The 233,670-nt window shown below is 33.4% G+C and overlaps 4 protein-coding genes across 6 annotated transcripts; 1 reads left to right on the plus strand and 3 right to left on the minus strand.

Annotated features, from left to right (window-relative positions):
• Positions 1-1,440: 1,440 nt before the first annotated feature.
• On the minus strand, positions 1,441-28,259 carry LOC145277112 (metalloreductase STEAP4-like). The gene is made up of 2 exons (XM_080128770.1): positions 27,722-28,259; positions 1,441-5,797 (listed from the first exon to the last, which is right to left on the minus strand). Exons 1-2 carry the CDS (start codon positions 27,890-27,892, stop codon positions 4,382-4,384), a joined length of 1,587 nt encoding a protein of 528 aa, XP_079984896.1. The 5' UTR covers positions 27,893-28,259; the 3' UTR covers positions 1,441-4,381.
• Positions 28,260-72,531: 44,272 nt separating this feature from the next.
• On the minus strand, positions 72,532-75,078 carry LOC145277154 (transcription factor IIIB 90 kDa subunit-like). Its single transcript, XM_080128773.1, has one exon. It carries the CDS (start codon positions 74,994-74,996, stop codon positions 73,005-73,007), a length of 1,992 nt encoding a protein of 663 aa, XP_079984899.1. The 5' UTR covers positions 74,997-75,078; the 3' UTR covers positions 72,532-73,004.
• A 422-nt stretch (positions 75,079-75,500) lies between these two features.
• LOC145277128 (uncharacterized) lies at positions 75,501-167,489 on the plus strand. 2 transcript variants are annotated; one of them, XM_080128771.1, is made up of 25 exons: positions 75,501-75,656; positions 81,382-81,412; positions 86,704-86,820; positions 92,679-92,796; positions 96,384-96,449; positions 101,053-101,118; positions 104,176-104,357; positions 107,744-107,820; positions 109,129-109,202; positions 114,135-114,292; positions 117,531-117,735; positions 127,907-127,968; positions 128,104-128,163; positions 132,303-132,414; positions 134,609-134,656; positions 137,042-137,149; positions 142,123-142,167; positions 146,018-146,929; positions 151,588-151,710; positions 153,880-153,997; positions 158,077-158,230; positions 159,280-159,342; positions 162,784-162,856; positions 164,070-164,123; positions 167,209-167,489. In XM_080128771.1, exons 1-25 carry the CDS (start codon positions 75,563-75,565, stop codon positions 167,371-167,373), a joined length of 3,285 nt encoding a protein of 1,094 aa, XP_079984897.1. In that variant the 5' UTR covers positions 75,501-75,562; the 3' UTR covers positions 167,374-167,489. The 2 variants fall into 2 exon arrangements, with proteins under 2 accessions (XP_079984897.1, XP_079984898.1); XM_080128772.1 differs by having other exon boundaries at positions 75,542-75,656; positions 96,384-96,482.
• LOC145277170 (mannose-1-phosphate guanylyltransferase catalytic subunit beta-like) lies at positions 157,176-224,064 on the minus strand. 2 transcript variants are annotated; one of them, XR_013868119.1, is made up of 11 exons: positions 223,942-224,064; positions 203,391-203,534; positions 199,778-199,858; positions 197,335-197,383; positions 191,942-192,084; positions 189,450-189,608; positions 188,970-189,048; positions 182,243-182,370; positions 180,553-180,735; positions 178,380-178,604; positions 157,176-157,317 (listed from the first exon to the last, which is right to left on the minus strand). XR_013868119.1 is itself a non-coding variant. In XM_080128774.1 (10 exons), the coding sequence occupies exons 2-10, from the start codon at positions 203,517-203,519 to the stop codon at positions 178,473-178,475; spliced, it is 1,083 nt and encodes a 360-aa protein (XP_079984900.1). In that variant the 5' UTR covers positions 203,520-203,534; positions 223,942-224,064; the 3' UTR covers positions 178,251-178,472. The 2 variants fall into 2 exon arrangements, 1 of the variants encoding a protein (XP_079984900.1); XM_080128774.1 differs by lacking the exon at positions 157,176-157,317 and having other exon boundaries at positions 178,251-178,604.
• Positions 224,065-233,670: the final 9,606 nt, after the last annotated feature.

The following is a 233,670-nucleotide window of genomic DNA, read 5'->3' on the forward strand; positions in this document are numbered from 1 at the left end:
CTGACCCAATGGGTCACGGGTTGTCTAGTTTATGAATAAAATTTAAAAGATGCGGAATAAAAGTCAATAAAGAAGAATGTGAGAGGAAATTGGGAAAGAAACTATGCTATGGCATTTCGAAACTAAATGCTTCTCATCTGAAGAGTAGAGAAACCGAAATTATACACTATAAGGGTATGTAAAAATAAAACTAGCTGCATAACATTTAGATTAGAAATGAAAACAAATTTTAAATAAAAAAATATAGGGTTATTAAAAGGGTTGAGGATAAAAATCGAGGAGTATTCGTAGGAGAATTAATTCATTCATATATATATATATATATATATATATATATATATATAGAGAGAGAGAGAGAGAGAGAGAGAGAGAGAGAGCACTTTAAGTTGTAATAAATCAACTTAGCTAAGACACACATATCATCATTTAATGATTAGATCACTCTCTGACTGACGCTAAAAGCATTTAATGAGAATAAATGTTTAATTTCAACTTGTATCTCTTGCAGTTCGCGGTAGCCTAGTGGTTCAGGTCCTTGCTAATGAAGCCAGACATGACTTCTGTTGCCGGGGTTCGAGTCTCTCGACTGGTGTTAATCGTGACACACTGGACTAATGATTCCCAAAAGGATGAAACACTAGTGTCTATAGGTATTTAATAAGTATTATAGTAAATAATATATATATATATATATATATATATATATATATATATATATATATATATATATATATATATATAGAGATATATAGATATATATATATCAGATCTCATAATTACTCATTAAAGATTTCCTACATCTCAAAACAGACTATGGCATAGTTTCCCTGTTCAATACACAGACAATCAATGCTAGAAGGCAAGCAGCCACCCTATCGAAACTCCTCACATCATCCTACAGCAAATCACAATTCAACAACCACCAGGACAATCTCCCGTACAATAAACCCCGCTATTAGACCTACAAACATATAGTTATAGATCTCACCATTACTCTACCTAACTCGCATGCTGAGCCCCAGGTCTTATGTGCTACAATGACAATGCCATCTCCTACATATACTTAACATACTGCAGTGAGGCTGGTTACATTTGTAAGACAGGCACTTTATTCCTTGTGAGGTTCAATGACAACAATAAAGCAATTAGGGAAAACAGCTGCTCATTAGTGGCACAACATTACAACTTACCAGACCACACAATAGACAACATAATATGCCTTTTATTACAGGTAGGCTTCCATTCCACACAGCAGCACAGACACAATGAAATTAAATGGATCTACAAATGAAGCACTCATATTGGTGAGCTTAATCTGAGATATCAAAGTTTTGAGCCCCACAGATTATTTTCACCCTACCATCAATTTAATGTCCCTTTAAAATATAGAGATATACACATCACAAATTCAAATGTAGAGATATACACATCACAAATTCAAATCAATTTAAAGATTGCACTGCATCAACACATGCATACACACTTTGTACATCCAAAATTAAAGATATAGACAATTATGCACCAAAAAAAAAAAAGAAACATAGAAAGTTCAATTTTAGATATAGATCCTCATAAAATACTGCTAATTACATAATTATCCCAATCAATACAAGATTTATAGACGAAATAGACAGCAAACACCTACACAAAAATATAAATGTCATCGCTCACAGACAACCAAAGATCATATTTAAGTGGAGAACGTTCATTTTTCCCTCCTTTCTTATTTCTTTTTCTTCCTCGTATATTTTAAATAAAACAGACAACAAACACCCTCGATAAGCAGCTCCTGGTGGCCTGATAAAAAATATTAATATTACATTTAGTTTGTCGTTTTCAAGAATTCTGCTGAAGGCTTGAAGAAGAGAATGGTTCCTGAAAATTTCCTACAGATTTTCATAACACACAAAAAAATTAAAGCAAATATAGAAATTGGGATTTACTTTGCTTCTAAAACCCGCCCAATAAACTCAGCACGAAATTGTATACCACATGTTTGTTTGTTTATTCATTTTCAGTCTTTATTTTTTTTTTTTCACCCACCTGTGTGTTTCTGTTGACTGATCACACACACACACACACACACACACACACACACACACACACACACACACACACACACACACACATCTGTCTGCCTTTTTTTATAAGTTGTAATGATGGCCTCTTCAATAAAAATAAATACCTTATACATTTCAAACTTTATATACATTTTACTGGAAGGTCAAAACAATTTTATGTGAATAAAACATGATTTTTTAATGAATTTGTGAGAATTTGTTCTCTAAATTTAATATGGTTTTTATAATTTAATATATATAAAAGACTATGTCTGTCTAAACTATCTCCATATTTTCAAACTATCTCTTCTGAAACTAAAAGTCGCAGAGAAGCGCTAGGGGCCTTAACTGATTGGATTTTTTATTCTTTTATGGGTCTTTAGCCAGTTAAAATAGTTTTTAATGGGTCAAAAATGGGTCAAAATTGAAAAAAAAATATTATACATTTTATACACTCATCTTAGTTTATTTTTAATTTTTAATTTTTAATCCGTTCATATGCGTGTCATGTTCGTACAGTTGCAATATCACCAGCTTTGAATGCTACAATTTTGCTTTTCATGTCCAAGGAACCTATATCTAAAATTTAAAGTGTGTAGACCCAAAATTGTCGGAGGAGTTTGGTAGAGTTCTCAAAGGTCAAATCGTTGAACTTTGACCCCTTAATCGCAAAATTTCTGACCGAAAATCAATCATATCGATTTTCCCAAATCTCAGTACCCTGTATATCAAATTTCGAGTCTGTAGGCTAAAAATTGATAGAGTTATTGCGTAGGGAAATGTACACAGACACAGACACAGACACGCACACACACAGATACGTTCACTTTTATAGATGTGTGATATATATATATATATATATATATATATAGATATATTAGGTTAAGAACATGTAAAGAATATATATATAAAAAAATAAAAATTGAACATAGGATTGTTTATTTTACATGTTTATCGTAAGAGTTTTAAGCACTTATAACAGGACATTTCAAAGTAATAAACTTCTCATCACAGGAAAAACATTGTATAAATAAATAAAAAAAAAAAAGCTCTATAGTAAAAGGAGGTCTCAAATTATTTTTTTGAAAAATGTTTGAAAAAATTATCTTCACATTCCATTTATAAAAATATTTCACTTGTAAAATAAAGACATTTTGGTATATTCACCATGATAAAAATAATAATATATATGATTTTCAGCAGTTTCAAATTGATATAGGTTGATACCATGTGCTGGAAACTTCTTTGTCTGATGGACAAAATAAAATAAAAACGCCTTTATATGGAGGAAAACGGAAACCCTTTCAATAAGTACATAAAATAAACAACTCTATGTTCAATTTTAAATAATATATATATATATATATATATATATATATATATATATATATATATATCCTAACTTTATTTATGCTCTATTTGCAATATTGAGCATCCCCTATTGTGTTAGGATTTTCTTCAATATCCAGAATACTATACCTTCTGATATCCTTGAAACAATAATTATAAATAAAGTTATTTTTTAATAATTATGTGTGTGTGTGTGTATATATATATATATATATATATATATATATATATATATATACAGAACTGTTTCGCAACTCATCAGTGTGGCTAGACAGGCAACTACCTCAAGCCAGGATTGAAACCCGACTGCCTGTACGACAGTCAATGGTCCTAACCATTACGCTAATCGGTGGTTGCTGTGTGAGTCGTGAATTAACGATGTTTTGACATCATCCGAAATTTACAGTATTATACAACCTGTATTCTTACTGCACTTCAGTATTTCATTTATATATATATATATATATATATATATATATATATATATATATATATATATATATATATATGGTATTTTTTCTTTATATAGAGTGAAATGAAGTAAAAGTAACTAAATTCGTAAAGAGTATATGATAGGTAAAAGTTATTTTTTTTAATTTTTCTTTCAATTACAGTGGACAAAATAAAATATTTTATAATTAGTTGGAGATTATCTCCCTTGAATAAGAACTCTCTACTATATGAATAGCTATCTATGTTTCTTTATAAAACTATTTCAAATTGTATAATGCTGTATAAGCTACATCTGATTCTCATGTTTTTATTACATGAGTTATAAATAAAACGTTAAGCTGGTCTAGATTTTATCATCTCGTTTTATGTTAAAAATATATACTTCTTTAATAATGTAGTAATTCTTCTCTATGAGATTCTGTCAATACAAAATTTGAAATTCTATCTTTAAAATTCCTCACAAAAGGGAACCACAAAAATGCTTCAGATCTTCATTCAGATATCGTGTCCGTTTCCATTCAAATCTGCATGTATCCATTGCTCACAACTCGATAGCTCTTCCTCCTTTCCCAGCCGGACCGAATTTTTGTCACATATTTGTCAATGCATGGGATTAGCAGAATAAGCTTTAGAAAAAACACAAGGGCAGGCAAGAATAAACAATAAAAGTTGTTTGAAATGATAAATAGTTTTGGAAACTTGATCCACATTGGCACGGACATTATAAGCACATGGCCCACTACTAAAAGCAGAGTCAAATGACCAAGTCTAGACTGAAAGAAACGCCATTCCTGCCAGTTCAAAATTTCACCAACCGATGGCAGGGATGAGAGACCAATAAGGCTCATAAGCATTAAGGCAAGAACTCCAACAGTAATTGTTGTTTCTCCAATCCAGTTCATCTCAGAAGATACCTGGAAAGAAAATCCAGTGGTGTTGTCAGGCAAATAGATTTTGGTAGTCTGGTACCATTCTGGCATGCTGGCTGGTGAGAGATAAATAGCACTAATAAGTACATGCCAGCAACTGAAGAATAAAGCATACAATCCGAGCATCTTGCGAGATTTCATCCAGCGATCCATCCAGTTTGGAAAGCGTTTGTATTTGGTTCCATAGCAGATTTGAAGAATAGCCGCAAAGCAACCAGGAAGATAAGATAGAGCAAGCAGAGTTATGGCTGTCAGACAAATGGGTTTGTTAAGGCCCCCCAGTGGAAGGCCGCTGTAGGGAGCCTTGAACTGTGGGTGGGTGCCAAAGAACATGCCAAATTCCACGGCACAAGCAGCAAACCAAATGAAGAACACTCCAATTGTAAACGCAGTTGGACTTCCCCATCCTGTCATGAGAGTCAATTGGTAGGTTTCCAGTTTCCGTGCATTCCGTAGGCCACCTACAGTAACTGGACTGAAACCTATATCTCGGGAAAGATCTGAAATCACTACATGGCCCAATGAACTATTCGAAGCAATCAAGACACGTCGACTGCCGCCAAATATATCACTTTCAATAGCATATGCTGACAACGTATTAAATGCTTTCACAACATGGCAATGTGGGAACATGTTGGCAAGATTTTCTGCATTTGATTCTGCTTTGCTCGATGTATCCCGGTTTGAGACATCCACTAAGATTTTGCCTTTCAAAAAGTCTTCGTAATTTTTGAGAATTGAAGAATAATGTGCATAGTTTACAGCCAGAATAAAGATTTTGATTTGGGGGTTCGTGAGGCACTCATCATAGCTAACAATCTTGGCATCATCAAAGATCTCGTCGATAGTTTTCAGGTTTCGTTCATGGGGAAAGCGACTGCCTAGCAGAACATCATAACCTGAAAGAATAAGGCGCTTTGTTATGGCCCGTGCAAAATCGCCAGTTCCGAGAACACCAATCATTGTTTGACCAAAGTTGAATCTGTTGTTGGAGGTATTATCCACCTGCAAAATAAAAACCAAAATTAAAACTTTATTAAGAACACAGAAATAAAATAACAAGGAAACATCATAAGTAAATTTGTAAAATAAGCCTATAGAAAAAAATATACGGGGTGGAACGATAAAATTGTTGCTTTAGAAAAGACAAAATGATTCCATTTCCGTTTGATGAAAACTGTTTTTTTTTTGTTGCAGACCATCTACTAGTTGGCAAGTTGTGTACAAATCACAAGAGCGATAGGAGCCTGCTATCATGTCTGACCCTGGTGTGGCAGCAGGACTCAGCGCCAGTTCACAAGTTCAAAGAGACCCAGGCTTGGCTTAAGAAGGAGTGCTACGACTTTGTGCCATTTTCTCACTAGCCCCTCTTCTTCCCCAACCTGAACCCAATGGACTACTTCGTTTGGTCATATGTCGAGAACATCACCAACATGACCTCCGACAACACCAAAGCCAGTCTGATTGCTGCCATCTGCCGAGTATTTGGTGAGCTTCCCTTTCGTCTTATAGATGAACAGGCAGACAGACACAGATGTTGAGCTTTATTACATTATCCTATAGATGTACAGACAGACAGATAGATGCACAAATAGACTCAGCATCCTTCAGATTATCTTTGTGTGTCGGAGGGTTCAGTTACTCAAACGGACATGAGGAGGCAGAAGTGGGAATCTTTACTGACACAAACGTATGAACACTAATTAGGGTTCCCCATTACTACAAGTGATCCTCTGTTGGTCGGAGTGACTGATGTAACCTGTAAAGCCCCCTTCCCATGGTGGGTTATCATGGCAAGTTTGGTAGCTCTATGTCAAACAGTGTGAGCGTGCATAGGGTTTCCGTACCCTTGGGGTCTCACTTTATTCTACCCATTTCAGATCTTTGATACCTCTTCTATTATTGTATGTGATCAGTTTGGTATAATAGTAAAAAATATAGGAGCCTATTTTTGTGCAGACAGACACACACACACGGACGTTGAGCTTTATTATATAGATTAGTCATTACTTACCAAGAGCAAAAGCCACTATAGAATAAGGGTTTTTAAAACTTTTGCTATTTCAAATAAATTTGTTCATTACATTATTAATTGAACCAAACTGTCATAAAACTATAACTAATTTTGTTAAGATAATGTTTTAATCTCTATTTCTAAAATGATTGGATGTAAAAAAGATTCTGAAAGATTTGGTCTTTTAATACATGAGGATTTGCTACGTACTTTAAAGTCAGAAATTATTTGCTTTTCGACTATGCAAATGCTTAGAGATTTCTTACTGATTTCGAAGGGTCACAAAGTAATTCATTCTTTTTCTTTCAACTATTAACAAAAAATAAAAATGGCTGACTTTTTTATTTACAACGAAACAAAAATACATTTTGATAGATTTAATATTTTATTTTAAGCTATTGTATTTTTGATTTCATTAACTATTCGATTAATCTATCTAATATATCTATAAAAGTGAAAATGTGTGTGTGGGGGAGGACACTTCTCAATCTATATACTCAATGAATATTCGATCTACAGACTTGAAATTTGGTATATAGAGTATTCAGACATGTGGAAAACTTCCAAATCCTTTTTCATCCGGAAAAAGGGCTGCTAAGGGGTCAAAATTGAAAATTGGTACGTGGAAGTCATCAGATTTTTATATGTTTGTCAACTATTTCATGACTGAACACGCTCGGTCATGAAACGTGACAGCTTCCTTATGTTAAGAATAAGTAGGTTTGAAAACACTTTGTAAAAGATCGTGTTAATGGTTATCGTACTTGTTTCACTATCCTTCGGTTTTGATTTTGATCTCAGCTTGAGGATTGTTTTTACTTACAAGAAGTGAACTATATATTATTTTAATTGGAATTCATTATTGAGATGAGTATTATTTATATTAATTTATTTATTGCGGACTATTATTCTCATCTTTATTTGTTGTTGTTTCACGTTTCAGCCAACTATTTCTCTGGTCTTCGCCAGATGGTAACCGCGACGGATAGGAATTTTGAATCTCCTAACTGCATTCTCAGCAATCACTGCCATCCGTAGTTGTTGTCGTCTCACCACGTTTTTTGGCCAAGCGGTGAGATGACAACAACTACAGATGGCATTGATTGCTGAGAATGCAGTTAGGAGATTCGAAGTTCCTATCCGTTGCGGTTACCACCTGACGAAGGCCAGAGGAATAGTTGGCCGAAACGTGAAACAACAACTAATAAAGATGAGAATAATAGTCCACAATAAATAAATTAATATAAGAAGTGAACTGTTTAGAAAAAACATAATACTTGCACGCACATGTATTAGTTTCTGTATTAATTAAAAAAATAATATTTATGCATATTTCATGACCGGGCAACGCCAGAGCAGCTGCTAGTATAAATATAAAAATGAGAGTGTGTGTGTGTGTGTTTGAGGACACTTCTCAACCTATATACTCAATGAATTTTTGATCTACAGACTTGAAATTTTGTATATCGGATTTTCAGACATGTGGAAAACTTTTTAATCAGTTTTCATCCGGAAAAAAGGGCTGCTAAGGAGTCAAAATTGGAAAATTAGTTTGGGGGTGGGGGTCATCGGATTTTTATCTGTCTGTCAACTGTTTCGCGAATGCACATGCGTGAATCGTTCATGTGACAGCTTCCTTATATTAAGAATAAGTAGGTTTGAAAATACTTTTTAAAGAACGTGTCAAGTTGGCCTAATGGTTATCGTACTTGACTCACTGTCTTTAGGTTTTGGTTTTGATCTCAGCTTGAGTATTATTTTTTTACTTACAAGAAGTGAACTGTTTAGAAAAAAACATTATACTTGCCTGCACATATCTCAGTTTCTTTTTATTTATTTTTACTTTTTTTTTTAAGGAATTTAACGTTACGTTTAATATCTATGGTATTTCTGTTTATAACAAATAAGAAATCGGCATTAATTAAAATATAATCTTTATGCATATTTTATGACCGGACAATGCCAGGCGACCTACTAGTAATAAATAAAAAAAACAATAATTTAATGTGTAATAAAAATAATGCTGATGCAAAAAAATTGTTTTTAAATACCCCCCCCCCCGGACACAGATTCATGTGAAGTTGCGTCATAATTTTATTGATTAGTACATGCTAAAGACATTTTATGCATCATAAATGATTTCCCTTCTTTTTTTTTTTTTTACCATTATAGCAAAACAATCCAGAAAAGAGACTCTGTGTTGGATGTATTGGAAGCAATAAACTTCTTTGAAATTGGAAACTACCTCCTTGACCTTTTGTCTAAGAGCCAAGTGTAGCATCTGTTCTTATACTGGACTTCTATCTTTTCTGTCCTCGGCCAGTGAATCCTTCTAGACTGATACAATTTTTATCTTTGTCCCAATCTGTTTTATTTTTAGTGGGGGACTAAATTATGTTCCTAACTTTTCTCTGACGGGGGAGGTAAATAAATAGAAACTGGCTGTTAACTACTTCCATCAAGTTATGTCGTCTTCATTTACAGAAGCTGTTTGTGCCACCATTATTAATCATTTCATTGCAATGGGGCCACTTACTAATTTGCATAAGTAATGATAGTGCTTCATTTTTCTTAGACAATCAGAATTCCTTGTGAAGGTTACAACTATGATCGATTTTTGTCCGTGTAAAACAATTACCCCACCATTGTGATACCATGTGCCCCCCTCCCTCCCGACAACATCGCCGACCCTAAACTTGTTTCTGTGGTCTTCTTTTCTGTCATCTTCTCCCCTAGATCTGGATATTTGTCGATGTAAATCACTAAAAAAAAAAAAAAAAAAAAAAAAAATGCAACTAAATTGAATTGAACCGTGTCGTGTGGTCTTCTCTTCTTTCATCTTCTCCTCTGGTTCTGGCCGTGGTGTCATGTCTCACCCATTAGCGGTTGCTAACGTGGGGGGGGGGAGGCTCACAAGTATAAAAAAATAAAATAAAACAAGAGAAACAAAAGAAAACACAGATTCTGACACTTACTCTTATCCCCCCCCCCCCATCAAGGGTAAAATAATATTACTAATGCAATACAGAGTAGTAATATTTTCTTTGTAAAGCACAGCATTTTCGAAAGTCTGTTGGCTATGTGATGAGAGTTGTGAAAATAACGATTCTACAAGAGCAGTTTTGGTTCCGGACCACTCCAAGAAACCAATTATGAAAATGTACATGATTTTGATATTGATGAACTAAAAGAAAATTGGTGAGATGCAATCGGTTGATGGTTAAGCTGTGATGAACAACAGGGCCTCAAATGAACACTCTCCTTCATTAGAAGCAAAATTGTTGTTGTTGTTGTTGTTGTTGTTGTTGTTGTCGATGATGATGATGATGATGATGATGATGATGATGATGATGTGTTTTACTTTCTGCCTTTCTGCATGCATGGAAAATAAAAATAAAATCTAAGGTGTCCCATAAAGTTTGATCCATTTGATAATAATGATGACGATGATGATGTTTTTCTTTCTTTCTTTATGCATAGAAAAATCTGAGGTGTCCCATAAAGTTTGATGACAATGCCAATGATGATGATGATGATGGTGGTGGTGGTGGTGGCGGCGGCGGCGGCGGCGGCGGCTTTCTTTCTTTATGCAGAGAAAACAAATCCGGGGTGTCCCATAAAGTCTGGTCCATTCGATCATGAGTTTTTCATATCCCGATGGACTGACTTATATTTATTTTATGCCAGACTGACACTAGCCTTAATAAATAACCTACATTTACCCGTTGCTATTACTAATCATGAAACATCACTAAAAAAAAGTTAACTAAATCGAATTGAATCACTATGCAAGTAACCGTAAACAAAGAAAATAGAAACTAATTGTAATAATAAGGGATATCATTTATAATTAAAAAAAACTTGCCTATTTATTTTTTTTTTTTTTAGTAAAATTTTTTATTAATTTATTTTTTCTTTTATCAAGCAGATAACTTGAACCATAATGAAGTTCTCAGGATCTTTTGAAAGCTAGTATTCTCATCTTTATTAGTATTCCGTCTTCTAAATTAGATGCTCTACTAAGGCTTAAAAGTCTGGTTTTCTCTACTAACAACTGAAATATGACTCACTAGTTGTATTTATCCGCTTTTTGTCTGGATGGAGACATATTGCTAAGTGGAAAAAACTAATTCAAACTATAATCACGTTTACATTTTTTTTTAATACCATTTTTAAACTTCACAAGATTTCCAGCTACGGTATAGCTGGAAATGTTTTCTCAATTATTAAATCATTTCTCTCTGATAGGTTCATAAGAGTAGTGGTTGATGGGCAGCAATCAGATGCCCACAGTATTAATGCTGGAGTCCCCCAGGGGTCCATCCTGGGCCCAACTCTCTTCCTGATCTACATCAATGATCTCCCAAAACACATACTTTTATTGACATCTATGCTGATGACACGACCATCTATAGCAACACATCAAAGGCCGTAAATGACAAAGGTCTCTCTGATTCTCTCTCCTCTGATCTTGAGCGCGTGATACGGTGGGGAAAGAGGTGGCTGGTTACTTTTAATGCATCTAAAACCAAGCTCCTATCTTTACATCATCAATCATCAATTGAAATGGATGGCTCTCGTCTTGGGGAGGCTTCATGTTTTGTCAAGCTCCTGGGTTTGACCTTTACGCCTGATCTGAAATGGAACACGTATATCAAATCTGTTGCCCGGGCCGCAGGGAAAATGGTGGGATCCTTCTATCGTTCCAGAAGATATCTCACTACTGATGCAATTTTCTATCTGTATAAAAGTCAAGTACGTCCAAAGATGGAGCACTGCTGCCACATCTGGGCTGGAGCTTCTAAAAACAACCTATCCTGTCTTGACAAAGTACAAAATAGACTTCGTGGCTTAGTGGGGGATGCCCTTTTCTCTTTCCTGTAACCTCTCTCCCATAGAAGAGACGTTGCGAGCCTGTCTTTGTTTTATCATTATTTCCATGGCAAATGCTCGTCCAAGCTCCAATTTCTGGTCCCCCCCCCTCACCAATCTTTCACGATAAACACCCGTCTAGCTAAAACCACTGTCTGTAATTTCCCCCACTCTTTATCTGTGCCTAAATCAAAACGTAGATTCCATGAACAAAGCTTCTTTCTGAGAAGCGCACGCCTGTGGAATTCTCTTCCGTTTGCCTGTTTCCACCCTGACTACAACTTGAATGTCTTCAAGTCCAACATAAACAAATTTCTGATTAATCGCCCCCTTAAGTAAGACACTATCAAATCTCTAATACCAACTATTACTACGACATTATCCCATTGATTATTGGGATCAAGTAAAGATTAGATACCCCGTAGCAGACGACAAAGATAGGCAAACATTTCAAGGGGCACCGGTTGTTCGACCTTGACATTGCCGTTGGTTGTTTGTAAACAGGTCAAATAGCAGACATGTTCGAATGTTCACGAGCAAGATTTTTTTTAAATATATTTACAAAACTTTTAAAGATTTAAAAGAAAAAATATGTATTTACAAAACATTTTCTTTAATATTAAATATTTACAAAACTTTTAAGGATTAAAAAAAAAAATTTTTTCTATTGACAAAACTTTTTGTGTAAGTAACAAAACGAACGTAAATGTAACAAAATATATTCAAATAAATGGGTGTCTTTCTGAGTGCGTTTTTTAAATATATTTACAGAACTTTAATAAAACTAATAATAATTATAATTATAATAAAAATAATATTATAATAAAAATAAAAAAATAAAAAGAATGAATTATATTAATTGCAAAACATTAGAAACTGAAAATTTCGGACGCTAAACTTAACTTGCACTTTAATTTGTCTTTATGGAGAAGTAAGCAAATAGCAATTTTTCTTTTTTTTTTTAAATAAAAATAAAAATTATAAAAAGATTTGTATCTTGTGATACTACACTTCATCTTTATAAAAATAGAAGTTATAAAAGATATGTGAATAAAATATATTTTTGAAAATCTCGATTGTTTATACTTGTGATTTTATTATGCATAAAAATTGCCTCGGTCTAGAAGGATTTCTTCTTCACTGACCACCTACATACATCACATTTTAAATAAATATTGAATTGTATTAAAAACGCATAAAGAAAGTTAAACACACACACACACACTCACACTGTATATAAAAAATAATTTTGATCGCAAAAATCCGAACAAGTCAGTTATTTTATATTTGTTTCTGCCATTAAAAAGTTTGGTTATAATAATTGTATTTATATATTTTTTTTAATTATGTATTTTTTTAATTGACATCATCTGAAATTCTCAGTTTTAACGTCTGTTTATTTATTTGGTATTATATTACGACCTGTCCCAGCGTAGTATAAACACCCCAACCACCCCATGTTAAGAAGGACTTATTATTATTTATTTACCTTCTTTTATTATTATTATTATTATTATTATTATTATTATTATTATTATTATTAGTTTTAATAAAAGTTCTGGAAATATATTTACAAAAACGCACTCAGAAAGACACCCATTTATTTAAATATATTTTGTTTAAATATGTTCGTTTTATTACTTACATTAAAAAGTTTTGCGTAAATAGAAAAAAGTTTTGTTTTTTTTAATCCTTAAAAGTTTTGTAAATATTTGATATTAAAGAAACTGTTTTGTAAATATATATTTTTTCTTTTAAATCTTTAAAAGTTTTGTAAATATATTTTTAAAAAATCTTGCTCATAAACATTCGAACATGTCTGCTATTTGACCTGTTTACAAACAACCAACGGCAATGTCAAGGTCGAACAACCAGTGTCCCTTGAAATGTTCGCCTGTCTTTGTCGTCTGCTACGGAGTATCTAATCTTTACTTGATCCGATTATTGTACACACAATAACCCTTATCCCCGAGTGGCTTCCGGACCTTGATAAGTGGTGATCACCCATGTAAAAAAAAAAAAAAAAAAAAATTCATTTCAGTTTCTCCTTGTTTATTTTATTTTTTTTTTATGGAAATCGCTTCAAACAAGGCATGAAGCCACTTGACGTAAGGAGCTAAAAAATTTATTTAAATAATAAAAACTACTTCAAGTTCAAAACCTGGTAAATTAGTTAGAGTGAATCCAACTCAGAAAACAGCAATTCTTTCCCTTTTGTCAGAAACATCACTCATGGAATGAAGGACTAAAGGATAAAATAAGGGAAACAAGAATTATGATGATGCCGAAAGTAAATCTAAGGTCTGCTTTTTATTCTCCTTATATTTTTAGTTTCAATAAAAGTTTGATTCAAAGTTACATATAGGCGAGAAACACAGATATAAGAACTTGTCTGATAGTTTTATTGATACAGAGATATGAAGTGTCTTCAATAAGTTTCCAGTATGGGTACTTTTAATGAGCTTAGGAAATAAAGTCACAGAGAGCAAGGTCTGAACTATAGGGAGAATGAGAAACTGTCTTGATGTCCATGACAACGACTTTCTTTCTGATCTTCTTTGAGCACTCTTGGGACAAAAATTGTGCAAATCTTCCATATCTTCAGTTCCTTGCAAATAATTGTGTGTACAGTTCCCACACTTACATCAAACTGTGCACTTATTGTCTCTATAGACACACAACGATCCTTATTCATGAAATTCTTTATTTGAATAATCAAGTCTGGTGTTCTGACTTCCTTACTTCTCCAACACCTATCATCATCCCTCACAGACTCCTTGCTTTCCTTGAATCTCTTATGCCACTCAAAAACTGATGTTCAATTCATGCAAGATGGTCCAAAAGCAGTCTGAAGCATTCCATATTTTTCTGTGGCATCTTTTCCAAGTTTGAAACAGAATTTTATTGCATATCGTTCTTCTAGGGTGTCCTCACGTCCAAATTGCATTTTTGAAATTCACCAGCTGTGACAATCAGGCTTTAGTAGGGTGTATTCCAATTTCTGTTGTAGCTGTTCATTTGAACCTGAAATCATAAAAATTGGTCAACCATCTCATAAGATGTATAGCAATAACATACTGAATTTTCAAGGGTCTATGACATATTTTAGATGTCTGTACAAAAAAGTCTGGAAACTTATTGAAGACACATCATACATATGCAAAATAGTTTTATGATTACTGGGATACTCAAAAGTTGAAAGATTCCGGAATCAGTTTCATGTAACTCATGCCAAATTATGGGTTGATATTTTTTCTGTAATCATAAACAAGTATCAACAGGAAATAGCAGGATGTATAAATGGGAGTGGAGGAGGGGTCAGAAATGATTTTAAAATTGTCTCAATGTGTGTGATTATTCCTCTGATGCAATCCACTTTAAAGTTAAGTAGAAAAAAAAAAGTAAAATTAACAAATACACATAATATCGTTTCCTGTTATATATATATATATATATATATATATATATATATATATATATATATATATATATATATATGAACAAATGATTAATAAAACATGTTAAAAGACATCTTGAAAAAGAGTTAAAAACATGTTTAATTTAAAAAAAGGAAGCACAAGATAAGTGGATAGTCCTTAATCCGCGGAGTTTCGAAGAAATACTCTCCTTCTCATCAGAGGGCAGGAATTAGCAAAATGCGGGATCGGATTTTGCATATAAAAGTATTTAATGAAACTACAAGTAAGTCACAGATCTTACTTGGTTAAAAAAACAAGGGTGAGGTAAGGGGAATCGGAGGTAAAAGAAAAATGATAAAAAGATTTCACATGAATGGATAGTCGGGTGAAGGGTAAAAAATCCAAGAATGGTAAAATCCAAAACGGTTGAATTAAAAATTTCCAATCCAATGGGTAAATTCCAAATGGTCCAAAATGATCCAAAAGGCAGAGTTCCTTAGAAAAAATCGCAAATGGAATGAATTCCAAATCATTAAAAGAAAAAGCACTGGAGAGAATATTTAAAACACGTCTGTCAAGGCTGGAGGAATCAAGTAATATATATATATATATATATATATATATATATATATATATATATATATGAATATCAGCTAGCCTTGTTGCGAGATTGCGATTTCCTGTCGCTTGATCACTTTAAATCGTCTGAATTAAAGTTAAGGTTTATTAATGTTAAAATTTCTCTTCATTATGTAACGGTTGATGGTGGCCTACAGGTTTAGTTTCTTACTAACGGAGTCAAAAGTGGCTTTGTGGCAACGTATAAATCCTTCAGCGAGCAGCAATTGTCACTTCCTACACTGATAATTGCAAAAGTGTCTGAAGGTATGAAAAATAATGCTGACACACCAGTTGACGCTAAGTAACGTTAAGAATGGCTAGTATATAATGGGTGACCACTTGGAAATTCTAAACGCTGTATGTGCTCTCTGCTCCTCTCAGCATTGCTACCAGTCATCTTGAACTTGCATTGCCACTGGAATTTAAAAAAGTATATATATACACATGTATATATATATATATATATATATATACACACAAACTCACACACATATATATGTACACACATACAATAATATACATATATACATATATATACATGTATATATATAGATATGTACATATATACACATATACATACCTATACCTATGTATACATATACACACATGTATATATGTATACATATACACACATGTATATATATATATACATATATACACATATACATACATGTATATATACATATATATATATATATACATACATGTATATGTATACACACATACATTTATATATATATACACACATATACACACATGTATATATACGTACATATACACATATACATACACATACATGTATATATATGTACATATATATATGTATATATATACACACACACACACACACACACACACATATGCATACATTTACAAGTTAGAAAAGCATTTCATCCAAGGCATGAAAATTGTTGAACAAAATGTTTTTACTATAGGCTTTAAAAATAAAGGTACACGATTCAATTTGAAATTTAGTTATCTTCAAAGTGCACTTTTATAAATTTTACAAAGTAAAGTATAAAAATTTAATTTAAATTGAATCAAAAAATTACCTTGGATTTATTTTATGTAATGTACATTCTGTTGCATTTTAAAATAAAAAAAAATCATTGAAAATTTTATATCTATATCATTAATTGCTAGATGAAAGATAATGTTTTTAAAGCGCACCAAGGACTAATATATATACCTATATATACTCATACACATACATTTATATATGCACGTATACATACATACATACATATATATATATATATATATATATATATATATATATATATATATGAGGGCAGCAAATTAATTTTTGATTATTGCCATTATTTGATATAGCATATATAAAAATATATATACAGAAACATGAAGACAGATCAGTGATGGGCCGCACGAAGATGGCTTTTAAGCCCTGCCAAACTCTGGCATTCTTTGGCACACATGGTGCAGACATGAGCACCACTAGCAGCACGTTCTTGATGGTCACTTTATTGAACATTAATATATCGTTTCAAACCGCCTGCTGTCTTGCACGTCCGCCCACAGTTGACACAGGTTAGATCTGGTAACACAAGATTGTTTTGTGACCCATTGTGCTGATGAGTAGTCTGGTGGCTTATCAGCCCAGCTCTGCTCAGACATAATCTCCTATACACCTCACACTCCAGACCAATTTGGCGCCCCAGCCCATCAACTGCTTCTTGCATTTTCCCTTTCCAAATATTCCACTTCAATCATTCATACTGGGTTCGATCAGCCTCAAACTTGCTCACACCTCCCCGCAAGGCCCTTCTGCACTCTCCACGATCCAAAGCAAGACTCTCCCAGGTTTTCTCATCCATCTCACATTTTTTTAAGGTGGGTCTCAAACAATCCTTGAATCTCATTTTAGGCTTTTGAGCCAGACGTCTTCCCTTGGCAAGCTCGCCATAAAGGAATTGTTTGGGAAGTCGACTGTCTGACATCCTTACCACATGACCACTCCATCTTAGTCTAGGTTTGATAATAAGAGCTCCAATGCTTAGACATTGGGTCCATTCAAGAACCTCATCATCACTGACATACATTTGCCAGCACACACCTGATTCGCTGTAGGCACATCTGGTGAAACCGCTTGAGACGTCTCAAATGTTTCCTGTATGTTGTCCAAGTCTCACAGGCATAGAGACGAGCAGAGAGAATGCATGAGGCATAAACCGTGATCTTTGTTGGTAGCGAGATCCCATGACAGCTCCACAAACGCTTGTCCAACTTTCCAAAAGCATCACTTGCCTTGCTGATCCATAACGATACCTCGTAATCCAGGGCACCGGACATACTTAATGTGCTACCCAAGTATACAACCACTATCTTTGACCCATAGATATAAACTGATGGCTCATAGTATGACATGCCTGGTGCAGGCTGATACATCAATATACATATATGTGTATATATATATGCATATATGTTTATATCAGGAAAACCCTAATATAAAACCTGCAGCAACTGCTGCTTCCAATGATGTTGACTTGTTCTTCTTTTTGGTTCAATGTGGTAGTTGTTTAGAGAGTGGGATTGTCTCGGTGCAAAGTTTTTCTTCACTATAAAAGCCTCAAGCACAGGCATTGCTTGATATAAATTAGATACACATTTTACCATCAGGGTATATCTCAATAACAAAAAGGCTGGCTGTAGCCTAAAATGGCAAAGCATTCAATGAAGTTAGCAAATATAGTTATGAACGTAAATGGCAATAAGGGAACTGGAACTTCCAGGGTCAAGTCGTCATCATGCTACTGCGAGGAAATATATGTCAATGATCATCGGCTGTTGGAATATGTGGATGCTGCTTGACTTGCCGTCGGCCATAACATGTCCAGAGCGTAGATCTGCTCTTGTATCTAAGGAACTTTGCCGTTATGACATGGACATAGTTGCGCTATCTGAGACTAGGCTGGCTGATGAGGGCCTACACCATTTTCTGGAGTCGTAGAGCGAATGGATGATAGAGGGAATCAGGTGTGGCTTTTGCTACAAAGGCATCAATTCTTTGCGGAGTGAGTGACCGGATCATGACTATGAGGCTACTTCTGGTAAGTGGTTGTTATACAACTCTTTTGAGTATCTATGCACCCACTATGGATGCAACAGAAGATGAAAAGGTTGCTTTCTACCTTGCATTGTGCAGTATAGTTAGACGCATTCCCTCTGCTTACAAGATCTTCATTCTTAGAGATTTTAATACTTGGTGGGAAGAGATTTTGAAACCTGGGATGTGCTGGGTAAACACGAAGTGGGCAAGTGTAATAGCAATGGTCTGATGTTGTTACATTTTTGTTCAGAGATGGGTTTTAAAATCGGTAACACTGTGTTTCAGCAGAAGGACAAATACAAGATGACCTGGATGCATCCGGGTTCCAAACAATGGCACTTGATAGACTATGTGTTAGTCAGAAATTGTGAGATGAGGGATATCTGCAGTGTTCGTGTCATGCGTGGTGCAGAGTGTTGTGAAGCCCAAGATGAGTGGACTTGGTGTGGCTATCCCAAAGTGACTTAATGTTGACCCTCTAAGGGACAATATTGTGAGGGAGAAACTAGTTAAGGAGATGGAAGAGACTGACAGTGAAAACACTTGGCCTGCTTTTAAAGAGTCTGTCTATGAGGTATGTGAGAGAGTATTAGGTTATTGTGAGCATAAACATCAGGATTGGTTCAATGAGAATGATACTGAAATTCAGGCTCTGCTTGATTCAAAGGCCAGGGCATTGCATCCTTATCTCGGGGGTGGTTTGATGGATGGTGAGCAATATCGATTGTGGGACAATTTTAAGGCAATCAAACGTGAGGTGCAGAAGAGGTTGTGAAACATGCAGGATGAATGGTGGAGGCAGAAGGCTGAGGAAATACAGCTTGCCTTGGATTCTAACAACACCAACGTCTTATGCAGCCTACTGCGTGTGGTTTATGGACCATCCAGATCACCTATCATTCCTTTGTGCTCAAGGGATGGTAGGGATTTTCTTCGAGACCCTACCAATATTCTTCATAGATGGAGGGAGCATTTTGATGACCTTCTGTAGAGGCCTTCTTACGTTGATCAGGAGTTTGTTAGGTCGATTCCTAGTAATCCGGTCAAGGATATCATGGCAGAGGTTCCCTCTCTCCAGGAGGTTGAAGCAGCTGTCCATAAGTTGAACAAGGGAAAGTCAACTGATCTGAATCGATTGCATGCAAAGATCTTTAATTGTTCTGAGCCTGAGATGATGCAACGCTTGTTGGACTTGTTGCAGACTGCTTGGGATGCCTTGATGGTGATGCTATACAAGGGAAAGGGTGCCAGAGATGAATGTGGAAACTATCTGGACATCTCTTTGCTGTCAGTAGTCAGTAAGGTACTCTGTAGGATCATGCTAGACAGAATGCTGGAGCACATTGCTGATGATGTTTTGCTTGAGTCACAGTGTGGTTTCAGAAGATGTCGAGAGACGGTGGATATGATTTTTACAGCCAGGCAACTACAGGAGAAATGTATAGAACAGCTAAAAGGTCTGTATCAGGTGTTCATCAATTTAATCAGTAAATAGGGATGCTTTGTGGGAGATTCTGACAAAGCTTGGCTGTCCTGACAAGTTTGTAAACATCTTAAAGCTCTTCCATCATGATATACAGGCTGTGATCAACGTTGGGGGAAACTGGCTGATCCTATTTCAGTAGAAAATGGTGTTAAGCAGGGAGACATTCCAGCACCCACACTCTTTGCTTTGTATTTCACCATGGTCTTCCGGATGGGATTTGGGGGTTGCTCTGATGGTGTCTATATTCGCTACCGAACTACTGGAGGGTTGTTCAACATTAGGCGCTTCAATGCAAGTACAAAAGTACTCATCAACACGATTTGTGACTTGCTCTATGCAGATGACTGTGATCTGGTGGCTTATACGGGGGCTGATATGCAGCATCTTGTGGACGCCTTTGAAGTTGCCTGCAGCGCATTGGGGCTGACTATAAATATATACATAAATGTGTTTATATACATATATTTATACACATATACGTACATTGATTGAGATTGTCGGACTGACTTCCTCATCTTGGTTGTTATTGTCACAACGTTTCGGCCGTTTTGCCCTCCGGCCTTCGTCAGGTGAACGGTTTGTTAGGAGTCTCGAACCCAACCCTTTATTATTATTACGGGGGTACGTGTTCGGACTCCAGCTAGGCTTTGAGACATAGTTGCTGATTCTCTGTTTTTCAATGTTACTTTTTCACTGCCTTCGTTCAGGATTGAACTCAGCACCTTTGGGTAACTGTAAACTTTGATACAACGTCTAGGACCACGCGGCCATATGTCACTCATATGGCCGAGTGGTCCTAGACGTTGTATCAAAGTTTACAGTTACCCAAAGGTGCTGAGTTCAATCCTGAACGAAGGCAGTGAAAAAGTAACATTGAAAAACAGAGAATCAGCAACTATGTCCCAAAGCCTAGCTGGAGTCCGAACACGTACCCCCGTAATAATAATAAAGGGTTGGGTTCGAGACTCCTAACAAACCGTTCACCTGACGAAGGCCGGAGGGCAAAACGGCCGAAACGTTGTGACAATAACAACCAAGATGAGGAAGTCAGTCCGACAATCTCAATCAATGAAAACAACTCATCTCAAAAAAAAAAAAAAGTACAGACAATTACTATATACGTACATGTATATACATACACATACATGTATATATATGCATATATATGCATACACATACATATATATATACATATATATATGCATTTACATACACATACATATATATATGCATATACATACACATATATATGCATATACATACACATATATATGCATATACATACACATATATATATGCATATACATACACATACATATATATATACATACACATACATATATATATACATACACATACATATATATATACATACACATACATGTATATATATGTGTACATACATATACATATACACATATATGTATATATACATATACATACACATATACATACACATACATGTATATATATGTGTGTATATATACACATACACATATACATATACATACACATACATGTATATATATGTGTGTGTATATACATACACATATACATACATTTATATATGTATATATACATATAAACATACACATATACATGTGTATATATAAATATATATACATATATATGCACATATACATACATGCACATATACCTGTATATATATGCACATATGTATATATACATGTATGTATATATACGTATGCATATATATATACCCATATGCATACATGTATATATATATATACATATGTATACACATATACATGCTTGTATATAAATACATATATATATATACATATATATATACACATGTATACATATATATACACTTATATATACACATATACATACACATGTACACATATATATACACATATACATACATGTATATTTATACACACACACATATATATACACACACATAAACATATATATACACACATATACATATATGTATATATATATATATTTTTTTAAAGTAATAGTAACAAAACGGATGTTCTAGTGACATATGGCCGAGTGCTCCTAGACGTTGTATCAAAGTTTACAGTTATCCAAATGTGCTGAGTTCAATCCTGAACGAAGGCAGTGAAAAGTAACATTCAAAACAGAGAATCAGCAACTATGTCCCAGAGCCTAGCTGGAGTCCGAACACGGTACCCCCGTAATAATAATAAAGGGTTGGGTTCAAAACTCCTAACAAACAGTTCCCCAGTTCGATACAAAACTCCTGATGAAGGCCGGAGGGCAAAACGGCCGAAACGTTGTGACTATAACAGCCAAGATGAGGAAGTCAGTCCGACAATCTCAATCAATGGAAACACCTCATCTCAAAAATACAGACAATTACTACATATACATATATGTATATATATACATATATTTATACATGTATACATACATATATATATAACCACACACACACGCACACATATATATATATGAAAATCGCTACTGGATAATGCAGGAAGCCACTTGATGTAAAGATCTAAAAAAAAATACCCCTTGAGGGTCAAAAACTAGTCAACAATAAGTGTTAGATATAATTCTTCTTTTGTCTGAAACATCTCTCATGGAATGTGATGACTAAAAGATAAAATATAAAAAGCGAGAGCTACGAGGATATTATTTAAGTCCTAAACAAATTCCTTATCTGAAAATAAAAGTATAATTCAACTGAAAATATGCCTCCCCCCCCCCCGTTAATCAAAATGATGTGGTCTCAAACAATTTAATAACAAAAAAAGTAAATGTTTGCACCCTTCAACAGGTTCCAACAATGCATGGTGTTTTATTTATTTTTTTATTTGTTTGTTTGTAGATAACTCTCACGCTGTTGCTTTCTTGGTTAACAAAAATAACCACAGTAAGAGTTGCATGCATATTAAATTACATATATGCTTGTGCCGTTGAAAATGACGACATACTTTCTCCATTGCTTCCCAATTCGTCTACATCTTTTATAATTAAAGTTACTTAGAAAATAAAAACAAAACAATACTAATACTTCAAGTTACCTGCTGCTGATGTTTGGCATGATACTGTTTTGTTACTGAAAATCATGCATGCATATTTAAATAGAGAATTTATTTACTGCAAGACATATCTTTTATAAACGTCGTCAAAACAAAAGCAAACTCCTGTTTTGTCTACAAATTTTGGCTCTCATCTTACAAGTAAATTCACTTGAAGAAAACAGATGTCATTTTGTTTTCCCTACAAAAAATACTAATACTGCAGTCAGTTGCTACTGATGTTGTTGTTGTCGATCATCATTCATTCATTGCGGATGATTATTGTTGGAATCGGTTTTCACAATATCTTTCTATTAAGAATACTTTCTAGGGAAAGAATTACTGATTTCTGGGTTATAATCTATCCATCAAACACTTGTCATTAGCTAGTTTTTTTTTTAAAGTAATAGTAACAAAAACGTATTTTCTCGAAAAAATCTGGTTGCCCCACTAGGGGTGCCTTTTGGGTTAAAATAGCTAAAATTGACACTTTTGTGCTTATAAAAAAATTGATGCCTTGGATTTTTATAAAACTTTCTGAAAAGTTGTAACTAACTGATTTCTATAGAATTTTGCTTATCTATACTTCACAATAACTCTTGGGTGTGTCCCAGGGGCTCTTTTGGGGCTAATAAAAACATTCCATTTTTGGGACTATTTTACCATATTTATCCAAAATTTTCTGTGTATGTCTATTTAGCAGTTTTGCATGGTGCTGAATTCAAATTTAAATATGTTAAGGCTTTGGGGACTTTTGGGCTAAATAGGTTGGGGCGGAAGGGGAGGGGGGCAAATGATGACTTCAGTCATTTCTTTTTTTGAATGGTGCAGAACTCAAATTTACATATGTTAAGGCCTAAAACTGCACCGTTTGTTCATTTTCACCAGGATTTGACATCCCCTGGGAACATTTGGGGCTAAATGAGAGGGGGGCGGGAAATACTGAACTTATTTTTATTATGCCTCGTTTACTGTGCACTCACGGGAGACCATGCATACTTTACTTGTCATTGTTTAGAATTTTACGCTAATTTTTTAAAATAAAAAAGATCAGATCTACCTCTTTAAGGGGTCGAATTTTGCTTCAATTTTTTTTTTATGTACTTTCTAGTTATATCAAATCAATTTTTTTATTTTGTATCTTAATAAATTTATATATTCATTTATGAAGCTTATCGGATAGTATTTATCTTAACTTTTAGTTTGTTTATATATATATATATATATATATACACACACACACACACACACACACACACATATATATATACATATACATATATATATATATATATATATATATATATATATATATGCACCCACATCTAACCCAAAAAAAAACCCACTAATGAAAATGAAAATATTATGTATATGAGCCTGGGAATGAGTTTATGCTCATATCTATGTAGAACCAGGTCTACATCGAACGAAAGTATTGCGCCTATGTACCCACAAATGAACTTAGATTTAAATCTATGTAGACGAATATGTCTATAAAAAATAAAAAAAACTGTCTGTATAACTGGGTGTGTATGTGTGTGTATGCACGCACGTGTACATCCACGTGTGCGTCCGTGTGTACATGGGGTACCGATGTATGTGTGCACGTACCTATGTATGCGTGTGTGGATGTGAGGGTATATGTGCCCACTGCCTGCTGTCCATATACATGTGTGAGAGCGTGCAGCTGTGTATATATGTCGATGTATGTGTTTACGAGTATTGATATCTGTATGTACACATGCGCTTGCATATATGTGTTGGGGTGCGGGTATGCCTGAATCAATATGCGCATATGGGCCCGTGTATACGCCCCCTTGGGGGTGGGGGCGGTGATGTGTGTATGTATCTGTGTACGAGCGCATCCACGCTTGCCCACAGGTACCCAATTTTAGCACCTTAAGGGAAATTTGACGTAAGCGGAAGATACGCGGGTGTCTATGCATGCAGGCGCACATATGTGCATATATTTGCACGCCAGGGCGGGGATATATGCGTACATGTGAACGTTTCTTTAAGTATATATGTGTGTACGTGCGCATATGTGTGCTTGAGCCCGCGGGCGCTAGCTAACCTTCTCCAAACAATTACCAACAAAATAAAAACTAAATACATAAACCGAATCATACCCCTACCCTCCGCCTCCGAACATAAGCGAACACCCAACAGGTCAAGACATACTTATCAAGAAATCATCTCACCAAAGAGATGCCAAAAACAAAAACATTAACATTAAGACTCGAATTTTAAAGTAACCCCCCTCCTTCTACACCCATATATTCCCCTTCCCCCTCCATGTATCCCTATGCCCTCAGCCATACCAGAAATGAACTTCCCAGACCCTCCCCCACAAGTTCCTTAAACTCCAAAACTAAAACATTACCGACATACCAAGCACCCCCTTCCGCCTGTCCCCCTTGTTCCCCTCCTCTTTCTTCCGCCCTTCTCACACCCCTCCCTGACCTCATTCACTCTTTCACTCTTTCATCCCATAATAACGAACATTTCTGTAAAAATCTGAGGAAGCTAAAGACGGCCAAAAAAAACGGCCGGGTAGCTGAAACAATAATGTAACTTAACAGAAAGATACGGTAATAAAAAATAAAACGTATATATATATATATATATAGTAATTTATAAAATATATATATGGCAATTAAGCTACACTGAATATTCCGCGTTTCATCCACTCTAGGACTCTTCAGGCTTATGCGCGAATTCTGTGGTTGTTTATCGTTTTTATATGCTCCAAAACTATATTTTGTATAGTTGTATAAACAACCACAAAATTCGCGCATAAGCCTGAAGAGTCCTAGAGTGGATGAAACGCGGAATATTCAGTGTAGCTTAATCGCCATATATATTTTATAAATTGCTAACTAGCTCTACCTACGTATTGGGCACTTTTGAAATAAATAGTTTACGCATAAATCTATACTTTCGTATATTAATTTTATGTGAGTAAATTAAGTAGTTATATATATATTTTTACCTAAATGTATATATGTATACATATATATGCATAGATATGTATGTTTATATATATATATATATATATATATATATATATATATATATATATATATATATATATATATATAAGTGACCTTGTCAGTGTGTGTGCAAAAAGTCTCTACTAAACTTCTCTCTGAATATTTGGTCTACAGAATTGAAATTTTATATATAGGGTATTTGGATCTGTAGCACACTTTCGATTTGGTTTTAAGCCAGCCAATTTCTGTTATAATGGATCAACATTGAAAATAAAACAGTTGACCTTAGCAAGAGTATTCGACTTAACCTTTTTACATATCTATATCCATAGGTTAAACAACGTTATTTTTTAACTATTTATATGCACATGTGGGCGTGGCTCAGAAACTAACTAATGAGGCTGAAGAGTTGTATGTTTCAGTTTTGATTCGAGCTGATGGCACCCAAGTCATATTTTTTTTTTACTTTTGATATCAGTATTATATATTAGGTACAATATAATAATCAATAGAGAATTGGCTATATACATAATCCGCACAAATTAAAATATCATATTTAAGTGTATCTTACAACCTACCAATGCCAGATGGCCTGCTAATATATATATATATATATATATATATATATATATATATATATATATATATATATATATATATATATATATATATATATTTGTTCATACTAGTTGCGTTAACTTTAGACTAACACAACGGATTTAAGGATCATGTAGATTTCTGCATTAAGTATCATTATTTCCCAAGTGGTAAAACTTGCGAAGAATGCGCTGTTTTACGGTTCTTATAAAAATGGAACGGAAATTTAAATTTCGTTCCGTTTAAAATTCTGTACATTTTTACATTACGTCCAATTCGTCGTTCACATTCGACGTCAACTTTATAAGTTTTCGGGTACGCTGACAAGATTGGGGTGTCTATTCCGAAAGCCGTTTTTAACATGGCGATGTTTTGGGTGTCTATTCCGAAAGCCGTTCTTAACATGGGGAGGTTGGGGTGTCTATTCCGAAAGCCGTTCTTAAAATGGAGAGGCTGGGATGTTTATTCGTTGTAAGAATACTCGAAAACCTATAAAAGTCGACATTTCCAATGTGAGTGAGTTTATGTAAAAAATAATAATAATAAATTGAATTTTTCGTTAAAAAATTAAATTATTTCGTTTTTGTTAACAAATTTTATTTTTATAAAAAAAAAAAACCTTTTTTAATATCTAAAAAGTACGATTTTGACTGTTATTCTTTCGATTACATTCGTTTGGGGGGGGGGGCATAATAAAAAAAATAGGCGGGGGGATTAAAACGGAACGAAATTTAAATTTCCGTTCCATTTTTACAACAATCGTAAAACAGAGCATTCTTCGCAAGTTTTACCAATAAATTAAAAAAAAAAATCAAAATCAAATCTGGTTTGCTTTTTTACCTCATAATTTTGGTAACTCAATTCATTTCTCCTTGACTGCATAAAAAATCCATCGTTGTTATTGTTGTTCTTTCGGGGATGTTTTGACTCTCGTTGTTTTGTTGCGTTTATCAACAAAGAAGATGACTCTTCATCTTCTTCGGCACTTGGGATAAAAGAAGGTTCATACATTGTTTGAAACGTGATTCTTTAAAACAAACAAACAAGGAAAACAACTTTCCTAAAAAAAAAAAAAAAAAAAGTAAAACTTTCTTGTACTTTATGGGGTGAGAGTGAGAGACATCAGACGCTCACAGACGATAACAATGTTATTAAGAAAAACATCAGCAGGAGTGGCTAACCCTGCTTAAGTGCATACGAGACTACGGAAGCACATAACGGGCTAAATTTAGTCACTAAACGCTCCGACTAAATTTAGGTTAACAGTCGATAGATAATGATGCACAATGGTGACATGTGGTTTCTCTGTTTGCATATGAGGGTTTGTCACTTTTAAAAAATTAGCATTTAAAGCTTAGATATTTTTGCATGAAAAAACAATCAAGGGAAGACAGGAAGGAAGATAACTCTGCTCAAAATATGCTATAAGGGAAATAACTCATTTATTTATTTAATAATTTATTTATAATGTTAGAGGAATATCTCACTTGTAGATATTTAAACATATACATAAATAGTTATTTCACTTTGCGTCTTAGATTTGTTCATATAAGCCCTATAAAATATCGGTGCTTGTTAAGATAGGGGCGACAGATCAATTTTTTTATGTCATTTTAAGCAAACACGGTAATGTCCAAGATCAGTGCTCGGAAAGATCAAGCTACTGGAAATGGATACAGTGGATTATGGAACGGAACGGAGTCAAGACACGAAAAAACGAAACCATATATTATGTAATAGACAAGCGTATGGTTGCAAGAAAAATACAACCAACTGAATAAAATTAAATATTTATTTTTTTATTCTCACCAAATCAGAGATTTATAGCGGTAGAGGCGTCGTCGTCAGTAGCAATGAGTGGTTGATGTCAGCGAGTTACTTGCAATAAGTTAATGATGGTGTTGGCAACGACGGTGAGGTATATGCAGTAAGTTGGTGTCGGCGACAACGGCAAGGTATTTACAGTAAATTGGTGTCGGTGACGATGATGCCGAGATGATCCCCAAGGACGGTAAGACTGGCTCGTGGTCGAAGGAGGGGTTCTTTTTGTAATTGGTCTTTGTCTCGAATCGGATCAAAAAAATGTTTAATTTTTTTTGTGTCTCTGATTGGTCAGAAAGTCGCGTTTTCTGATCAAGTGGTATGTCACCTACTACGTCCGCATGGAGAATGCAGTTTTGGTTTTATTCTTCCCAGAGCATGCATCGGCGTAATCGAAATTGTGTACGTGACTGAAATTTTAATGTGCGGCGAAATGTGTGCAAAATTGCACATCTTTTCTAACAGAGTGGATAATACAGTAATTAAATGAGATCTGTTATATAACATTTATTTTTTAAAAATTACTTTAGTTTTATCATTTCTTGCATTATCACAAAGAAAAATTGACTTTCAAACAAAACAAAAAAACACTTCATGTATTATCAAATAATAAAACAAATATTTTATTTTAAAAAATTAATTTAGTTTTAACACGTTTTACGATGAAACAAACAAACAAAAACAATTATTTAATGATATAAATTATATATTATAAAACTATTTAATTATATGAATTATATATTTTAAAGTTTTATATATTATAAAATTTGGAGATAACCGTTTTATGATAAATTATTTATGAAAAAATTAGGTGTTAAAACTTGTGAAAGTAATTCTAAGAATAAAAAAATATATTAAAGAAACTTTATAATATATATATAATTTGTTGAAATTTTTAATAGAGAAATAATTTTTATTTATTTTTTTATTTATACCCATTCAACATCACAGCATTTGGGTCAAGGAACGCATTCTATCATCATCGGCAACATAGGTATAGTCCACTTTCTAGCAGTCAGCTCCACTCCTACCCTCTGGAGGGGGGAGGAGGACGATGGGCTTTTTGCCCGTTTTCGTCAGTTCGAATCTAGCCGGCCAAGAAAAAGGACGCTATTCGGCTCCGTCAGAAAGGATTCTTGATGTTAAATTCTACGTTTTTTTTCTCTCCTCCTTTGGAGAAAGACGTTTGTTTAGAACTCCATTGGGTGGTACTAAACTGTTAACGTTATTTTATTCTCAGTCATTATAAGACAACAAGATCTTATGACTGGAAGATTAATACCGGTTATTAAAAGACAAACGAGTCTTACAACAGTAAATTATTATTCTCAAAGGATTAACGAAGGAAACTACCGTGTGGAGGAGTTCTTTTCTAAGAAGAACAAAATTTAATTTCGCCGACGAGACGAGCAGAATATCGCCCCTAGAAAGGAAATCTTCCATAATTCAAGAATTTACCCCGTATTTGTACACATAAAGCCTACCAAAGAGGCTTCATGGTCTTCTCTCCCCTTTGAATTAAAAGGCACATGAGCCTTCACAAAGGAAATTACTTCTTTCTCCCATTTTAGATCAAAGAAACTTTTTGTTTGTCCTTTCGAAAAAGGAAAAAAACAAAGAATTTTGTCAAAGAAAGACTCAACATTTTGTTAAAAGGACTGGATTCTAAACAAGGACTGTTTTCCGTTTTTTATATGTTCTTTTCTTTCAGCCTTTCTTGCAAGTAAGGATGACGTCTTTTTTTGTATTTCTTTTATGTATTTTTAAATGTTTCCTAAGGGTTTTTTTTTAACCCCAGCCTTTGGAAATAAAGGCAATCGATAACTTTTTGTTTTAATAAACTTGGATCATTTTAAACTTATTCGGGTCTGTATTTCTTTTGCTCATTTCCACTAGTTATTCTTTTTCGAGAAATTTGCCATAAATGCTTTTTTCCCCTTTTTTTCTTTCCTTTTTGTTACCATGAAAAACGGATTATTGTGACGAACCTAAAATTTCGTTAAATTCATATTAATCACATTAACACACCAGTTTCTGCTGGATCACCGAAGTTAAGCAATGTGAGAAATTACATGACTTAAATTGAGTCACTTCATTGGTTGATTCATTTAACACATTGTTTTAATTACAGCCTTTCTCATTGGTTGATTTCAATTTTTAATCCGCAAGCGTGGACATGTTTAAACTGAAAACTTTAATCCAAGTAAATCTTTCATGCATGATGAACTCATTTTTAATATTCTCATTAATTCAAAACTTTGGTGCCCAATATTGTCATGGTACCTTTGAAACAATTTAACCTACTGAATTAGGTGTCCTTTTCTTGGCGTAATGTCATCTTTCTAATCAACTTGATTTTGGTTTTACCGCTTTGACAGAATTACTCGCCTTTTTCTATTGGAACTTTGTTTAAAGCCACTGACTAATGATAATCTTCTCAGAAGATTTTTTTTCCCTACCACTTCTTACAAAGTCTTAACTACCAAGCTCAGCTGAGCAGCAACATAATTTTGCAATCAAGAAGATGAAATGACCTGCCTTAATCAACCAGTTAAGTGCACTTTTCAATGTTGTGTTTATTTTTTGCTCTGCCAGAATTCTAAACTACGTAGGAATAAAATTCTTACAGGAACTTTGAATCTGGTCAATACTAAATGGGTGACCATTTGGGACTTCTAGGTGCTGTATGTTCTCTCCGCTTATCTTGGCATTGTTTTTAGTCGTCCTGGACTTCTCTTTGCCACTGAACTCAAGCAGTGCCGAGGAGAGGTGCGGTTGGAGATTGCGCAATCTTTGCCACACAATTACACGCGCTGTCATCCTTACAGGGGGGATCCTCTGGCTTTTGAGACTAAATGGAGGCACAGATAATTTATATAATTAAATAATTATTTTTTTGCTTCATCTCGTAAAACAAGTGTTAAAACTAAATTAATTTCTTTGAATAAAATATTTGTTTTATTATTTGATAATACAAGAAGTGTTTGTTTTTTTGTTTAAAAATCATTTTTTTTTATTTCATGATAATATAAAAAGTGTTAAAACTAAAATAATCTTTTAAAATAAACATACGGTTTCATTTTTCATGCCTTGACCCTGTGACTCCTGTTCCATAATCAACCGTATCCACTTCGATTAGCTTGAGTTTTTACAAGCACTGATCCTGGACATATTATGTAGTTAATTGTCATGTCAAAAATATTAATATATAAAATAATTACGAAAATTCATTGAGGAGAAAGTTATTTATAGTTATAGATAATTTTTTACGGAAAATAGAGGAAAATTGGATTTTTCATAGATGTTAAAAAGTAGACGATAAAGAGGTCATACACAGGGGACATAACTCTGAATTCATATTTTAGATTACATGTTAATGACATGCAATATTTGTAGCTGTATTTCTACATTGTAATCTATTAATCTATATATTAATATAATAGTGTGTGTGTTTTTTTCTGTGTCACGCTTACATCCCAGTCGTTAATTGTTATTGGCGTCCATCTCTTGTAATAAATAATTTTACCAAGAATTCTTCATAAATTTTGGTTTCGGTTTCGATTATAGCTGATGGCACTCAAGTCATATATATATTTATATATTTCTTCATAAGCTTTTGTTTCGCTTTCAGTTAAAACTGATGCACCCAAATCATATGGATATATATTTTTTGTAAATTGGAACTTTATAAGATATAAAAATCGATAGAACATTAACTGTATAATAATATATACAAAATCTGCAAGAATTAAAATATCATATTTAAGCGTACTTTACGACCCGGGCGCCCCTGCTAGCATAGATAAATACTTTTGCAGTTGTAACAAAAGAGCTACAATAATATCAGAGCGTCTCTATTTATGTGGAACATCTACAGAATGCCAACATCAATATATTACATATGAATGAGTTCACTGTGGAATTTCCACAGGTCCCGCTAGATGATATTATTAAGAGATGTAGAAATACAGTCTTAATTAGTAAAAATGAACTCTGTTCCGTCTGCCTGCTTCCCACCTGACTACAACTTGGATGTCTTCAAGTCCAACGTTAACAAATTCTTAATGAACCGCCCTCTTAAGTAAACACTTCATTAAATTCACACTAAGGTACTGTACTTGCAATAACCCTTATCCCTGAGTGGCTTCCGGGCCTTGATAAGTGGTGACCACCGTGTAAAAAAAAAGAAAAAAAAGAACAAGGATCAAAAAGGACCAAACAACGACAATGCTAATCATTAATAATTCACCTCATGCCCAACCACCCGAAATCGGTGATTAAACATATCCTAAAATTTATTAGTAAATGACTTAGTGACAACTCATCTAACAAAGAAATCTTCGATGCCCATAAAAACTTTTATAATAAAGCCCTTAAAGATAGTGGATATAAAAACACTCAAATAGAGTATACCGAGACATTATCAAATAAAAATAACTCTAACAACAGGAAAAGGAAAATCATTTGGTTTACCCTCCCCTATAACCTCATGGTTAAAACAAACACAAGAAAAAAATTTCTTAATCTTATCAAAGTACATTTTTCACCAGAGAGCATCCTCCATAAGATGTTTAACAAAAATACTCTCAAACTAAGTTATAGTTGTAGCGATAATCTTGAAAAAATTATCAAGAAACACAATAGTAAAATATTAAATCTCAACCCAGAGCCAAATATATCTGAATTCAATAATACTAGATCTTGTAACTGTTTAAAGAAGCCTGAATGCCGAATTGAACGCAATTGCTTAGTCAAATCTCTGGTATACAAAGTAACCATCACTACTGAAGAAACTCCCTATATAAGTAAATACTATATTGGTATGGCTGGTAACACCTTCAAAGAGAGGTTCAGCCGGTCATAAATGTTCATTTAACAACCCAAAATGCAAGAACAGATCATCATGCCACATACTAGGTGAATTTAAAAGAGCATAACCTAACAAGCACATGCAAATCTCTTAATTTGTCGTGCTACCTTTGCTTGAGTGAAAAACTGTTTATTTCTAGATTCAAGAAAAGAGATAAGCTCCTTAATAAAAAAAAATGAAACTTATTAACTGTGGACACTATAAATCCCACCTTCTTAGCTACTTTGATTTCCTTTCGTAATTCTGAACTATCTTTATCTTAATTGTTTTTTTCATTCTTACACTCTTAGGAGCTATATAGCATGTGAAATTTTGTCTTGATTACTTGTCATTGCCTCTCTTCTTATTACCTTCTAATTTACTACCTCTTATCCGTTTGTCTTCCTTAGCTTACCATTTGTCAGTTTTTTCTTTAATTTCATATAAGTATATAACTCCCTTCTTACATTTATTACTCTTTATTGTAATTTTAATTCAATCTTGCTAGTAATCTTATTTTTAATTTTTTCAGGCTTTTTAAATTTTTTAAATTTTATATATTTTTCAAAAGTTTTAAATGTCTCTTGACGTCCATATCACTTCCATAAATATTACTGCATTTTAATTTTTATCTCCTATTATGTCATTCTAATCATTAATAATTATTTTTACACTTACTTTTATCCGTATATTGTAATTTATTCTCTACTTCGTATTCTACATATTTTATTACTTCCCAAATTTTATTTATATTTTTATATTTATTGTGTATTTATATTTATTTTTTATTAAGCTATTACTATGGCTATCAAACGCCATAATTGTGTTGACACACCGGTGCTCATCAGATCACCGAAGTTAAGCAACGTCGAGCCTGGTTAGTACCAGATGGGTGATCATTTGGGAATTCTAGACATTGTATGCGCTCTCCGCTTATCTCATCATGTGTTTCCAGTCGTCTTGTACACACTTCACTGGCCACTGGTATTAAACAATGTCGATTAAGGACAGGTGTGGTTAGAGATTGTGCACCTCCTGTCACAAAAATTTCACACACAGGCACCTCTTCGTGGGTATCCATAATCTGTCAGGGGCCCTGAGTGGCTATGGCTATACTATTTACTAATTTATTCTCCTATAATTTCTTACTCTATCTTTTCCATTATATTATTAATATTATGTTTTTCTTTATGTTTTCCTTATTTTCTTTATTGTCTTCTTTCTTTCTTTCTTTCTTTCTTAATTTATTTACACTTACACTTCATCTTTTTATTATTATTTTTATTTTTATCATTATTATTATTATTATTATTATTAGGATAGAAGGCCATACTGGCAGAGGCGGTTTGAAGAAAGTATTAGACGGTGGTTGAAAGACATTGGTAGAATCGAAGAAATAAGAAAAGGAGTTAAACTAGGACAGAAAGCCAAGAACGAGCTTGAAAGGTGGTATAGATTGCTGGAAAAGGGAACGATGACCGTTCTAACAATGTTGAAAGAGAAGGTCCATGCTGGTGGTATGAAAATTAGGAACTTTGTTGGAAAAAGTGTTGCATTCCGGCAGAACAACCTTTTCCGGAACAATCAGTCTCAGCTGTATAAAGAATTAAATAGTAATAAACAGGCGGGAAATAACAACACTCCAAATTCAGATGATGCCAGGAAGTTCTGGAGTGGGATTTGGTCTGTCGAAGGGCGATATAATCAGCAGGCTAGCTGGTTGGGAGATGTCAGAGAAAGGCTATCAGGAATGCAGCAAATGAAGAATGCTGAGATAACTATTAATGATGTGAAGGCTGGCATATGAAGGATGACAAACTAGAAGGCACCTGATCCAGATGTAGTGATGGGTTTCTGGTTCAAACAGTTCTAATGCCTTTATTCACCTATAGCTGCTGCCCTGCAAAGGGTTGTAGAATCAGATGTCCCTGGTTGGCTTGTTAAGGGAAGGACGACACTAATTTGGAAATATCCGCAAAGGGAACAGATGCCAGCAATTATAGACCAATTATATGTCTACCACTAATGTGGAAACTGTTAAGTGGAATCTTTGCTGAAAAAATTTATGGACATCTTGTGAGTAATAGTGTTTTCTCTGATGAACAGAAACGGTGTCAAAAAGGCTCGAGGGGTACCAAGGAGCAACTACTGATTGATAAGGCAGTAATGCAGGATGCAAAGAGGAAGAAGAGAAATCTGAGTGCAGCATGGATCGATTACAGAAAGGTTTATGACATGGTTCCTCATTTATGGATCCGTGAAACACTATTGATGATGAAGGTTGCTATGAATGTGGTAGGGCTTTTGGAGACAAGTATGGCTCAATGGAAAACGATGCTGACAGCAAACAGAGAAGTGCTGGGGCAGGTTGGCATTAAACGTGGAATATTCCAAGGAGATTCGTTATCTCCACTTATTTTTGTAATGATAATGATGCCACTGAGCATATTCTTGAAGAGAGAGAAACTGGGGTATAACTTTGGATCTGGTGGAAGACGCCTCAACCATCTACTGTTTATGGATGATTTGAAGACTGGTAGAGCTCACAGGGACATACTCGGAAGGCATCGGGATGGAGTTTGGGATTAGTAAGTGTGCGGTGCTGGTGATGATAAGGGGAGTAAAGGTTCATTCGGATGGAATAGTGCTACCAAATGGAGAAATTACGAAAGAAATAGAAGATACAGGGTATAAGTATTTGGTAGTGTTGGAGGGTGTAGGCATCATGAAGAGAGAAATGAAGGAGAAAGTCAGGAAGGAGTATCTTAGAAGAGTGAAACTAATTGCAAAGGCAAAATTGTATGGAGGAAACCTAATGAAAGCGGTGAATGCATGGGTAATCAGTGTTTTGAGATACAGTGCGGGAATTTTAGAATGGTCTGACAAGGAGTTGCATTACCATGGATATCAAAACAAGAAAGGTTTTAGCATTGTTTGGTATATTCCACATTTGAAGTAGCGTAGTGAGGCTGTATCAAAAGAGGAAAGATGGTGGAAGAGGATTGAAAAGTGTAAAAGATTATGTTAGAACTAAGGAGCTGTCATTGAAGGAGTATGTGGTTAGAAGTGAGGAGTGGATGCTTAAGGTTGTGGCCAATGAAGTGGAGGTATGTGAGATCAAAAAACGAAACAAACGCATCATAAGATAAACAAACAGGAATTATCCCTGCTGTTCAAAGAAACATGTATGAGAGAAAAATGCTGCCCAAATGTACTAGACAGTGAGAGAACCCTGTCGAGATTCTTTCTGCACAGTGGATAAAAAATCCTTTATGACGTCATTTTGTGATGTCATCCACTTTGCACATCACAAACCAAATAACAATCTGGTGAGATCTAAAGAGTTATGCCCAGAGGTTGAGACAGTCTATCTAGAAGACGACTCATGAGCCTTTCAGACACTGGTCTTATGAAGTTGAGTGTGAGATCCCATTTCGATTTATGAAAAGAATTATCAGGAGCAGCAAATACATTATTGAATTAGAAGGGACAGCCCCAACCATGACAAATAATAGCAGCAGCAGCTGATAAAAACAACAATATTCACAAATCTTTACAAAATACCAAAAATACTCAACTCTGATTGGTTAATTACCAGCAGCTTGATTGTCTGTCAAAATCCAACTTTGACCAATCAGAAGAGACTTGCCATGGGAGCCGGGCACCTGCTAAATTTATATTTAAACAGAGAGGAGCCAAGCTGATGAAAGGAGATTGGATCGATAGAGCCCAGCGCATGCCGCATGAACCCTTGTCAATTGAGAACCCAACTCCAAGACCAAGGAGACCAACCAATTTTAACCCTGGTCAGTTTGGCCACAGGTCTTGACTAACACCAAGAGATGAGAAGTACTACAACTTCACCGGTCTACCACCGGCCAATTCTGACTCCCACACCGCACCACACTACTGGCTAAATCTCCAGACTAAAGATCAACAAATCCATCAAAGGCACTACTACTAGATGCTGCTACTATGTACACTAGGAGACTTGACAGAAGTTGCAGACAAAGTCGATATCACTGACTGGCAGACGATAGGATCAACAAAGCCATGAAACATAGCTGAATAAACACCTCATCTAAATGTGAGAAGAACAACGTTTTCATAACAAGTAGACGACAAATCTGCTGAGTTGCTTCCCTTAACGTTTCCAATTGAAAAACAAACCTTTATTCTTTGATATTGTTATCAAAAGAACACCACAAGGAATAACAAATATTGACATATTTTATCAACAAAGAAAGACGCGAATCACTGATAAAGACTATGCTGAAATAAATAACCTTAGCAGCAGGGGCAAACTGTTGTTGAACTGAAGAACACTTTATTTTATTTTGCTTTTTTAAGTACATTTTTAAAATAAACTAATTTTTATATTGTTTGTTTGGTTCTTTCCCGCCACCATACGCTTATTCATAATATAACACTGGTCATCTAGATAAGACGTCATAAAGGATCCCTCCTCCCATCTGTGACTGATTTGATGGATAATGTCATAATTTTCTGGCATCATTGATTGTGCACGGTTGTCTCTTAACTCATTGTTTTATAGAATGAAATTTTCTTTTAAAGAGAAAAAAAACAAAAACCAAATAGAAAATCTTAATCGCATGAATAAAATGCAATCACAGGAAATTCTAGTAAGGACTAAACCTGGAATAAATGAGTTGGATTTTTAGACTCAATTGAACTGGATTCCCCAAACCCATCTACCCTTTTGAATACGAATTTGATAAGATCCAAGGTTAAGGCTTCCAGGGTAGAAAACCATACATTAGGATTTTTACTGATTTGACAATATCCAGGTCAAGAGGGATCAAGTATTCCAAAACTAAGTTAAGTGGTTTTGATAACATTTTTATTTTTTTAATTTTTAAGAGGAGTTGTAATTTCAATCAAGGAAATAGGATCACACTGAAAGTGTGATAAGCAGTGTGTGTGTGTGTGTGGGGGGGGGGGTTATGTAGACTAAATTAGTAAAGGATTAGTGAGAACATTAAGACAATAGACACATGTGTGAACGAAAAAAAAGCTTTATTAACACTGAGAAAGAGTGCTACTACGATATACCACGTGATTGTGTGGTGAGAGGTTGCAGGCAATGGTAATGGTGGGAGTAATCCCAGTCAAGGGGAAATAACTCATTACTTGATGTATATAACAGGGGGGGGGGTAATACTAATTTATAAATCAAAAAGAATTGTCTATATAAATAGAAAGGAAAGAGTTGATGAGAATAACAAGAGTTTAATTCTTGATGAAAATAGACCTGCCCAAATGTGGGGAAGATGTTGCTCAGCTCCTGCTGCTGGCAGTAGTAGGACCCCTCCTCCCCTGTCCTCTACATTATAGTTCTCTGAATTACTTTAAAAAAAATAATCATAGACAAAAGATAGTGATGGGATGATTCAAATATTTTTGCCGCTTCCAATACAATTACTGATTCCCGATTCTTTTTAAATCTCTAAATATTTAGCAGTAGAGTTGTTGTTCTGGTTTTTGATTTTAGGATATCTACTAATAAAAAATTTTTTAGGATATCTACTAATAAAAAAGATTTTAGGATATCTACTAATAAAAAAAATTTTAGGATATCTACTAATAAAAGAAATTTTAGGATATCTACTAATAAAAATTTTTTAGGATATCTACTAATAAAAAATTTTTAGGATATCTACTAATAAAAAATTTTTAGGATATCTACTAATAAAAAATTTTTAGGATATCTACTAATAAAAAAATTTTAGGATATCTACTAATAAAAATTTTTTTAGGATATCTACTAATAAAAATTTTTTTAGGATATCTACTAATAAAAAATTTTTTAGGATATCTACTAATAAAAATTTTTTTAGGATATCTACTAATAAAAAAATTTTTTAGGATATCTACTAATAAAAAAATTTTAGGATATCTACTAATAAAAAATTTTTTAGGATATCTACTAATAAAAAATTTTTTAGGATATCTACTAATAAAAAATTTTTTTAGGATATCTACCAATAACAAAAATTTTAGGATATCTACTAATAAAAAATTTTTTAGGATATCTACTAATAAAAAATTTTAGGATATCTACTAATAAAAATTTTTTAGGATATCTACTAATAAAAAAATTTTTTAGGATATCTACTAATAAAAAAAATTTTTTTAGGATATCTACTAATAAAAAATTTTTAGGATATCTACTAATAAAAAAATTTTTAGGATATCTACTAATAAAAAAATTTTTTAGGATATCTACTAATAAAAAAATTTTAGGATATCTACTAATAAAAAATTTTTTAGGATATCTACTAATAAAAAATTTTTAGGATATCTACTAATAAAAAAATTTTAGGATATCTACTAATAAAAAATTTTTTAGGATATCTACCAATAACAAAAATTTTAGGATATCTACTAATAAAAAATTTTTTAGGATATCTACTAATATAAAAATTTTTAGGATATCTACTAATATAAAAATTTTTAGGATATCTACTAATATAAAAATTTTTAGGATATCTACTAATATAAAAATTTTTAGGATATCTACTAATAAAAATTTTTTAGGATATCTACTAATAAAAATTTTTTAGGATATCTACTAATATAAAAATTTTTAGGATATCTACTAATAAAAAAATTTTAGGATATCTACTAATAAAAAATTTTTTAGGATATCTACTAATAAAAAATTTTTTAGGATATCTACTAATAAAAAAATTTTAGGATATCTACTAATAAAAAGAATTTTAGGATATCTACTAATAAAAAAAATTTTAGGATATCTACTAATAAAAAATTTTTTAGGATATCTACTAAAAAAAAAATTTTTAGGATATCTACTAATAAAAAATTTTTAGGATATCTACTAATAAAAAATTTTTTAGGATATCTACTAATAAAAAATTTTTAGGATATCTACAAAAAAAAATTTTTAGGATATCTACTAATAAAAAAATTTTAGAATATCTACTAATAAAAAAAATTTTAGGATATCTACTAATAAAAAATTTTTTAGGATATCTACTAATAAAAAAATTTTTAGGATATCTACTAATAAAAAAATTTTTAGGATATCTACTAATAAAAAAAATTTTTAGGATATCTACTAATAAAAAAATTTTTAGGATATCTACTAATAAAAATTTTTTTAGGATATCTACTAATAAAAAATTTTTTTAGGATATCTACTAATAAAAAAAATTTTAGGATATCTACTAATAAAAAAAATTTTTAGGATATCTACTAATAAAAAATTTTTTAGGATATCTACTAATAAAAAAATTTTAGGATATCTACTAATAAAAAATTTTTTCAGGATATCTACTAATAAAAAATTTTTAGGATATCTACTAATAAAAAAAATTTTAGGATATCTACTAAAAAAAAAATTTGTTAGGATATCTACTAATAAAAATTTTTTTTAGGATATCTACTAATAAAAAATTTTTTAGGATATCTACTAATAAAAAAATTTTTAGGATATCTACTAATAAAAAAAATTTAAGATATCTACTAATAAAAAATTTTTTTAGGATATCTACTAATAAAAAATTTTTTAGGATATCTACTAATAAAAAAAATTTTAGGATATCTACTAATAAAAATTTTTTTAGGATATCTACTAATAAAAAAAATTTTAGGATATCTACTAATAAAAAATTTTTTAGGATATCTACTAATAAAAAAATTTTAGGATATCTACTAATAAAAAATTTTTAGGATATCTACTAATAAAAAATTTTTAGGATATCTACTAATAAAAAAAATTTTAGGATATCTACTAAAAAAAAAATTTTTAGGATATCTACTAATAAAAAATTTTTTAGGATATCTACTAATAAAAAAATTTTAGGATATCTACTAATAAAAAATTTTTTCAGGATATCTACTAATAAAAAATTTTTTTAGGATATCTACTAATAAAAAATTTTTTTAGGATATCTACTAATAAAAAAATTTTTAGGATATCTACTAATAAAAAATTTTTTTAGGATATCTACTAATAAAAAATTTTTTTAGGATATCTACTAATAAAAAAATTTTTAGGATATCTACTAATAAAAAATTTTTTTAGGATATCTACTAATAAAAAAATCTTTAGGATATCTACTAATAAAAAATTTTTTTAGGATATCTACTAATAAAAAAATTTTTAGGATATCTACTAATAAAAAAATTTGTTAGGATATCTACTAATAAAAATTTTTTTTAGGATATCTACTAATAAAAAAATTTTTAGGATATCTACTAAAAAAAAAATTTTTAGGATATCTACTAATAAAAAATTTTTTTAGGATATCTACTAATAAAAAAATTTTTAGGATATCTACTAAAAAAAAAAATTTTTAGGATATCTACTAATAAAAAAAATTTAAGATATCTACTAATAAAAAATTTTTTTAGGATATCTACTAATAAAAAATTTTTTAGGATATCTACTAATAAAAAAAATTTTAGGATATCTACTAATAAAAAATTTTTTAGGATATCTACTAATAAAAAAAATTTTAGGATATCTACTAATTAAAAAAATTTTAGGATATCTACTAATAAAAAATATTTTAGGATATCTACTAATAAAAAAAAACATGTAATATGAGCATATATTTTCATAAACATAAAAAAATGCATTTGATGTTCTATAGATTTTAGTTTTAGTGGTAGTTTAAAATCAATAAATCAATAAAGAGATATCACTCATAGTTGCAATGGTAAATTAAATGGTGAAAACAAATAAAAAATATAAAACAATAACAAAATAAAAATTTAAACAAAAAAACAGATGTAAAATATAAAATATAATTGAAAGCATCGTTTTTTATGCTGGAAAATAGGTAAAAATTTTTACGATTCCAATTTCAATACCCCCAAAAGTTCTGCCCCCCCCCCCCCCCCGATTCCTGATTCAGATTCTGATTAATTATCTCAACACTACCAAAAATCACAAGAAAATTTTGCTCTCAGACTTCTACTAATATTATGTTATGGAGGTGACCTTTAGCTAAAGTTGAAACTTAAATTTTGTGACTAGACAAACTTTGTTAAAATGTAACTAACCAAATTGGTAGTGATTGTAACCGGGTTTGCAGGTCAAAGGTGAGACGTGTGAAATATCAAACAAGAGTTTTTATAAATTGAAATATGCATGGGCTGGAAATGTCTATAATTTAGTGTCACTTTTACAAGGCAGCACTGGATAAAATAACAAGATGTAGTACTGAACATCTAGAGGATTTTTAGTTAAAAATAAAGACATTTTATACACTCGGTCACGTGTCTGAGAGCTGGCTTCTGATTGGGTAAGCCAAGAAGAAAGTGGATTCAAAATCCCCAGCTGCGAGAATTCGCCCCTGCTTGTGTTTGTTGCAAATCCGTCTGCTACAATTGATTCTGTTCAAATTCCACTGTTGAAAATTTTTGTTGATGTCTTTTTTGGGATTGATTGTTGCTTGGTACCCCTAATATAATAATTGGTAGCTTTTTAATATGAAGCAGAAAATGAATAACAAACCTCTTTTAAGAACAAAATAACGGAGACATTTAAGCAGCAGAAAGTTGGGCAGTGTTTGGCCAGAGTGTGACCGAATCACTCAGTGTATGTGTGTCTGTGAAATAGCATTAACCCTATTTGGGTTTAACCAGCTTCCTCCAAAGGAGAAAGTTTCATGGGAGTATGAAATTCACAAGCAGTCCCCAGTTGCATGTATATCCCCGTTAAGGAAGATGACGATGTTAGGTTTTTGCAACTCTTGCAGGGAAGTGTCGATGTCCTCCTACATATAGCGCCTGGAATTCCCAAATTGGTCATCCATTTTAGTTATGACCAGGCTCAACCTTGCTTAAGTTCGGTGATCTGACAGGAACCAGTGTGAACGTGATTATGCCCTATATAATAACTCTATCAGTGATGGGCATTGAACTACAAGAGAAAATAGGCCTTTATTTGTGAATGCATCCAATTTTTCTTGGAACACTCACCTTTTACCACAAGATTACTGCATTCTTTTATCTAAGTGTCGTTCCTCTCAACCTGGCGAATCCAACATAGCTGACTGATAAAAGTTTATCAAGCTTTGATATCTTCAGTCTCGCCAACAGGATAGCAGAGCTCATAATATGTTTGGTCTGATCATAGTTGGTTGCATGTCTTTTGGTCAAGATCAAAGTGTAGTATCTGTTCTTCAGATGCTGCACTTCCATTTCTTGTTCTCTTTCGGTGGAGGAGAAATCCTTCACAACTGAGACAATTTTTTATTTTTGTACCTTTTCTCCACGTTAAAAAACGACCCTGGTGTCTAACTCTGTCCCGTGGGGAGGCATAGTAAATAGGTACTCATTATTCTGTCATTAAGCTGAAACATGCAAGTAACTGATTTTAGGTGATAATGTTGGATCGAGGTCTGAAGAATATGGTGGATGATATAGCCTTCTCATATAAAATATATTAGGATATGATTTTTGTGTGTGTGCAGAGTGAGGTCTAGCATTAATATAATGAACCATTTCTCCCACTGGGGCGATTTTGCCATTGCTGTCTAGACGGACAAAGTTGGCTGTGAGTTGAGTAAAGTCAAAAGGAGGCGACTAGAATTCAACTCTGTCGCAGATCCAATATAGGATTTTTGTAATGCTGTCAAAGCTTCTTAGAATAAGAGATGGTACTTCCATCTGTTCATGCAATTTCTCTCTCTCTCTCTCTCTCTCTCTCTCTCTCTCTCTCTCTCTCTCTCCAATGTAGTCGTAAAATGTAAGTATAATAAAAACTATTTTTTCAGTTTGTATTTTTTTTTTTATTTATTTTTTTTTTTTATTACATTTTCACCCCAAACAAGGCAAATTGCCACTTTGGTGTAGGGGGCTACTATCAGGGGCAACAACTACTGGGGTACTATGTAGGGATTTGGGCAGCAAGGTGTCGGTTCATGTTACACTTGAACTTCTGCACGTCAGTACTGTTGGGGAAGCAGGGACCTGGAATGGAATTCCAGAGTCTAGCGGTTCTGGGGAAGAAACTATTGGAGTAAAAAGATCTTTTACATCTAGGGATCTCTACAGTGTGGGGGTGGGATTTAGCAGCCTGTCGGGTTTGTCGAGGGTGCTCACGTCGTGGGGGCACGTCGTGGGGGATTGCAGTTCGTCAGAGCATTCACCACTAAAATACTTGTAGAAAAGGCAGAGGGATGCAACATTTCGTTGATGGGACAGAGGCTGAAGCTTAGATGCCAGTTCAGGGCCTATCAGGTTTGCGACTCTCTTTTGAACCTTGTTAAGGAGCGAGAGACTAGTAGCAGATGCACCAGCCCAGATGTGGCAGCAATACTCCATACATGGGCGAATGGTGGCCTTATAGAGGTACAGGATACTTTCGGGTGTTAGTAGTTTTCTAGCACGGTAGAGAGAGCCTACCTTTCTTGCAGCGGCCCTGGCAATGCCTTCAATGTAATTGTTCCAACTCATGTTTCCTGTGAACGTTAGGCCAAGGAGTTTGAAAGATGTACTCTCAGATAAAGAGTCGTTGGCCATTGCTATAGGTGGTAGAGAGGGTTTCTTGTAATTATTGAATGAAACTAGTTTAGTCTTGGCAGCATTGAACGCGACCAACCACTTTTGTCCCCATTCCACTACAGATTGGAGGTCTTCCTCTAGTGTTTCTGCCATTTCTTTAGAAATGTGTTCATTCGTCTTCCTGTCGTGCCTGCCATAGAGTGTAGTGTCATCAGCATATATACCCATCTCAGAGGCAATGTTGTCGGGGAGGTCATTTATGAATATCAGGAACAATAGAGGTCCAAGGATAGAACCCTGGGGCACCCCCGCATTTATATCATATTGTTTAGATGTACGACCGTCGAGGACAACCTGGATTTTTCTCTTATCTAAGAAGGATTTAATTATGTTAAGTATTCTACCAGTGATACCGTATGATCTGATTTTACTGAGGAGACCCTCATGCCATACCCTGTCAAAAGCCTTAGATATATCTAGAGCTACCGCTCTGCCCTCCCCCGCTTTGTCCAGTGAATGGTATATACGTTCAGAGATCACAGTTAGGATGTCTGCTGTGGAACGGGCTTGTCTAAATCCATATTGTATTATTTGGATTATTCAAACTAATCTTATTATCTTGAGAGTTATTTACAGAATGTTTCGGCTGATGTAATCTCCAAACTTCTTCAGATATATCTTGTGTCAAACTCGGGAATCAGCATGGAATTTCGACTAGATCTTTTTATTTAATCCATAGGAGGTAGCATGCTCTTGTTCCCTCAGCCCTCTGGGTAAAAATCTTAAGCAATTCGCAATTGTATTCTTTGTGTCGCCCGCACTGAGATTTGAACTTTCAACCTCCAGAAGAGTGTCACTTACAATTGAATTTCATCTAGTACTTTATCCGTTGTTATGCTACCTCCACGGATTAAATACAGGGTTCCGTTTGACATTCTGTGCAAATTCTCAAACCTGACCGAAATATTCCCAAGTTTGACAAGATGCATCTGAAGAAGGCCGGAGGTTACATCAGCTGAAACGTTGTGTGAATAAAAATCAAGGTAAAAACGGTAGTTCGGATAATCCAAATGATACAAACTGGAAAAATAGTTTTTATTATATCTTAGGGATACATTTTCCAACTACATTTGAGGGAGGGAGAGAGAAAGAGAAATTGCATGACTAGTTGGAAGTACCTTCTCTCACTCAGAAGCTCTGACAGAAATACAAAGTCCTATATTGGACCTGCGACAGAGTCAAATTCTAATCATCTTCATTTAACTTGACTCAACTCCCAGCCGTCTTTGTCTATATCTACACGGCAATGGCAGAATCGTCCCAATGAGGCCAAATGGTTGTACCCAGGTCAACGTTATAATGCTTCATTATATTAATGCTAAATCTCACTCTGAGAGAGAGATTGCTTAAACCATTGACAATACCATCTTTCGTCCTGTCAGTACGATATAGTGTTACTTTTTTTTTTTTTTTTTTTTACACGGTGGTCACCACTTATCAAGGCCCGGAAGCCACTCAGGGATAAGGGTTATTGCAAGTACAGTACATTAGTGTGGAGATTTAATGAAGTGTTTACTTAAGAGGGCGGTTCATTAAGAATTTGTTAACGTTGGACTTGAAGACATCCAAGTTGTAGTCAGGTGGGAAGCAGGCAGACGGAACAGAGTTCCACAGACGTGCAGTTCTAAGAAAGAAGCTTTGTTCACGGAATCCACATCTTGATTTAGGCACAGATAAAGAGTGGGGGAAATTTTTCACAGTGGATTCAGCCAGACGGGTGTTTTTCGTGAAAGATTCGTCCAGTGCTGACTTCCTATATATATATATATATATATATATATATATATTAATAAAATGGAAAGGTTTTTTCTTGCAACTTCTAACAATAGGAAACTATACACACCTTCTGTACTCACTATTCCAAACTATATATATATATATATATATATATATATATATATATATATATATATATACTAGAAAAGTACAAATCTTAATTATCCAAACAAAAGTTTTCATCATTTTTATATCCCCTTACAAAGATTAAAATCAAGATGTAATAGTACTAAACCTTATGTCTGGAATCCTTATTCCAATTTAGATTAAAATCCATTACATGATTTTCATACTAGAAAATTTTGAGGTTTAAGGGTCTCAAGAAGAAATCGAAATTCAGGGAATCTTGCTTAATTGATGTTTAAAGACTATGGTTCAAATTTAATGCAAATCTGATATATTTTTGATTTCCTTTTAGGAGGTATCTGAATTTTCACAAAGAATTTCCACCTCATCTTTGATTCTATTGCATAGCCCACATTACGACAATGAAACCTAGTAACTGTGTTCAAAAATTCATAATCAATGAATAATTAGTGTAGGAATGAATTCTATACATACAAATATATACATACAAATATATACATAACTTTATATAGATATATAAATAAACAGCAGTGTGTAACATTGGAATTGTTAATTGTAGACAAATCTCATTCACAAAATAATGGAAAAAATAAGTGTATTAAACACAAAAGCTTCAAAATCTGAAAGCTGTAAGTTAAATCGCTTAATTTTCTCTCCAACCACAAATTTAATCTTCCTCTGAGGTCATGAGAACTAAGTCTATCTTAAGACTCACATTACATATCCACTATCATTTTTATATTTCTTTCCATGCAACACATATCCTCAATCCTCACTGGTCAGTTTTCACTTCCATTATCACACTACGTACATATGTCTAATGGACTATTCCTTTGGTTTAAATTGGTAACATTCTGCTGATTAACAATGGCAAAAATCTAATTTTTGCAATAATCAGGTGTGGCTACTTCATACCAGAGTAAAACCAACAGATTCTCGAACATTCTGTGTCTGATGTGGCCTTGTTATCTTTCTGTTTGTGGTATGATTCTGTGCAGCTCTAGGGGATCTACCTTCCCAGGCTTTAGCTTTCTATTTGAAAAGTGATTAGTTTATTGTTAATTGCTTGAGACACTCCCATCATTAGGGGGAGGGCAACCGGAGTTTTCCCGGAAAATTTGTTCGGTTACTTTTTTTTACTCATATCATGTTTAATGCTTGTGCAAAATTTCAAAAAATTCCAAGGCTTAGTTATTGAGAGAAGTGCGGACAGACGAACAGGGAAATAAAAAGAGATTAAAAAAAAAAAAAGGACAACAGATTTTATGTGCAATTTGTACAAGTTTATTTTGATTTTCTTTATATTGACAGGCAAATGATAGGAATATCTTCCAGAGTTATTCCTCTTGAAAAAAAGAAAGAAAAAGAAAAAAAAACACATACAAAAAAAGAAAAACACACATACTAAAAAAAAACAAAACTTTGAAACATTTTTTTCAATCAAAAATCCCAGTAACTTAGAGGCACAGCCTTTTGTTTTAAATCAATGGATTAAAAAAAAAGTTAACTTGAAATGAAAACAGATTCAAAACACAAGTCACATGGGATTTTAAGTAATGTGAGAAAAAAATAAGACCAAATAAAATGAAACATGTATACATTTGTACAAACATAAGATATAAATGAAACGTTAATTTTCATGTGTTTTAATATAGTAAAATTATTTTTTATCTCTACAGATGTGTATGTGCACATATTTAAACAAACAAATGTTTGTATTTTGTTTCTCAACTTTTCCAAACATCTAAAAATGTTTTTGATTCTTGTGAGAAAGAATAAAATAATCATCAAACGTCATAACTTATCATTAGTTATCCAAGCTTTCAAAAGCAGAGAAGAGATGATATTCAAAATAAATATCTAAAAAAATCTTTATATATATATATATATATATATATATATATATATATATATATATATATAGGATTGGGAGATAGATTGACTTACTGACAAAATAATGTTCCAACAAAGGACAAATTTTTTTTTTATAGTTTTAAAAAGAATTTCAAGATATATATATATATATATATATATACACACACACACACTAACTGTACTTACCCAGCATATTCCAAAATTTATTAATGTCATTTTAGTTTAAATTTTAAAAAAATAATAAAAATAATAATGCGAAAATCACAAAGACATGCAAAAAAATCAAATCAAATAAAATAAACTCAAAATGTAAAGGATGAATTATCTCCCTTACATTGAGCTATTTTTAGGATTACTTATTTGAAATTGTCTTCATTGTAAAAGTCATTGCCAGAGAAATTATTTTCGGAAAGAAACTGAAGCAAATTACATTGTTTTTGTGTAAAGAACATGCTGCAAGAACAAAAAGAAAGAAATTAAAAGCCAGAATCAAATGTTCACTCGTAAGATTTACTGCTATTTACATGTAACATGGAAAATCTGATAAAATAATATATATATATATATATATACACACACACACACACACATATGCACTTTTTTATTTAATATGATATACTGTATTTACTTCAACAGTATGTAATAGGTGAATAGAGCTTAACAATACTAGTATGAAAATAAATCTATAGCAAGTAAGCTATACGTTTCTACATCACGGGATTAACCTAATGATTTCCTATAAAACAAACACATATGTGTAGCTTACTCGCCATAAATATATTTTCATGCAATATATATATATATATATATTAGGAAAATTTATATGAAAATAAAAAAGAAATAACTTAGATCTTCAAATCATACAAATCTAACAACTATTCTATATATCCTCTTTAATCCTCCCCCTCCTCCTGATGATGGCCTATGTAAATTGAAAGCTTGGATAATAATAATAATAATAATAATAAACAATTGTTTGAATTACAGATTTTTTTTTTCATTTTTATCTGAAGATCCCCACAAAAAACCATAAGAAGAGTTGTTTATAACTTTCAAAGTTTGTTTAAATAAGTACTTACTGCCCACATACACAATATACATAAATAAATTTGGTCTGCTTACGTATTTACAATCGGATATTGCAATCTTGTAGGACGACCTTCTTGTGATGAAAAAAAAAAAATGGCACATACCATATGTATATATGTCGTATAATACATGTAAGCATAATATATATATATATATGTACAAGTATAACTATGCTTATGATTTACCATTCTGTAATTTCTGAATGGATATGGAATTATTGTTATGCAAGTAAACATGGGGGAGGGGGCGTTTCAACACGATATTTTCATAAAATAAGAGAAGATCATTTTTATGAGTGTTTCTTCATTATTACAGCAAAATTTGAAAAATCAAAATATTGAATTTCAAGTAAAACCTACTTGCCATTTCACAGTAATGAACATGTCCAAAAATTATCAAAAAACAAAAAAAAAACGGTCAGGTAGAAAGTCAATTATTAATCAAAACAGTTTTTGAAGACAAGTAATGAAAATTGAGTTTTGCTAAATTGGCCCAAGATTTTCAAAGTTTTCAGAAAATGCTTACCTTCCCTGTAAGTATTCAAACTCTCCGGTTTATTATTTTATCAAGAGATAATTTTCGCTAATTGTCTTTGAAAACTATTTTCATTAATAATTGATTTTCTACCTCATCGTTTTTCATAATTTTTGGATATGTCCATTACTGCGACATGACAAATAAGTAGATACTATTGGTTTCATTTGAAATTCAATATTTTGATTTTCGAATTTCACTCTATTAACAAAGAAGCACCTTTTTATGCGATCAAACTTATTAGGGAAGGGGAGAGCCTTTCAACATGTTATTTTCATAAGATAAGAGATGATATCATACAAAAGCTGATGAGATCATTTAAGGCGTAATAATAACCATAGTTTGAAAAGAAAAAAAAGCAAATAAACAAAAAGGAAAATATGGTGAGGTTTAATGAAAACAGAACTCAAACAAATATCCGTAAATGGAGACTTTCAAACTAATATATAAATAGCATTGGGCTAATGCATCTACCATTAGTCTCATGCTTAGATAGTGTCAAAGAAAAAAAGAAAAGGGTCTCATATCTAATAGGTCCTGCATTATCAGCTAAGTTCCAACCTCTGTCCTATCGTCGCAATATTACATCCCTGTGCCTGTTTTACAAGTACTTTAATGGAATATGCTCTGATGAACGCCTAGCACTTGTTACCCCTCGACATACATACGCTCGACTAATCTGGCAAGCAGTAAAATCCCACTCCTTTACTGTTGAGGTCCCAAGATGCCGGAAAGCCTTCTACTCTAATAGTTTCTTCTTCACTTTGGAATTCTCTCCCCGTTTTCCTAACCATATTAACCTGCAGAAGTTTAAATGTAATGTAAATGGATATTTTGCTGTTCAACTCCCCACGGTCCCTTGTTAGACATGATCTTAAGTAGTAGCCCCTTACTTCCAAGTAGCAATGTGCCTTGTTTGGGATGAGAAAAAAAAAAAAAAAAAAAGAGTAAAAAGATACAATATTCGTTTTCACTCATCACCTCAAGTCTTTTCGATATATATACACATATATAGTTAGTTTCAGAGATTAAAATTTTTCAATAATAAATTATGCTTAAAAGCAATTTATGGCTGACGAATTCAAACTAATAACACACTTGTCTTTTAGGAGTAAAGTGTAGTATCTGTTTTGACACTACACTTCATCTTTTCTGTCTTTGATCCGTGAAGAAGAAATCCTTCTAGATTGAGACAATATTAATTTTTATCTCAATCCAGAGTGTGCCTTTTTTTGGAGGAAGTTGGATTTTTCTTATATTTAAAAATTGACCTTGTGTCTAACTCTATCCTCATACGGGGAGGGACATATAAATAGGAACATGTTAAAGTGATCTGGTTTGGAGATTAAAATATCCTGGGGATTTTTTTTGTTTGTTTTTGTTTTTTATCGGTCCTATATTTCTATATAACAAAAGTCTACTTTTGGATTTTGTCTTTTATTTCTTCCCCCAAGAAAAAAAAAATTTCAGTTTCTTTGAAGTATTTATAAGGGTCGTTAGGGAGCATAATACGGGAACAACCTCCTAATTGGAAATTCAAATATTTTAGATTTGCCTTGAATTTGATCCATAGTAATTTGCCACCAATTAAGCAAGATTCCTTGAATTCCAATTTCTTCTTAAGACACTTTACACTTCAAATTTTAGACATTTTTAGAATCAAAAATCATGAAATAGATTTTAATTAAAATTAGAATTAAAAAAAAAAAGTGGTACAAAACTATTCAGTACAAGGAATTTAATTTACCTATGCTTGGCTCTAGTAAAATATATATATAGAGAGAATATAAACAAAATAAAAAATGACAGTATAAAAATACCTACTAATGTATATACATTTATTCATTTATACAATAAGGATGATACATCAATTAAGGATGTAGAATAAGTAAAACTCTTTATACCATGGTATTTCAAAGCCTAATGCTAAACGTCACATCCCTAATATGTTACCTAGCATCTTCTATCTCCTCTTCTGATGAGAAGCATTAAGCTTCGAAATGCCACAGTATAAAGAGTTTTACTTATCCTACACCCTTAATCGATGTAGCATTCTTATTGAATAAACGAATAATTCTACATACTTATACATATATATTTTTGTCATTTTCTTATTTTATTGATACTCTATATAAGCTCCAATACAATTGTTGAGCTTTGCATTATCCCGATAAGTCTCCTCTTAAAAAATCGATCTTATTCTTTTAACTACTCTATATATATATATATATATATATATATATATATATGTCAGTGGGGGAGTGGTATTTATTTTCCACTTTTTTTTCATGAATTTAACAGTTGTCCTGATTTTAAATCTTTGAAACAGCTCTATAGTAAACAGCTGATGATCCCAGTTTTCCATTTAATAATTAAAGTTAGGGTTTCTTTTTTACCACTCTTATATGGTTTGATTTTATTTTGTATTTGTGAATTTTCTAGTGGTAAGTTGACTTATGCAAGTGTTAAGTCTGCGATATGTTGAACATAGTATCCCAAGCCCTAATTTTTTAATTAACTGAAGTTCAAATGGTTTTATTTCCCTGCAATTTAAATAGAATATTGGTTAGTTACATTTTTAAAGAATTACTTTATCCAAACTCAACAGTTTAACAAGAAAAATTCATTTTTTTAAATCAATTTACAGTTCATAATTTGAGTATTTACTTTTTCATTTAAATTAATAGCAATACAGCACATAATTTTAATTTTTTAACGGTGATTGAAGAAAGCCCTCATTTTTTTAATCAATTTAATTTACAATTGATAATTTGAGCCTTTACTTTTTTCATTTAAATTAATTGCAATACAGCAACTAGTCCATAATTTATTTCAGTTTTTTTAACAGTGATTTAAGAAAGCCCTCATTTTTTTTTTAATCAACTAAAGTTTAAATAGTTTAATTTCTCAACACTTTAAGTAGAACATTGGTCAATTACATTTATAAGAACTACTTTATACAGGCTCAAAAATCAAGGAAGTGTCATTTTTAACCAGTTGAACTGATAATTTGAGCTTTTCCCTTTTTACGTTTAAAAAAAAAAAAAAAACTGTCAATCATGGAAACACACCAACATCATCGTAAGCGTTTAAAATATAAAATATTTTTAAAATAAAAAGGCGTTTTTTTTTCATGACGAGCTGTTGTTTTGTTTTACAGCATATCAACCCTTTTTGCATTATTTAATGTTGAATCCAGTAATTTTGTAAAAATTTTTTTTGTTTCAAGTTCTTTATATCTTCAAATATTTATTCATGGAGTTTGGTTTATTTGTTTTGTTTTTACTGCATAACAACCCTTTTCAAGTTCAATTATTTTGGTAAAAGTTTTTATGCTTCAAATAGTTTATATCTTCAAATATTTGTGTTTAATATGGTTGTTTTGTACAGAAAAATTGTTGTTTTTTTTGTTTTTGGCTTTGCAGGACATGATTGAGTTTTGCAATGGGAAAGGATAAAAACAATAACACCAATTACGGTTCTGAATTTTTTTAGATGAATTATGATTGCTTAGATCAATTGGACAATTGTTCTCATCTCATTATTTGCACAACGTTTTGGTCGGTGTGACCTCTGACCTTCATCAGTTGTAACAGTCATATTTGGCAAGGACATCTGCAGAAGGTTGAAGATTACATCAACCAAAATGCTATGCAGTTAAGAACAACTGTCTGATTAATCCAAATAATACAATAACACGGCGCTTCTATATTATACAAACGAAAAAATATTGAATTTCAAGTGAAGCAAATGGTACCTATGTAATTGTCAGGTTTCAAATAGTAACATATCCAAAAATTATGAAAAACGATCAAGTAGAAAAATAATTATTAATGAAAAAAGAAATGTGTGAAAGGAAGTAAAATCACTATAATACGCTTACTAAAAAAAAAAAGGGGGGGGAGATAGGTTGACAGGGGAGATAATTACATTCTGTTGCTTACATCACGTGACGAACGTAATTCAAAATGTCAGATAAAATTTATTTCTCCATATAAACTTTATCACAAACAGTTTTTCATTAATAATTATTTTTCTACTTTAATGTTTTCTGTAATTTTTGGATAGGTTACCATTTGACCATTTTCAACATGACAATTATGTAGGTACTATTTGTTTCACTTGAAATTTAATATTTTTTTCGTTTGTATAATATAGAAGCACCCAATAACACGAATGTTTAGTGCATTTAAGTTATGAAGCTGATATCTTCAGACAGCCTGATGTGGTAGTATGAGTTATTGAAAAACATTTTTTTTTATGGTAGACTGATGATTACAAAGAATCAGTGATTATGTTTTAAGAATTACTTTCATCTTGCACTTATTTTCGAACCACGCAAGCTGCAAAGAGGACAAGTTCCGAACATTAACAACAATCTTAATCAGAGAACTTTCCTGCCTTTCTTTGTGCACCCAAAACCAAATAGAACTTTCATCAAGAGAGTTTCTTTAGAAAAAAAAAAAAAATTCCTATTTGTGGAACACAACACTGTGGAACTGCTTCCCAGCTGATAACAACATGGTCATCTTCAAGTCAAATGTCAACTCGTCAAGCCAGCTTCTTAAATGATGAAATTCTGGCTATTCCACCTATCTTATCCAATCTTTTCATAGCATTGTTCATCATTCAACTGATAATCTCATTAATCCTTATTCTATATGGATTTTGGCCTTGGTAAGTGATGACCTGTTAGTGTAAAAAAAAAAAAAAAAAAAAAAAAAAAAAAGAGGAGGAGGAGGAGGAGGATAATGATGTTGATGTATTTGAGCAGTCCTTAATTTCTGGTGGCATAAAAATTTAGATCACATGATTCTTCGATGCAATTTTACAATAGCATGTCTGAAAAACTGCATTTCAGAAAAAAACATTATTACATACTTACGTGTCATGCAAGAATTAGTATAAATTCCAAAAGTTACGAAAAATGGTCCAGTAGAAAAATAATTATAAGCACAGCAGATTTTTTCGAAGTTGCGATTTTTCAATGTAAATTAACCCTCCAGGAACTTGAAATCAAGAGGAGACAACTGTATTCTATGGTTTTGCCCACACTGAAATAACCCTACTTACTAAAAAGGGACGTAAACTCATTAAATTTGAAAGATGTGATTGAGCTAACTAGTGACCAAAAAAACTTGTTGATTTTCTCCAATCAAAGCATCTATTGGCTGCATTACGGAGAGATACAGAGGATGGGTTTATGTGGACGTGCTGCAATTGTAAGAAAACTGTGTCCATAAGACATGGAAGTTTTTTTCCAGCTCACAACTGCCATTGAAACATATGATCATGTTCATATACTTCTGAGCATACGACAGAGCAGATTATGAGAATGTACAGCACGTGTCATATGATGCCTAGTCAGACAATTACTGATTGGTGCATATTTATGTCAGATGTGTGTGGAATATTTTGTACGCCATCCTCAAGTACTCGGTGGCGATGAATGTACGATGGAGATCGATGAGACGCTTTTCTGTCGCCGAAAATACAATACAGGCTGCATCAACTTTGGGTTTTTAAATGGCTACGAAAAGGGTGCAAGATCAGGGTTCCAAGTGACAGTGCCCTCCAGAAATGCAGAAACTTTGATCCCCATCATTAAGAATTATGTGCAGTGTCAGGCTGTTGGAAGTCCTATGACAGGCTGTCTTCTGGAGGTTTTCACTATTTGCATGCAAATCACAGACCCTACCACAAGTGCTACAACAAACCATGTTGAAGAAAATGTGGTATGAGGCCAAGAAGACAGAATGCAGAACACATACCAACATAATAGAGTCTTATCTCACTGAATTTATGTGGTGACAAAAATTCATAGATATATGCTTGGAAGCACTTTTTATATTTATTTTAGAGCTGCATCCTTTTTCATTAGTATAAATTCGCCTACTTTTTTTTTGTCTGTAACTTAACAACATATGTAAATACATCCTGTTATTTATAATTTAATTCGAAATAATCAAAGACACATTCTCTTCCTTTAATTTAAATTAAAAAAAGAATCACATACTTTTTTCTTTTTAAATCGAAGGCATGTTTTGGATCTTTTAATTTAATTCTTAACAATCAAAGACGTTTTAGAAAAAAATCCAAAATACATTCTGGTCCTTTTAATGCCAAAAACCTAAATACTTTTTACATTCTGTTGCATCTAATTTAATTAAGAAAAAAAAAAAGGAAAGATACATTCTTTTCCTTTTAATTTTATATAAAAAAAAAAAATCATTGTTATTTAAAATTAATTTACATTCTATTTAACTTCTATTGTAATAGATTAATTCTAAAACATGTTATTTAAATAAATTTATTATTTTCTTATGTCTGTTTTCTTTTTCTGCGAAGAAGAAAGTTGTTGCTTTTTTTCTGTGAAAAAAAAAAAAAAAAAAAAAGAAAAATTTTTCACGTACGACCATAAGTTTTTGCACAGAATAATGACTTACCCGCCCTTGTCTAAAGTTGCTTTGTGCAGAATCCAATACACTATTTTTAGAGTGGCCATCTTGCTTTTTCTGGAAAAACTACACTGTTTTTTTTTTTTTACAAAAATTAGCTCTAGCACATATTTTACTGGACCATTTTTCATAATTTTTGCGATTTATACTAATTTCAACATGACATGTAAGCATGTAATAATGTTTTTCCCTGAAATGCCTTTGTTCAAAATACATGATTGGGTCGGACGACAAAATTGCACCAATTTTTTTTGTAACCTCACCTGAAATTACCAGGCACTATTTTATCGATAAATTTTAAAAAGAACAGAAAAATAAGAATAAAAATAAAATCCAAATTATACTGGATAAAAAAATAAAATAAATAAAAGGATTTTATATACAAAATAAAATTAAGGAAAGTCATATTTAATTAATGTTTTAAATTGCTCTTTTTCTTTTTTCATATAATAAATTCATTTTTGAAAAATTGAATTTATTATGTTCCTTTTAAAATGTGGCTGTTTGTCCTATACAATTTAGATTTATTTTCTGGGCACTTCTGCATTACTGCGAAAAAAAATCACTTTTTTGATTTTCAGTTGGGACATGAGGAAAGTGCATAGCAGGGACAGACAAATGCAATTTCAGGACCGAGTTGAAAATAAATGCATGTATTTTTTATTAATGCATGTTTTTTTTGTTGAGAAAGTTTTTTTTAATAAATATAAGACACTTATAATAGCATGAAATAGAAGTTTTTATTTTATCCCAGAATTTTATTCCAGAAACTTTGTTTCATTAAAAATGAAAAAAAAAATGTCTATTTTGTTTAAAAAAAAAATACTCAGTTTTGTATTATTATGTTTCTTATATTCATTTTAATTCAGGAAATGTCTTAAAAAATTGTATGTTGATGTTTTATTAAAAATAAAAATACATCTATTTTGTTGAAAAAAAAAAAATGAAAAAAAGCTCTATTTTTTTTTTATAAGTATTTAAAATTTATTTAAAAAAAAAAAAAAAAACTTTCTCAACAAAAAAATAACACATTAATAAAAAAAAAACATGCATTTATCTTATATTCGGTCCTGAAATTGCATGTCTGCTTCTGCTATGCACTATCCTCATGTTCCAACTGAAAACCAAAAACATGATTCTGTCCTAGTAGTGCATAAGTGCCGTTTTCTGTTCTTTTAAAAATCTATTGATAAAACAGCACTTGGTAATTTCAAAGATGTTATGTCATTTGAGATTACACTTTATACAAACCTAAATTTTCTGAAGCCAGAAATTCGGGGTTGTTCCAATACATCAGTGGCCAAATGTACTAAGAATAAAGCTTTGTATCATTAATGCAGGGACAATTGTGTGCATCACAATCCTACTATGTGTGCCACAAAACATTGTTCACATAGCTTCATGCAAACACAAGGCCACAAATACTCAAAATTATAATTTTTATCATTTGAATCCGATAAACATGCGTTGTTCACTGAAAAATAATGTTTTTTTACACTTAAAAATGATACCACACCGTATCGATTTTAAAAGCAGAAAAAATCCAAATACATCTGTACAGTAAGTGTGGCAAAAGCATCATAGAAAATGTCATAAATTAAAATGAAATTAAGGGCACTTCTGCATTACATCAACAGCACTATTTTTACGTGTTATACTAAACTGTCGCCAGGTGGCATTTCTCGGTGTGTAAAGTTTCAACCTGATTCAAAAGAGACAATAAGTCGACCAAGTTCATATTTTTCATTCCATTCAAATTGTTTATTAATTTAAAAATTAAAACTATGATATATCATTCATATATATATATATATATAACTTTGTTGACCCTTCAACAGGTGCCACAAAAAAAAAATTAAAACTATATTTTGTTACAGAGACGATTTTACTTTAATTCAAAAAATGTTTTTGAAAAAAAAAAAAAAAAAAAAAATCAAATGTTGCTTTAATTCGAAAAATATTTCATTTAAATTATTAAATTGTTCGAAAAAATCCAATGTTACTTTAATTCAAAAATTGTTTTATTAAAATTATCTTTTCTCACGCAGACTTTTCAATAATTGTTTTTACAATTATATTTTGATTCAGTTTTATACGATAAATGTTTTGGTTTTCAAATATTTTTGTGTTTAGAAAAAAAAAAAAACCTTGTTTGTTATTTACCTGCCATGTTATTTGACCAAAAAGAAATTCGAGTTATCGCCTCACCCCAACAATGGCACCATCCATGTAAAGCAGAAATGCCAAATTAAGTGTAATATATATATAAAAAGGAATGAATAATTGGAAAATAAAAATAAATAAATAAATAAAAATAATTTGTACATTTTTGTTATGAGAGAATTTACCACTTACCAAGGTCTAAGAGGCACTCAAGGATAAGGATTAATGAGTGTAAAGTGGGCAGTGAGAAAATAGCGTAGTGATTGGTAGTGGTGGAAATTTGATAGAATTTGATTATTTTTGAACAAGAATTTGTTTACATTGGACTTGAAGAGAAATGTTTTTAAGGAAAAATATTCTGATATAATTTTATTAAACAATTTCAATTAGTTGTGTATAGGCCTCATGAAAACACAAATTGACCCACAATCCTGATCATTGATCCCAAGTTTAACATGATTGGATTAAGAGAGAGAGAGAGAGAGAGAGAGAGAGAGAGAGAGAGAGAGAGAGTGTGTGTGTGTGTGTGTGTGTGTGTGTGTGTGTGTGTGTGTGTGATGAACGTAGTATTTGTACAAGAATAGTATTTGACTAGATGTTAAACATTTTTTTTTCAAATCATTTTTCAAATGATCAAGAGCTTAAAATAAAACCATCAATGCTAATCACTGATCCGACATTAGATAAAAAAGAAAAAAAGCTTTCCTAGTTTATTACAACTTTTCAACTTCTTATTTATCTGAATCAAGCTTCTCAATTGTAAATAACTTAAAAAAAGAAGCAAGAAAGACTACATTCAACTGAAAAAAATGAGAATTTGCTTAAAGCATATTCAACCAAACATTGAAAAAAAAAAAAAAAAAAAAAAAACACCAGAAGCTTCACACAAATCAAATTACATAATTGACTAAATAGAAGAGTTATCAAAAGATAATATTTGTGTTTGCAAATCAAAAAAAAAAAAAATCTGATTTCATCTATCTCAAAACGCTTAAATGTATGCCCCTTCTGAATTGTTCTTAAAAATAAATAAGTTCATAAAAATGTTTAAAAATAAAAGTAAAAATGATGAAAAGTTTCAATAGATCAGAAATGAGGGAAAGTAAATTTAAAACCTGAATGGGATTCAACTTTTAACAATTACAGTTAACAATAGCTGCAAGAATTTAAACCTACACACTCAAACGCACGTTTAAGATTGATATAAAGGTGAAATTCAACAAAATGTATGGGAAAAATAAACAGAAAAGTGGACAATCCACAAAATATCACATCAAAATCAGAAAAAAAAAACATTGGAAATAGCTTCTCATTGCACTTCGATAAAGTTTCTGTTATGAGATAAATTAGCAAATTTGTTTTTGATGTGATTTTGTCTCATGATCTGTGCTTTGTTCACTTTGCTTATATATATATATATATATATATATATATATATATATACATACATACATACACACACGCACATACATATATGGTTCTTTCTCCAGAATTCCTACTAAATTAAAAAACAAAAATAAAGAAAACTCTGTATGATGTACATACCCTGGACGAAACAAAAATAATCATATTCCAAAAATTATATAAATTAATCAAGTAGTTTTATTTTCATAAAGAAAATCATTTTTAAGTTATTGATATGAATTCGTAGGTATTAACAACATAAATCTTGCAAGTTGAATTGTTGAGTTATCTCGATTTGTTTTTCTTTTTTTTAGAATGTTTTTAAAATGGTGGACAAGATGGCTGCTCCTTGGTTACTTGTAAAATTTGATTTTCTCATTTAAAAATAAAGCTACTACTAATTTATGTGATTTTAAGAATATGATATTCCCGTTTCATCATGAGTATGTACATCATACAGATTTTTCTTTATTTTTGGTTTTGAATATAGGGTGAATTCTGGACAAGAACCACATATATATATATATATATATATATGGAAATTCTGAATTAAATTATGTATAATTACAGCAAAATTTATTGTTTGACAAAGGAGAACAAATAATTATTAGAGTTTTTTCTTAATCGCAATTCATTCTGGAATATACCAATATTCATTGGATTTTACAACTGTTCCTGTATTATCATTCTTTCAGCCATGGTGTATCATTTTTACATCATCATTTCAAATTTAATTTTCAATTTATGTGCTTATTAGCACAATTATTTATTATTATTAATAATTATTTATTAATAATAATAATGATAATTATCTATATCTATTTTGCTATTAACATTTTCTCGAATGAGATGAGCCATTCACTGAAAATTCATGGGTTAAGGAAAAATCTCTAATAATTATTTGTAGTCCTTTGTTAAACAATAAATCTTGTTGTATTAGGTTGGTGCAAAAATAATGTTTTTGTTTATGTATATATATGATAAAAAAAACGATATTATTTTTGCACCAACCTAATAATTCTACATAATTTAACTCAGAATTTCCATTTTTATTATTGCTCTATCTTGCATATTGAGCTTTCTTTACCTGCTTGGGATCATCTTATAAATATTGATACTACCATTAATTTGAACTTTTATGTTTACAGTATTATACGGTATTTCAGTATTTCATTTTTTTATATATATATATATATATATATATATATATATATATATATATGTGTGACAATATTAGGGTAGGACCCTGGTCTGAAAGAGTTAACAGACAGTAATTACTTGGCTGGGTGACTAGGTTCAGAACAGAATTTGGATTGTGGTAGTCATTGCCAATCCTGGGTAAATAAGATAAGAAATTGAGATGAATGGCCGAGGAAATGGAATTTGACGAGACAGATGCTGAGTTAGCAAAGTTATAGATAATGACTGTTTTGAAAAAGGCTTTTTCGTTCTTCCTGGGACATATGTTCCCGTGTTGATATAATTAATGGCCGGAAGGGAGCCATTGCGATAATGTTGTTTGGAAAGATATTTTCGAAAAAGATTCGTTGGTCAGAAGCTGCAATAAGCAGACGCGTGTTGACAGGTAATGGCCATATGTCGGCCACTGAATAATGTTGTTTGGGGAACTGTATTTCCCTGTAGAAATCAGATAAGGAAATATTAATTAGTATTAATATAGACCCCGCCTGTTCGCCCACACGATCCGAGGATTTAGGGTGGAAGTAGAGAATCGCCAGGGTGACGTCACTGGGAATAGTGAGAGGATTAATTCCAAGGTGGTTGGAGAACCAGGACCAGCCCCTAGCATACGCCACCGGTGATAGTAAGAGGATCGACTCCACGGTAGTTGGAGGTGAGGGGACCGCCCCTAGGGTTATGACGTAAATAACCATTAAGAGGGAATTCCCCTCCGTACCGAGAGTTTTGGTTACCTAAGCAGATCTATACGATAAGAGCCCTGAGTAATGTAATTTGGCAAGAAAATGATATCTGAAAGGAATTGCCAGGCAGGGTTTTCTTATTTAAACAAACTGTTTTTCGGATCTGCGCGCACTTTCAAACTGGTCAGCCAGCCTCCCGGTCGGTTAGATTGAGAAAACGAATTTACCATCCTAATCGTTGCCGATCATTCCCGAAGATAAGCTGCCCTGAGATCGGAACCACAGCCAAGTCGCCATATTACCAGTTAGACACTCACTCCCTTCGTTTGACTGTGCAGTTATTTGAACATTGGAAACAGGATAAAGATTTTTATTATCTACATATAGAAAACAGTGTTCTGTTTTATTTTACAAGTGTGCCAGCGTCTCCGGTCGTCCGTGTGTTTAACCTTTTCCTTGCAGGGGTGAGACGTCGCTGCCTTATCACTTAAAGAAACACAACGTGGGGTGGGGCAGTGTATGGTCACTTCACTGGAGGAACTCGAGCTGTCTGGCGCCTGCGTTGTGGACGGCGAAGGCAGACCGGTGGACGATTGTCGACGAGTCAACGCCAAAGACGATCAACGCTGACCACTCGACCAGAGGAGAACAACAACAACTTCCACGCGGAGACGGGGTGGTACATATTGGTGCCGTTGTAACCCAGGATTCGACCCTTGGGGGAATCTGACGCAAGACAGTCAGAGAATTTTACCCTTGGGGTAATCAACACTTGAGACATTCAACAGTTGAGACATTCAGCCCATGAAAAGATCCAGATCGTGAGTAGCACAATCCACAAGTTTCCCCCTTTGATTCTTTTTTTTATTTTCGTTTCATCTGGGACAGAGCTCGCCGTGTCTTGTCACTTGTTTGTTTTTTAACTATTGAGAAAATCGTGTTGTTTCTTTTTGATTATTGTTGTTAGGAAAATTTTGTTGTTGTTTTTATTATTATTGCAAATTGAAGGTCTTATTGCTTGTTGTTTTGGATATTGTTGCTAAGGGAATCTTATAGGAACAATGAGTAGGGAAGGGTCGATAGAGACAGATGTGCCTGGGGTGGAGGAAATAACCAGGGAGTTTAAGACGATACTAACGAATGTGAGAATGTCCTCGTTTGGGGGGGGACCCGTTGAAGTTAAACGATTGGCTAAAGGCCATTAGAAAAAAAAAGTTAGTATATAATCTGTCGGAAAGAGAGTTGGTTCTGCTGGCCTTTGAGACAGCAGAGAGGTTAGTGTCCGATTTCATAGACAAGGAGCTGAGTGAGGATCCAGGGATAACCTGGACAGCTTCAAGACAAACTGAAGATAGAGTATGCGGGGGAGCCGTCCGCAATTCAGGCCATGAGGAGCCTGGGGCAGGTTAGGCAAAGAGAGGGAGAATCGTTTGCCGAACTGGCCGAAAGAATAAAGAGATTGACATTGTTGGCTTTCCCTGAAGACGAAATCCGGGCGAAGCCTGTGCTTCAAACCCGGATAGCTGACTGTTTCATAGATGCCCTCTTAGATGAGGACATCAGGAGAGAGGTCTTAAAAGATAGACCTGACGATGTGGCCAGATGTGTGCAGATGGCCAGACAGAGTGTGAGTGTGATAGAGAGGGCACGTGATGGGGGTTCGGGGGTAAGGAAAACCCCAAAAGATAGGCAGAGAGTTTACAAACCTCCAGTAAGGAAGGGGGTAGGATATAGGCGGCAGGAAAATTGGGAGGAAGAGGCTGACCCAAGGCACCAGAATTGGTCAAGATGGCGTGGGTTCCATGATCCACCCCAGAGACGCTCCGGACTGATATGTTGGCAGTGTCGGGGAGAGGGTCATCGCTCCATGGAATGTCCATCGAGGAACAATGGAGGAGGAATATTAGTAAATAGACCCCCTGAGAGAAGGAGAGAGCCTTCCTCAATTAAGCCCCTCTCTAAACAGAGAAACCAGGGAAACGGGAAGGGGCTGCCCCCCCCCCCGAACTAAAAGGGAGGGTAGCCCAGTGTAATATAGTCAGAAAGTGTTGGTCTTGTGGTCAGACTGACCACGTAGCCAGAGTTTGCAGAGAAAAGAGATGTTGACAATGTCGAGGCGTGGGTCACCTGAAAAAGACTTGCCGTGCAAAAGAAAATTGGGAGAAATTCTTATTGCCAGCTCCTATGTCACGTGTATGGAAATATAGGAAAAGGAAGAATAGAGCAACGGTCTATTCGACACTGACAGAGCTGAGCGAATTAAGTTGTGAAGCCTATGTTCAAGGTCTTAGGGTAAAGGCCTTGATCGATACGGGCGCTTCAGTCTCGCTAGTGAATAGTGAGGTGATAAAGAGGTTGAGAGTTAAACGAACTCTGTTACAACCTGATCTGGATGTTAGCCAGGCCGATGGCAGCCAGATGAGGCTAGATGGGAGGATAGTATGTCCCATAAAGGTAGGGGGTGTGAAAGTTGATCACACCCTATATGTGGCTCCAGATGTGTGTGAAGAACTAATCCTAGGAGAGGATTGGTTGAAAGCCCTAAGGGCTCGGCTGGAGTTTGAACCAGCGAAGCTAATCTTGGATAAGATAGAAGTTCCTTTGGGAGGACAGAAAAAGGGTACTCTGGTGGTAGTAGCGAACAGAGATACAAAGATACCCCTGAGGGTGGTGGTATCCTGTGAAGGTCAGATAAGGGGTATGGGGTTGGATGGTGAGACCCATCAAATAATACCCGTAGATAAATACAGTGATAATGAAGAAGGAATAATGCTGTGTGAATCGGTGGTGCAGGGGGAGGAGATAATCCCTGTGCTGTTAGCTAATACGTCCGGTAAAACCGTAAAGATACTGAAGGGTGAGGAGATGGGGTACGCCTTACCACTACGTAACGTTAGTCAATTACGGTGGGACAGGAAGGGAAGAAAAGAATTGACAGAACTTAGGGAAGAGGAGATACTAGTACCTGAGAGATATCGAAATAGAGTGAGAGATCTGTTAAAAAGAAATCGGGATGTGGTGGCTAATGATGATAGAGAATTGGGACAGAGTCAGACTGTCTCAATGAAAATCGATACTGGTAATAATCAGCCCATAAGGTTAAAGCCTTATAGGACTCCCATTCATAAGAGAGAAGTGGTGGAAGAAGCCGTAAAGGATATGTTAGAGGCAGGTATAATTGAGAGGTCCAAATCGCCTTGGAGTTTCCCGATAGTGGTAGTGGAAAAGAAGGACGGAGGACATAGGTTCTGCGTAGATTTTAGGAAATTAAACGCTATCACTAAACCTGTGGCCGTTCCCCTGCCTTTAATTGACGATATATTGGCATTGTTGGGCAAGTCAGTCTGTTTCTCAACATTGGATTTGAGATCCGGTTACTGGCAAGTGGCCTTAGACGAAGTAGATAGAGAGAAGGCAGCCTTTACCTGTCACTTAGGGCTGTTCAATTTTAGGGTGATGCCCTTTGGCTTATCTAATGCTCCAGGGATATTCACCCAATTTATGTCTATTGTTTTAGAAGGATTAGAGGGCTTTGCTATGGCCTATCTGGATGATGTGTTGGTGTTCTCCAAAACACCTGACGAGCACATTAAGCATTTAGAGAAGGTGATGGAGAGGTTGAGAGAACACCACCTGAAGGTAAAATTGCCAAAGTGTCAATTTATGAAAGACGAGACTAAATATTTGGGATTTATAATCGATAATGAGGGGATAAAACCTGATTTGGATAAAGTAGAAATAATCAGGGCAATGCCTGCGCCCAAGAGTGTTAGAGAAGTGAGGGGATTTATAGATGCCATTGGGTACTATAGAAGGTTTATCCCTGCCTTCTCGCGATTGGCCGGACCACTGATAGCTCTCACCAAGAAATACGCTAGATTCAGGTGGACGGTGGATTGTCAGCGAGCCTTTGTCTCAGGGAACAGTTAACAGCGATTCCACTTTTGACTTACCCAGATTTGAGCAGACCTATGGTCTTATACACTGATGCCAGTGATAGATGCATAGGTGCGGTATTAACACAACCTTGTCCAGACAGGGACGGGCCGGTGCCAAATATACCGGAGGAGGTCCCTGTGTATTTCTTGTCACATCGGCTCTCGGAGACACAGAAGAGATGGCCGGTGATAGAAAAAGAAGCGTATGCAATTATGTACGCAGTACATAAATTAGACTACTACCTTAGTGGAGCCGTGTTCACGATCAAAACTGATCATAAACCCTTGAAATATCTGCTGGAGGCAGAATGGACGAACAAGAAGATTCAGCAATGGGTGCTGAAGTTGAGTGGCTATAATTGTAAAATTGAGTACTTAGCGGGTAAGGATAATACTTGTGCTGACTTATTATCCCGAATACCTAAACAGTTAGAAGCAGAATCGATACATTTAGAGCCTGGAGTAGATGATAGGGCTTACCAGGTGAATGTCTTAAATGCGCATACCTTGAAGGGTAGACCTGAGTTAGAGGAAGATGAAACGGGTAGTTTAGTGATCGTCAGTGACCCACACTGGAAGAAAGTAATCAAGAATAGTCAGAGGGAGTAAGAGATACTAGCCTTGAGGAAAGAAGCGGAGGCTGGAAAAGCAAGGAAGTTGATAGTGCATGACAATGTGTTGTATTACCTATCTGGGGCTGAGGAAGAGCCCAGACTGAGAATGGTTGTCCCGAGAGCGCTTAGAAGGGAAATCCTCGTACAGTGTCATGAGAGGATGGGACACATGGGAATTGATAAGACCCATGACTTAATCGGCGGAAAGTACTACTGGCCAAAATTGTATGTAGAAGTCACAGAGTATATAAATGGCTGTCAGGTATGTCAAGTCCAGGGTAGGAGGCAGCGATTGGCCCCCTTGAGGGAGACTGACATACCGAATTTTCCGTTTTAAAAAGTCAGTATGGACATATCAGGTCCATATGGAGAGACCCCCAGGGGAAATCAATATATAGTGAGTTTTGTAGATTGGCTAACTAATTGGCCAGAAGCATATGCCCTCCCTGATAAAAAGGCACAGACCGTGTCAAATGTGATTTTAACTGAAATCTTCCCTCGCTGTGGGTCACCTGTGCAATTAGTCACGGACAATGGACCCGAGAATGTAAATAGAATAATGCGTGAGGCATTGGAGAGTTTGAGGGTGGAGCATGTGACGACATCTCCATATCACCCGCAGAGCAACGCTACGGTGGAGAGATTCCATAAAACCTTAGCCGATGTATTGTCCAAATTGGTGAAGGACAATGAGGAGAATTGGGATTTATATTTAACTCAGGCACTAGCTGCAGTGAGATTTTGTGAGAATGAAACTTCAAAATTCTCGCCGTACTATATGATATTTGGGCGAGATGTAGTGCTGCCAGTGGACAATTTGCTAAAGCCACAACGAAAGTACATGGGTGAGGATCACCATAAATCAATAATCGAGAAGCAGCATAGAATATTCGCGCAAGCGAGGCGAAGAATCGCCCGTGCTCAGAAAAGGCGTAATGCCAGAATTAATAAAGGAAGAGAGGAAGTAAAGCTGGGAATTGGAGACCCAGTGTATTATAAGGTTAATCTGCGACAGGGCAAATTGAGTGCTAGATGGGAGCCTTATTATAGAATCGTAGATCAGACCGGACCGGTCACGTTTGTGATATGGGACCAAGTTTCAGGGAAGGTGAAACGAGCCCATGCAAATGAGTTAAAGTTGGCTAGAATAGATACTTGGGAAGGACCAGAGTTAAAGCCAACACGACAAAAAAGGAGAAGGGTCACTTTAGCAGATTCTGAGGAGGAAGAATCAGGCGAGGAAAGTGATTATAACCTGATAGAAGACCCACGAGTCTTCGAAGTAATGGAACAAGGAGATAAAGTGATAAAGCCTGGAGATCGAGAAGTCGATGAACAGCCGCCGATGTCAAATACTGGAAATAGAACCAGTGGAAGTGATTGGGAGTCAGAGGATGAGATACCTCTTGCCCAACTGCGTGAGAGGTGGCAGAAAGAAAAAGGGATCCCTGAAACAGGGGAGATACCCATTAAATATTGGTTGAGGGGAGCCAAGAATGCTGAGCCCCAAGATTAGATTGAGTGAGTGAGGTATTGCAAAGTAGACGCGTCTTGGATCGGTTGGGGTTGGCGATGCTCGGATAGGCTGGTGGGTGGAGAAGGGCCCTTCCATTCATTTTGCTTCGGGTGTAGTGGATCTCATCTGGTTCTTGACTATGTCTCAAAATAAATTACCTGTGTTATAGAGAATTTTAGCCGGCTAGGGAAAGATAAATACTTAATAAAAAGGTGTACACAAATGAAGAATGAATTGTTCTTGCATCTCGTTGCAGGAATGGACCGAAGAATTTTGCTGATGATTGTGATTGCGATTTGCTCGGCAAATGCGTGGAGGAATGAACGAAATACTATCTTTAAGAAAGTTAGTGAAGTCATAATTACCAGGTCGAAGTGGCTAATTACCTTAGTGGTGGATCTTAAACCTTACAGAATGCTGTTGGACGGGTTAAAAGATGAGATCGTTGCGTTGGGTAAGGCCAGAGCATGAGTAGCCAGTAACTATATACAGGAGGAAGGGTACATGAAGCTATTATCTTCCTTAGAGCAAGAAGCTAGGGTTATGGAATATCAATGGAAGGAGATGAATTTGTATCTAAAAGGCATTGGGCTGTTACAAGCTAGACCAAAGAGGGCAGTAATTCCTATAGTGGGAAAAGCGTTAAGTGTGTTGTTCGGCACAGTATCCGAGGATGATGTGAAAATTATCAGGCGAAAGTTGCTTGATGTGGAAAGGAATCAGACAACTTTAGCTCAGGTGGCTAGAGAGAGCGTATCGATATTAAATGTCACGAGAATGGAATTAGCCAAAAACCGAGTAAATATAAATTGGCTAACGAGAAATCTACGAGAGTTACAAGTAGAAGTATCTAATATTACTGAGTCAATGAAATCTGAATTGCAAGAGGTAAGCAGTTTTATGCAGCAGTATTTCCAATTGTTGTCAATTACAGCTAGGGTGCGACAAACTAGTCAATCATTGATAACCCTATTAGAGCATGTTAGAGCCCAGTTAGATTCACTATCCTTGGGACATCTATCACCTACATACATAGCTTTGAATTTGGCAAGAACTAAGTTCATGATGTTACCTGAGAGAGAAGCAAGCCAATGCAGGGCTGATGCATTGAAGACTTGTACTTCTACCAGCCCCATATATGTGGCTGGTAATTATGAATTATGTGTGTTAGAACTGTTTAAAGGAGATAAGGAGGGTATTAGGAGGAATTGTCAAGTGGAAATCTTGGCTGATGTGGTATTACCACAAGCAATTAGTGTATCGGATGGAGTCTGGGCAGTAGCAACCCAGGGAGAAATAGAATTATCGATGGTTTGTGAGGGTAAGACTACGAGAACAATAAGGGCAATGCCCCCATTAACAATGGTAGAGTTGCCATTAGGTTGTTCCGCATTTGGAACGTCAATGTCCCTCCCACCTTATTACCAAGCTGAGGAGAAGTTTGAAAGGAAAAAGTCCTTTGGGAAATTAATGGAAACTAATCTCAGTGATTGGGCAGGATTGTGGGAACCGATAGTAAAAAGATTCCCTGATGTAACATTGAGTAAGATTCCCGAAATACTGAAGCCTATAGAGAAGATGGGATTTGAACAATTAAGAGATAAATTGGATACTGTAGGAAAAACCAGTATAGGCTGGATTGGTGGTACCAATATCTTGTTGAGTTGGTCGACCGTGATTGGGACCTTGATTATTATAATCCTGGTAATATTAGTGGTACGAGCACTAATGAAGCGTAGAGAATTAATGGTAAAACGCAGGACAATGGCGAGTGCTCTCCTGGGTGGAACAGGGGAGCCAATTGGTGTTCTATTTGAAAAGAAAGCAGAAGAAGTGGAAATTAAATCTTCGGGTGGAATTGTGACACCCCCCCCCCCCCCCCCCGATTCGAAAAAGACAATTGAAAAAGAGAAAACAACTAAAGGAGACAGAAAATGAGTGGCGAACAGTTGCAATAATTGGTAAGAGATGTTGAGAGCCTCTGATCTTGCATGCGAAAACCTTGAAAAAAAAAAGAGAAAAGACTTAAAAGAGCCAGACAATGCGTGATGGATAACCATTGGTAATCGGAGCAATCGGAGTAATTAGTAAGAGGTGTTGAGAGCCTCTGATCTTGCATGTGGAGACATTGTTTTGGAAAAATATACAGGACAATTACTCATTGAGAAATTTTTTAGCATGAATTGGATATTGACTAATATTGTAATTTGATTGCTGTGTCAATTATGGCCAATTGACAAAAATGAAGGGGAGTGATGTGACAATATTAGGGTAGGACCCTGGTCTGGAAGAGTTAACAAACAGTAATTACTTGGCTGGGTGACTAGGTTCAGAACAGAATTTGGATGGCGGTAGTCATTGCCAATCCTGGGTAAATAAGATAAGAAATTGAGATGAATGGCCGAGGAAATGGAATTTGACGAGACAGATGCTGAGTTAGCAAAGTTATAGATAATGACTGTTTTGAAAAAGGCTTTTTCGTTCTTCCTGGGACATATGTTCCCGTGTTGATATAATTAATGGCCGGAAGGGAGCCATTGCGATAATGTTGTTTGGAAAGATATTTTCGAAAAAGATTCATTGGTCAGAAGCTGCAATAAGCAGACGCGTGTTGACAGGTAATGGCCATATGTCGGCCACTGAATAATGTTGTTTGAGGAACTGTATTTCCCTGTAGAAATCAGATAAGGAAATATTAATTAGTATTAATATAGACCCCGCCTGTTCGCCCACACAATCTGAGGATCTAGGGTGGAAGTAGAGAATCGCAAGGGTGACGTCACTGGGAATAGTGAGAGGATTAATTCCAAGGTGGTTGGAGAACCAGGACCAGCCCCTAGCATACGCCACCGGTGATAGTAAGAGGATCGACTTCACGGTAGTTGGAGGTGAGGGGACCGCCCCTAGGGTTATGACGTAAATAACCATTAAGAGGGAATTCCCCTCCGTACCGAGAGTTTTGGTTACCTAAGCAGATCTATACGATAAGAGCCCTGAGTAATGTAATTTGGCAAGAAAATGATATCTGAAAGGAATTGCCAGGCAGGGTTTTCTTATTTAAACAAACTGTTTTTCGGATCTGCGTGCACTTTCAAACTGGTCAGCCAGCCTCCCGGTCGGTTAGATTGAGAAAACGAATTTACCATCCTAATCGTTGCCGATCATTCCCGAAGATAAGCTGCCCTGAGATCGGAACCCAGCGAAGTCGCCATATTACCAGTTAGACACTCACTCCCTTCGTTTGACTGTGCAGTTATTTGAACATTGGAAACAGGATAAAGATTTTTATTATCTACATATAGAAAACAGTGTTCTGTTTTATTTTACAAGTGTGCCAGCGTCTCCGGTCGTCCGTGTGTTTAACCTTTTCCTTGCAGGGGTGAGACGTCGCTGCCTTATCACTTAAAGAAACACAACGTGGGGTGGGGCAGTGTATGGTCACTTCACTGGAGGAACTCGAGCTGTCTGGCGCCTGCGTTGTGGACGGCGAAGGCAAACCGGTGGACGATTGTCGACGAGTCAACGCCAAAGACGATCAACGCTGACCACTCGACCAGAGGAGAACAACAACAACAACTTCCACGCGGAGACGGGGTGGTACATATATATATATATATATATATATATATATACACACACACATACACTTCAGAATAAAGTTATCCAACAAATCAACTGGTATGGAAACCTGTGATTATAGGTCTTACAAAATATTATTGGCAGTAATATTCTATAAGGACGATCGCATCTAAATAAAAATTGCTCAATATATAAGATAAAGCAAATAAATCAAATTTTAGTAATTCAATAAATTTTTTAATTTATGACGTGAAACGGTTAACCATTATAATTATTTGTTAATATTTTTTTCCTCTGAAGAAATGGTGGACATCAAAATCCTATAGGAGTTATAATATATCAATGTATTCTTTGTCTTACATAGAGTAATAAAAATCTTTTGATTTGAAATTAAACCATTTCATGTCATAAATTTTTTAAATTATTGAATTACTATATATATATATATGTGTGTGTGTGTGTGTGAATTAGTTTACATTTTGATCAATGACTAATATTTCAGATGAAAGCCTTCAAATAATGATATTTGGAATGATAACATGATTTCAATTTTATACAGATTTTTCAGAAAAAAAGAGAAAAAAAAAAAATGTGGTAAATTTTGATTAAATAATGCACTACAGATTGACATGATGTGAACTTATCGTCATTATTATGCATTCAATAAGAAACTGTACTTAAAGATTTGATTTGGCATATCAATCTTTTCGGATGTTAACGCCAAAATCCGATATCTATTGTAAACACTTCATTAAAGGCAAAATGTTATTCATCCATAGCTAGCGAGGGAAATGGGGGTTTATACCTTTCCCCAATGGCATTATTACTGCGTAATTAAACATAACAGAACTGACTGTATTTGAAATCGATTTACCAATTCCATGGTCTGCATCAGTATCTATTAGACTAGCTACGCAACGCACTCACCCCACTTCTGCATCATAAAGGAAGAGGTAAGATGTCGACATATAAATTAATTTAGTCGTATGCATCATAAGGGTCATCATATTCACCATAGAGCGGTTGTTGGCCATGTCCCATAAGCTGGGCAGCGCTAAGATGCTCAACTTCTTCCTCATCCTCTTCCAGTTCTCCATCATCAATATACTGAACCGGACCACTTTCATATTGGACAGGGCCCGACTCTATGACAACCTCTGAATTAGACACCGACTGAAGCCTCGGTTTCTTTTCACAGGGTTCTTCTTCAGTTACAAGCTTAGGTTGGCTCACGATGCCCGGCCGTTTTAGCCGTAACATACCCAAGCTCTCTGTTTTCGACGCCTGGACTGAAGGCGTGCTAGGTGTTGAAGATTGTTTATCCTGTGGCTGGCATAAGTCTTTGAGAACTTCATAATTGATTTTACTCGAAATTTTTTTCTCTTGTAGCATAGTCCGAATTGCTTCACCAGCCGTGCTAGCTTGTACGTGAGACTTACGCTTGTGGGTTTTCTTTTTCTTTTTTTCCGGCTTCGAAGCCGCTTCTTCTTTCTCTTTCGCTTCGCGTTCTTCTTTTTCTTTTTGTTCTTGAAGATAGTCTGCGTTTGCAGCCATCCAAATCTTCGTTTTGATGCGCACTTCATTCTCATTAAGAATGAACCTCTCCAACTCGTTGTCATCAATACCTGTTAAATCCAACTCACCATCACCTTCCGATGTCTCGTCTACATTTTCAGTAAGACATTCCGTAATACAATCTCGGATTCCAAGACTTGCAGAAGTCGGTGCTGGTCCTTTTAAATTAAGCTCTGGTAAAACTAAGTTACATAACTCATTCTCGACATTTTGTGAGGTATTGTTGCTGTTATCCTGATTAACTGCGATGGGAATAACATCTTTTTTTTTTGAGGTAATGTCATCCGACGGCTCCGAGCTGAGATCATGAATACTAGGAGCTTCTGATGTATCACTCTCGTTAGCGCATACTGGCATTTTTGCATATGCAGCATATATACCTCTGGGTTTCCTTGCTTCGAGTGCTTTTTCAATCTCACGTTGTATGCTAGTGACTTCATGTGTCAGTTCATTCAATTTGGGGCTATCATCAAGTTTAGGTCCCAGTTTGCCCTTACGTTTCTTATTGCCAGCACTAAATGAAGGGGGGTCCATTTCTTGTTCAAGATCGATCTTGGAAAATTCATCGATTGTAAGCTGGCTGGAAGGTGTCTCCTCAAACTCTGTCAGTCGCTTCCGGATTGTCGATTCGCATACCTTCACAACCCGGAGCAGATTTTTAACAGTTCGGTTAAAACTGTGCACCCTACAAGCCACTAATAGAGCTGCACCACAAAGTCCGGATGGGCGACGCCCCATGTGCATCCAATCTCTTTTCATACGCTGAACAAGTCTCATCGCCGTCATCGAAACGTCGTGCTCTTTTTCTCCCAGCTGTAACTTATGAGCGAAACGAGCGATATATAAACACGGGTCGATCGCCGGAGCGAGAATGCAGAGTTCGCGTGCAAGTTGGCTATAAACTTTACCTAAAACATAAACGTTCGTCTGGAGGATGTCGCTGAAGTCTAAAAGCATGTGTGGGGTGGCTTCCGTCCGACAAACTAAATATAAACAGGCAGCGGTAACGTGCGAAGATTTTCTACCACGTGTGAGACGTTTCACAACGGCCATCTTGTAGAAGTTGACTGCTGTGTCCATACAATGTTGATTGAGATGGAGTTGTGCGCCGAGTTGTTGAATTTTTCGTCGTCCGTTCTCGAATGTAATAGCCCTGGATTCCTTACCGACTCCAATGTGAAAATTTCCACCCATAGAATGCCCACGGGTTTCATCAGCCGACACAAACTGGCCGATAATTGACGAACCACCGCCCGCATGTTCGGCAAACTGTATTTCCGAGACGATAATTTGGTCATCTAATACCGATCCACAATTGGTACAAACAGCATCTCCTCGAGCCGGATCATAATCTATATCGCTGCAGCCGCAATGAGAGCAAACAGCGTTAGACATCTTTGTTATTGAATCACTTTCATCGAACGCGATCAGTTCAGGATTCTACGCGTAGCCATTACTATTGTAAACAGGAAGTAACCAAACCGAGGCTGACTTTCAATTATACGGAAGCAGCGAAGGGCCACAATATTTGCGTTAAACGGTTTATCAATAATATTATAAAAGGTTTTATTATAATTCCAAAACAAACCACGCAATAATCATTAATAATAATAAAAGAAATTAAAATAATTTTTATTGTTAATATGAACATAAAATAAATGACAATTTTAGCTTAACTTATTAATTAATCAAGATGTTAATTAATTAATTAATTAATTAACCCAGTTTCGTCATTAAAATTAATGTTTTTTTATTAAAATTTCAAAAATTAAAATAAAATCCAGAAATACAAACATTAAAAATCTAAAGAAAAAGTACTTACAAAAGTTATTTAAAAAAAAAAAAAAAAAAAAAAAAAAAATCCGCATTATTTTTCTATTTTTCTTTATTTCTTTTTACATAAGGGACATTTTATCAGTTTCACCGAACTTAAGATCTTTATCGACGCACATCACATCACCATGCCTATAGAAACCCAAAACTCCGAAATCTTGAAATACATACGCGATAATCTTGATTCAAATACATTCTCTGGACCATACGGATTAAGAAAAGGTTTGATTGTTATGTTATTGTTATTAGATTTTAGCTGATTACATTTTCGCCTCCTGACAAAATAAGTTGCGTGATATGGAAATTAGAAGTAAATAATAAAATAACAAAGACTTGGGTATTTTTTTTACGACTTGCCCCAGCCAGCGTAGTATAAACACCCTCCAAACCACCCCATGTTAAGAACGGCTTTCGGAATAACCCCCCAACACCCCATGTTAAGAATGGCTTTCGAGGTTAGGGGGTGTTTATTCCGAAAACCGTTCTTAACATGGGGAGTTGAAGTGTTTATAATACGCTGGGGCACGTCGTAAAAATTTACCTTTTTTTTTTGTTTGTTTGTTTACTTGCCGCCCCATGAGGGCAGAGTTAGACATGAGGTCGATTTTTAATATAGGTGAGGAAATCAGCTCCCCCAAAAGGGGCACTCTAGTGAATAACAAAAAATAAAAACTGTATCAGTCATGAAGGATTTCTCCATTAACCGAGACCAGAAAAGCCTAGTGGAGTAGTGGTAGTGCTGCCAGCATCTGAACAGATACTACTCTAGGTGCTTATGCACCTATTGTACCACACTATTTTTGGCCGACGTACACGAGTGCTACCTACTAGCGAAATACGCATCGGCTCCGATGTTGAACGTTGTTCGATTGAGGGAGAATTCATTATTTTTACAAGGAAAGAATTTTTGCGTGTGACTGACTGACTGACCTAGTTTGTTTTATTTATTTTGGCTTGAAATTTGCGCATGATTTTTGTTATGATTTTATCTGTTATTTTTTTGTTTGTTTTGTTTTTGGATGGATATTTTCTTGCCGGAGTTTAGTTTACGTAATTATTAACAGGAAAATTGGTGAAAGTCAAAATGGAATCCGCGCTGACACCAAATTTTTGTTTTGTTTAAATAAAAACGGGTATCGTAAAACTTTAATTAAACTTGAAAATACTATTTCAAAATAGTGCGGGTACTTTCACCTAACAATTTAATAAGAACAGGTAACGGTAACATAAGTGCATAAACACTAAATTTTTGTTTTGCTTTCATTTTTTTTTTTTTTTTTTTTTGTTAAATCCGGCCAAAAAAAAAAGTTACTTGAAAGTTTTATTTTTAAATAAAAAAATAACGCAGATATCGTAAAACTTTAATTAAGCTTGAAAATAATATTTAAAAATAGCGCGATTTCATTTTGACTTTCACCAATTTTCCTGTTAATAATTTCATAAACTCCGGCATAAAAATACCATTAAAAAAAAACAACAAAAAAAAAAAACAGATAAAATCATAACAAAAATCATGCGGGTACTAGTGCACTTATTGATCCGTGCTGAACTAATAACGTTATTATATAAAAAGCTATTCTTAACATGGGGAGGGAAAGGTGTTTTGTACCTATACTTTAACCGGTGCTAATGCAGAGAGTGATCCATTTTTTAAATCGTATTTCCACGTTTAATTAAAGTTTTATGATTTTTTTTTTTCAATTGTAAGGTTAAAGTACAGAATAGGTACAAAACACCCTTCCCTCCCCATGTTAAGAATGGCTTTTTAAATAATAACGTTATTATTTCAGCACGGATCACTCTCTGCATGGAGTACCAATTATAATTATTAAACAGGTCGGCTCAACAAGAACTTATTTGTTTGCATTAGACTTGAAAATAACCATGTTATAGTCAGCTGAGAAGCAATCCCGCGGTATTGTGTTCCACAGACGTACAGTTCTAGGAAAGAAACTTTGCTACTTAGGATCATAATTTAAAAATTAATATTTATAATTAGTTTATTTTTTATGTGATTTAGATGTATTAATGTGTTATTTTGATATTTATTTCAATGTTCGTTTCTTATGAATTTGATACGACAGGGGTGCTAGTAGTACCCAGGTTATTTTCTGTCACTTTTGGAACGCAAATGAACCTTAATACTTGACCCTGGTTTATAAATTTTTCATTTAATGAATTACTTTATTTTCATCAGTTTTAAGAGCCTCAAACTCAATTTCTGACTATGAGTAGGTGCATTAAACACGTGTTCAGCCAGACATGTTTGTAGCTATTCATTAAAATGTGTTGATTGTTTCCTATCAAGACAGTTTTTAAATTTGAATGTAATTTTGAAGCATTTAAACTGGCGAATAGAAAGGAAAAGCATTTTTTATCATTTTCTGTTTACTTTTGCCTTCCCCTCTGAACTGACCCTGCTACCTCAACTGTTCTATATTTACTCACCCAAGAACTCGCATCCATTTTTTTTCAACATGGCTATACCATCCAAGTTTCTTGTTCTGAACTTCTGCACACATCTCCCTATATTATCCAAATTTAATCTTCCTATCAAGTCATCAGATCTAAGCCTGTTTTTAAAATTCACATAACACATCCATCATGTCATTCTCATAGCATTTCTCTTCATGCAACGAATGTCCTCAACCCTCACAGACCAGGTTTCTCTTGCATACATCACACTGTATACACATGTCTGATAGACGCTTCCCTTGGTTGGTAATGGTAATGCTCTGCTGGTTAGTAATAGCAACACTTTTGCTTGGGAGTAAAGTGTAGCATCTGTTCTGATACTATATTTCATATTTTTTGTCCTCAGTCAGTGAAGGAAAACTCATAGACTGAGTTAATTTTAATTCAATCCAGAGTACCCTTTTGTGGGGAGATAAATTTTCTCCAACTCTACCCTCGTGAGGAGGCAACGGGATACATTTAACAGATTTTTGAAAGCTATGATGATTTTCATTCTGAACATGTGAAACGGATCTTTACTTTATTATTTTAGGGGTTAAATCTTATTTTAGTCACCTAAATTATTTAGCGTGAAATTTGTTTTGGCAGGGTTTTGACATTACTCCCAAAGCTGAAAATATTTATCTCCACTGAAATGAAGCTGATTTGTCTGGTGACCATAACCTGTTAAATTTCTGGTGCTGTTAAATTTCTGGTGCTGTTAAATTTTTGGTGCTGTTAAATTTTTGGTGCTGTTAAATTTTTGGTGCTGTTAAATTTCTGGTGCTGTTAAATTTCTGGTGCTGTTAAATTTCTGGTGCTGTTAAATTTTTGGTGCTGTTAAATTTCTGGTGCTGTTAAATTTTTGGTGCTGTTAAATTTTTGGTGCTGTTAAATTTTTGGTGCTGTTAAATTTCTGGTGCTGTTAAATTTCTGGTGCTGTTAAATTTCTGGTGCTGTTACATTTCTGGTGCTGTTAAATTTTTGGTGCTGTTAAATTTTTGGTGCTGTTAAATTTCTGGTGCTGTTAAATTTCTGGTGCTGTTAAATTTTTGGTGCTGTTAAATTTCTGGTGCTGTTAAATTTTTGGTGCTGTTAAATTTCTGGTGCTGTTAAATTTTTGGTGCTGTTAAATTTTTGGTGCTGTTAAATTTTTGGTGCTGTTAAATTTCTGGTGCTGTTAAATTTCTGGTGCTGTTAAATTTTTGGTGCTGTTAAATTTTTGGTGCTGTTAAATTTCTGGTGCTGTTAAATTTCTGGTGCTGTTAAATTTCTGGTGCTGTTAAATTTTTGGTGCTATTAAAATTTTGGTGCTGTTAAATTTTTGGTGCTGTTAAATTTTTGGTGCTGTTAAATTTCTGGTGCTGTTAAATTTTTGGTGCTGTTAAATTTCTGGTGCTGTTAAATTTCTGGTGCTGTTAAATTTCTGGTGCTGTTAAATTTTTGGTGCTGTTAAATTTCTGGTGCTGTTAAATTTCTGGTGCTGTTAAATTTTTGGTGCTGTTAAATTTTTGGTGCTGTTAAAATTTTGATGCTGTTAAAATTTTGTGTGCTGTTAAATTTTTGGTGCTGTTAAATTTTTGGTGCTGTTAAATTTCTGGTGCTGTTAAATTTCTGGTGCTGTTAAATTTCTGGTGCTGTTAAATTTTTGGTGCTGTTAAATTTCTGGTGCTGTTAAATTTCTGGTGCTGTTAAATTTCTGGTGCTGTTAAATTTTTGGTGCTGTTAAATTTTTGGTGCTGTTAAATTTTTGGTGCTGTTAAAATTTTGATGCTGTTAAAATTTTGTGTGCTGTTAAATTTTTGGTGCTGTTAAATTTCTGGTGCTGTTAAATTTCTGGTGCTGTTAAATTGCTGAAGTTGGATCTAGATTTAAAGTCCTTTATTCTTTTTCTTATACGTTAATCATAACACAGTAACTGGGTGCCTTGTGGCCCCAGGCTAAACTTGTAGGAGATCTCGAAATAGTAGGGGCCCACCGATGTGTGAACACTACCAACCCCTACCCATTGTCTTGTGGGTGCCCTTGGTTGGGCAAAAACTAGGGGAACCAACCCAAAAATCAAACACCACTGCCTGGTGGGCTTTATCACGGCAAAATCCTACTGCTGCCTTGCAGTTTTCCTTAAAAGGCTATAGAATCTCATCCAGAGAGAAAAGGCGTAGTAGCGGACACGATAGGGCGACTGTTTACCTCACTGAGATTACTTTCGGCCAGAAGCTGCAGCCTCCTCTGCTGCCAGTCGTCACGGGTTCGCTCCACTGGACATGAGTATTGGAGGTTAAGAGGGTGTCTATCTGATGCGCAACAGATACTGCACCTAAACTGCGCAAGCAAGTTTGGAGCCAAGGTGGAAAGTCCTGTAGTGATGGAGTGAGACTACGCCAACACCGAGGGATAAAGCACTGAGGCCCCAACTAGTCATCGTCAGACTGATGGACTGTATGATAATGATGACATAACCTACAGCATGGTCTACAATAAGGAATTTTGTCTTTAATTGGTTTGATCACAAGTTTGGTCCATGTGAAGACCAGTTTTACAGAGATGTTGGTGCACAATATCTGCTCATCTCATTATCGGGTTTCCTTTCGATCATTTCCGGGTGACTTCTGATGCAAAAGCAAATTTTGCAACAGTCTTGTTTTTGACCCTGAGTGCAAGTTCAAACCATTACCGTAGACTAATAAGAGATGCACAAATGTATTAAATTAAAAAAGAAAAGGAGGGAATGAATTTGTACAAAAATTCCAATAATCTACTTTATATATAAAAAGCACTTTGTGTGTGGGTCATTTTTTTTTTAAATTAAATTTCACACAAATGTACTGTATGTATCTGGGAGTGTTCTTGGATATAGATGCCCCCAATAAGTATTGATAATCAAAAAAATCTGATTAAAGATGCAACAGTTTGATTTTGACCAAAGTTTACAGCCTAACATCACAAGTGCGTTTCAGAAGTTTTATCACTGCACAATCGGAAATATTATATCAACGACATATTATATCAACGGCATATTAAATCAACAGTAGGTTCTTTTATAAGTCAGATGCATATTCGAAATGAATGTTTCTGTTTAGAGCACAATTTAACTTGACTTTTGCATTTTAAACTTTGATTCACAGCATAATACAAACATAATTTTATAAAACCAACAGTAGCTTCTCTGCAAATGCAATGTAAAAAACAATATATTATGGACTAAATCACTGTGGGGAGGCATGTGAAGCTTCCTCCCAGTGCACCACAGTGGGTTCCCGTCTAGAGCAGGCAATCAATCGATTTGATTGAAAAATGGGCGATTTCACAGAGTTTAATTGGAAGTGTAAAACATTTGTTGATCCTCATTCAATCCCGGACAATGTCAGGTCTCCCTGCTAGTGGGACCATAAAGTAATGTAAGTTGTCCAATAAATTGAATGTAATTTTACAATAAAACTTTTGCGTGTGAAATTTGAAAGATGTAAGCTTATATTTTTTTTATTTACAGTGCTTTACTTGGATTATATTGCATCAGGAAGGTTAGTTAATAAGTTTTTTCTTTTTCTCATAATTATTTTATATTTTTTATTTTTTATAATCATCTTATAGTTTTTCTCATAATTATTTCATACTTTTTTTTTCTCATAATTATTTCATACTTTTTTTCTTTTTCTCATAATTATTTCATACTTTTTTTTTTCTTTTTCTCATAATTATTTCATACTTTTTTTTCTTTTTCTCATAATTATTTCATACTTTTTTTTCTTTTTCTCATAATTATTTAATAATTTTTTTTCTTTTTCTCATAATTATTTAATAATTTTTTTTTTCTTTTTCTCATAATTATTTCATACTTTTTTTTTCTTTTTCTCATAATTATTTCATACTTTTTTTTTCTTTTTCTCATAATTATTTCATACTTTTTTTTCTTATTCTCATAATTATTTAATACTTTTTTTTCTCATAATTATTTAATAATTTTTATTTCTTTTTCTCATAATTATTTTATACTTTTTTTCTTTTTCTCATAATTATTTCATACTTTTTTTTTCTTTTTCTCATAATTATTTCATACTTTTTTTTTCTTTTTCTCATAATTACTTCATAGTTTTTTTTTTCTTTTTCTCATAATTATTTCATACTTTTTTTTCTTTTTCTCATAATTATTTCATACTTTTTTTTCTTTTTCTCATAATTATTTCATACTTTTTTTTCTTTTTCTCATAATTATTTTATACTTTTTTTTTCTTTTTCTCATAATTATTTCATACTTTTTTTTCTTTTTCTCATAATTATTTCATAGTTTTTTTTTCTTTTTCTCATAATTATTTCATACTTTTTTTCTTTTTCTCATAATTATTTTATACTTTTTTTTTCTTTTTCTCATAATTATTTCATACTTTTTTTTTCTTTTTCTCATAATTATTTTATACTTTTTTTTTCTTTTTCTCATAATTTTTTCATAGTTTTTTTTTCTTTTTTTCATAATTATTTCATAGTTTTTTTTTCTTTTTCTCATAATTATTTCATACTTTTTTTTCTTTTTCTCATAATTATTTCATACTTTTTTTTCTTTTTCTCATAATTATTTTACACTTTTTTTTTCTTTTTCTCATAATTATTTCATAGTTTTTTTCTTTTTCTCATAACTATTTCATAGTTTTTTTTTCTTTTTCTCATAATTATTTCATACTTTTTTTCTTTTTCTCATAATTATTTCATACTTTTTTTTCTTTTTCTCATAATTATTTCATACTTTTTTTTTCTTTTTCTCATAATTATTTTATATTTTTTTTTCTTTTTCTCATAATTATTTTATACTTTTTTTTCTTTTTCTCATAATTATTTCATAGTTTTTTTTTCTTTTTCTCATAATTATTTCATACTTTTTTTTCTTTTTCTCATAATTATTTCATACTTTTTTTTTTCTCATAATTATTTTATACTTTTTTTTCTTTTTCTCATAATTATTTCATACTTTTTTTTCTTTTTCTCATAATTATTTCATAGTTTTTTTTTCTTTTTCTCATAATTATTTCATACTTTTTTCTTTTTCTCATAATTATTTCATACTTTTTTCTTTTTCTCATAATTATTTCATACTTTTTTCTTTTTCTCATAATTATTTCATACTTTTTTCTTTTTCTCATAATTATTTCAGTTTTTTTCTTTTTCTCATAATTATTTCGTACTTTTTTATCTTTTTCTCATAATTATTTCGTACTTTTTTTTCTTTTTCTCATAATTATTTCATAGTTTTTTTTTCTTTTTCTCATAATTATTTCATAGTTTTTTTTTCTTTTTCTCATAATTATTTCATAGTTTTTTTTTTCTTTTTCTCATAATTATTTCATAGTTTTTTCTTTTTCTCATAATTATTTCATACTTTTTTTCTTTTTCTCATAATTATTTCATACTTTTTTTCTTTTTCTCATAATTATTTCATACTTTTTTTTCTTTTTCTCATAATTATTTCATACTTTTTTTTCTTTTTCTCATAATTATTTCATAGTTTTTTTTTCTTTTTCTCATAATTATTTCATAGTTTTTTTCTTTTTCTCATAATTATTTCGTACTTTTTTATCTTTTTCTCATAATTATTTCGTACTTTTTTTTCTTTTTCTCATAATTATTTCATAGTTTTTTTTTCTTTTTCTCATAATTATTTCATAGTTTTTTTTTCTTTTTCTCATAATTATTTCATAGTTTTTTTTTCTTTTTCTCATAATTATTTCATAGTTTTTTCTTTTTCTCATAATTATTTCATACTTTTTTTTCTTTTTCTCATAATTATTTCATACTTTTTTTCTTTTTCTCATAATTATTTCATACTTTTTTTTCTTTTTCTCATAATTATTTCATAGTTTTTTTTTCTTTTTCTCATAATTATTTCATACTTTTTCCTTTTCTCTTAACTAGCATTTTAGCCCGGCGTTGCCCAGGTGTTTGGATGTGTATGTTGAGCAAAAAAAAAAAAAAAAAAGTGGTAGTAGGAAGGCAGGCTTGAACCCGTACCGCAAAGGAGGAAAAGTATGCGGTAAAACCTAACGTTTATGCTGTTACGACCACCGCCAAACTGGAAGCGACATTTTTTAAAATTAAGGCTAGACAATCTAAAGGAAAGGATAACTTTAAAAAATATCGGCGAAAAAAGTGCCCTCCCCCCGTAGAAAAGTGTCTAGTTTAAGGGGAAGATATTAATGTTTTTAGCCAATTTTTCGATATTTGTCGTATGAAAGGTCGAACTTTAAAACGATACTGATCTTGGTAAAATCCGTCGCCTCTATTAAAAGTTTAAGGCAGACATGCATACATACATACATACATACATACATACATATATTGGTAACTAAAAATTTTCGACCCAAACTGATGAAAAAGCTTGCCCTATTTCTGAATACCCTTTATGTAAAATTTCAAATATTTAGACCAGAAATTGTCTGAGTAATTTGGAAGAGACCGCAGAGGTCAATTTTTTTTTTTTTAGCTTTGACCCCTTAACATTTATTGTTTTGGGCTCAAATCAAGTTATTAACTTAGATCCATGTCCAAAGAACCTATATCTAAAATTTCAAGTGCATAGACCCAAAATTGTTGGAGGAGTTTGGTAGAGTTCTCAAAGGTCAAATCGTTGAACTTTGACCCCTTATTCGCCAAATTTCTGGCCAAAAACCGATCACATCGATTTTCCCAAATCTCAGTACCCTGTATATCAAATTTCCAGTCTGTAGATTAAAAATTGACAGAGTTATTGCATAGGGAAATGTACACGCTCAGACACACACTTTTCTATATATATATATATATATATATATATATATATATACAGATTATTTTATACTTTTTCTTTTTCTCGTAATTATTTTATATTTTTTTCTTTTTCTTTTGATTATTTTATACTTTTCTTTTTATCATAATTGTTTTCGACTTTGCTGTTTACCCCATGAATGTCACAAAACTTTCTTATATGCTGACTAGTAGAGAATATAAAGTAAATTTCTTTATGAAATCAGAATTATTTGGTTAATTGAGTATAACAACTTGAAGGAGTAGGGGTAGTGTAGCAATGCTTTTAGATGGTTAATAATTGTGGCTAAAGTGATATGGGACAGTTCACATGAGATAGGTCATTTATTATTTATAGTTTATAAATTTGTTAGGGTCTTGAAAATGTAACTTTCTCTCTATAAATAAAAATTAAATTATAAGCTACAAGCATCGAAATTTTTCACAAACGGTTAACAAAAACATACTTTTGTATTTTGTTGTTTTTTTTTTGTTTGTTGTCTTTTTTTTTAGTGTGTGTGTGTGGGGGGGGGGGGTAATCAATTATAGGACGTGTAGTTTTTAACAGGTGCTTCTGCAGTTTAATTATCCATTTTTCCGTAAGTAACACACCGACATTAAGCGAGCAGAAAAACCGTTTAATGTTTAACAAAAATTCTGTTTACATTTGGGGGTGGGGGGCACAACACCCTTTCTCCTTCCAAATGTAAACAGAATTTTTTGTGTTGTCAATTCAAAACCGTAGATGTGTCTAAGTTTGCTTCGAGAATCCCTAAGGGTGTGTGTGTATTGAAATTATTTTATTTGTGCACATTAGTCCCATGGAATAAGGCTATCAGTAGGTAAGTGTGTTTATGAGCAGTTAATAGACGTTATTGTCTTTTTAGCGATTGCTAGGGTGTCCTGTTAACGTAGGTAAACGATGTATGAAAATCCGATGGTCATTATGTAAGCTGCTACCTGTGAATGTCTGTTGCGTTAAATGAGTTTAGCAATATGCGAAGGTCGGTTTCTGAGTGGAAAAAAAATCTGTAAATAGTGTTATTGTTTTAGCGGTGGTGTCTATTGCGGATGGCACCGCTATGTTTTTTTTTTTTTTTTTTTTCAACGATTAGAAGTTTTCGTTTACATATCAAATCGGTTCATTCTGGAATATGAGAATGGTTGGTTTCAGCCAATCGCAAATGCTGGAATATTGTCGGGGAGAAGTTATTAATTTTGATTTGTAAGTCAGAAAGAGTATGCTATGTATATATGTATGCAATCATCTAGTTACGAATAGTGTAATAGCACTGTAATAGAAAAATGCAGAATAGGACTAAATTTAGAGAGAGTAAAGTACAGTCTTCTTCCTTTTATATTGCTGTCATGGTTGTTCTCCACAGATGTAATGTAGCATTTTAATAGCACTAGTAAATGTGTATGTAATGGCGTTAAAAGGTTACATAAGATGGTGGGTAATACTATAGATATAATAAATTTGTATGTGGTATCTTTTATTGCAAACCTACAGTAATTTGGTACAGGGGGGAATTTCTGCAATCAAAATATTATATACAGGAAAATACAAATTGAGTGGTTGTCTATTTTTTTGTCACCCCACCCCTTACGAAAAGAAAAAAAGAATAGCTATTGATACTAAAAATTAAAAAACAATCTACATTCTGAACTAAAATATGTGATAGCTGAATACTGTGCCAAACTTAAATTGAAGACTAGACAACAATTGTCAAAAATGTCTATCACCTAAGTTGTGAGTCAAACGTAATCTATGTGATTAGACAATAAAGGGTTTTACAATGTAACGTGTATAGGTTAGTTTTGACTGGATGAATTAGATCGGAAGTTACGGCCTTTAAAACAAAAATGGAGTCTGCCAATAGTTTAAGTTCCTTTTCTATCTCTCCTTTCTCTTTCTAATTTTCTTTTTACTTCATCTTTCTGTCTTTCTCTTTCTCCTTATTTCCCTTTCTTCCTCTTTTTTTTTTTTAATTTATTTTAAGTTTTTAAATATTTTTCTGGAATATTTTATAAATATTTTCAGGGCTTTATCCTTCATAGAAGATTATGTACGGGAGCAAGTCTTGCCAGACTATGGCAACACCCACACAACGACAAGCGTGACATCATTACAAACAACACTATATAGGCATGAAGCTAGGTAAGTAAATAAAAACAATTTTGCTTTGAAGTCTTTTATTCGTATTAATCGTGCTGATCATATGCATTAATTTCTTTTTTAAATAATATCAAATATTTTAACAATATTTCTGAGATAAGCTTTTTTTTTGTTTTCTTTTTTTTACATGTTTCAGACTATTATATTCAACTTAGTTATTATTGTTCACAAGATTTTGGCTGTTGTACTCTCTGGCCTGCCACATGTTATCATCTTCAAGGAATTTTAAACTGAACCTTTTATTTAATCCAGAAAACAAAAAAAATATGGCAACATTTTGTAAACTAATAAGAGAACCACTAATTGAGGAAGAAAGAGCAGATATTGCCAGATGAAATAGAAATAATAAAGCTAATAATTTGTTGTGTTAAGAGCAAATGTCTGTATATCCAGTTACAAGTTGAAAAATGCACAACAAAACCCCACAAAGTTGGATTTTTTTTTAACTTCAGATGTACAATATCTAAAATAAAAAAGATTCATTATTTGGGGGTCAAATGTCCTTTTAGATAATTTAATGTCATCAAAGCATACATGCATTTTTTAGGTTTTCACGTAAAGGGAAGTAACTCTGATTTTTTTTTTCAGTTATTTCCCTTATGTTCACTCAAATTTGTGTGTCTGTCTGTCTGTCTGTCTGTCTGTCTGTCTCCCCCCCCCCCCCCCCAGTCGAATCTTATACTTTCTGACTCTACAACCTTTTTATCTACTGGGCTAAGAGATATTTTGGAGTAAATTCTACCTGTGTGAAGAAAACTTAAGAATTAACTTATCTAATCTATATATCTATGAAAGTGAAAGTGTGTGTGTGTCTGTCTGTGTACATTTCCCTACACAATATCTCTGTCAATTTTCAGTCTACAGACTCGAAATTTGATATACAGGCTACTGAGACTTGGGAAAATCTTTAATCGGTTTTTGGCCAGAAATTTGGCTGTTAAGGGATCAAAGTTCAACGATTTGACCTTTGAAAACTCTACCAAACTCCTCCTAATTTTGGGTCTAACCACTTGAAATTTTAGATATAGGTTCCTTGGATATGGATCTAACTTAATAACTTGATTTGAGCCCCAAACAATAAATGTTAAGGTTATAATAGGGGTTAAAGTTAAAAAAAATCGATCTTTTTTTTTTTTTTTTTTGGCTCAACATACACACCTCCAAACACCTGGCCAACTCCGGGCTTAAATGCTAATAGAAGACATTTATAAAATAATATCTATGAATAAATATGCACACTCACATTAACACTGGTTCTCATTAGATCACAAAAGTTAAGTGACATTAAGCTTGGCTAGTACCAGATGAGTGACAATTTGGGAATACTAGGTATTGTTTATCATCTTCCCATGATCAGGATATACATGTGGCTGAGGAGTTCTTGTGCATTTGATATTCCTTATAAACTTACTTCTTTAGATGAAGCTGGCATAGTCCGATTAGGGCTAAAAATACCACACTATGTATTAATGGTTTGTTATAAGTAAATCTAATTATCTCATATGCAACTATGCTTGTTTTTTGTTGTTGTTTTTTTTTTTTTTTTTTAGGGGAAGAGGGCAAATCTTCCGTTTAAATATGTATTTGCATCATGTTTCTGAATTTTTGAGATAAGGATTATTATTTGGATCATTTGGACTACTGTTCTCATCTTTAGTGATTTTTTTTTTTTTTTAACAAGAATCACCATTTATTAAGGCCCAGAGGCCACTCGAGGATAAGGGTTAATGAGTGTACAGCAGTCAATGAGACAATATAGTAATCGTTAGTAGTGAAAATTTGGTAAATTGGATTACTTAAGGGGAACAGCTCGTGAAGAACTTGTTTACGTTGGACTTGAAGACAACCATATTATAGTCAGCTGGAAAGCAGGAAAACGGAAGAGAGTTCCATAGGCATGCAGTTCTAAGAAAAAAAAGCTTTGTTTGTAGAATCTACATTTAGGTTTAGGCACGGATAAAGTGTGGGGGAAATTATTGATAGTGTTTTTCATGAAAGTTTGGCGAATGGGGTGGACCATAGATTGGAGCTCAGACAAGCACTTGCCATGAAAATAACGATAAAGCAGAGACAGACTGGCAACGTTTCTTCTGTGGGAAAGAGGTTGCAGGGAAGAGAAAATTAGTATTATTATTATTAGTATTATTGTTATTTGCACAATATTTCGATCAATTTAACCTCTGACCTTCCTGAGGTGTATCTTTATCCACTGCACCACAGACCAGTGGCATAGTGGATAAAGTACTTGATAAACTTCACTTGTAAGTTACATTCTTCTGGAGGTTGAAAGGTTCAGTCCTCAGTCTGGGCATCATTCAAAATACAAAGTGCAAATTAAATAATTTGCACTTTGTATTTTGAATTATTCATTATTATTTTGTTTTGAAGTATTCTACTCAGTCATGGCTGATAGAACAGGAGCATGATACCCCTGTGTATTAAATAAAGGTTTCTGTTTGAAATTCCGTTCAAATCCAAGAGTTCAACAAAAAGATTCATGAGTTTGATAAAAAAATTCAACAAGATTTTCTTGAAGAAAGTAAGAGGTTACATTGACTGAAACATGAAAATAACACTTAAGATAAGAACATTAGTCCCAATAATACAAATGTATTTTGCAATGTAATTTTTCACAATGTTTTTTTAAGCCCCAATTTTTGTCTTTAATCCTGTCATTTCTATAATAATGTCAGCTCCAATTCCCACATGATTGACTGAAGTGTAATTTCACTAATTAATAATTCTTTCAGATGTATTCATTATTCTATACAAAATTTATTTTGTTTATTTATTACTAGGGCTGTGACAGCAGAATATTCTTTTCATTGTTTTTACTCTTGACTTAATATCTTATGTTTTTATTAGCAATGCACATGAAAAAATTTAAATGGCTTAAAATATTCCAATATTGGTATATATAGAAAGAGCTTGATAAGCTAAGAAAGAGTCTTTTTAAATTTTTAAAATCCAATTAAAATCAAGGAAGTTATGACTATTTTTATGCCCTGCGTGTTTGGATATTTTCCCCTCTTTAAGACCATATGCGTTTTGTCACATTTTTTGCACTACTTTTTCAGTAAAAATGCTATATCTTTGTTAAAACACAATACTAAGCAATGAAATTTGCCATATAAGTGTATTTTTGTGCAAGGAATCTGGATATGCTACTGAAAATCTCCAGAAATGAATGGTTTCCAAATAATCTGCAGTAAATGCACATATGCTGCGATTGCTTAAAAATGCCATGTATTCATTAAAAGAAAAGAAGTTAAAGAACTCAAAGTTTAGTTGTAATGCATTTTATGTGCCAAAAACTGAAATCGAAATCTAGGATTGGTTAAAAATGAATATATTGCAATATTTCTTTGGTATTATTGTAGATTAATACCTTCTGCTACCCCTCCCCATCTGACCACCTCTCCAAAATATGTGATTCTACCTTTATAGACAATTGCATGTGAACAACTTGAAAAACTTTAATAAAAGATAAACAAAAATTATTTTAAAATTTAATGTAAAATGATTTCCCATTTTGAATCATTCAAGCGTTTTAGGGCAGTTACCCCCCCCCTTTTCCTATGATAGATAAATCCTGGGTGTTTTTTTTTTTTTTTTGTTTGTTTTCTAAAAGGCGATTATGCGTGGTTTTAAGAGGGTCTTTGTGCAATTATGAGAAGGTGGGGAGGTTGCCACTCTGACTTTGGGTTAATGATAGGGCTAAGGAAAATTATGTGTGAACATCCTGAAGACTTGATAGAAACAAAACGAAAACAATTTTAGAATTTAGAGTGGGGGTTGGTTTCATATAAATGTAAAATAATTCACCATTTCAAGACTATCCTAGCGTTTTAGGACAGTTGACCAATTTATTTTTTTATGGGAGATTAATCATGTGCACTTTCTTTAAACGTTTTTTATGCTTTTTTTTACACTTATATGAGCTCACAGGAAGTTTGTTTAGTAGGGAGCTCTGCCACTTGTACTTAGCGTTATTGTTAAGGCTAAAGGTTTTAGGAGGAGGCTTGCCACTCGTACCTAGGATTAGACATAGAATTAAGCAAGTTTTTTTTTTTTTTTTTAAGAGGGTGTTTGATACCCATTGTGGAACTTTACAAGAATTATGACAGGCAAAAATAAATGTTATTTAAAAAATGACGTTCCTCTAACAGAAAACATGATGCTTGGAAAAATATCAAGTATTTAAATTCTATTTAAATATAAAAAAAGAAACAAGTTTTTGCTAAAGCTGACAAATTGTTAAAAATTTTGAATTAATGTTATTTTGATTTTTAATTACATTTCATGTCTTTTCGTACCATTTTTATTTTTTAACTGAGCACCTCCTACAAATATTTAAATATTGATTATTTTTTTTATTTTATTTATTTTTTTAATAATCGGGTAGATTAGTTTCCATTCGATAATAATTCACTGAAAACATTTTTTAAGGGACGAAAATTAGAAGTGTGTGTTACCGTTCGTACACGTGAACCAAAACAATGATAGTTCACTTGTTAAAATATTTTAAAATTTACTACTACCCAATTTTTAAAAATATTTATATGGTTGATAACAAAATAGCTCTAACTAAACATGTAAGATTTTTTTTTATAACCAGATTTTTAATTAAAAAAAATCGATTTGAAATAAAAATAACAAAAACAAAATGTCTGTTTTTTGGTCAAGATCAAAGTGTAGTATCTGTTCTTCAGATGCTGCACTTCAATTTCTTGTTCTCTTTCGGTGGAGGATCAGTCATTCACAACTGAGACAATTTTTTATTTTTGTACCTTTTCTCCACGTTAAAAAACGACCCTGGTGTCTAACTCTGTCCCGTGGGGAGGCATAGTAAATAGGTACACCATGTTATCGCTGCTGCTGCTACTATCTACTATATACTACAGAAGTCTTGATTCAAATTCATAACGATTTTTTCGGATATTATGTTTTTAAATTGCGACGTACTACTAGAGAAAACACTGCTCAATCATCTTTTTAACAAATAAACATAGTAAAAAGATTGTTTTATTTAATAGTGAGTGTCGGAAGAAAATTTTTTTCAAAATTTTCAATACTCATCATTTTGAAATTTTTTTTTTTTTTTTTTTTTTGACACAACAAAAAAACGAGTGGTCAAATGAATTTCGGATACTTGAAATTATTAAAAATGACATGTCTTTTGGCTAATTTCCAAATTTCATTTAAAAATTCTTCACAGAAACACGGTACGAATGTTTAGAAATGGGGGGGGGTCGTTACAAAATCTTACTGAAAATGCTGTTTTATGATGTTCACTTTTTTATCACTTTATTTGCTTAAAACTCTAAAAATATATAATGTATGTTATTATTTACTCATTCATTTAAAAATATATTCATTTCTGAACAAAACGGTGGTATTTGGAAGACTTAAAGTGCTTTGGTTTTTAAAATATGACTATTTTAGCAGAAACCCCTTGGAATCTGTGATTATCCAAAGCGTTTTAACGGCCATGTGTATTGCTATTTTTATATAGACTGATGTGGTTCTCGGTTGATTAAGTGTGTGTAACTGCGTCAAATATATACTTGAGAGTCAAAAGAATGAAAAGAATATGCTGTTCTCACGGGCCTATTTATTACTAACAACTGAACCAAGTAAATCATTTTTATGAACCTTTAGTTATTGTCTTTTAGTCCCCTAACCATTACATGGGAAGCCCAGTGATTTTTTTTTTCTTTTTTGTCAACCACTCACATTCCTAACTTCATTTTTTGTTGGTTTTGTTGTTGTTTACTTTCTACTTGCTGTGATCTACATTACCAAAAGATCTTCTTTAAGCCATAAATATTTATTTTCAGGGACATCATTCGCAATGCCACCAATGCTAGTGAACATGATGCAGTTATCTTTGCTGGAAGTGGAACAACAGCAGCGATTCACAAACTTATTTTCAGCCTTCATCTTAAGGAGCCCCCTGTATGTATAAGTAATGCGTGTATATATATGTGTGTGTGTGTGTGTGTGTGTATATATATATATATATATATATATATATATATATATATTGATTCCCTATCTTTGGATTTGAAACAAACACCAGCAATATTATTCTGATCTTCTGTAACATATATACAGTGTGGAACGATAAAATTGCCGCCATAGAAAAGATGAGATGATTCAATTTCCGTTTGATGAAAGCCGGTTTTCTTTTTTTGTTGCAGACCATCTACTAGTTGGCCAGTTGTGTACAAATTCCGAGAGCAATAGGAGCCTTCTATCATGTCTGAAGGTGAAACAATGTTCAACAAGCGAGATGGGAGATGCGCCACTCCTGCTCTCTACCCCCATCCAACAGGACCATTACCAGCATCCTCAAAATGCAAATCCAAATGGTTCAACACTTGAGGGCACAGCTCAATGAAATTTCCAGCCACGGTTATGGTCTTTGGTGTGGTTTCAAGTGAAGGCCACATCATGCCACCTCACATGTTCAAAGTCAGCTTGAAAGTCAATACCAAAGTGTACCTGAATGCGCTGAAGAGTGTGGTGATCCCTGGTGCAATCAGGTGGCCGCTGGCAGATTCTGGATGTGACAGCAGGACTCGGTGCTGGCCCATGTTCAAAGAGACCCAGGCTTGGCTTCAGAAAGAGTGGTACAACTTTGTACCCTTCCCTTACTAGTTTCTCTCCTCCTCCAACCTGAACCCACTGGACTACTCCCTTTGGTCATACATCAAGAACATCACCAACATGACCTCCCACAGCACTAAAATCAGCCTGATTGCCACCATCGGCCGAGTATTTGCCAAGCTCTTGCTGATGATTGTGGAAAAAGCATGCTCCTTAGTTCTGGACCTGTATCAAGATGGTGATTAAGGCTGAAGGCGGCTACATTGAATAGGTGTCAGCTCTACTATATAATCAAGTTACCTGAATTGATTTTTTTTCAGTAAAAGTTTTCAAACAAGGCTGTAGTGTTGTTTTATTTAGCGTCACACATTTATCGTTCCATTGTGTATTATATAAGAATAATATAGATATTTTATATTTGATTCTATTTTAATAAAGGGATGCTCAATATTGTGAATATAGTGATGAGACAACAACTATGGAAGACAGTAATTACTGGGGATTCAGTTACGAGATTCAGCATTCCTATCCTGTTGCTGTTTATCAACTGAAGAAGACCAGAAGATGAATTGGCCATGAAATGTTGTCAAACAACAACTATGAAGATTAGGATAACAGTCTGCAAATAAATAAATAAAGAACCCTTTATATAATCCATGGAGGTAGCATGCACTCCTTCAGTCAGCCATGACTGGGTAGAAGTCCTAAGCAATTTGCAATTGTAATTTGAGTGTTGCCTGCACTGTGGATTTAATCTTCAACCTCCAGAAGAGTGTAACTTTAAAACTGAATTTTATTAAGTACTCTATCCACTGTGCCACAGACCCAAATTGCTTAGAACTTTTATCCAGTCATTGCTGGTCTCCATTTTATAGTCCCCTACCATTGCTTGCATTCACATAATTATTCAGTAGGATCCTATTGAACCACTGACTTTATTGCCAACTATTGTTGATTTCGATGTGCTCTGTTCAAACTATACTGCACTGTTTTACAAAGACACTATTTTATGACTGAGAAGTGGATTTTTTTTATCTAAACTTTTGGATGTACAAATTGGCCATGAGAAGAATTACATCTTAGTATACTTATTAGCAATAATAGAAACTATATGATGTTCTGGTTACTGTCTGTAAAATTGTAAAAATGTTATTGTTAATAAGTTAAATTTTATAGAATAAGGTTAGATAAAAAAAAATATTATTTTGTATTAAATTAAATAAGAAAAATAGAAAAATGATTAAATTGATAGATGCACAAAAGTCAGATTTTATTTATTTTAAAATAATTCTGCATGTAGGTTTCTGTTTGTTTGTTCAAATAAAATAGCTATAAGCTACAACTTATTAGGAATTTTGATTTGAGAATGAGATTTGTAAAATATTACAGAACAAAGCAAAATGAAAGAGTTGATTTTTTTTCTTTTCTTTTTTTTTTGCTTTTTTATTTTTGCCACTTTCATTGGAATTTTGAAATGTGACCATAAAGAATTTATTGACATCAGTGTAGAGAACTCTGTTGATAACTGTGCTCCAATTAGTTTGCTAAAATGGTGCAACAGAAAAGATGGGTCTGCACTTAAACAGGTCAACCATCAGAAAAGTTACTGGCTCCGTAGATATTTTTGAATTTCTGAGTCAGTCTCCACTTTTTGGTCATTGTTTCGAATCTGTGAGAAAAAGAAAAAAAAAATTCGTTGACAAAGGGGAGGCAACTCTAATAAAGATCAACAGGGGAATTATCTCCCCTCCATCACTGAAATTTTAATTGTACCTATTTACTATGCTTCCCCACGGGACAGAGTTAGACACCAGGGTCGTTTTTTAACGTGGAGAAAAGGTACAAAAATAAAAATTGTCTCAGTCGTGAAGGATCTCTCCTCCACCGAAAGAGAACAAGAAATAGAAGTGCAGCATCCGGAGAACAGATACCACACTTTGATCTTGTCCCGAAGAATTGTATACAATATTTGTTTTTTCTACAATTAGAGGCTCCCAAATATTACTAGTTCCAGGTTTAGTCTGCTTAGTAATTCTTCATGCTTAATGAAGGTCGAAGGACAGTCCGATCGAAACGTTGCACTAATAACACTCAAGATGAGAACAATAGTCCGATCAATATAAGTCCCTCAACTCAAAAATTTAGAACTTTAATGTCAACAATCAGCTCGACACATATGACCCATTTAGAGACCTTGTTAAAAGTGATCTGTGTAGAAGTCTTAGAAATGTTCATGCAATTTTCCATGTCTGATCGGTTAATATTAAATTTAGTGGAATTATAAAAAAATATTACTTGGTACTATTTCAAAGCAGCCTATTATGATGAATTCATTAAAATTTATGTTTAAAACTAATTAAGTTATAGTAAGTTTGATTGTAAATATGAAATACTAAAACATCTTGTTACATTCAAATTCTAATATGTTTGAAATAAATTGTGCAGGAGGTGAAAGTAAATAACTCTGTTCATACTATGCCACAAGACGAATAATTTTGAAAGTAATAAAAATGTAAATAAAAACGATTTTTTTTTTTTTTTTGTGAAAAATGTTAGGATTGAGGGTTATCTCCCTTATAACCTATTATGAAGTTATTTCCCTTTACAATATGGTTGATGTGTTTGTCAGTCATATTAAAATTCTAACTTTACACCCCCACCCCCCACCCCCAAAAAAAAGCATTTCTTGTATACGATTCAACTTTCTATAACTGACTGTTTTGGAAGAAGAAGAAAAAAATAATTAATATTTTTTTATGCAATAAGTTGTTTTGAAATGATGCCAAGCAGAATTGTTTTAAGATTCCCTGAAAATTAATATTACTGTTTGATCAAGACATTATTATTTTTCTAAAGAGAAATTGATCCAAAATATACATGTACACTTCTGTTACTAACAATTATCTTTATTTTTATTTATTTTTTTTTTTAAGATTATTTTTGCTGGACCATTTGAACACCATTCAAATTTGTTACCATGGAGAGAAATTGGTGCAGAGGTAACTTATTAAATTTGTTGACAATATCTAAATGTAGGTGACACTTTATAACTTTTAAGAAATTATCATTACTGTTGACAATAGAAAAACAGTTTTTATGCATATTATATCGTATTGTTTTAGTCATAAGTTGGTGTAAAACAACCATAGAAATATACTTTGAAAGCTACTTATGGATGTGTTTGCCAAGAAATTAATCTTAAATTAGCCTATATTTCGTATTCTTATGTTATTTACTATGCTAAAGTCTATCCGTGTATACAAAAACGATGCTTGTGTAGATTGGTGATCTTTTAAACCAACGCATTTTAGGTGAAAATATTATTACATACTGATATATCATATCGAAATTAGTATAAATTCCAAAAGTTACAAAAATTGATCCCGTAGAAGATGTTCTAGATGTATTTTTTAATAAAAAAATCATCCACAACTGTGTTCCGAGTTTTTTATTTTTAAAATGGTGGACTCTTAATTTAAGTGAATTTAAATGAAGGATTATCTCACTTGTTTTTTTTTTTATATAGGGGTCACCAATTATCAAGGCCTTGAGGCCACTCGAGGATAAGGGTTACTGAGTGTACAGTAGTTAAACTGTTTTTCATACTTAATGGGTTCCTCAATGTTAAAACTTAGAATAAAACTCGATAATTCGATAAATTCTATTTTTACTTACAATTATTTTTCTATAAGCACCCAAACAGCTATCAGATTACATAATCACCAATACTTAATTCAAATATATATAAACTACTATATACCAATGACTTGGTCATGATAGCAGAAACAATGAATGAGCTGGAAGAATGACTGAACGTATAGAAGAAAGGCATTGAAGTAAAAAAAATTTGAGGAAAGGCAAAGGTGATGGTCAGTGGCCTAGAACTCCAGTCTTTGAAGGATTCTTGTGTGTAGAAAAAGGGTTAGGAGTAATGCAATACAGTGTAACCACTGCATTATATTGGTACACAAAATATGCAATAGAGTGCATGGTAGGCTCGTACCATATCTAGACTTCAGATGTAAGAGATGATTAGGACTAGCATACCAGATTGAAGGCTACCCTTACACAGAAGTTGAAATAGGCAGGAACATATGTTGTGTGTGTTGGGTTCTCACTGTGGTCTCACTTCCTGACTCCAGATAAATGACGGGAGCAATGATTAGGTCAGTTGAGAACCGCTGGATTAGGTGGATATGCAAAGTAAAGATCCAGATGAGCTCAGACATTCTACTTGTTTGCCATTGTGAACTTGAATTTCTAGTAAAAGCAAACTGTCTTCGCTGAAAGAAGCAAAAGGTATATCAGCACTTGCAGAGATCTAAAACTAGACGGTAAACGAAAATCAAGTAGCCTAAGATGACCTAGAAAAAAACCATCAGACAAGACTGTAGACAGTGCCAAATGGACACAGTCAATCCCCACAATCGTGATCACTGGAGAATTAGCATAAGAATAGCTTGGCAGCATTAAACTGATTGTTGAAGGGAACATAGGGAATAAACCTGGATAGTAGTGTTGAATTGGGAATCGGAAAAATCAAAACATTTGGAGGCATCAAAATTGGTATCAAAATCGGAAAAAAATTGTGCTTGTTTCCAATATCAAAACCATTCTTTTACTTGTCATTTTTACGTTATTTTGTTTAAAGCAAAATCTTCCATTGCTGGTAGTAATGATAAAATAATAAATATTTATTAATTTTAAACTACAAGTAAAACTAAAATCGATAGATCATTCCCCACAAATGTATTTTTACGTTTGGGATAATATCTGCACATTTAACATGTTTTTACGGTAATCGTGAAAAATAGCAACTCTATAGTTAAATATTTAGAGATTTATAAATAATCGAAATTGGTAGGAAAACTATTAGAATCATTCCTTCACTACTGGATGGTGAGTGAATGAATGCTATTGTTCTTTTGTCCAGCTTTATTTATATTCAAACTGTTTGTATCAGTCAATGTGTGACAGAATAATTTTTTTTCTTATTGGTCAAGCATAACTTAGCAGAATATGAAAGATGTACTTAATTGCCATATTCAAAGACACATTATTATTTCCCAATTAAACAATATTATTTGTTTATTACTGGTATATGATTTTCGGTACTTGTACAGTTTAATCAAGACATTAAAAAATGAAAATATCGAAAAACGGTTATATTGTTTGTATCCGTTTTGGACTGAAGATCTACGAAAAAAGATTTCACTTAATTTGATCGAATAGTTTTTTTGTTTTTTTTTCACAGCAGAAAAACATGTTTTCATGACAGCACAATGAAAGTAGACATTTTTTAACACACCACAGGGAGATAACTATGTTTAAAGTGCCAACACTCCCTCCCCATCTTTAATACTAGATTTTTTTCCTAAAAATCGAAACATGACTACCTTTTGCTCGGTATCATAACAAATTGTTTTTTCACTGTGAAACAAATTTGCTAGATCAAATTAAGTGAAATTTTTTCAGAGAACTTCATTCCATATGGATACGTACAATATAACCTTTTTTTCAATATTTTCATTTTTTAATGTCTTGATTAAACTGTACAAGTATCCGATTTTCTTCTCAATAATTACTAATAAGTAGAACTATGACAACAAAATATTCTTATTGTTTTGACTCTCGAGTTTATATCCGACACAGTTAATCAACCGAGAACCACATCACTCTATATAAAAGCATATAAGATATCAACGGATACACACTCGAGAGTCAAAACAATGAAAAGAATATATTGTTGTCCTAGCCCTATTAATAAGCTATCTTTAAAAACAAAAATAAAACAAGGACAGATAACTCTGGACATATTAATGCGATTCTGCTTATATTTGTCTTTTATTGTGATAAATCTGTGTACTAAATATTGGTGCTTGTTTAGAACTTTTGCCCCATAAAAAGCAAAAATAAAGATTTGTATGATCCATAATAGAAAGGAAAGTATCATCCTCCAAAAATTATGTAAATTGAGCAAATAGTTTTATTTTTATAAAGGAAAATATTTTTAAGCAAATTTGAGTTTTCTGATACTCCCTTGCTTCCCCATATTAAGAATGGCTTTCTAAAATCTTGATTTAGAGTTATCTCACTTGTTTTTTCAAACTGTTTTCAAGGTGGTGTTATGAGCTTGTTGTCATAAAATTTTATTGCATTATTAAAAACAATACTGTTTGATCAATTTATATGGTTTTTGATGTATAATATTTTTTTTATGTTATGGGTACATACATCATACAGACTTTTCTTTTTTTTGTTTTTTTGTTTTTCATGAGGTGGGATTCATAGACAAGCAATTAAATATTAATAAAGTTCACTAAGTCTTACTTGAAAAAAAAAAAAAAAATTTATATTTTGACAGAAAGCCGCAAATGCGACAAAAATTGAATCTTGTAGATCTAAATTTCATACTTTAACAACTGTCAAAAAAATATTCGCTAAATTTTCACTGTAAAAAAAAAAATAATGGTGTAAAATTTCCGAGGGAAATTTTCTGGAAGTTGATCTATTTAACTCCGTACTGAAAAAATATAAATCATCTTATGAATAAGCATATGCAGAATTCTTTCTTCCGACCTTAAAAAAAAAAAAAGACTTGGATCTGATACAAAAGGTATATAGAAATCATTAAAGAAATTTAATGGTTCTTCTCCAGTTCCACTCCAATATTAAAAAATTATAATTGCATAAAAACTTTATGTACCTACCTGTGAGGTTGAAAAAAAGGTTATACACTAAAATTTATGCCGATTCATCCAGTATTTTTATTTATTTATTTATTTATTTTAAATAAAACACAATAAAATTATCTTCGTGCAAATTTTGGAAAACATTCTTTATCCAAGAAGAGGAAGGGGAGGGGAGGGGGCTTTTGTTAACTTTTTCTTTGCTTGAATTAAAGTGTGAATTATGCCCCTTGAGTATAATAAGACTGAAAGTGGCTGATGAGAAATTTCATTAAAGTTTTTATATTTTTTTAAAACAAAAATACTGAATGAATTTACTTCATTTTTTAACCTAACACATAAGTACATAAACATTTTATGTCATTTGTCGTATTTAGGGAATGAGGTAATCGATATGCGCTAAATATCGGTTATTACCGTGATGGGACAGCTGGATGGTTTTGATTAAAAAGAGATAGAAAAATAAACATGCATTTCATGTAGTAAAATTTCTAGAGCTAACAATCCTTCGATGTCCCTGGGGCCATAACTCCTGCAACACCCATGGTTATCTCCCTTTTATTCCAGAACACCATATTACTTATTTTTTTATGAACACTATTATATATTAGAGTGAAACTAGAGAAGCATCAATCTAATTTAAATTTTGCAAAGCTCTCAAGATATTAAAATTTAATTTTAAAAAAAGAATGAGATTACCTCCCTTTGCTACAATTAAAACTAAATTACACTAAATGGGACAAGATTTCAGCTTTTTAACTAAAACCACTGAATTAGCTTATATAATCTGTTTAAAGTGTTTGAATATGATTGTTAAAATCAAATCAAAGTAAATTGCTATATAAAAATAACTTTGTTTTCCTATTTTTTTTTTCTCATGGTAACAATTTCTTTACTTTCTTTTTATTCACAGATAATTTCTATTCAAGAAACTATTAATGGTTTGGTTGATATTTCCCACTTAGAAAGTCAACTTCAGGTAAGAATTCTTTCTTAAATGTATTTATTTTGAACTTTTTAACTCACCAAAATTGAAACGCACAATACACAAATGTTAATTAAATACAGGAAGAACATCACTGGGAATGAACTGTATACCTGAAGACAGTCAAAGGGAAGATTTTTTTTTTTTTTTAATTACATTTTCACCCCAAACAAGGCAAATTGCCACTTTGGTGTAGGGGGCTACTATCAGGGGCAACAACTACTGGGGTACTATGTAGGGATTTGGGCAGCTCTACAGTGTGGGGGTGGGATTTAGCAGCCTGTCGGGTTTGTCGAGGGTGCTCACGTCATGGGGGCACAAGTGATTGCAGTTCGTCAGAGCATTCACCACTAAAATACTTGTAGAAAAGGCAGAGGGATGCAACATTTCGTCGATGGGACAGAGGCTGAAGCTTAGATGCCAGTTCAGGGCCTATCAGGTTTGCGACTCTCTTTTGAACCCTGTCAAGGAGCGAGAGACTAGTAGCAGATGCACCAGCCCAGATGTGACAGCAATACTCCATACATTGGCAAATGGTGGCCTTATAGAGGTACAGGATACTTTCGGGTGTTAGTAGTTTTCTAGCACAGTAGAGAGAGCCCACCTTTCTTGCAGCGGCCCTGGCAATGCCTTCAATGTAATTGTTCCAACTCATGTTTCCTGTGAACGTTAGGCCAAGGAGTTTGAAAGATGTACTCTCAGATAGAGAGTCGTTGGCCATTGCTATAGGTGGTAGAGAGGGTTTCTTGTAATTATTGAATGAAACTAGTTTAGTCTTGGCAGCATTGAACGCGACCAACCACTTTTGTCCCCATTCCACCACAGATTGAGGTCTTCCTCTAGTGTTTCTGCCATTTCTTTAGAAATGTGTTCATTCGTCTTCCTGTCGTGCCTGCCATAGAGTGTAGTGTCATCAGATTGGATGAAATATAGTTAAGAAAAAAAACGTTCAAGAAAAATAGATATGTCCTGAATTGTTTAGATTCAAGTTGTTGCATTCTAATCAAGGGGAAATTTCTTCTAGAAGAAGGGAATCCATAGTGTAACGAGGCCGTTACGCTTTAACCGTGTTCATTACAGTTCAAACCTCTCTCCGACCCCCCCACCCCTCACCAACCAGCACCATTGAAAAGGAACAAACAAACAAAAATAAATAAATCCGACCTGACTTTTCTTTCTGTTTTAGCAAAACGCAATAATCACGTTGACACACTGGATCACCAAAGTTAAGCAATGTTGTACCTGGTCAGTACTAAATGGGTGACCATTTGGGACTTCCAGGTGCTGTATGTGCTCTTCGCTTGTATCGGCATTGTTTCTAGTCATCCTGGACTTCTCCTTGCCACTGGACTCGAGTAGTGCCGGTTCAGGAAGGATTGCACAACCCTTGCCTCACAATTACACGTGCAGCTTCCCCTACAAGGGTTATCCTTTGTCTTTCGAAACTGAACGGAGGCATCGTAGCAAAAGGCATTTATTACCATTACTTTCCGAGCAACGCCTGCTTCTTGTTTTTTCTAACTGTCCATTTTGTCTGCCATGAAAGTAACAAAACTCTACCGTCTCGACATCAGCTTAAGCTTCTTACCATGTCCATCTTACCGGGAATGCGTTTTTCTTTCTTTTTGCTCGATTACATGCCAGCCGTAGTCAGCCATTTCTCGTTTTCGACTTTACACATCCATCTTTTTTTAGGCGCACTTTGCTTTTTCTCTGAACATGTGGCATTCTTTTTTTTTGCTTTTTCTTCTTGCGCAAGCGTCCTAATTTGCATATGTGCTTTTTTTCGGCTTCTGCTGCTAATATCTTTGCACGCCAGCTATCTTACAGCTCCTGCTGATATTTTCCCACATGCTCATACACGCTCTGTTATAATAGTGTCAGATTTATACCAACTGTGATTCCAACATCGAAGGTTGATCGCCTGTGAACTTGAGAGCTCATCCAAATCTCTTTCGATGGTTGTTGTCCATCAATATGCTTGTGCCACTCCTGCAGAGAGGTAGGGAAGATTAAGTTGCAAATTAATTCACTCGCAATTGTCACCTTTTAAAAACATACCGGAAGACGCATGCACACGTTTGATTATAGTTCTTGATAAACCCATTTTCTTTATTAAGGGGATGTGGTTTGCTTAAAGAATTTTATGTGATATATGTAGATAAGGAAGCAGTAGATCACAATGTAAGAAATGGAAATTTGCCAGCGTTGAAAATGGAGGACCAAAAGTGATTTTCTTTATATTTATTTATTTCTATTTTTTTTCTCCATAATAAATCTTAGTTGATTAGTTAAAACTTCAGTACCTATGTAAAATACAAACTGTGCTATTTTTTAGATAGGGTTTTCAAGTTACATCAACTTGCATTCAATTTTTACATTATCTTTCGTTTATTAAAGTGTTAAGTGAAAGCACAGAATAGTTACAAAATGTCCTCTTCTCCCCATTTTATCTACTTATATATAATAGGTACTTTGTGTGTGTTCGTTTCTTATGGACTCCAAAATAGCTGGGCTGATTTATTTTAAATTTCACACAAATGTACTTGATGTGTCTGAGAGCGTCCTTAGATCGGTTTTGTATTGGAATGCCTCCGATAAAATCAATAATCAAAAAAATCTGATTAAAGAAGGATATCCGATTTTGACCAAAGTTAAAACCTTATCAGCCTAGCATCACAAGTGCATTCAAAAAGTTTTATCACCGCACAAGCAGAAATGTCCAGCATATAAAATCAATGGTAGGTTCTTTGATAAGACAGGGGTGCATTCAAAATGAATATTTCTGTTTAAAGTACAATTGAACCATGATACTTGACTTTTGCATTTTCAAGTTTAATTTAAGCCATTATAATGTAAAGTGGTAGCGTAGTAATTGTAAATTTCTACACTACCTCCTTACATTCATTAATCCTTATCCTTGAGTGGCCTTTGGGCCTTGATAAGTGATGACTTCCTTAAAAAAAAAAAGAAGCCATTTCCATTAAAAAAAAACTTGTTAAATATAATTTTGTTAAATTTAGTTGTATTTTTTTTTTGTTATCTTTTCAGTTGTGGGAAGGCAAAAATAAACAGCTGATTGGTTGTTTCAGTGCTGCCTCAAACGTAACGGGAGTTCTTACAGATGTTGATGCAGTTACGATTTGCCTGCATAAATACGGTGCATTGGCATTCTGGGATTATGCCACGGCTGCACCTTACGTCAACATTGACATGAATCCCGTCATTGACAGGTAAGCTTTTAGCAGCTGAAAGGAACAGGTTTGGTATGACACAGTATATGACGTCACTTTCTATTTTAAAAAAAGTCCAAAACAGTTGATACCTTGTAATTGTTTGGATTATTTGGACTACCATTCTCGTCTTGAGTATTATTTTCGTAATTTTTTTATGCTAATGTAACCTTTGACCTTCTTTAGGTGTATCTTGTTGAACTCAGAATCTGTGCAGAATTTTGAATGAAACCCTTTACTTAATCCATGGGGAGAGCACACTCTCATTTCATCAGCCATGACTAGGTAAAGATCTTAAGTAATTTGCAATTGTATTTTTAATATTACCCACACTGAGGATTGAACCTTCAACTTTCAGAAGAGTATCACTTAGAACTGAATTTTTTAAAGTGTTTTATCTGTTATGTCACAGATGCGTGTGGACAATTCTTGTTGAATTTTGTTTTTTAGATGCACAAGCTTATTAGAGACTAACATGAGTCAGGGTGGAGATTTGCCGGTCATAGAATATGCTTAATATACGTCAGGAGTGTGATTTAAATTTGAATAAAATAAAATATGCATCAGGTGCGCTTGAAAGCCAAATTACAACGCAATATTATGAAAATAAACAAATATTTTACTTGTTTGAAATTTATAATTTAAATATATTTTAACTCCATCTTCAGTATTTTGTACAATTTTTTTTGTTTTTTGTTTTTTCCTTCTTCTTTCTTGCCATGTTGTAAAGTTGGAGAAAGAAATGACTTCGAAATATATTTAAATTATAAATTCCAAACAAGTAAAATATTTGCTTATTTTCATAATATTGCATTGTAATTTGGCTTTCAAGTGCACCCGATGCATATTTTATTTCATTCAAATTAAATCAACGCTTCTATGACGGAATTCACACCCATGACATTAATCTTGTGTAGCCAATGCACCATTCTGGCATTTCAAAATACAACCGCTGATAGACAACACGCAGATCTTTACTAACTGACTTTTCTTTCTCTAACTTTACAACATGGCAAGAAAGAAGAAGAAAAAAAAGAAAGAAAAAAAAAGATATACAAAATACTGAGGATGGAGTTTGAATCCAAAATCTATTTAAATTATTCATTTCAAACGAGTAAAATTTGTTTATTTTCATAATATTGTGTTGAAATTTGGCTTTCAACCGCATCTGATACATATTTTATTTTATGCTTAATATATTTTGATTTGTGCAGATTTTGTATTTATTATTACAAAACCAATTTTCTATTGAATATTTAAACATATATTGTACTGATTTCAAAAGTTTAAACAACAAATGACTTGCGTACCATCAACTTGAATCGAACCCAAAGCATTTAGTACTCCAGACGCGTTCGCTACCATTTGAGCTAACCTGACAGATAAAAAGTTATAAAATTAAACCACTTTTAGCTATGATTAGTTTACACATATGCAAACTAATAGAAATGTCGGCAAGTTGAAATGAACGTTTTGCATTTCAACTTGCTGACTTCTTTATGCATTATCCATTCAGCCACAGAAAGATTTTACTCATTATAAACCATCCTTAGTGTATGATTAATATTTCTTGTTAACTTCTGTTATGGGGTTAAATGGTAATAAACGAAAGGAACACAGAATTTTTAGTAACGAACATGTATTCACATAAATTACAGACAAAGACCGGTTGGGAATACCATTCCTCAACGGTAGGCGTTTGCACACAACCGGCTTCGTCGCGTACCAATCTCAGACTGCTGTGCACCGGTTCTCGATACCGGAAGTAACGTCATGAGATAGTCCATTAATCCGCTGGAAGGGCGTCTCCAACAATTTCAGTGTTATGTGACCAGTAGTTTAAGAGTTTATCGGTTAAATAGTTACACACCGACATACATACATTTATTGTTTTATTTATATAGATTATTACATGTGTAATATATATATACATTCTTGGCAGATATATATTATATATAGGTAATTGGCAGATTCTTTGATTAAGTTGTTCAAATGGTATCCATTAAACTCCTGTTTGCACCGGTCCTGGATATGACCTTAAACTATATCCAGTGGTGAGGCCCCATCTTGCGGGCTTTGGGAAGTGTGGAGCCACCCTTTAATTGCCATTGCTCTCAGGTCCACTCTAACCCTGAGTGGTAGTACCTGGTAGGGTCCCAGCTATGGGTTAAATAGAAACCGACTTGAAAACGACAAATATATTCTATTAAAAAATTTTTCTTCAAAATCTTTGGATTCGGCATTAAATAACCTGAAAAGGGTTGATATGCCGTAAAACAAAAACAACCAACCAACCAACTTGTCCGCACCATTCTATTGTACAACAATCAAACTACAAAAGCTTGAGGTGGTCGATCACTACGGTTTACGTCACATTCTTCATGTTCACTAACAACAATTCATTTCAAATGTCAATGTGCATTCTTGTTGCGACATAGCCCCTCCACAACAAGCTCTCCTCTGGAAATGCAAAGTATATGATAAAGATGACAAAATATAGGACCTCAAGGATGATTTAAAAACGACATTCTTTTTAAGCAAGTTGTACTTATCACAACCAGAATGGTTTATTTCTTTCAAATCTTAAGAAATGCTTAGACATTTCCTGGAAGAACAATTAGTAGCAAGATACAGATAGCATCCATAAAAGAATCCTTGAAATCATGATGAAATCAAGTGTTAGTTTTGATCTCTTCAAAATAACTGAAGAATTATTTATCCATTTATTTATTGCGGACTTTTATCCTCATCTTCTAGTTGTTCTTTCACAATGTTTCGACCAACTATTCCTCTGGCCTTCGTCAGGTGGTTAACCGTGGTGCAGTGGATAGACGTTGAATCTCTATGGTTCCAGGTGAGCATTGTCTGAAGATAGTGGTTTCAATCCTACCCAAAGCCGGCCAGAGGCTTAGTTGGTCAAATCGTGGTGAGACGATGACAACTATGGAAGGCAGTCATTGCTGTGGATGCTGTTAGGAGATTCAGCATTCCTATCCCATCATGGTTAACCATTTGACGAAGGCCAAAGGGATAGTTGGCTGAAACGTTGTGAAACAATAACCATTAAGATGAAGATAACAGTCCACAAATCAATAAATGGATAGATAATGCAAATTACTCATCTCAATAAGAATTCCAATTAATTAAATAATAAATTGAAGTATTTCTTGAGACAATTCATTGTTGCATTACATACCCTGTCTTCTAGACGATGATAGCTGCCAAAAATAATTCAGTTTTAATGAAAATCATTAAATTGTTAATCAAATTCATTGGAAATTAAAAATATTAATTCAAATTTTCATTTTTTTTTTTTTTTTTTTTTTATTACCTCAAATTAGTATCAATGAGGTGTCCTTTACCCTGATGTAATTTTCTATTTGCAGTCTTGATCAATGTTATGTCTATAAAGATGCTGTGTATTTCTCTCCACACAAATTTATTGGAGGCATTTCCACACCAGGTGAGAGGGTCAATCTTTTCATTTTTTTCTTTTCAATATACTCTGAACAAAATTTCAACAATATCACTCAATTCATCTTCTGTCTAATATCAATAAGTTTCTCTCCTAAGATGTACTATATTTTGTATTAAGCAATTCTCTGTCAAAATATTCTAATTTAATATTGAATTTTATTATAAGCTGAAGAACAGATCCCCTTCCTCCACACACACTAAAAATTACTATCCAAACAAAAAGATGTTTTTAGCCTCATTTAAATTTTTTGTTTCATATCATAATTGATGGTGGTAGACTGCTTAATATATAAAAGGAATCAGTTGATGATGACCTTTTCCTAGTGGGCAGCACAGTTGAAATGGCAAGAGACAGAAGTTCAAAGTCATTCATAAAACTTCTGATATCAGCATGAGGCACAAAAACAAAAAACTGAAATTATAAACTTATAATATATAACGTAAGGATTTATTAAGCAAAAATGTTGAAACTTTCATTAACTCTAATGATTATTTTCTATTAGTGATGGGACAGTTCCGGTATCTTTTACCTATTCTGTACCAAATTCCTGATTCTGATTCTTTATGAATCTCTAAATATTTAACTATAGAGTTGTTATTTTTCCTGATTACTGTAATGTAGCATGTTAAATGTACATGCGTTTTCTCAAAAAATAAAAACACGTGTGTGGGGGGGGGGTATAAATTTTAGTTTTACTGGTAGTTTAAAATCAATAGACATTTATTTTTACTACCAGTGGTGGATGATTTTGTTTTAAACAAAATCAAATAAAAAAGATATTTAACTTTAAAGGAATCATTTTTGGTATTGGAAAATAGGTACAAATTTTTCTGATACTGATTTCCATACGACAAAAACTTCCGATTTTTCCAATTCCTAATTTCGATTCTGATTAATCGTCCCTATACTACTTTCTACATAGAGGAAGTATTAACAAGTAAACTTTTTATTCCATTAAAAGCAGGCAAAAGTTATAGTCTATTGACTTAGGATGATTGCTTTATGCCAAATTGATGGTTGAATATGGTAAAATCTGTGCTCATTTTTGCATTGAATGCCAACCTCTAACCATGCATTGAATGAATACCATATTACTCAGTTCACTGCACCTTATAACAAAGGTCCATAAAAAATTTCAGCCAGATCAGGCCAGTAGTTGCCAAGAAAAAGTGGAATGGACAGACACAGACAATGAGAAATATAATATGAATTCATAAAACTTATATATAATCTTTTTTCTTTTTTTTTGCTTTATAAAATTGAGTATTTCATTTTATTTTGTTAAATTTTCAGGTGTTCTAATTGCCAAGAAATCTTTGTTTAGAAACCCAACGCCTGAAGGGTGTGGTGGAGGGACCATTTTCTTTGTAAGTATTTCTGGTTAAAAACTATCCTTATATTCATTTAGCACCACTCAAATCTTTTATTTTCTTTCAATTTTTTTTTGGAATGGAAAAATGAAAGAAAAAGATACACTTGATAAATCTAGAAATATTATCATACTATAAAATATAAGAAAATGATTAGGAAGTATATAAGCAAAGAATTGAGTAATAAATTCATTTTCTCTTCTTTTTTTTTTTTTTTTTTTTTTTTTTTTTTTTTTTTTTTTTTTTTTAGTTATTTTGTTCTAGCTGGGGACAGGGCATCCTCCTAGATGGTAGACATTACCCACTACCTCATAAATTCCAACTGAGAAATATTTTTTAAATTCTAATCATTCCTTTAAGCATAATTATTTGTATTTCTCTTGCACTTGGTTCATCAGGTATATTTGTCAGGTAGTTTTTGAAATTCTTTTTCATAAGTCCAGTTGTCCTATAATTACTGCAATAATGAATACAGATTACCTTATGTTATTAAATATGATCATTAGAATAATCCTTTCAGAGAGAAAATTCTGGAATTAGATAAGGAAAAAAATATGTATATGATTTTAAAAGAATGAAATGACAGCTCAATCCAAAATAATGATCAAACCAGACACACACATGAACAACAATTCGCCTCCTCCCTTGAGGCTCACATTTACGAATATCCATGAATTTAAAACTAAGATATAGATGTAGAATCATTTCTCCTAGCAAATTCCCCGGATATGTTAGCACTAAGTGAAACTAACTTGCACTCCTCCATTCTCTCTAACCACTTCAACATGTCTTGTTATCTTTCACTTTGTCCTGACAGACATATGCACAGACTTGGAGTCTATATTCGTAACACCCCCCCCCCCCCATGACTAGGGAATCTAAAATAGAATCAGACGGCCAGGCCTTCATATGCTTAGACGAACTTTACAACATAGCGTTCGCTACTTATATTTTCTTTACCGCTTTCTCTTGATCCAAGACTATATTCTAATCAATTACGTCTCTGACAGCATAGCTGTAGCACTCTTCCTAGACACTAGCGCCCAAGTACATGTATTTGGTGACTTTAATGTCCACCATAGTAATTGGCTTGGTTTCTCTAACTACACAGATACAGCTGGTAACATCACACATAATTTTTCTATATCCCATTCTTTGACACAGACAGTAACATTCCTGACTCATCACCCAGATCATCAAGACCAGCAGGCCTCACTTCTGGACCTATTTCTAACCACAGTTCCTGAGGATTGCCCTCTTAAGAATACTAATTAGGCTGTGATAATGATAGATATCATTCTAAACTCTTGACCCAGAATCGAAGAGCCATTGCTCAAAACGACAAGGTACTACAATAAGTCTGACTGGAATGCCATCAGGGATCACATCAGAGATGCTCCATGGGGAAATATCTTTTCTCTTCCTGCAGTACAGTGCGCAAATGGTTCAAAGCGGCAATTGAAGCACATGTTCCTACATGGAAGTTCTATAGTAAACGCCACTCTTCCCGATGGTTTACTTTTATTTGCACAGCTGCCATTGCTTAAAGGCAGCATGCATACCGCAGATTTATCCGACATAAGTCCAGTACAATGTGTTAAAAAGTTTATAGAAGTTAGAAGTAATTGTAAGAAAAAAATAGGTACAACTAAGAGAGAATATACAGAAACCACCAGAAAATGCATAAAAGTGCAGAAATTAACTTGTGATTTCTGGAAAATCTATAACAATGTAGTAAATAATGGGCAATCAGTAATTCCCCACTATCCAACAATCTTGAAATTGTTTGTACAGCAACCAAGAAGGCTAACCTGCTTGCCCGTCAGTTTGCCTCCAAAAACCACTCCCTCCCAGATTTTCCTCTGCGGACAGAAGCCACACTAGATGATCTGAAAATGACCCCATCTCAAGTACATGATATCATAAAAAACCTAGACACCTCAAAAGTATGTGAACCTGATCTCATCCTAGATCTACTATCAAGAAAATGCTCCGCTGAGGTTGTTCCAGTTCTCTCCAAACTTTTTAATAAATGCCTTAACGAATTTTAATCTCCTGACTGTTAGAAAACTGCTTCTGTGGTACGAGTTTACAAGAATTCTGGTGAAATAACTGACCCATTAAATTATCACCTCATTAACCTCCTTCTTTTCATCAAAATATTTGAGTCCATAAATAATCAAGTTCTAGTCCACCACCTCACTGCCGCTAATCCAACCAACAGTATGGATTTAGGCAAACTCGTTATACTTCAGATATCCTAACTATAATCTGACAGGATAGGGCATGGATATATATAAGGCCTTTGACCTGGTATGTTATGATGGTCTTCTCATGAAAATCAGATCATATGGTATTACTTGATGAATATTTAACATAATTAAATCCTTTTTAAGTAAGAGAAGAATTCAGGTTGTCCTTGATGGTTGTATGTCAAAACGATATGAATGTGAGTGTACCTTTATTATTCCTGATATTCATGAATTGCCTCCTTGATAAAATTGTCTCTGAGATGAGTATATTTGCTGACAACACCACACTCTATCACAGACACAAAAGGAAAATGAATGAACACATATCCAAGGCAATGGCAGAAACCGTAGAGGAAGACATCCAGTCTAGTGGAATGAGGACAAAAAATAGATGGCAATATTCAATGCTGCCAAGATTAAGCTTCTTTCCTTTAATAATTACAAGAAATCTTCTCAACTATTAACAATCATGGCTGATGATACATTACCTAAAAGTACTTTGTTCAAACTCTTCAGCTTAACATTCACAGCAAACATAAGTTGGAACAAGGGCATTGCCAAGGCTGCTGCAAAAAAGATGGGCTCTCGGTATTGTGCTAGAAAGTTACTTATGCCTGAGAGTATCCTATACCTCTACAATTCTACCATTCGGCCATGTATGGATTATTGTTGCCACATTTAGGCTGGTGCATCTGCTACTAGTCTCTCACTCTTAGACAAGGTTCAAAAGAAAGTTGCCACTGTCAGCTAGGTTTCATCGACAAAATGTTGTATCCCTCTGCCTGTTTTACAAGTATTTTAATGGTAGGTGCTCCGACGAACTACAAGCCGTTGTACCAACTCAACGTAAATACCTCCGACAAACCCAACAAGCAGCAAAATATTACCCCTATACAGTAGAGACCAGATGCCAAAAAGTCTTCTACTCTAATAGTTTCTTCCTTAGGAATTGGACTTTGGAATTCTCTTCCAGGTTCCTGCTTCCCTGACTGTACTGACATGCAGCAAGTGTAATGTAAACAAATATCTTGCTGCTCTATTCCTGATATATGTCCCAGATAGTAGTACCGTGCATTGTTTGTGGTGAAAATGCAATAAAAAAAAAAATGTCCAATGCATTTTTAATGAATTTTAAGAGTTACTATTATAATAAAATGTGGTACTACTCCAGAATTCCTCTTATATTAAAAGAAAAATAAAGAAAAAAACTATGATTTACATACTTGTGATGAAAAGAAATTATCATATTCCAAAAATTATGTAAATTGATCAAGTAGTTTTATTTTTATAAAGAAAATTATTTTTAAGCAATTAATAGGCATTACAAGGTAAATCTCATGTTTGAATTATTGAGTTATCTCCCTTTATTTATTTATTTTTTTTTTTAGATTTGTTTTTTCTCAAAATGACAGGCAAGGCAGCTGCTCTTTTTTTGTTACTCATGAAATTTGATTTCTTATTTAAAACTGAAAGTACTTGATTAATTTACGTGATTTTAAAATACGATATTTTCATTTCATTACAGTTACGTACGTGATAGAGATTTTTTCTTTTTTTCTTTGTTTTTGATTTTTTTTATGAGGGAATTTTGGACAAGCACTATGCATGTTTTTTTTTGGGGGGGGGGGGTTTCATAAATATAAAATATTTATGCATATTATCAACTGATTATTATATTTATTTCTTTAAAATTACGCAATTGGGAAAAAATCAAAATATTATTTGGTGTTTCTTCGTTATTAGAATGAAAATCGAAATATTAAATTTCAAGTAAAACCAATGGTATCTACTTATTGTCATATCATAGTAATGAACATATCCAAAAATTATGGAAAACGATAAGGGAGAAAATTAATTATTAATGAAAATAGTTTTCAAAGACAATAAGTGAAAACTGAGTTTTGCTAAAAGAAGAAACCGGAAAGTTTGAATACTAACAAGGGAGGTAAATATTTTCTGAAAACTTTGAAAATATTAGGTCAATTTAGGAAAATACAATTTTCGCTAATTCTCTACGTAAACTACTCATGTCTAAAATTGCAAAAAAATTTATAAAAATATTAACAGAAAATCCATTAAATGTTTCATTGGCAGAAAATTGAGTTTTGCTAAATGAGCCTAAGATTTTCAAAGTTTTCAGAAAATATTTATCTCCCTTGTTATTATTCGAACCGTCCAGTTTTTTTTTTTGTTTTTTTTTTCACTAATGTCTTTGAAAACTATTTTCATTACTAATTAAGTAGATACCATTTGTTTTACTTGAAGTTCAATATTTTGATTTTCAAATTCGCTCTAATAATGAAGAATCATCAATTTTATAAATAAGCTAATTGAGGGGAGGAGAGGGTATTTTAGTAATCATCCAACTACTCGGTGCATGGAGCATCAGCCACTCATGTCTGCAATTGTTAAAAGTAAAAATAGGTCTCGAATTGTTAAAAAAATATCTGGTCTTGAATTAAAAAAAATATCTGGGCTTGAATTGTTAAAAAAAAATATCTTGTCTCAAATTGTTAAAAAAAAAAAAAAAAAAAAAAAATCTGGTTTCAGATTGTTAAAAATATCATTTCTCCAGTTGTTAAAATAATTACAAGGTTTAACAGACTATCCGCTAAAATATTTCATGTTATAAGCATCAGTTAAACCATTTATAAAAATTTTATAATAATTAACAAAGGTTCGTCGAGAAGAACATCGCTACCTACAAGAACCTGAAATGAGAGAAGAGGGTGGCACCCCGGATATCATTGGCTCCATCCGTGCTGGACTTGTGATGCAGCTGAAGCAGGCGATTGGCACCGATCTTATTTCGGACAAAGATACAGAAATGTGCAAGTAAGTTTGCATCAAAAGATGTTTTGGTTCTTGTTTAGAATTCCTCATCTATTAAGCAACAAATTTTTAAAAATCTTTATGATGTACGTATTCTTGATGGAACGAAAATATCTTTACCAAAAAGTACATAAATGGATCAAGTAGTTTTATTTTTATAAAGAAAAAACATTTTTAAGTGATTAATGGGAATTCATAGGCATTACAGGATAAATCTAATAAGTATGAATTGTTGTTATCTCCTTTGTTTCTTGACATATTTTTCAAAATGGTGGATGAAACAATTGCTCCTCGGATAATCATAAAATTTTATTTTCTTATTTAAAAATAAAACTACTTGATCAATTAACATGATTTTTAGAATACGATATTTTAGTTTTGTTACAGGTACATACATCATACAGATTTTTCTTTATTTTTGTTTTTTTTTAATATAGGGAGAATTCTGGACTAGAACTGATATTTTTTTCATTTTTCTTTTCTTACATTATAGATCATGGGTATGAGGCTTTAATTTGAGGGATTTGGTGAATATGGAGCCCCCCCCCCTCCTCCACTCCTTAATTACCATTATTCCCAGGTACATCCTGACCCATAATAGTAGCACCTGTTAGGGTTCCATCTATGGTTTGGACACCCTTCAGCAAGTTGTTCACCTCTACCCCACCACCTCAAAATCACTTTTACTTGGTCATTTTTAACTTTGTTTCTTCTTTTTCTACCTACCCTATTTCCAAACCTTTCCAAACAACTTTGGGAGAGTATGAAATAACCACATCGTTATCGCTACTCCAAGGTTCAGCAACTTAAAATTGTAAGATTGGAACCCATCTAAAAATTTATTATTTTACAGACTATCTGTTATTTCTAAAAAAATTTTAAATGAGGATTGATAACTTGGATTATTTGGACTACTGTTCTCATCTTGAGTGTTATTCTCACAACGTTTTGGCCGATGTAATCTCAGACCTACTTATGGCATAACTGATAAAATAGTAGATAAAATTCGGTTTTAAGTGAAACTCTTCCGGAGATTCAAGGTTCAATCCTCAGTGCAGGCAACAAATTGTTTACGACTTCTACCCAGTCATAACTGATGGAATGAGAGCATGTTATCCTCATGAGTTAAATACAAGATTCCCTTCAAAATTCCATAAGTTCAACAAAGATTCTTTGAGTTCGACAAGATGCATCTGAAGAATGTCGGAGGTTAGGTTGACTGAAATGTGTGAATAACACTTAAGATAAGGATAGTAGTCCGAATAATCCAAATAATACAAACTATTTTTTTTTACACATTTTTTTACACAAAACGAGGTTATCTAAAAAACATTTTAATACTGCACATAATAAAATGTTAATAAAAACATGTATGATTTTTGACATAAAATAACATAACGGGCATATCATGAAATCTAACAATTAGCCAACCATTATAACGTGATGTCGTATTTATAGACTCTATTTGTAATGAGAAGAGTTTGTCTTGTGGTATATCTTTTTCATTAAAAGCTGCAGCAAAGCTCCCTCTACCTTGCTGAAAAATTACTCACACCTAAGAATATCCTGTATCTCTACAAAGCCACCACTCACCCATGCATGGAGTATTGTTGCCACATCTGGACTAGTGCATCAACCACTAGTCTCTCACTATGAGATAGGGTTTTAAAAATAAAGTCTCAAATCTAATAGGTCCCACACTATCGGCCAAGCTCTAAACTCTTTCCTATCACCGTAATGTTGCATCTCTGTGTTTGTTTTTAATGAAATGTGCTCTAACAAACTCCTAGCACTTGTGCCTCCTCGACATGCATACTTCCAACCAACCCAGTAAACAGCAAAATCTCCCTCCTTCACTGTTGAGGTCCTTAGATGCCGTAAGCTTTCTATTCTAAGTTTCTTCCCTCGGACTGCTAGAATTAGGAATTCCTTCTGTTTTCTACTACCCTGACTGTACTAATCTGCAGAAGTTTAAACATAATGTAAACAGACATCTCGCTGCTTAACTCCCCACAGTATGTGGTATATGTTGCCAGGAGTTTTACTTTTTTTTTGTTTCATTTTACTTCAGTTGAAGCTTTTAAAAATCAATAGACCCTTGATTTCTATATGAGATTCATAGATATTCAAATATTAAAGTTCTCATTTACCGCTCAAACATTGAGTTAATAAAAAAGTTAAGAACATTGGTTTACCTCTCCTCAATTGATCAGTTATGTCAACATTTCTTGGTTTTTACTGAATTCCAGAACATGAATTTATTTAGTGTGGTGGAGTATCAAACTTAGTGCTGTTACTTGAAGCAATATCACTTGGAGAAGGTCCACCATTCTTCGTATAAACCAATCTGCGCCATACCAAATGATTTTATTTGGGCTGTGAATACTATGTTATTTTGAATGTTTGGGCAGGGTTTAACAGTATCCTGTACCTCTACAAGGTCACCATTCGCCCATGTATGGAGTATTGTTGTCACATTTGGGCTGGTGCATCTGCTACTAGTCTCTCACTCCTGAACAGGATTCAGAAGAGTCGCCAACATGATAGGTTCTGAACTGTCATTTAAACTTCAACCTCTGTCCCATCAACAAAATGTTGCATCCCTCTGCCTAATGTTCCAACAAACTACAAGTCCGTGTATCCCCTCGACGTAAATACCACCAACAAACCCGACAAGCAGCAAAGCCTCACTCCTATACCATAGAAATCCCTAGATGTAAGAAAGCCGTCTACTCTAATAGTTTCTTCCCTAAAACTGCTAGACTTTAGAATTCAAAAAAAATTGATGCCTTGGATTTTTATAAAACTTTATGAAAAGTTGTAACTAACTGATTTCTATATAATTTTGTTTGTCTATACTTCGTGATAACTCTTGGGTGTGTCCCAGGGGCTCTTTTAGGGCTAATAAAAACACTCCATTTTGGGGACTATTTTACCATATTTGTCCAAAATTTTCTGTGTATGTTTGTGTTGAACTCAAATTTAAATATGTTAAGGCCTTGGGAACTCTTGGGGCTAAATGGGGAGGGACGACGGCATCTCTCTTTTTTTGCATGATGCAGAACTCAAATTTACATATGTTAAGGCTTAAAACTGCACCGTTTGTTGTCCTCTAGGGACTTTTGGGGCTAAGGGGGGGGGACAAATGCTGAACAGTCATTTTTTTTTTTTATGGTTTGTTCACTGTGCACTCACGGGGGACGATGCATGCTTCACTTGTTTTTTTTCTTTCTCGTTACAGGAAAGCCCTTGACTGCTGGAAGAAAACAAAAAATTTGGTGCTTCTCGGCAATCAATCAGTTCCATCTTTACCAATCTTCTCCTTCCTCATCTACCATCCTATTAGCGGGCGTTTCCTTCATCACAATTTTGTGACGGCCATCTTAAATGATGTCTTTGGAATACAATCAAGAGGGGGATGTGCCTGTGCAGGTCCGTATGCAGAAGTGAGTATTTAATAGCCACACGTTTAGAGTCAAATTTTATCGCTCTCTTCTTGTAATAACTTTTGCAAAAGTTATTGACATTAATTTAAATGTTGAGCTTTAAAAACTGCTTAATCGAGAGTTGAATTTATCAAATCTTATTTTCGCATTTCAAACATTTCTTTTACGTGACAACAAAAAGGTTCAATAAAATGCACTATATTCGTATTATTTGGATTCTTATTATTTTATACAATGTCTATAACTCTTGCTTCTGTCACTCTTTATCTCTCTGTTTATTAATGGTTCAAGGAAATAAAACTAACTACAAGAAAGGAATAGCTCATTATTTACATCAATATTTTTATTACTTGTTTTGATTGGGCTGTTGTTCTCATCTTGAGTGTTATTTGTGCTTATTTTTCCAAGATGGCTACCAGCATGCCTGACGAAGGTCGGAGGCTACATCGAATGTTGCACAAATAACACTCAAGATAATCAGCCTTCATCTCAAAAATTCAGAATTGTGCTACAAAGTTACTTACGCCTGAAATTATCTTGTACCTCTGTATAGAGTATTGTTGTCACATTTGGGCTGGTACATCTGCTACTAGTCTCTCTTTCCTGGACAGGGTTCAAAAGAGAGTCGCCAACCTAATAGGTCCTGAACTGTCATCCAAGCTTACGTTTCTGTCCCATCGATGAAATGTTGCATCCCTCTACCTGTTTTACAAGTATTTTAATGGCAGATGCTCTGATGAACTACAAGCCCTTATACTCCCTCGACGTCAATACTCACGACAAGTAACAAAATCCCACCCCTACACAGTAGAGATCCCTAGATGTAAGAAAACCTTCTACTTTAATAGTTTCTTCCCTAGAACTGCTAGACTTTTGGAATTCCCTTTTGGGTTCCTGCTTCCCCAATTATACTGACATGCAGAAGTTCAAGTGTAATGTAAACAGACATCTTGCTGCTCAACTCCCTACGTAGTATCCCTGCAACTTATGTCCCTGATAGTAGCCCCCTACATCAAAGTGGCACCTTGTTTTGCGTGAAAATGTAATAAAAAAAATTTTCATTTTAAATAGACATTTCACTATGAGTATTTTTTTAATTATTTGAGCTACTGTTTCCATCTTGAGTGTTGTTTTCACAACGTTGTGATCAATGTAACCTCAGACCTTCTTCAAGTGTATCTTGTCAAACTCTGGAATTTTTCTGTTGGATTCAGGAATCGGCATGGTATTTCAAACAGATGCCTTTATTTCATTCACAGTGGTAGCATGTTCTCGTTCTATCAGCCATGACAGAGTAGAAGTCTTAAGTAATTTGCAGTTGTATTGTTAGAATTGCTCACACTGAGGATTGAACCTTCCACCTTCAGAAGAGTTTCACTAAACTGAATTTATCTCAAACTTTACCCGTTATGCCATAGATATGATCCGAAAATGCACTCTGTTATATACATGGGAATAACATAACAGCCAAGATTATAGTGTAGTATCTGTTCTGATACTGTACTTCGCCTTTTCTGACCTGGATCAGTGGAGGAGAAGTCTTTCTAAACTGAGGCGATTTTTATTTTTGTTCATATCCAGAGTACCCCTTTTGGGGGAGCTGGATTTCCCCACATTAAAAACTGATCTAAGAGTCTAACTCTGCCCTTGTGGAGAAGCAAGTAAATAGGAACAATTCAAAGCAAACAATGAATAAGTATTTGAATAATTTTAAGCATAAAAACCGTTTTCAAAAACAATTACCAAAAATTGAGTTTTGCTAAAAAAAAAAAATAAATAAATAAATAAACAGAAGAGGTAATTATTTTCTGAAAACTTTGAAAATCTTAGACAAAATTAGCAAAACTACATATTTGCTAATTGTCTTCGAAAACTGTTTTCGTTGATAATTAATTTTCTCCCTTATCGTTTTTCATAATTTTTGGATATGTTTATTACTAAGACATGACAATTAAGTAGATACCATTCGTTTTACTTGAAATTAAATATTTTGAATTTTGCTTTAATAACGAAGGAGCACCAAATACTTTTACCAAAATGACTAGATTCAGCATTAAATTACCTTAAAAGAGTTGATATGCAAACCAACCAACACAGTAAGGGTCAATATTTCCTTTCATCAATTCATCAGGAGATTTTTTATACTAGTGAATCATCTTTTATCAAGGGTCAAGGGCCACTCGAGGATAAGGATTAATGAGTGTCTGGCAGACTGAGACAACACTGTGATGATCAGTAAAGTTGAAACTTGGGTAGAGTTTGATTTCTCAAGAGGACTGCCAACAAGAACCTATCCATATTAGACCCGAAACGACTATATACCAGCCAGCTGGGAAGCAGCCCTGTGGTATTATGCTCCACAAGCAGACAGCTCTAGTGTAATATTTCAATAACAAATGAGAAGGATGTTCAATGATGTTAAACGGACAAACGTTAATCAATGGGACACGATGGGAAGCACATAATAGTGTGGGGACACATAGTAGCACATGACCTTTTCACACACGTGTGTGCTGCTTGTGCATGCAACAAACGTATAACCGCTACAATTGTGGGCGATTGCTCTTATTCTAAGAACATAATTCAATCAAAGTTTTTTCTACATACGTGTTTACTGTCTTCCTTTAAGCATCACTCTCCATGTGTGTGTGTGTCCACACCGATCTGTTTTTCCACGAAAACGCAAAGTTTTCTCTAATGATGTCGATGCTGGTATGGACCAATATCTTGGTATTTCACATTCAGATCCTGTCAAATCCACCAAAAGGGAGAGAGGCCTCTTCAGTCTTGGATGACAACCTTCCTAGAGCTGGTGACTCAAACAAATTCACCGGTTTGCAAACCTAAATTGCTTAAGGAGTAGATAGGCTCTGTCTATCGCCCGGCTTCCATACTCCTTCTTTGCCTATTAGTCAAGCGCAGAGACACTATCTCAGTGATTCGACAGAAACACCCAGTGGTAGATCTTGTTTCCTGGCTAGGGCAACGAACGCCGTTTTTCCCCATTCCCAGCACGCCCCACCCCTAAAACTGAACATTTGGGAGTGCTTCAGTATGAGATATGCCTGAGCAATTAGATTGGGTTGACCTTCTTCTAATGGGTTGAGGGTACCGGATCGACAGTTCCTTACTCATAACACAGAGAATACTTATTGGTCTGTATTGAGAGGGAGATGACTTATCACCTGAATTCTTAAATACAGGGCAAACTGATGAGGTCTTCCAGGGGGTCGGAAAGCACTTCTCCTTAAGGCAGCGCTTAAATAGTTTCGTAAGTATGGGAGCAAGTTCTGGTTGAAGCTTTTTTAACACTATAATTGGGATGCCATCAGGGCCAGTTGCTTTACTGGAATCTAGGTTTTTTATTAGCTTGGCGACCTCATGCACGGATATTTGTATGTTACCTAGCTTGTTCTGTGTTATAGGAGGAAATATGGGGAGTTGATGGCCTTCGTCGCATAGGGTAGAATTAGCTGCAAAGTTCTTTGCAAATAGTTTGGCCTTGTCTGACGCTGACGAGATAACCTCTGGTCCATTGATAATGGTTGGGATAGAACGCACACTTCTGTTCAGGATCCTTTTTTTTTTCTTTTTTTTTTTTTTTTTTTTTTACACAGTGATCACCACTTATCAAGGCCCGGAAGCCACTCATCAAGGCCCGGAAGCCACTCAGGGATAAGGGTTATTGCAAGTACATCACGTTAGTGAGGAGATTTTATGAAGTGTTTAATTAGGGGGGCGGTTCATTAGGAATTTGTTAACATTAGACTTGAAGACATCCAAGTTGTAGTCCGGAGGGAAGCAGGCAGACGGAACAGAGTTCCACAGGCGTGCAGTTCTAAGAAAGAAGCTTTGCTCATGAAATCCGCGTTTTGATTTAGGCACAGATATAGAGTGGGGGAAATTTTTCACAGTGGATTCAGCTAGACGGGTGATTTTCGTGAAAGTTTGGCGAGGGGGGACCAGGGATTGGAGTTCAGACGAGCACCTGCCATGAAAATAACGATAAAACAAGGATAGGCTCGCAACGTCTCTTCTGTGGGAGAGGGGTTGCAGGGTAGAGAAAAGGGCATCCCCCACTAAACCACGAAGTCTATTTTGTATTCTGTCAAGGCATGATAGGCTGTTTTTGGCAGCTCCTGCCCAGATATGACAACAGTATTCCATCCTTGGCCGTACTTGGCTTTTATATAGATAGAGAATTGCATCAGTAGTGAGATATCTTCTGGAGCGGTAGAAGGATCCCACCATCTTTCCAGCGACCTTGGCAACAGACTTGATGTACGTGTTCCATTTCAGATCAGGAGTAAAGGTCAAACCCAGAAGCTTGTCAAAACACGGGGCCTCACCCAGACGAGAGCCATCCATCACAATTGATGCCAGCTGGGGATCAGAGCGTTGATGATGTAAGGATAGGAGTTTGGTTTTAGATCCTATTTGTTATTTGCCAAAACTGGTGGGAACCAAGCCGCTGATCAGCTACCTTGGATTTAACAGACTGGGCATATAGCTCTCTTGCATTTTTTATTACTCTTTTACAGTGGTTGCTGGCAGTCCTGAAAGCAGCTTTAGTCTCAGTGCATCTATTACGTTGGTAGTTATGGAAAAAGTGATTTCTGTGCGCGATAGCAGCAGCACATTCTGGGGAGAACCATGGCTGGCTGTTAGGTTTTTGTTGGAATTTTTTAGATGGTATGAATTGGTCTATGCCTACAATTAACCATTCGGTCAGATCTGATACTATAGAGGACACTTCCTTTTTAAACATGGGGTGCAGAGGTAAATCAGATATGAATGTACGGAAGCTATCCCAGTCAGCCATAGAGTATCGGTATACAGTACAGTGGAGGGGTACGTCTGATGGCTTCTTACATTTTGTTTTTATCTTAACTGATACGACGGAGTGGTCGGAGGATCCTAAAGGAGAATGAACGGTACATGAACATAGCTCAGGGGAAGTTGAAAGAAAAAGGTCTAAGAGGCTTGCATATTGATTGGGTGTATCGGGCACACGGGTGGGTTCGCGAACAATCTGAGTGAGGTCATAAGCAATGGCAAAATCATGACAAAACCTCCCCTCATCATCTGTCTTATTTGAATGGGTCAGCCATTCCACGTTATGGACGTTGAAGTCACCACAGATGTGGATGTTAGCCGAGGGATGTGAAGACAATATGTGGTCTATTTTCTCAGATATGCTCTTAAAGATAGTAACTCCGCTGTTGTGGGGCCTATAGAGGGCAAATATAAATGCAGTGGTGTTAGCAAGTGCAACCCTGAAGCACATATAGGGTAAATTAGGATCTTCTCTAGAGATATCCCTGCCACATGTAACAAATACCCCGGATATCTTAGCACTAAGTGAAACTAACCTACACTCGTCCATCCCCTCTAATCACTTTAACATGCCTAGATATCTCCCACTCTGTCGTAAGGACTCTGACAGACACATGCACGGACTTGGAGTTTACATTCGTAATACCCTTCCCCTGACTAGAGAAACAAACCTAGAAACAGATGATCAAACCGTTATGTGCTTTAGACTAAACATGCAACACAATATTAGCTACTATTATTTTCTCTACCGCTCTCCCTCGACTCAGGACTGCACCATAATAAACAAAGTCTCTGACAGCATAGACACGGCACTGTCCCTCGACACTAGCGCAGAAATACATGTATTTGGTGACTTTAATGTCCACCACAAAAACTGGCTTGGATTCTCTACTTACACAGATGCAGCGGGCAGCACAACTCATAGCTTCACTATATCTCACTCCCTATCACAAATTGTTACGTTTCCAACCCGTTTCCCTGACCAGGAAGAACAACACGCATCACTTCTAAATCTGTTTTTGACCACAGTTCCCGATGACTGCATAACAAAGGCCCACAGCCCACTCAGGAACGCTGATCATGCAGTGATAATGGTTGAAATCGCCCTAAACTCTAGAGCCAAAACTGAAGAGCCAGTGCTCAAAACAACGAGATATTATAAAAAGGCTGACTGGGAAGCCATCAGGGAACTAATCAGAGATGCCCCATGGAGAAATATTTTTTCTCTCCCTGCTGAACAGTGTGCAAACGAAACCACTGACTGGTTCAAAACTGCAATCGAAGCGCATGTTCCCATGTGGAAATTTTATAGTAAGCCCCACTCTCCCCAATGGTTTACGTCGACTTGCGCAACTGCCATTGCTCAAAAGCAGCATGCATACCGTAGGTTTAACCGACATAAGTCCAGTTCAAACAGACTGAAGTATATAGAAGCTAGAAATAACGTTAAGAAAGAAATAGCGACAGCTAAGAGAGAATTTACGGAAACCACTAAAAAGCGCATCGAAGCACAAAAACTAGGAACTCGAGACTTCTGGAAAATCTACAACAGTGTAGTAAATAATGGGCAATCAACAATTCCCCCACTAACCAACAATCACGAGGTTGTCTCCTCAGCAACCGACAAGGCTAACATGCTTGCCAGTCGGTTTGCCTCAAACTCCACACTGGACCCTTCCAACCACCCCCTACCTGACTTTCCTATGCGGACAGACGCCACGCTAGACGATCTGAAAACCACCCCTGCTCAGGTGCATGCTATCATAAAAAACCTTGACACTTCAAAAGCATGTGGACCCGATCTTATCCCAGCTGTGCTATTAAAAAAGTGCTCAGCCGAAGTAGCTCCAGTTCTCTCCAAACTGTACAGCAAATGCCTTAATGAAGCTTGCTTTCCGGGCTGTTGGAAAACTGCTTCTGTTGTACCAGTATTCAAGAATTCTGGCGAAAGGACTGACCCATCAAATTATCGCCCCATTAGCCTCCTCCCACATTTTGCCAAAATATTTGAGACCTTAATTAACCATGCTCTAGTCCATCACCTTACAGATGCTAAACTTCTGACTGACAAACAATATGGATTTAGACAAGCCCGTTCTACAGCAGACATCCTAACTGTGATCTCTGAACGTATATACCATTCACTGGACAAAGCGAGGGAGGGCAGAGCGGTAGCTCTAGATATATCTAAGGCTTTTGACAGGGTATGGCATGAGGGTCTCCTCAGGAAAATTAGATCATACGGTATCACTGGTAGAATACTTAACATAGTTAAATCCTTCTTAGATAAGAGAAAAATCCAGGTTGTCCTCGACGGTCGTACATCTAAACAATATGATATAAATGCGGGGATGCCCCAGGGTTCTATCCTTGGACCTCTATTGTTCCTGATATTCATAAATGACTTCCCCGTCAAAATTGCCTCTGAGATGGGTATATATGCTGATGACACTACACTCTATGGCAGGCACGACAGGAAGACGAATGAACACATTTCTAAAGAAATGGCAGAAACACTAGAGGAAGACCTCAATCTGTGGTGGAATGGGGACAAAAGTGGTTGGTCGCGTTCAATGCTGCCAAGACTAAACTAGTTTCATTCAATAATTACAAGAAACCCTCTCTACCACCTATAGCAATGGCCAACGACTCTTTATCTGAGAGTCCATCTTTCAAACTCCTTGGCCTAACGTTCACAGGAAACATGAGTTGGAACAATTACATTGAAGGCATTGCCAGGGCCGCTGCAAGAAAGGTGGGCTCTCTCTACCGTGCTAGAAAACTACTAACACCCGAAAGTATCCTGTACCTCTATAAGGCCACCATTCGCCCATGTATGGAGTATTGCTGTCACATCTGGGCTGGTGCATCTGCTACTAGTCTCTCGCTCCTTGAAAAGGTTCAAAAGAGAGTCGCAAACCTGATAGGCCCTGAAAATGTTGCATCCCTCTGCCTTTTCTACAAGTATTTTAGTGGTGAATGCTCTGACGAACTGCAATCACTTGTGCCCCCACGACGTGAGCACCCTCGACAAACCCGACAGGCTGCTAAATCCCACCCCCACACTGTAGAGATCTCTAGATGTAAAAGATCTTTTTACTCCAATAGTTTCTTCCCCAGAACCGCTAGACTCTGGAATTCCATTCCAGGTCCCTGCTTCCCCAACAGTACTGACGTGCAGAAGTTTAAGTGTAACGTGAACCGACATCTTGCTGCCCAAATCCCTACATAGTACCCCAGTAGTTGTTGCCCCTGATAGTAGCCCCCTACACCAAAGTGGCAATTTGCCTTGTTTGGGGTGAAAATGTAATAAAAAAAAATTTTTTTTAAACTTTCAGTATGAATTTTTCTTTGGGTTGGATTTGCGTTCCCGTTGTGGCAGTGTAGAAGAATTGAGGGAATTCAGAAAGTCTCTAAATTCCATCTGGTCACCTGGGTGGATAACTTTTAGTCTTAATGCCTGCACACTACTACAAAGTAGTGATCCTATCAGACACACCTTAGGGAATGTGTAAATAAGATTGTCAAAAGAAACAACCTCCTAAAGAAAGTAACTGGAATGCGATGGGAAGCTTCCCAAAGAGTCCTCAAAATAACAGCAATCGCACTCTGCTGCAGAATACTGGACCCCAGCATAATCTCAGAGCCAACACACAAAAAATCCAAGAAACCATGCGTATTACTTCAGGATGTCTGAAGTCAACCCCAACACTATGGCTACTAGTAGCAAACTCAATCGCACCAGTCCACATAAGGAGGGATGAAGCAACTTAAAAATGGATTCAAAACATCAAGAAGGACACTCGGGACTTGCCAATGCAACAAATTTTTAAAGATGCCCCAAATACTTCCAAACTCAAATCCTGAAAGCCCTTCTACAAGTCAAAAATCAAAAATTTCGACCCAGTGGAGACATGGAAGGAGGAATAGAGAAATAATACTCCCAAAGGAAGGAACATCATTGAAGACCCAACTTTGTGCCTCCGAGGTTTTGCTACAAATAGTAGGAAGCAGTGGGTAGCCACAAACTGGAGCAGAACAAGACACTGCATGACTGTAGTAAACAAACACAGGTGGAGACAAACGGACTCCCCAATCTGCCCAAAGTGCAAGGAAGGCCTTCAGGACACAAACCACCTGATCCGACAATGTCTAGTCACACTACCGGAAAGAGGCTATGCGACAGCCCATCTATCTGAAGACAATTTCTCAGACTGACTAAAAAGTAGTGGTATAGAGGTCTAACTCATACAATATTACTACTACTACTATGAATGTTGCTAACCTTCATGCGGTGACTACCTTATTTAAAAAAAAAAAAAAAAGAATCAAGGGAGCCAATGTCAACAACTATGAAAAAGCTAATTCAAATTAAAAGAAAAATCTATTCAATAAATGTAAAAATGTTTGATCCTATGTATAAAAATCAAAAATAAAGAAAACTCTGTATGATGTACATACCCATGATGGAACGGAAGTGTCATATTCCAAAAATCACATAAATTGATAAAGTAGTTTTATTTTTATGAAGAAAATCATTTTTAAATGATTGACGGAAAGTTATAGGCATTACAACATAAATCTAGTAGTAAGTGATATTTTTTTTAATGCTGGATGAAACAGTCATTCTTCAAATACTCAGGACATGTTATTTTCTCATTTAAAAATAAAATTACTTGATCAAATTATGATTTTTGGAATATGATATTTTCATTTTGTTACAAGCATGTACATCATACAGATTTTTCTTTATTTTTGTTTTTTAATATAGGGGAAATTCTAGATAAGAACTAAATAATTAAATATGCAAAATAACTCTTATTATTATATTAATACAATAGCGTGCATGTTATTTTATGTGTTAGGATTATATCTTTTTCTTCCGAGTGACTGCCGTTTAATTGTTATGACTTTTACCAAGAATTCTTCATAAGTTTCAATTCAAGCTGATGCACCCAAGTCATGTGAATATATTTTTTTATTTTTGAAATCACAACTTTATAATATATAAGAATTGATAAAACATTGACTATATACATATATCTGAAATCTGTATAAATTAAAATATCATATTTAAGTGTATTTTACGACCAGGCTATGCTGGGCATCCCTGCTAGCTTAAAAACTTTTGCAGAGCGTTTCCATTTATGCTGAACATCAACAGAATGCCAACATTAATATATTACATGTGAAAGAGTCCACTGTGGAATTTCCACAGGTCTTGCTAATTATTATAGTAACTCAAGGAATATTTGCGTAAATAAATTCCAAAAGAGTTACTAGGGATAAAATAAATCTGATTTTTTTTTAATTTAAAAATTTTTTTTTTTTATAGGAACTTTTAGGAATATCAGAAGTAATGGCTGAGAAATATGAGAATGTCCTCATCGAAGACAGGTAAAATATTTCTTGATTTTTTTTTATATTATTCAAGGGACCATTTTGTCTTTAATTTTTTTTTTTATAATTTTTTTAACATCAGGCAAAACAATTAAGCTTGAAGTACATTTCATTATTGTATTTCTATTTCAGCCGACTTGACAGAGTTCATTTAAGACGGTACAGAGAATACTCAGAAAGGGAAATTTTAAGGTATGTCTTTAATGATATGGACTCATGTGATATTATCGACATCCCCCCTTCCCAAAAAAGTGTTAGGAAATTTTAAAAAAAAGGGGGAGGGGAGATAAGTTGATAAACAGAACAAAGGTTATAGAGAGTGTGATTAATAGAAAGACAATTGCAGAGGAAGTTGTTTACCAAGGCACACAAAGGCAACTGAAATAGGATTGTTAGTCAATATGTGTCAGTACCTGGGACAAAAGAATTTGAGTTTTGCAAAAAAAGAAACTAGAGAGTTTTCATTGTAGCAAAACGGAGGTAAATATTTTCTGAAAACTGAAAATCTTTGGCCAATTTAGCAAAACTTAATTTTCGCTAATTGCCTTCAAAAACTGTTTTCATTAATAATTAATTCACTACCTTGTTGTTTTTTTTTCGTAATTTTTTAATATTTTTATTACCGCGACAAGAAAATTCAGTAGATACTATTGGTTTCACTTGAAATTCAATATTTCAATTTTCGAATTTCGCTACAATAATGAAAAAGAACCCAAATAATAGATGTTTATTATTTTTTGGAGATCACACTTCTATTTCAATTGAATGACAGAATTGCAGCATAAGATTTTTGCATGACCAGACCAAAACACATAATACTTACTAACACAAGTTTTCAGTTTAGAGTCACCAAGGACTAAACTTTTACAATGGAAAAATTGGTTTGATTCATATTTTTTCACATCTATTTTGGTCATTTAATGGATATTGTTATTGCAAATCAAATTATATGTTCGCCATTTTGATTAAATAATTACATTTTTAGCTTTTTTGTGAGTATTCAATTTTTTTATGCTGAGTCATTAACCCTTTATGATCTGAATTATGTAGATGATTTAAAAAATATTTGTTAATTTTAGTTAGTTTAAAGAATAATGGGGTTTGTATTACTGTACACATAGATTCGAAAAAGTTGTCAAAAAACAAATATATAACAAATAAATGTTATCAAAGGCAAGATAAGTTACTTTTCTACCAAACTGGATATAATTTTCGTGTTTTTATTCAATTTAACATGTTTATTCAGCTCGAAAACCATACAGTGTTTAGCGATGTATTGGAAAATTCAAAATGGCGGCCGATTCTCTCTTTAACACGGTAAGTTTGGAAAAAGGTGTAATAAATAATAAACTAGACAAAATACTGTTAGAAATTCGCTCAATATATGTTACCGTGACATAACTTGACATATATTCGGTGGTTTTTAATAGTATTTTGTCTAGTTTATTATTTATAACACCTTTTCCTGAACTTACCGTGTTAACGAGAGAATCGACCGCCATTTTGAATTTCCCAATACATCGGTAAACACTGCATGTTTTTGGAGCTGAATAAACATGTTAAATTGAATAAAAACAAGAAAATTATATCCAGTTTGGTAGAAAAGTAACTTATCTTGCTTTTGATAACATTTATTTGTTATATATTTGTTTTTTGACAACTTTTTCGAATCTATGTGTACAGTAATACAAACCCGAATAATGATACTATGATTTTTTTTTAAACTGGAAAAATTATGTTCAATAGTTAAGTTACCGCTGAGAATTTTTGCATTTCATCAATTTAGCTTGATTATTATCTATAGTGCTTAAAAAGTGTGTTTATGACAACAAACAAGATCCTCCACTCTCTGAGAGAGATGGCGGCATATTGAATGTAAACAATGAACAGTTGCAATCTGGAGGTATCTGGCATCTACCCAAATACTGAACTAATATGTACAAGACATGTCTGAACTGATTCCCACTTTATTTATACCGTTATATTCATTTATTTACGACTTAACAAATTAGTTCAAGCAGGTCATAAAGGGTTAATTAATTAATGGAATTAATAAAATAATTGAATTTTTTTATCTAGTATTTATAATAAAAAATAAATATATAGTAAAATAAAAAAGAAAGTTTGCTTGAAGTATTGCTGATAAATAAGTAGGTAGGTATTTATGAAGGCTAATAGCAATGCCGAAAAGCTGGAATGTTGAAAGTATAAACAAAAATGAAACAATGACAGAATTTGGGTTATGAATCTTCAAAAAATCTATTTTTCAAAAGATCTTTCACATATCAAATCAGTAAATATGAGACTTACTGCTAAATATTGGAATAATATATAAAAAATGTGATTTTTGTCCAGAATTCCCCCTATATTAAAAGATAAAAACAAAGAAAAATCTGTATGATGAACCCATGACAAAACTAAAATATACTCTGAAGATCACCTAAATTGATCAACTAATTTTATTTTTAAATAAAAAGAATAAAAAATTCTTGTGATTATCCAAAAGCGTGGCTGTCTCATTCACAATTTTGAAAAAAAATTCAAGAAACAAAGAGAATTAATTCAACAATAATTCAAACATCCAAGGTTTATGTTGTAATGCCTATGAATTACATACAATCATAAAAACATGTTTTTCCGCTGTAAAAAAAAAAAAAAAAATACTTGATCAAATTAAGTGAAATATTTTTTTTGGAGATTTTTAGTTCAAAACGGATACATACAATATAACCTTTTTTCGATAGTTTCATTTTTTAATGTCTTGATTAAACTGTACAAGTACCAAAATAACAATGAATTTCCCATTACGTGCTTAAAAATAATTTTCTTTTTAGAAATACAACAACTTGATAAATTTACCAGAGTTTTGGAATATATTTTCGTTTCGTTACAGGTACAGATTTTTCTGTATTTTTTTTTCATAAGATGGGAAATTCTAGACAAGATCAAAATGGATTTGTTCATACTTTCTTTCACTATTCCAGTTTTTCTGCATTGCTATTATCCTTCATAAATACCTACATAGTAAAATAAAAGTCAGCTGATCAGTTCTATTCCTTACAGTGAAACAATAGAAATTGTGCTTATTCAAAGAACTGGCTCTAGAATGATTAAAAATTTACAAAGAAAAATTGAGTATAGTTTTGAAATCAGCCATTTTTTTCTTTAAATCAAGCAAACAATCAAACTCAATAAAAATAATGTTAAAAAATTTTACTGCAGTGTTTAATAAATTTTCTTGTCAGTTTCAATTATATGACTGCTCAAATAATTATGAACCATGTCATGCCATGCCAGCAGTATTCACCCTAGGCAGGTTAAACCAACTTCCTCCAAAGGAGAAAGTGTCAAGGGAATATTAAGTTCACAAGCAGTCTCTAGTTGTGTGCATATTCCGGTCAAGGGAGATTAGGACATTAGGTTTTTGTTCTTGCAGAAAGATGTTGACCTTATCCTACATACAGCATCTGGTATTCCCAAACAATTCCCCATCTAGTACTAACCAGGCTCAACATTGCTTAACTTCAGTAATCTAATGAGAACCGGTGTGTCAACATGATTATTCTATACAGCTATAATTATGAACAGATAACCGTGATTATTTTATTTGGCCTGGTGTTACCAAATCAGGCTGTCTGAAAATATTTGCTTCCTGATCTGAAATGCACCAAACATTGATGCTATTGGTTTTTTCCTTACTCTTTGCAAAACACAATCATGCCCAAAACAAAAAATGTAATTTTTCTATACAAAACAACCAAACGAAACACCAAAAAAATATTTTCCTATAAAAAATAATGGTACTTGTACAGTTTAATCAAGACATTAAAAAATGAAAATATCGAAAAAAAAGTTTAAATTGTACGTATCCGTTATGGAACGAAGTTCTCCGAAAAAAAATTTCACTTAATTTCATCAACTAGTTTTTTTTTTTTTTTACACCGAGCAAAAAGTTCGATTTTTAGGAAGAAAAGCTAGTATTAAAGATGGGGAGGGAGTGTCGGCGCTTTAACTGGAGTTATCTCCTGTGACGTTTCTAAACTCCAAACAAAAATTAAGAACAAATCCAAGATGTCTACCTTCAACACACTTTCATAAAAACGTGTTTTTCCGCTGTAAAAAAAAAAAAATACTTGATCAAATTAAGTGAAATATTTTTTTCGGAGATTTTTAGTTCAAAACAGATACATACAATATAACCTTTTTTCGATAGTTTCATTTTTTAATGTCTTGATTAAACTGTACAGGTACCAAAATAACAAACTCTGTTTTCCATAACACGGCTTAAGTAGCTAAACTTTGGTTATTTGTTTCTTTTTTTTTTTTTCTAGACCAGGTTTCACACGACTCAATCTACCATTTTTTATTAATGAAGAATGTTTGAATTTTATTCTTGAAGCAGTTCAACTTGTTGCGGAATATGGATGGCTGTTGCTTCCCCAGGTAATCAACTTTGAAATTTATTACTAATGAAGATTTTGTATCTGTTTCTTTTAAGGTAAACTATACTTCTAAGATTGGGAACTTAGTACATTTGTGGATTTTAGTCAAATACAGTCCATTTATGTTTTCTTTATGCCTTTTATCAGAACTGGTGCCAACTCAGAATAGTCCAGTATGTTTTTTATATTCGGTATTTGTAAAACCGATTATTGATGCTGGTATTACTTCGTAAGCTAAATAGTTCATGACTGTTTTCAATAAAACTTAATAAAAAAAAGATTGTGAAGAGTGTTGAAAAAAAATGCAAAAAGTGTATTTAATAAATCTTATAAAAAAAAAAGATTGCAAAGTGTTTAAAAACGTAATAAAAAAGATTACAAGAAGTGTTTTCAATAAAATCTTATAACAAAGATTGCAGAAAATATTTTTGTGGTAGTATAACTTCATGACACTGAGTTGGCTGATGGCCTTGTGATTACCACATGTTTCGACTGGTCGTTCTTTCTGTTTCCTTCCATGCCCACATTGTTTTAAGATCTGCGGAAATAAGAGATGGGTGCGGTCCAGTTGATAAAGGTTGGATTTGGTGTTGGAGAAAAAAAAGTTGCCAAGCAATCAAAAGAAATTATGAAAAGTACTTGTTATTATTAGTAACAAATATTTATTTACACAATTTTCATCAATAATTTTTAGCAAACACTACGAAGTGGAGGTGAATGTGGTTAACTGGTGGAACAAAGTTTTCTTAAAAAATCTTAACTGCAATTAGGCAGCGTCAATGATGGAGAATGCAGTGGCAATGGATTTGGTTCTTTAAGCAGCAAAAAAAAAAATGAACCAACTCGATTTTTCGCTTTGGGTATCCTCTATTTATGGGCCTGAATCCTGAATAATCAGTTCCTGATTGGTCAACCAATGGAAATTGCTGATCAATGGCTATTGTCATAACAATCACCCTGGTTTGCCTCTGATTGGTTTACATAATCGGCCAATCAGTTGCAGTCATCGAGATACAGTCCTGTGGTTGGTTGATCAATGATTTATAGCCGTCAATACCTTGTGCCAAACTTGTATTCAATTCCAGAATATGCCAACCCAAAATGTTTGCCAACTTAAAAAATTATATTTTATTGTTTATAATTTTGAAAATGACATAATTTTTGGCACCTACAGATTGTTTTGTTTTAGTGAAAGTTAGATAGCTTGCTTGGGTCACAATCTCTTTGTATTTAATGCCTGTGTTTACTACACTTGGTTCTTAAAAAATGTTGGATACTCAAAATAATTGTTATAATGTTTAAAATAAACATCATAATTTAATTATCATTTAATTAACTTTGCCAGTCAACTTTTTGACACTTAAATGAAAATGTCATGTTTTCAAGAAAACTGAATAAATAATAAATTGCAAAAAGCGTTTTCAATAAAGCTTAACCCTCTAGGACCTGAACATATTAATACTTGAACAAAAATTCTGAAATTTTAAATTATAGATTTTATTGGATCAAGAATCATGAATCCGAAACAAAAAAAAAAGTGAATTCATTTAAAAACTTAAAGTTATGAAATGTGGCATCTGTCACCTTGGGCTCTAATCTTCCTGGTTAGAATTGTGCCATATATGGCACGGGCGGCCCTAGAGGGTTAAAATTGTGCCAGTCATGCAGAGGTGAGTGACAGAAATAAGAAAAATAACATTGGAACGATAGTGGTTGTAGCCAGATGAGTGATTTTTGTGAAATTTTGGTAGTGAGAAGGCTATAGATTGAAGCTCAAACGAGTACCTGCTATGAAAATAACGATAGAGCAGAGACCGATTTACATTTCTTCTGTGGGAAATAGTTTCAGGGAGGAGAAAAAAGCATCACCTACTAGGTTTCAAAGCTGGTTTTGAACTCTTTCAAAGCAGGAGAGGGTGTTGATTCATTAGTCAATTGATTAGATGTGAGGTAATATTGTTGGGATTTAATATAAACTATTCAATTTTGATTACATGTGTCTTAATTTCTGTCTATTAATTCATTATATTACGAAATAAAAAATAAATTTTTATTAAAAAATATATTTTTATTTTGTAACGCATTCAAATATTTTTCATTCTAATAAATTTTATAATACATTTTAATACATATAATAGTTTTTTCTCTCTTTAATACATAATAAATGTTTTTTCTTTTTTTGTCTATTTTTTAAGTATATGTTTAATAAAGAAACTGGAGAATGGAGGCACAGAGATCTTCAGGTAAGTTTTGCTCTAGATTGTGGATTTTCTATTTTAGTTTTCCTAGTATCAAATATTTGGTCCTTGTCCAGAATTCTCCCTATATTAAAAAATAAAATTAAAGAAAAATCTGTATGATGTACATATCCATAACAAAACAAAAATATCAAATTCCAAAAATCATATAAATTGATCAAGTAGTTTTTTTTTTATATTTTTATATAGAAAATCATTTTTAAACAATTTTAAGTGAGTAAGGGTAAATCGTAGCCATTACACAATTGAAAACAAGCAAAAATCTCAGAAGTTCGAATTGAGTTATCTCCGTTTGTTTATCCAAAATGGCGGAGCAAGACAGTGTCCTTGCTTCCTTATAAAATTTGATTTTCATAGTTAAAAAAAAATTATTTGATCAATTTACATAATTTTTGGAATATGACATTTTCGTTCTGTCATGGATACAATTCATCATAAAGATTTTTTTTCTTAATTTTTGTTTTCTGATATAGGTAGAATTCTGGACAAGATCCAAAATTTTTTTTTTTATGCTTAACTTTCAAATATCATTATCATTGCTAAACATATAGAACCATGGGACAATGTCTCATTCTAACATCGAAAACAACTTTATTGTGAATGAAAAGTGGTAGCAAAGGAAGACATCCATGGATATGGACAATAGCAAAAAGTTAGAAAGTCCACATAGTGTTAAATAAATAACTTTTAAAACAACCTTATTGTGCCACCTTTGCTAACGTGTAAATTAAAAGGAGAAATGAAAGAGAAGCGTATTAGTAAAGGAGTACGTACAAGAGTATGTACGAAGACAAAAGGTTAGAAAGTTCACATATTGTTAAATCAATGTCCTGTCAATATGGAAGAAAGAAGAGTTCATATATGAAGAGCAAAATGAATGTCATGTTTATAAGGAAAGCAAAATTTTTATATGATAATGTTTGTTAAAGGTGTTAAAGTCAAACTCTGTATCCCTAGTTATGTGTGTGTGTTATTTTAAGTTAGTGTGCAGCTATAGTAGCCATATTCGATCCTTGGAGCTTCTTGTCAAACCCCAAGACTAGGCAGCCTGGGAAAGGGATCTGTTACATCAAAAGAGAAGTTGGAGGTTGACTCGAGCAACTTTGTTAACAATGTTGTGTCCTGACGAAGGACAGGAAGTAAATAGTGGGCTATCCCTTTTATAATCTCCTTCTTTTAATAGTATTGATAGTAAAGGAATACATCCATGATTATGGACAATAGCAAAAAATTAGTCCACGTAGTGTTAAATAAACAACATTTAAAACAACTTTATTGGGTCATCTTTGCTAATTAGAGAGAAGAATCGATATATGATGAATGTCCTATTTATAAAAAAAAGAAAAAAAAGTTCATATATGAGGGATGTGTGTCCATACACAGGTGTGCAAGTCCAGCTGTGTCAATGTGTGTATGTAAGCACTTGTGTGCGTGAGTCAGTTATAACCATGTTAGTATGATCAGGGCAGCAAGAAAAAGGGAGGCAATTCCAAAGTCTAGCAGTTCGAGGGAAGAAACTAAATAAATGAAATAAAAGAAAAATGAAAGAAAACTGTGTTAGTAAATGAATATATCCATACTCATGGATGTAAGCAAAAGATTAGAAAGTCCGGCATTGTTAAATTAATGTCCCGTCAATTAGGAAAAGAGACGAGTTTGTACATGAAGGATAGGCTGAATGCTCTGTAATGAAAAGAAGAGTTCATCTACAGATACAGGTGTTGAAGTCAGACTATGTGTAAATAGTTATGTGTGTTACATTATTAAGCTCACGTGTGTGCGATGAGAAGGTTGAAGTCTAATATGGAAGGTTTGTGGTCGATTTGGTTAATATGGATGAGTAGTGTTTCTTGTGACTAAGAAAGTGAAAATAAACAGTGTATTATTCCTTTTCTACTCTCTTGTCAGTTGCTTAACTCAGCTGCAAGATAGCCTCTGATTGGGCAAGCCAGAAAGGAAGTTGAATGCACCAGTCAGTGTTGAGCTTTATCATAGATTGAAAATCATTAATTGCTTTCTGTTGTTGTTGTTGTTGTTGTTGTTGTTGTTGTTGTTGTTGTTGTTGTTGTTGTTGTTGTTGTTGTTGTTGTTGTTGTTGTTGTTGTTGTTGTTGTTGTTGTTGTTGTTGTTGTTGTTGTTGTTGTTGTTGTTGTTGTTGTTGTTGTTGTTGTTGTTGTTGTTGTTGTTGTTGTTGTTGTTGTTGTTGTTGTTGTTGTTGTTGTTGTTGTTGTTGTTGTTGTTGTTGTTGTTGTAGTAGTAGTAGTAGTAGTACCACCACCACCACTGCTACAAATGAACAGATTGAACGAAAACATCTCAAGAATGTCTGTTTTATTCTTAATCAGTTCTATTTTTGCTTTATTTTCACAGGTGTATAAAGATCGGAAATGGCTTGGTAATATATCTTACTCTTCAGGATCAATGCAATATAAAACATCTCATGCTTCTGCTAAAGAAACTTTACCCCCAAATTACCAGGTAAAACTAATGATAAACCAAATTGGGCATTTTCATACTCTAAATAATTTATCTCATTTAAAACTGAAAAAAGGTTCATCCTGTTTTTTGTTACTCCTTATAAATTTCATTTCCTGTATTATAGTTCTCTTTGGGCACTTATGGAGTTTGAGACGATTATGTAAGGGAGATAACTCGCATCAACTAAGCAAAAATAAGCATTTCTTTTTTTTTTTTTTTCTTTTTTTTGCGAGAAATAATTTGAGATGCTAAAATAATCAATCAAACAATGGAACAATTTCAAGTAAAAAAAAAGAAAAGAAAAAAAGACTTCCACAGGAGCATAGTTCTGGAAATTGCCAAGGCAGTTTACGAAAGGGAAATTCACTAAATAAAATATTCCTTTCAAAACTGAAAAATAAATTTGCAATCATAAATATGAATCTTATTATTATTAACAAAAACCAATGAATACCTGAACTATGATCTTCACAAGTGAAAAAGTTGTGCATCTGTTGAATAAGTTACTCGAAAGATACACAACTTCATTGTTGGTTATTCAGAATCACCAACAATGAATAAGTTGTTTTTCTAATTAACCAATGATAAATGTATACCTACTTAAAAGAAAATATTCTTTTTTTTAATAAAATTTTAACTTTTTCTCTATACTTAATAATTTGTAATAAGAATTTGTTGATATCGCGAAAAAAAATATTCAATTGCAAGAACATATAAAAACGAAAATCAGTAGTTAAACTACCACTGAGAATTTTTGCGTTTCATAAACTTACCTTGATTTTTATCCATAGTGCTTGAAAAAAGTGTGTTTATGGTAACAAATGAAATCCTCCACTCTCCGAGACAGATGGCGGCATACTGAATGTAAACAATGACCAGTTGCAACATCTACCCAGATACTGAACTAATACATACAAGGCGTGTTTGAATCAATTCTCACTTTATTTATGCCATTATATTCATTTATTTATGACTGAACGAATTAATTCAACCAAGGTCATAAAGGGTTCATCTATAAAAATTTCTATTGTTTTTCGTTTTCGTTAAGTTTATGAAATGCAAAAATTCCAAAAATGCAGGTAAGTTTATGAAATGAAAAAATGAAAAAAGTTTGATTATTGAACTTTATAATGAAAGATCATTATAGTGAAATAGTATCATTGCCCTTTAAACTAACTAAAATTAACAATAAGTATTTTTAATCCTCTACATCATAATTTAAGTCATAAAGGGTTAAATAACACAAATAAAAAGAAGAAAAAGTTTTTTGGGAGTTTTTTTTTCGCAATGTCAACACAAATTCAATCATAAATACATAATTTATTTTACAATTTTTAGTTGATTTGATAATAAATCAATAAATCGTCAACTGCATCGGCAGTTATTATTATTGAAAAAGTAGATTCTTCTATCCCTTTGCATATGATTGTTTTTTTTTTTTTTTTTTTTTTTTTGGAAACTACTTCACCATTTTTCATTTTTGGTCCCCCAAGAAAGGAAAGATAGGACCTAGTAATTCACTCCCATTCATCTGTTCATCCATTTGTTTGTTTGCACTTTTCTCGATAACCATGCATTGGATGTTTTTTTAAATTTTGCACAAACATTAGTCATGATGAAGGTAAGGTAAATTTTTGCCAGAACGGATTTTCCAGGATAACTTTGGTTGCCCTTCTAAGGGAGGGGTAAAATTGCCCCAAAATTGTTTGTCCGTTCATACTTTTCTCAATAACCACACTTTGGATTTTTTAAAAATGTTGCACAAACATTAGTCATGGTGAAAGTAAATTTTTGCCAGAATCGATTTTCCATGATAACTCTAGGGGCCATTATAAGGATAAAATTGCTCCAAAATCATTCATTTCTTTGCACTTTTCTCAATAATCACGCCTTGAATTTATTTTGAAATTTTGCACAAAAATTAGTCATGGTGAAAGTAAATTTTTCACTCATGGAGGGGGATACCATATGCTCGTCTTGTTAGTTCCAGGACTATTTTCTTGTAGAGACAAGGTCTTTTGATTTTTTTATTTGAAATTGCTCAATTGTTCAATCAATTATTTTAGCGTCTCAAATTATCTCTTGCAAAAAAAATGCTCATTTTTGCTTAGTTGGTGCTAGTTATCTCCCTTTCATATTTGTTTCAAACTCCGCAAGTGCCTCTCTTTGTCTGTCTATCTGTTTGTTCAACTTTTTCTCAGAAGCTACAGGGCCGATCTGGCTGAAATTTTCTGTGTCCAGTTTTTATGATAAGGTGCAGCAAACTAAGTATTATAGTATCTGTTCGATGCACAGTTAGGAATTAATGGAGATTAGTATTTAATGCAAAAATGTGCACAAATTTAACAATATTCAACCACCAATTTAGCATATATTACTCAAGTTAATGAACTATAAATTTTGTCTGTTTTTAACGAGCTAAATAGTTTAGTTTCTTCATGTTTCTGTATGAGTTTCTGGCTTGTATGAAGTTTTGGTTCCCCGCTCGACAACACCAACCCTAACCTTGTTTCCATGGTCTTCTTCTCCTTCATCTTCTCTTGTTGTTCTAGCTATGTTGTCATCTCTCACATATTGACAGCTGTTGAGTGGGTGTGCATGGGTTCACAAGTATAAAAAAGATAAAACAAAAAATAAAACAAACTACAAAACTCCAAACTTGGACACATTCTGCAAACGTCAGTTGCACTGTGTGTATGTATGTATGTGTGTGTGTGTGTGTGTCACTATTGACTCTCTAAATACTAAGATCTATGTCATTTACTGTCAGCTCATCTTGTTCTGCTTCAAACCACTATCTCCGTTTAACTGTGTCCAACTTGTTAATTGTAACTGTCACTGTTGCTAACCCAAGATTGTCTATAAACCATTCCTGTTGTAAACTGTCAACAACTTTTTGCCACTCTTAAGTGACAGTGAACTAACTCTAACCATAATGACCTTTTTTTTTCTTCCCGCTATTGCCACAACTTGACCAACAATTCCATTCCAGCTTTCTTTTGTGCTCCTTTGTGAACAATTTTGTATACTTTTCCTCCTATTCATCAACGATATGCCAGACACCATTGGTGGTAATGTGCTGCTGTTTGTTGACGATGTCAAATTAGTGGCCTGCTGCAAGCAGATTTGTTTTCTTTGGTCGAGTCTTCAGCATGCCTGGAAATAGTCAACTGCATGGGATCTCAACCTCAACATCGGCAAATATTGCTACATTTCAGTTGGCAATCCATTGAGGTCACCACTTTCAGCTCTGCAGAAAACTCTCTGATGTTGAGACTAGAGACTTTGAGATGCTGGTTGATTCAGCCTTCAAGCTTTTGAGTCACTGCATTCAGGCTGCCAGCTAGGCAAGGAGTACCCTTTTTCTCATTAAGCCTTTCTTCACCAACCTCATACCACAGATCTTCTATGTACAAATCGCTCGTCTGACCTATGTTGGAGTATGGCATCCAGGCATCATCTGCATACCTGGTTCGTGGCATTCAGTAAGTGTAGAAGCTGATGATCGGGTCAGTGTGAGGTTTTCATGACCTTCCTTATGAGACCCATCTATGGCAGCTGAATGTTTTCTCGCTGGAGTGCCGAAGACTGTGGGGCGACCTAATTTGGGCCTATAACCTCCTTCATGGCCATTACAACCTCCCTCATGATCTTCTCTTCACTCCGGCACCCAAACATGGACTAAAAAGACACAATCTGAATTTGTTTAATTGGAGATTTTGGCTAAATTGATGCAAAGCCGCATTTTCCATCTGCATATCGGCTCCCTGGAATAGATTGCCACGAGGTTGTCATTGCAGCAACAACGGATCAGTTCAAGATGAAGTTGGACAGGTGCTGGTCAACTGTATTTCCAACCATCTAAATTCGCAGATCCCCTCCTTCCCTCCCTCTTTGTTCACTTTTTTTTTCTCTCTCTCTCTTCCCATCCCCTTCTTAATGGCAATGAAACATATGTTTTAACCTATGCTGAATAAATTGAACTGAATTGTTTTACTGATAAACCCATTTCACTCTTTTTTGTTTTTCATACTTTTTCCATTTTTTTCCTACTTCTCAACATTTAAGAGGGGCGGGGGGCACTGAGAATATCACAAACTTGAGCTTCGCTTAATGATTATAATAAATTAAAATGGCAGAACTTGGAATGAGTTGCTCAACTTTTAAAAAATGTCTGCTTTATTTGAAAAAGAAATTCAAAGTTTATTTTCTGTTCGTACATCATTGTCAATGAAGACCACGAACATCACTGGCGATGCTGTGACTTGCATGTGAAATTTCTTATCGCAAGAATTGCACAGTCTCCAACCACACCTCTCCTGAGTTTGCACTGTTTTATTCCAGTGGCAAGTAAAATTTCAGGATGACTGGAAACAATGCTGAGATAAGTGAAGAGTACATATACCACCTGCTATTTCCAAGTGGTCACCCAAGAGTGTTTTCATTAATAATTGATTTTCTACCTTATCGTTTTTCATAATTTTTGGATATGTTCATTGCTGCGACATGACAATTAAGTAAATACTATTGATTTTACTTGAATTTCAGTATTTTGATTTTCAAATTTTGCTCTAATAATGAAGAAACAATGTCAAATGAAAAAATATTTTCACAATTTATTCATTTAGATAAATTGTTTTTATTTTTCTCATTTAATTAGTTTTTTTTTTTAATTAAAGAAATGTCTAAAATTTGTGTTCAAAAAGGAAAAAAAAAATTTGAAAGGATTAAAATACATATTTTTTAATAAATTATTTCCAAATTTTTCGGGTAATTTTTGAAAAAATTTTCAAATACAATCTGATTCGTACTTTCTATGGTTTTACATGTTATGAATAACTTGGTTCTAATGCTGTATTTTTTTTTTTTTTTCAAATATTTATATATCTTTAAACATAAAATGCATATAAAAATATTATCCAAGATTTTAATATATTGGTGACATTTTCTTTTTTTTATCTTTCGTTTTCTAGAGTTGTCTTGAAAAGGCCAAGGAATTATTTAAAAAAGCTGAAAAGGTTTGTTACATTACATTAGACGAAAAACCAATTTATATTCATATATATTTTTTATATTTTGTATTTATTATCAAACGACTTCATTATAAGTAAATGAATCACTTTTAATTTGAAAGAATGGACATGACATGGATTAAGTAGTTGTAATAGCAAACAAGGTAAAGAGAAAGAACATAAAAGCATGAATTTGTGTAGACAATTTTAATATTTATATAAAATCTAGTGGGGGATATCCCGGCATTGCCGGGTGTGTGTAGGTGGTGTAGTAAGGAACCCCCCCCCCCGCTACTACCACTTTTTTTTGGGGGGGGGGGTCCTTACTACACCACCTACACACAGGTAGTGGTAGTAGCGGGGGGGGGGGGGGTCAAAACAACAGTAGGCAGCCCAAGTGGAAAGAGGTGTTGTTTAAAAAAAAAAGTGGTAGTAGGCAGGCAGGCTCGAACCTGTAAGGTGAAGGAGAAAAAAAAAAGGTTAAAAAAAGCGTGATGTCATAACAGAAGTCCCGAGTATTGAAATTAAGCGTTGTCAATCGAACCGAAACAATGACTTTGGGAAAAGATTGAGGCAAAAAGCGACCCCTTCTTGTAAAAAAAGCTGCCCAGTTGAGGGTGAAGGAATTAATGTTTTTGGCTAAGTTTTTGATATTTGTTGTCCGAAAGATTGAGCTTGAAAACATTAACGATCTGGTCAGGATCTGTCGTGTGTGTAGAAAGTTTTTAGCAGACATACAAACACATACGCACACACACATTTTGCCTTTTATATATTAGACTAGTCTGAGTGCCTGGCATTGCCCGGGTGTTTAAAGGTGTAAAAAAAAAAAAGTGGTAATTAAGCAGGCAGACTCAAACCTTCAACAGAAAGGCGGAAAAGAAAGTGAAAAAAATTTGACGTCTTACCACTACTCCATGACGCGACTGAATGTGTAAAGCATTCAAATTAAACGTAGTTAATCAAAAAGATGTCTTGCAGAAATGGTGTTGCTTTTAAACCTCCCACGAAGGTCGTTTTAAATGTGGAGGAAACCAGCTCCCCCCCCCCAAAAAAAAAGAAGGGGGCACTCTGGCAGTATCCAAATAAATAGTAATTGTCTCAGTATGAAGGGTTTCCCCTACATTGACTAAAGACCAATTACAAAACAGAAATTACCCTGGCGAAGGCCGGGAGTTTGTTTTTGAATAGTTTTGCTTTATTTATACGAAAAAGACATACAAACAGCCGACACGATGGGATGGTGAGAATTTTTAAAACTCGTTAAAAAAAAATGAAAGAGACCGTGTCCGTTTGTGAATCTGAGAAATTATATTCTAGGAAGTATAAGAAAACTTCTCCTGGAATCTAACCGATGTGAGAACTCCAACGCAAAAAGCCTTTTGTGGACATACACAAGTGCGTGTGCTCATTTTGCTTTTTCTATATTAGACTAGCAGGGGTGCCTGGCATTGCCTGGGTGTTTTGTAGGTTTAAAAGAAAACAAAAAAAAATTTTGGTAGGGAGGTAGGCTTGAACCCGAAGCCTTGAAGTGAATAGCCTGACAACTTACCACGATGCTACAAGGGCAGGGAAGTGATAACAGCTAAAATTAAACATTTAAAAAAGCAGGTGGTTAAACAAACATCAATGAGTGGTTTTCATCACGCCATAGAGAAACTGAAATCACAGAGGAGTGCAAATTTTGTAACATAAAAGTCGCTGAAATAAAATATATTTACGACCTCCTTTCATAAATCAGAGATATTATAATCTAGGGAGTATATAAAAAGTTCTAAGAAACAGTGATTCCCCCCCACAAGCTTTTCCCTCAAAAAAGCCTTTGCCAGACATACAAAAAGAATGCACACACACATTTTTGCTTTTATATTATAGACTAGCGAGGGGTACCCGGCGTTGCCCGGGTGTTTGGAGCTGTGTGTGTGGAAACTCCGAGGTGGGGGTGTGTTGTTGAAAAAAAAAAAAGTAAGTATGAGGATCAAACCCGAACCCTTGAGGCAAAGTTGTAAATTAAAGTGTGAAAAAAAAACGTGCGACGTTAACCATTGCCCCACCGCGACATGCTAACGGAAACACGTTTGAATTTATTTAATTACTTGGATTTAGCCGGTGCCCGTTTTAATGAGTTAATGAAGTCAAGTTTGACTGCGGGATTTCATTTACTGCTGAACACTTTTTTTTTCCCCCTAGATGTTATAGGAAAAAGACTAACCCACATGCGGCGAGTGACAAATGTTGAATATTTATCTTCCCGAAATCGAGCAAATTAAATAGACAGGCAAGCTTTGTTGTTAACTGTGAGATATTAAGATTTATATGTGATATAAAAAGTTTTAAAAAGTTGTGAAGCGAGTGACCGCTTCTCTGAAAAAAGCCTTTTGTAGACACACAGAAAAAGCGAACACACATACATACATTTTCGCTTTTCTATTTATAGATTATTTATAAAACTCTACCTTGTATTGAGCACTTTTTAAAAAAATATTTGTTTTAAGTCCATTTTATCAATATATTTGAACATCTTTAATTATTTATATGCATATATAATTATTTTAATACCTACAAAGACTAGTGTTTCATGCTTTTACAACCATTAGTGGACGAACTGACAATTTCTGCTGGTTGAAGGATTCGAACCTAGCTATGATTCCATTTGCAAGGAACGTTAACCCTAGGCCAGCAGGAATTTAAGGGAAGTTAACATTTATAAAGCAAAATACAGGCAAAATACTATTAAGACAGTTTATAGTGATCAAGCATTTTTTTGGTTTATTTTTGTATAAAATATATATACAATTATGATATTTAATATATTTTAGTAATTTTATAAAGTTTTATAACTTCATATGTGTTCATAGCATTAAAAATGTGTTCATAGCATTAAAAATAATTTCTTTAGTTTTAGAATATGTTAGTTTAGAAAAAAATGAACATTTTATTTTAAATCTCAATAGAAATTAATTTGGATTTTGATCCCATTTCAACGAGTGATTTTTATAGAGATAAATGGATTTTGAAAGTTCAACATCATTTGAGTTAAATTTTCAAGAGATTAGTGGTATCATTTTTGCTTCTATTTTTATCCTTTGTATTTCATGTGCGAGTTCTTAAATTAGTATATTTAATTCATTTTAAATTATAAGTCAATTTTTTTCAAACTGTATTGAAGGGATTCTTTTATAAAAATAAGTAAATCTATAAGTATAAAAGCAAAAATGTTTGTGCGTGCGTTTTCGTGTACGTCCAAGAAAGGCTTTTTTCCGAGAACTGATCGGTCGCCTCACAACTTCTTAATACTTTTTATAGTGCACCTAACTGATAATATCTTTGAGTAAACAACCGGGTCGCCTGTCTATTTAATTTGCCCGACTTTCAAAAGATAAATATTCAACAATTTTCGATTGACGCATGTGCATTAAAAGAAGCGAACAGACTCACGGTAAATAAAACACTGTCCCGCACTCAAATTTGATGTCATTAGCTCGTCAAAAACGGGCACCTGCCAAGTCGCACATTTTTTTTTTCACACTTCATTATCTTCAAGGCTTCGTTTTTTTTCTTTTAAAACAACCAACGATTTTTGTTTTCATTTACCCAAAAACACACACACCTACAAACACCCGGGCAACGCCAGGTACCCCCCCCCCCGCTAATATATAATAAAAATAAAAAATTGTTATATTTTAAACAGTTTGGCTTGATACATTATTATATATTTTTAATTTGATTGTTGTTTTATCCCAAAACCCTAAAACTGCAGTTATTTATAATCATATCTCAAAACTTTTACTCAATATTCTTATGTATTCCATCTACATAAGTTTGTATTTTTATAATTATTTATTTCCAATTACAGTTGAAATACCCTCTTCCTGATCAGCAGTTGTTGTTTTCCGATGGTACACAACATTTAAGATGGTTTCTACTTCCATCAGAGGCACAAAATTGTTTAACTGGCAACTCACCTCCTCATCTACCTCCAGAATCTCTACCATTTGTACCAAAGTCTTTTATAAATAGAGAATCGTCTTCAGTTCTCCAAAGTCTATCACAAGAAATAAGCCATGTAACAAAACAAGATAACACTCACGATAATAAAAGTAATAATAATAACAGCAGTTCTACCAAAGTTTTAGATCCAACCGAAAAAACAATGGGATTCTCAGAATCCATCCAAAATTTTCTAGAAAAAGGTTTCCAGACTAGTTTACTCGATAAACCGCCCTTAAAAGTTATAAACCATTCATGCAGCATAAAATCTATAGAAGAATCTCGCAACGTGGAAAATGTTCCCCCAAAAAGCAACAATTACGCGTTTGACAATTATCTTCTGAGATCAAATTCTCAAGCCAGGAGAAACCAGATTGTTTGGGATAAAAGATTGCTGGAGGAGTACAGCAGAAAAGTGGACTCTGCTTCTCCTGTTCATAGTCAGGACAGTCAACAACTTCAATTAGATGCAAATAATGACCCTATCCCTGCATCTCAGCCAATCATAGATGCTGATTCAGACAACCACAAAATCAATCCCAACCCATTAGAAGATGTCAGCAGTTCTAAATCACAAAGTAACCTGCTTGTTAAAGTTGCAAATATTTCAACAAATGATGTTGATTCTGGGGATAAAGAAATTGATTTGATGACAGCCAATCCAACTCCTTCTGTGTGTCCTTTCAAGCCCAAACCAAAGAAATCTGAGCTGAAAAAGTCCAAGAGAGGCAGTTTCTGGTTTTCACCCCCAAAGGAAATATTCAAACCTGTAGTAAAGGTAAGTTTGATCAAATTTCCTTTAATTAACTTGAATAAATTTTCTTGAATTATTTGCATTTTTGAGGCCTTTTTTTATTTATTTTTTTTTTTAACTCTGCCAGATTGAAAAAAATCAAGAAGTTTAATCTAAGAAAGTTAAAACATATAAAAATGATTGTATAATTGATTCATTGCAATTCAAGTGATAATTAAATGCCCATTAAATTCTCTGGCCGTTATCAGAAATGTAGAATGTAAAAATACATAACGCATTATGATGTTAAAACATTGTATGTAGGTTAAAAGATGTGTTTGAAGGCTTAACAATGCAGAAAGTGAGACAATTATCGAATACCGGATAGGTAAATTAATAATTTATAGTATTGGCATATTCAATAATTTTCAATTAAAATATTTATTTACCGGTGTGAATAGCTGTTGTACGGCACAATCACGTTGACACACCGATTCTCGCCAGATCACCAAAGTTAAGCAATGTTGAGCCTGACCAGTACCAGATGGGTGACCATTTTGGAAGGCTAGGTGCTGTATGTACCTTCTGGGAAGGTTGGGTCTGGGGCCAGCACCCTCACCCTGTGAAAAGAACTCCTCGCTACAAAAGCATCTACAAAAGTTGTAGATGGCCTATGCCCCTCCAGGGGCTCGAGGGCTATGGGATGGATGAGATGGTGAATAGCTGTATCCAGTTGTTGTTGATGGGATAAAGTTTCCGAATTTTCAGAGATATACTCACTTGTCAAAGGAAAAGAAAGAAAATACATCTAACTCTTAGGACTGCTGGTTTGATTTTAAATTGATCATTGCACTTATCAGCGGAAGTAACCTATTATTTTAATATTTTGGGATGCTGAGCTATGAATTTAAAAAATCCTGTTGGAATCAAGGGAAATAATTATTTAATTTTTATATTTCTGAGACACTGAGTTATGAATATTTTAAAAATCCTATTGGAATCAAGGAAAATAACTATTATTTAAAGAAATCCTGTTGGCATCTTAGGGAGGTAAATTCTGTTGGTATCTAAGGGAGTTGGTAAAGATCGGGGTTATCGATCTGTAGAGGATATAAAACGTGTTCTATACTCCGACCTCAAATTAATACAACCAATCTACCAAGGTATATTTAAAGGAAGACATTTAAAAGGAAGAATGTGAAAGCAGAGTTACATATCTGCCCATAATACTCCCCACCAGATAGCCGGAGGCTAAGAAGAAAAAAGGTTGCGAGAGGAAAAGATATCAACAAAGAGTTTGAAGCCTGTACAACTGTGTGGAAAGGTCACAGGACAACCGTTGTGAATTTTAAATGCGAGTGATTTTGCTGCTGAGTCGAGAAAGCGTGTGCAAGTGGGTTGCACAGTAGGTCGAAATTAGTTGCATATGGTCGCAAGTGAGCCTGCAAGGAGAATATTCCATTCCGAGGAAACGCATTATCATGATTAGATGCGCAAGGTCGCAAGTGTGTGTGGGAAAAATGATTCTGTTCTGTTGAAAGTGCCAAAGTTCAAATGATTGGTGTAACCAATGGGAGAGTTGGATCGTTGAACGTCAAAGAATAAGTTTTGTAGCTTAATTCAGGTTGGCTGGAGTAACTTCTATAGTTAAGGTCGTTGTGAATTCCAGTTTACAGTGTTTGGTAAATGTCTGTGAATTTGTTTGTTGCATTTGTTGCTGGAAAAGGTTGATATGCCGTAAGATGTTGCTGGAAAAGGTTGATATGCCGTAAGATGTTGCTGAGCTTGACTTACTTTTCAACATCGATATGAAGTCAAAAACTCAGATGACATGTTATGTACGAGATACCATGTCACGTATGTTGACACGCATGGTATTTTAATATTTCTTTTTTTTTTTTTTAAATGTTTATTTCTGATTTATTTGGCGTTTAAGTTGGATTGCTCAAATAAGTACAAAGTTTTAAAGAAAATTATTTTTTGTGATAACTTTTGACATGATTTTGCAATTTTCTTAAAATGTGATTATTTAGTTTCAAAATCGACCTACTCTAAAATATATATATATATATATATATATATATATATGGAAAAGTATGTATACGTTTTATTTAGACCAATCTTTTAATTTATGAAGCTCAATGTAACTACAGAGCATATACAAATAAATGACAAAAGTCTATATTCCAAATTTAAAGCTGTTGACCATCTTACCGTTTATTTATGTTGAAATGTTCAATTCTTGACAGCATGTTTTGTAGCGCAGAATCATTTGTGTAATTATTATGTCGATTTTTGAATTTATTCCGCCTTTAACTCATCAGAAGAAAAGGAACTCATCAATTTTAAAAGAAAGTAAAGGAATACGGGCAATGAAATATATATATATATATATATATATATATATTTATTATTTCAACATTTTTTTTTTTTGTTTTTGTTTTTTAAATGTTGAACCACTTCCACCTGAGATGTCTCCGAAATCTCTTCCATATCAGATGGCAAGACAAAGTCCCTGATACAGAGGTCCTGAAAAGTGCTAATCTTCCCAGCATAACTACTACCATTCGAAAGACCCAACTGAGATGGGAAGATCACGTCTCCCGCATGCCAGATGAAAGAATCCCAAAACAACTCCTGTATGGCGAGCTGTGCCAAGGCAAACGTTCAGTCGGAGCACCAAGAAAATGCTTTAAAGACAACCTCAGAGTCTCCCTCAAAGACTTCAACATCAGTACTGAGTCCTGGGAATCGCTTGCATCAGACAGACCTCACTGGCGTCACCTCATCAACAAAGGAGCTGAAACAGCTGAAGAGAAAAGAACCCTCAAAGCAGTACAGAAGCGTGCAACCCGCAAAGCCAGAGCAACAAGCTCTGTCCCCACAACACCTGCTCACCACTGTCCAACTTGTGGGAGAGCCTTCCATGCCCGGATCGGCCTTACAAGTCATCTCCGGAAGCACAAAAACAATACTTCTACTCACTGATGTCATGGTCATCTTCAACTCCGAAGGACAAACACGATTTTTATATATATATATATATATATATATATTAGTGTTGGGAGTATTAATCAGAATCTGAAATCAGAAAAATTGGAACATTTGGGGTTAGCATTATCAGAATCAGAAAAATTTGTGACTATTTTATGATGCCAAAAACATTGCTGATAGTAATGATAAGATGATTTATTGATTTTAAACTACCAGAAAAACTAAAATTTATATATGCATGCATAAATGTATTTTTTACATTTGTAAAAATATATGCACATTAGTTTTTATAATCCGAAGATTAAAAAACTAAAAAATCAACTTTATAGTTAAATATTTAGAAGGTTTAAAAGAATCAGAATTGAAAATTTAGAGTAACATCAATGATTTTAATCATCCTAACACTAATATATATATATATATAAAACTCAAATGACCTTGTAACGGGTGTTGTAACCCAGTATCCGGTTTACGACTCCCGGTTGCGCATGCGTACATAAACAAATAATCAATGCGACAATAAAACATTATGTATATTTTCAGGGTCCCAATTTTTTTTTTTTTTTTTTTTTTGCATTTAATTAATCCAAATAAACAATTGTTAAAACTTTCTGCTTTTTTTTTTTTACATTGTTCATTTCCATATTATGTTTAAGTTATTTTAACGCAATTTTCTTACAAATAAATCTACTTTAACCCATTGACAACCATAAGAGCATTTTACAATGGCGATTTACCCACCGCCTTCGTTTTTTTAAAATTTATTCTCCATGTTTTAATACATCTTTCTTAAAAAACATTCATACATTTTCTTCTACACTACCAACATAAATAATTAACCCCGAAAATACGGTTTTTTTAATTTGCGTTACAAATAAATAATCAACGCGACAATAAAACATTGTTTTACTGTGTATGTTTTCAGCGTCCCAATTATTTTTTTTGTTTCTTTTCGCATTAAAATTAAAAGATATATCAAAATTTGAATTTAACTTTAAGTATTATGGTATCTGTTCAGTGCACATTTACCTATAAGTATGGCAAACCACTTATAATTCAATGGCTGTAAGTTTTTTGGGTTTTTTTTTTTCAAAAATAAACAATTATAAACAGAATGACTCATAGAAATCTATCTATATTCGTTTTTCATTTTAATATACTTTCATTTTAAATATAGAAATGTTTCTGTTATGTCACAAAAACTATTTTCTTTACGTCACAAGTGTCACACTCATACATGAATTCCATAGTTAATATAACATACTGACCCAACGGGTCACGGGTAGTCTATTATATATATATATATATATATGTATATATGAATGGAAATGTATAAAAAAGAACACGAAAAGTATAAAAGCTTATAACTTTTCTTTATTCGTTTTCTATTGGTGACATGCAGGAATACAAAATAATATGAAAAAAAATTAAACTTTTTTTACAAGTACATATTTTCGACCGATCCTTCAGTCTTCATCGGTGTAGTGAAAGTGAAGGATCGGTCGAAAATTATAATTTTTTTTCATAATATTATTATATATATATATATATATATATAATTCCTTGTTTCTGTTTTCATAATCATTATAAACTTTCACAAACTGTTATAAACTTTATGCAAATTTGATTTGATTCATCTATGTAGTTTCTTTTAATGCACTAATTGATTGATTATTATCATAATGATTTTATTTTGTTTTTTGTTACAGGCAATTACTGACTTTAAAATGATCAAAGATGGCGACCGTGTGCTTCTGTGTTTGTCAGGTGGGAAGGATTCTCTATCAATGCTGCATGTCATCCATCAATATCAGTTTTATGCTCAGAGTAAGGTAACGATAACATTTCACTAGTCCTCTACATAGCAACAGCATTTTTTTTTTTTGTTTTTTTTTTGCAAATATCTCAAATTTCCTTCAATTTGATTTTTTTTCTCAAAATACTAATATCAAATACATCTGTCCACTTAGGCTATAAATCATAGGAACTTGAAATTCTTTAATTATCCTTTTGCTTGTAAGGGGGTCGCCATGGAAACCTGACTCCTCCCTCCCACCTTTTAATCTTTTAGTAAAGCCCGGTCATAAAGCACACTTAAATATGATATTTTAATTCTTGTAGATTTCATATATATTATTATAGGGTTAATGTTCTATCGATTTTTATCTATAAATATAAAAGTGAAAATGTATGTGTGTTCGCTTTTTCTGTATGTCCACAAAAGGCTTTTTACAGAGAAGCGGTCGGTCGGTTCACAACTTTTTAAAACTTTTTATATCACATATAAATCGTAATATCTCAGAGTTAACAACGAAGCTTGCCTGTCTATTTAATTTGCTCGACTTCGGGAAGGTAAATATTCAACATTTGTCGCTCGCCGCATGTGGGTTAGTCTTTTTCCTATAACATCTTGGGAAAATAAAAATAAAAAAGCGTTCCTGCAGTAAATGAAATACTATCCCGCAGTCAAACTTGAACTCATTAAGTCATTAAAACGTGCACCTGCCAAATCCAAGTAATTAAATAAATTCAAACATGTTTCCGTTAGCATCTCATGGTGGCCCAATGGTTAAAACCGTCGTACTCTTTTTTTTTTTTTTCACACTTTAATTTACAACTTTGCCTCAAGGGTTCGGGTTCGATCCTCATACTTACCTACCAAAACATTTTTTTTATTATTTTACCCCCCCCCCCGGAGTTTTCACACACACCTCCAAACACTCGGGCAACGCCAGGTACCCCTCACTAGTCTATATATATAAAAGCGAAAATGTGTGTATGTATGTATGTTCGCTTTTTGTGTATGTCCAAGAAAGGCTTTTTTCAGAGAAGCGGTTGGTCGCCTCGCAACTTCTTAAAACTTTTTATATCACATGTAAATCGTGATATCTACGAGTTAACAACGGAGCTCGCCTGTCTATTTAATTTGCTCGACTTCGGGAAGATAAATATTCAATAGTTTTCGCTCGCCGCATGTGGATTAAGCTTTTTCCTATAATAAAAGCAACACTAATTCTGGCGGTATTTTTCTGGTCGCGAGCGGCGACATGTACAAAAGCAATCAGCTTTGATCAATGTGGAAATATTATTTCCTTATATCAGAAGACAATTGCTATTCAATTTGGACAAGGGAAGTCGTTTCCCCCTACCCCCAACATCTTGGGGGAAAAAAAACAACTTTCCCGCAGTAAATGAAATGCTATCCCGCAGTCAAAGTTGACCTCATTAAGTCATTAAAACGAGCACCTGCCAATTTAAGTAATTAAATAAATTCAAACGTGTTTCCGTTACTATGTCGCAGTGGTGCAATGGTTAACATCGCACGCTTTTTTTTTTTTTTCACACTTTAATTTCCAATTTTGCCTGAAGGGTTCGGGTTCGATCCTCATACTTACCTACCAAAACATTTTTTTATTCTACCCCCCCCCCCCCGGAGTTTTGATTTACCCAAAACCACACACACCTCCAAACACCCGGGCAACGCCGGGTACCCCTCGCTAGTATATTATAAAGTTACGATTTCAAAAATTAAAAAATATATCCATATAACTTGGGTGCATCAGCTTGAATCGAAACCAAAACTTATATATATATATATATATATATATATAACTTGAGTTCTTTCAGCTATAATCGAAACCAAAGCTAATGAAGAATTCTTGGTAAAATTATTTATTAAAAGAAATGGAAGTCCATAACAATTAAACGATAGTCACTCGGATGCAAGCATGACACACAAAATAAATAACACGCACGCTATCCTATTGATATATAGATGAAAAGTTTACCATAAATATCATGTTTCAACATTAAATAACCAGAAAAGGTTTATATCATGAAATAGATGAAACTTGTATTGTTTTGGCCTGTAAGAAAAAAAACAAAAAAACTTAATTCTTGTACTGCCAATTTGCTCTATTTAGAAGTTTGAGGGAAAAACAATTAAAATAAATGAATTGTTTTATCATCTTTTGTCTAAATGTATTTTTATTCTTTTATAGGGCGTCCAATTTGAAATTGGAGCAGTCACAGTGGATCCACAAACTCCGGCTTATGATCCGAGCCCTCTGAAGAAATATTTAGCTACTCTTAAAGTACCGTATTTCTTTGAATCGCAAGGTTAGTTGTCTTTTTTGATTTGATTTGAAGGCCACTCGAGGATAAGGGTTAATGAATGTAAGGTGGTAGTGTAGTGATCGTTAATGGTGTAAATTGGATAGAATTTGAATATTTATGGGGATGGCTCAACAAGAAATTGTTTACAGTGGATTTGGAGGCTACCATATTGTATTCAAGTGGGAAGTAGACCAGTGGAACAATGTTCCAAGGTGAGTAGTTCTTGGAAAGAAACTTTGTTCATGGAATCTGTATTTACATTTAGGCTCAGATTGAGAGTGGGGGAAATCATATATAGTGGTTGTAGCTAGTTGAGTGTTTTTGTGAAAGTTTGGCAAATGGGTATGTTTATATTGAAATGTTTTGATTCTGTGCAGTTTGTTTTTTACTCCTTCACCTGCAAAATCAATCGTGCACATCTGCAGAAGAACAACACTAAAGAGATATTTGCAAAAAATAAAAAAACTCAATCTTTGTCCAAAATTCTTATATTAAAAAAACAAAAATTAAAAAAAAGTCTGTAATGTATATCTCTGTGAGGAAGCCCAAAATATCATATTCCAAAAATTATGTCAATTGATCAAGTAGTTTTATTTTTATAAAGAGAATTATTTTTAAACATTTATAGGGAATTCGTAGAGATTACAAAATAAATCTCACAAATTTGATTTATTGAATTTGTATTTTTTATTTTTTTCAAAATGGCTGACAAGGCAGCCATTTTTCTGTTATTCATAAAATTTGCTTTTCATATTAATAAATAAAATTACGTGATATTTTTGTTTTGTTATGGGGTACGAACATCGTACAGATTTTTCTTTATTTTTGTTCTTTAATGTAGGGAGAGTTCTGGACAAAAAACAAAAAATCTTCAGGTCATGTCCACTTTAAAATATCTCTCAATTAGTGCCTAGAGTGAATTCTACCTAGAACTTGTGAGTTCCTTCCCTGATAAGAGAACTTAAAATGAAATTAAATAAATAATCTGATTATACCAAATTTCTGCCACAAACAATTACTACGCTACACACATTAAGCCTTATACTCAAGTGGCCTCCGGGTCTTTATATGTGGTAACCCCTTTGTAAAATAAAACAAAAAAAAAAACATACATGATATTAAAAAGACGAAGAATACAGAATGAGGGTTTTCTACTCCAGTGAATTAAATGACTGATTCTGTTTGCAATTCCTGAAATTTTCTTGATTATGACAAAAGATATCTGAATGCTGAATAGAAAACAATAAGTACTTGTTCAGAACTACTCCTTCATGAAAACAATACATAAAAAGAAAATCTGTATGATGTATGCACCCTTTCCAGCCTAAATAGAGTTCAAAACTTGATTCAAGACCTAATGCCCCTTTTCTCTTCTCTGCAACCTCTTTCCCACAGAAGAGACATTACGACCCTGTCTCTGCTCTATCATTATTTTCGTGGCAAGTGTCCAACTGAACTCCAATCTATGATACCCCCTTTGCCAAACTATCACAAAAAAAAAACACTCTACTAGCTACAACCACTATATACGATTTCCCCCAAAATCTATCTATACCTAAATCTAATCACAGATTCCATGAACAAAGCTTCTTTCTAAGAACTGCTCACCTTGGAACGTTAACCCTTATCCTCGAGTAGCCTTCAGGCTTTGATAAAGGGTGATTCCTAATTAAAAATAAACAAAAAAAAAAAACATGACAGAAAGAAAATATTGTACACCCAAAATCATGTAAATTGATCCAGTAGTTTTATTTATTTTTTTTTAAAGAAAACCATTTTTAAATGATTCAGTTTTTCCAATACCACCCTTCCCCATGTTAAGAATGGCTTTCTAAAATCTCACAAAAGTTTAAATTATTTGGAGTTATCTCTCTTGTTGTTTCAGACTGTTTTCAAGATAGTGTTGCGAGATTGACTCTTGTCATTTAGCGATAAAATTTTATTTTCTTATTTAACAATAAAACTACTTGATCAATTTACCTGATTTTTAGTGTACGATACATTCGTTCCCTCGCAATTATGTACATCATACAAATTTTTTTTTTATTTATGTTTTTTTTATCAGGGAGAGGTGATTTTGGACAAGCACTAAATAACTAAGATGAGAACAATAGCCTGAAACCTTTAAAAAAATACATGATTATCTTAGAAAAGATTAGAAATTAAATCTAATGATTGAACTGTACTAAGAATAATAAACATTTTTTTATCTGGTAGATATTATATTTACTGACAAACACAGTTTTTTATATCATTTCTCAACATGAAAGTAATTTTCAATACAAATTGAATCACAAATTTTTCACTGAAAAATAGGTATCACAAACTGATTTTCTTTTTCAACTTACAAAAATCTTTTTAGGTATGTCTTTTTTTTTTTACAGGAGTCACACCTTATCAAGGCCCAAAGGCCACTCAAGGATAAGGATTAAGGAACATAAGTTGGTAGTGTAGTAATCCTTAATGGTGTAAGTTGGGTAGAATTTTGATTATTTAAAGGGACAGTTCAACAAGAACTTGTTTACATTAGACTTGAAGGCTACCATACTGTAGTCGGCCGGGAAGCATGTCAATGGAACAGTGTTCCACGGGTGGGCAGTTCTAGGAAAAAAGCTTTGTTCATGGAATCTGCGTTTAGATTTAGGCAGAGATAGAGAGTGGGGGAAATTGTTGATAGCGGTTGTAGGTAGCCGTGTGTTTTTTGTGAAAGTTTGGCAAGGGGGAACCGTAGATTGGAACTCAGAAAAGCACTTGCTTGCCATGAAAATAACAATAGAGCAGAGACAGTTTCACAACATCTTTTCTGTGCAAAAGAGGTTGCAGGGAAGAGAAAAGGGCATCACCTACTAGGTTTCGAACCTTGTTTTGAACTCTATCATAGCAAGATAGGGATTGTCAGTGTTGCATGATAAAAAAATTATCTTAAATTTATTTTGCTGTCTCAATTAGTATCTAAGCTATGGTCATTCACATTTAGTTGGTCATTGTGGTTTTTATGATATTGAAGAAAAAAAAAAGATCCATTTAAACAGTGTATAACTGGGAATAAAAGCTTCAAATAAATGAAAAATCTTTATAAATACGAGGGTTATTAAAAAAAAAACTTTTTTTTTTTTTTTTTTTTTTAAATCGGAAATTTGAAGACTACAAAGACGGGAATGGTATTATTGAAAGAGCAACCTTTTGTGTTCCAGAATTTATTTTTCTACATTGTCACCATCATTCTCAAGGCACTTTTGCCAGGAATTCTATGGCACATCTCTGCTTCTGATACACGTCCATGACGGGGCGGTTGCTTTCTTAGAGTTTCAGATCATCAATATCTGCAACAAAGAGATGAAATTTTCAGGTCATGAATGCATAAGTTCAGTCATCATAACAATGCAACTTGAAATCTCCTCTGATCCATTTTGGCGGAATAAAAAATAGGAGGCATTACTTTTGGAATGCCCCTTGTATATGCTAATATTTTCTTTGTCTATGATATACTATGTGGACAATTTTAAGCAGACATGTGCATAGACAAATCGCTTTTATTTATGCATTAGAAAAGTTACTGGAGTGGTATTATTAAAACTAGCGACCTTTTGTGTTCCAGAAGTTATTTTTCTACATAGTCACCACCATTCTCAATGCATTTTTATCAGGAATTCAATAACGCATCTCTGTTTCTGACCTACATCCGTGACAAAGGTTGCTTTCTTAGAGTCTCACACCATCAATATCTGCTACAGAGAGATGCAATTTTAAAGTCATGAATGCATAAGTTCAGTCATCATAACAATGAAATTTGCAATCTCCCCTCTAGTTCATTTGGATGGAATAAAAAATAGGAGGCATTACTTTTGGAACTCCCCCTCATATAAAATAAAAAGATAGTATAGTATATTTACTCAGTCTTAAAATCACATGCCGTCACAAACATTGAGATTCATTTTGATTTATGACACTGTGAAAAACTGATATACAAGAAACAAATATTGATTTTATCGAAAGAAAACTATCGATAACAAAAATCAACAAAGACCAGCTTTATCATATGGAAGAAAAATAGAAAATAATACACGATTTTTATTTTTCAGGTATTTTAGAAACTGCTTCCAACCTTCCCTATAAATGTGAATCAATCTGCAGTTTTTGCAGTCGCATGAAGCGGGGTCGTATCTATGCATGTGCACGCCGTGAAAAATACAATGTCATTGCCCTTGGGCAACATTTGGATGATTTGGCTGAAAGGTAAACAAGTTTTTCATTTTTTTTTTTTTTATTAATTTGATTCGTGTTTAAGTATCCATCTTTTATGCTTGGTAACAGTTTATATTGTGCAATTTCACTTAGCGATTAAGTTTACACATGTTATGACGTGTTAAAAGTGATTGAAAATACAGACGTTTTGGAAGAATTGCCTCCAAATCGTTCATTTGTTTGCACTTTTATCAATAACCATGCCTAGGATATTTTGAAATTTTGTGCAAATATTAGTCATGGTGAAAGTAAATTTTTTACTTGTTGGGGTGGGGTGGGGCTCAGCTTGTTATTTGTACAATGATTACAATTTCTGTTGAACGTGGATGTATGATAGCTAGTGTTGACTATCGACCAGAAATATTCAATTATACAAACTTTTTCTTTTTTATGGAAATCGCTCCAGATAAGGCGTGAAGCCATTTAATGCAAGGAACTATCAAGAATGAAAAATTATTATCACAAAAAGAGAAGATGTCTATAGGCCTTAGTTTTGAAAAAGCCGAATCTATAACACAGTCAGTAGGAAAAGCGGGCCACAAGTTTAGCACCGTATATCAAATGGCTTCATGACTTGTCTGGAGCGATTCCCCCCCCCAAAAAAAATATAGTTTAGTTTTGATTAGTCCTTAATATCATCAATATACATCATAATTACATTGACACACCAGTTCACATTAGATCACCAAAGTTAAGCAATGTTGAACTTGGTCAGTACAAAAATGGGTGACCATTTTGGAATTCTAGGTGCTGTATGTGCTCTCTGCTTGCTTCTGCGTTGTTTCCAATTGTCCTGGACTTCTCCTTGCCACTGGACTCAAGCAGTGCCGATTCAGAAGATTTTGCGGCCCTTGCCTCGGAATTATACGATTGGGAATTGTGCGGCCCTTGCCTCACAATTATACGCACAACTGCCCCTATCCATTGTCTTTCGAGACTGAACGGAAGCGCTTAAAATATTACCGATGAGAAATCATCTTGTAAGCCTTAATATTTTTCCTTTATAGAAATTGAAATGTTCTTTGCTGTTTATCTTTCAGTTTCTTGATGTCATTTTTTCACAACGGAAGTCTACGGACAATGAAAGCTCATTACAAAGTGAAGTAAGTTCTAGTTTTTACTTTGGCCAATGATCCCATTCACACTTATATGTTGATGTACTTAATTCATCGTCAGGTAAATCTGATGTCATACCACCGGGGTAAAATAAATCGCTTGTTTTGATTGGCCGATAAAATAATGAGAGAAGTTCAAATGGAAAATCGGAGATGAGAAGAAGAATCAAGAATAATATCAATTTAAATTTTAATATTTCAATTTTATTACTAAAATGATTTAATTTTTCAATATTCATTGCCAATGAATTAAATAAGTTGTTACTCGATGCTATATTCTTTCCATTAGATAAAGTGTAATATGAATATTTCCAAAAGTTGAAGAGCTACGAAGACAAGAGTAGTACCATTAAAACGAGTGACCTTTTGTGCTCCAGAATTTATTTTTCTACATAGTCACCACCATTCTCAATGCAATTTTGCCAGAAATTCAATGACACATCTCTGCTTCTAGTCTCACACTATCAATATCTGCAACAGAGAGATGAAACTTTCAGGTCATGAATGCATAAGTTCAGTCATCATGACAATGCAATTTGCAATCTCCTCTGATTCATTCGAGCAAAAAAAAAATAGGAGGCATTACTTTTGGAATGTCCCTTGTATATGCTGACGTTTTCCTTGTCTAAAATATACTATCTGGGCAATTTTAGCCAGACACGCGTAACTTTGTTACATTTATTTCCGTTTCTTCGTTGTTTGTTTCAGTTGAATCTACTTGTCTAGTCTTCGACGATATCTTCCCTTAAAACTGGCTGGATTTGCTATTTCTTTAATGTGGTAATTCTTTGTCACAGTATATCTTCTTTCTACTTTTCTAGCTTTCTTACTTGTTGCATTAGTCCCCCTTTTTCTTTCCTCTTATGTCCCTTTTCCTATCCTCAATGTTTAATTATTTCTTCTTCTTCTTCGTCATATCCGTTTGTTTCATATTTTTTATTTCAGATTTTTCACTGTTTCACCAAGAGATAAATAAATCGTTGTCTTTCTTAAAAATGGAATGCTTCTCTTTTACTTGGTTGTAGATTCCAAGTTAACTGGCTAAGACGACATGATTCCATTTCCATTTGATGAAAACTGTTTTTCTTGTTCCAGACCATCTATTAGTTGGTCAGTTGTGCACAAACCTTAAGAGCGATAGGAGCCTTTTATCATGTCTGAAAGTGACACAGTGTTCAATGAGCGAGATCAGAGATGCGCCGTTGTACAACTCATGCTCTCTACTAATCCAAGTTATAACAACAGAACCATTACTAGCACACTCAAAATTCAAAACCGGATGGTTGAGCACTTGAGGGATGTACCCAGAGTTATGAAAACAAAGTTTCCAGCTACGGTTATGATCTTTGGTGTGGTTTCAAGTGAGAGCCACATCATACCACCTCACATCTTTGAAGTTGGCTTGAAAGTCAATACCAAAGTATACCTGGATGTGCAGAACAATGTGATGATCTCTTGGTCCAATCAGATGGTTGCTGGCAGACCCTGGATGTGGCAATAGGAGTTGGCGCCAGCCAGCAAGTTCAAAGAGATTAAGGCTTGGCTTCAGAAGGAGTGCTATGACTTTGTACCCTTCTCTCATTGTCCCTCCCTCCTCCCCCGACCTGAACCCGCTGGACTACTTTGTTTGGTCATACGTCGAGAACATCACCAACATTACCTCCCACAGCATAAAAGCCAGTCTGATTGCCGCCATCCACCAAGTATTTGCCAAGCTCCCGCCGGCGCTTGTGGAAAAAGCATGCTCTCAGTTCCAAACCTTTATTGAGGCGGTGATTGAGGCTGAAGTCGGCTACATAGAATAAGTGTCTGCTTTACTTCGTAATCAAATTACCTGAATTGATTTTTTTCAAGAAAAGTTTTTAAATAACGCTGCAGTGTTTTTTTTTTGTTTTGTTTTTTTTGTTTTTTAGGGCAACAAGTTTATTGTTCTACTCTATTTTTGGTGCACACCAGACCCCACAATATTATTGTACCACCTTTGATCAAAATTAAATATACTTATCCAATTACCTATATATCCTTATGAGTATCTATCTCCAAAAAGCCTAGGAGTCAAAATTGTGGTATGAAATTGCTGACCAAAAATATGCTACGTCACATATCATTTTATGTATAGTTTTTTGTGGAAAAGTATACCAGCTCAGTAAAAAAATTTTTTTTTTTATTACATTTTCACCCCAAACAAGGCACATTGCCACTTTCATGTAGGGGGCTACTATCAGGGACCTAAGTTTTAGGGGTACTATGTAAGGAGTTTAGCAGCAAGATGTCTGTTCACATTACACTTGAACTTCTGCATGTCAGTACAGTTGGGGAAGCAGGAAACCGGAAGGGAATTCTAAAGTCCTGCAGTTCTGGGGAAGAAGCTATTAGAGTAAAAGGCTTTCTTACATCTAGGGATCTCAACTGTATAGGGATGGGACTTCGCTGCTTGTCAGGGGTATTTTCGTCGAGGTGGTACAAAGGCTTGTAGTTCGTCAGAGCATCCACCATTAAAAAAACATAAGGCTGATAGACTGCAATAGATTTATTATGTATTGTTGCTCATACTTAGGGTTAGTGGTTTGGTTAAAGAAGAGTATGTATTTTTATGACTTTGAAGTTAAAATTTTTTTTTTCTTGTTTAAAATGGATTTTCAACTCAGATTTTAACCCACAACACAGAAGCATTTGCATCAATATTGTTACGTAGTTCTGAGTAGAAAATTGTTCCACACTGACATTCACGTCAAGATGTAAGCGTTAAAACTCATAAAAAGATCATGCACTTCCTTAACTCTCATCTTAAATCCAGGATAAAATATCAATAAAAATTGTTTGCCTATCCTTTTTTGTGGTGTACGATTAATTTCATGAATTTGTATGCTTTTTTTTTTTTCGTTAAGCACTGCAAAAAAAATATATATCATCTGAGTTAGCATTTGGAGCAGGCACATCAGTTTGGTACCATTGACCTAGCATCTTGGGGACCAGCAATTACTTGATTTTACCAGAATACCAAACTATTTTCTTGTGAAATACAGTGTTAAGTGTTGAGACATTATGTTGAACAAAGATGGTGGCAGTAAATCAAATCGGCGAAGAATCAATGCAGTCACGATTTCAAGTGTTAAGTAATTCCTAGTAACAAAAATGGCGGTGAAGAATCAATGCAGTTTCGAGACAGAGGCTGACGGTGAACTGATTGAATCCAAAATTCGACATACTTTTGAAGCTTCTGATTGGTTGATTATTAGAACTGTGGTTATAAAAACGATCGTCGAAATCATTATAATCAAAAATATTTTAACATACAGAATGCTGCATATTTTCAAAATAAAACCAGGCTTAAAATATTTCTCATTTACACATCTGTGACCATTTTAGCACTCCTATGTTTATAATAATATTGAATAACGTTTTTTATTTACTTTTTTTTTTTTTCAGAGAAGGTGACTTGAATGTTATTCGACCGTTGGTCCATGTAAGGGAAAAAGATCTACGGACATTTGCGAGCAAGGTATTTTCATTTTTGCCTTTAACTACACTTATCAATACGGAGAAGTAAAGAAAGCATTTCTATCTTTATTTTTCAATTAGCAGAGGGATGCTCAGCCTTGACTGGTTGTAAAATATGCTTAAATATATATGAAATATCATGCAGATTTTATATTTATTATTACAGAGAGCCAATTCTCTGTTGAATATTATATTGCACCTAATATATAGTACTGATTTCAAAAGTTAAAAAAATATGACAGCTAAAACCAAAATATTTAGTGCTCCAGCCACGTTTCCTACTCTTTGAGCTATCAACAGATAGATAAAAAAGATTTAAAATTAAACCACTTCAAGCTATGAATGAATTTGCGCATGCGCAAAAGTAATAGAAATATATCGGCAAGTTGAAATGAGCATTTTGCATTTCAACTTGTAAACATATTTCTGTATGAGTTATTCGTCGAGCCAAACAAAGATTTTTGGTTTATGATTATTATTTGCTGTTAATTTTGGTGTTATGTGACCAGTAGTTTAAGAATTTATCGTTTAAATATTTTCACACAGATACACACACATACATACATCTACTTATATATATATATATAGTAATTTATAAAATATATATGGCGATTAAGCTACACTGAATATTTGGCGTTTCATCCACTCTAGGCTGTGAGTAAATGAAGTATATATATATATATATATATATATAATTGATGATATTCAACATAATTTTTTAAAAGTCATTTTTCTCTTATGAGAAATCAATAAAAAAAAAAGACAACTTCTTGAAATTCAAATTAAATCAACGTTTCTATATGAACTCATATCCTTGATGTTATTCTTGCTTTGCCTACGCACAGTTCAAACATTTCAAAATACAAACGCTGGATACAACGCGCGGCTTTTTACAAACAGACTTTTCTTTCTCCAACTTTATAACATGGCAAAGAAGAAGAAAAGAAAAAAAAAAAAAACTGAAGATGGAGTATACCTCCGAAATATATTTGTTATAAATTTCAAACAAGTTAAATATTTATTTCTTTTTCTCATATTACGTTGTGATTTGGCTTTCAAGCGCATTTGATGCATATTTTATTTTATTCAAATTAAATCAAAGTTTATATATGAACTCACATCCTTGACGTAAAACTTCTTGAAAGATAAAAAGAATCATTTTTTGCTGTTGTTTAAAATCATTAATCTTCAATCTTTCATGTTTTTGGTTTCAGTGTCGTCTTCCTGTTATCAATGAAAATTGTCCTGCTTGTTTTGAAGCCCCGAAGGTAAAAAAAAAAAATATATATATATTTTTAATAATTTTTGTAATTGGTTGCTTCTTTAGGATTTAAGTAAATAGTGATGTTATTCAAAGTGTTAACCATTCTGATAATTTTAGTGCTGCTTTTTCATCTCTCTCCCACATTTTTTTTAAATGGTGGAGTATGAAAGGGAACCAATAGCTCTTTCTTTAAAAAATAAAAAGGAGAGAGACACTACAATAGGAATCATTTGTACGTGTTTAAAAATACATACAATTTTTAATAGTATTTTTTAGTAAGTTTATTCAGCTCATCACACACACACACTTGATGGCTTCCAAACACACTTCATGGTTTGAAAATGAAAAAAGGTGTCAGTAAGTTACCTCCCCTTCTTTTGTATGTTTTAATTGCAGCAGTGAAACAAAGGGAGAGGTTTTGCCGCTCATTTAGTTAAAAGAAAAAAAGAGCTTTTATCTGAAAAACAGTGCTTTCCAATTCCTTTCACTCAGAAAAAAAATTGACAAATTGAATTCCAATCCAGGAATGAACCCTGTGCTGGCTATGGGTAAAATACAATAAAAATAGATATGCATTAGAGATTTAGGTTCTTTATTATAATAGTGAAAATCAAAATATTGAATTTTAAGTAAAACCAATGTTATCTACTTAATTGTCATGTCGCAATAATGAACATATCCAAAAATTATGAAAAACGATCAGGTAGAAAATTGGTTATTAATGAAAACAGTTTTTGAAGACAATTAGTGAAAATTAAGTTTTGCTAAATTGGCCAAAGATTTTCAGTTTTCAGAAAATATTTACCTCCCTTTTGTTACAATTAGAACTCTCCGGGGTTTTTTTTTTTTTTTTCCTTTTTCAAAACTGAATTTGAATATAAGGCTCAAATTAGGAAATGCACAATGAAAAGTAAACTAATGAAAAGAATTGATGATGTCAATTACAAAAATAGTTAAGGATCTTGAAAATAGATCTTAGCTTTGTATTATTTATAAATTTAAGAGTGTAAAAAAACAAAAAAAAACATTTTATACAATTTAAAAAGAAAACAAGAAATGAAACAAAAATGAAAGCAACTTATGCAATGCTGGATTGGTATGAATACTTGTACATAATTTGAAAATGGGCGATTCCCCACCTCTTGGGTTTACCTTGCAAGAAAAAACATCTAAAAAAGACACAATGTAGTCAAATTTTAATCTGGTCGATTTCTTCAAATTTGTCTAGGAAACAACGAAAATACTGCACAGATCTCTGAACTTTGTTAAGTATGAGACCTGCAGTATTTGCACCCTGCTGTTGAGAAAATAATGGTACTCATTTTCTGGTATATTTTCGAACAGATATTTTTGTAATAACCTAAGATTATTCAGACAAACATCAATTCTAAAAGGGGAAAAAAATGAACAAAGATTTCACCGTTCTAGTTTCACAGCATTACAACCGTTTTTAGTCTATATAATGTTAAAACACAATATCTATTTGAAACAATTCATTGTACACAAATTGCTATTCTAAACATGACTGTACACTAAATTTGGAGTTCATACTTCTATCACTGATATCTTGACTATTATATTTTGTGTGAGTTCCCTCCTCATAAGTTCTGAAACAGCTGAGCCTATCTTTTGCAAATTTCACACAAAGCTAATTTATATGTCTGGCAGTGTTCTTAGATATCTTTTGTACAAAAATTCATCCAATAAGTATCGGCATGACAATTAAGTACATAATATTATTTTTGCTTAAAAAGATTTATTTAAAAAACCGACGTTTCTGAATATTTTTTAGATGAGGATTGGTTATTCAGATTATTTGGATTCATTGGACTACTGTTCTCATCTTGAATGTGATTTTCACAACATTTCGATCAATGTAATCTCCAACTTTCTTCAGGTGTATCTTGCCGAACTCGGGAATGTTTCTGTCAAACTCGCAAGGACCCATGGCGCAGTGGTTAGAGTACTTGGAAAAATCAGCTGTAAAAGTGATATTCTCCTGAAGGTTAAAGGTTCAATTCTCAGTGTGGGTGACCAAAAATACAATTGTAAATTACTTAGGACTTTTATCCAGTCATGGCTGACAGAACAAGAGCATGCTACCCTCATGAAGTAAATAAAGGGTTCCGTTCGAAATTCCATCTATTTTGTTGCTTTATTTAACTAATACCACTAGTCAACATTTGATACCAATCAGTTCTTGTTAATAAGCTATTAGGGTTTTTTTTTTTGGTTTTTTTTGCACGAGTAAATTACCTCCTTGTGTCACATAACACTATAAATTGGCAGGACCCGTGGAAATTCCACAAATTAAGAAATATATTTAATCAACAAATGTTTTGATGAAGCTGATATTTTTCTGGATAGTGTAAAAGAAATTAGGATTTTAGACAGAAAAACCAATAACATGCAACAAATGAGTTTATTAACATTTTTATGAAAATAATGTCCATTGTATTTTAAATATATAACTGAACAAATAAGATAAATTAATAATTATTAATAAATACTCAGAAAGTTATATTGTGCTACATAGTTCAATACAAATAATAAAATCACATTGTAAGAGAATATCTTTAATTTACTCCTTCAGTCCAGCACCTTTTGGCAGACTGTACTTTTCTTTTATTTATTTATTTATTTTTTTTTTTTTTTTGCCGTTTTTGTTTTTTTAACGTAACGTTTTGCTAACTTTTTTTTTTTTAAAGAATGACTGCCTGTCAAAATTATGAGTTCCTTTCTCACACTGTTACAACAATTATCATTGATATTCGATAATGAGACTATATTAAAAGGAGGTCACTCTCATATTCTTGTCCAGAGTTGCCAGATTGACGTTTTTAAAACTAAATTTTGCAAATATTGCCTTTTGTGACGCAGTTTGGCTTTTAAAAATTGTATTTGACCTTTTTCAAAGCATAATGTACGGACTAACTAAGGAAGGAACAAGCAGAATGGATGTTAAATTTTAAATTTCTCTGATGAATGTTGGTGAAAAGATCATCTTTCAAAGTTTTATTATAGTGTCTCTTAACTATTTCTTAAAAATCTGTTGTGATGAAATATTTTTAATTTCTTTTTACTCACAGGAACGTCATCGAATGAAGCAGTTGTTGGCAACCCAAGAACTTCTCTTTCCACAGATCTACAACAGCATGTCATCTGCAATGATCCCTATCATGGGTTTCAACAAAGCCGAAATGAATGTTCATGAATTATTAATCAACTTGGGGACACATCACGATGACGAATAAATATTTCCTTTCAATTTTTTTTTTTTTTTTTTTTTCAAGTTTTAATCATGAACAAAATTATATTTGTACAGAAGAAATTAAATTTTTAAATAAATAAAAATATTGAAAAAAAAAAATTTTTCTTTTGCTTATATTTATAAAATAAATAGACAATTAACAGGAGTTATCCAAATGCATTTTGATTCTTGTCTAAAATTTCCTCTATATTAAAAAAAATAAATTAAAAAAATCTAACGTACATACCCGAGACAAAATTTATTCTTATAAAAAAAAAAAAATTTTTTAAATCAATAAAAAGCATTAAGTGATTAATTAACTAAATTCATAGGCATTACTATGTAAATATGAATTTTTGTTGAGTTATCTCCCCTCTGTTTTTTTTTGTTTTTTTTTTTCTTCACAATAGCAGGCACTCAATTTTATTTTATTATTTTTTTCTTAAATAAAACTAAAGTTACTTGATCAATTTACATGATTTTAAGAATGATATATTTTATCATGGGTACATACATCAGAGATTTTTATTTATTTTTGTTTTTTTAACATAGGGGTATTTCTGGGCAAGAACCTTAGACAACCAGGAGTCATCCAAATGCTTTTCTTTTTTATTATCTCCAAAGGAAAGATCATCCTTCCAGTAGCATTTGCTTATAATTTTCTCATTTGATGGAAAAAGTGACAAATCGACAACAGAAGAACTGATCATGATTAATGGTTCCAAATTTTTTTTTTTTTTTTTTTTTTTTTTTGCTAATTTCACAGGAACTAATGCCTGGTTATGGATATTTGGTGTGACATTATCTAAGCAAACTGATGTCCAATGGATTGAAAACAATGACAGCAAATTATGAATTAGTATTTTATTTAAAGAAATATTTGTAATACAATTTTATTTATTTTTTTATAAATGTAACATGAACCCCAAAAATATATTTCTCAGGTCTTTCCCCATGTAAACATCTTATATAGATATATATATATAATTGTTTCAGAAAAGAAAAAAAGACTTAGAAAAAAAAATGTAATTCTTCACATAAGAACAATATATATTTTATGTTTTCTTTCTTTTAAAAAATGTTTCAAAACCATAATGTTTTGTTTAAAATAAAAAAAAATTGTTTTAAATAAAATTTTAATCAATCACACACACAAAAAAAAAAAATGAATAAAATTTATGGGCGGTGGGTAAAAAAAAAAAAAATCAAAAGAATAAATCAGAAAAGAGAAAAATGAGACGGAGTGTTAAAGAATTTCTTTTATTATTAATAGTAATAATGTATATGATAACCAAACTTCATTTATTGCAACACAGCTCTTCACTTAAAAATATGTCCAAAGAGAATTTAATTTGTCCTTCTGTGGCACAGGAAATAAAAGATGGTGCTTTTTTTTTTTTTTTTTTTTTTTTTTTTTTTTACACATTGCTTATTTAGAAAAACTAATATATAGAAAGTGCAGAAAAATATGATGTACATGCCCATCACAAAACAAAGATGTCGTATTCCAAAAATTACGAATTGATAAAATAGTTTTTTGTTTTTTTTTTGTTTAAGAAAAATATTTAAGAAATGACTTGCCGGTTGAGAGCAAGTAACCAGTCGCCATATGTTTAGAGTGCATTTAAATTCAAGAGCAGACAACTCGATTCAACTAATAAGATTTATTTATTTCTCCATAAGTGATTATTAATGGTTTTAAAAATACTTAATCGCTAAAAATCATAAAATTTTCTCATATATATATATATATATATATATATAAATAAACTACTTGATCAATTTACAGGATTTTTTTTTTAATATGACATGTTCATTCCATAACAAGTATGTACACAAAGATTTTTTTTATTTTATTTAAATAAGTGAAATTCTAAATATCTACCTAAAATATTTATGTAAGTTTACAATTTATTGTATATCTAAAACTTATTTTTGGAGAAGTCTTAGTAACAGGGCTACAAAGATGTTTCGTAAATCTTACATTTTTACAGACCTGCCTAGTTTAAAATACTTTACGATAAAAGCTGGTTTTCAGATTAAAGATAAAAATATTTTGTTTATTTGCTCCATAAAAGAAAAGAGAAGAATACCTATGAAATCAAATATTTAAAACTACTTGCAATTAATGGATTATACTTATTTCTTCAGATCAGAAAATTCCATGGATGTAGGTCGAAGTAAGTTTTAATATTTTAAATTTCATTAGTAAATATCTCCAATGATGCAAAGTATTTTCAAGTATATTTTTTTATATTTGACAAAAATTGATTTATTTTGAAAAAAAACAAAAAACAAAGGTACTTGTACAGTTAAATAAAGACATTAAAAATGAAAATATCAAAAAGGTTATATTGTACATATCCGTTTTGAACTGAAGATCTCTAAAACAAATTTCACTTGATTTGATCAAGTATTTTTTTTTTTTTTTTTTTATTTTTTTTTACAACGGAAAAACGTTTTTATGACAGCATGTTGAAGGTAGACATCTTTGAATTATTTTATTTTGGAACACGCCACGGGGAGATAACTCAATTTAAAGCGCTGACACTCCCTCCCCATCTTTAATACTAGCTTTTCTTCCTAAAAATCGAACGAATTTGCTCGATATAAACAATTTTTTTTTTTTTTTTTACAGTGAAAAAACAAACTTGATGAAATTATTTTGGGGAGAACTTCCTTCGATAACGGATACATACAATATAAGCTTTTTGTTGATATTTTCATTTTTTAATGTCTTGATTAAACTGTACAAGTACCAAAAAAAAATATTTAAACATTTCTCCAAAAGTTATTTAAAGCATATTCATTCTTTTTTTTCCTTTTGTCTATACAAAGTTTTGATTTAGAAAATTTTGATAAAAGCAAATCTGGTCCAAAATAGTAGCCTCTTATGACTTTGTGGCATTGTGCCTTGTTTGGAGTGAATAAACAGTAAAAAAATTGAAAAAAAAATTTTTTTAAATGTAAGAATTTTGTCTCTCGATAAATTTTGATATGTTGAACCTGAACAACTGGTTTTATTTTTTAATGTTTTATTAAAATAAATCAAACAATAAAATTAAGTGATTAGATTTGGTTATAATCTTTTATATATTCTTTAATAACATCCTCGTCAAGAGTCAGATTACCACATTTATTGACACCTCTAAGCTTAAAGACTTCATAAGTGGATTCCTTGCACTCTAAAATTCCATGAAATTTTTTCTTAAATTTAATACTAAAGCATTAAAAATGTTATATATTTTAATCATTTAACATTTTCATGTAAAAAGGATTTAAAAGTTATACCCATACAAGGTTATTTGTCACCATAGGGAACCCATAAATATGCATGCCCATACCTCACCCCAATAAAGTTTAATGATCTAACGTAGGAATTGAAGGCAACAAAAATAGTACTTGAACAAAAAGAGCACTTCAAGGGAGATAACTGATAAAATAAATTTAGCACAAGCACAAAAAAGTCTTTAAAAAATTATCAAACAAAATTAAACTGGAAAAATAAGAAATTTATTATTGTAATAACAGTACAATGAAGAGAATTTATGATAATCTTTATTTTAAGATAATCTGTATAAAAATGTAAACATTTCTTGTTAACACATTAACCGGAGTTACTAAACATGTGAACTGTTTGTGTAAAAATATAAATTATTCAATTGTTTTAAACTATTGGTCTTGTCTGAGTTGTATTATATATCTAAGGTTTCATCCGTTATGGTTTCTGACCTTGAACTATCTTTTATTGTGATTGGTAACATTCTAAGAATTTCAAACTAAGCCTTTCAATAAATCCACTAAAAAAAGGTTGTTACAACAAGCAAAACTTTATGAATAAGATAGAGCAAAAAATGTAAATAATAATCTCATCTCAGAAATATCATCAAATAACAGAAATAATTTGGTCCTTGTCGAGAATTCCCCTATATTAACAAGAAAAAAAAATAAAGAAACATATATATGATGAAAAAATGAAAATATCAATTCCAAAAATCATAAATTGAGCAAGTAGTTTTATTTTTATAAAAAAAAACATTTTTAAGCGATTAATGGGAATTAGTAGGCATTACAACATAAATCGCATAAATATGAATTATTGAGTTATCCCCCATTTGTATCTAGAGAATTGTTCCCAAAATAGCGGTTGAGACAGCAACTCTATGGATATTCATAAAATTTGAATCTTTTTTTTTTTTAAATAAAGCTACCTGATGAATTTATGTAATTTTTGGAACAATATTTTCATTTTGTCATACAGATTTTTCTTTTTGTTTTTTTTTTAAAATAGAAATTCTAGACAAGAACCAAATCATTTGTCAAAAAAAAAAAAAAAAAATTCAAATATTGAGATGAAATGAAAAACAAAATTAGAAGAAATTAAATGAATATTCAACTAATCTTATTAGATTTGTTGATTTGAGAACGTAACTCTGTAACACAAGTACAAGTACGTTTAGATTTTATTGAAATAATACATTTATGTAAGTATAAATAAAGATTTTTTTGTTTTGTTTTAAGTTTAGAAAGATGGCCATTTTGGAATAATCATGTAAAAGAAAAAAAAATTTATCTGAGTTTATTATCACTCCAAAACATGACATTCAGGCCATGATTGGCTTTAACAACAGAATGGAGATGGGAAATTATTTAAAAAAAAAAAAAAAAATCACAGCACCTTTTGTAAAACAAAACACAAAATAAATGCTGCTTATATTTGTGTGATAATCAAATATAAATTTATTAGATTGTGCGTGTGATAGCGATCATTGGGTTATGAGTCAACTTATGTTTTGTGATTACAATGTGAAACTAGTTTGTTGAGTTTAAAAGAATAGTTTTTGGGGGTTTTTTTTACAGAATTTCCTTCTATATTAAAAAAAAAAAAAAAAAAAAATCTGTATGATGTGTATACCTGTGACGAAATGAAAATACATAAGTTGATCAAGTCATTTAATTTTTATAAGGAAAACTATTTTTAAGCGATTAATGAGAATATATAAGCATTGCAACATAAAGCTTGCAAGTTTGAATTATTGTTGGGGTTATCTCCCTTTGTTTTCAAAATGGTAGACAAAACTGTCTCTCCTTGGTTACTTATTAAACTTGATTTTTCTTTATAAAACTACTACTTGATCAATTTACGTGATTTTTGGAACATTGTTACACAAAGGGCTCGGTCCAAGACGGGTTGACATGCTAATATATATATATATATATATATGTATAGGTGTATATACATATATGTATTTATATGGATAAAAATGTGGCACGCGTCTGCGGATGGAATGTGGGGAACATGACAGCTAAATCAGAATTGTTTCAATATTTCTCACGAATGTAAACAAAATTTGTTATTGTTTGAGAAACAATGTAGCAATTAAACGAATCTGGTTATGTTGATGTTTTTAAAAAGTTGACAGGAAAAAGTGACACAAAAAAGATTGAGAGATGGAGATTTGATTTGGTTCACAAGTGGACGCAACAATATACTTCTCTCTGTCGCTCTCCCAATCTACCATAACGGAGAAACAACAAGGAATAAAAACGGACTGTTGCTTATACCAAATGTGTTGTTGCGTATTTGAATTCTAGAAAAAGCTTCATAATATAACATGATATTTTTATTTTGTCACGGATATGTAGATGATACCTATTTTTCTTTATTAATATAAAGGGGGAATACTGGACAAGAACCGAAGAATATGTTGTCAGAGATTGTGATGAGAAGTTATTACGGTGGAAGTGAAATTAGCCATTTTGAAATACTTATTTATGAGTTTTGACTTTAGTTATAATGCGATCTTCAGCGTGCCATGAAGAACATATTTCTGTCATATACCGAATGCAGATCACCTGTATGGATAAAATTAAAATCGGAGATCATTTTAAGGAACATGATTAATCAGTTTTATGGCTTTGATTGTCAAAGGGATTTCAATTTTAAACCAATAGATCATTTTCACATCAGGAAGTTGTCTCAGTAAAAAGAGAAAAAAATTTCCTTATTAAATGTGGATGTTTTCTAAAATATTCACTCAATTAAAAACAAATGATTTATAACCAGTTGTGATGATGCAGTCTTGTAGAAAAAAAAAAAAAAAAAGATTTCAATAATTTTCAATTATAAAGTATCTATTTACCAAAATGTGAGGATGGTACTGTGATGTTAGGTTCTCTAAAGTTTCAAGGTAACCTCATCTTAAAAAAGAAAAATAAATTTTTTTTTTAATATTTAATTTATATTTTGTTATAGTGAAACTGTTTAATCACATGAATATTAAAACAACTCCTGCAAATTTACATCCAAAGTTCTCATTAACAAGACAAGAACTTTCAATGAATATCCTTTAATATGAAATAAAGCAAATGTTTAAAATGAAAATATTTTATTATTTGTTAAACCTTCTTAGAATTATTATAAAAAAGTAGTGGGGTGAGGGTGGGGGGGATTGTAATCTGAAATAATTCACTTGTTTTCTCATGTTATACAAAAAAAAAAAAAAAAAAGATTTAAAAGTTTTTTTGTTTTTTTTACAGTTTAAAAAGCACCAAATTTTGTTAAGTGTCTATGAGTGGGATTTAAAACAAAGATTTAAAAACATGATATAATAAAATAAAATAAAATTTAAAAAAAATTCTTTGGGCATTATACACAGCCATATTTCAGAAATGGCTAACATAACAGATCTAAGAATTTTGTATTTCTCGCTAATCGAAATATAAAATAAAATGAACTAAAAAGGCAACTTTAATATATATATATATAGAAACACCTTTCAGACATGTTTTTTTTTTCTTTATTGAATCGCTAAATTTAAGCAATGTTAAGTGAGGTCAATACTTAAAAAGGTGACTGTTTAGGACAATTAGATGGCAGTAACAATGGTGTTTTCCTATGCGCAGTAAGAGGTGACTGAAGAAGGAGCACAGAAAGGAAACTGACACCCTGATTAGCAAATTTTGTTCAAACTAAGTGTTATTCAAAAACAGAAAGTCAGTCCAAATTGAAAACATTTATCAAAGAAAATGGGAATAAAAAAAATTATTTTCATGACTTCAAATTAACTATTTTGCTTGACAGTGGTCACCATTTTTTTCTGATGCAATATGTTATATATTTAAAGTATATACAGAATGCGACACCTGTGGACAGATATCGATTATTTGATAATAAATAAGGCCAACAATGTTTTGCTTTCAAAAAAAAAAAAAAAAAAAAAAAAAAAAAAAAATGGAGCCCATAAAGGAATTACCATCATGGTTAAATTCAGTTCCAGAATAGTATAGTGTCATGATTGCAAGAGGCCTTACACCTTCAAGGAAAAAAAAATGTTGCATCATTATATCCTGATTGTTGGTCCACCGACTTAGTGAAAATTTTGTTCACTTCTGAGCATTACTCAAAACTGACATTGCGTCTCTCATTGATTTCACAAAAGATGCCTTGGAATCGCTATGAGATAGAAATCATTTGGTTCTTGTCCAAAATAAAAAATAAAAATTTGTATGATGTACGTATCTGTGGCAAAACGAAAATACATTACAAAAATCATATAAATTAATCAAGAAATTATTTTTAAATAAGAAAATCAAATTTTATGAATATTTGAGGAGTAATTGTCTAATCTGACACTTAAAAAAACAAAAAAAAAAAACATGGCCAGAACGAAAGGGACATAACTCCACAATTATTCAGACTTGTGTAATTTGTTGTAATGCCTACAAATTCCCCATTAATCATTTAAAAATTATTTTCTTTATAAAAATAAAACCCATTGATCAATTTACATGATTTTTGGAATATATTTTCATTTTGTCATGGGTATATACATCATATTGATTTTTTTTATTTTTGTTTTTAATATAGGGGAAATTCTGGACTAGAACCAGTCATTCTATGCATTTATCACTCAATTCGTGGAGAAAAATATTTTTTAAAACTGAAGTGAATCAATAATGAACAGCAATGCCTCATGGGATACGATGGACTAAATACTCTAACAACAGGCATTAAAATTAACTTTTGTATAATATGATAACCAAGTTCTGCCCTGTTAAAGAAATCGTCACTTAAACTTTTTTATTGGCCATTAAAACAACTGCCACCTAAAATATGCACATGCCTCATATTTGTCTAATCCGATACTGGTTAAACCAAAGATGTTGATTCTAACCCGACATATGCAAACTCAAAAATTTTAAGGATTTCAAACCAATTAAAAAATTGAATAAAAATAAAATCAATAAAAAGAGAAACCCACAAATAAGGCATTTGAGATTTTCAATAAAACAAAGAAAATAAGGAATGTATATATTATGGACATCCTGACATTTATACAATAGACAAACGATGCAAGTGTCATACAATTTTCTCATTAATTCTCCAAATATTTGAAGTTTGTTCTTTGGATTTAAAAAGAAATGTTACTTAAGTAGTCGACATCCATATGCAAATATAGAAATTACAAGGATTTCTGTTGAATAACAGAACTGGAATTTTACCAAATTCCAAGATTAAAAAAATATGGAATATTCAAATCTGTAATTTTGTATATAATAAATTTGTTTGTTCATTATACAAACCAATATGGTAGCAATGTAAATATGTGTGCCTCTCCAACCACGCTAGGTCCCTTTGGGACACTCAGCCAAGGGACTCTGTAATGGGACTTAGATGTATCGGTTTGGTCAAGCAAAAATCTGCAAGTCTGCTATTCAACCATAGTCAAGTGGATACCACTTATCCAAAATAATAAAATTATTATTGTTTATAAATTGGACTTGTTTTGCTTGGGATGCAAATTCTTCCTGGAAATGCTAACCAGATGGATTGATGAGCAACTTTAACCCAGCACAACAAGGGAGACAATCACGGTCAGGTGAGTGCACATGATGCATCTTCACAACAGAAATTTTCACATCAATAATATTTTACAAGGAAGCTAATGCCATCATTAGAAATTTGAATCAATCCTCAATATTATTTGGGAATACAAAAGATCAATTATCAGACATCATAGTAAGGACCTGCCCTAAAACTGAAAGCACACTTCAAAGAAATCCAAAACAAGTTTTTGAATAAATGTTAGGATAATATGGCCACTTACAAAATTAATAGAGCACTAGATTGTTACCATTTGCCAACATTGTTCTAAATTTCTAGATTTCTGACACAGTTTTCTATGTCAGATGTTGTGCTCCACAACCATTCATAATTCCATTGTAAAAGACCGTAAATTCAAGGACAAATCATTGTCTCAAGATCAGCATTCAACCATTTTTCTTTTTATCTATCTTCCCCTACTTTTTTCAAAGACTCCAAAGAGTATGTCTAGTAATTAGTTTAAAAAAATATATATATAAATTAAATATTACTGTTAGAAGCGTGGATGGTCAGTGAAGAAAGAAAAACAATGATTAATGTTGTGTGGAGATACGTGTTAACTTTAATTGCGTTTTCTTCACATATTTTCCATGCTTATATAAAATTATTTTGACTGTATCCATCCGTTTTTTTTTTTTGTTTTTTTTTTTGAAAGGAGGGGGTACTGATTATTAGACATTCTTCTCTTCTGCATGTCCATAAGAGAAATTTCTCATGACTTTAAAATCCATTTTTTTTTAATATTAGTGTCATTAAACGTTTACAATTAATTACAACTAATTTGTTAGCAGAGAAAGATATTGCCTATACAAATCAACATTAAGCCCTTCAGTAACCGCTTAAAATGAAAAAACGTTATTCATTTTCCTCAAGGTCATCTGACAATCAACCTGTTTTCCTGTTAGAACATGTTTGAAATGCGTCCAATAAGCAGGACAGTGCAACTCCCATACATGTATGATTTCTAATGTACCATTTGCAAACATTTTAAAATGTGTCCAATACATTGGACCAGGGAATTGAAGAGGGTTAAGTTGAAATACAATGATAACAGGGTGCAATTTAAAAATATTTATAAAAATTGCACAAAGAAAAAAACAACAAAAAAAAACCCTGTTTTATAATTATTCTTTGTTTCTGCATTATTTGTATCGAATACAACTTGTTATCCTTGTAAAATATGAATCGTTATTATTTATGCGAGATACAAATTATTATCTCTGAAATACAAATTATTATTATCTATGTGAAATACAAATTATCATCTATGTGAGATACAAATTATTATTATCTGTGTAAAATATGAATGCGAGATATGAATTATTATTATCTATTTGAAATACGAATTATCTATGCAAGAAACGAATTATTAGCTGTGTAAAATATGAATTATTATCTATGTGAGATATGAACTATTATTATCTATGTGAGATATGAACTATTATTATCTATGTGAGATATGAACTATTATTATCTATGTGAGATATGAACTATTATTATCTATGTGAGATATGAACTATTATTATCTATGTGAAATATGAACTATTATTATCTATGTGAGATATGAATTATCAACTATGCAAGATACAAATTATTATTATCTGTGTGAAATATGAATTATTACTTGTATAGGAAACAGACTATATTAAATAAGTAGGTTTGGTGGCACATAATTGTCGAGATACATGCCACATATCTGCATTAAATAAAGTATATTAAGTAGTTCATATATTTTTTTTTCAAAATGCTTACATTTTTTTATCTTTTTAACAATATGCTAAACAAACATTGGTTTCTATATTTGAAATTGATGAAGAAAAAATGATTTCGATATAGACACATTAACAGATACAAACAGAGCAAAAATTGTTGCTAATAAAAAAAAAAATAATAATATGAATAACAAATAATTTGAACCATTAGCAACATAACAAAAAGTCTGTTTCGCAATATTCGCATACACAGCAGTAAAAAATAAATAAAACAAATCAAAATTGTCATAGCAGCAGCAGCAATAAATATATTAATACTCATCTTATTATATTAAAAATATGATAACAAAAAATAGAAAAAAGAAGTCATATTTTTTTTTGTAATAATTTACAAAAACAAAATAAAGTAACCTTAATTAATCTAAGATGGAATTCTTATTGAAGCAGTGATGTTTCTCTCTTCATGTATTGCTCTGCATGCAACCGTACAGTTTTGGACCATTTTTACATGATAATCTGCGGTTCCGGCACAGATAGGGAAATAGCTTTATGGGGCAGGATACGACCTCCATTTATATATAACTCATCCTTTACAATGACATCTTCACCAAGTACAGACACATTCTCCATGCGAACCTAGAAAAAAAAAAAAAAATCATTTTTATTTGATTTGTTTTGTTTGTTTTACAGTATAGTTATTATTTAAAAAGTACAGTAACCCGGATATAAGAGAGAGAGAGAGGTTACTTTTTTTTTTTATTACCTGAATGTAGTTTTTGTTCTTGGAATTTGGGAAACAACCGTTTCTTTCTTTTATTGTTGTACTTCGCGAGGAAAATATTTTACAGTTTTCCAATGTTCGCTGAATTATTCATTTTTTCCGCTTGAGTCAAACTTCTCTTTAGCGTAAAATCCGTTTTTACGACTATTTCGTTCGTCAAAACTTGTATTCCTTAGAAAGGTCAACCGTTGCGTTGTACTCTTTTCTTTTTTTTTTAGTGAGTTCTTTCCATTTCTTCGTCAAACTGTTATATTTGACGTTCATCCTCGTCGTCACTGTTAAGTTTGCAGGTTGAAACAAGTAACGTAGAAAGCAATACAAATGACGACTCGACAAACAAAGGTAGATCAAATAAGAAGTGTATTAGGAAAAGGTATATTTACAGGATATTTACATAATGGTGTCAAATAAGAGAGTCTTTGCTGGAGAAACATATCTTCTCTCGGCGGCCTTCGGTGGCTTCTGGTGAACACACACTCAGACCAACTGAGTCTTCCTATTTATGTGTAATTACTATCCACATATGCAAATGAATGTGTGCCACCACAACAGAAATCAAAACAACTGCCTCACAACAAAAGTGCATGCCGTGATGTTTGACCTCATTAAATTCACGCACCTGTCACATAACTTTGTAATCATTTAAATTCTTAATCATTTAAATTCACCCATTCTCAGTTCTCTGCCCACGTAGCATGGCAGTAAGTTATCAGCCTATTGACCTCAAGGGAACGGGTTTGGGCCTATCTACCTTCCACAACTTTTAGTTTTACACCTCCAAACACCCAGGCAACACCGTGTACCCCCTGCTAGTCTATATATATAACAAACAAAACGGCCGCGCATTTTGTATGTCCAGCAAAAGGTTTTTTCACGAGGGTTCTCATGGGGGGTGGGGGTGGGGGTACTATATTTTAAAACTTTTTATATACTCCCTAGATTGTAATATCTACGATTTGCAAACGGTCATCGTCTCTACATTTATTTTGAGCAAGTTTTTTTAGAAAAAAACCTGGTTTCCAGTGTTTGTTTGTCATTTTCGTATAAATAAAGCAAAACTGATTCGAATCAAATCAGCTCCCTGGCCTTCTTGGCTGGCACATTTTGAAGGCAATCAGCTTTGATCAATGTGGGGAATACCCTTCATATCAGACAATTGCTATTCATTTGAGAGCTCCCCTTTTTCAGGGCGGCTTGGTTTCCCCATTCACTTAACAAGTCAACTTTTTGATTAACATCGCTAAATTTGAACGCCTTTCCCTTCGTGTGGCCTTGTAACGTAGCAGTAAGATGGCACGTTTTCTTTCACTTTCTTTTCCACCTTCACGTCACGGGTTCAAGCCTGCCTTCCTACTAACATATATTTTTTTTTCTTTCTTTTACACCTCCAAACACCTGGGCAATGCCGGGTACCCCCGCTAGTTTCTAATAAAACTAATATTTTATGCATTCCTCCCGAATAAAAATTTTTCTATAAAAAAAAAAAAAAAAAGATAAACATACAACCGAACTACAATTAAAGAAAGAAAGAGAACAACTCTACAGTCACAACTGCTACAAAGAAAAATAGAGAAAAACACAGCTGTTTATATGCGCAGTCATACTTTTTACAGTTTAAAGAAGAATCAGATCCTACAATTTTAATGGGCACCAAAAAAAAAATGGATTTGATATACCAATAATATAGCATTAGAAGCTTGAAATTACAAAGATTTTTAGGGTTAAAAAAGGTCTTTTAGGCTCAAAATAATTTGAATGAATCAAAATTTATTCACTATTAAACTGAAAATATTCTCTACTTACCCATTGACCAACAATACATTTCCATCCAATGATACACGATTCTAACCAGGAATGAGACTTTATGTGAGAATCTCTCAAGATGGTACACCGTTTGATGCAGACACCATCATCAATAATAACCCCAGGACCAATAGTAACATTCGGTCCTATCCGGCAATTGTTTCCAATACAGGCAGTCGAATCCTGTCATAAGAAGGAATACTTTTGTATACAAACAGGAAATAATGAATGACAGCAAAACTTAACAATTGGTTTTAGATGTGTCCTTGTGTCTTAATGAAAGGCTTCGTCAGTCAGTCAGTCTATCATACTTAAGTTTGAAATAGTCTTTTTTTTTTTGATAAATGTACCGATTGATCAGATACAGCTTAGTGAAATGGCATTTTGAAAATAGTTTTTTCTTTATATATTGACATCAATCTTCATAAGAGGACATAAAAGTAGTGCAATTTAAGTATTTTACTATTTAAAAGATTAATTTTTACTTGTCCCAAGACAGGTACTTTTCAGGTATATATCCATAATCACATACTTTTTACTTAATGATGGCAACCTTCTGTCTAATGAGACAATGGCATTTTGCATATGCATCTAGTCTGGTGCACTGCAGCGTCTGCTATGGCAATAATGTTAAAGCAGAAGTTGCCTCTCCAGATGGTAAGGAGACTTAAGTTTGTCCAGTTACCAGGATCACCCTGTCGGCATTGCAGACAAAGTCTGATGGAAAAGCAAGCCAATATGGCCGGAGCCAGCCCAGATATAAGAGTTGCCAGAAAGGTGTTGCAGTGCTTCACTGGCACTTTTGGATAAATCGTCATTGGTCTGAGGGAGATTTCATTTTACTAAGAGATTCGTTCATTTTTTTCATACGAGAATTACTCAAGACTTAGAATAATGTTTTATTCTATTATATATTTCTTCAACTCTCCCATTTGAGAACCAGATGCTTTCAGTGCACTTTATTACGTTACCTGACGAGGACTTTTGGTCCTTACCAACCAATTGTCTGAAACATTAACACGTTCAGTGTAGCGACTATGTAATATATATTTTACATTTACAGAAATCCAAAATATTAAATAATGATTTCTTTTTTTTTATTTTATTTACATTTCACTTGGAAATTACTTATATTTCTTTTGTGGGATTAATATTTAGTTTTATCAATGATAATACCCATACTAAGTATTTGGTTATGCGAATATAAAAAAAATTCTTGTTTGTTTGTGTGATATTTTCCTGTATACTAGATTAATGATTAGTAAAAAAAAAAAAAAAAAATATATATATATATATGTATAAGGAATGAAAAATATACCAGCGGTGGTTGACGATATGTTTAAAGAAAAAATAGAAAAAACCGAATGAAATTATTAAAAAATCAACGTTTCGTCCTTGTTTCAGAGGACATCTTCAGGATAATTGAAATAAAAATGTGAGAAAAGAAAAAGTCATAGATCGTGCGAAAAAAGACAGTTTTTAAATCACGCACACATATTCGTCCTTTCCCGACATGGGTTGGATTTAAAAACTGTCTTTTTTCGCACGATCTATGACTTTTTCTTTTCTCACATTTTTATTTTAATTATCCTGAAGATGTCCTCTGAAACAAGGACGAAACGTTGATTTTTTAATAATTTCATTCGGTTTTTTCTATTTTTTCTTCAAACATATATATATATATACGTACAATGAGCACATTCCCAACAATTCCTTCTCTGTTAGAAAGCTTCTCAGGCGCTTTGTGTTTCAGAGAGCTTAAGTAGAGGCACATACCAGTGAGAAAATCTTTGGGTTGACCAACATCCATCCAAAATCCTAAAATAAAAAAAAATATATAAAAATTTAGTTTTAACTGCACATGAAAATGACTGCAAAAACGACTGCGCATATCTGCATGCTCATAATCTAGATTTTTTTTTTTCTAAAAAAAAAAAAAATAAATAAAAAAAAATGTCAAAACAAAACAGTCCTTTAGTTTAAAAGATAAAAAATTGTATAGTTTGTAGTAGGTGCAGAATCATCTGTTTAAATTGTATGTATAATATAAAAAAATCTCTATCAGACGTAATGTTGCTAGTCGCAGTATTTTCTTATAAATACTATTATAGCATGCGTTCTTCAGAATTGTCTGATTTATTACCTGCTTCCTTTGTTCCAGCTCGTTAGTCTATTGGTCTTCATCAATTCACTGTTTTGATACCTCATTGTAATGCAGCTTCCAATTCCAGTAGCTTCTTTCCAAGAACTGCAGGCTTCGTGGGATGATCATGCTAAAATATATTTAACACTGTTCATAGCATACGGATGCACATGCTGTTTAACTTCTTTCCAATCTTTTGGTGAGCTAAATGCCACCAAAGGATTGGAAAGAAAGCTAGGAGACATATACACTCGTATGCTACTAACAAATGTTAAATATATCTTAGCCAAATCATTCTACGAAGCAGCAACTTTATGGCAACATACCTGCCATATCTACTACCATCAGGGAGCAATGTCTACGATTTGCCAGTCACTGCCAGTGGAGCAAGCAAGAGCTGGTGGGAAGCGTATTGCTGTCAACTCCACGGCATGGGGGCACGAGCAAAGGATGACCTAGATCCACATTGTGATACATTCATTAAAATGTATAATAAATTGTTTTATTGATTTTTAGCTGAGAGGAGATATATTTTCAGTATATTTTATTTACTGTATCATTTTTTAGAGCCAAAAAGATCCATTCTCGTCTGCCCGTTCACATTTTGTAAACAAAACAGAAAAAAAAAGGGAGGAGGAGGCCTGCGAGCAGGAGGAGAAGGGAGAGACAGAGATACTGTAAATGAAGGGTGGAAGAGGAAAGAGAAAAGAAAGCTCATAGACGAGAAAGAGAGGAGAGAGAAAAGATAGAGAGAACTAAACCGTATATAGAGAGAGATAAACTGTATAGAGAAAGAAAGATAGACCGTATAGAGAGTTGCGACAAGACGTAAGTCAGCGAAGGTCGGGGTGGCGAAGCCAGCGAAAGGCGACGGCGGCGTGGTAGCAGCGTCGCGGAGTTAAATATCAACGACACCAGCCGATGTTGGTGGCGACGATAAAGATCTGTTTTGATCAGAGGTCAAAGTTAGAATATTGACTGAACAAAAGAATGAACCCAGCAAAGGAAGGATCAATGGAGCAGTGAAATTTTTACTATAAATCAAGGGCTTCGATGAGCTTCGGAAACAAATACTTGGAGCAATTAACACGCACGCGCGTAATGAAACAAATAATCCTAAGGACAAAAATATGAAAATTAACCTGCGCACGCATAATCAAATATAAACAATTTACATGAAAGAAATATATATAAAAAAAAGAGACAAAGAAAGGGTCACATTTCAAAGGACATTAAGTAAGTTTTTCAATTAAAACTTTCATTTCTTCAACATCTCTCTCTTACCCTAGAACCTGTATCTAATTGAGCAGACGATTTCTTGTTTTATGTGAACATTGACTGTTGATATATTTTTCTCTCGGTAGAATTTGAACCATTAAATCATTTCATTTAGTTAGGCATATTTAATTTTCTTGAATTGAATTGAATTTTATTTATTTTTTTATATAAATAAGATTTGTTAATTTTTCTACGATACTTGTCCTCGTTATTTCTCATGTGATTTCCTTGTCAAGTACATTTCATTTTATTGTTGTCTTCGGGACGGTTGTCCCATTCCCATAACAACGCATTATCAAGGAACCTGGGAAACTTTATTTTTTTTCTATATTTCGTTACGTCACCCATCTCTACCATCCCCAGTAGGACTGGGATACGTCGTAACAACATACATACAGCAAATTGCACATGATACCAACTGTGATCCTGAAGATCTGAGACAGCTGATGGAAGACAGGAAAATCTGAAGATAGAGAGAGTCACATTGGTCTGGGCAAGAAAAGAAGTCCGACCAGATATAGAGGGCAGGCTTGTAGAACTCTTCTTGTTGACAGTTTTCCTCCTTACCTATAGGGTTGATATTTTTAAGACTAAGGCCAATAAGCATCTCCTGTTTTAGTGATAATCATCATTCATTTTTGTTAGCTCCTTAGATCAAGTGGCTTCACAACTTGTCTGGAAATATTTAAAAAAAAAAAAAAAAAGAGAAAAAAAAGCCCCCTCCTCCCTAGTTATAGGTTTACCTTTTTTTTTTAGGCACATTTAAGTATCTTTATAAGATGGCCAGTTGGTCCGTTTAAAATAGCATTTTCATTGCTCAACATGCAGATTGGATGGATGCATCTTAAGTTATCTATATATATAAAAGCGAAAATGTATGTATGTATGTGTGTTCGCTTTTTCTGTATGTCAACAAAAGGCTTTTTTCAGAGAAGCGGTCGCTCGCTTCACAACTTTTTATATCACATATAAATCGTAATATCTCACAGTTAACAACGAAGCTCGCCTGTCTATTTAAATTGCTCGATTTCGGGAAGATAAATATTCAATATTTGTCGCTCGCCGCATGTGGGTTAGTCTTTTTCCTATAACATCTTGGGGGGGGATGCGTTCAGCATTAAATGAATACTATCCTGCAGTCAAACTTGACCTCATTAACTCATTAAAACCGGCACCTGCTAAATCCAAGTGATTAAATAAATTCAAACGTGTTTCCGTTAGCATCTCGCAGTGGGGCAATGGTTAACGTCGTACTTTTTTTTTTTTCACACTTTAATTTACAACTTTGCCTCAACGGTTCGGGTTCGATCCTCATACTTGCTTTTTTTTTTTAAACCCCCCCCCCACACACACACACCTCCAAACACCCGGGCAACGCCAGGTACCCCTCGCTAGTCTAATATATAAAATGAAGTCAGTCTATTTCTTGAATCGATAGCCTTAAATATGACAATATTTGATTTTGCCTATCCAATTTATCATTTTTTTTTTTATTTATTCAGCCATGTCCTTTACATGAATCTAATGTATTTTGCTCAAGTTTTTTTTTTCTGTAAAGATTTATTCCCATTAAGAAAACTTAAAATGGAGAAATTTTTACATTATTGAGCTTACAGCATTAATAAGAAAAATTGGTACAACTACACTATAATAGCGAAATTTGAAATTTTTAATATTGAATTTCAAAGCAAAGCAATGGTTTCTACTTAATTGACATGTTATAGTAATGAATATATCCAAAAATTAAGAAAAACAGTAAGGTAAAAAAAAAAAAATTATTAAAATAAACATTTTTTAACAAAAATTAGCAAAAATAAATTGTTTAACTAAAAAATACTGGAGAGTTTAAAGGAGAGGTAAATAGCATATAACCATTGCCAATTTTTTTAATAAATTGTGTCTTAACAATCATAAATGTGAGCTAATTATCATGTTTTAAGCATAATTGAGTTACTTCCCTTGTTATGTCATGTGTTCTCAAAACAATATGGTGAGGGTTTTTTTTTATGATAAGGATCATAAACTTGTGTTCTTTTTTTTTAAATAATGCAGTAATATTTAAGTAATTCTGACATGCCAATTAAGTAAATATCATGGCTTTTAGTTGAAATTGACACAAAAAGTCAGTAGATACCATTGTTTTTTCATTAACTCGATTTTTTTAATTTTCTGAATTTCGCTATTGTACAGGGTGGAACAATAAAATTATAGCCCTAGAAAAGACGACAGGATTCCATTTCCATTTGATGAAAATCGGTTTTCTTTTTTTGTTGTAGACCATCTACTAGTTGGCCAGTTGTGTACAAATCCTAAGAGCGATAGGAATTTTCTATTATGTCTGAAAAGAACACAATGTTCAACAAGTGAGATCGGAGATGCACCACTGTACAACTCATGCTTTCTACCGATCCAAGTTATGACAACAGGACCATTGCCAGCACCTTCAAAATGCATCGCTGGATTGCCACGAATAACAGGGATGTGCGCAGGTTAATGAAAAGTTTCCAGCCACGGTTATAGTCTTTGGTGTGGTTTCAAATGAGGGTCACATCATGGCACCTCACATCTTCAAAGTCTGCTTGAAAGTCAACACCAAAGTGTACCTGAATGTGCTGAAGAGTGTGGTGATCCCCTGGTGCAATCAGTTGGCTGCTGACAGATCCTGGGTGTGGCAGTAGGACTTGGCACCAGCTCACAACTTCAAAGAGACCCAGGCTTGGCTTCAGAAGGAATGCTACAACTCTCTCCCCCTCCTCCTCCGACCTGAACCCACTGGATTACTTTGTTTGGTCATACATCACGAACACCACCAACATAACCTTCTACAACACCAAAGTCAGCTGAGCTCTCACTAACGCTTGTGGAAAAAGCATGCTCCTAGTTCTGAACCCGTATCAAGGTGGTGATTGAGGCTGAAGGCGGTTACATTAAATAGATGTCAGCTTTACTACATAATCAAGTTACCTGAATTTGTTTTTTTCAATAAAAGTTTTAAAATAAAGCTGCACTGTTGTTTTCTTTAGGGCGACAATTTTATCGTTCCAACCTGTAGTTTAGTTGCACTGAAAAATTTTCCTAAGATTAAATAGTAAACTATTTATTTCTTCAAATTACTTTTAACTTATGATAAATCAATTTTATTTTGGACAACTAATTAAAATGTTGACAATCCAGATTATTGGACAACAGGGAATCATCACTTACAAAGAACAGTTTAAGATTAAAATGAAAAAAATGTGAGTTACACATCTGAAACTTGATATATTTATTGTCTAATATCATAAATCCAATTGCTAAAGATAAGAACACTATTTTTTTTTTTTTTTTACTAGAGCAGGTCTCAACATTTTTTGAGAGTTCTTGCAGATTTATGTGTGCACCCTGCCGCAGAAGTGTGGATTGAAATACCATCTCTTTCTACATTTGTCAATGCTCTCTCTTTTTACGTCTGTCTCCGCAGAGTCTCTCAGACTGTTGCACTTTAGAATTTCCTTCCCAGGCGCCTGTTTCCCTGACTGTACTGACATGCAAAAATTCAAGTGTAATGTAAACATACATATCACCACCCAACTCCATAAATAGTATCCATGCAAATCTGATCCCAAATAGTAGCCCCCTTATGACTAAGTGGCCCTGTGCCTTGTTTGGGATGAAATGGCGTCAATTTTCATTTGTTCAGGGATCAGACATTTTTGCTTCATAATTCGCAAGTTCACTGGTCCAGCAGGTCAATTGTTTCCAAACTCTACTTTGTACCACCTTATTCAATCATTTACTTCCAAGTCCCAAATCGACAGTCTGGACCATTTCTTGTAATGACCTATTCCTTGTAGATTGCAGTGTGATGATAGTCCTGTGCAGTTCTAGGAGGTTTACCATCCCAGGTTTTGCCTTTCCTCTTTGAGATGGGGGTTAGTTTATTGTTAATCGCCTGTGGCGCCTCTACCAGAGAATGCTGACAGTGCTACCTAGGTATCTTTTGCAGGGTAAGAGTGGCCGCCCTTGGGGGCGCTAACTTTTTAATCCCACTCTTCAACCCTTGTGTCACATTTCTCACTGTGCGAGAGAAATAAATAACTTCAATTTATATGCGTACTTTGGAAATAAGGAGTTATCATTACTCTCAGGTCCACTCTGACCTAAAATTTTACCACTAGTCAGTCTCATGTCTTGCTATTGAATAGTAAACACCTACTAAAAATCTCTAATCATTTCTGCTGGTTTCCATTCGCATTTTTTCTCTTGCTCTTACAATTGTTGCATACCACCTTTTAAACTGGATGGCTTTCCTTGCATGCAAATAAGAGAGATGCACACGAAAGGTGCTTTAGAATTGTCATGAATAACAGCTCAACAAGCAAGAAACCATGGCCACTTTGGCTCAGGTATGTGTGAATGTTGTCACAACAATGAATAAATATTTGAAGAATTTAAGAACTTGAAGCCTATAATTTTTTTTTTTTTTTTTTACTTTAAGCCATGGTCATAAAACCATTAGCAATAGACACAGGAAACTAAGCTAATTAGGGAATGCATAAAACTTAGGAACATCATGATAGTTAAATAATACAGAAATCTGAAAATGTGACAGTGATACATGTTCATTCACACAATTCTGAGCCAGCACATTCAGGATTGCAAAACACAATTCGAAAGGAGATCGTCAATATATCTCTGAAAATACCTGTGTGATTATGCAGTGGATCTAATGTGAAAGCAGATCATCACAGGTTTGGTTTGTTCAGCCGCAGCAAAGGACAGCATTTAAGCATTACATTGGGGCAAGAATCATGAAATAATCTGTAGGTAACAGAAGCAACTGTTACATTCCGACAAGTAGACAGCAAATCTAATCCAAGCAGATCATATTCTTGAACAGTGTTGCAGCAGGGAATATATAGTATATATCTGATGGCACGATGCTGTAGATGCTCAAGAGAATCATTGGAATAACTTGAAAACAATTGATATTTTGTAGCAGTAAATTTTTGCTTACCATCTAATTCCATTGCATAAAGCTCACCCGCTTTGGCCATGAAGGGAAAAACCTCCTTTTCTATTGATGTAGGTTTTAGCTGAGGGAGAAAAAATAAAGTACAATCAAGAATAGGAAGACTAGAAAGAATTACTTGAAGTCATATAATTAAATAAAACTGCAAAAATTATTACTTGAAATAATAATTAAATAGAACTGCAAAAAGTTATCACTTGTGGAGTATTAGATTCCTAAAAAAGCATTGTTAAAATTTATCGTTAGTTTTTGATAATTTCCATTGTTCTTGAAACAATACATATACAAAAGTAAAACACAAAAGTTGTAATGATGAAAATAAAGATTTTAACATGATAACAGGATACATGTTAATCACAATTTTATTTTGCTATATATTTAACATAAAGTCATCTATTTTTATTTTCTAAAAGAATAAAATCTTTATGCATTTGATACAAAAATCAATAAAATCATTTGACTCACCTTAATTCGGTTTAATATAGATGTGTTAAACACGTACATGCCAGCATTGATCTTATTTGACACAAATTCTTGCGGTTTTTCAACAAAATCATCAATCTTTCCTGTAGTTCCATCATAAACTACAACACCATATTTAGAAGGTTCATCAACTTTGGTAACCTAAGAGAGAGAAAAAAATGTTAAAATAATTTTCATTTCTGGTATAAATCTCTCTCTCTCTCTCATATGAGTTTCATTAAATACTTTTGCAAACAAAATCCGATCCCACATTTTGCTAAATCCTACCCTCTGATGAGAAGCAAAGTATTTCTTCAAAACTCCGCGGATTAAGGACTATCCATTATTTGGTGCTTCCTTTTTAAAATTAAATATGTTTTTAACACTTTTTCAAAGTGTTTTTTAACATGTTTTACTAACTACTTGTTCTTATATATGTGTGCGTGTGTGTGTGTGTGTGAGGGAATTAAAGAAATATTGACAGATTCTTTAAATAAATATCAAGATCTAAAAAGCTCAACATGTAAGGTGGAGCTTAAACATTAAATGCCTAGGTATAAAAAGCATTTATAACCCCCTCCTTCCATCGACTTCTTTTTCTTACTGAACTGATAAATAAATGCATATACACCAGTATATATTTTGTATTGTCCATAATTTTCTTATATATATATATATATATATATAAATATATATATATGTTTTAAGAAAAATAGAAAAACCGAATGAAATTATTAAAATAATCAACGTTTCGTCCTTATTTCAGAGGACATCTTCAGAATATTGAAGTAAAAATGCAAGAAAAGAAAAAGTCATAGATCATACGAAAAAGAACAATTTTTGAATCCTACCCATATATATATATAATTTTGAGGTTGTTATTGTTCAGAGGTAGGGTAACCAGTGAAGTATAACGAGGTTAAGAGTGCTTAATACCGAACCGAAGTAGAGCAAGGTATATTTTTATTTGTTTTTACATAAGCAGGTTTCCGTCAACTAGTTTTTAGAAACAAATGAAAATATACACACACACACACACACACATTATATATATATATATATATATATATATATATATATATATATACATACACGCACACTAACAGGTATTGATTGAATGTTGATCAACAAATGTTTCACACTCCCATATTTTTATTAAGATCTAAATGAGTAAAATCGACAGTTTTTCAATCAAATCGATTGATTGCAGTGCACTGGAAGAAAGCTTCACTGTAATGAATTAGTCCACAATACATTGTAGTCTACATTGCACTATAGAGAATCTACTGTTGATTTTATAAAATTATTTTTTTATACATAATGGCTTGAATTAGAGCTTAAAACACAAAAGTCAAGCATCATGCATCAATTGTGCTCTAAGCAGAAACATTCATTTCGAATGCACCCCTGTCGTATCAAAGAACCTACTGTTGATTTTATATGTTGAGCCATTCGGATTGTGTGGTAAGAGAACTTCTGAAATGCACTTGTGATGTTAGGCTGTGTAAGGTGTTAACTTTGGTTAAAATCGCCTGTTTCTTCTTTCATCGGATTTTTTTGATTATCGATACTTATTGAAGACATTCTGATACAATACCCATCAAAGAACACTGCCAGGTACATATAGTACTTTTGTGTGAAATTTCAGTCGTTTTCAAGTCCATAAGGAACGAACTCATACAGACATACATTAGGTTTCACTTGAACATAGACGAACAAAGAAAATTATGAATGCAATAAAAAGTTATCAATTTATTTTGTTAATACAGACTTTGGGTGATTCTTTCACACAACAAAGAGCTAATATTGCATTTTATATATGAATATTATAGGTTGGTTGGTTGGTCTTGTTTTACAGCATATCAACCCTTTTCGGGTTATTTAATGCCGAATCCAAAGATTTTGAAGAAAATTTTTTTTTAATAGAATATATTTGTTGTTTTCACGTTGGTTTCTATTTAACCTATAGTTGGGACCCTAACAGGTACTACCACTCCGGGTCAGAGTGGACCTGGGAGCAATGGTAATTAAAGGGTGGCTACACACTGCCCAAAGCCCACAAGCTGGGGCCTCACCACTGGATATAGTTTAAGGTCATATCCAGGACCCCCATTGAGGGACTTTTACCCTCTGCAGGGGGGCAGTCGGCGTATTCTAACGCCCCACCGACAGGGCCGAATATTATAGGATAAGCTGTCAGGATTAAATCAGATAATAAAAATGTTAGCGATACATTTCTTTACAACTTTTTATTCAATCTAGTCTGGGTAGAGTGAGCTGGTTGTTTCCAATGACGGTCACATCAAGAATTACTCCATTTCAGGACTGTTCACTTAGGAAGATCAAATTTATTCATTTTTCAAATAAGATAAAATGAAGCAGAAAGTAAACAATAAAAAGTTCTTGATAAAACAATAATATGATGAGACAGACAGAGAGGGGGGGAGAGAAAGAAAGAGAGTAACGGAGGAGGAGGGGGGAAGCAATAAACTTACTGCAATCGTTCCTTCTCGTTCATGTTGTTGATGAAATTTGATCATTTCTTTAAAAGGAAAATCACAGATAATGTCGCTGTTGAGAACAAAAAATGGTTCGTCATCTTCCATTAAATGATCCCGAGCCAAAGCAAGTGGTCCAGCTAAAAATAAAGTAACACCCAAAATAAAGCACACACACACACATATATATATATATATGGCGTAATAAAAGATAAAAATAAGGTAATTGCAACTTCTCTACCAATTTTCAGCTTTTGTAATCATGCCCAAATGCATTTTATTTTCTTTTGATGGATTAATAATTGCTATTTCTTCTAAAGAGTTCAGGGCAAAATAGATTCATCGATTGATATAATAATTAAGTGAATGATTTTGCGCTGCGAAACAGTTGCTGTCAAGAAGTGTGAATGATGTCAACGTGATTAGAGGAATAAATTGAAAGATGGTCAACATCATGAAATTTGGAATATAGACTTTTGTCGTTTATTTATATATATATATATATATATATATATATATATATATATATATATAGAGAGAGAGAGAGAGAGAGAGAGAGAGAGAGATACTATCAAGAATTGTAAATGTCAACTGAATTAATGGAATAAGTAATAAGATGGTCAACATCATGAATTTTGGAATATAGTCTTTTGTCATTTATTCACTATATTGCTTTGTAATTATATTGAGTTTCTTAAATAAGGATTGGTATATATTATAAGAAAATATATTTCGTATATGTAAATATGTATAATAGTTTATAATTTATTGATGTCATTTTCATAAGTACGTATACAAAAATTAGAATTAATAAATTTATCATTATTAAATAGAACATTTTGGTAGCATATTCATGAATTAATATAGAATGTTAGTACGAATAGTTGGGTTTAGTGATTTTATTTGATAAAATTCAAAATGGCATAATGGAAACATTAAAGGTATTTTCAGCTTCTCTTCCAATTTTCGGATTTTAATTATGTTAAATCACACTCTATTTCCTTTTGACAGATTGATTGTTACTATTTCTTCTGATGAGTTAAGGGCATAATAGATTCACTGATTGATATAATAATTAAGTGATTGATTTTGCACTACGAAACAGATACTGTCAAGAATTGTAAAAGTAAACTGAATTAAAGGAATAAATTATAAGATGGTCAACATCATGAAAATTGGAATATAGTTTTTTTTCATTTATTCACTTTTTTTTTAAATTTTATTATTATGTTGCTTTGTAATTACATTGAGTTTCTTAAATAAGGATTGGTATATATTATAAGAAAATATACTTCTACAGAAACATATATACATATATATATATATATATATATATATATACACACACACACACACACACACACAGGCGACAAAAAGAAAGTCCGCACTTGTAATTTTTTCAAAAACTGCAAATTTAAGCTAAATTTAATGCAACTGTTTAAACAAACTATACCTAATTTGATTGGCCTTTTATTTTTCTATAATTTCACCTGTTCATATTTGATTTTTAATTGAAATATATTTTCTTATAATTTTACTTTAAGACAACATCATGACTTTTGGAACATAGTTTTTTGCCATTTATTCACTATATATACATACATATATTTTATGGGAGAATTATGTCCGAATTTTTAAGAATAGCTTGTACTACTTTATAATTAATAGATTTTATCCCCCCCCCCAGTCTTAGTAATAAGAATGCTCAAACAAGGTGGTGACAAAAATCAAATATTTTCAGAGTTAAATAAAGCCTGAGTTCTTGAAAACTTGATAAAAAAATTTTTATCTAATCCTTCGTTTAAAAATTATTTTTTCAGTAAATCATTTAATCTGCAATCTCTAAACAAACCTGCTTTCTCAAACTAACAATAGTCTTACATTTTCAGGGATCATCAGTTGTTTACCATGAAATACACTTTTGGGGATTTAAAAACAAAATAGTATACTAAATCATGGCGCCCCAGCAGTGTTGACCAAGCACCATCTCCCCTAAATAAAAAAAAACAAAAAATATTCCAGATAATGGATCCAGTTTTTTTTTTTGCTCCCAAGCGAACCTATTCATGTGATAATTTTTTTTTTCTTATCTTACCTGTGTCATTCGTCTTTGTCTCCAAAAGAAAGAGTATATTTTATTTTTTACACATCTACTGCATTTATATAATTTTTTGGATGAATCCATTATATATACTTATCACCCCCCCTTTCTTATTAGTATTCTACTTATATATATTTATATTCTTATTTGCTAATAATCTCTTTATATTTATTAGTTTATTTAAAAATATATAAAAAGTTAAAAATATTAAATACATACGAGATATTTTTTACATAATTAATGTAGTTTTTGAATTTCTCTAGTAATCTACTTTGATTAGTTTTATATGATTTAAAAGCATCAAGATAACGAACCTGTTATAGTGATAAAAGGGGACATAATTCTAAATAAAGTTATCACCCTTAATAGATCTTTAGAAAAACTGGAGAGTTGGAGAGAGAGAAGCAACATGGCGGTCATTGCTTGGATATTCAATATTGTCAGTAATTAATTTAATGTTCTGCCACAAATAAATTGTGTTTAAAAATACAATGAGCTTGTCTGTTTGTTATTAGAATATCCATCCATTCTCTAAACACAACAGAACAGAACCCAGGCTTTATTTAACTCTGTAAATATTTGATTTTTGTCACCACCTTGTTTGAGAAGACTGGGGGGAGGGGATAAAATCCATTACTTTTAAGTAATAAGCTATTACAAGCTATTCTTAAAAATTCGGACATAATTCTCTCATAAAATATATATATGTATATGTAGTGAATAAATGGCAAAAAACTATGTTCCAAAAGTCATGATGTTGTCTTAAAGTAAAATTATAAGAAAATATATTTCAATTAAGGTGAAATTATAGAAAAAGAAAAGGCCAATCTAATGAGGTATGGTTTGTTTAAACAGTTGCATTAAATTTAGCTTAAATTTGCAGTTTTTGAAAAAATTACTAGTGCAGACTTTCTTTTTGCCACCTATGTGTGTGCATGTGTACATATATATCTCAAGCCAGGATCGAAACCCGACCGCCCGTATGACAGTCAAGGCTTTGAACAATTACGCTAATCAAAAACTGCTGTGCGGGTCGTAAATTAACGATGTTTTTACATTGTCCGAATACCTAAGCTCGATTTGTTTACACAAAGAGCATCGCTTAATACACTAATGGTATATCGTGTATCACTTCCCAATTGGAAAAATATTCTTTTTCAATTATATTTCACCCTTTATTTATACCAATCCTTTTATTTATGAAACTCAATGTATGTTAAATTTAACTATAGAGCATATACAAATGGATGACAAAACGCTTATATTCTGTGCTACAAAACAGATACTGCCAACAAGAGTTGAACATTTTGACATGTGTGTGTCTATGTCTGCTTTACACACTGGCATGTGTTGGACAACTTTTAGAAATTAACTTCCAAACTAACCTATCTCTGACTAGGTCCTTATTTATCCTTTTTTCTCTTAAGTCCATTTGTATCACTTCCTCTCAGATCTTCCTTGGCCTTTTCATGTGACCTGAACCTGCTACCTCAACTGTTCTACATTTACTAACCTCAGAAACCTCCTTCATTCTTTCAATATGGCCATATCATAGAAATCTCCTACGCAGATTTAATCTTTCTGAGATCAGATCAAATAACAATAATAAACAATAAATGTGAGAGACCTTAACAGTTTACTGCAGTTTCATGGATAATCCACTGTAACTGCAGTAAAATGTGAAAATAAATCACATTTATTATTGTTATAAAATTCTGAATAGCTGAAAAGATATTGAGTTCTTTTGTGTAACGTTTGTTGCTTTGATCGAGATCAGTTCAGATTTTTACAAGTTGATTGTTAGGTTATCTCTGAATAAAATTATGTGATTACTTTTCGTATGTTTGTGTATGTGTGTTTCTCACCTGTATATGACTTACACATTTTTTTTTCTTCATTATTTAATATCAGCAGAAAAACGAGATTGGATGAGGATCACTACTGTGTACTTTTTCACTGTACTCCTAACACCATATTTTATTTCTACTACCCTTCTCCTCCTCCTCCTCCCATTTTACTGTCTTATATAGTCAAATGAAATGTTGGAAAATTCTGAATTAGTGTCATACATAGTGTTTAAATTTCATTAAAATCAGATATATATTTTTGAAGTCTTAACCCTTCATGACCTGAATTATGATGTAGATGATTAAAAAAATATTTATCGTTAATTTTAGTTAGTTTAAAGCCTAATTATACTATGATTGCCTTCAAATCGGAAAAATTATGAAGTTCAATAGTTAAACTACCACTGAATATTTTTGTATTTCACAAGCTTACCTTGATTATTATTCGTAGTGCTTGAAAAACGTGTGTTTATGACAAACGAAATTCTCCACTCTCTGAAACAGATGGCGGCATATTGAATGTAAGCAATGAACAGTTGCAATCTGGAGGTATCTGGCATCTACCCAGATACTGAACTAATACATACAGAGTGTGTTTGAATGAATTCCCACTTTATTTATGCCGTTATATTCATTTATTTACGACTGGACAAATTAGTTCAATCAGGTCATAAAGGGTTAAGGGAGTTCTGGTCATATGGGTCACTTAGAGGTAGGAGCACATAAATATTCAGCATAACCTTTGGAATTCCCATTCCGGGTTCCTGCTTCCCCAACTGTACTGACATGCAGAAGTTCAAGTGTAACGTGAACCGACGTCTTGCTGCCCAACTCCCTCCATAGTACCCCTTACCCTTGTAGCTTATGTCCATGATAGTAGCCCCCTACATCAAAGTGGTAATATGCCTTGTTTGGGGTGAAAATGTGATAAAAAAAAATAAATAAATAAAAACTAAATAACCTAGAGATTCAAGATCGTTTCTCGTCTTTTGCCAGAAAATTTTATACATATAATTTTAATAAAAATAAGATATATTTGAAGTTTTAGAGAAGTTATGCTCTCCTAGATTCGTTGGAGATTTCGGAACACTTCCATCATCTTCCTTGGTAAATTTTTACATAAGAATACACTTTTAGATTTTATGTAGATTCTCTAACTTTTCTTTCTATAGAGAAAACACATACAGACATTGAGTTTTATATACACACTATATATATGTTTTATCTAAGCATTAATATGTTGCTACATATCATTGAGGGAGACTTGTCATTCAGACTCTGGAGAACACCCTAAGTTGTTCTTAAAGAGAAGCTTTTTCATCATCATATAACTGTCTATTTATCCATCTTATTAACCATTATTCTTGAGTGTTTTTTTTTGTTTTTTTGCTTGATAAGTGGCGATTCATTACTAAAGAAAAAAATTAATTTTAAATACATACCTGTGCCTAAAGGCAATTTTTCATGAGATATAGTTATTCGTATTCCCATCTATAAAAAAAAAAGAAAAAGAAAAAAACTTATAAAAAGATGTTATTTGTTATTTAAAATTGTGTGATCACTTCTCGTATGTTTGGAATAATTTTGGGTTGTCTAAAAAAAAATATTTGTCAGTTTTAGAGAATTTTTTTTTTTCCATAGTTTAGTTTAGGACACAAGAAAAACTGAACCAAAGCGATCAGGAATTTTGTAATTTCAAAAGTTTTAAAAATATATACCGATTGATTGTTATTTATTGTCTTATCTGTCACTTGTGTAAAAAAAAAAAAAAAAAAAAAAAAAAAAACAGTAAAGAAAAGGTCAGTCTTTTTATCATTAATTTTACCTTCCCAATCAATGTGTTTAGTAATAATGAGTTTTATTCCACACTTTATTTATAGTTTGTGGGGATACAGACATCACACATTTGTACTTTGATGTGAACATGATGAAAAGACACGATTCGGTAGTTGAGATGAAGACAAACGGAAATGGAAAGATGATCTGAATTCCTGAATTCATAGGGATGAGAGTACTAAATGCCAAAAATGCTAAGATTGAGATAAATTTTTCAACCTGGGGCAGGAGCAGACAACACGTGTGTGTGTGTGTGTGTGTGTGTGTGTGTGTGTGTGTGTGTGTGTGTGTGGAAAGAGGACATCATAAAAAAATAGTCAAAATTAACTTGGATGCATGGAGATGGAAGGAGGGTGGATAAAGACACAAGATGCCATTCTTTAATGAACATCTAAATCCTTTCCCCATCATGGATCGTTTGAAGTTTTAGTCTTCACAGCATAATTAACATTTTCAGTTTCCAGAGAGAACTGTCACAAGAGGGAAAAAGGAAGGTAAAGAAAGCGTGAGAGAGGAAGATGAAGAGAGAAAAGGAAGACAGGAAAAGAGAAAGAAAGCTAAAATGCGAGAGAGAAAGAGAAACCGAGGTACTCTTGCAGAATTTGACCCGGATTCTCAGGATTTTTCATCAATTATTGTTTGGGCTCAACCGGCAGTCATTGGATTAAGCCGAGCAAAGTAACAGACCCAGACGAATTTTAAAACAAACAAACCAGAAAAACATAGAAAAACAATTAAAAAATAACAAAAACCTACTGTAAATTTACTGAATATATATTTTTTTCAAGAAAAGTTATATTTTATATTGTTTATTTACTTTTATTATTATTTTTTTTTTTTTTTGCAATTTTTTTAAAAGTTTTTTTTTTGATGAAGGTTTTGTTTGTTTTTTTTTTAATTGTAAATTGTTAGGTGAAAGTACAGTTTTTTTCCAAGAAAACATACGTTTACTTTTAAAAAAGAAAATTGGCACTAAACATTTATTTGTAAACACATCAAAAAAATCTGATGAAAGAAGGAACAGGGGATTTTGACTAAAGTTAACGCCTTATAAAGCCTAATATCACAAATACATTTGAGAATTATTTTACTGCACAAGCAGAAAAGTCCAGTATATAAATCAACAGAAGGCTTTTTGATATGACAAGGGGCATGTTCGAAATGAATGATTCTGTTTAGAGCACAATCGAAGCATGATATTTGACTTTTGTATTTTAAACTTTAATTCAAACTTATATATAAAAATAATTTTATGAAATTAACAGTAGGTTCTCTACAGTGAAATGTAAACTACAATACATTGTGGACTAAGTCACTGTGGGGAGGCATGTGAAGCTTCACCACTAGTTCCTAACTAGAGCAGACAATACATTTGATTGAAAAAAAAAAAAAAAACACATGTCGATTTCACTGATTCCGATGACAAAATATGGGAGGGTGAAACATTTGTTGATCCTCATTCAATCCTGGGCAACATTGAGTCTCCCTGTGAGGTCATTATAACATATATGGCTATATTCTAGGTATGTAAACTTTTTATTTTCAGCAGGGCAGGATATATTGTTTAACTCTGACATAGAATAAAGAATTATGACGTTTCTGAATTTTTGAGATGAGGATTGGTTATTCGTATTATTTGGATTCATCGGACTACTGTTCTCATCTTGAGTGTGAGTTGCACAACATTTTGGTCTATGTAACCTCCAACCTAATTTGACAAGATACACCTAAAGAAGGTTAAATCAACCGAAACGTTGTGAAAAATCACACTCAAGATGAGAACCGTAGTTAGATGAATCCAAATAATACAAACTAAAGAATTAGTTATGTTGATTTTGAATTCTAGGAAATCTATTATAGTTCTTTATTTATTAATAAAGTTAGGAAAGGTATGAAGCAGCTTGTGTTCAATTAAATCGTATACAATGAATCATTTATGTCTAAAGGTTGATTTGCTGTAAAAATACTGGAAGAGTAATACAAAAAAGACAAAAAAAAAGAATAACAATCAAAAGTGGAAGAAAAGATCAATATAAAAATTATACTTACGGATTTTTCTAAATGTTTTAATTCATTTTCCATTTGTTCTGCTCGATAACTCACAGCAAGGATGATATGTCGTACTCCAGCCTGAAAATAAAAATGAATAATAAAGTATGTTTGCTGACAAGATTATCTCCCTTTGAAATTATAAGATTATCTCCCTTTGAAATAACTTATCTCTACTATTATATAGAATGTAATCTGGCCTTTTGGTCAAGATCAAGGTGTGGTATCTGTTCTTCAGATGCTGCACTTCTGTTTCTTGCTCTCTTTCAGTGGAGGAGAGGTCCTTCACGACTGAGACAATTTTTATTTTTGTACCTTTTCTCCACGTTAAAAAACGACCCTAGTGTCTAACTCTGTCCCGTGGGGAGGCATAGTAAATAGGTACTATTATATAGAAGGAACTTTGTGTGCCTGTGAGTTCGTTATCTATGGACTCGAAAATGGCTGGACCGATTTTTATGAAATTTCACACAAAGATATCATACTTTATGCATCTGGCAATGTTCTTAGATAGGTTTTGTATCGGAATGTCTTTCATAAGTATTGATAATCAAAATAATCTGATGAGAGAAGGAACAGATGATTTTGACCAACCTAACATCACAAGTGCATTTGAGAAGTTTTATTAACACACAAGACAAAAGGCCCGACACAAAATCAACAGCAGATTCTTTCATATGATAAATGTGCATTCAAAATAAGTTTCAACATCGGCTCTTCCTGCTAATAATTTGTTAAAAATATCTGTCCAACGTTGATAACACAAAAATCTATTAAATTTTCTTCTTTTTTTTTTTTTTTTTTTAAATGTACAAGTAGATGTAGAGTGCTTTACTTTTAACTCTAAAAGTTTTTGAAATCATTAGAGGTTTTAGGCTAAAAGTTATGAACTAGTGTCGATGTAACTTGAAAACTACTTGATGAAAATCTATAAACTTATATATAGATGCTTCAGACATATTAGTTTTGGAAAACAAACATCCTAAATAGGTTTTAAAAGGGTTAAAAATTTGTGAGTCCAAATATTCTAGGAAAATCCATTTTCAATTCCAAAGAAAAAAAAACATATTGTTGCAATATTTTTGATAGTTAATGGGGGTATATATTTAAATGCTGCCCACATCAGCATTATGTGGCACAAGGCCGGAAAGTGGGAACCCCGCAGGCTCCCCTAAAGAAGGGGCACTCCTGCAATTTTAAAAATTGCCTGAGTAACCCCGTCGGCATTCCCCGGTCGGGGCGCCTACGGCAGCAAGCAATAAACTTGTCCCACCGGAAAGCCCGGTGGCAAGGCCTGGGAGGGTGGACCTCCTAGGTAAGTTGGTAGATTCTATTTATAAAACACTACTGCTAGCAACTGATGAATCAAATTAATTCACATTCTGCTATTAACCAATCAGAAACCAGAACGGCTCTATAAAAATTAAACCTTTTATGCATCCCAGCACATAATTTCTTTGTGTCAACACAAGAAGGATCTTTCACTCTTTGGCTGCAAAATTCCAAAGTCCGGAACATGTATAGAACAGCTGCCCACTGAAAATTCTTCATTTCTAGGACTTGTATAAAATAACTACCCATCAGAAACTCTTCTGAAACTAAACATGGCTTACAATTCAAGATATAGTGTAAAAATAACTCTTCTATCTATGCATAAAGAGGGGGGGGGCTTAAATTTGAAAGATTACAATAAAGACTTACTTCTAGCTGATCTGTGGTATCAGCTCTTTTTCTTCTTTTATTTTCTCTCTTTATTAAGTCATGTTCATTGGCAATAGACGGAGGCTACTAAGCTAATTAGAGAATGCATACAACTTAGGAACATCACAATAGTTAGCTAATACAGAACTCTGAAAATATAACAGTGATACATGTTTATTTATACAATTCTGAGGCAGCAGGTTCAGGACTGCAGAACACTATGTGAAAGGAGGTTGTTGGTACATCTGAGCAAGCACCAGTGTGATTATGCAGAGGGTTTAATTTATTGCAGGTTTGGTCTGTTCAGTCACAGCACAGGGCAGTATTTAAGATATCAATTTCTTAGTTAAGTCTACTTGGTTTTTCAATTGTCCTATATATTTTTTGGGTTTTGGTTTTTCGATTGTCATATATATTTTTCCCTTTATTAAGCCATGGTCAAAAAACTGTTGGCAATAGACAGAGGCTACTAAGCTAATTAGGGAATGCATACAACTTAGGAATATCACAATAGTTAGCCAATACAGAACTCAAAAAATGTGACAGTGATAGGTGTTCATTCACACAATTCTGAAACTGGTGATAAATTCTTTGTGGGGTTGTTGTCTGGTTGGATCATTGTTAATTACAATTAACATTAATTAAATAAATTAATGTGTCTTGTTCATTTATGTCGGGTACAGTGAAAAGGAAAGAGAGAACAAGCTAATTCGTGCAATATCTTTTAAACAGATCTTCTCTGCTTAACTTCCAATCAGGAACAATAAAAAAAAATAGTTCCTATAAGGTTAAAAACAGTTTAATAAAGTTATATGCTGGGATGGACATATTGGGTCACATAAGCAAATGGGGAAGTAACTCAATTGAAACAATTTGTAGCAGACAGAATTTACTCAAAAAACAAAATTAAACATAACATATATATACATAAGTTGCGAACATTTTTTTAACAGTTTTCAAAACTTGTCGAAATTACTTTTCTGAAATTGGACCAAGATTTCTAAGAAATTGAAAACGTAATTATCTCCCCTGTTAACTTTCTAATTCAAATGAGTAGATTTTGAAACCAAATAATCTAGATTTCTAGATTTAAATGTCTTTTTTCATGAATAATTACTTTTCTACCCTATCGTTTTTCATAATTTTTGGATATGTTACTTTTAGAGACCTGACAATTACGTAGGTGCTATTTTTTTTTTTTTTACTTGCAATTCAATATTTTTTTTCATTATTATAATACAGAAGCACCCAATTAACTAATACAAACGATTATAAATTAATGTGCCTTAGAGAGAACAGGCTGATTAATGCTACTACATCTTTTAAACAAGTCTTCTCTGCTTCACTTCCAATCAGAAACATGGCTAACATTCTCTCCCACTACTCATACTATTGTCACATGTCACGTTGAGCTTTTTTTCTTTTTCTTCGTTTACATAGGAGTCACCACTTATCAAGACCCAGAAGCCACTCAAGGATAAAGGTTAAAGAGTGTACAGTAGTCAATGGGACAATATCATAGTAATCATTAGAAGTGCTATTTGATAAATTGGTTGACTTAAGAGGTACGGCTCATCAAGAACTTGTTTACATTGGACTTGAAGACGGCCATATTGTAGTCAGCTGGAAAGCAGGCAAATGGAAGAGAGTTCCACAGGTGTGCAGTTCTAAGAAAGAGGCTTTGTTTATAGAATCTACGTTTAGGTTTAGGCACAGATAAGAGTGGGGGGGGGAAATTATTGATAGTTATTTTCTATCTCAGACCACCCATACGTATAATATTGCAAATGACTACATCTTAGGAAATCAATCTAGAAGTTCTATTTTTTTTTTTTACTATTGCTTTTTTTTTCTCTTTTTTTTTTTTTAAAAGACAAAAGAAAGTAAAATGTAAACATCTAAATTCACTTACCTCCACAAGTGCTTCAATCTGATGCAGTAACATTGGTTTGTTGCCAAACTCCACCAAAGGTTTAGGGTGACTCAACGTGAGCGGTCGTAATCTGGTTCCATAACCTCCGACCAATATCAAAGCCTTCATGTTTATAGTGAGAAGCTAAAACATGAAGTTTAATAGGTTAAAATAGTTTGCTTGAAGCATTGTTGGCACTTTATTTTTTGTTGAAAAAGTTTTTGTTACACATTTATCGAATTAAAATAAATATAAGAAACTTATAAACACAAAATAGAGTTTTCTGCCCCTGATGTATGCTTGTCTGCCCCTGCTATGCACTCTCCAAATATCCCAACTGAAAACCAAAAAAGTTGTACCTTTGCACTAGTGTGGCATTGTTTAATCTATACATATATAAAAGGCAAAATGTGTGTGTGTATCTTTGTCTCGCAAAAACTTTCGACAGAGGCGATGGATCCTCACAAGATTTGTATGATTTTAAAGCTTGACCCTTCGGACGACAAATATTAAAAAATTGTCCAAAAACTTTAATTCCTTCACCCTAAACTGTGCAGTTTTCTACAAGGAGGGGCTGATGTTTTTGCATCGCCATTTTTGCAAGTCCTCGTATCAATTGGATTGACTTTGCTTAATTTGAACGCTATGGAGCATCAGTAAAACAGATTTTCTTTCACTTTTTTTTTCCCGCCTTCGTGCCATGAGTTTGAGCCTGTCTGCCTACTACCACTTTTTTTTTTTTCAAAAAAACCTCTTCTCGAACCTAGCTGCCTACTGTTGCTTGGATTCCCTCCTCCTGCTACTACCATTTTTTTTTTTTTTTTTTTACTCCCTCTCTCCACCCGGTCTGCCTACTGTTGTTTTGATTTCCCCCACTTTTTTTTTAACACCTCTCTCCACCCGGACTTCCTATTGTTATTTTAACAACCCACCTACATACACCTCCCCCCCCCGCCAGTGTGTATATAAAAAGAAATTTAACTTTATAGAAGGCAGAACAATCTAAAGGTGTGACGGATAAAATTTAAGATTAAGATTAAAAGTGTATCGATAAGAAAATCAGGATTTCTTTTTACTCATATTCGCCCTACCCAAAGCAAATTGACACATAATTAGGAACCATGCTTACGAGGACACACTAAAAAAGGAGTTAGCAGCGAGATATCTGTTTGGATTAGACTAGTGTGGGGTGGGAGTACTTTGCTTGGACCTAAAACATGCTTAAATATGATATTTTAATTTGTCCAGATTTTGTAAGTCGTAAGTTCAAAAGTAAGCAAAAATAAATATTTGGGTGCTATAAGTTAGAATCAAAACCGAAACTGTTGCATTCAAAGCTGGCGACATTACCACTGTACCAACGCCACGTGTATGAACTGATTAAAAATTAAAAATAAATTAAGATCTACAAAATGTATCACGATTTTTTCAATTTTGATCCATTTTTGACCTCTTAAAAACTATTTTAACTGGCTAAAGACCCATAAAAGAATGGTCTTTAAAAAATTTAATCATTTGAGACCCTAGCACCGCTCTGCAACTTTTAGTTTCGGAGGAGATGGAGTTTGAAAATATGGAGACAGACAGATAGACATATAGCTGTTTATATACTAGATTTAAACTTCTGCATATTAGTACAGTCAGGGAAACATGAAACAGGGAGAGAATTCCAAAGTTTTGCACTTCGAAGGAAGAAACTATTAGAATAAAAGGCTCTCCAACATCAAAGGACCTCCATAGCGAAGGCGTAGAATTTTGTTGATTGTCTGGTCAGTTGGATATCTATGTTGAGGACGGACCTGTGCTAAGAGTTTGTTGGCGCATACTGACTCCCCGTTTCCTGCTTTCCTGACTGTACAAACACATAAATGAAATGCGAACAGACATCTTGTTTCTATTTACAATGCCTCCCCACGGGACAGAGTTAGACACCAGGGTCGTTTTTTAACATGGAGAAAAGGAACAAAATAAAAATTGTCTCAGTCGTGAAGGATTTCTCCTCCACTGATAGAGAACAAGAAATTGAAGTGCAGTATCTGAAGAACAGATACTACACTTCGATCTTGTCCTGAAGGCCAACAGTCCCGTATAAACACAATCCCAAATAGTAGCCCTTTACATCCAAGTAGCAATATACTTTGCTTGAGGTTAAAAAAAAAGGGCAATACAGTAAGGAAGGATGACAAATATATATATATATATATATATATATATATATATATATATTATATATAAAAGTAACTTTATCTGTCTAAGGAACAGTCTCTACCAAACATCTCTTTAAATTTTGGACTACATACTTGAAACTTGATATAGGCGATTTGAACCTGTGGAACAAATGCGATTTGGTTTTCATCTGATAAAAATAGCTACTAAGGTGGCAAATTTGAAAAAATTTGGAACATGGCAGGTGTAAGTTGGCTTAAAGTGCTTTTCTATGCATGCACAAATATACATTTATTTTAATTTTTTTAGTTTTTGTATATGTATGGATTTGGGTTAGACAGTAAAGAATAAGCCTGGAGAGCTATATGTTTTGATTTTGATTCTAACTGATGACACCCAAGATATTTTTTTTTTAATTTTTGAAATCATTATATATTGGATACAATATTGAGCATATTTTACGACTGGACTATGCTGTGGAGGAGGAGTACTGCTATATATTGGATACAATATAATAATCAATAGAGAATTTGCTTTATAATAAATACAAAATCTGTATAAATTTAAATAATAAAATTTAAGTATATTTTATGACCAGGCAATGATGGCGACCTGCTAGATGTATATAAAAATGGCCATTTTTATTTGGCCAGAGAGGTAGAAAGTATGAAATGGTTATCTTCAGTTGTTCATACTATGGAAACATTGGGTGCCTGGTCAGTTTACTTCTCCAATGTTGGTCATCGAAGTGTGAACGTTGTGCTGAGGCTTGAGAACAAATTAACAAGTCTGGTCACTTTTCCAATGATGCTGGTCAGATATGGATATCATACTGTTAGATAACAGCTCAGTTGAAGAAAAGAGAAATTGTCGCATAAAGGACAGAGGTTTTTTTCTCAGAAGGAAACTATAGACATCAGGTCCCAGGCATCGTTCAGGATTAGTCCAGTGCGTGTCTGGGCTACTTAAGTCAACAGATGGATTGGTGGAAATAGTTGACAACCAGACAAAGTTCTTAAAACATCAGCAGGAGTTAGTTAAAAGTTGGATGATGTAACCCAAGTATCAGCAAGAGCAGGTGACCAAGTAAATAGATGAACAAAGTAGTCTATTCAACAGCTTGAGATCTGGACAAGTTTATATTTAAAAAAAAATTTTTTTTTTTTTCATGGAGATAACCACTTATCAAGGCCTGGAAGCCACTTGGGGACAAGAGTTATTGCGTGTACAGTAATCAATGAGATAGTATCGTAGTAATCATAAGTATTGGAGATTTGATAAAGTGTCTTACTTAAGAGGGCGGTTTGTCAGGAATTTGTTTATGTTGGACTTAAAGACATCCACGTTGTAGTCAGGTGGGAAACAGGCAAACGGAAGAGAGTTCCACAATCGTGCACTTCTAAGAAAGAAGCTCTGCTCATAGAATCTACGTTTGGATTTAGGCACAGACGAAGAGTGGGGAAACTTAATGACCGTGGTTTCAGCCAGACAGGTGTTTTTTGTGAAAGATTGGTGGCGAGGGGGGGGGCAGAGATTGGAGCTCAGACGAGCACTTGCCATGAAAATAACGATAAAACAAAGACAGGCTCGCAATGTCTCTTCTGTGGGAGAAAGGCTGCAGGGAAGAGAAAAGGGCATCCCCCACTAAGCCACAAAGTCTATTTTGTACTCTGTCGAGGCAGGATAGGCTGTTTTTAGCAGCTCCTGCCGAGATGTGACAGCAGTAACAAGTATCCTGTTACCAGACAACACCACAAATCAGGCCAGTTATATAAAATGGTCGAGGGCAGGGTATTAAATATGAACTGATATCTGAAGAATGATCAGCGGTATTCCTGAAGGTAATAAACATGAACAGATCCTACACGTTATGTTTCTGAATTTTTGAAATAAGAATTGGGATTATTCAAACTACTGTTCTCATCTTGAGTGTTATTCTCATGTTTCAGCTGATGTACTCTCCAACCTTCTTCAGGTGAATCTTATCAAACTAAACTCGAAAATCTTATTGAAATTGGGAATTTCTATGTGGAATTTTGAATAATAGAACTCTTTATTTAATCCATGGATGTAGCATGCTATCAGATAGAAGTTTTAAATACCAAGCAGCTGGCCTATGAGATTGTTTTTACGAACATCTTACTATAGCAAGATGTGGCATAAGACCATTTTAATGTGAGGAGAGCCTGCTCCCTGTGGAGGCGGGGGCACTGTGACAGGTACAAAAATAACCAAAAACGGACTCGCCAACATTCTTTGGAAGAGGTGCCTCCAGTAATTAACCAACCTCTCTCAAAGGAGAAACGGATGTCTTAAAAGATGCACCTCTTAAAACTGAGCCAACCCATACTTCATTCAAACAAGAAAGGTTTCCTACATATAAGCCAGCCCTCACGTTGCCAGAATGATGCCAAAGTTAACCCTGGCTAATATAAACAGAAACAGATACTACACTGTGATTGTCACAATAAAGTAACAAGCATCTGGCACGTTTTGTTTTTCACAGCAGCAAAATATGGCACAAAGCTGAAAATAGGAAAAACCAGGCATTCCGAGAAGGTACTCTGATCAGGTGCAAGAATTGCTGTGAATAGACCTATTGGTAGGAGAGAAGTCTCAGATGATTGCTAATAACACCCCCATCCTGAAGGAGAAGGTAATGCCTGGAAGGTGAATCTCCTAGATCAGAGACAAACCATACCTAATACACTAAGGCTGACTGGGATAGCTTCCGTACATTTATATCTGATCTACCTCTGCGTTCCATGTTTAAAAAGGATGTGTCCTCTATAGTATTAGACCTGACGGAATGGTTAATTGTAGTTATCGACCGTTTCATACCCTCGAAAAAGTTTCAGCAAAAACCTAACAGCCAGCCATGGTTCTCTCCAGAATGTGCTGCTGCCATTGCGCACAGAAATCACTTTTTCCACTGTTTCCAACGTAATAGATGTACGAAAACTAAAGCCGCTTTCAGGACTGCCAGCAACCATTGTAAGAAAGTAATAAAGAATGCAAGAGAGTTGTATGCTCAATCTGTTAAGTCCAAAGTAGCTGAGCAGCGGCTTGGTTCCCACCAGTTTTGGCAAATAGCAAACAGAATCATGAACAGAAGCGTGTGCTCCATCCCAACTATTATCAATGGACCTGAGGTAATCTCGTCAGCATCAGACAAAGCCAAACTCTTTGTCAAGAACTTCGCAGCTAATTCTACCCTTTGCGATCAAGGCTGCCAACCCCCAATATTTCCTCCTGTATCAGAAAACACGCTATGTGATATACGTATATCTGTACGTGTTGTTGCCAAGCTAATCAAAAACCTTGATTCCAGTAAAGCAACTGGCCCTGACGGTATTCCAATTATAGTACTCAAAAAACTTCAACCTGAACTAGCGCCCATACTTACAAAACTGTTTAAACGTTGTCTTAAGGAGAATAGTTTCCCATCTCCCTGGAAAATTTCATCAGTATGCCCTGTATTTAAGAATTCAGGTGATCGCTCATCCCCCTCTCAGTACAGGCCAATAAGTCTCCTGTGCGTCATGAGTAAGTTGCTGGAATCTGTGTTAAATACAGAAGTAATCAACCATCTCAACAAAAATAACCTTCTTAGTGACACTCAATATGGTTTCCGTTCTGCTAGATCTACAGCAGATGTGCTTACAGTTATATCTCATAGGATTAGCAAATCTCTCGACGGAGGCAACCTTTCTAGGGCAATTGCTCGACATATCTAAGGCCTTTGATAGGGTATGGCATAAAGGTTTACTTCATAAGATCTCTAGCTATGGTATTGCTGGAAATGTCTTCTCAATTATTAAATCATTTCTTTCTGATAGGTTCATAAGAGTAGTAGTTGAGGGGCAAAAATCTGAAGCTCACAGTATTAATGCCGGTGTCCCTCAGGGGTCCATCCTGGGCCCAACTCTTTTCCTGATCTACATTAATGATCTTCCAAATCACATCCTTACATCATTTGTAGACATCTATGCTGACGACACTACCATTTATGGTAGCACATCTAAGACAGTAAACGACCAAGTTCTCTCCAATTCTCTCTCCTCTGATCTTGAGCACGTAGTACAATGGGGTAAAGAATGGCTGGTTACTTTTAATGCATCTAAAACCAAGCTTCTCTCTTTACATCATCAACATTCTAATCCACATCTGACATCAATTGAAATGAATGGCTCTCGTCTTCAGGAGGCCTCAAGTTTTGACAAACTTCTTGGCTTGACCATTACTCCTGATCTTAAATGGAACACGTACATCAAATCTGTTGCCAAGGCCGCTGGAAAAATGGTGGGATCTTTCTATCGATCCAGTAGATATCTCACTGCTGATGCTATTCTCTATCTATATAAGAGCCAGGTACGTCCAAGGATGGAATACTGTTGCCACATCTGGGCAGGAGCTGCTAGAAAGGACTTGGCCTGCCTTGATAGAGTTCAAAATAGACTTCGTAGCCTCGTAGGAGATGTCCTTTTCTCTTCCTTGCAACCTTTATCTCACAGAAGAGATGTTGCGAGTTTGTCTCTGATGTATCGTTATTTTCATGGACAATGTTCGAATGAGCTTCAATCTATGGTCCCCCCTCGCCAAGCTTTCACAAGAAACACTCGTCTAGCTGTAAACACTATCAATAATTCCCCCCACTCTTTATCTGTGCCTAAACCTAAACGTAGATTCCATGAACAAAGCTTTTTTCTTAGAACTGCACGACTGTGGAACTGTCTTCCGTTTTCCTGCTTTCCGGCTGACTACAATATGGTTGTCTTCAAGTCTAACGTAAATAAGTTCTTGATGAGCCGTTCCATATAAGTTATCAACTTTACCAAATTTTCATTACTAATGATTACTATAATGTCCAATTTCTACTGTACACTCTTTAACCCTTATCCTTGAGTGGTCTCTTGGCCTTGATAATGTGGTGATGCCTATGTAAAAAAAAAAAAAAAAAAAAAAATACCATATTCAGAAAAAGGAAAGGTCTGATCAGCAGCAAGGTAGACCCTCATTATGAGAATGATGCCAAAGATATATCTTCAGTTAGAATGAAAACAGTCAGTGAACCAGTCATTGTGAATGCTGGCAAACCAGTGAGGCAAGGCGATTTTTTTTTTTGGCTCAGTTGTTGCCAAGTCAAAAGAAGCCTTTTAATTAGTGGACTAACCAGGAAGGCCACCAGATTGGGTATCAAGGAGTGGCAAGGCATAAATGACTCACACATGCATGCACACACGCAAAAAAAAAAAAAAGAAAAAAAAAAAAAAAAAAATTACAAGAAGAAACATGTTTTTTTGTTGTTTTTTTTTTTTTTTACAAGGGAGTCACGACTTATCAAGATCCGAAAGCCACACGAGGATAAGGGTTAATGAGTGTACAGTGGTCATCAGGAAAAGAAAAACTACAAATATTATTTTTATGACAACTTCATGTCACACGGTTTAAAAATCCCAGCTAATAATACCCGTTAGAAATCAAAGCACTTTGAATTTGTAAACAGTAAACACCCACAAAAGTTATTAGCCATCTTGTGAACAGCAACAACAATAATCCAGAACTTTTTTTTTATTTTTTTTTTTTATGTCCATGGTGTCTCATATGTGTGAACATGCCTGCAAAGTCAAAAAAAAAAAAACAGCACAGATCTCATTAAACATTTTTCACATTCCTGTAGTATGGAACAAATTGTTTGTATTACTTGCCGAGATATTGCATCCCTTAAAACACTGATGCTTCTAAAATTTGCCAAAACTGCACTTTATGCCTTCCTTTCATAGATGCACACACATTTTTAATGAGTTTTAGTACACCTGAGCACTGTACGCAACGTTTACATTATTATGATTCAGCCTTTATCATCTGGTTGAACTAATTCGTTCTGTCATAAATAAATGAATATAACAGCACAGAGTGGGAATTGATTCAAACACGCCAGAGTTTTGCCAGAAAATCTGTTATGCCAGAAAATCTGTTATGCCAGAAAATCTGTTCTGGCAAAAATTTACTTTCACTGTGACTTATGTTTGTGCAAAATTAAAAAAAAAAATCCAAGGTGTGTTCATTGAAAAAAGTGCAAACAAACAGACAGATGGGAGTGAATTACTAGGTCCAATCCCTCCTTCGTCAAGGGACCAAGAAAGGAACAAACCAAGTCACACATCTATCAACATTTCGTCATTATTGTAAGACTTCTTAAGTATGTGTATAAATTTCAGTATACATGTACATAACTTTTAGAGATTATTCAGAACTTTGTGCATGGTGAATATGTTAACAATATTGGGCTGTTCTGAAAATAGGCCACACTTTAACCTCATAACAAAATGGAAGAATAGTCAAGAACAAGATTGTGGAAATGCTAAAACATTTAGAGAAGCTATTCAAAAATCGTGAAGAAAGCAATTCTTTGTTTACTACAGGAATAATTTCATTTTCAGCATGTCCGCCACATTTGACAAGTGACGATTTGTGTGGTGCATATACACATATTTTTTAATGGAAATTCTTCCAGTCATGGCATGAAGCCACAATGTAAGGAGCAAAAAAAAAAAAAAAAAAAAAGAAAAGAAAGGGGCTAAAAACTAGCCAATAATAAGTATTAGATTAGGGATCTCCAAACTATGGCCCATAAGCCAAATTCGGCCCGCCAAAGTCTTTAATCCAGCTCTTATGGAAACTGTGAAAATATTCACGAAAATTTTTTTAAATAGAAACGTGTGAAAATAGTGGGGTAGCTTTTTTTGTTGTTGTTCAGAAAATGATTAAAAGAATGAAGTTTTGGAGAACCAGTTTCACTAAAAAGCAAAGCTAATCAGCAAAACAGTATAAAAACATGTTTAGATCATTTTGTTTTTTGTTTTTTTAAATAATTCTGGTCCGCATAACTCTAAAAAGCCAGCAACATGCAATTTTGAAAACTTTGGAGACTCCTGAAATAGATGAATAGATTCTAATCCAGAAAACAGCAATTCTTTCCCATTTGTTAGAGACATTCCTCATGAAATGTGAGGACAAAATAAGGGAAGTGAGAGTTACGATTGTATAAACCGTATTCCAGATAGCAATTAAATGTACCACTTTTGCGAGAATTTAATTAAGTCGAACCTTAGTTTTCCAATAAAATATTAATGCTCTGAAATACTCAGTCTGTAGTTTTGATAAAGTTATTAAAATTAATGTTGATTATATGATGATTAATTTGTTATAAATTTCTTTTCAATGTCTTTTCTGATTTTCAAATGTTTTTTATGACCGTTTTAATTTATATAGTTTTAAGTTGTTTTGGGGTTATATTTGTAATGCATACAAAAGGCCCTTTTGAAAACCTACATAAATTTGAAGTAACAAATCAAAAAAAAATTTTTTTTAATTTAAAAATCACTGGTAAATTCCAGTAAAACTTAATAAGAAATGAATAATTTAAAGTAATGTCAAAATTAAAATTTATTGATTTTTATCTGTTCATATTTACTTGCCTCCTCACGAGGGCAAAATTAGGCATAAGGGCGAGTTTTAATGTGGGAAAAATCCAGCTCTTCAAACAACAAAACAAAAATTTCCCCTGCCTTAGTCTTGCAGGATATCTTCTTCACTAACCAAGGACAGAAAGTACACAATATATGCTACATGCAAGAAAATGTCTAAGGGTGGACACACAACATATATTCACAAAAAAAAGGAGTAAAGAAAACAGAAAAAAATTTATTGAACAGATAAACAGTGAAAACAAATATTTACAAGAAAAAAAGGTGCAAGGGAGATAAATCCGGTTTTAGAATAATCTAGCTTTTACGCAACGTAAATAATAACTGAGTTTGAGAAATAATATATTATTTTGGTCAGAATATAAGATCAGAAATTCAATATTTACCAAGAGTCCAGTTCTTTGTTAGGGTGTTTGTAATTGTTTTGTTCTAATATTCTTTATGACTGGATTTTATCCCAGGAAAATTGCCCAAAGTCATAAATAGTTGAAAGGTTACCCCAAAATAGTATTCCTTCTCAGAGCTGATTTAATAACGAAAGATGGAGTTTTGTATCAGAACAGATACTACAGTTTACTCCTAACCAAAATGCCAAGAAAGGCATATAGGTTGTTATGTTGGAACGATTAATTGGAATTGAAAAGTCAAAACATTTTTGGAGTATCAAAATCAGGAAAATTCATGCCTATTTTCCAATGCCAAAACAGATTCTTTTTATTGTTTTTATTTGTTTCTTTTTGATTAAAATTTAATTTTCTATGGTTCATTATTAATGATGAAATGGTAAATGTTTAATGATTTTAAACACTAGTAAAACTAAAATCTGCATATCAGCTCCACAAGTGTATGTGTTTGTAGGTTTGGAAAAATATATGCACATATATCATGGGTTTTACAGTTATCTGATCCTCCACGCAAAAATACTCTATACTTAGACATTTCAAAATATCGGAATCAGGAATTTAGAATAAAATCGGTTATTGTATCAGAATAATATTAGAATCATCCTATCACTAGTTTGTATTTAAGTTTTGTGTTTATATAAGAATGAGTAAATTTTACTAAAAAGTTTTAAATCTTAACCAGCTCAATAAAATCATTTTAGATGTAACAGGCTCTAAATAGACTTTCAAAACAAAGAAAACTCTAACTTAATTCACTCGATAGCAGTAAAATTATCTTAACTTAAATCCCCATTAAAATCGTAGTGATATATATTTTAATGTTTTTTAAACTAAGAAATAATACATACATCTTAAGCTTATTAAGTTCAGCAATCTTGATCATGCCACTTTTGACACACTGTAATAACATTGATTTTTAATTCCATTAAATTGCAGTGATATATAGCTTGCACACTTTAAAAAAAAAATTAATTATATTTAGCTATTTTTGATGACAAAATAACTTTCAAAATAATAAAAGCAAAGCATGTTTAAACCTATTAAAAAGTATTAAAAAAAAAAAAAAGAAAGTAAAGAATGAGTTTCTTCTTCACAGACTCCAATACAAATTTTTTGACACATCATCAACAAAATCAAAATCAAGAGATTTCGCAGAGAAGCCAACAAATGAGAATAAGGGTAAAAAAAAAAAATTAAATAAATGTTACCAAAAGCAAGATACTCTTCTAGCAATTTGGGTAAGTTTTGTGTGTTTTAATATATTTAAAGCTTTTATTCAGTAAAAAAAAAAATCAAGTAGTGTCGAGTTGGTAAGTTAAACCAACAACAACAGCATGACTAACAAGAACATGCCGTTTTTTGAGTCTCATTAATCCCTTAAAACTCGAAAAATAAAGAAAATATTGATAGAACATTTATTGGATGGCTTTCTATCATTATTCTTTAATTCGACTTCACATTTTTAACAGCAAGGGAAAAAAATTGTGTCAGTATCCAAAGCAATTTTATTTATTTTTATTATTTTTATTTTATTGTAAAATAAAATCATCAGAAAAAGAATACAAAAAAAAAAATGTCTACAGTCTTGTTTTACTTCAAAAGTGTGATTTGCAGTTTTAAAATTCCTCCACTTCCTTTTTTCAATTTTTACAACATTAATGTTTTGATAAGTGCTGCTCCAAACCTTACATTCCAATCAAATGTCAGTTGAACCACGTATAATTTCATATCATTGACATATAATTTTGTTAAAAAATTTCAGTTCCAAATTTGTTGTATAAATCAAAACTTACAGTCAAAATAATTTGACTTAAGTAGAGTATACAATAGAATTACTCAACTTTGGTTTGGTTGTTTTACGGCATATCAACCCTTTTCGGATTATTTAATGCCAATTTCAGTTATTTTTGAAATAGTATTCATATTGTATCCAGTTATTTTGTAGGTTTTTATTCTTCAAGTTCTTTGTCTCTTCAATCGCTAGTTTGTAATGTTGGCTTGGTTGTTTTATAGTGGATTTTATCATTTGGTTCCCTGCCCTGCAGAACATGAATGAGTTTTACAATGGGAGAGGGAAAAGGGTTACAGTATTGATTTTTGGTACATTTTAAGTTAGGAAACCAGTCAGGAAGCAGGGTGGATAGAAAGAGAATGGGGAAATGGGAAGAAGGAAAAAGGGGACAACATTATTAAGTTTTGCAAAAGAAAGTAGAAAAACAAAAAGCATCAATGTTAGGTGCGTTTCGTCTCAGGAAGCCAATATCTTCAGACAGCCTGATCTGGTAGCACTAGCTCAACTTTAGTAGAGATAGATAAAGTCGAATACATACTCCAAATAATGCAGTTATTAATATCAGCTCAATTGTTGGTTATTAAAATCAAACAGAGCTCTGGTGCTTGTCCAGAATTTCATCATGAAAAAAAAAATATATATATATCTGTATGATGATGTCCGTAACGGGGTAGAGATAGAAAATATCATACACCAAAAATAACAAAACTGAGCAATTAGTTTTACTTTTAAATAAGAAAATCAAATTTTATGACTAAACAACGATTTCGCCACATCATCTTGAAAACATTCTGAAGGAACAAGGGGGATAACTCCAAGTAGAGATATTTAGAAAGCCAATCTATATGGGGATGAGGAGGGGGTATTGGAAAAACTCCAATTTACTTAAAAATGGTTTTCTTTATAAAATCGGTAATCTTAACTCATTGTTCTAAGGGAGGTAAATCTATTTTACTAAGAAATGTAAGCATAAATGATTTTTTTCAACTACTTTATTTAATGCAAAAAGTTTTATAACATTAAAAATTATAACAAAAAAAAAATGTAAAATGCGACGATGCTGTAATTTTTATTAAAACATTCCAGTAATTGTAAGAAAATAATTATTTTTGCAACTACTTTAGTAAAATAGAGCTACCTCCCTTAGAACAATCAGTTGTTATTCTGAATTGCCAAAACTACTTGATCAATTTACGTGATTTTTGGTGTACGATATTTTCTTTCAGTCATAGACATGAAGATGATAGAAATTTTTCTTTATTTTTGTTTGTTTTATGGGGTAGGGTGAGAGTTTTGAACAAGAGCCCCCTTATTTATATCAGTTACAAGAATTCAAACACAAAACAAATGGGAAAGGAGTGGCTGGTTACTTTTAATGCATCTAAAACCAAGTTTTTATCTTTACATCATCAGCACTGATCCTCATCTAGCATCAATTGAAATGAATGGCTCTCGTCTTGGGGAGGCCTCAAGTTTTGACAAACTTCTGGGCTTCACCTTTACTCCTGATCTGAAATGGAACATATACATCAAATCTGTTGTCTAGGCTGCTGGAGAAATGGTGGAATCCTTCTATCGATCCAGTAGATATCTCACTGCTGAAGCAATTCTCTATCTATATAAGAGCCAAGTACATCCAAGGATGGAGTATTGTTGCCACATCTGGGCAGGAGTTGCTAGAAAGGACTTGTCCTGCCTTGATAGAGTTCAAAATATACTTCATAGCCTTGTAAGAGATGTCCTTTTCTCTTCCCTGCAACCTCTATCTCACAGAAGAGATGTTGTGAGTTTGCTTTATCGTTATTTTCATGGCAAATGCTCGACTGAGCTTCAATCTATGGTCACTCCCTCGGCAAACTTCCACAAGAAACACTTGTCTAGCTGAAACACTATCAATAATTCCCCCTACTCTTTATCTGTGCCTAAACCTAAATGTAGATTCCATGAACAAAGCTTCTTTCTTAGAACTGCATGCCTGTGGAACTCTATTCCGTTTTCTTGTTTTCCAGCTGACTACAATCTGATTGTCTTCGAGTCCAACGTAAACAAGTTCTTGATGAGTCGTTCCACTTAAGTTAAAAAATTTACCAAATTTTCATTACTAACGATTACTATATTGTCCAATAGACTACTGTACACTCTTAATCCTTATCCTCGAGTGGTCACTGGGCCTTGATAAGTGGTGATGCCTATGTAAAAAAACAAAACAAAAACAATTTTACTAATTAATGTTTTTTTGTCTTCAGAATATCTCATGCCAGATACTACGATAAGAAATGAAAAGACATGCTCAAATAGTGCCTAGAAAAGTGGAAAACAGCAATTCAGAAATTGCGAGATTTCTAAAAGCCACCAGTGATGGTTTTCGGTGTTGTTAGCAGTGAAGGGCACACCATGTCGCCTCATTTTTTTCACACAAGGCATTACAGTCAATACAGATGCCTATGTTAAGACTCTTCAAACCATTGTTAAGCCTTGAATAGACAATGTAGCTAATGAAAGGGCCTATTAATTTATTTAATAAGATTCGGCATACTCCCATAAAGCTCTCCAAATCCAAAATTAGATGGCTAAGAATTTTCATGATCATGTCACACCAAACTTATGGCCTCTTAACTCACCAGGCCATAATCCTTTGGATTATTACATGTGTGGCGTTGTTGAAAAGGAAGTTAATAAACATCCTCATAACACCAAATCCTCTCTAATGGAAGTAATAACCCGAGCAATGGAACACATAAACAAAAACCACCTGATCAAAGCTTACAGTTGCTTTCGAACTGGAATTGAGTCAGTGATAAAAGCCGAGGGAGAATATATACAAAATAAAATGTAGATTAATATTATATTTCTTTGTTTTGTTACAAGAAATTGTAAATTTCAATGATTTAAACAGTTTTATTTTCTGTTTTTGTAAATGTTTAAGATAGCTTACACACCCTGTATATAGAAGCAGATAGCTTACACACCCTGTATATAGAAGCAGATAGCTTACACACCCTGTATATAGTAGCCGAAAAAGGTGCATATGCAAATTAGGAGGTGTTTTATGAGAAGAAAAGGGGGGGGGGAATGCACCATGTGATCGGCAGAAACAAAGAAAATAGACATGCAAAGTCACAGGCGAGAAATGGCTGGCTAATGTCAATGTGAGGTCTGAGAAGAAAAGTGTACGCTGGACAAGATGGACGATAGCGAGAGACATTTTAAATGGTGTCGAAACGGGAAAGTAACAGTAATAAAAACTTTTGGTAAAAAAAAAAGAAAAAATGCCAATCCGGATTTTTATTTATTTCTTTTGTTTTAGACTGCAACGTTACAATTTGTCTAATTCAAACGACTATTCTCATCTTAGTAACCTGCACAATGGATAAAAGTGCTGGTTAGAATCGGTTTTAAATGGCAGTCTCCTGGAGATTGAAGGTTCAATCTTAACTATAGTCAATGATAACTACGAATAACATCATTAACACTTCTACTTGGGCATAGTTAACAGAACGAGAACACTATCCCAAGTATTAAATAAAGGGTTCAGTTAAAAATTCCATAACGTTCTCGAGTTTGACAAGGATTCACAAACTCCAAAGGATGCATCTGGAGAAGGTCATAGGTTATGTTGGCCAAAACGTTGTGAGATTACCAAACAAGATTAATAGTTTGAATATTAAAACTGATAATCTATTAAAACTGTAAAGTTGAGTTTTTTTCTCCTCACTCTTTTTCTATTTAAGAATTATTAAAATGAACTTAAATTAGTTAACCTTCATGCAAATTACTTAACCTTCTCATGAGGGTGGATTCTGGACAAGTACCTAATAGAACAATGTGTAGCAATTAAACTAACTCCGAGTGTAGGTAGGTTAGGTAAATTGTTAAAAGTTAGTTGACTTAATTAATTTGATGAAATATGTCAATTATTCATTGATTCAATCAACAGTAGCAAGAAATGTTTTGATCTGTGCGAAGCTTGATCACCAGATGAAAATATTTAATAAGCTATAAAATAAGAAATGTTGATTGAATTCCTTTTTACAAAAGTGGTTATCATTTTACAGCCAACGTGTAAGGAAATTATGTGGGGGGAAAATTAAACAAATTTTGGTGTGTATTTAGAATTACACTTCTTAAAAAAAAAAAAAAATTACAGAAAAAAATCTTTATGATGTATGTATGTTCGACCCGGAACGACAATGTCATTCTGAAAATCACATAAATTGAGCAAGTAGTTTTTTTTTAGTAAAATTTTGCTTTAAGGCCCATCGCACGTTCATATCGAATAATATATATATATATATATACATATATATATATATATATATATATATATATATATACATATATATATATATATATATTTTTTTGTGTGTGTAGATTTAGGTGTGCTAAAAACGAATCTGTTAATCATTTCCATCGCAGAGAAATAGTTTTCATGATATGAAGAAATTACTTTTTCAAAAAGTGGGTGATCACATTTCCATGTAAACTCAACTTAAAATGAGCACCTACTTTCTGGCAACCTAGTGGGAGGGGGGCATGTTTTTGTTTGTTTATTGGCTAAAAGGTTTTTTAGTTTTTTTTCTGCTTTCATCTTTCATTAAAGACACGAGGAAATTGAAAAATAAAGAAAAATCTGTATACAGATACGTGTAATTCCTTATGTTATCAGTGGTGACCATTTCTGTACACATAAGCGTACAATATTTCTGCTGCAAAGAAGTAGTTTTCTGGATATTAAGCAATGTAATTCCTTATGTTACCAGTGGTGACCATTTCTAAACACGCGTGCATATTTTTACCGCAAACAAGTAGTTTTCCAGATATTAAGCCATGTAATTCTATGTGTTATCAATGGTGGCCATTTCTGTCCATGCGTGCACTTGCACGTACATTCATCTAAATTTAAAGTGTTCACCAAAGATTACTACACTATGTGAGAAGGAAGTTTGGTACATGAGTGCACATTTTATGTCCTTCATTTATGCGCTCGCGCGTAGTGTAAACAAAGGCTGTGAAATGGCAGAAAATAGTCCCAGTGTTCAGAGATTAATACCATGCAAACGGTAAATTTGCGACGGAAACGGTTATTATATTCTTTTAAAGCACACCAAAATCTACAAAAAAAAAAAAAAAAAAAAAAAAAAATATTTTTCTATACGAATGTGAGACAGGCCTTAAAGTAAAGTAATACCGTTTTTTAAATAAAAAAAATAAAAATTTACGATTTTTAGCAATTTTAATACTAAATGCATCCATTATAAGGCTGATTTTGATCTCGATTGTTTGAATTGAGTTGTCTGCCCCATATTTATTCAACATGGCCGATCAAAATCCTATGTCTTGTTTTATCATATTTGATTTTTTGGCACTTTATGAGGAGTGTGGACCCTGTGCAAACGTTTGCTTTCCAAGAATCGCTCCCTTAGCAGACATGCAGTGGCCTATTTAGCCATTGAATTACGTCAAGTTCAAATTAGAATCAACATCGGACTTATATCTAAACTAAATTTCTTTAACTTTTTTTGTAAAATATTTCATTTCACAACTACATTTCTTGGTGCAAGTCTATAAATGGTCCACAAGTAATCTTTTTTACTATAAAAATCTGAAAAAAATCTTTATAATGTACGTACTTGTCACTGCATGAAAATGTCATATTCCAAAAGCCACGTAAATCGATCAAGTAGTTTTGTTTTTTTTTTTATTTAAGAAAATCGAATATTATGAGACATTTTAGCGAAGAAAAACTTCACGCCATCTTATTTTTGAATGATACACTGCTAGCGACACCTATTGGGAGTGTTTGGAATATAAGTCAGCAAGGGGCAGACAATCGACTGTCCACGCTATAGAAAAAAAAACTTGGAAAATTAAGACACTTATAAGTTTTTGAGGATGTTGAAAACGAAAATAACGTTTAAAATTCCAGCAAACGAGTTAGTTTCCAAGATATGAAGAATTTTACGTAAATTGAGCACCCACACGTTGACGACGCTCCTCCAACAAAAATTCGGCAAATGTGTATTTCAGCGGCGTAAATTCAAGTTTTACACTAGTGGTGGCCATAAAGTAGGTGATCATTATACGTTAAATTATTATAGAAAAGTGATCCCCCCCCCCACTTTCTTTAAACTAACATTTCTTCATATCTTGGAAACTACTCGTTTGCTGGAATTTTAAACGTTATTTTCGTTTTCAACATCCTCAAAAACTTATAAATGTCTTAATTTTCCAAGTTTTTTTTTTTTTTTCTATAGTGTGGAAAATCGATTGTTTGCCCCCTGCTTATCTTATATTCCAAACATTCCCAATAGGTGTCGCTAGCAGTATATCATTCAAAAACGAGATGGCATGAATTTTTTCTTCGATAAAATGTCTCATAATATTTGATTTTCTTAAATAAAAATTAAAAAAAAACTGGGTTTGTATTACTGTACACATAGATTCGAAAATGTTGTCAAAAAACAAATATATAACAAATAAATGTTATCAAAGGCAAGGTAAGTTACTTTTCTACCTAACTGGATATATTTTTCGCGTTTTTATTTAATGTAACATGTTTATTCAGCTCGAAAACCATACAGTGTTTACCGATGTATTGGAAAATTCAAGATGGCACCTCTTTAACACGGTAAGTTTGGGAAAAGATGTTATAAATAAAAAACTAGACAAAATACTGTTAAAAACTCCCTCGATATATGTTACCATGACATAGATTGACATATATTCGGCGGGTTTTTAGTAGTATTTTGTCTAGTTTTTTTTTTTTTTTTTTTTTTTATAACACCTTTTCCCAAACTTACCGTGTTAAAGAGAGAGTCAGGCGCCATCTTGACACCCATTTTTTAAATATTACTTCTGTTAATTTTCTTCTGACATTTTAAAGCTTGAAGGAAATTGAAAGTAAAAGTCTTTGAATAAAAATAGCTCTACGTGGAAAACGAAAACTCATGAGTGTAAGTTAATATTCAAATTTATGAATATTTTCTTTTAGCGAAAAGTTGTTTAGTTTTTTCGAAACTTTATTGCAAAATAAAGCTAGTCCAATTCTATTGTTCAAATAAAAGTCAGTTTATAGTAAGGAATCTAACTACTCCCAACGAGGGCACTTTGGACAGATGCAAAATTTACCATAATCGACATTCCCTGATGAGGCCGCTTTATCGAAAATAGACTAATCTTCCTTTCCGAAGAAGGAGATAAGACTTGGGAGAATGGTATCCTGAAAAAACAAAAACATACTTCATTTTAAGGCTGAGCCGTGGCCTTCGCAAAAACCACGCCCACGAGCGCCTGTGTCATGAAAGTATGGGTATTATCGTGACCATCGTCATACCCTCGCCTGTTTGTTGGGAGGGGAGCTAAATGGTCCTCACTTACGAACTTAGTCAAATACTTTTCCTTCCACGTGTTATTTTAATAATTTGCTTTTTTAAAACTTAAAGTTATATATGAATTCTTTCGGGGATTTTTACCGATCGGATACGAATTCAGAAAATAATATTATTATAAACACACAGTCATAGAGGAAGAAAAAGAGAAGTGTCTATATAGTTGCCCCACCTCCGAGGGAAAAATTAGCACCCTGGATTGGAACAAAACTAAAACTTGCCTTAGTCAAGAAAGATTTCGCCTCTATCTGAGGACAGAATATATACGTACTAACTACATTTTGATCCTAACTCTAAGACCGGACAGAAAAAGTATTGACTTTTTTTCTTTTTTTTTTTTTTTTTTTTTTTTTCGCGGAAAACATTCAACAAAATGGTTGTCAAGTATTACTTGACAACTGATAAGTAAACATATTTTTACACTCGCTATGTTAAACTTCTAATTTCATTAAAAGTTGTCTACGTGACATTTTATTTATATTTGTCACCAATTAATGTTATTTTCTGTTTCCCCTTAAAATGCTAATATTAAGAATACAGTGTAACCCTGATATAAGAGACCCGATTAGGGGGGAGGGTCTTTTGTATCCGGGTTACACTGTAATAATAATAATAATAATAATAATAATAACAACAACAACAACACACCGTTCAAGACTGAATAAATAGTATCAAATTTACAATTAATATTTTTATGGCTGTTAAAGCAAAGAAATGTCAAAATAGTGCTTTTTTTACGTACGGGGCACTTCGTGCACGTCACTAACATTTTTACGTGTTTACTGTCACTCTTTATAACACATCGACAGTAATAAAAGCCTTCTGCTTTTAACATTTCAACTCAATTATTCGAAGATCAAAAGTATTTGGAAAAGTTTTAATTAACTATTTATTTTTATTGTACTTAAAACATTACTTTTTTTTTCTTCTTTTTTTTTAACATATACCAACAACACCGGGAGATAACGAGTGATGTAATAAAATGTTTTGATCAATGAAATTAAAAATAATATGAGAATAAACCCAATCTAGGATTAAATAAATTCAAGATAAAAACAGAAAAACATTGACCGATCTTAAAAAACAAATAATAAATTATTGTAATTACATGTTGTTAACACGGTATTATTTATTTTAGTCTGCTACCGATTTTTTTTTTTTTTTTCTGGAGCCGGCAGGCAGCTTACGATCGTATTTTTTTTTTTTTTTAATATATGTAAATAAGGAATATAACACGAATAATCAGTTTCGATCAATTAAGTCTCATTCTATTTTTTGTTTTACATAAAATATTTTATAAGACTAACTTACCCTTAATTGCGTATCGTAAAAAGAAAGTGGTTACGTGCGGTCTACAAAGAAACTGAGTCAATTCAAGATTGCCACGAGTACTAAATTGGGTCCACATCGAGGCTTCATGTAGTTGCATTGTTCACGTATAGAGGGCGACACTTGTACACAGTTATCTGCCGCTTGCTAAAAGCTGACTGGCTTGATTTTAAAAGTAAGGAAACTGATGAAACTCGGTATTTTCAAATTTTGGTTATTTAATAATAAAATAAGGTCTTTTATCGAATTCATAGCTTATATTCTATCTGGAAATAACTTTTCACACTTGGAGTTAAGATTTTAATTTTTTTTCAAGACACAATTAAATTAAAGATAATATATCTTTAATTTAATTAAATTAATTTATTTTTTACTTTTTCTTTAATTTAAAAATTTTTTTAAAATTTATTTTTTTACTTTTTTTAAATCTAATTAAATTAAAGATAATGCATCTTGAATTCAATTCCTGCTTACTGTTTCCTATTTCTATAGTCTTGGTCTTTTACAAACTTGAGTCAATAGGCATCTCCTGTCTTTGCGATAATTATCTTTCGTTCTTATGAGCTACATCAAGTAGCTTCATGCCTTGTCTGGAGCGATTTCCCTTAAAAAATGCGCTTAAAAAGAAAAGGGAGAACCGTGTTCTTTGTATTTCAGATTGCTTTAAGCAAGTTCCTATAAGAGCAAGTTACTTATTCATTATTTAGCTAACTAAATTACAATTTTAAATGCCTGATAAGCTGTGAAACGTTTAGATTTTGTTTTATACATGACATTATTTTTAAACCTTTAACAAATTGAAAAATGAACAACTACAATGTTATAAAATGCCGCAACTACTGGAAAAGTACAAATCTGCTTGCTCAACGTTTTGCTTCCAACTCCACCTTAGATCTAGCAGGCCACACCCTTCCAAATTTCCCTTTGCGGACAACAGCCACAATCGCTGACCTGAAAATCACTCCTTCCCTTGTTTGTGATACCATAATAAATCTAAACACTTCGAAGGCGTGTGGCCCCATATTATCCCTGCTATACTATTTAAAAAAATGCTCAGCTGAAATTCTCTCCAAGCTCTACAATAAATGCCTTAACAAATCTTGCTTTCCCAACTGTTGAAAAATTACTTCTGTTGTACCAGTTTATAAGAATTCTGGCAAAAGAATCGACTCACTCAATTATCACCTCATTAGCCTCCTCCCTCTCTTTGCCAAAATCTTTGAGTCCCTAATCAATCAATCACTAGTCCGCTACCTCACAGATAAACTTTTCTCCGACAGTATGGATTTAGATAAGCCTGTTCTACTGCAGATATCCTAACTGTAATCTCCGAACGTATATACCAAGCACTGAATAAGGCAAATGAAGCTAGGTCAGTAGCCCTAGACATATCTAAGACATTTGACAGGGTTTGGTATGATGGTCTTCTCTTGAAAATCAAATTGCATGGTATTGCTGGACATATACTCAAAATAATTAAATCCTTCTTAGATAAGAGAAAAATCCAGGTTTTCTCTGATGGTCATACATCAAAACAACATGATATAAATGCAGGTGTGCCACAGGGGTCAATCCTTGGATCTTTATTATTTCTGATAAAATTTTCTTGGAGAAGGGAATATTTGCTGATGACACCACGCTCTAAAACAGACATGAGGGTAAAATAAATGAACACATATCTGAGGAAATTGCTAAAACTCTAGAGAGAGAACTCCAGTCCCTAGTGGAACAGGGCCGTAACTGGTTAATAATGTTCAATGGTGCCAAGACTAAGCTTATCTTCTTTAATAATTACAAGTTTTGCTTCCAACTCCACCTTAGATCTAGCAGGCCACACCCTTCCAAATTTCCCTTTGCGGACAACAGCCACAATCGCTGACCTGAAAATCACTCCTTCCCTTGTTTGTGATACCATAATAAATCTAAACACTTCGAAGGCGTGTGGCCCCATATTATCCCTAATTTAAATAAAATAAAATAAAATGAAATGACAGCTCAAGCAAAAGTTACGTTTAAACCAGGACCAAACTCAAAGAAAACCAACCTGCCTCCTCCCTTGAGGCTTGCATTTACTAATATCCGCGGGCTTAGAACTAACTTAGATGATGTTGAGTCATTTCTCCTTGTAAACACCCCGGATATCTTAGCATTAAGTGAAACTAACCTTCACTCCTCCATACCCTCTAACCACTTTAACATGCCTGGTTATCTCCCACTCTACCGTAAGGACTCGGACAGACATATGCATGGACTTGGAGTCTATATTCGAAACACCCTCCCCCTAACTAGAGAAATAAAACTAGAATCAGAGGGCCAGGCCTTTATGTGCTTCAGACTAAATATGCAACACAATATTAGCTACTTATATTTTCTCTACCGCTCTCCCTCAAACCAAGACTGTACCCTAATAAACAAAGTCTCAGACAGCATAGATATAGCACTCTCCCTCGATACTAGCGCACAAATACATGTATTTGGTGACTTCAATGTCCACCACAGTAACTGGCTAGGATTCTCAAATCACACAGACGTAGCTGGTAGCGCCACATATAGCTTCTCTATATCTCATTCCCTATCTCAGATGGTTACATTTCCGACACGTTTCCCAGACCAGCACGATCAACATGCCTCACTTCTAGATCTCTTTCTGACAACAGTTCCCAATGACTGTACAACAAATGCCCATAGCCCACTCGGGAATGCTGATCACGCTGTGATAATGGTAGAAATCAGCCTAAATTCTCGCCCTAAAACTGAAGACCCACTACTCAAAACAACGAGGTATTACAAAAAGGCTGATTGGGAAGCCATCAGGGAGCTCATCAGAGATGCCCCATGGCAAAATATCTTTACTCTTCCAGCGGAACAGTGTGCAAATGAGACAACTGAATGGTTCAAAACTGCTATTGAAGCACATGTTCCCGCACGGAAATACTATAGCAAGCCCCACTCCCCCCAATGGTTTACTTCTGCTTGTGCAGCTGCCATTTGTCAAAGGCAGCATGCGTTCCGCAGATTCAACCGACATAAGTCCAGCTCAAATAAACAGAAGTTTATAGAAGCTAGAAATAATTGTAAGAGAGTGATAGACACAGCTAAGTCAGATTACTCTGAAACCACCAGAAAGCGCATCGAAGCACAGAAATTAGGAACCCGGGATTTTTGGAAAATCTACAACAGCGTAGTTAATAATGGACAGTCAATTATTCCCCCACTAACAAACAATCATGAGGTTGCTTGCACGGCAACTGACAAGGCTAATCTGCTTGCCAGTCGGTTTGCCTCAAACTCCACACTGAACTCGGTACACCACTCACTCCCTGATTTTCCTCTGCGAACAGACGCCACACTTGACGACTTGAAAATCACCCCTTCTCAGGTACATGCTATTATAAAAAACCTAGACACCTCTAAAGCATGTGGACCAGATCTCATCCCGGCTGTGCTATTAAAAAAATGCTCTGCCGAGGTTGCTCCAGTTCTGTCCAAACTTTACAATAAATGCCTTAACGAATCTTGTTTTCCCGACTGCTGGAAAACCGCCTCTGTGGTACCAGTCTTCAAGAATTCTGGTGAAAGAACTGACCCACTAAATTATCGCCCCATTAGCCTCCTCCCGCTTTTCGCCAAAATATTTGAGTCCTTAGTTAATAAAGCCCTAGTCCAGCACCTAACAGCTGCTAAACTCTTGACTGACAAACAATATGGATTCAGGCAAGCCCGTTCAACAGCAGATATCTTAACTGTAGTTTCTGAACGTATATACCGTTCATTGGATAAAACAGGGGAGGGTAGAGCGGTGGCCCTTGATATATCTAAGGCTTTTGACAGGGTATGGCACGATGGTCTTCTAAGGAAAATTAGATCATATGGAATCACTGGAAGAATTCATAACGTAATTAAATCCTTCTTAAGTAATAGAAAAATCAAAGTTGTCCTCGACGGACGTACATCCAAACAATATGACATAAATGCGGGAGTGCCTCAGGGGTCTATCCTTGGACCTCTATTGTTCCTGATATTCATAAACGACCTCCCTGATAATATTGTTTCGGAGATGGGTATATTTGCCGATGACACCACTCTCTATAACAGATATGAGGGGAAAACAAATGAACACATATCCAAGAAAATGGCAGAAACACTAGAGGATGACCTCCAATCCGTAGTGGAATGGGGACAAAAATGGTTGGTCTCATTCAATGCTGCTAAGACTAAGCTTGTTTCCTTCAATAACTACAAGAAACCTTCTCTACCACCAATAGCAATGGCCAAGAACACATTGCCTGAAAGTACTTCTTTTAAACTCCTCGGCCTAACGTTTACAGGGAATATGAACTGGAATAGATACATTGAGAGCATTGCCAAGGCTGCTGCAAGGAAGGTTGGCTCCCTCTACCGTGCTAGAAAACTACTTACGCCTGCCAGTATCCTATACCTCTATAAGGCAACCATTCGCCCATGTATGGAGTACTGTTGTCACATCTGGGCTGGTGCATCTGCTGCTTGTCTCTCGCTCCTGGACAGGGTTCAAAAAAGAGTCGCAAACCTGATAGGTCCTGAACTGTCATCTGGGCTTCAACCTCTGTCCCATCGACGAGATGTTGCATCCCTCTGCCTGTTCTACAAATACTTTAATGGTGAATGCTCTGACGAACTGCAAACACTTGTACCTCCCCGACGTAACTACCCCCGACAAACCCGACAAGCTACTAAGTCTCATCCCTTTACAGTGGAGATCCCTAGGTGCAAGAAAGCCTTTTACTCCAATAGTTTCTTCCCCAGAACTGCGGGTCTTTGGAACTCCCTTCCGGGATTCTGCTTTCCCAACTGCAATGATATGCAGAAGTTCAAGTGTAATGTTAACAAACATCTTTCTACTCTTCTCCCTTCATAATGACCCCGCTAATTAATTCCCTAATAGTAGCCCCCTGCTTCAAAGTGGCACTGTGCCTTGTTTGGGGTGAAAATTGAATAAAAAAAAAAAAAAAAAAAAAAAAAGAAATCTTCTCAGCCACTGATTGTCATGGCTAATGATACACTGCCTGAAAGTACTTCTCTCAAGCTCCTAGGATTAACATTCACAGACAACATGAATTGGAACAAATACATTGAGGTAATTGCCAAGGTTGCTGCGAGGAAGGTGGGCTCTCTCTATCGTGCTAGAAGGCTACTCACACCTGAGAGTATCCTGTATCTCTACAAGGCCACGGTCCGCCCATGCCTTGAGTATTGTTGCCACATCTGGGTTGGTGCATCTGTCACTAGTCTCTCACTCCTGGACAGGGTTAAAGAAAAAAAAAGAGTCGCCAGTTCTATTAAGTAAATTCCAACCCATGTCTCATCACTCAAATGTGGCATCCTTGTGCCTGTTTTACAGGTATTTCAATGCAAGTGCTCTGACCAACTCAGAGCATAAGTACTCCCTCAATAACAATACTCTTGACAAACCTACAAAATCCTACCCCTACACTATAGTGATCCCTAAATGCCATAAAGCCTTCTACTCGAATAGCTTTTTCCCTTGGACTGCTGCACTTTGGAATTCCTTCCCAGACCCCTGCTTACCTGATTGTACTGACGTGCAGAAATTTAAGTGTAATGTGAACAGACATCTCGCTGCCTAACCCTATAAATAGCATCTCTGCAAATCTGGTCCTAAATAGTAGCCCTCACAACTAAGTGGCTCTGTACCTTGTTTGGCGTGAAACATCAATAAAAAAAAAAGGGGGGGTGCATACAATCGTTATCAGCGGTAATAATTCTCGTTTTGGCTGAGAATTGTATATTTTAGAAATTAATTGGAAGTTGATAATTAACTTTCGAGGAATGGTGATTTTAAATGTCATGAATTTATTTCCAATAAATGAAAAGAATGTTTCATGAAAGAATTTATTTTTATGTAAAGAAAATGTAACTGTTTTTAGGGAAGAAGTCAGAATTTATCAGATGCGTTTTCTCTCTAATTTGTTTGCACTCGATGATAATGTTACATGAGTATTTGTGACATATAAAAGAGATTTTGTGGGTATATTTAAGCAGAACCTATTTGCACATTTCAGAGCAAAATCTATCTTGAATGGCTTAGAATTATCACGTATGTTTCCATTGGATCATATCAAAATTATCTCCCCTGAATTAAACTGAGCAATGGAGAATGTGCTCTTCTATTTTCAAAAATCAAAAATACCTACTTCCACCCGCAAGGAGAATATAGAACCTGGATCTTTTCTCTTTCTGACTCCAATGCTCAAGCAATCAGATGGTCATGGTGGCATGCGAATTACAAACTTTGATCATATTTGTTTTCTAGCTCCCTCTTTTAATCGCATTCTTAGGCTCCCAGAACATGACCAACAAAATATGTCATTTATTTATACATTGTCCACACATTTTTCTATTGGTTAACCCTGGCAAAAGGTTCTTTATCACTTGTGCTGGGACATCATCTCAGCCTTTCCTTTAGTAACTGTGTTTGTGATTTTCTCTTCATTTATGCACCACATATCATATATCATAAAATGTTTGTTTTTGTTTATGTGAAAATAAATGTATGAAAAGGTGTTTCTTAATTTTTATCATTTTTCTTCTTCGATTTTGACCTTTGTATGTGTGCTTAAAAAAATGCAACATATAAAATGGTTGTTTCATGTTGGAAAATAACTAACGTGTGTGTCGCTAAAAAAGTAAAAATAAAAAATTTTTTTAAAAAAGCTCCAGTACCCAGAGTATTCCTTCAAAGTTGTAACTCCTTTCTTCAAAGATTGACAAATTCTTGTTAGTGGAGCTTGATTCCACTGATAATTTATTCTTTTTTCTAATGTATCGAGCAGTCATCTCATAAAAAAGTCTCTAAAATCAGAATCCTTACTTCCACAAAAATATCAAAGTGTAAACATGTCATTTTCCTGAAAACTAGTCTTGTGTGACTGTACTCTTACTTCTAGTGATGTACCATTCTAAACGAAAATAAAAAATAATAAAAATAAATCCAACAAATGGGAAACATGCGCGTCTAAAGTAAGATAAGAACAGTTGACATGTTGTAAGAGCCGGTCGGGAGATGTAAATAGCCGAGGTTTAGAGAACCAAGTGGGAGAAGAAAGAAAAAGAAAAGGAACCAAGAGACAGACACAGTGTCAACCACGAAAAAATCTGCTTTTGAAGTTAAAGTCGACAACATTTCTCTGCTTAGGATTACTACAAAAACATCAAAAACTGGAGAAAATTTATTTTCCCGGTAAAAGGAATAAGTATTCTTAAAAGCATTTGTCTTTCAATTTCTTCCTTTCTCTTTCTTTCGAAGCGCAAAACCAAACTTTTTAACACTCAAATTTAAACCAAATTTTCGTTATGCATAAAAACTATCTCAAGCAATAAATGTTCCTTGTCGGTCTTGTTTTTATATGGAGTTGTTATTGCAGGTTCTAACATATAACAAAACCCATATCTTTCATTTCTCATTTTATTGACATCCTAATGAGAACGGCTCAATAAAGTTGTTTGGAATTTTAGAATGAGACCATCCACTTGTTCTACAGTCCTTGATATCCACCCATGTTCACTTTTATTAAACAAGCCTGGGTACCCGGGTGTTTGGAGGTGTGTGTTGAGCAAAAAAAAAAAAAGTGGTACTAGGCAGGCAAGTTCAAACCCGTACCACAAAGGAGGAAGAGAACATGTAAAAAAAAAAAAAAAGTGACGTCTTTGCTGCTGCGTCCATCGCCAAACCAAAAGTGACGTAGGCTTAAATTAAGGCTAGTCAATCGAAAAGATGGGATGACTTTCGAAAATATCAGCGAAAAAAGCGACCCCTCTCTATAGAAAAGTGCCTAGTTGAGGGTGAAGGAATTAATGTTTTTAGCCAATTTTTTTTATATTTGTCGTCTGAAGGGTCGAGCTTAAAAAGAATACCGATGTCGTGAAAATCTGTCGCCTATGTCGGAAGTTTTAGGCATACATACAAACATACATACATTTAAACATACAGGTGTGATTTATATTATAGATGTACATTGAATCTTTTTGCATTCAAATAATTCTATTTACAAGCTTTTAATATCCAAAATTTGCAACATTTTGCTTTCTTTTTAATTTGCTCCAATTAATTTTCGTGTAATTTTTAGCTAACAACCATTTTCTAAATTATTTTTATGAAGTGGAAAATAGTTGCTTCAATTTCAACAAGCTGTATAATAAGACACTTATATTTTAGTCTGTATGTACATTATCATCTTGCACAATCCATTTAAAAAGGAAAAAAAAAAAAAAAAATAGATGGTCAAATCCCCAAAGCTGAAATGCAAACAAAAAAAAAAACACAATTGAGAAATATTTGATGTCATTGGTTGCTAAAATTTAAAATCTTAACTATTTCAAAATTTTATTATGCATATTAGTTGAAAAATATTACAATTTAATTAATTTATTATTTCTAGGGCCAGGACAACAGCATATTCTTTTCACTGTTTTGACTCTCCAGTGTGTATGTGTTGATATCTTATATGCTTTTATATAAAGTTGGTTCGTTGTTTTGTTTTACGGCATATCAACCCTTTTCAGGTTATTTAATGCCGAATTTGGTGATTTTGAAGAACGTTTTTTTAATATAATATATTTGTTTTTTTAAGTCGTATTCTATTTAACCCATAGTTGGGACCCTAACAGGTGCTACCACTCCGGGTCAGAGTGGACCTGGGAGTAATGGCAATTAAAGGGTGGCTCCACACTTCCTAAGGCCTGCAAGCTGGGGCCTCACCATCGGATATAGTTTAAGGTCATATCCAGGACCGTTTTTTTTATATAAAGTGATGTGGTTCTCGGTTGATTAACTGTGTCGGATATATACTCGAGTGTCAAAACAATTAAAAGAATATGCTGTTGTCATAGCCCTAATTATTACGTGTTAAAATACAGAAGTGCTGCATCATATGTTGTTTTGCTGTATGTGTGGTTTTATCCATTTCTATTAATTGTAAAGACTGAATGTCATTTTATTCAGAACTGAAATATCATGTGGGCTGTGTAAAAATGCTTTGTGTGGACCATGTAAACATGTGAAACAGCAAAAATAAAATATAAATGATCAAATGAATACAGGGTGGAAATTTGCCGCACTAAAGAAAACAACACTACAGCTTTATTTTAAAACTTTTATTGAAAAAATCAATTCAAGTAACTTGAATATATAGTAGAGTTGACATCTATTCAATGTAGCCACTTTCAATCTCAATCACCGCCTCGATACGGGCCTGGAACTGGGAGCATGCTTTTTACACAAGCACCAACGGGAGCTCAGTGAATACTCGGTGGATGGTGATGATCAGGCTGGCTTTGATGTTGTGGGAGGTCATGTTGATGATGTCCTCAATGTATGACCAAACGAAGTAATCCAGACGGTTCAGGTCGGAAGAAGCAGGGGGTGGGAAGAGGGCAGTGAAAGAAGGGTACAAAGTCGTAGCACTCCTTCTTTGGACATGTAAACTGATGCCAAGTCCTGCTGCAACACCCAGGGCCTGCCAGCAGTCACCTGATTGCACCAGGGGATCACCACACTCTTCAACACATCCAGGTACACTTGGTGTTGACTTTCAAGCCGACTTCAAAGATGTGAGGTGGCAAGATGTGGCCCTCACTCGAAACCACACCAAAGACCATAACCATGACCGGAAACTTCATTGAGCTGTGCCCTCAAGCGTTAAACTGTCCGGA

Source organism: Euprymna scolopes, chromosome 1 (assembly GCF_053919585.1).
Source record: "Euprymna scolopes isolate OS-2025 chromosome 1, ASM5391958v1, whole genome shotgun sequence".
Taxonomy (NCBI): Eukaryota; Metazoa; Mollusca; class Cephalopoda; order Sepiida; family Sepiolidae; genus Euprymna; species Euprymna scolopes.

Bases quoted from the DNA above. Each gene is read 5' to 3' on its own strand.
- LOC145277128 (XM_080128771.1), top strand. From the start codon at position 75,563: ATGCCTATAGAAACCCAAAACTCCGAAATCTTGAAATACATACGCGAT. The intron at 132,415-134,608 runs GTAATCAACTTT...CTATTTTTTAAG, and splicing joins GATGGCTGTTGCTTCCCCAG to TATATGTTTAATAAAGAAAC. The intron at 153,998-158,076 runs GTTAGTTGTCTT...TTTATTTTTCAG, and splicing joins GTATTTCTTTGAATCGCAAG to GTATTTTAGAAACTGCTTCC.
- LOC145277112 (XM_080128770.1), bottom strand. From the start codon at position 27,892: ATGTATGAACCTTCTTTTATCCCAAGTGCCGAAGAAGATGAAGAGTCA. The intron at 5,798-27,721 runs GTAAAAAAGCAA...TTTATTTTGCAG, and splicing joins TGAGTTACCAAAATTATGAG to GTGGATAATACCTCCAACAA.
- LOC145277170 (XM_080128774.1), bottom strand. From the start codon at position 203,519: ATGAAGGCTTTGATATTGGTCGGAGGTTATGGAACCAGATTACGACCG. The intron at 192,085-197,334 runs GTATGTATTTAA...CTTTATTTTTAG, and splicing joins AAAATTGCCTTTAGGCACAG to CTGGACCACTTGCTTTGGCT. The intron at 178,605-180,552 runs GTAAGTAGAGAA...TTTTTTTTCTAG, and splicing joins AATGTATTGTTGGTCAATGG to GTTCGCATGGAGAATGTGTC.
- LOC145277154 (XM_080128773.1), bottom strand. From the start codon at position 74,996: ATGTCTAACGCTGTTTGCTCTCATTGCGGCTGCAGCGATATAGATTAT.